The 236,704-nt window shown below is 42.3% G+C and overlaps 8 protein-coding genes across 28 annotated transcripts; 6 read left to right on the top strand and 2 right to left on the bottom strand.

The window, feature by feature from the left end:
• Positions 1-2,242: 2,242 nt before the first annotated feature.
• On the top strand, positions 2,243-77,893 carry lrrc7 (leucine rich repeat containing 7). 11 transcript variants are annotated; one of them, XM_062563707.1, is made up of 34 exons: positions 2,243-2,426; positions 15,344-15,623; positions 48,481-48,683; positions 50,094-50,211; positions 50,808-50,886; positions 51,617-51,706; positions 52,106-52,162; positions 53,046-53,109; positions 53,448-53,522; positions 53,668-53,812; positions 54,469-54,541; positions 54,793-54,810; positions 56,775-56,904; positions 57,150-57,265; positions 57,527-57,596; positions 57,974-58,073; positions 58,361-58,485; positions 58,770-59,042; positions 59,132-59,254; positions 59,849-59,960; positions 61,259-61,496; positions 62,569-63,063; positions 63,365-63,589; positions 63,675-63,909; positions 64,099-64,449; positions 64,566-64,811; positions 66,144-66,356; positions 67,114-67,281; positions 68,168-68,287; positions 68,502-68,709; positions 69,155-69,537; positions 70,295-70,387; positions 73,206-73,280; positions 74,639-77,893. In XM_062563707.1, the coding sequence occupies exons 3-34, from the start codon at positions 48,495-48,497 to the stop codon at positions 74,747-74,749; spliced, it is 5,118 nt and encodes a 1,705-aa protein (XP_062419691.1). In that variant the 5' UTR covers positions 2,243-2,426; positions 15,344-15,623; positions 48,481-48,494; the 3' UTR covers positions 74,750-77,893. The 11 variants fall into 11 exon arrangements, with proteins under 11 accessions (XP_062419691.1, XP_062419690.1, XP_037324563.2 ...); XM_062563706.1 differs by lacking the exons at positions 2,243-2,426; positions 15,344-15,623 and adding an exon at positions 29,164-29,707 and having other exon boundaries at positions 58,361-58,479; XM_037468666.2 differs by lacking the exons at positions 2,243-2,426; positions 15,344-15,623 and adding an exon at positions 29,164-29,707.
• Positions 77,894-80,253: 2,360 nt separating this feature from the next.
• Positions 80,254-152,568, top strand: LOC119216778 (discs large homolog 1-like protein). Of its 9 annotated transcripts, XM_037469898.2 has the most exons (24): positions 80,254-80,478; positions 81,402-81,572; positions 82,881-83,670; positions 84,696-84,783; positions 122,658-122,711; positions 124,761-124,811; positions 125,915-126,039; positions 126,524-126,693; positions 126,975-127,111; positions 127,198-127,342; positions 128,220-128,352; positions 129,516-129,672; positions 130,079-130,181; positions 138,283-138,397; positions 143,597-143,779; positions 145,002-145,065; positions 146,336-146,351; positions 147,182-147,223; positions 147,556-147,606; positions 147,844-147,945; positions 148,127-148,299; positions 148,448-148,557; positions 148,718-148,809; positions 149,097-152,568. In XM_037469898.2, exons 1-24 carry the CDS (start codon positions 80,460-80,462, stop codon positions 149,201-149,203), a joined length of 3,198 nt encoding a protein of 1,065 aa, XP_037325795.2. In that variant the 5' UTR covers positions 80,254-80,459; the 3' UTR covers positions 149,204-152,568. The 9 variants fall into 9 exon arrangements, with proteins under 9 accessions (XP_037325795.2, XP_037325796.2, XP_037325799.2 ...); XM_037469899.2 differs by lacking the exon at positions 147,182-147,223 and having other exon boundaries at positions 80,257-80,478; XM_037469902.2 differs by lacking the exons at positions 80,254-80,478; positions 81,402-81,572; positions 82,881-83,670; positions 84,696-84,783 and adding exons at positions 86,721-86,765; positions 99,581-100,036; positions 102,690-102,812.
• A 1,703-nt stretch (positions 152,569-154,271) lies between these two features.
• meltf (melanotransferrin) lies at positions 154,272-162,346 on the top strand. Its single transcript, XM_037469908.2, has 16 exons — positions 154,272-154,647; positions 155,056-155,210; positions 155,739-155,838; positions 156,185-156,370; positions 156,462-156,612; positions 157,179-157,246; positions 157,351-157,535; positions 157,668-157,833; positions 157,915-158,057; positions 158,826-158,922; positions 158,999-159,193; positions 159,796-159,949; positions 160,453-160,520; positions 160,603-160,790; positions 161,124-161,316; positions 161,639-162,346. Exons 1-16 carry the CDS (start codon positions 154,599-154,601, stop codon positions 161,704-161,706), a joined length of 2,166 nt encoding a protein of 721 aa, XP_037325805.2. The 5' UTR covers positions 154,272-154,598; the 3' UTR covers positions 161,707-162,346.
• Positions 162,347-164,117: 1,771 nt separating this feature from the next.
• Positions 164,118-165,107, bottom strand: ncbp2as2 (NCBP2 antisense 2 (head to head)). Its single transcript, XM_037470037.2, has 2 exons — positions 164,902-165,107; positions 164,118-164,784 (listed from the first exon to the last, which is right to left on the bottom strand). The coding sequence occupies exon 2, from the start codon at positions 164,710-164,712 to the stop codon at positions 164,407-164,409; it is 306 nt and encodes a 101-aa protein (XP_037325934.1). The 5' UTR covers positions 164,713-164,784; positions 164,902-165,107; the 3' UTR covers positions 164,118-164,406.
• Positions 165,108-165,144: 37 nt separating this feature from the next.
• Positions 165,145-166,840, top strand: fkbp2 (FKBP prolyl isomerase 2). Its single transcript, XM_037470036.2, has 2 exons — positions 165,145-165,723; positions 166,416-166,840. The coding sequence occupies exon 1, from the start codon at positions 165,253-165,255 to the stop codon at positions 165,685-165,687; it is 435 nt and encodes a 144-aa protein (XP_037325933.1). The 5' UTR covers positions 165,145-165,252; the 3' UTR covers positions 165,688-165,723; positions 166,416-166,840.
• A 625-nt stretch (positions 166,841-167,465) lies between these two features.
• Positions 167,466-170,044, top strand: ncbp2 (nuclear cap binding protein subunit 2). The gene is made up of 5 exons (XM_037470380.2): positions 167,466-167,634; positions 167,942-168,028; positions 168,505-168,599; positions 168,786-168,924; positions 169,025-170,044. The coding sequence occupies exons 1-5, from the start codon at positions 167,560-167,562 to the stop codon at positions 169,121-169,123; spliced, it is 495 nt and encodes a 164-aa protein (XP_037326277.1). The 5' UTR covers positions 167,466-167,559; the 3' UTR covers positions 169,124-170,044.
• A 9,677-nt stretch (positions 170,045-179,721) lies between these two features.
• LOC134132170 (uncharacterized) lies at positions 179,722-182,711 on the bottom strand. 3 transcript variants are annotated; one of them, XM_062563423.1, is made up of 3 exons: positions 182,431-182,711; positions 182,205-182,330; positions 179,722-181,298 (listed from the first exon to the last, which is right to left on the bottom strand). In XM_062563423.1, exons 1-3 carry the CDS (start codon positions 182,536-182,538, stop codon positions 180,930-180,932), a joined length of 603 nt encoding a protein of 200 aa, XP_062419407.1. In that variant the 5' UTR covers positions 182,539-182,711; the 3' UTR covers positions 179,722-180,929. The 3 variants fall into 3 exon arrangements, 1 of the variants encoding a protein (XP_062419407.1); XR_009956706.1 differs by lacking the exon at positions 179,722-181,298 and adding an exon at positions 181,306-181,424 and having other exon boundaries at positions 182,205-182,711; XR_009956707.1 differs by lacking the exon at positions 179,722-181,298 and adding an exon at positions 181,435-181,548 and having other exon boundaries at positions 182,205-182,711.
• Positions 182,712-187,567: 4,856 nt separating this feature from the next.
• LOC119216908 (contactin-associated protein-like 4) lies at positions 187,568-234,195 on the top strand. Its single transcript, XM_037470130.2, has 24 exons — positions 187,568-187,785; positions 194,892-195,002; positions 201,501-201,694; positions 203,561-203,708; positions 204,853-205,056; positions 208,685-208,860; positions 209,063-209,209; positions 210,085-210,394; positions 210,926-211,075; positions 211,869-212,040; positions 215,406-215,512; positions 218,430-218,549; positions 218,633-218,833; positions 219,430-219,592; positions 221,088-221,215; positions 222,158-222,328; positions 222,955-223,173; positions 225,852-226,091; positions 226,914-227,138; positions 227,953-228,086; positions 228,942-229,029; positions 231,893-232,108; positions 232,480-232,551; positions 233,475-234,195. The coding sequence occupies exons 1-24, from the start codon at positions 187,701-187,703 to the stop codon at positions 233,669-233,671; spliced, it is 3,978 nt and encodes a 1,325-aa protein (XP_037326027.2). The 5' UTR covers positions 187,568-187,700; the 3' UTR covers positions 233,672-234,195.
• The last annotated feature ends 2,509 nt before the right edge of the window (positions 234,196-236,704 follow it).

Below are 236,704 nucleotides of genomic sequence, written 5' to 3'. Positions count from 1 at the left end.
TCCCTCTGCAATGAATCTGCTCACATGATTTCCATTATCACAACTTCCAAGAGCTGATATAAAAATGATCCTGTCCACAAATGATTATCAGTGAAGTTTCCATGGTCAGAGAGAGGACTGAATCCATCCTTGGTTCGAGGAGACTTCATTCTCTATTATAAACTCACATCACGGTGACCATTGTCAAAGTACAGTATGTACAACCTAATGGCCCCAGACCAGAGGTTAATTATCTTATTGAACTGAAGATTAAAGAAATACTTGAACAAGAATCAGGTTCACGTTCACAAAATAATTTGGACAGCTCACGCTGGATGATTCTTCCACCAGATGGAGGCAAAGACCACGCTGTCATGTGAGGCAGATACTGGCCGCTTACCTTAACTTCAGCACGCTGACATGTAGAACACACTGTAATTAACCGCACTCTCTAAATACATGTATATATGATTTAACAATCACCTTCTCCCTGAAGGTGCGCTTGTATCAGAAGTATGACACAATCTGCCCCTGGTCATCGGCACATGTAAATGTGACAGAACAAACTGAGGTGGTACGTAACAATGGCCGGCAGATACAATGTGTGTTTGCTTCTATGACAGCCAAATTCAACTGTAGATGTTGTGCAGCTGTCTTTGATGACCAAATACCCCAGTTTGCTTTGGCTTGTTCACTATATACAAAGTTCACAGATGTCGGAGGCCTGTGGTGCATTTCACCAAGAAAAATATTTAACCATTAATTTTGCCCTTTGAAAACTTTCTACATCCTTCAGTGTCACCCTTCCATTTGGTCGTAGCAGGATTGTGGGTGAGATTTGGGAGGGAACTTGTGTATTTGTCTTTTTTTGCAATGAGCTTATGGCCACAGAGAAGTGGAGGGGTTTGAGCAGTTTTTATTCATATTTTGATGCTTTTCTGATGCTGAAATCCTTTGCCTTTACAAATCTGTAACTGCTTATGTTCGATACTCAAGCAACATTATATCTGATAATGTGATGTGTAATGTGATTATCTTTTAATCCTTTTGGAACAAGTGTGTCCTGTCTGGCCAGTGGAGTTTTTTCAAAAGAATTTGGAGAAATGGGACAACTTAAAAATCACGCATAAAAGTAATCGAAAATCATTAATGAAGAGATTATATTGTAAAGACGACTGCATCGGTAAGTGACTCTGGAGAGTTTGAGCGGATTTTTAACGTAGTCTACTTATCTGCTCATTTATGTATTTGTCGATCTGAGCTGTGTTTGTGGAGGTAGATCACGGCAGTGATTCAAAGGCTTTCCTCCACCTGTCAATATGTGGATGGTTCTCAATGAAAAGACATAGTGATCTCTAGTGGTCACAAACGTATTAGGACAACCTTCAATCAGCTGTAGCAGTTTGGAAACAGCTCAATTATTTGCTTTTATATAATTTAGTGAGTGTAATTAAAGCTGCGAGCAGCGTTGGACGGGTCCTCGCTGCTCCTTGCACTGGGCGGACGGTTACAAATGCGCCAGGAATGCCGCTTTGCAGACTTTATCTTTGACATTATCATGGTCTTAGGCCTTTTATGTCAACATATAACCAGGAGCTTCTGATGTACCATTAAAATGTAAAGCCTCTCAGAATACCATAGATGAGTCAATTTCCTTCAATATCACCTGACTACATTTGGTCATTTTCAGATTGGATTTAAAAGGAAACAAAATTTAACAACTTTTTGAATATGATAAAGGCCCCCAAAAGGCCCTCAGTTTGTGAGAATAATAATAATAAATAATATTAATAATAATAATTCCATGAAATATGACTAGTCGTAGCGAGGACCCTAAAAATTCAACATCCATCCACACTCCTGAAGCGAGAGGGACAGGGACAGAGAGAGTTGAACTCCTTTCTCTCCCCCACATCTCTCTCTCTCTCTCTTCACACACACTCAAACATGCGAGGCTGTCGCTAGGCAACTGTAAAATAAAGCTGTAGGCTCTGCAGACAGAGCGAGAGAGGGAGAGAGAGAGAGAGAGAGAGAGTTCACAAGTACCGCGATGCACTACTGTTTGTTTGGCTCTACGTGATCCCACCACAGCTCTGGGAGCGGGCTGCTGCCATCTGTGGATCCGCGAGGACTTCTGGTTCCCCGTCAGCCCACCAATCAAGTGTTCGCTGAGACAAAAAAAAGGGCGGGCCCAGCGGTTCCCTAGGTTACCTGTGTGATTGACGTCCAGCCTCCTGCAGCGGAGCGCGCAGCAGTGTCCCGCCCCCTCCGCCCCCCATTTGTGAGGAGAAATCTGCGAGGGAGAGGAAGAGACGGAGAAGCGACACACCGGAGCAGGAGGAATGCTTTTGGTTTAAAGTCCTTCGTCCTCGCGCTCTCTTTTACCGGAAGCATAAAGGCTGGAGCGCTGGCAGAAGAAGGGGACTCCTGAAGAAGGGGATTTGTTGGTAAGGCAAGCCGCTCACCACTTTTCGGTGCCTGTGTTTGGCTTCGCAGAGTCACCTGTCCGTGCCAGCACTGTGAATGATGGGATAGCTGGTAAACAGGTTTTTTTTTTCTTTTTCTCAGGGTTTCTGTGCTGTAGAGTTGTGTGAGACAGGGAGAGTAACATGTTCTGCATGCTGCGTGGCCGAAGAGGAGCTTTTGCTTTGGCTGTAAAACTGTAAAATTGTAAAATTGTTCTACACACAGAATGCAAAGACCTGGGCTGAGTCCAGAGAGAATTGTCTATAATTAATCTGGGAGGCAGAGGGATTCTAAGGACACTTTTCATACGAGCTGTGTCATTCATTTACAGCTGAGGCCAGGATTTCGAGGCTTGTCTACTGTATCTGCATAGGAGGAGGAGGAGGAGGAGGAGGAGTATTAATTACATAACGCTCCATCTATACTCCTGTATGGGGGCTGTGCAGCATCACGCTGTCCCACTAGTCCAGAAAAGCATCCCTGCTACGGTGGTTCAGATGAGTGTCTGCGGTCTGGAGGATTTTGCAGTTTTTGCTGGTGGAAACAGATGTGTGAGTTAACAAGTGGGCCTTGTGGAAAAACTTTCGATGCCTCACATCTGTGTTGCAATTTGAAAAAGACACAGCGGTCCCGTGTCGGTTTCAATGGGCTGTTAGTGAAATGGCATTTGGTGGAAGCCCTCCGTGCCGCCATGCAGGGCTCCCTAAACCCCCCCCATGAGTCCCTGCGGGGTTCCGGGTGACAGCAGGCGCCTCCCTGCCCTCAGGGCTCAGCTGAGAATAATCAATAAAACACTACGACCACCACTCTGTGACCCTCAAAATCTTTTCACACCTGATTTTTGCATCAGGTGTGAAAAGTTTCATCTGCAGGAAATGTTTTTGGGGTGTCTTCCTGTTGGTTGGATTACGTAGAGAAAAGCTGATGTTGGAGATCCTTTTTCCAATTCTCAATATTCGAAAATGACCTTTAGTGACAACGGCCTTTCAACAGCCGAGGTGATCTGTATGGAACCTCATGGAAAGTTACACAGTGACCGATGTGCTTTTGTGTTTCTTTGACTGCATGAATGCAGCAAAATAACATTATTTTCTGTTGTTCTACAAATTTAATGAGGCATACTTTGACAATCAAATAATAGTTGAGGGAATTTTCCAAGTCGTATTGCTAAATATTCACCTGTTCTATCTTATTAGATGGGAGGAAGTGTTGCTTTTTTGGTTATATTTGATGGTGAACAAAATATCTTTTGGGCTAAACTGCTGGTCGGTAAAATTAGGGATTAAATTTGTTTACCGAGCCCTAAAAAAAGAATAATTTCATCGATATACTGACTGGAAAATAATTATTAGCTGCATCCTTACAAACAGTCAACCTTTCTAGACACATACATCACATTTGGGTCCCTTGTATTAATGTCACATTCCACACTAAATTAGATAACCTGTCTTATTTTAATAAGACCCACAGTATTTCGGGAAGTGGTTTGTGTAAATCACCGGTCTCATTGATCCTTCTCGTCCTTAAATACAGTGATCGTTAAAGATCATCCACATCTGAGAAAACTACTAACCATCATCAATCACTATGGCGACGGTGGCGCATCAGGCAACTCCGGCAGACTTTGTTGCATTTTAGTTTTTGTTGTTGTTGCCCGTGTTCATCTCTAATGGCATTTGAACAGAATGCGTTGATGGACATTGAGAAACGGAAGCGTTGGGGATCGAATGGAGAGCAGTGGAGAGCCTCTAACAATTTTGTAATGTATCTGCGCAGCGGATCTGATACCAGTCCACACAACGGATTCAGATCCTCGCTTGCAGACATGAATCCATCAGCTAAGCTCACAGCTCAGATGGAGGCTTCAGGGCTTGCGATCAGCGAGAATGAATCAGATCTTCCTAAGCATTGCCGTACCGCTGGAGGTGTTGGGGTCTCTCGGGCCGCTTGCTGGTCTGCGGGGCCTGCGTGGGAGGAAACATCTCATCTTCGCAGCTCCGTCTGCTGCAGACACAAAGCCGTGGGATTTGTTTCTGCTTCATTAAATCGCATGCAGAGCGGTGACAGGGAAGATGACAAATTGAGGAAGGGGGAGAGACGAACCAGGAGTCACATTTGAGCCCACAACATTCACAAGTACACGGTATTCACCGTAGCCCACGGATTCGCTGGGATGCCCTCCCAGCTGAGAGCGTCTGTACGGTAATGCAGCGATTAAATCCCACAATCCCGATACGCCTCAAATCTCCGTCCACTGCAGCGGACTGGTAAAGGTTTTCGATGGAATCGATCATGCTTCAGCGGCTGTGTAAGATCACAGCATGAGAGCGTATCAGCGAGAGTTGTTTCATTTGCAATGTGTCGAGGGGCCAAGCTGCAGTTAAAGGAAATTCGAAAAATCGCATCAAAATGACTTGTTTTAAAAATCTCAATGTTGGCCATGACGGCATTGATGGTTACTCATGTTTAATATGTCTGAAACGTCGTTGTTGTGTCTTCATAAGACATTCACAAACCCCTACATATTTTTACAATTTTGCATTAATCAATAATGAATAGTTAAAATATATCATTTTAAATATGAAATACATGAATGAGTCTGCGTCTGTGAATGAGTTAGGTTTGCGATAATGTGACGTTAGACAAATGAGCTGTTGATAATGCTGACACATTCGGTCTGGTTGGATCCGGAGAGGTGCATTATGGGAGCTTGCAGGTGTAGAATAGTTAGAAGCAACGGTCCCTTTGTGAAGCTCTTTCTCTTTCTGGTTGACAAGTTCAGGGACTCCTGAAGCGGAGGGGTACCACTCTGGCACTGAGGACAACGTGATTGAAGTGTCTTCACACCCTTGGTTTTTTTCCCTTCTTGGCTGACAAACTCGCCCCAGTTTGTGCTTCTCCTTTTCCACAGAAGACATTTTGACCAGCTGCTTTGGGCTCAGGGTCACTCTCTCTCTGTCACGGCTTAATGAGCGGCTGAAATGACACCGATACGTCGCTGCTGTCATCAGTAACACCCGTGCTTTCCTGCTATGACAAATCAAAAGTGATTGCAGTGGAAAAGGCCTGTTTGGGGAAGGCAATGTCACGTATCCTTTTGGGATAATTGAACAGAGTCGCAATTTGAGAATCGGATCGGATTATTTTGATTATTGGGATACCTTCCGTTAGTGTTGATAGAAGACCTTCTCTGCTTTAGAAGGAGACTTCATCTCTTCAACGTGACCCCGCTGATGAACCCGTGTGGGCCCCGGGGCCCCATGTGTAACGCAGAGAGATCATAAAGCTGATCGGCTCTCATTTTTGGCAACACGCGTTTTGTACAAAATTGCAATTTGTAGTTCTTACTTATCGTGTTGTGCAATGAAAGGTACGTTTTCTTAAAAAAACATATCCTTTGCAATTGATCCAATTAAAAGTGATTTATAAGGTATATACAATGTATTCATTTATGTTTTTTAAATGCTGGTGAAGCTTTTTCTTCTCTTAAATCTTGTCCACTCCTCCGTGTGAAGTGCAGTTCATCTGAACTGCCAGTGTAGGAATACCCTGAAGAGGGAGGTCTAATTAGCCAGAATAACAGGAAACATCTGTAAACCAATTAAATCAAAGTAGGTCCAGTAACAAGTGGCGCTCGCTGACCTACATGTAAAAACACACATAAGAACACAAACAGACTGTTTATAAAGATGTCTTTGTGACTGAAAGTGTGGAATATTTCCCAAGTAGTCTGGCTTCAGAAGGAAGGTGTGCATGTGCCTGTCTGTCTGTGTCTGTCTGTCTGTCTGTCTGTCTGTCTGTCTGTCTGTCTGTCTGTCTGTCTGTCTGTCTGTCTGTCTAGTTACTGTAGGCTTGCATCATCCTCTGTAAGGTTTGGAGAGCGAAGAGACGAGACGAACGAGATAAACAAAGCTGACTGATTTTGAGACATGTTGATGGCAACATTGAAAGATATTTACTTCATTTGTCCCGAATCAAAAAAAAAAAAAAACAGCACGAAGACATGATGACACAACGGCAGTAAATAGACTCGGGGAGAGTGACTCACTCAAAGATCAATCTTCATTCTGATTCCATTTATCAAACAACATAACAGCATTAAGAGACGCGATTAACTAGCCGTGACTAATGCTGTGATTGTCCCGAAGGTTCAATGTAACCTGTGTCGGCCCAGAAGAAGCAATCAGTACATTCATTGGATTGCTGAATTCATGATTTAAAAAAAAAAAGGAAATAATAATGTGTTTCAACTGAGTCAAAAGATTTAATTTGACATATGACAAAATATTTTTTTTGAAAGGTTTTCATCACCGATTTCTCACAAATTGTTTTATTTTGAGCATAATCCTTCCCGGTTGCCTTCCACAGGACTACTTAAGCACCACTGTTCTCCTATTAATCAGATCGAAATCGGATCAATTACTTCAAATAACAAAAATGAACACATTCCGTTACACCTAAGTGGTAAACATTCAAAATACTCCCAAGTAAATGTGCAGCGGGATCATCTTCTGCAGTCACTAAAAGGATAATCACTCATTGCTTAGAAAGATGTCCCCTGCCACCGATGTATTTTTTATATTTGACACAATTAGCTTGTTAATTCATACGGTTTAGCGGTAGCTTAAGGAGAGTCCCACCTTGATCTCAGGCGGTTGAGAAATAATTCATTTGGTACGAAAGAAGGATACGCAAAGGTTTTGCCCAACAAATTGTTGGCTTAGGTGGTTTAATACGGTATTTATGTCGGTTACCAGAGTAAACCGCATGAAATAGGCCTCTGGAATGTGTGGAATGTAGTAAAAGTAGCCGAATGAGTAGCTCAATACTCCAAACACTTGAATGCAATACTGTAGTGGTGCACTGAGGGTCAATGTTACTTCCTGTTCCTGCCCCTTGAAGGCAAGAACATGGTGGCTCTCCGTCATCTGACAGAGTGCTCACCTCATTATTTCATGAGGTTGACTCATGTTGTGATTAATATTTCACTAATTATTTTGCTAAAGGACAAACATAATTCAGCAGAGGGATTTTATTTTACAGCAGTTTCTTTGTCCAAATCACTGTTACAACAACAATAACAACAAAAAACGTCACAAGTCCGCATGCAAACATATTCTTTTGACTTTGATATTTAAAATATACAAATAGAAAAATCAAGAAATTAATTTAAGGACTACACTAACGTTATCCTGGTTAAAGTAGAAATTCCTTCATCAGGATTGATGCAGGGTCTGAAAATAAAAGCTGCAGAGGTGGAGATCCACCTGCACCCAACATCTGCGTACAAAAAGCCACTTGACTAATAATAACTCGAGTTTAGAGACACATACGCTCTGCACCAAATGTTGTGATCTGATGGCGTTTGAGATATTTCCACCTGAAGTGAAGGGACGGAATGGCATCGGACGTCCCTGCTGCACAAAGCACCGCGGGGGCGTGATGTGATGGTCCGGTTGGAGCCTTGCTTTGTCTTCAAGTAGTTCGATTTAGACGCTAGTCACTTTCTTCTTTCCTTCCCTTCCCTTCCCTCTCATTTCTGCTCTTCCACTCTCCTTTCCTTTCATCCGCTCATTGCCGTCCTCTCCTCTCATCTTTCTCCTCCTCCCCTCTCCTCCTATGATTAGCAGCAGCTCCGTAGGTTACCATAGCACCCAAGTGAGAAAAAGTCAACCCACACGTAGTCTCCTGCCTACCACTCATTCTCTCTCTCTCTCTCGTTCTGGTCCTCCGTTGTCTTCCCTCCTCTTCTTCTTCTTCTCTCTCTCTTTCCACCTCTCCCGCTGTCCTTCCTTCCTGCCTCCTGCCGTTCTCCTCAGCACCACGGCGTAATCTTTACATCTCCAGAGGGATTTTGTACATTTGTGTTTACCTGCGTGTGTGTGTGTGTGCCTGCTTGTATGCACAGAAACTTGGTTTTGAATATGCAGATATGTTCTGGCCAACCTGACAATTCTGCCTCACCGTCCACCCACACACACACACACACACACACACTTAGCACATCTAAGGGAGAGAGTGGGCCCTTCAGACTCTCTAAACTTGTTGACAGTTGCAAGCTGAAACAAGCCACTAATGTGTTTGACATCTTTTTCTTTTTTCTGTGTTGGCTTGTTTTTTCTTTCTAGTGCTTTCCGAATAGTGAAGTGTTGCCAACTGTGTGGATTTCATTGCTGACACAGCATTAATTGCAAATCTGGAGTGCGTGTGCACGGTTAGTGTTTGTGTGCACTTCAGAGAGAGAGACACACAACCATTAGCCAATTGGATGCAACGGTTCGGGGTGGCTTTTGATTGACAGCCTGTGGTTATTGTGATACAGACAATTTTGACATTGACATTGTGCTTGTATGCGCATGAGAAAGAGTCATTGGAATCATCATCATCGGCAAAAGTTACCTGTGTGCCTCAGAGGATTTTACAACTTAAATACAACAGCCTCTAACTCTCAAGGGAAACTTCCCCCTTTATCACACAACGCTCCTTTACATTCAAGACATTTGCCAAATCTGATTGGTTGTTCTCAAGACCATCCGGGAGATTTGGGTACAGTGAAGAGAGGGAACAGAGATGACACCAAGGGAAGGAAAAAGAATAGGAGGAAAGGAGTGAGGTAAAAGAGAGTAAAGCAGCCCTTCCAGTGGTGTTCCCAGTGGTCTGCTGTCTGCTCCTTTCACGATTACTTAATAATCCATGTGTCCTAGCGGTCAGCAGGATGCTTTGCTGCTGATGGTCTCATATCAAATCCTTTTGTTTATTTTTCTTTGCCACGCATATCTTCCTCGTGGTCGCTGACATTTTTTTAGCCCGGTTATTAAATGCGACGACACATCCTGGATCGATTACCTTTAGGCTCATGCTGTTAGTTTTTTTTTTTTTTTGTGAGGCGGCGTGGGCTGTCCTTGGTCACAATGTTAATGGAGTCTTGCCTCCGTTGTTCAGCACAAACAACCAAAATGGGTGTGGGTAGGTACAGAGGAAACATTGGGTATGAAATTGCGCAGCTATGTTGAACACGCAGCTGGTTCCTTGTGTGGAAGTGTATTTGCATGTGTAGAGGTAGGAGTTAATGTTCCCAGGTGGCAGCAGGTTACCAAAACAGCTTCTGAACAAGCAGCAGAAAGGAACCGTGAGGGATTTGTGTGGGCAGCTGTGAGTCATGTGGATGACAGGAGAAGTTTATTCAAATTGAACGCTGTTGTGAATTTTGTTTGTTTTTAATCAGTCATTTGGAAAAGGGTTCATTGTGACGCTTGAAGGCACTAAATGGTGTGCGTTTGCATGCGTGCAGCCGCTATCACATTGATCGTAGTAAAACTAGGAGTTAAAGGTAGAATTTTAATTACACACAAAGGCTGTTTCCACAGACTGTATTTCGGATGGACTGCTGGGATGATGTCTTCAACAATCTGCTACCACGAACAACCTTGACACGAGTGTAGTAAACATGGTTGTTCTTTTACTCGGCTGTTCTGAGTGCAACTGTGACCCATGATAAGTTCTGCATGTCAGGTTAAGGAAGTATGCCTAAAACTCCTCACGCACGCTCATTCCTTACTTCCTCGTAACTGTCCATCAGGATATCAGCTGTTTAGATCAGCTGGTCTTTTCTGTCCAATTAGCGCAACAAAAGAATGACGCTGTCGGCCTATCGTCTCGCTGCTGTCTCTTTGAAATATAGTTGTCTGCGCCGCCCATTCTTCATCATATTCCTCAGCTTCGTCAACTCATCGTTCTAGCAGCCTCATCAGCTCCCCCCCCCCCCCCCCCCCCCCATCAGGTCGGGACTCCATGGGTGGATTTATCGTGTTGGTGCTCAAGGCGTGTGTTCATCTGTTCATCTATCTACAAATCTTCATGTAGAGTGCCAACGACTTTATTATCACATGTTATGTACTGATGATACCTAATTATCCTTCCTTTTATCTGACTGGTCGCTCCTGAATGAAATGGGATAAGCTCGGTAGCTACAACTGACTCTGCTCTCTTCATCACACTCCTCTTTTTTTTTTTTTGGTGCTCTGCTCATTAGTTTCCATGGTAACAGAGTGTTGCTGAGCTTGTCGTCAGGCTGCCCACTCAAGCCTGCACGGCTCTCATTCACCCATAGATACACTCACACACTGAGAACCTACAAATGTGGATTACAGTCGCATTGACTCAAGGACACACAACACAAGGACACAGTGAAGACAGAGCTACGTACAAACGAATCCACGCACACACACACACACACAAGCATGCTGAGAAGTTAATATCACTCTTATTGTTTGTTTGTCTGTGCGTGCGTGTGTGTGTGTGTGGACACGTTCTTGGCTGTGAGGTCCTGTGTGCTTCTCTACATATTCCTCTAAAGCAGAAACAAAAGGCCTCCTTCCCCCCCCGGCGCTTTAGGAATAGTAAGGTGGGGAAATGCTCGCAGCCACGTTGGTGTCCAGCGCAGACACACGCAGGCACAGAGGCAGGTACTTTCCTATCAGAAGTATAGAACACACACACACACTTAAATACGATGTGTATTCGGTAGCTAGCCCACCCACAGAACTGCAGAGACAAAGACAAAAACAGAACTACCAAAGTAGGTTAGAGCAAAGCATTCTGGGATAGCAGGATACCCCCTGGGCTTCCGCAAGAGGCTGTCTTTCTTTTTCCCTTTCGCCGCATCCAGACGATTTATTTTTTTCTCACATTTTTCACGTTTCCTTTTTTGCTCTATTCCACTTCTTTGCATCATTACTCCCCACTGATTTCATTACATTATGATGTCTCCCCTCTGATTGAGTCAATCGCAAATTGAATCCTATCCTACCTTTAGCTGGGATGGATTTTTAGTTTTTTCTCTGCTGTGTTTCCATTCCTAAAGCTGTTTTGTAAGATTCTTGTTCCAGTTTCTGCCACTATGTGGAGTCAAGACAGACTTTATATCGGTTGTCATGGATGAACTACTCAAACACTCCTTGATCTTCTATTACCTAGTCCCTGAAAATGATGATGTAATGATAAGGGGATTCCAACATTAAGTAAATAGTCCACTACAGAAGTAGCATGTTACTCAATGTTTTGAACATGTCAGATGGCACCAATGGTAGTACATCAAGTACTAAACATTTTAACCATTTTAAGCTACTTTACACCTCTATCCACTACATCCTGGAAACCTATTTCTTTTTACTTTTACTCCATTATATTTTTTATTGCAACGTTAAGTTTGATTACTAGTGACGTTACAGATTTGTTATTGTTGATGCATATTCATCATGCAGAATGAGTACTTCTTATACTTCTTTAATGCTAGCGCTTTGTACATTTGCTAAAGTGAATGCAGTAATGCAGAACTTTCACTTGTGTTGATACTTTTACTTAAATACATGATCTGAGTATTTTTTCCACCGCTAGGGGGCACATGTGCTTGTGTCAAATCATACATAGTTGCGCTGTACTGTTGAGCCTTCATCATGATAAAGGTTCTAGTTGGTCACCAAAGCCTCATTTAGTGCAAATCATATCTGACCCTAAGCCAGTCAAACATTTCATTTTATCTACAGTATTTCTTAAAACGATGCAAACTGCTACTTTATTTTAGGAGGCAAATGGGTCATATATTCAGAAAGTAAATGATGTCAGAATAAGTGTCCATCAGCTAATGTGAAAAGCCCTTTGTCATATTATTTATTATTCATTCATATTATTACATCATAAAAAATGTATTAATATTTTATTAAAAGCCTGCGGGATGTTGCACTTCCTCGTGCGAGTGAGTGGGTGAACTAGTTTTGGATGGTTAAAGCATTTGCATATCAGTGTCAGTTTCAAAGTACTACTGGACTACTGGATTTGGCTATGCCTTGAACATAAAACTAATGTTACAACATTGTCCAAAAGTATATAGATTCATTGATGTGGTTTCATCTAAAAGTGAAATGATTCCTTTTTTTTAACAAGATTTTAACTAATAAAAAGGCTGCGGTGTGTAATTAGTGTCTGCTTTTCCTCCTTAAATATATTTTTCCTGCCTTCCTTAGCGTTGATTCACAGTGGAGCGGATGATAAACTCATTAAAGGTTTTGTAACTCTGTCATACACTCATTCATTCATCCTTTTAGATTCAGTTATTCCCTCGATTAATGTCATGCAAGGGCTCCTTTCTTCCTCTTTTCCTGTGTTTGTTTCTAGCCAGCCCTTTTGTTAGGAAAAAGATCTCAAAACAAAGATGTGGACAGAGAGAAAACGAGGATGGATGGAGTAGAGAGAGAGAGAGAGAGAGAGAGAAATATCACTCGTCGCCAAATCTGAAAATCTGGTGAGCTGCAGGCTTAATCCCATGCCCACTACAACACGATTCACAAAGAAAGTCCCCAGGGAGGATCTCTATTCCTCACTAAAGGAGGCTCAATTAATAACAGGTGTACGCCATTAATAAACAACACTTTGCTTCTTGATCGTCAACAAATCTTTTTTTTTTCAAAAGGTTTACCACATTTTTATACTTTTTTCCCCCTTTTTTTCCTCTTTTTTTTTGAACCACTTGAGGCTGATTTTGCCGATGGCTTTGTAGACAGCACTGTAACTGTGTGTAACTGTAGCATCGATGCACAGGGCCTCCCTTTGCTCACGTAATGCAGTGAGGACCCAACATAACATGCTCCAATTTGTTGTACTCAACACGCAATATGCTGTAAAATGCGTTCGCCCCGCGGATGGGAACAAGCGGTGTAGAGCAGATGTAAGAGGAAAAGAGGGGAGACGTTAAAGTCAAGCAGAGAAAAAGGGAAGGAGAAAAGGTGAGGAGGGAGAAACAAGGGAGTGTGGCATCATTGTTCAATTAAAAAATAAAGGAAACGCGAAAGATGGGAAAGGAAAGCAGGGAGATGAAAGGAAATGGGACGAGGGAGGAGAAAGGAGATGAGGGGAGGAACCCCGTGGAGTACGGGACCGCTGTATGTTCCACAGCCTCGGGCGACTCCCTACACGCGTCCCTCCTCACGTGGCTCTCCCGTCTCCTCTTCCTCTTCCTCTTCCTTCCTCCTCATCCCCCTCCAATCTTAAGTATGGGGTCGGTGTGACGCGTGGATTGTTTTCTCTCCGCTTCCCATCCCATCAGCCCCAGTAAAGCATGAGAAGAAGGCCCGTTACGTTGGGTGTGTTTGTGCGTGTGTCAGGGGTCATTATGTAGATTGTGTTGTCACTGTGTGTGTGTGTGTGTGTGTGTGTGCCTGTGTGTTTCTCTGTGTCAGCGTCCCAGTAATGGCGGACCTGAGGGAGTTGTGCTCCACTTTCACTCCTTTTATTCCTTTACCCGTCGCTCCCACACTGTTCGGCAGACTGGACGAGATGGAAGGGGAATTTTGGAGGAGAGCTGAGAGAGTTAATTAACACACTTTTATTGTTTCACTTCTTGAATTCAGACATTTCACAATATCCGGTCAAAACCAAATTAGCAAGGGTATTAGGAGGGTATGGTTGTTAAAAACATATCTGAAGACTTTATTGTGGTTATTTTAGAAGCAACCCATTTTATCAGCAATCAGTCCTCACGTCTTTGAGAGATGGATTGTTGTCTGTTCCTCCCTTTATTATGGGTACAACTTAAGAGGAGATTTAAGGGACATTTTAGGGAATGATGCTTGCTTCACTTCAGCAAAGGTTGTCCCATAGTTACGTTTTTTTAATTTCAATTTGTAAGGATCAGTGACATAAATCTGGCCCCTGTACATATGCAACATCCTCTTAGCCAGGAATATATACTGTAATTATGTAATGATATGCTGAAGATAATCTGCTTTCAATTCAATTTCAATTTCAGTTTCTTTTCTAAACTGCACTGGAACTTTTGTTCTTCTTTCAATGTCGTTTTTTTCTTAACGATTTTTAAAATGTATTTTCTTTTGCCTGATGTTTTAGTGGTTTTAATTATTTTATGGGAATCACTTTTTATTGGATTCATCAGAAATGTGGCTCCCGAAGTGCCAGATTCCCTCGAGTCCGACACACTTGCATAACTGACAAATCCAAATAAATGTCCAAATCCAGTTGACTTCAATACCAGATTAAGATATGTTTTATCGCCAATGATACATAACATGCATGTGAGAGATTTTTACAAGGGGTGTAAAATAAAGCTCAAAGAGTTTCCAGCAAGAATTAAAAAACAAAGCCACCCGGACAAAAGTAATAATACGAAACAAATAGAGACGACAAAACCATATGGCTGAAAACTGAGAAAAGAGTACGCAGATTACAATTTTAGGCTGCAAAGGGGCTTTTGTTTTGGAAGAGGAAGAATTATTGTCAAGTGTGGAATTGCTTGTTGGAAAGGAGACGCTTAGGAGGTCTCTATTTGATACAGTTTATTTATATACCATACTTGTGTGTGTGTGTGTGAGGGTATCTTGGCTAACCCTCTCTCTCTAATCATAATCATACATTCAACACAGCCCTTTGTCACCATAACGAACATCACTATGACTCACGCTGCATTGCCATGGTGATGAACATCCCCACATTATTGGGTGTCATTTGGTCTGCTTGGAAAGACAAAAACAAACACACATACGGGAAGCCATGTTCTTCATCTCACTGCCGCCTGGGGAAAAAGATTTTACTTTACAGAGCAATAATGCTTTTTCACGTGTGGACTGTAAAGATTTAGACTGTAAACAAGGGAGAATGCAATTTGAGTTCAAAGAGATATTCACACATTTTCATGCTAAAAGAAACGTGTTTTAACATGAACAAAAGGTTGCAATAACTTTCACTAATTGAAAACCCACTGAGAAAGGGTTAAAGTTGTCAGACAAAGAAACAAGTTGTTAGATTTTATGCTGCAGCAGTATTCATTACGGGAGACTCATTCACAGAAAGGTGATTTATATATATATTTGTTTTTCTGGTTACACAGGAAACCTCCATGAAGACAGCACAAGAAGATTCATCGAGAATACTGCTACTGATTGCCTAACCGAAAGACAAACTGAAACCACATGAACATGAGCTCGGTACCCATAAGGCCTTGCAGGGTCCCAGTGAGAGGGGTTACAAGGAGGCAGAGATGAACCTGACCAACCACAGGCCGTCACCTGGGGATGTAAACTCCGCCCACTACTGATCTTCAGGGTGACTGACATCTGGACCAACGCCTTACACGTGGGCCCCTCAACTTTCATTGGCCCACAGTACAGGTAGGAAACGAGGGGGGGGGGAGGAGCAGAGGAGCTCAGAGGGTTTTTTTTGTCTCCATCAACAGCTTCTCTAAGCATCACCCTGACTATGCAGTCATTAAAGGGTCGATAAGGCCACACTCTTTACAACAGCGTCCTTGAAAGTATACATGGTTTTTGCACTCGGTTAAACATCCAAAAAAGAAAATTGAAAGTGATTGTGCATACTTTCTCACCTCTGCACCTGCACAAGTCTGTTTGAAGTGGGTGTACTTTGTGGATTTGGACGGTTCGGGTCCAATTTGGATGTTGGAGAGGTGTGGGGAAAGGAGGTTTCAAACCTCATTTGAAGCATTCTGAGGTGAGGCACTGTGTCTGCTCAGCATCATCAGTGGTCCACGTTAAAATCTGTCCATAACACAGATGTCTAACTATCCAATAACAGAAGGAGAAGTACTTGTTGGTTCGGTTAAGTTCAGGCATGAGGAGTCAGGCTGGTTATAATAAGGGGATTTCGGGGGAACGGAACCTTCGGAAAATTGGGCGTTGATCAATCATTGATCATCATTCAAATGTTGTTGTGACCGTATGAATTATGACATTGCCCAAAAATCTAAAGTATCAGAAGCTCTCGAAAATCTCACATGTATGTGGTGCCAACAACAAGATGGTTAACTGACTCTGCTGGCAAGAAAATACACACACACACACACACATTGTGTCCACACATAAACACATTGGAGATGAAGAAGAAGAAGACCTGGACTGCGATGGATAAATGATGGACACACCGTTTGTGTGTCATTTGAATGACTCACCAAGCTGCTGCCTTTCCCCCTGATTTCCGTGACGCACGTGAGGTTTTACACCGTGAGAGGACGACCGGGACAACCAGGCAGGTACTCCGCTCGCACGGAAACCGCAGCTGTGGCAGCAGACTCAGCCGATGGATCATTTTTTAGAGCCATTAGAAGTACGATTTAAGTGCGACAATTTGTTAGTGTTTTTTAGTCAAGGTGTACATACCACAACTTTTAAACACAAACCAGTATGTTGGTAACGGGGAAATCTGACAAGCCGTGAAAGCAATTGGTCAATGCTGACTCAATGTGGTCTGTTTAAATCTTTTAAATGAGGAGACGTCTTCTATGGAGGCACCCAAACAGTTCATAATTGGAATAATTCATGTGCTTGGCAATTGAAGAATCATGCGGAGTGTCCAACATTTAAAGAAGCTTTAAAAAGTATTTAATGAAGCTTTTTTTTTGTTTAAAATACCAGGGGGCTACAGTGAACTCACCAAAAAGAGACATTATTCACCCAGAAAGTTTCGTTTAAAAAAAATGAAAGTGCATCATTTTTTTTTCCTGAAAGATAAAAATGTGGTTTTTCAATAATTTTAATTTGCAGTAATTAACAACATTGATTATTATGCTGTGATCTGTATTGCTAAAATACACCGTATATTTTTTAATTAGTGGAGGTTTTTGTAGACGTACCTGACGTCATGTGTAGCAGCCTCACTGTGTTTCTCTCTCTCTCACACTCGGCCTATTGTTGCCATGGTAACTAGTCCCACTCATCCCTGTTAGCTGAGTCAGGAAAATAAGGGTCTGACTCAAGTGGTCCCATCGGAATCACTAGGTGGCATCTCAGACCCATCTACCACCAGAATCTAGCTGCCTGTAGTGCTTTGGAGAGATCAAATTCAATTCCAAATCATCTGGAAGATTTTTGGTCTCGGGAGCATTTCACTGATGTCTCATTCGGTCTTGTAGCTCCCATATGGTTATATTCTTTAATGTAGGCTTTTCCAGGATATTTCCTTTTGAAGATCTCAAGATGAAAGATAAAGTGGACGCTTGAACTTGCAGGAAAACTGGTTCTTACTGGTGGGGGAAAAAAAAGGACTTCTTCAGCAGTGTCCTCACACTGCACATGGGGTCAAAATTGAATCATCATACATTTTTAATAGCCCTCCATTTCTTTGACACATATATCATTCCCCCTTTTTTAACTGCATAATTTATATCACACTGGTTTATACTTAAGAATCCATTCCTGTTAAATATCCAGACCATGTGATATGAAGCTATGAATCACATTAAAGAAATACTTAAACATCAGGAAAACTTTTTTTGCCGCAAAAAATGTACACACTTCTACTTCCAATTATGTTTACCTCACAGAATTAATGGGGAAGGCAGCACATGTTGTGTGCAAGATTACATATATATATTATATTTGTTTTTTTATGTTGCTTTTAACAGTGCCTTTTTGTAGAGGACATTAGAGCACAGAGTTCTTCCTGTGTGATTACTTCCTAGCGACTCATCATCAGTAACATCCTAATGAGAAGGTTGTATTTTTATCCCATTTAAAGAAGCATTTTTACAAGACAGAGGCTGTGTTGCTGGAGGCCATGTCAGTCATCTGTAAATCCCCCTCAGCCTGCTGCAGAGGCGACTGATTGAACTTCATTTGATAGCATGACTCAAGATTGACTTTTCCCTGAGCGGTTTGGGCACCTGTGGTCAGAAATGTTAAAGTCATGACATGCCACACAGTTGGAAAAATCATCAGATGTGTGAATATGCCCTTATGACATCTACGCCACAATTATTTGGAGTATTTTGCAATTCCAAACAAAATTCCAGGATGTTGACTTCATTCAGACTTTGTGTGGAAACCGTAAGGATGTAGATTATGCAAATAAATACCAAATCTAACTCCACTTACACCTGCAACCCAACAACCAAAGTAGAACTTTTCTATGAGAAATGTGATGCTGTCCTATTACATGTTGTGGAGACAGTTGATGTGTGTGGGTGTGGCATTTTAGCTATAATTTGATTAAAGCAACAACGTGGGTAAGGCGTAGCTATTGTCATCATACTGTGATAATGGGCTAATGTGATTATGTGCTTAGTTAAAGTAAAAGCATAATCAAGTAACCTGTTGTTGATGTGTTTGGTGTTGAGTGGCAGGTCCACGAGAAGACACTCGCTGGGACAGAATAAAGAAACAACTAACTCGAAGCCTATTGGGTGTGTTGCAGAGTAAAGGGCTGAGACACGTAGCAACCAGTTACTACTGGATTACATGCAGTTTTTAGGGGAATTTCCTCTTTGGCGCCTATTGCCTATTGGATTGTTCTCTTATTTTCAATATGGCTTCCCACAGTTTATTGTTAGTTTATTCCCTTATAAATCAGTCCTGCTGATTTGTTGCGGTTCTTAAACGCAGTATTTGTTTACTTTAACTGTAACTCAACGCCCCCTTGTCACAAAATCATAGCTGTAACAGAAAAAACATTATCACTTGATGTTAAAAATGTAATTCAAGACAGGAAATATCTTTCTTGTACTAGTGTTTGTTTAACACTCTTTCATATTTTATATTACACACGGATGCTGTTACCTTGCACTGTAACGACATCATGGCTTATAAATTACAATTATTATTAAAAAGCACGTAAAAACCGTACAAATGGTCACCATCAGTTGCATTAATGTGCTCACACGAACACGATCTTGACTCTACACACAAGTGTGTGTGTGCATCCACGTCATCGTTATCCTTCTTCATCTTTCAGTTTGTTCCTCTGCTGTCTCCTCTTCCTCTCCCCAGGTGTCCTTTCTTCCTCAGTGGCAGGAACAGTCGCCATAGCAACAGGGAGCCAACTGTGAAGTGAAAGAAAAGAGTGAGTGAGAGGGAAAAGGAAGGAGGAAAAACGAGCAAGAAGGGACTTTTGGCTTTAAATCCACACTTTGTCCATCTTTGCCTCAGAGCATCTGTGTTTCCTTCTTTTTCTGTCTTCACATATATTGGTTTCCTAGAACTTCCCCCGGAGATATTATCAGTTGCCTCCATCTATCCCTCCACCTTTTATCTCTAATCCTGCATCTATACCTCAGTGTTCTGGAGTTAAGGGCCAATTAAACCTTCTGGGTCTGAGAAACATGGTTTTTGATACACATAACTAGACTAGCCCTTGTGTGTGTGTGTGTGTGTGTGTGTGTGTGTGTGTGTGTGTGTGTGTGTGTGTGTGTGTGTGTGTTTAAGCAACACGACTCCTCCTCCATTATAAACAGGGAAGGATGTGATTCTTGCTTGAGGTAAAAATTGCTTGTTAGTTGCATTATTTATTTACTTCTTGTTTGAGATGTTGAGGGTTGATTTGAAGCAGAGAAGAAAAGACACACACACACTGTGAGGCTGTCTCATCTTCACGTGGCTTTCTTTTTACTTCATATACTATCCTACAATTTTTATCCTACAAAGTTTCAGGAATGCAAAATGCGAAATACACAAATTATGATAGTCTTAAAAAAAGTAACATCAATTATGGTTTTAGTTGTTAATCAGTGGAGATTGTCATCGCTGAAATGGAAATGATAAAATGTGTGGTGTAGGCTTTGTGCGGGAGAAGGAACAAAAGTGCATACGTACCGTGTGTGTGTGTGTGTGTGTGTGTGTTTCTCTCTCTGTTTTAATCTCATTCATATATTCATTAGAAAGCAGAAGTGCTGACGCAAGTGAGAGGGAGAGGAGGCATGGAAGTGAGAGGCAGAAAGTGTGAGATAAAGTGTGAGGGGGAGAAAGAAATCCAGAAATGTATCCATCCAGGGTGCAAAGAGCGATGTTGGACATTAAGTAAATAGTGATCGGGGGGGGGGGGGGATGTGAACACACAGAAAGGAGGTCAGGGAAAATCAAACCATTTTCTTCTCTTCTCCGACTTTCATTTCTATAAGATTTGTTTTGGATCAACGGGCAAATGAGTCCTCAAACGCGGACCAAAATAACATCGTTAATACACACTCGCACTTTCCACAAATGCACTACAGCTGGCAGGCTCACATCACACAGTGTACCCAGCTCACTGCCACGGGCCCCCACTGCTGGCTTTTATGCTGACAACTTAAAGAGAGCGGTGAAACAAAGGAAAGTGCACAAAACCAAGCAGTGGAAAAGGGAGACATGCCATGAGAGAGAGAGAGAGAGAGGAGCCTTGGGGACAGGACCTGCAGGATGGATGGAAGGATGGATTTAATTGATCGGCAGCCCACCGGGGGACAGCTGTCCTGGATCTGCAGGTCCATCGGCTTTTTACGACTTTAAAGGGCTGTTGTGCAGCTATGAGAAGATTACATGCTGAACACTTGACGTGACGTGGAGATGCTCACCGGAAAGTGTGTGTGTGTGTGCGCGCGCAGTGTGTTGATGGGTGTGTATACAATCTTGTCCAGTTTGTACGAGAGTTTATGTGCGTTTGGAAAGTAATTCAACCAAAGTTTGGTTTGGTATGGTACAGCTTTTGAATGTGAGGATGACCTGGAAAGTCATACTTTTACTGTACAAGCAGAATCTTTGAAAAATGCTAAAATTGTCATGTGATGTCTTTTTTCTGATTGGATAAAAACTCTTCAGCGCTGCAGGCCAGAAGCAGAGCGACACAGAAAGACAGCAGCTGTGCAATGAGAAAATAAGCTAATGGGAAAGATAATCCGTGAAAATGTAGCTTATTCATAAAAATACATTTTTTTAATAATTTAGTCATCGTATTTAGGCCAGCTGAGAAGGCTTGGCGGGCCCTGACAGCCAACCCTGGAGTCGATCGTGCCAGTAAGTAGAAGTGACTGTTATCTTGCTCAAGACTAAAATGTTGGACGGACAGACATTAATTGAAGCCTTTTTCTGCCCAAAGAAAACCAGTTAACTTAAATCCCACAGCTTCTCCTTGCATGCGATTCCTCCAGTTAGTTCGAAAAGCTCCAGTGCGTAAAGCTGTTGTCTTAATCCTTAATCATCTTAAATACAAGAACCAAGTCGCTATGGTTTACTGCACTTTTTACAGTTACCTAGCAACACCCATTCACAAAGTTCCATATAAGGCATAGTGTGGAGGCTGAATGTACTCGGTAGACGGAGGCAGTCTTCGAGGACAGTAAGCGTGGCCTTCACGTCACAGTAAATCACAAACAAGTGAACGTATGTCCTGAGTGGGAAAGATCTCTAAAGATCTCATCAGGGGCTCCTGGCTCCTGGAGAGGATTGTGGCTTTTGCCTTCAATGACCACCAAAATTGTCACGATAGCTCACCGCCACAATGGATGTCTTTCTCGACCACACTCCGGTCGACCCGCATCCTTACAGAGATGCACGGTCAATTTTCAACCCGACACGAGATGGATGCACGTTTGCATCCCGCCCCTTTGTATACATGTGGTCATGCGCTGCTGCAGCTCACCACGCCGTGCAAATACCAGCTCCTAGACACCATGTGATGTCCCTTGTCCCTCCTCGGGCTTGGCTCCCTCAGTCGTTCAGCCTGCTGGTCAGCCGGCCCGAGCGAGTAGCCGGCCAATTAGTCATCTCAGTGGGACCCGACTAAAACTTGGTCTCTTCCCCGCAGCTACTGCCTAACAGATCTCTAGGCGTACGATGCAGAGAGTAATACGGCACACAGGAACGCTACATAAAAGTCAGGAGAACAAAATGAAACACAGTGATTCGTGAAACTGTGTTTCCATGGCAACCATAGATGTTTTATATGGGCAGGAAGAAGATGCGACTGTGCTGCTCTGCCTTTTTCTTCTCTCTTCTGCTTTGATGACATGTGAACATACAGTAGAACCAGGTTATACATACAAATATGCCAACGATTTAAATGTTAAAATGTGGATAGACCACTTTAAAACTCTAGTAAACTTCTTCACTATGTGCATATTGTTGCTGCTGATGCCTTTTACAAAAAAAAGCTTTTAGAGGCTACTTACTTTTTTTTGTTTTTTACATTTTTAGTTAAATTAGACTTAATGCTGCCTTAGTAAAACACATTTACAAGCCCATGTTGTTATTTTTCATTATAATTTATTACACTGTCTAATCAAAGAAAGCTTCCTACACGTGTTTTCGTGTAAATGGGCTTTAGATGCTCAGGTTTTGCAAACCTCCGTGTGTGTGTGTGTGTGTGTGTGTGTGTGTGTGTGTGTGTGTGTGTGTTTGTCACTGCCTGGTGATTGGAGTTGAGCTACTGTCCCCATGAATCACATTACCATCTCATATCACTTATTCATAAAACTATGAATTATAGAAACCTCAGTGAAGCGTTCACTTCTATGTAACATCACGCGGCTCGTGATCGGCCCGGTTCTAAACACCGGTTGCTCTGCTCTCCAGTGTTGGTGGGGTTCGGTATGTTCTGTATGGACGGGATCCATCACTACCATGGTTGTACGGAGCTGTCTGTGCCTCTAGAAGTGAGAGCTATAAAAGTGAAGAAAATGATGAAATATCAAATACTTTGTGATCCTGTGTACTCGTGATGAGTCAGTGTTTCCTGACCACGACCGCGGGGAAAGAGGTGGGAGCTTCTCTTGATGGGTGTTGACCTTTGAGAAATACAGCAGATTATTCACCTGCAAAATTCTTTTGTTTGTCTTGGTTCAAAGTCAAAATGAGAAAATCATGGCCACCTCAGTGCTCTGCCGGATAATGTAGCCCTGTGGTCCGGCACAGGAAGGGCCCATTTCATGTTTTTGCCAAGAGAACTTGACCCGACGGGCCTTTATAACAGCTGCCAAGCCTCTGAAATCCAAACCTCATAATGTGACGGTCCAAATCTACCACAGCCGTTCTTTCACACCTTCTCATCTCTCTTTTAACATCTCCCTTCAAATTTGTGCTGCCAAAGCGTTTTGGGCTAAAATTCCAACGGGTAGAATTGTATTTGTTGCTCGGCAACATTAATTTAGTGAGGTTCTTAACAGTAAGCAGCTATTGAGGCTTCAGTGATTTAACAGTTTTTTTTTTTTGGCATTGCACCAGGCTGTCAGTTCGCTGCATGACATTCTGCTACCTGCAGTGCACCACCTCACACTGCACTGTGTGTGTGTGTGTGTGTGTTTATGTTTGCAACTACACTCACCGGCCACTTTATTAGGTACCCCATGCTAGTAACGGGTTGGACCCCCTTTTGCCTTCAGAACTGCCTCAATTCTTCGTGGCATAGATTCAACAAGGTGCTGGAAGCATTCCTCAGGGAGTTTGGTCCATATTGACATGATGGCATCACACAGTTGCCGCAGATTTGTCGGCTGCACATCCATGATGCGAATCTCCCGTTCCACCACATCCCAAAGATGCTCTATTGGATTGAGATCTGGTGATTGTGGAGGCCATTTGAGTACAGCGAACTCATTGTCATGTTCAAGAAACCAGTCTGAGATGATTCCAGCTTTATGACATGGCGCATTATCCTGCTGAAAGTAGCCATCAGAAGTTGGGTACATTGTGGTCATAAAGGGATGGACATGGTCAGCAACAATACTCAGGTAGGCTGTGGCGTTGCAACGATGCTCAATTGGTACCAAGGGGCCCAAAGAGTGCCAAGAAAATATTCCCCACACCATGACACCACCACCACCAGCCTGAACCGTTGATACAAGGCAGGATGGATCCATGCTTTCATGTTGTAGACGCCAAATTCTGACCCTACCATCCGAATGTCGCAGCAGAAATCGAGACTCATCAGACCAGGCAACGTTTTTCCAATCTTCTATTGTCCAATTTCGATGAGCTTGTGCAAATTGTAGCCTCAGTTTCCTGTTCTTAGCTGAAAGGAGTGGCACCCGGTGTGGTCTTCTGCTGCTGTAGCCCATCTGCCTCAAAGTTGGACGTACTGTGCGTTCAGAGATGCTCTTATGCCCACCTTGGTTGTAACGGGTGGTTATTTGAGTCACTGTTGCCCTTCTATCAGCTCGAACCAGTCTGGCCATTCTCCTCTGACCTCTGGCATCAACAAGGCCTTTCCGCCCACAGAACTGCCGCTCACTGGATGTTTTTTCTTTTTCGGACCATTCTCTGTAAACCCTAGAGATGGTTGTGCGTGAAAATCCCAGTAGATTAGCAGTTTCTGAAATACTCAGACCAGCCCTTCTGGCACCAACAATCATGCCACGTTCAAAGTCACTCAAATCACCTTTCTTCCCCATACTGATGCTCGGTTTGAACTGCAGGAGATTGTCTTGACAATGTCTACATGCCTAAATGCACTGAGTTGCCGCCATGTGATTGGCTGCTTAGAAATTAAGTGTTAACGAGCAGTTGGACAGGTGTACCTAATAAAGTGGCCGGTGAGTGTATATACTTTTAAGAACTGTCACTGCTCCGAACCTTAACTACCACGACTACATCTATCCCCAACCTAACCCTGGCACTCTGATATCATGAGCATCATTGCGTTCAACCCTTACCGGATACATGTGAGCTGATGAGGAGAAGAAGCAGCAATTTATTACCAAAAATGACGTGAGCAGGTCAACCTCCCAGCAGAGCCATGCTTGGCTCTCTATACCGGAGCAGCCCAAAATAGGAAAATAGGAGTTGCCTGAAATAGGAAGCTGTGGGCAAATCCTGGCTTACATAAAAAATGGGTTTGGCCAACAAAAGTGTTACACAGAGTGCTGCTTTTCATGCATTGTGTGTGCAAAAAAAGTTTGGATTTCCCCCCCCTGCGTTACTGCTCCCCAGAGGAGAATGAGAAAAGGATTTTGGGAGCATTTTCATTTCTCTTCCAGTAACCACAGTGTGCAACTCTTAAATGCCAATAAAGTTATGGATTGGAGCCAAAGAATACATCCAGGATGAGACTTTGAACGAAGCATTTTTTGAAAAGGGACATCCCAAAGCGCCTCGTGTTGTTTTTATATCACTGTCGGGCGTCTTGTGGTTCATTGCTTTTACGAAACTGTCCCAACATAACTGCAATAAAACAGGGCAAGAGCACACAGCTGCGTGCAGAAAAGCACTTAAGAATTAAAAAAAAAAATGTTCTAGGACCCCTCATGTTATAATATATAATTTAACAGCTGGTATCAGTCTAAACTAAGTAGATGAATAACTGACTCACATCATTCCACTATGCACAAACGGTTTTTTTCGTTTGAAGCCTTTAAAATATTCTATTTGACATCCCTTTTCAACCATTTCAGTTCTATACTCTTTAGGTTTGTGGTGTCGTCTGTTTTCTAAAAGAAGATCACGTTATTGTATTTAAAAGTAAATGTTCTATCTGTTCAAAATGAAACTTCTGTGGACCAAGGCCACTGTAAACTGTTGCCAGGCAAGGAAATGCAGTCCAAGCCATTAACCAGGATTCAAACTTTTCAAATTTAGTTTTACAGGAAGTTTCAAGGGAAGTGAAAAACCCCCCCCCTTTACTCTGTGTCTTCATGAATTCCTAAAGGTGACACAGGAATCAGAGAGAGAGAGAGAGAGAGAGGGACTGAGGGGCTGGCTGGCCAGCTTCCTGTTTTCTCCCAGACTGTCGTTAAACTCAGTCAATCTTGGAGCGTCCCGGTGCCGCCATCTGGGTTTAACCGGAGCTCGGCTCTGCCAACTGGCACAGATGGCACCAGGATACTATGTCATTTGTTTCGGTGCAGTGGGAGGAAGTAAAGCTAAAGATCTTTAGTCGTGTTTAGTCATCAAGTGTCCGAAGTCAAGTTTAAAAGGTCTCTGTTTTAGAATCCAGGTGATTCATATAGCAGCAAACATCTATGAACGACATGGAAAGATATAGTCATCTTTGCCCCCCCCGGTGTCTGTGGCTCCTGTGTGAGCTTCCTCTTGCATTGTTTGTTGCATGCTTTTTAAGTGCATGTGAGAGTGTCCAAAGGATTGGCGCATGGCTCTGGACTCACATGGCGGTTACAGCTGCCATTATTTCGGCTTTTTTTTTGCACTGATGCGAGGCCATCAGAGACCATCGGCATTCGAGGGCCGTTGAGAGGCAATTGAAGCGTTCTCGTAACTTGCTCCATTAAAGTGGACATCTTTTAAAATTTGTATTAAAAGAAACGTTTCTTTTAGGCACTATCGATGATTAAGGAAACCCATTGGCGATAAACTGCTCCCCTTTTTATAAGCCTACTGTTGTTGTCATGACATCCCACACATGACCTCCCTCAGGCCACAAGCTTCTCTAATCTCATGAGGATGATTCTTCACCTCTGGAGCTACATTTAAGAAACAAAACGATTTCAAGCTGCAATTGAAACCGCTGTAACGAGGGAACAGTCACGTGGGGATGGATGAGCTGGTGCTTTGTTTGTGTTTTGATCTGATTTGCATGCATATAGTGTATTTTAATGGGCCATTATGGGCAGGGTGGGAATGGTTCATTCTTGCGTTATTTGTGTCCAGCAGCAAAGCTCAGTACCAACACAGTAGACAATGTGCTATTTAGCTAGCAGGGCAGAAAGTAAGAGTCCAGCTTTGGACCATAACCATCCCTCAAATGATTTGCTGTAACCACTATAATTCCCTCAACCAAACCACCGTAGTCCCCACGATAAGAAACATTGTTTTCATGAGTCATAATTCAGTAAGAATATACTTATGGAATTGCAAAGGTTCGCTGATCACCCCAAAAAGACTGCAGGCCACGCACGAAGCACTCGGGTCAAACCTCTGAGTTGAGGAGATTAAAAAGTTGCGCGATGCACATCCAAGACCGACAAAACGGCCACTCGTCTGCGACTGGGAATGTATTGCTCGGCAAACTGGTATCAAAGACAACACATGAAACGGAATTGACCTCATGCCGGGCCGAGGAAGTGCTCGTGAGGCGCGGGAAGCAGCAAAGCGGCAATCCACTGCCACGGGAGGAGTTGGCTCTTCACCCACATCTATGATGGCCATCACAGAAGCAACAGGGGTCCACAGTCGTTCAGAGACGATCACAACCAATGAGGCCAAGCGTTCCCCTGCAGAGGATTGCCGCCATTAACTCGTCACCATAAGTGATGACAAAGGGAACGTGGAAGTTGGCCACGCTCGGCTTTCACTGCGTCGTGGCCCTGTAGGTTCAAACAATGAGCTAAAGCTTCGTCACTTGCGCTCACGCGTAGATCGATGGCACCTTTTACCTGTCGGGTTCACGTTTCATTTCGGAAGCTTGACTGTCGCTCAAGACGAGAATGAAGAGGATCTCTTTGGCTGTGCACTTTATCTTTTAAAAAAAAGAAAACAAAGTGTCACGGCTCGTGAGAGGGATCCAAAAGCAAACGCCGGAACCAGGTAAAGTATAAACACAAAATGCGTATTTATTGTCTCTCTTTCCAAACGACAACTGAAATACTCCGGCCTTCCGGCAATCCTCCGCACCGAACGTAGAACTGAATGTCTCTCAAGAACAACTCAAATACTCAGGCCTTCCGGCAGTGCACCGCCGTCGTCGGCGGCGTCCCGTGTCTCCCTCGTGACGTAGGAATGGAAGCCACTGAAGTCTCCGGACCCAGGAAAACGCGTGTCTGGAAGGCTGTACTCGGCAATCCCTCGGCGCCGAACCTCTGAAAGATGTCCCTCTTTAACTGCTCCCTGAAGACTTGCAGCAGCTGCCAGCGATGAGTGCACTCCTCCCAGCTGCCCTGCATCAATCTGATTAGACCATAGAAGAGAGAACAAGAGTCCCACCAGCTACCTCCTGAATTACTGTGGCTCCCCCTTGTGACCCTGTCCCGTAACCCCACACAAAGTTAACATTAAAGAGACACTCTAGAGATTCCTTCAAGCATCGTTCTGAAAACTGTTATATAATTGCCGACTTGGAAGTGTGAGAATGAATAGTATTCTTAAACTGCATTTGCAATTTAACACTATTTCTATTAAATTATTATTTATATTATAAACTGCGTATTGTGCTCAGATAACTCTGATATGACACGGACGTGGCACAATGACAGAGGCTATGAAGATGTGAGGAGCATTCATCATCATCAGGAGATTAAGTCTGTATATTTTAGCCTCTCATGCTTTTATTTTGACCTTCTTGACCCTGGTTGTGCAATAATACACGAAACAGTGCATTTTTTTTTACTTCACTTCCGCATTTGTTGTGTTATTTGGAATTTAATTCTCCTTTGCTTCTCAAATTTGGCGATTGTTGAGACAAGAAACTGACTTCAAATTGGAGTATTAGGAAAGTTTCAGCAGATTAAGCTATAGTGAAAATAGCTCCCTAAGCTCCATATTTGGACTAATAAAGTAGTGTAAAAACAATCAATATTCGTAACTGTTTGTAAATCTCCATGCTTTATGTTTGGATGTTTCAATGGTTTTATGTGAAGCACTTTGAACATGCCTTGTTGTTGCCATAGAAATAAAATTACTTTACCTAAAAGAACTACTCATCAAGGACAACAAAACTCACAAAAAAAGATCCATTTGAATCCTCTAAGCTTTTTTCCAAGATTGGGCTATTTTTGTACATTGAAAAGAAACATTCTTTCTCAAAGGAAAAGATAGAGGCAGCATGGCAACAGTCTCAGGGACACGCTGTGTGTGTGTGTGTGTGCGTTTGTGTGTGTGAGGCACCACAGTGAGCGCACACACACACACACACACACACACACACGTGAACAATTAGGTTTACAACACGTTGGCGCGCACATTCATGCGCAGGCACAAACGTCCTCGTTCCATCTTCATCCATCCGCCTCCCTCTCTCTCTCTCTCTCTCTACCCCCTCCTCTCTCTACGGGGGGGGGGGGCGATGGGAGGTGACGCTCCCGCTGAATGTGCTTCCCCCTGCAGTGGAGCATCGAGACGGACGTCGCTCGTCTCTCGGTCCCGGATCGTTCACCCGGTGTGATTTCCTTAACCGCGAAGTGACCTTTTCTCTTCTCCGCATCTTGGCTTTCCTTCTTTGTCTTGGTTTTTTTTGTCTTCTTCTTCTTCTTCTCTCTCCTCCACATGGAGGCGGAGCGAGGCATCGCCTTGCATCAAAACCCACCGCGGAGATCTGACTGAAAACGTCGTGGGACCGAGTTGGATTTAAAGCATTCACCGGTGCGACCCCCCGACATGAGTGCCGCTGCCCGGGTCGATGCGCTCCCGTCCTCCGTCTCCCGGCCCCGGGGTTACCTGTCCTGGTTCCACACCGGCTCGGTTTCGCCCCAGTAGACTGATCCTGTCCGGTGCTGCGGTTTCCACGGGGGCAGAGCTCAAGTGATTTAAGAGACCCCCCCCTCCTCCCAAAAAAGAAAATAAAAGACCAAAACGGATCCGCCAGATGGATAACTACTCTACTCTCCAACGTAAGGCAACCAGGGCATGTACCTGCTGCAGCGTCCGTCATTCAGTGCGTGTTAATGAGCCCTTCCACTATAATCCAATTAATTGCGATGCAGTTAGGAGTCTGTGGTTCATCATCCTGACCTGATTTAATTGAATGCCATTTTTTATTGTCTAACGTGTCCAATGGATGTGCTGTCATTACACGTGATTTTCTGCCCACCATAAATGTTTAATTAGGCTTGTATCATGCAACACATAATGACATTATTTCACATTTGCAACAACTCATTTCACTTTAGGCTAGAGAGCAGTTTTGATTTTGTCTCTACCTTTTAATGTCTGTGAAATTGGTCCCTGCATCATTTCATAGACCCTCTTAAGCTCAGTGATGAGCCAATGAAACAGCCATGACTGCAGGAGGAGAGGGAGTGTGGGAATGTGTGTGTGTGTGTGTGTGTGTATGTAAGGATGATGCAGTGTCATATACCCTTCTGTCTCTACATGTAGCCCCGGGCTGTTCTGCTTTGATAGCTTCATGCTTTCATATAAGACATTATCACACACGCACACACCTGTTAAATCCAGGGCCTGAGGTATTGTATCCTATTAGCCTATCTAGCTCATTATTTAGCAGTATCAGTCACGCTTGTAATGACAAAGGCCTGTTAACCATTTGGCTAAATGCTTTGCTGCTTCTGTTATAAACCTGCACGCGGTTCCTCGCTGTCTAGATGATCATTTCTCCATAGTGCGGTCATTTTCTCCACCCAGCCTTATCACTAAGCAGCACACATACCAAGTGTCTTTCTGACTTGCAACCGAGGCACTAAAGCAACATGCAAAAAAGGGGCTTCTTCTAATCAAAGGGAATATTTAATCACAATCTTCAATGAAATCTATTTCAAAGGCTCTCGGCGTTGCCAATAAAATGAGGGGTTTGCAGCGACTGCTAATAGTCTTGTTTTTTGTTATCAATTTACAAAGTGTTTTCAGTTTTGGTCTCTTTCTTTGGCATCAAGAACACCAGGGTGGAATAAGTCCAGGCCCGTAGCATGTGAAAATACATCAGTTTTTAGGCACGTAGTCAATCCGCCTCATTTACAGTCAGTAACCGAATGCTCTCTGTGGGCTAACAGACTGGCAGACTGGCAAGTGACTCTCCGGAGTCTCTAAATGAAGACTGAGACCGACTTTTGAAAACAGCGTGGACTCGCCTGGTGGAAGTGTGATCCAGGAGCAATGCAACCGCGTACATTTGCTCAAGCTCTGTACCGTTTTGAAGGTACTTTAGTTCGTCATTTTCATTGTGTTCATATAGACACTAATGCCCTGATCACATTTTAAATACAATGGTATGAATATAAAAGGTTGACATATTCCTGCTGCACAGTCTTTATAGAAGAAGAAAAAATCCCACACTTAAAAGCATCTGCTTTCTTTCTCTTGCTCCTTTGTTATGGGGGGAATTGCTGATTATGGTTGTGCACTTTTACTTCAGTTGGAGTTCTATGTCACAGAAGAAAGTGAGCTACACTTGATAATCATTTGTGGTATTTCTGTTCTGATACAAGCTGCTATTAGCAGTAGCCAGTCTCCCAGTGGAAATGAATCGGCATCTATTTTGATGGTGATTCATTGTTATAGTAACTGTTAAAGGTATTGTTAAAAGAGGATCTCTGAGATATAAAACGGATATGTTGGGCTTTAGTGATCGTGGCTGTGATTTCTCAGTGTTCTGTGACGTTTTATAGACCCAACTAACAGTCGGTTCATCACAAAAATGAGTGAAAGTAAGATGCAGTCGCAATTATGTCTTTGATCGATATCTTTCCTGTGAGATAAGAGCGTACAGTGAGATCAAGAAAGAGTCCAAATGTGACAGATGTGGACAGTACTGTAGTCATGTTTATATACATTATTTAACACACATACAGTACCCATTTTAGTCCAGCTATGGATGTACTCACTCCTCTAACTCCTCTCTTGTCTAAATGGCAGTCAGCACCTCTAGTGTTGAGTGGAATGTAAGAGGCTTCAGATGAAAAACACGATAAACGCATTAACATTTCCTCTTCAAAGAGCAAACTTGCAGGCAGCTCTCTGTGCCGCCCCACTGTAGCTCTGACAGGACACTGCTGTTCCTGCTGCTGCTGATGCTGCCGGTTGCCTAGTGACTGTATCCGAGGAACCGGCTCCCATCGTCATGGTGATGGGCCAAGGGGAAGAGACCCAGTGAGGGAAAGGGGGCACGGATACCAGCTCCTCTGCAGTGTGTGCGTCTTCTGGTGATGAGAATGAATTGTGATGTTACCGGGGGGTGAGGGGGGGGTGATGGTTGTGATAGATTGGTGTTGAAGAAGGTGCCAAATTCTAGATGGATTAATGAAAGCATAGAGAATACAGAATGTGAAAGTGGTGTCTTTGCTCAAATGTGAACAGCAAAGTATTGTTGTTTACACTAAATGTTAATTATTTGTGCTCAATTTTGAATTTTCAGATGGATAGTGTTGAGAACAAATGCTACAGCAATTGGCTGATCATGTTTTTCATAATAGCAATGAGAAATAATGGATCAATCATCAGAATGATGTCTTTCTTTTCCAACATCTATAATTCTAAGCTTTTGTTCTGTTTTATATAATGAGGAATGTAATATATATAAACACTCATTTTGTCAAGTTCCTTCTAACTTGCTTAAGCTGCAAACATTATACAGCCACCTATTAACAATATGGGTACTGCATCTTTGGGATTGTGGGGTTGAAGCAGTACATCTCGTTTAGGCAGAAACAACACATTTTTTAATGTCATGCAACGTTCCGGCATTTTTAAAATCCCCAAATCCATGTAAGGGAGCCTTTTTAGGATTTCATAGAAGCAGAGAGGTGGAGGCAGGAGGAACAGACAGAAACATCCTATTGGTCACGGCACTGAGCACACGCCGTGTTGTAGGTTCACGCAGGCTGCTTCAAACTGCTCTTCCCCACGGGGTAAAATCGTCCAAATCATCTCATCCATTTAGTCCAGACGGTTTAATGTGATTTTTTTTCATTCTGCGACTACATCTTCCTATGAGAGCATCCGTTCTGTACCTTCTCAAGGCTCCGTGACAGTGTTGCCATGGTTGCATCAAGCACATTGTTCTCTCCAGGGTCACATCCTTCTTTGGCTCCAATGCAAGATTCCTGACAGCCGCGTCCAGTCTTAGAGGAGGGGAAATCTGGGTGTAAAGTTATTTTTTCTCTGTATGGTCACTCTATTCTACATCATGTGTTCCTTCCAAATTTGCTGGTTTGGACGAGTTACAATTCTGAATTGTGTGTCGTTGACAGAAGGGAAATAAAACGCTGTGCGCATCATCTTTCAGTATATAGACATTGTGCATTTTCAATATCGAAATAGATATAGAATATGTGAAAGGTTTGAAAAACGTATCATTCCTTTATTAAATAGACTCTTCCAGTTTCCATTTTAAAAGCCCTTTCAAAATGTTATTTTGTGGACAGAATCCCTTCATTTGTTAACGCACGAGGCATTTATTCTGAAATAATGATCAGTATTCCATTAATGGGTATTGATGATTGAGACCTTTTAGGTTTCAGTGGGTTATACCACTTTCTGATATAATAAGAGATCTAATATATAAGACAAGATATAATCCGGATCAATGGAAACATACATTTTCAGACATTTAATCAATATATTTAATGATATCAAATGATCGGTTCAATTAATAAATTAAAGATAAACAAATAGTTGAGAAATGAATAATTATAAGTCCATTTGTTTTATTCATTCCAACAGTTGGCATTATATTCAAATTAATGTATTATTACTATGTTGCATCAGAGATAAGCTTAAAGTTTAGTTTTAATTTGAACTAAAGTTCATATAAATTATTTTTGTTTGTTTTGAGCACTTCTGAACCAAAGTTGCGCCCCGTTTGAGATGCCCGTCGCGGCAGTGTCATGTGATTCCTCGGGCGTCACTTCAAGATCTGGCGTCCACAGCTGTGGCTCAGCAGGCGCCCTTCTGATGAGACATTGACGGGACGGGCCACAGAGATCCTTGTATTTCCTGTCACACAGAAAGCCTTTCCGTATCCATCTTGACAGCTACAAGAACAAAAAGGACCTGTCACTACCAAGGAGAGAATCAGGCAAGGGTATTGAAGCTATTTGGGGGGGGGGGGGGGGGGGCATTTGTGGGGCCACTTATGCGCTTCACTACTGTTTCATATAGAAAATAATCATCGGATCATTCAACTCTAGTGGTCACAGGCTATATTGCACGTGTATGTTGATAATGGAAGAAAGCAAATATTTGGCAGAAACCAAAGGTAACCGTTCAGTTTGTTAATAAACCTGGCAGGACTGCAGCAAGGTGTTTATAGGATGTGTGTGTGTGTGTGGATAGTTGAGTCTTTCACACTTGCCCAATGTGTCGTACTGTGTGACCCAGTGTTTCTGCTGAATCTGCAAGGTTTGTGTGTGTGTGTGTGTGTGTGTGTGTGTGTGTGTGTGTGTGTGTGTGTGCAGTTTAATTTACCTTCACGTTTCCTTCTTGCTTTGTTTAAATCTGGTGGGAACTGGTCTGTAGGACAAGGCTTCTCTTCCCACCCACGACACCATTTCCAATGGACTTTAGTTTGGGCATGGTATATAGTATGCATCGTATTGTTTGTGATATGACACTCTAAGCTGAGTGCACTTGATGCCTATGATCGTATAGGTTGGGAAATTTGCTACTTGTTTCCCCTTTATCACCAACATTTCATTGAGGCGGTGGCTCAAAGTTTATCGTGACAGGATGTTGTTTCAAAGAAAGTAATGCAGGTTACTTAAGACCGTATTTTGTGGGACATCAAGTCTCCTGAACCAGAAGTCTTCAACGCATAGGTTTGATAATCATTTGAACGCCCTTTATTGGTAAAATTCCCACAAAATCATCTCTGATTGATCCAGTAGTTTCGCTCTTATTCCAGTTTTATTTTGGATATAATTTAAAAGCTCTATCAAAGTAGACGGGGGACTAAAATAACTTGTATCATAGCTCTAAAATTAGCTCAAAGCTTGTAAGATGAAAATGGTCCCCTTTCTTGTTGCTACTCCCTGTCATTGAGGAAAAGTGTTTCAAGTACGTGCACCTGAATGTTATGTTCAGTTATGTAACGTCAGTCCCATCTAAAAACAGCTGTCCGCTCTTAGGTTTAACTTTTTATTTCCATGAAATGTATTACATTTGAATGGCAGGTTCTTCCTGAGTGCAAAACTTTGTCGTAGTCCATTGAAAGCCTCTTAGCTGTCAGGATCCTCGATGCTTTAAATGATGTAAAGAGCCAGTACTCCTTCAGTGTGTGGCATTTTTAGGCCTTCCACCAAACATGTGACAAGTTGGAACCTGTCCAGTAACCCCTGGAAATGGGATGCGAAGTGTGACAGTCTCACAGGAGGAGGAGGTTGAGGCAGGTCTGCCCGCATCCTTTGCTGGTTGGTCCACGTGTTGCCGCGGGCGACCCATCTCCTTTTTAATGAGACAAAGGCCTCTGGTCTGAGGTCTTTGTTCAGCGACTCGCAGTACTGGAGACAGAGAGAGTGACCCTCGGGCCCCTCTTAGTCTTTAAGATCCTCTCATCCGTCACCGCTTTTATCATGACGCTAATTTAAGCCATTGGGTCTATTAGTATTGACTATGTTATTGTAGCAAAAAAAAAAAGCCACGGCTCCGATAAATAAAAAGCGCCCCTGTGAGATGGTGGAGAAAAAAAAGGGTTTAGATCGTGATGCACATTGCGCTTAGAATTAGTGTCATCCTCAATTTTCCGTAAGGTTTGGGAACACGCGTGTGCCGTGTAGCAGTGTGAACAGAGAGACACACACGAAGCCAGTCAAGAAGGATGGGTTGAGAGCGGGAGAGTAATCTCTGAATCCACAAGCATCTGCCTGTTGTCCTGCTCCGTCTGTCTCCACTCGGCTGTCAGTGGCCGTCACACAGGAAGAGACGGGAGAGATGGCTCCTGTCAGTGTGAGCTGGGGTTAGCTGCTCTTTGTTTTATTGAGATGATAAAATGGCAGCTTTTTCCACCGTAATCTCCATATGTCCCCGTTTATGTTTAGGTTCTTCCCTTAAAGGGGAAGGCTGGGAAACCAATTTAGTCTCAACCAAATCCCTGGACAAGACCAAAAAACATCTATTGGTGTGTCTCTCAGGCCCGACGCATTCGCTCCAAATGAAAACATAAACATTTAATAAGGGCAGAGGACAGTTCTTAACTAAACATATAGCACAGTGATACTGTATAAGTACATTATTACATATAAAAGTTCCGTCTTGAAAATGTAAGTTAAGTAAGTACAAAAAGTGAGTACAAAAGTACTGGAATTCAACATACTCATTATGCAGAATGGCCCATTTGAAACTATAATTATATTATTGTGTTATACAGTAATTAAATTATGCATTATGTGTGCCTTGACTTTAAAAGTGGGACTAATTTAATGACTTTATTTCAATCAGCAGACCCATTATTCTGAGTGAACATCATTTTTTAAATGACTTGTGAAAACAATGACAATAATGTTACTAATCGTCATCCCGCCGCGATGAAAGCCCCCCCCAACCGAGGGTGGACACACTAGTGTGGATGAAGGGAGTGCTGAGCCTCTGGAGGAGTTGAGTTGACCTCTGCTGACCTCTACTCGGGGGCCTGCATGTGATGAAAGGAAGGTGAGCGGGTTGGAGGCGGGCCGCCATGACTTGGTCTAAATTGACAGCTGAAGGTCTTCCTGACTCCACTTCCACTGAGCTTTGCCTACTGCCACTTCAATTCACGTTTCAGGAATGTAATGTATGTACATTCCTGTAGTAATAACCTGAACCTGCAGGCGAGACAACGGGGGTTCTTGTAGCAAACATTACTCACTGGGAACCATTTTCAGCGGCAGATTTTGTGCATTTGCGTCGGCATGGCGGCGTATGTGGAGTGACTGAAAATCTACTTTGTGTTATTGATAATGAAGGAACAGGTCACCCAGTGCGGCTCCTTTATGTGTTTTGGATTTTTTGTTTTGTTTTAATACTAACAAACTCAACACCTATTGAGGCTGTACATAGTTTTTTTTTTTTCATTGTGATTCTTTACAATTGCATTCCTCTGGATTTTGTCTAGCTGACCCCGGTCCCCCGCTGCTTTGGACAAAGACGAAGAGCGACAGTGGGGTCGTCTGCTTTGGCCAAACTGAGCTGCTTCCACCAGCAGCATCAGTGGACCATGATGCCGCTTCCTTTTATGCTCAGAGGACGGACGTTTTTTTTTCCACCTTGTCTTTAGTAGCACTGATGAAGGATTTGACGATTTGCGAGGAAATCCTCAAACCACTCACCCCAAAGAATGAATAAGGCGCCCAGGAGCAAACCGTAATAATGAAACTTTTTTCATAGTAGATATTTTGATATATTGTAACAAGAGACCCTTTCTCTCAGCGAGCGGCATCTATACGATGCTCCATTTGATGAGTTGGTCTCCAGGAGGAGATGTGAGGCGGTAATTTGGTTTGACAGTGTTTGTTCTTTACATTTGAGGAAAAAAAGACCCGCAGCTCCCTGGAGGCACCGACGTGTGGAGATTGTTGTTAAGCCACTCTGCACGCATGTGTGTGTGTGTGTGTGTGTCTTGTGTGTGCGCCCATCAATGAGTGTGTAGAGCAGCATGTGTATATATAGTCAAAAGTTTTCAACTGGTACTGTATATACATACAGTGTGTGTGTGTGTTTGTGTGTGTGTGTGTGTGTGTGTGTGTGTGTGTGTGTGTGTGTGTGTGATATGAAAGCCTCGTTCCCTGAACCCTCAGGGACTTACTGACGTCACGTGGTAAATGGTTGAGTACGAAAGATTTTAAGGGCTTTATACAAATGGGGAAACCACTTTTCTGCAAAATATTTATTTATATACATTTCCTCCTGATCGTCTTCCGGGTTCTGACAAGATGAGAGGAAAATTTCAAATATTGTATTTATTAGTTAATGTCAAACAGCTTTCATGGCTAGATGAAATGTTTGATAAATACGTTTGTGTAATACTGTGTGTGTTTTTTTTCCCATCTCTAATCCTTGATGTCTCTGGGTAAATGTAAGTTGCTGATCATCAATGTGCCATCTTTGTTTACACTTTCTTTTTAACGTTTCCATTCCACCGGTGACTCTGTGTTAAACGTCACCAATGCAATGCATTGTGGGTAATTCCCTCGGGCAAAGTCTGTGGAAATGCTGACTCACAGAAAGGGTTCGTGAAGGGCTTAAAATGTCCTGCGAGAGAGCCCTCAAATACTCATTTGGCAGAGGGACAGCCCTAAAACCCCCCCAAGGCCTCAAAGTCGGTGAGTGTGGAGATTGGGATTTGGCCAATATATCACATCAGTGGATGTAGGGCAGCCCCCACAGGTCTTATGGGCTCCATAGGTGTGCATGTCACTGTCTGGATGAACGCTGTAGCACGAGATGCCTTGAGCATCTTCATCTTCGTCTTCAGGGCTCATTTGCAATTTAATTCTGCCTGTTGACGGAGCACCAACCGCACACCAGCTAGTTCTCAGCCAGGGATCTCATGTTTGCTTTGCTTTGTATACACAAATGTCATATCTTGGTTTTGGGAAGCGATTTAAGGACAGCTCATTACACCTCTAGTTCATTTTGTGACCTTTTTAGAAGTCACAACCCTTACAAGTGTAGCATTTTTTATTAAAAAAATATATTCCCCATTTGGTTTTTATTCGGTCGTTTAAGTTCTTTGGTATTATCCATGTTTTACAGTGGTACTGAAGCGACGGGATGAAGCTTGCCATATAAATGGATTATGTATGGCCGAACAGATGGGAGCATGAGGACATATTGGTGGAAATGATTTTTTTTTATAATTCATAATGGATTGGGAGCTTTTATATCAAATATTTTGTTCTACAAAAGATAACCTCGACCTGAGTTTTGGGAGGGAAGCTTGCTGCTGATTGAAATGCTTTCACGGTTCTGTCTCTTCAAATATCCAATTGTCCATTTGAGGTAGATGGTTTAAAAGACAAAAAGAAAATAAAAGAAACAGAGCGAGGAGAACATTTGTGGCTATGACGTATTGTTCCTTTTGATTATAAGAATATTTGCAATGTAGGTGGGAAGATTCAGAGCTTATTGTTCCTCTACTCTACTCCTCATTAGTTTGACAAATGATTCTCCACAAGGACAATGCACACTTTGTCTTCCTTCCTAAAGTGCTCTGAATTGTGATGCTGAAGTTCCATGGTGCCCAGGTATGGGGGAGGAAAAGTCTCTCACCCTTGACTGACTGCCCTCATTTTGCCTTGTGATGCCCACGTCGCCGTGGCGATGGCATCGTGTTAAAAAAAACGACCCTTTTGTGTCGTGACTAGTGGGCTCAACACTAGTGTGTGGTCATGAAGCTGCCGGTCTCCTGCTGTCTCTCTCTCTGTGTCCAGGCAGGAACCTGTCTGTGGTCTGTTGGCGCCGGTGGCTACTGCTGCTGATACAGAGGTGAAACCATTAGGATGGGGATGATGATGCATGATGCATCACCTCTTCTACTTTCCAAAATCAGAATCAGACAGGTGGTGTATCCGTGACTGCCCCTCAGATTAATCGGTGTTTTTTTATAGACCGGAGGTGTGAAGATTCATATTTAGTGGCTGTGCTAGTGGTTCATTGTCAGCTGAACCCTGCTGGGCAGGTTGGCCCGGCCCGTATACCTAGCAGCATGGGAATGGTGGTTAAATGAGGATGACTCAAACGCCTTTCCATAGCAATTAGATTTCCTGTTAGAGTGAAGACATGTTTCCGTTATACTGGATACATCAAGAACATCAAACTTTAAAATAAGAAATTCTAACCATGGAAAGAAGAAAAGAAAATATAGTCTGAGATGAGAGAAAATGTGCAGTGAGAGGAGTAATCAACAACAAAGATCCCCATCAGGACCCCATGGTCAGCTTGTTAAAACCAGGACACCCAGTGGCAAATCCCTCCTAACTGCAGGAACAGCAATCCTCTGATGCTCTTTGGATCATCACATATGTGCACTTAATATTTTGTCCATATACTGCATCCAGGTATGCTGGAGCCTGAATCATACATCTGGTAACTTGTCAATGTCACGGCCAAAAAGAAAACATTTTATTCATGAAAAACGAGTCGAGTAAAAACCCAAAACCTGGCAAAGCTGCTGAGCTGACATATTGTACTTACACCTAAAATAGTTGTTGTCCCAAAGAACGACAAAATGCCATGCAGTGACCTGTGGATCGTTTTCCTTCCCTGAGGGACTGGTTCAGCATCGCTGCATAACGCTGTCAAAATGGTGCTCCTAGCCAAGCCTTTTTAATTAGTGTTTTATGGTCATTTTGGGCAATTGAGTCCCCGGTTACCATGGCAACTCCTCACATTGCAACTCCTCACATTTCCACATACTGTTAAGGAAGGCCTTAGGGATAAAAAACGTACTAAAGGCTGTTCATGCAAATGGAGCTCTCCTGCAGTCAGAGGGGAAAACCCTGCAAACCAGCGGGAAGAGTTTGCTTCTCAGGTAAGATTCCTGCAGCAGCAGCAGATATTGCGCTTCAGTGTCAAAGTGGCCCGCCTACAAGGACAAGGGTTTGAGCTGAAAGATACCAAATGCAAAGATGGACAGCCTCTTGCATCTTATCTATTTTCATTTGGAAAAGAGGCACAGAGGGGGATGAAGAAGGAGGAAGGACGCGATCGAGAGGGGTGACAGAGGCCACAGCGGGTGATAGATGGAGCGAACGCATGGATGGAGATCCAGACAGTCATGCACAGCTATCAGCTGGCAGTGAAAAAGAGAGATTGACTCCTCGCCAGGGCAACAGAGAGAGAGAGAGAGAGAGAGAGGGACGACAAAAAGATAGAGAGGTTGTTCCAGATAGCAGCAGGTCTCACAGTGTGTACAGAGAGAGAGTTTTTCAGGTGAAGGTGAACCATCTTATTGCAATCAGGATGCTGTGGGTTCTTTATTCATCAGGCTGTAAGGGAGAAGACCTAGCTTTAAATTACATAAGGGTTCAGCCTCGGTTTAGATTTAACACCATGGCTAGGTTTTTTTTTTTCTTTCTTTTTTTTCCCAGCAGCAAACAGCAGACAGACCGTAGCTGCTGAAGATCGTGTTCATTCTCCCCCGGGACACCTAATGGGAGCTAAAAGAGACTGATAATGAACTGTTTGTTATACGTGGAAACTCAGGAGGCATCTATCTGCTCATAATATCACACCGTCACAGATGGGACCTGAAACCCTTTTCATTTGAATTCTTTTCAAGAGAGTAGTGAAACCACCCAGTTGTTCACAGTAAAAGTGGAAAACTGAGTTCCGAAGTCACATTGAGAATCCACTGGTTCAAACCTCAGAGTAAAACATGGCATGTCCAGACTATGAAGTGAGGTGGATCAGTGCTGTGACTCGAGGATGTAGGGTTCATAGTCAGTGTTCTATATGTTTAATCAAATTAGCCTAAAACTTGTAATAACTAGTGTCACCCTGTTCTTGGTATGATCTATGAATAGTTCAACGCTTCTAGGCCAAACGCTGTAAGACATGACACAGTAATAGTAGAAATGTGTGTCTTCTATTGCTGGTCTCTACTCGGGCCTCTGAGGGTTGGACAAGCAGCTGGCTCACCAGCACCACAAGGTGACCTTAACTCGCTGAATAACACACAACAGCACAACCAGACACACGTCTAGTAATCCCAGTCATGTGAGGGTAATGTATATTCATCTAGGCTCTGCAATATATTGTTGTTTTTTGATTTGGATTTTTAGTCTCGTTCATTTCTGAAGATTTATCAGTAGACCTGATTGCACTTTAAAGTAGAGCTGGTGTAACATTTGTACAGCGGGCTGCACAGGTTAGCCAAGGTTTTTCATTTTCAGAAACATATTAACAAATCAAAGATTATATCATATTAATTTATTTTCTTTTCTTTCATGTCCATAGGGCTCACAGTGCATAATAAAATGCTGGCAGGCTGGCAAGGTGCAACGTGTTGCACATGTATGCATTGTAATAGAATACTACTTATCAGCAACATAGCAATATTTTTTAAAGATATGAATATGTCTGTCGTGTGCTTGATATTTGCTGATATTTCCTCTTCTTCAAACCGAAGATGATAACTTTATATTTCCAATGACCCCCCCCTCCGAGAATAAAAAAATGGATTTTGATCGAGACGACCCCCATGGACGGGGGGTAGGAAAAGAAAGTGCTCGATATAAGATGGCCTCCCTTACTGTCTCCTCGGTAGGGTTTGTGATGGAGGAATAAAAAAAAAGTTCAACACACAAGACAGACCAGAGCGAGAGACGCCTAAAACAGAAAGAGGAGGAGGTATGCCGGGGCGTCTGAGGCAGATCTGGGCCACCGAGCGCAACCCTTTAAGAACAGAAAGGAGAAAAAAAAAGAAGACTGGCCTGAAAAGAGGAGAAAGAGAGAGAGAGAGAGAGAGAGAGAGACGCCAGAAGGAGAGTACTGGCTCATATAAAGTCTCCTCTGTGAGCTTTGCGGATGCCGAGGAACAGTCGGAGGAGGGAAGCCTTTAGGAGGAAAACCAAATACGTCCCCTGAAAACGTTCAACTGCCAGTTGATCTGTTTGTTGATTTAAGATATAACTTAACTTATTGACATACAGTAATAACTTTTTTTTTTTTTTCTTGAGCCGTATGCTTCTTTCGAAGGCAAAGGCACGGCCCTTTTTACCAAAAGTATTTTCCCGATGAACGAATGTGTGTGTAAGCAGTGTTTCATAGCTGTACTGTTTGTTGGTCAGTGGTTCCGACCCCGGGGGGGGGGTCAGGCCTTGGTTTACGTTCAGTAGTAAACTGAGTAGTAAAGTAACACTTTAGTTGCTGCATTTATTGTTTTTTTTTTAATTGATTTTATGGTTTATATGTCTTTGTTTGTGCAAGGAGAGAAAATATTTGGAATGGAACATTTAAAGATTGATCAAGCTGTAATGCTCAGATATTTATTATCATCACGGATCTCTCATTTATTGTTACACCTCTTTGAGAGACACATTTGGAAAAGATTTACTCCAATCACCTTTTTTCGTTGGGGGACGTAACCTCTTTAACTGTGCATGACCACTTATCCACCTCATTAATTCAGTCATAAACAACTGGACTTTAATAGCCTGCGTGTGGTTCTATACTTACAATAACAATGTGATTTAATGAGAACAAAGTGAGAACATTTCTGGACGTGTCCTGCCACTGTGTGTGACGCATGCTCTCTGAGGGAGAAGCAGGTGAGCGCTGATCTACGCACAAGCAGACCGACAAAACTAGTATAAAACACTGATCCTCAGGCAATAAGCTCCCATTCGTGGGGTTACACCACCTCGGATAAACTGCATCTCACAGGCATTTACCCTCAAATCGGAAGTCGGAAGCCTGCTGTAGTTTTTTTTTTAACAGTTCCAAAGAGAGGAAAAGGTGTCAATGAGCTAATTGACAAATGCGTGTATCAGGAATATGCATGTTGTCACTGCACGTAAATCCCCGCAATATGTTTGTCACGCTGCCTCTCTGCCTGACTGCTCGTGGTGTTTATTTTTATTTATTGTGTTCTCTTTGTATATCCCACTCTATTGTCTTATTTTCTGTCTGCGATATGTTTGGGATTTGTCACTTTAATGCAGCGATGTCCTCAGAAGACATCTTTTGGTCCCAGTCATTTGGGGACTGGAGCCTCAGTTTCAGGTCATCTTGGTTTGACCACATTTGCGCATCCGGGGCAGAATTGATGCCCACATTTTGGGTGCAGGTGAATTGTCGGCCGCTCTGTGGGTTGTTGTGTCGGTTGATTGTTGTTATTTTTAGAGTCGGTGATGTAAGGGTCATTGGGTTTTACAGAAGTGCCACCTGGATCCACTGTGGCAGACCCATTGGACGGGCTGCACGTTTCATTTTCAGCCATTGTGTGCCGTTTCCATGAGACTTTGTTCCCACCAAGAAAAAGAAAGCGTTGGTCCTTTGTTTAAGTAGTCCTTGAGATGTCGTTTGGTCCCATGTTGTGAAGAATTCACTGAGTAGCATAGGTGGAGGTGTCACGGCATCGCTAAGCCTTGTTTATACTCGCCTGAGGCCTCCCCTGTCTTTCACAGACGGTACCCAACAAACGCGTACGCACAAAGGCTATTGTGCTCATGGAGCCGCTCGCTGCAGTGACGCCAGAGGACGCACAAACAAAATGTACTGTGAAGCAACAAGAAGTCAATGTGCGTTACAAGCAAAGAGCCACACAACAAACCTTCACAATACAGAGGGGGAATTTTTAGCTGTATACACACTTGTATCACATCTAATAATAAAGAAACAAAGGTTAATTACCCTATGAAACAATTACATTTAGCTGGCAAATTATATACCGAACAATCTAGAAAGGAACTTCAGACATTTTAGGGTTTCATCAGTGGACTAATTGTGACAGTCGTGTCTGAAAAGCCTGCGGCGCCTCACAGCAGGCGTCTAGCCATAGAAGTGAAGAGCTGCACTACAAAGTGCTGCGACAAATTGTGGAGCCTTTGCACTTGAGACGCAATAACGTCATTTCCTGGCGTGTGCGTGTTTTGCATTACTGTCACAACTGCACGAATCAATCATGCTGCTTTCACAATATCCCTGAAAATATATATCAATGTTCCCTTAAGTCTCTGGATTGCTGTCTAACAATGGGACTCTACTACAACCACCATTTCAGAATAAGAGTCACATTATTCAATTTTAATATACGATTATTAATTAATTATAATAATATAATTAGTTTGTGCAAAATGTATGTAATTTGACAATTTGTTTGCATCTCTTTTGATCTACTTACACAGAAAGAGACATTATATGACGCTATATAGCCCAAATCTGAATGCTCTGTTATACAGAATTGTAAGAAAACAGGAAATCCAGAAAGGGTATTTCCTATATATGAAATACATGTATTGTATTTTGTTACATTTTCTGGCACTGGCATTTTGTTTTTTATGTTAATATTCAACATTTCCCATTTTTGAGGGGTAATTTGTATTGTATCAACGTACATTTTGATGTGTTTTTTACCCATCTCTTGGTTGTGTGTGTGAGGGACTGCAGAAGCCTTGGGCTAGTTCTGCAGGGTGCCGTATTCATACCTCCACAAATAAAAACAGTCAGAGAGACCCGGAGAAGCTGTTCTCCTTTAGGTGCTATAAAAGTAAAATATTTGAGTCCGTGTAAAGCGTCACCAAATGTAGAGCGATCGCCCACTCAGTGCAGCATGTTCTGTTTTATGAGCGAAAGGAAGAAAGAGAGGGAGAGAGAGTAAAAATACACCCAGCTCCTGGGAGACGGTCTCTATGGCAGCGGTTACTATAGTGACGGCACGGCTGCACGTGAAGTGATGGCTGTCACAGGACTCAGGGGAGTTCACCCTTCACAAATGAACACGTTTCAATGAAGAGATCACATTCAGACCAGTGGGGCAAAGTCAATTTCCTCTCGGATTGTAATATGAAACTTTAGACTTTAGACTCTACTAAAATTGCGCTTTAGTTTTACTCTTTTTCATCATGCATTCTTTACTGAACAGGAAGACTCCTTTTTACAGTACTAAAAAGTGAGTATGTGAATGTTGGACAAGCGTTTGTGTGAACAGACAGTAGTGCGTATCCTTTGGATGCCCTGAGCAGTAACCCGTCATCACCTCATGAGATGTGCAACCATGGTAACCCGTGCCAACCTCATTAGACCAATCTATGTTATGGGAGAATCACGAAGTCTGGATCTTATCTTATTTATCTTTATTTTTATTTTTTTTATCTATATTTCTTAACTAACCCCATAGCTTTAGCATACTAACCCATAGCATATATTTCACTATATTTATTTATATATTTTGAGATGAACTTGCATTATGTTAGTGTCTGAAACACTTTATCTTTTGAGATGCGGACACTTGTTGTAGTATTTATTCAGATATTTCTAGTTCAATTTGAATTAAAAACAGGTTGGAATATTATCAGCATTCCCATTCAAATCAACTACAGCTCATACATGTTAGATTTGGTAAGTAGGCTTATGTATTCACTAAAGTAAATAATCAAAACACCTCATGTTGCTAGTATGTGAATATGTGCATGTGTGTGGGTGGCTGCTTGTGTGTAGTGTGTGTAGTGTGTGTAGGCGGGTGTGTGTTAGCGGTTCTTGGAAAATGTATCACCACTCACATCTTTGTTTGTCTTATGTAACTACGATTAAACTGATATGAACACAGCTTAAACAATTTGTACGTGTGTGTGTGTGTGTGTGTGTGTTATGTGCGTGCTGCTATAGAGTTGTTCTGTCATACTGTTTCCATAGCAGCATCAAAGGCCAACGCTGCCAACCACACTCACTTCCTAGTTTCACCCCATGTGTGGCGGCTCCCTCTGACTGCATTCCCACCTCTTTCCCGTGGGTCGTGTGGCGACGTGAGCACTACTGGACACACTTCCACGTCCGCCACGCCGTTCATTCGCTTAGACGGCGTCTATTGAGAGGAAATCCACAGACCTGATGAAGCGGCTTCATGTCCTTGCTGCTCTTCCCCTCCCAAGTCCATATATATATTCTGGGTTCTTGCTGTGATAGAATCAACCTTTGGAGAGTTGTCTATAGGTCATGAAGCGGTGAGCTCACGCTGCTGCTGCCCAACCAAACACATCCCATGTCTTCCTATCATCAGTCAGTGTCCCCGCCGTCACGCCTAATTCTAATGGGCACCATTAGCTCTTCTTTCTTCTTCTCTGCTCTTGTGACAAAAAAAAGATGTTATTTTTAGTCTACTCTGTCTTTTCATGCTTAAGCCGTTACATCAGTGGTCTGTGAGTGCAGAATTAAGCAGCTGCGGTATCAGTAGCAAAAGAAAACAAAGGGCTTCGCAGACTGCAGGCAGATATTTCATTTATTCATTTTGCTACATCGTTAACCACAATACTTTTTAGGTTTTTTTGTTTTTTTTTACTTGGCAATTTTGGAGCTTTTGGAACTGCAACGGAGCCTGATCAGTAGGCCACGTCGAGGCAACTGGGATTTATTTATACAAATGAATGTCTTGGGCCACATAGTTTCCGGGTTGCTTTGTTCAACCATCTTTGGTGCAGAGGATCTCGTACCAAGCAGCGGGACGTATCTACATGTGAATGTGTATTCTGCTCCAGAGTGCTCCATACAAAGACATTGTGTCATGTGACCCACTAAAAACGGGACCCACCAGTTGAGAACCACTGAGCTAAGCAGACCCTTGTTTACCTTTTTAGCGGGTCGGAAGCCGCGGTCCAAGGTGTGACGGCTGGCTTTACGCAAATCCCAGCTGGCCTCATTACGCAGCACTCTGAGCATCCCTTTGGATGAAGGGTGTATTGACTTGAACGGTGCAAATCTCTTTAGATAAAAAGGGGGGATCTGTGGTCTTTTGAGAAAAATATTCTCTGGCCTTACTAGAGCAGATAACATAGTGTCCTCGCTGTGCTCAAAACACTCTGTTTAACATCTGAATTCATCCGGCCACACTGTGCTGGACAATGTGTGTGTGTGTTTGTGTGTGTGTGTGTGTGTTTATGGACGGATGAAGCTGCAGGTCTTATCTCTGAGCCTCTCGCTCTTCCACTCTGCGCTCGCTACTCCTCATACTCATATTTTCTTACTGCTTTTCTCTCCCCCCCCCTCCCAGCTTTGATTCCCCTTAGTCTCATCAGCTTCGCTCCTCGTCACCTCCTGTCGTCCTCACACTCCATTTGTCCTCATTACAGCTGGTTTTCACCTCATACAGATCAAACTAAAAAAAATTGAGGCAGCAGTCAAGATAACTGGATATTCGCTCTTTGTTCTGTTTGAATGGGCTGGTACTAAAGCGTCTTTATTTGTCAGTAGTCGTCAGATTGAGTGTAGCGTCAAGCGCTTTGATCTGAGACGATGAAGCCGTACGATAAATCCTCACTGAAGGAGTTTTAATACTCGTCGTTATCCCACTCACAACATTCAGCTGCTTGCTTTTTAAATGGAGTCCGTGTAATGGAGCCAAAAAGTGATGTTGTCTCAGATTAATAAAGACTCTGAACAATTATAAGGCTGTGTCTTGTTGTTTGAAGAGTCCCTTTTTATGAGTGTGTGTGTGTGTGTGTGTGTGTGTGTGTGATTTACAAGCAAGAGTTGAGCCTCATGTTGTTGGCTGACGAGTAATGCCCCAGGTTTCACTCCTGCATGGCGGTCATTTGAAAGCTATTTCTTATGTTTTTAAGAAGCTGCTTTTTCACTGTAAATGTGGGCATGTGGATGTTCAGTCAAACGACAGCGTGCCGACTCATAAACTCATCCAGGCTTTGATTTAACACTGATGTTAACGCTGTCTTGTATACACTCTCTATTTTTATTTATTCATAGCTTCACTCAGCAAAAGCAGTGAAATGTGTCACCGTTATTGAACGTAGCTCAGAAAGTTGTCATAAAAAAAAAATAAGTGAATTTTAATGACAGGCTCTGTAGTTATTAATCTGTGAAGAAAAATAGTTGATAGTTGAATAGTTGATTGACTCTTTTTAATCTTTTATTGATGAGCCCTGGTGCTGTCACTCAAGCAATGGTCTGCACAGGCACGCATCGCAATGAACTGAGACTGCGCGGATATGATGCACCTGTGGATGGGTTGCATCAGACCCTCTGAACTAACAGCACACCTTCTCTTCTCCCCCTCTTGCCTCTGTAGTGCAGTGTCTGGAAATGACCACCAAGCGGAAGCTGATTGGCCGGCTGGTGCCGTGCCGCTGTTTCCGTGGTGAAGAGGAAGTGATTTCCGTGTTGGATTACTCCCACTGCAGCCTGCAGCAGGTCCCAAAGGAGATCTTCAGCTTTGAGAGGACTCTGGAGGAGCTCTACCTTGACGCCAACCAGATTGAGGAACTACCCAAGGTAACGCCTCTGAACCATATGCTGATCCCCATTTCATAAAATCCGTGGAAAACTCAAGTTTATGATACTTACATCATTTGTACACAAAAAAACACCAGTTGTAATATTTTACTCATTTCGTGGCCTCATTTAATTTGAATAAAATCACCTGTTTGCTGCACCTTTGTTCTGGTTTAAGTAAAGGTGTTACACACATTTACAAAATGTGACCTATTGTGTGCAATTTCACAAAAACTGGCCTGTGTTCAACATTTGGCCTGTAACTGCACCCTCAGAAATTCACACATTTGGATTTACAGCTGTGTTTGTGAACCCATTCATTTACTTGTAGAGAGCAGCACTAGTGCTTTTCATTTTAGGGAATTGACAGCTTAGCAATGCTGTAAAGCTTTGCTTTTACTCGATCTTTACCTCCAGGGCAAAACCTGTGTGACGGGAGGCACCGAAGCCGTGCTGGTCTTGAGACATAAAGGTGTTTTCCTCAGTGCAGTTCAGTGAACAGTGCAGCTTCATTGTACTCGGTCAGCCTCAGGCGTGCTCACTTCGTCCACTGTATGCAACGTTCTATCATTATAAAGTCATTGGGATGCTTCCTTTGTGCAGGATAAACAACGTTTAAATCCAATCCATTCGTCTAAGCATTTCATGCGGGACAACTGAGAAGATATCAGTTTATAAATGTGTGATTTATGCACCATATAAATAATATGTTAATGATTTGACCTATCAAAAACATTGACATTCATATGCGTAGGTCAAATCTGAAAAGTCTTAAGACTAAACAGCATTGTTTTTCTGTCACGTTTCCATTCTACAAACATCATTCCATTCTCGACGTCACAGAGGGACAGGAAACCTGTGAGAACTTTGGCCTTTGCAGTAATGAGGCAAAATGCCCTCACAATATTTCAAGGCGAATTACGGGCGCTGTTTATAGGTCCGCTGTCTCATTTTATCGATATCCTGTCCTGCTTTAAATCACCGAGGTGGTGAATTGGATTTCTAAATATAACCTGCATGACTGGGAAAAGTCTACGGCCTAAGCGGGGAAACTTGCAATCAACACACAACAGGCGTGTATGTTTATGTGCGCCAAGATGGTGTAGATAAGTGTAAGTGAGCTCCTTAACTGAAGCGTGTGTGAGTAAGTGATGTGTGTTTTTAAGTGCAGAGGCGTGTGGCATGAATCATCTGACCCCCACCCCTTCCCCCGTCTTTAGCTCTTTGGCCCTAGGGTCACTCATGTTTTTTGGTTTTTGACAATAGTGACAGTAAGATGCGACAGAGTAAATGTATTCTTTTGTGTCTGTTTTTTTTGTCGGTGTGTTTCAACCGCCTGTTCTCTTGCAGTATTTTTCTATGTGCCAACAGACTATAATACTCCTTTGTTTCCTCTCTGTGTTTCCATAGCAACTCTTCAACTGCCAGGCCTTGAAGAAGCTGAGCATGCCTGATAACGACTTGTCCAACCTGCCCACCACCATCGCCAGCTTGGTTAACCTCAAAGAGCTAGACATCAGTAAAAACGGTAAAAATCCTGGGCTGATTCAACCTGAACAAAGTAAAACTCGATCTAAAATGTACTGGCCTTCTCAACTGTAATGGAAATAACAGCCATACCCAGGTGCACTGCAGCAGCGCTTCTCAACCTTGCTGCAGTGATGTACACCCTGTAAAAAAAAAATAGTTTTGCCGCCACGGACCCCATAACAAGCACAAAGCGTTTTGGGATTTAAAAAAAAACAAGGTGTAACACACTGTGCTGTGCCATCACTTTCTGATTCATTGAACTGTCCTGAGATGACCTGAATTCAGAAAACAAGATGTGCCGGCTTCATGCTGCTGGCGGCTAATCTCGCTGAAAAAACACCTGAAAATCCATTAAATATCAACTTATTTAGTAGGATTTTTGAATGGATGCTAATTTATAAGCACCCATTCCGAGTGCCCTCTCGGTACCCACACGTGAGAACCACTGCACTACGGTATATGCAGTTAATGCGGCTGAGTGAAAAACAAAGGGCAGCACAGATCTCAAAAAGGCCCAGGTTGAAAATAATCACCACAATAACCTCACGCCCGATGCTGCCTGAATACTCGCTAAGATGTGCTTCTCTCTCACAGGTATCCAGGAGTTCCCTGACAATATAAAATGCTGTAAAGGCCTGTCTGTGGTGGAGGCCAGTGTCAACCCCATCACCAAGTAAGACACACTCGCCTTGTAGAGTAGCATCTTGCTCTTTCCTTGGAATAATCCAGTCTTTAGTTTGACTGCAAACTGTCTTGTTTGTCATCGTTATCATCCTGAAAATAATCATCTCTTAAATAGTTGGCTCATGATGATGTTTTTGTATTCAGGCTGAAACACGGTGTTTCATGCTATGTTGATAGCATTAATTGAGACAACCTGTTAAAATGGACCTGGACTCTGTTCAAGATGTAATGCGTTTGTCTTTATGCATCTGACGTGTATTCAGCTGTTTCAGCAGATTTTTCCCAATCAAGAGATCGACGATTGTCTTGTTTTTTTTATTCACAGACCCTTAACTTCCATACAAACCACGTATGTGCTATTGGCTCAGCTGGCACTAGACACTAGAAGATACAGTTGCTACAATATAATGATGATGTTGTTTACTATTAGAGAATCAGGTTTTTCTGTCAATGGTTTTATTTTCTATTAAGCACAACTGGACTCAACTTCCACTGCAGACATACATGTTGCTTTTACGCGTGTGTGTGTGTGTGTGTGTGTGTGCGTGAGAGATGAGTCATCCGCAGGCTGACAGAAGCTAGCTGGTTCTGCAGGGTTGTTATGGAAACATGTTTTTCTCCATCTTGGCCCTTCAAGGACACACTGAACGTTTTCTTTTCGATTGCTGTTGCGCATACGTTCTTATTCACTTTCTCTGTGCCATGTGTCTCTCTTGCAGACTCCCAGATGGTTTTACGCAGCTCTTGAACCTGACCCAGCTCTTCTTAAACGATGCCTTCTTGGAGTTTCTCCCGGCTAACTTTGGCAGGTAAAGTGATGCAAGCAATTGTTCGTGTGTGCTTGCTCCTGAGCATGAGACCCCACAGACTGTAATTCAGTCAATGTTGCTAGTATGACTTGTAAGGAGTCTTCATCAAACATATGGGTACATCCAGATATAAGCCTTTAAACTGTACTGCACAGATTAAAGGATTTGTTATCATTCCTCTTTCCAGAGTCATTCTTTCCTCGTCCTTTTTTCCCATTAATATATATTTCTCAACTTTTTTGCAAGCGTCACTGTGTTGTCACTTTGGTCCATTGCTTAATATAGTTAGGGGAGCATTGGTAAGAAAATAACGATTCTCAAGTGGTAATCAAGATAAATAGGGCCTTTTTGCTACATTCTCTGTTATAGCAATTTTTTTCTGTCTTGTCTGTTTTTCAGACTCTCCAAACTACGGATCCTGGAGCTCAGAGAGAACCACCTGAAAACTATGCCAAAGTAAGAGCCACTGGTGTGTGTGTGTGTGTGTGTGTGTGTGTGTGTGTGTGTGTAAAGAAAGGCAGGCAGCCAGACAGACAGAGAGAGAGAGAGAGTTGAGACAGATTTTGAATTGTATTCTTAATGCCACAGTGAGTGCAGCTGTACACACACACGTGCAAACACACACAGATGCTTCAAGATATTACAGAGTGTATGTCTGCTTTCCCAGACTACATCTAGACAGGTGGGGTTGAATACTGATACAGCTGGTTAAAACAGTAGTGTTGGAGCTCTATCAGTTTAAAATGTTTTAACATTAGAAGTTGTGAAGGAACTACCCTGCAAGTATAACTATACCAGTGTACAATCCATACTGTAATGTGGTTCAGGGCTGATTGTTGAAGTGCGTCATAATCAACACGTAAGCTCCATTTTAGTAAAAAAAAGGTGTGCAGCTTTTGTTGACATTAACTTAAGTTACTCCCCGGGAAACTATAGCACACTTCTTTAACTATTAAAATGGACGTTGCTGCCACATCCTAAAGACCTCTGCCGAAACATTAGCTGTGATGAGACACTGACCTCACAACTCAATAAACAAACCAACAGATTGAACTGATTTAAGACTGTAAAGAATCTTCTTTTTTCTTGACTCGATATGGTTTTGTTGTAGTTTTAACACTTTATACTGATACTAATGCTTTGATTTTTGTGTATTAGTGAAATGTGAAATGAATAATTGTCTAATTGCTAAAATGCTAATTTACAATTAATTTTAACAATTGGAACAATAGTAATATATATATATATAGTATATCCATATATAGTAGTATAGTATAGTATAGTATGTAGTGACGAGGTAGTTGTAGTAATCAGTAACCAGTGTATTCTCTCCTCTCAGGTCCATCCACAGACTGACACAGCTGGAGAGGTTGGATCTGGGTAGCAATGAATTCACTGAAATGGTGAGAATGATTGTATTTTTGAAATAAAGCAAAACATTTCGTGTGTACTTCATAGGAAGAGATGGCTGGGTGGAGGTGGGCAGGATATGACCTTGGGGTGGCTAGCGAGAGAAAGCAATGAGGGAGAGCTCGCCCAGTCTCACCCACTTTCCACCAACATTAAAAAGAAAATAATGTTTGCAAAAGACTTTGTCTGAAGAGAAGCTCACAGTATAAGTGCGGCAATTGTGTCCCTTGATGTTTTTGAATAATTGAGATGTTTTCATACAAGTAGCTGCATCACTGCATACTGATGCCTGTGTGGTATGCTCATTCTGATTCCTCTGCTTGCACGTCAGCCCGAGGTGTTGGAACAGATACACAACCTCAGAGAGCTGTGGCTGGATAACAACTCCCTACAGAATATACCAGGGGTAAGAACGCAGACACGTTCCACTCAGGGATGACAACAAAAAAAAAACAGCCCTGGAGTTATTTGAATGACACTTTCTTTCACATTTTATTTTTTTCTCTGTTAATCCATGTCTATTTTCCCCCCCCTCGCCCTCCCGGCTACAGGCGATAGGAAAACTTCGCCAATTGCGGTACTTTGACTTAGCTAAGAACCGCATCGAGACGCTGGACACTGAAATCTCCGGCTGTGAGTCCTTAGAAGACCTGCTTCTGTCCTCCAACATGCTGCAGCACCTCCCTGACTCTATAGGTACACACACAAACACACACACACACACATGCACACACAAAGGTGCAAGTTAATGAAGGGGTAGCGAAGCATTAAAACTCGAACCATTTAGTTCCTGATCGGTCAGTGCAGAGGACTGTGGCTCTACTGGAGAGGGACATAGCACAGATAACAAATCCCATGAAAAGGCCTAAAGGAGAAGGTGTCAAATTAATACCAGGTGACATAAATAGAAACTTTCAGTAGTTGGACACAGTAGATTTATGAACCAATGCTTGAACTGGAAGACATTTAGCGACTGTTTTTGGCTATTTTTAGACTGATTAATACGCATTTGGATGCGCATGGGAATATTTATAGGCAGAAGATTGGTGTATGTGAGACTGACTCAAAATAAACATGGCACCCAGTGCAAGTGTGTGGCTCATTAAGCTGCCTTTAATAGTTTTTGGAGCTTTATTGTGAAGGGCTTTATTATGAAGCCGCATCACGCTGTAACACTATATTGTTACAGCGTGAGGATTATTTGAATATTGCCAACATCTTTGCTTCAATCCTGCTTTTGTCAGGAAATTGTACTTTAATGGTCCATTTTCCTGCTTATTGTATATTCTTTTAATGGGAATATTTGTGTTTGTGTGTCAATGTGAATATTTCTGTGTATGCATATTGTGCAGGAATGTTAAAGAAGCTGACAACATTGAAGGTAGATGACAACCAGCTGACCTCACTGCCTAACACCATTGGGAGGTGAGAAAAGCGTGCACACACACATACACACACAGCAGATCAATCACTAAAGGAAAAAACAAATAATAAACCCATGTACACTTTTGCTTTATTTTGAAAACACCTTTGTCGGTATTATGTCAGATTTTCTCAGCAGGTTTATCTTTGGTGTGTTGTTTTCCTTGTTTATTACTGTCAGTTACAGTTTTGTTATGCTGGCTCATGATTGAGGGGTTCTGTGTGTTATATTTGCTGCGTTGCCGTGGCAATAGTGCGAAGCCCAAGCACGGGTGAGTAAAATGAGCCTACTGGAGACAGGGGTGCGTTCAAAGACAGATAGATGTTCGCCTGCGTTACAGATACAAACGCACAATCTCATAACTATATGGGATTGTGGGGAAAATTCATGAAAATGACATTCAAACATAAGCTATATTGTTTCAATATTTGAAATCAATATTTGAATAAAACCTGCATTCTTAATTGAGAATGTTCAATACCCACCCTGCTTTAATCTGCAGGGTTGAGATGCAAATGATTGCATGTAAAATTATTTGATTAAAATAATTCTTACTATAATCCATCACAGTCCAGATTCAATAAAATAAGCGTTTGAATTGTAAACATTTCATTGAAAATTCAATTTTTTATTTGTTCTCTTTTGACATCCTAAATTCGTTTCCACTTCGCAGACGACAAATGAGAACTCCATGATTGAAAGACTTTGGAAGAATTTCACACCAAACAAGACAGTGATCCAAATTTGACCTTTATTAATATCGACTTATTTCATTTTTTTCAATTTGATATAGTTCGTTGACTTGTGACGTTAATGTTGCTTCTTTTTGCGTGAGTCATCTGTGATGGATTACATTTTCATGAAGACTATTTATCATTCAGTGACATATAAAATACTTAATTGTTGCTCTTTGCAACATATTTGTATCAGAACGCTCCGAAAACCTTTTGTCTTCCTGAACGAATCCCGTCTTTTAGCCTCAATAAGTAGCACTGCAGATCATTTTATGTTTCTGCATAATTTATTTTATACTTGTCCCTGGAAGGCTGCAGCTAAAATATCTTTTAAATTGTTTTGAAAAATATCTATTTGACATTCGATCCAGCATCTGTTAAGGGGGGAGTGGGAGACATTATGATTCTTTTAGGTAGGAATACAAACCATTCTGAGGAGCAAATAATGACATTGGTAGCTTCAAACCTGCATGTAAATCTCTCCTCTCTCTACTTTCTGACCGTCTGGTCTTCCAGATGGTCGGGGCTAAAGGGAATACTAGTAGCAGACTAATGCAATGTTAACAGTGACAGTGCATCAGTGTAAAAGTGTTGTTTCATTAGCATTAGCCTGCTGTTAGCGTGCTGCTTGGTGAAGGGGGGGGGGTTGCGCGGGTCAGGGTGTCCTGTAGAAGGCCGGCCGTGGATGTTGCTGTGAATCCTGGTTGAGGGAAGGAGCAGAGATCATGTTTGAAGAATTTCAAAAATCAAAGGTGGGATCAAAGTGGGACCAAGTTAACCAAGGCAAGACCAGATTAGTTAAGTCTTAATTAATTGACTGATTCTTCAATGTGATGATCTTTTCCTTCTCTCCGCAATTTCCTCCTTTTAAGTAGTCGCTGTGAAGACAAGACACATCTATTTATATGTTCATAGGATAAGGCTGGTGCCTTTCACATTTCTTCTGATTGTCAACAAATCCCACAAAAGGGCCGAGACCCAATCTGTGGTAGTCCGTCTCTCAGTACCATTCTGTCCCCGAAGACTCAAAATCATAACAGTCCGTTCATTCAAACAAAACAAATGAGAATGACTGAAGAAAATAATTGTTCTTTTTTTCCCCATCGCCAGCATTTTACAAGAAGGCTGGTGTATGTGGGAATGGCTTCAAATAAACAGCAGTGTGTGTTCATGGTAAAGAATGAATGCCTCACCCAGTGCAATGAGTGGGTGATGTGTTTTTGATACATTTTGGACAACTGTGGAGTTCCTTTTGCACAGAGCAATCACTTGCATCAGGCGTTATCTCACAGACAATACTCAATAGTGGGATGAATCCATTTTTGGTTCAGTCTTTTCACCTGATGGAAAAATACGCACCATCCTTATCCTTTAAAACCAAAGGTTTGCCAAAGTAATGCAAGTTTCCAGCAAAGATTTTGCAGCCTGTGGAATAATTGAATTTCTTTCTCTGTCATGTTCTTTTTATCTCCTCTTTTCTGCCTCTGTTCCTGTCACCCAGTCTGTCTCTATTGGAGGAGTTGGACTGCAGTTGTAATGAGTTGGAGTCGTTGCCTCCCACTATCGGCTACCTGCACAACCTGAGGACCTTCGCTGCTGACGAGAACTTCCTCTCAGAGCTGCCGCGGGAGGTAGGACCATCAACACCTGAGGAACAGTTGCACATCCTATTTTTATTTAGATTTAAAACAATACGTGGAGTTTTTTGATCATAGATTCATTGTTAAACATCAAATGTATTTCTTCCAGCTTCTAAGTTGCAAAAATATATTTTTTTGTATTTTTGTTTTCCAGGACAGCACATTTATTTTCCTTGTTATTCATGCACACTATTGTAATGTAGTTTGTTTTAAGGCGTTGTTTGTGTGTGTTTCAGATCGGTAACTGTAAGAATGTGACGGTTATGTCAATGCGGTCCAACAAACTGGAGTTTCTTCCTGATGAGATCGGACAGATGACCAAACTACGGGTTCTCAACCTCAGTGATAACAGGTACACACACACACACACACAGACAGATGACCAAACTATGACTCAGTAGTGACAATAGACACACACACACACACACACACACACACATGCAGGCAACACTTTCTCAATGGCCGTTTTGGTTCTGTAGCTGCTCTCTCGACCTGCAGTTGCCATGGGAATGGGAGTGTGTTGCCATGGTTACATTCTCTGCAGGCTGTACAATGCGTGGGCATAAGAAACATCTCTGTTTTCCTTGTCGCCCTCCCTCCCTCTCTCTCCAAGGTTAAAGAATCTACCGTTCACCTTTACTAAGTTGAAGGACCTGGCCGCTCTCTGGCTTTCCGACAATCAGGTATTTCCCCCTGCACCTGAATGCAAAAATGTCGCCATTAAACCCGTCCATCGTTTGCAAAAATGCCGACAATTTTGACATGCAACAGGGCTGTTTATCTTTTGTGCGTGCATCAATGTGAGCAATATTTACACTCAGATGTATATTTTTATTCCATTTCCCACCTGTCAGTCAGGTTTTGTTGACTGTCAAGCTCTGGATAGACGGAATGTTCTTGCAATCAGTCAGATATTCTAATAACCATTTTTTCAAAATGATGCTTATGTTTTAGTAAATACATGTGGTTAGTGAACCCTCAAGAATTCTAATATTATCTTTTGTGTGTGTGTGTGTGTGTGTGTGTGTGTGTGTGTGTGTGTGTGTGTGTGTGTTTGCAGTCCAAGGCTCTGATCCCACTGCAGACAGAAGCCCATCCAGAAACCAAACAGAAGGTTTTGACCAACTACATGTTTCCTCAGCAACCACGACATGATGAGGGTACAAACTGTGTGTATGCACGTGTGTGTGTGTGTGCGCGTGTGTGTGTGTATGGGGTTAGACATTTAATAATGTCAAAGAATGTTTTATTTGTGATCATTTATATGTTTTAAGTATGGCATTTGTTACATTTTAGGATGGTGTGTGCTCTGGAGTTATGTGTAAAATAAATTTGTGTGCATGTGTCGTATGTTTGTAAATGTACATGTGAATTGAATTGACTGAAATGAACTGTTTAAGAGAAGTTTGTCTTTGATGTGTTTGTATGTGTGTGTGTTTGGGTACAGATTACCAGTCGGATAGTGACAGCTTCAACCCTACTTTGTGGGAGGAGCAGAGACAGCAGAGGATGACTGTGGCCTTTGACTTTGAGGACAAGAAAGAAGAGGAAGACAACTCTGGAAAGGTCAAGGTCAGCTCCCTAGTAGCGATGTGTTGAGTATGTAGGAAAGAAAACATTTTAATGATTTTAGAGATTTGAAAAAATGTGTTTATCAACCTATTTACCTATTATTTGACATGTATTTCCAGGGAAACCTGCAATTCTTTCCAAATCGCTTATATGTTCTCTTCATATTGGTGAAAATCTTTTTACAGAATGAATGATGTCATTCATGCATCCGCACACACATTTTGATAACATTCCTAGCAAATGTTTCCTCAATGTGTATTTGTTATTTCCACGTGTGTGTGTAGGTGGAGATTAACCTAAAGCGCTACCCAACACCCTACCCCGAGGACCTTAAGAACATGGTCAAGTCGGTGCAAAGCCTTGTGGGTAAAAACGTACACGCGGGACACGGGCACCAGCACCAACACCAGCACCAGCATCAGCACCAGCACCAGCACCAGCACCAGCATCAGCACCAGCTGAGCACGGGCAGTGCCACCTCGGCAGGAACCAACATGGAACACACACACCTCAGCAAAGAACAGTACGAACCACCGTGGCCCCTCCCTCCGAAAGAGGTAGGAGACGCACGCTCACACATAAATGTGTTCAATGTCACTACGCAACACACACTGTACATAGGACAAATGATCTGTGTGTTTACCAGGTGACGGACAGAGAGATGCAGGACTTCTCTCAGTCTCAGCTAATGGATCAGGGATCTATGCATAACTCTGGCATCGACATCCCCAAGAGGAAGGACAAAGAGGACCTGACAGAGAGCTCCGAGGTCTGTCACGCACACACAAACACGCCACTCAAAGTGCACTCAAAACTGAATTGTGGCTCCATACCAAAATAGGGTTCTTTGTTGTGCAGTTACGCAATTCAAATCACCTTGTAAAGCAATATTCATTGTTATACTCAAGTGAGAATGTCTTTTTTCTTGTATTATCAAGTTATTAACTAAGGACAATGTATATACAAAGCATACCAAACCAAATATTCACTGTTATGCCAGATTGTCTGTTCATCAAAGTTTGAGACACTAGACAAAAATCCATTTGAGATAGTCAGCATAGTACCTTCAAATATACCAACAACTGCATTTTACAACTCATTTCAACTCACATTTTGAAGTATATCTCATGACCTCTATATTAGATTGTTTACAGCTTTCCACTACAACAGCTTTAACTGACATTAGTTTTGCAGACTGACAGGACAAGAAGCCTCCAACTTCAGAAATATTATATTTATAAGGTAAAGAAATGAGTGAATGATTCCAGCTGCAGCTCACTATCAACAACTTGGTCATCATTGGCTTGCATGCTCCTAGCTAATGGCTAACTGACGTGAACCTGTGGGCTTTGTCTCCCCGTAGGACTCCATGGGTGGCTCTCCCAACGACATCCGTATTTCCGACATGAGGCCCACCCTGGTGGAGCCGCCCATGTACAAACCCAAGGTGGTTCTGCTGGGGAAGGACAAGAAAGGTACTGCATGTGTGCACAGACAGGCTCATACACATACATGTGGACACAGTCATTCAATGCAATCTATCGTAAAGCGCTGCAGGGCTTGTTGTAATAGTGTCCTCTAATTAGTCATGGTTGTAAACGGATTAATTCCAGCATAAAAGAGAGCGAGAGGGAATATCATAAACCTCTAAAGTGAATGTAGATTGCCGTATTAGGTGTTCAGGCTTTAGTTCTGCCCATTTTATATGTTATGCCTGGAAGGCCTCAGTTTCATCTGATTTATCCTGAAGTTTTACAGCTGAGCCAAACGCTAATTTCTCTTCTCAAAAATCATTATTTTCTTTGTAACTAATTGACTGCATTAATCCCATCGACTGAACTAAAATATGTTCTTATCTTTGTGACGAACTAAAGCTCTGTTTAATTTCGGAGCTCAGAGCGCCATGTAATCCAGTCCTTTCTCAGCGAACTCGCTGTGAAATGTTTCAATCTAGGACGGCTTGTCTGTCCTGGTGAGTGTAAATTCTTAATGAAGGATCTTGTGGCAAAGTTAATGAGGAGCTTTCTTCGGGTGGTTATGTCGAGACCATTTTAGTTTGACTTGTGAGCCCACTGGACCCTTCTTTACGTCTTTCTCCAAATGTTTTTTTTATGGTGCTTTCTTTCTTTTGTCCCATAATGAGAGTATACAACAGAAATGAAGAGAAAGAGGACAATATTATTCAGGAAATGGAACTACAGAATACAGGCTTCAATGCAAGTCAGCTAAAACATCGTTCACGGTGTAGTTTCACTGTGATCTGGTGTCTGGGAGGATTTCTTAGTCCTAAGAAGGGTCTTGATCTTGAACAAAGGATTGCATTTGTGAAATCTGTTGGTTTCAATGCGAGGAGGATTTCTTAGCTCTGCAGTAGCTTCACTCACAAACGTTTCACTTTTGTCCCCTCAACCATCAACCTGCACATTGGATGCAAAGACAAAATACATCTGGAGCAGCATCGAAGCATTCTTTGAATTATTCATTTACCTTTGATGAGCCATGTCATGTGACGGAGATCTTTCGGCATCAGATCAGCTGGTCACAGAAGCAACTGTCACCGTGGGTTTAAATATGGCCAAAGAAGTGCGTTTCAAGTGTGGAATATATTGTTAGATCGCATCAATGACAACAATTTCACTGGGTGTCATGATAACGATCCAAACCCGTCGGGGATGAGATACAGACACGATAACACAAAGGCACTTTAACAGAAGAAGAGAATGTGACATTTCACTGAACAGAGCTGTCTGTCTCTGCCTGTCTCTCTGTCCAGAGTCCACAGATGAAGAGGTGGATAAGCTCCACTGTCTGAACCACAGCGGCTCCTCGGCCACCTACTCCGACTACTCTCCCTCACAGGGCTCCTCCGGCTCCTCCAACCCGCCCGGCAACGCTCACCCACACGCGCACTCTCATGCGCACTCACACCAACACCCACATCAACATGCACACGCTCCCGCCCTTCCGGCCTCAAGCAAGGACCAGGCCCCTCAAACACACTGGACCAACAGGTAACGGCTTTGTCTTCAATTTCATCGCATCCCTCCGACGATACATCATATCTTCTCCTCTTTCCTCTCCAGCCCCGATTCCAATCTCCTTCAACTATCATCCATCTGTGCAAAGACCCCATCCATCCTCTTCTCACTCCATCTTTGTGTGTCTCTTTCATCGCTCTGCTCGCGCAGTCAAGGTCAGAGAGACACGAAAGGATGCTGCAGACTTCTGGTCAGGATTCTCTTAGACCTTGTCTCATCCGCGCCTTTCAGGCTCCACTACTGTCACAAACACATTTGAAAGATAATAGCTAGAGCTAAAGCTCTAATAGTCAGTGTTGGTGGAAATACTCGTCAAGTTATTGACAGGTAATTGACACGTTTTAATAGCCATAGAATGGCTACAAATCAGTATATGTCTAGGTTGTGTAAAGGTTTGGCGGTCATCAGTCATCACAATGCAACCCAGATCGACGTTTACATTAGTTCCTCCAGGGATCTAAAGATTTAGATGTATGGTAGCATAGGTTGGACTTTTTTGTTTATTTGGTTTCCTCTCTGACACCATTGAATCTGGACAAAATGTTTTGCATTTTTTTAATACGACAGTAACCTTTTCCGCTGGAATAGTACGGGTGTAATAATGGTAACAATCACTTCATTGTGCTCACTCTTCTCGTGCCCCTCCTCTTTCTAAGGAGCCCCCGCAGGTTGAAAGCCCGCTTTGGTATTTTTTGACATTTAAGTTGTCATTTTACACACCCCGGGGTGATGTACAGATCACAATCTGTATTCTTGTCTCTTTGTCGGGGTACTTGTGAAACGTGTGGTATTTGCAAACTGCGAGTGGCAGTGAGGGAGGTTAAGGACATTCATTTTTTTTCTGTTCCGGGCTGCTCTCGGAAACATTATTTACCAAAACCATGGTTTTCAGCCAAATTGATCTTCCAGTCAGAGCGAGATAAAGCTATGTTGTTCCAGTGACCATTGGCTCTGATATACATATATATATGGCAAATAACATTTGCGCTTCAGTAAATTTGAGAATTTACCTCAGCATAATGTTTAATATGTTGTATTTTTGCAGGCTGGCTCAGTCTTTCCCCAAACCCATTGACTCCAAGCCCCTGCTATCTCAGAGAGAAACCCCTCCATCGGGAACCCTGCAGCAGCGCGGGGACCGACGCCCACTGAGCGAACCGTTTGATTGGTCTGAGGCTCCTCACTATGACAACACAGGTTTTGATCCCGAGGAGTCCCCGATGGATCCTCCGTCCACCGGAAGCCAAGGAAACCCGCCGCTGGGCTCGAAACCCCGCAGCCAGTCGACACACGGGCGCCGCCCCCTCCTCAGGCAGGAGCGAATCGTAGGGGTGCCCCTGGAGCTTGACACCCAGACGCTGCCCTTCCACGGCAACCAGCGCTCCACTCCGGACAATGACCCACAATCAGGGCATCCTTCCCAGAATCCCTGGCAGAACTGGACCAGAACCCCGAGCCCGCTGGAGGACCGAACCGCCTTTCCTTCCAAACTGGACCTGACGCCCACATCGAGCCCAAACCCAGACCGCAAGGACCCAAGGTGAATGAAGGGAGTCCTCTTAAATGTGTTTGCAAGTGTTCATATATGAAGCTTCATGACCCGCAGGTTTTCTTTTAGCAACCGTTACAGCCAAAATATGTAAATATCTTTTTTTTTAAATAATAGCATACACTTGTTCTATGGTTTAGATGATAAATAGTTTAACCAAGAATAATAGATTATAAACCTGCAGCCCTATTCAGTCACTGTGAGGGGAGTCTAAGTTAAAAATGACCTTAGTCCAGGTCATTTTTTAGGCTCATATAAGTACATTCACACTTGACGTGTATTTTTCTGCAAGGCTGGAACAAGGCACGGGGCCTTTGCCCGGCAGCTGGACATACCATGACAATCAGGGGGAGCAGAACAGGAAGGATCAGCTAAGTGTAAGCGGGGGCAACAAGGTGACCGTGGTGATGAGTAAAAGCTCGGACCGCCTGTCCCCCATGATGAGGGAGACGAGATCCAAGTTCAAGAAGTCCCAGAGCATCGATGAGATCGACATTGGCTCCTACAAGGTCTACAGGTAGGTTCGTTGGTATTCTTTTACAGACAAACGCATCAACATGATATCTCGTCAGCGGATCAAGTGACTGTTTTTTTTCCTACAGTATACCCGTGGACAGCTACAGTACATCCATCGAGCAGCAGACGAGTTTGGACCGCCAAGACATGCCGTGTTCTATGGAGCAGACCAACATGTCGCGGTCACAGTCCGCCCCCATGCTAGACGACGACCTGATCTTCGCTGGACACGGAGCGAGCAACCAGAACCAGTCGGGGCAGAACCAGAAGCCAGCCATCCCGCACAAGGCCTACCACTTTGACCACAACTACAACCCCCAGGTCAATAGTTTATCTCTGTCTTAAATGCATATAAAAAGTGTTTTGGTGTTCCTTTGAATAGCTCCAATGTAGCTAAAACTAGAACTTATGAAAAGATATTCATATTTCAGGGTAACTGTAGATTTTTTTTGTCTGGCAACAAAAATGTCTAAAACCTTTCACGGACTTGTAACTGTTCTAATCAATCAGGTGACCATGGACCGTCGGGTCCCCCCCCCCTTCCCCAACACACCAGATTATGTCAACCACTCATCGAAAGCCTTGGAGTACATCAATCAACCGGGCAAGACATTACCGAAGGAGTTAGTGAGCCCTCGGTACCGTGCGTATCCGCCGCTGGAGATGTTTTCTTTCCCCCAATCGCCGATCAACCAGGACGGTGCGTCCAGCCAGCACCAGCAGCCCATCCCCGCACAGCGCTCCAGGCCCGGCTTTCTGAGGAGAGCGGACTCACTGGTGAGCTCTACGGAGCTCGCCTTGTTCCGCAGAGTCCATGAAGCCCAGCAGGAGGCCCTCCAGGAAGCCCAGTACAGACAGCAGGTAAAACGGCGATGGCGTGTGTGAAGAACGTTCATTGATGAAGCTGTTTGTCCCAAAATGCCTTTTTTTTGTTCTAACGTAGACGTCTGATCGCTGTGAACTCTTTTTCCACTCAGGCGGACCCCCCTCTTTACGGCCGGGCTCTGGCCTACTCCGCCCCCATGGAGCACTCTGCTCTCAGCAACATGGCCGACAGCCAGAGCCAAATGATGCACAACAAGAGGAACGGCCGCTACGACGACGATTATCCCACCTACCAAGAACAGAAGAAGCCCATGATTGGTTACCCGACCAAGAGCCTGACTCAGCGCCGCCCTCTGTCTGCCCGGAGCTACAGCACTGAGACATACGGAGCATCTCAGGTAGACTGTTACTGTCTGACCACGGTTGGCTTGAGGCCCCGCCCACACTTTCGCAAATGAATTAGCTGTTCTCTCACACGCCTCTTTCCTGTTGATGCATGTTTTTTCAGTGTCTTTTGTCGAGATTCCACTTTTTCCCTTTCAGCCATTACGTGAAAAAGTGAGATATGGTCTCGGTAGTAACTTGGTCTGTTAGTTACAGCACAACAAAGAAGGAAGTAAGAAAAATAAAAAACAAAACACTGATAAATTATTTCACTATTTTATGTATTCAAAATTAAGTCAAAGTTAAATAAATGATTTGTGTGTGTGTTTGAATTGTTGTTTTACTTGATGGCCCGGCATTTAACCTTTGTGCCATCAAAAAAAGGACCACACATAAAATACAAGTGACCTTTAAAAATGGTGGATATGCAGGCATGGCTGCAATTAATCTGCTGATTTTTACTCTTGCATTAATAGGGTACAAAGTAAAAAAAAAAACAATTGTATAATGTTGGACCACAGGATTAAAGTACAAAACAGGACATACTAGATGTCCACCTAACAACAGAACACTTGAGTTACCACCGTCCTTCCCTCACCTCTCCTTTGTACATTACTTGGAAAGGTGTAAAGAATGGGCATTGAAGCATACGTAAATGAGTGGGAACATTTTCATCCACTCTTCTCTCCACCGGTCACATGGGTTCAGGTTGTTACACCAGCGGACTGAGCAGAGTAGCGCAGGTGTCCTTGGCCTCCGCCATATCCCGGGTCTTTTCCAAAAACAGTAACAGAGAGGTGTCCAGCAGTACGCTGATCAGACATCACCTCTTCTGAAACCTTTCAGCGTAAAACGAACCGAGCACAGGAAGGGTCACATTTAACGCGCACGACTGCAGTCTTGTTTGTGCCGTATTTCACCAGAGCTGCAGGTAAAGGTCGGGAATGTGTGTCACCTGTTCTGTAAACGGCGTCTGCATTACTTCAGTCTCTGTGCTCATCTGGCTGGCATTCTGACGTTCCATTCTACCCTCACAACCACGCCGCGTTACACTAGCTAGCCCGGCTCACTCAACTGAGCGTAGCATTGCTTGCCATTAACATTCACCGTGCATGCCCTAAAACCAAAGCAATCAGCTGGAAAATCTTAAAAAACTCTCAATAGAGTGGAATGGTGCCATTGGGTTGGTCACTGTGAGCGATCCCTGCCACACACGCAAAGTCTTTTCTTTTCAATTGTTGATAGAGAAATATTTATTAAGGAAGTTAAAAAAATCTATATTTTTATCGCTATCAAGGCCAACTCTTTCTTATCGTCCTTATAGAATTTGAATCTTTCGTACTCAGGCGCGTCCAGTGTCAGCTCGTCCCACCATGGCTGCCCTGCTGGAGAAAATGCCCCCCGACTACACTCTCGCAACCTGCCCTGAAAAAGCACCTGACGATACCATCAAAGTAAGGCCTGGTGTACCACAGAAGCCCGACGACATCACCTCCAGGATGCCTCCCGATTGGAGGCAGCAGCTACTTAGGCACATAGAAGCCAAACGATTGGACAGGGTACGTTAATGCAAACACTGAAGAGGGAGATGCACACGCAACGACACGCACAAAGCATTCGGGAAGCCCTCGCCGTCAGTATCCGTGTGAGTCCGTTGTTGTAAGGTTGACCAGATGTGCGTCCGGCTGCATGTGTGTCCCATTCACACTGTCGCTCCGTCAGCCTGACCCTAATACACACTCACTTGTAAAATTCTATTTGAAAATATCTTAGGCCAGTCATTGCCATCTTGAATCTTAGAGGTGCTCATAGTAATCATAGCAATACATTGTACTAATGTTTCTGGACTCCAGCTTCATATTTACTGTATAAAAATCTCATCTTAACTTTCAGCAAGAAATTAAAAGGAAGCTGCAATTGGCAGAACCGGGTGATGGGGCTGAAATGAAGCATCGTACACATCATTGGCGTCAATTTTCAATTAGGGATTGGGCTAATTGTTTGTTTAAATACCCACACGTGTAACAACACAGCTAATTAGACAACATACACACCAACGCTGCGGATTGATTCACCAGTTGCTGCTTGTATGACACTGTTCTCTGTCTGTATTGACCGATCACGAGCTAACATTTCTCTGTGCTTTCAGCAAATCTGCACCGTTGTTGTCATCGTTATTTCATTGTTGATGGTTGTTTATGTGCGTGTGGAGCTCACAGTGTGTTATCGCCCGCTGTGTGGGCTCCGCCCTCCTCCCTTCCCCCCCCCCCCCCCTTGCATTCACCCATGTCATTTGATGTTGTCTCCTCCAATCAGAGTGGTGTCCTAAAGCACAACACGCTCACGCTGGGCATGCTCTGTCAGGGCGGGGGTCACGGCCAGGGGCGCAGCAGCTCTTTGAACTTTAATCTTTACAATAACACAAAGCATGAGCCTCCCGCTGGCCGCTGGCTGCCACTACCTCCTCCTCCGTCTGCTAAAGCTGTGAGTATCCCTCTGGTGCTGGAAACCCCTGCTACTGCTCTTATCAATGCACACTAGCTATTCCCTCCAAGTACTAGCTGCTACCTCCTCTTCACCGGGACTCCAGCAACCAGAAACTTGTTGCTTTAAATGCGCCGCATTATCGCTGTTGTTTGAATTCATTAATGAAGGTTGTTTGAATTACCTCGACCACGCGCTGTGAGAATCAATGAACTGGGTACCTTGGCGTAGATAATCAGCAAATCCCACCGCATGAGTTTGGCTCAACTATGAGACACTTTCGGCCATTTTCAAGGTTCCCAAAACGACAACGATTGGAGCAGTCCAAGCAACATTTGCCTGAGCCGTCCTTAAATACTCGACTGTATTCTGTGTGCATGTTGCCTGACGCGTTGAGCTGTTGGGCATCGCATGTCAACACCACGTCCAGCCATTTCTACTTTCGTCACCTGATACAAAAAATACTCATTGCTTTGAACTGAAATCACCTTAAAAAGCCCGGAAAAACGGTTGCCTACTGTGGTATTAGGCAGCTATCTGAACACATGATCTTGTGTCGAACTGTTTTAGTTATTTAGTATAGTGGTATTTTCCTCAGTGTAGGAAGGTTTCAATCCACCAACCACATTCTATTCTGATACAGTATGTATCAGCTGCATCCGCCATCACATTTTAACTGCTGGGAACATCACACGATATGCGACATCTCCTTTTATTTACTTTGGTGTTTCAGCTCTACGGTATTTAAACAACAGAAATTCACACAAACATGTAAACTCAGTGAGCAGTTCTCCCTGAAACTCAGGCAGACAAAGGTTGATGCAGGATTCAGTTACTTGAGGTCAAATGTTCATTTTCAGTAATGGTCCCCGTGTCTCTCTCTTAGACCCCCTCTCAACAGGCTGCCATGCTGGATAATGACCAGGAGGGGCTGTCAGGGAGCAACCAGTGGGCTCCTTACTCCCTTGGCAGGAGGGACGTCCCACCTGACAACCTCATGAAAAAGGTAAGAGCTGATCAGAGAAGCCTTCTGTGTTTTATGCAGCGTATACATGGTGTGGTTCTCGTGGCTTGGAAGGAAGAAAGGAATTTCTGATGATATCATTCAAGTGCAAGTAAATAAGCACCTTTGCAGTGACCCTTTCTCTGGTGTGGATGTGAGCATGTCTGTGCACTTAGAAGATTTCAATGTCTCTAACTTGCACACCTGCTGTCGACAGAGTGGCCACTCGCACAACCCTTCCCACCAGTCACACAACACCATGATCGTCACCTCCTCTTCCTCCTCCTCCTCCACCACTCCTCACCGTGTAGTGCAGCAGGGCTACGACGGGATGATGAACAAAGGGGGCCAATACCAACCTGGCATGCCATTGTCAGTGGTTCCCTCTGGGGGGCCTGGGCAGTACCAAGGCAACATGCCTCAAGGTAATGTTCATAAATCCACGAGGAGTGGAATACCCCTTTATGTGGAAAAAAAGTGTAATTATTGGGGTTGCAAGCAGTCATCCAATTATTAAGCAGTCACGTCCGATCAAAGTAAAACACAATGAAAATGATGTGTGATATTTGTTCAGCACCAACTATTTTCTATAAACTCTCTTTGAGGGAGACATAGTGACAGCTTAGGCCATTACCAATAGCATCCGTTAGCCGCGTAGCTTACTCTGGGGTGTATTTTATTTGGTTCAGTTCGAGCTACCGTAGCAATAACATTTGAACTACATTTCCCTCCTCTTCGAAACTACATATCGGTCAGTATAAAATGAAGTATATCTGCCATGTGTCTCAAATCGACAGCCTGCTCATTAATCAGTTTCTACGTAGTGCTACAACACAGTATCACCGGCTTCTTTTTTCTTTTTCCATCCAGGCCATCCCGCCCCTGGACAGGGCTACCAGGGTTCTGGCCTGCCCATGGCTCTGTCCCCATCCGGGAACCAGCCCCAGTACAACCTCCATTCCTCCCACACATCCCATCAGCCTGCCACCAACCCTCAGTACCACGGCAACCAGGGCATGGTCCACGGCAACCAGGGCATGGTCCACGGCAACCAGGGCATGGTCCACGGCAACCAGGGCATGGTCCACAGCAACCAGGGCATGGTCCACAGCAACCAGGGCATGGTGCATAGCAACCAGGGGATGGTGCATAGCAATCAGGTTGTCATGACTCACACTAACCCACGACCTCAGAGCGCTCGCTGCCTGTTGCAGACTAAAGGCCAGAAGAGCACGGATGGTTTTCAAGAACAGGTATCTGTCTGTTTGTCCATCCGTCCGTCTATCCTCAGTAACCACGTCCCACTCTATCTTGGAGGTCTTTGCTCAAATGATGCCGAGCACAAAATCATTAGGACGTGAAAGATTTCCCTGTTGTGGGTGTATTTAGAATGTACTGCAAATATGAATACAACTGTAAATATACAAACAGAAACACGATTTGGTCTAATCTAATTAACCAGATCACGGCGTGGCTGGATGGTTACCAAGTGGATTTTTCAGAGTCCACGTGAGGCCAACAAGCTCTCAACTAAAGAACACAAAATACTAAAATAACTGACATGTACTTTTAGCCAGATGACTGCAACAGTCAGAGAGAGTAAGAAGGTCTAGCAAAGCGACCGAGGCGTAGCTCTAAATCTGATATTTCACAGATGGATCAATGCTCCTGTTTAGGGAACATGAAGTCATTCACACCACTAAGATCATCTGATCTCCCTGCAGGGTTTTGTTTTTCACCCTCCCAGTATGAGAAAGCTTTCATTGTGCCAAATTGAAAAACTCTGACAAGGATATTTGTGGCTCAATTGTGGCTGCCAGAGAACTGAAGACCTCCAATATAGCTGCCAAAGCGTGTCACGCGTTGCATGAAAGCGCTCCTCCATCGTGGTACATGTTGTCGACACACTCTCTGCTTGTGTAGAAACTGGTACGATCTTATTATTTCACTGTCGCTTGTCTTTCTTTCTTTTCTGTGTTTCTATCTCTCCCCCCTCCTTTCTCTTTGTAGTTGTGTGTGAGAATAGAGAAGAACCCTGGTCTTGGTTTCAGTATCTCTGGTGGCATCAGCGGCCAGGGGAACCCCTTCAAGCCCTCCGACATGGTATGACCCGACCTGGCCTGCCAGCCAATCACGGCCCCTCCCACCCACGGCTTTACCTCAAAGTTGCCATGGAAACTGCTGCTCGTTTCCGCAGTGTTTGGTTCTGTCCGTCTGTCGGCGAGGCAGCGGTCGACTTAAACTTTGAGTGGCTTTGAGCTTGTGACACGGCAGACTTTTGGGAAACAAATGGAGTTTAAACGTAGATCTAAATTGTTTATTGTATTACAACTGAAGGGTAGACAACTTAAGTAAAATGATACTTACCTGAGTTTGGCAAACTATGTCACGAGGAATGAAAGTGCACTTTGGCTACCTGATGCAAAGACTGCTTGAACAATATTACTTGTTTGTTTGGTTCATTTTCTCAGTGTGTTCATCACTATCGGATCTCACACACAATCAGACGAGTTTCAATATTTTAGTATTTAGCAATAGCTTTGTGTACACACGATGTCTTACAATAAACTCTGTCATGATTTAGACTTCTGGTTTTGAGTGATCCCGTCAGTGTCAGGAGCTTGGTGGGGTTGCAGATCCCCCAGGCTTCCTGCACACGGACGTCTGTCCTAGAAACACGCCGCTGTCGTCGCTCTAAAGGAGCGACGACAGCTATTTTGAGAAGGCTGCTTTGGTTCTGTGACACCGGGGATGATTTCAGATGTTCTAGACTTTGATCTCAAGATGGAAAGCATGTAAGATTTCACTGTCTGAATTTCAGATGTTGAGTAACTGACGCGACCGCTGGTCTATAAATAGAAAGCCAGCAACAGGAATGCTTTAAAACAGGCGCAGAGCATTGGGCGAACGGTGAATTTATTTAAGACGAAGGTGTGAGGATATAGAAACTGTCACTTCATCACTTTACTTGAGTTTTGATTAGACAAGTAGTGACTCAATTGCTGACATGAACAGTTATTTAATGCCCATATCTACTTGTATTCATAAAGCTTCCCTGGCTGCACACTATTTTTTCAACATTTGTCACCAACAAACCTTACAAATCTACTTAATCACCTTATTCTCTACTAGTTAATTCCACTGCAACATTGCTTTCATGCTCTTTTCAATGTTGTCAACTCCAGACTGATTTATCTGTAGCTTCAGCTCAAAGAAATGCAGAAACCTTTGATTTTTTTTTTATTATTTCTTCTGTGGACTGTTTTGGCTTTTCTACGTATATATTTGTGACTATAAAAGTCAGACGGTAGAAATTTCTAGCTTTGCATTTCCTTTGAATGTAAATTAAGGCCAAGTTTAATTGGGGCAAAGTCAAATAGGTTGGAAGGACTGAATCTCTGCCACGGCTGTACAACAGAGCTGTGGTTCCCCCTTGTGGTGAACTTGTTGATTGCAGCCATCAATTTATTTGGGCTTTTCGAACACACTCAGAATCCAGATTAGTCATTGGTCTGGTAAAAGCACATGTTAGAACTGTACCTTCTTTAAAATGGCTTTAAAATTGTCAGTTTGAGTTGTAAATCGGTAAGTCGTATTTGGCTTTGACGTGTTTTCGTCCAATGCTCTGTTTAAGTTCAGAAGAAGAAGTTTTAAGGCGTGGAGCATGGATCTTTTTTCAGATCTTGCTCAATATTGTTCAAAAGTTTTTGTTTCCTGATGTTGCTTATGATGTTGTCTTTGCACACTGAGCTGCTGTCGATAACATTCTTATTAACCATCATCTTTTACACAAAAATGCGTACATGTTATTACTGAGCTGCAAAAACCTCATCCCCAACTTTGTCCTGATATATATATATTTTGCAGAATATCGGAAAATATCTGACATTTGGATGCAGGGTTTTTGCAGGGCACTGCGACTTTGTGTGAAACTGCTTTATAATGTTCTTAACTGTTTAATTGTTTTGACTAACACTTTACAATTTTCTGCTGCTAACAAACATATAATTCATGTACAGTGAGCTCCATATTCCTCTTTCTCAGTATCTGGGTAGCAAAGCAGGCAAATGATCTGACCAGATCCAAATAACAATCAAGTTAGGAAACTTTGCATATATGCACCACTTTGCATACAAAATGAAACCATGTTACGGCCACATAATGAAAATGATTTGATTTTATACTCATGTGGGGTTCACTGTATAGTGATACCAAAACTGGTAACTAAACTAATGTTCCTAACATAGACGCCTCTTTTAACATATATGTGTTTGTTCTGGCATTCAGTCATAGGCTGTGGTACGAAGATGCCTCCGCCCCGTCACGACTACATTGTATTGTTAACCTTATTTGTCAAGCTCACTGTTCAACGTGTCCGCGACGCATTGAACCGCTTTGAGTCGACGCACGTGCGTTGTCCCACACTATCTGTGTCCAAAAACATCTTTCAGCTCACGGTGAAAAGATGTTGGTGTTTTTAAAATCTCTGCCTTGGGTTATTGAAGGAAAATATAGGGGATGAAATATCTTCTGCCCTTCCTGCTACCTACTTCTTCCCCCTAATCAGTCCCACCCTACACCTATTCCTCTTGCTCTGTTCGATATACCTTATCTGTATAAGTAGCAGGTAACTCATTTGGACATGTGCAATGTCTTTTTGAGGGGGAGGTTTCACTCAGCATCTTTAAGTGACAAGATAAATGCCAAAAGTTTTTTTTTTTTAAACTAAATTTTCATCATGAATTGCATGATTCTAAATTTAGAACAAAGAGAAATTCATTGGTGAACTGCCTGTATATCTTTGGCAGTAATGTGATTTTCTTTTTTTGGGGGGGTGGTGGATATTGAGAATGAGAAAGGCAAAGATTCTAAACCATCGTGTCCCTGTGTCGTCCTAACTGTGTATCATTTTGACTTATAGGGTATCTTTGTTACTAGGGTACAGCATGACGGGCCCGCCACCTCCGCCCTGCAGCCCGGAGACAAGATTCTGCAGGTAACATCCTCTCTATCGTCCTCAGCTGGGCCAGAAACCCCCTGCCCCCCCCCCCCCCCCCCCCTTCGGGCCTCCCTTTCTTTTCTTCTTTTTATAAACACACAGGCACAGCATTCAGTAGGAGGTTGTGTACTTGTTACCTACTACAGTTAGCTGGACATTTTCCCACCTGTATGTTCTGCCTTTGCGTGTACCTGGTGATCCTAAAATCAGGCATGACCCCCCCACCCCCCCCCCCCCTCCCCCATCCCCCGCGCCCACTCTTTCTCATCCCTCATCGGCCATTGTTTATACAATTAGAGTACTACTGTGAGACTGAGGACATTTTATAAACGAGGTAGGCGGTATTGGCACAGTCACGCGGCGTCCGTTGTCGCCGCCGCCGTCGACGGTGGCTGCCGCTCAGACATCACTGCGCAGGTTTAACGTGAGACCAGTTAAGAGTTTCGGCCTGTGCCTGTGTCCGCTTCGTCGTCGAACACGCTGCAACGGAGCGTCGTGGGTACGAGCGGGTCAGAGAAAACGAGGACACAAAGCATTTGTTGACGTGCAGGTGCATCCTCCAGTGAAGATGTTCTTTACAAATACAAGTATCGGTGGCCACTTAGATGTTTCCAGGTCATCTAACGCTCGTTCTAATACAGTAACTTTGGATGAGACGCTGAGCCTCAACACAGGGAATGTTTCTGGATCGCAGTGTGCGGTCAGAAGTGTGTTATTTTAATGCTTTTACTGCTGAAATATAGTGTTGTTTTAACTCGCAGGGATACTTTCCCGGGGGCAATCAGAAGCAATTGAATCAATATTCACTTGCCCTGTACATCGGTCAAATTGAATCAATAAAACCTCCACAGAAGTTATTCATGATTATTGACCTTATCTGTATTCGCTGTAGCTATTGTTTCAATGCGCAGTGCAACAGTGAGGTCCCCAAAGGAAGCGTGAGCGTCGTACAGCCGGGGTCAAAATGAGATGCCAGTTGCAACGACAGATTGACTTCCCCCTCTCCCCTTCGTGTGTGACTCCCCCGTCTCCTCCCCCTTCATCTTCTCTCCACAGATGTACAGTTTAGCAGGATGAACTCATCTAAAAGCCCTTTTTTGTCTCTACCCCTTCTCTCTCTCTCTCTCTCTCTCTCTACAGCATGACTGTGTAGCCCCTCCTCTTCTCTCTCTTTTCCCCAACAGTGATGTGTTACTGAGATAATGATGGCAGTGAGCCTCCATCCTTCCACACGCACACACACACACACACACACACAAAGGCCTATGTATGGAGATTCTGCAGCACACGTATCTACACACACACACACACACACACACGCATGCTGTTGACTGTGCTGCGTGTTTGCCTTGCAGGCTAACGGACATAGTTTTTTACACATGGAGCACGAGACGGCCGTCTCTCTGCTGAAGAGTTTCCAGCGGACGGTGGACTTGTTGGTTCTGAGAGACAGCGGCACTTGCTAAAAATAGTTTTATAACAAAAAAAAATAAAAAATAAAAACACAACGACGCTTGTCCACTCTGCCATCCCGAGCCCCCTTCACCTGCCCTCCACTGCAGGCTTGTGGAACTGAAATATGAGCCGCCTTTTTTTTTTTTTTTTTACCTTTGTAGGGGACATTTATTTGCCTATTGCTGGACCAAAAGGCAAATACTAGTGCCAAATGTACCACAGGAAACATATCGGCTCCTCTGTCTCCCGGCGGTCAGGGACCTGATCGACGTCTGGACGGACATCGAGAGGACTCTCCGGGTCCCCACAGGGCTGCTGCAGTTTGGATTGCGTCGTTGTTAACTAGGCGGTCATCTGATGAGTTTGGTTGTGTATTTGAGCTTTTCTCCACTGCCTTTTATTTTGCCTTCCATGTTGGATATTTATTCATTTGTTGGGTGCAGCGCACGGTTCACGTTCCATGTTTCCTATTCCATTGTTCTCTTTCCTGTTGTCTTTTATTCTTCTTTTGACCTGCATCTCCTGTTCTGTTCCTCTCTTTCTATTGCTGTCTTGGGTTTTATTCTTTTGGGCTGTCTTCTGTTTTGCAGGTATTTTTGCCTCCAGTGTACAGAGATGTAAAACGTAAGACTTTCTGCCTTGTGTACATATATTGAGCTGCAGCTTTATGGAGCTGCACTCTCCTTGGGGCCTGGACAGACGGCTCTGGAAGTTTATTATTAATATAAATCTTGTTGATAAATTCTGAATTTTGTCTTTCGAACATACAGGGATTATTTCTCCAAATGGACAATTTTCTAAAGTATTCAAGTTTTTTTTTCTGTAAAGAAAACACTGTTGATAGTTCATTACTGCTTCTTGTTTTATTTGTTTGTGTTGTTACTATTTATTTTGTTTTAAAAACTGTTGCTTGCACAGGTGTACTGTTAAGAGCTAAAGCAATACTACTGAGGCTCGGCCCATTGAGATTTTCAGCAGAGCCTAATTTGTCCTACAGTGCCATCTATCGAGCCAATCATGCTAATGTTTACACACACTGCCATGCACATGAGCTAACAGGCAAACACACACACACACACAGTAGACACATGTGCCCCCATACACAACACACATATGCAGTTGATAATGAAGCCGTGTTCACATTCTGGTTGCACACACTCAAACGCTGTAACATGACTCCTACGTGGGCCATAATCTGAAGTGGGGTTTTCTAGTGCTGTCACAGCGATGTTACATCCTTTTTCTAGCTTGTTTGGGTTGTACAATAATGTCACCGCATGCTTTCATATCGTTGGTCGCTCTCAGCCAGCCTTTTTTCTGTTGGCTTGTCGAGTTCTCAACTTTGCAGAAGAGTCACGCTGAATTTATACCGCTGAGTTTCAGTGAGACTGAATGCTCTGCAGTTGGTGCCATACGGACCCTCTGCCCCTCCCCGGTTGCCTTGTGGCCCAGATCTGATCTGCACACAGTGAGGAGCAGCCAGCGTGGCTCGAGTGGGTAGAGAAACAGGTTTTTAAAGTTTGGCTGGGCCTCCAAGCATCCGCTCTGCCCCCCCAAGTGTCTTGACCTCTGGCCTCCCCTGCAGAAAGCACCAAGACCGAAAATATCAACTGCATAACTTTCTTAAGGGTTGAATCTGCAATCGAACAGATGGTCCCCTTTCAGACAATCAGGGAAAGATCTGATCTGTGCCACAAAGACCTTTTGGCTGCACTTGAAATGTCAGTGTAAGTTTTCTAACCCGAGGAGATCCTAGTTAACACTAGATGTACATGGAAATACTCATACGCCAACTTTTGGTTGGTGAATTTTTTTTCGAGATTAGACGTGGGTGTGGAGAGAAATTAATGTAGATGTAGAAAACTGATTGTAGGAGAGGTTTGTAGTCTCATGTAATCTGACCTCCGTGGTCCCGGTGCAGAAAAATGAGTAGACTTAACAGAAGTGACCACACGCAAGATTGAGATCGAAGAGGTTTCATTTTCCGTCTCTGTGTAAATGCAACTAACGTGTCTCGAAGACGCTTCACGACAGAGAGTTTTGTTTTGTTCTGTTTAGCATCTGATGTTTCATCCAGAGCAAAACAACATGCCGACCTGTCCTTTGCTTTTACTCGACGTGACGGTGTCACCCTGTGCCCATTACGTGTCAACCCTCTTAATAAGCGTTATAACTTTATTCATTCTGAATAAGGGACACAAAGTGGTACAGTTTATTCTTGTGGGAGAGAGACTTGATCTTAACCACTGATACCTAACCGACTCTCTTTAAAGTTTGAAATATCAAAGATATTATGAGGACGGAGAAAAAGGTTTGATAATATAATTATTTTTTACTACATGTTTCAGGTAATTATTTCTAAATATATTGATATACCTTAGCTTTGCTCCAACAAATTGTGATATTTTATAATAATGACACTTATAACAAAGTTATGGATGGAAGTACGCACAGTATGACTTGGAGACCTACACATGTACTATCCAAAACTGTATAAAATGTATTTCTACTGTAATAGTGAATTTGTGTTATACAAATATATATTATATATATATGTATATGAATATAAAAACAGTCATTTTCTATGTGTTTAAACTACATAAGAGCTGAACAAATGCTGAGGACGGTATCACTGTACATAGATGTGAATGAAATCCAATTTAAAATGACTCCTGTTGATTGTGAATGTACCCATGCTTTCTGCAGTACCTACACATACCCAACTTGAATGCTGCTTCTTCTGTTGTGTGACAAAAGTACTTTGACCTCCGAAGAGAGAACCGCTGTCGAGTTGTAAGTCGGACAAACTTTGGTGATGATTTAACAGAACTATTTATTTATTTATTTGCACATGCAATTTGAAATCCTTCCAGTTTTGAGTTTGAGTATTATCGCAGAGAAATGTTATTGCAGAAGTATATATAATATATATCATGTGTTTAGAATGCATTTTGCAGACGCTATCTGTAAATAATATTTAAGATACAGTTTTTACAAAAAATAATATATGTATAAAATTGAAAAAATGCTGTGCAGCGATTATACTTGAGCCATTTTGGGCTTTGGGACGTACCATTTTTTCAGTATATAAGAAGTGTTTTGAATAATGTACTAAAGTCTCTATTGTACAAATAATAAAAATGTCACTATTGGTATTCTGGGTTCTCTCCTGGTGCACTCAGCTTTATCTTTAGGGATATTTTCTTGCTCTCACTCTGTGTGCATCCTTCCTGCTGTAAGTAGAGAAATGTGTGCATAGCAGATAAGGTGTAATAGAACGAGGGAAGGGGCTGGGGGAAGATCAGGGAAAGGAACAGTTATTACAAAAGGATGCAGGGAAGTATATTGGGATGGACAAACAAAATGACACAAATACAAACACATAAATAATGAGAAGTCACGGAGCCAAATGAGGAAAGGAAATATAACAACGTATTCAAGGCAGATGACAAAGGCTCAAAGGAAAGGAAACGAAAGGAGAGGAAAAAGGATGAAATGGAAGTAAGTAGATATGAATAGAGTGGATAAAGAAGTGAGGTATTAAAAAAAAATTAGGGATGAGGTAAAGGGAGGGAAGAGGAGGGGTTGGTGACGACAATCTCCTCAGCAGGTCTGTAGGACATTTTGGTTTCCTCTGCTTCTCTGGATTAAAGTCACGAGTGACTCTCGTTCTCTCAGCAGATGCTCCTTTGTCTCTCTGTCGATTAGTATAACAGCCTCACTCCTCTCCATCCGCCCCCCCCCCCCCCCCCCCCCCACCAGCCGTCCATCTCAGCTGTTTCTTGACACTTATCTAGCTTTGGCTTACGGAGGGACGGCTGACTCTGTCAAGCTGCCTCACAAACAGAGTTTTCTCATTAGGCTAAAGGAGCATTTCTAATTTCTCATTAGCAAAGAGGTAAATTCTGGTCTATTGTGATAAGGATCAGGTTTAAAAAACTCAACTGGATTTTGCTGGTGCTTGTTACTGCATTCACTAAACCAGTTCATTCTTTCCAGCCTCACTTTATTTGACCCATAGCTATTAATGGCCCACTGGAAAGTATGCTTTTTTTGTATTTCCTTCAGATTTTCTTTTTAAAACAATTATACATTCACATGAACGATAGCAGTGTATCAAATATGATGCCTTCTCATGTAAGACTCATGTATATAGTATAAGCTAGCTGTACATCAAGCAAATGCCCTTAAAATGAAACTATTAACTTTTATTATTACTAAAAATAGACCTGTAAAACTTGCATACGGATTTTTATCTGCAGTACTTTTACTTCATGTATGTTTTGCTGATGCGACTTGTGTACTTTTATGCAGGGCTTTTGCTTGTAATTGACTGATATACCGTTGTATTGGTGAAGTTAAGGATTTGATGACATAGTGTGCAATAACGGGCCTGACTTGAATATAAGGCATCATTGGCTTATAGACTTTCTGCCCTGTATCTGTCTTCTATTCCATTCGCTGCAATCCTGCTGGCTTTAGTGCCCTTTGCAGAACAACTCTGCTTTCTGTGCTGCAGGCCGACAATTAACAATAGAGGAGAATACGCTCACGCACAAAAAACCCAGAATGATACTTCTGTGTGCTGACTGACCAGCCCACTTACACAATCATGCATAAATTCATCCCCTCACGCCGGCTGATCACTTATGCTGGCATCAGTGTGTGTGTGTGTGTGTGTGTGTGTGTGTGTGTGTGTGTGATGGTAAGAAATATAGAGCTATACCTTTTTTTTTTCTGGTGCACTCACTAAAGCTGTCAATACGCTCCTGACCTGATCAATAACGATACCAGAGAGCGAGTCCGTGACCTGCATTTGGCTGCTGCGCGCGAATGTTTGTGTGGTGAGCGTGTGGTTGCCAATGAAATGTCGCCACAGTGTCTTTGAAATGGTTTATTTGCATCTATGTTTAGATCTCGACGTGTTTTGAGTGAAGCGACTCAATAAACAGCTATTGAACACTATTGAACATGTCCATGTCCATGTTTTCAATATGAAAATGCTCCCAGTCACCAACAGTTTAGGATGGATGGAGAAGCCTGCTGTCAGATGGCCAAAATATAACTTTACCATTCAATTGAGACATCAAATGTATTTCAACCATTGTTTATGGCTCCCTCCCCCTGCTGCCTGATCACTGTTTATGAATCCAGCATTGAGTGGATTACATGTAGACCTTTTGGCCCTGGAATAAACCAGGCTTACGCCGCTCATGGGAAAGACGCAAGAAGACACAAAGACACAATGATGTTGTTTGTGCGTAGTTCAGCGCGTGTATGTGTGTCCTTTTAGGGACGCTGTGTGTGTGTGTGTGTGCTTGTGTTCATCCGGTCTAAGAACCGGTCTGACCGCGTTTGGAACTAAGTCACCTGAATGAAGAAACGGAGGACTAGTTTTTAACAGAGGGGAAGAGTTAACGAGAGAGTTAAAGTGAAAGAGAAGAGAGAGAGAGAGAGCGAGAGAGAGAGAGAGAGCGCGAGAGAGAGAGAGAGAGAGAGAGAGAGAGAGCTCCGGGTACTAAGTCCACGCGGCGACTATCACCGTCTCTTCCTCAGTTCTTCTCGGGATTACCGAACTCTCTTTTTTTTTTTTTTTAAAGTTTCCCCTTCGATGACATCACAGGTCGGTGTGAACTGTAGAGCTGTCGTTCCGGTGTCCCACTTCGGAGGCCGGCTGTCCCGGGACGGACGCACACATCTGGAGCAGCGGACCGTGTCACCATGCCGGTGCGACAGAAAGGTCAATACGTGGGTTTTTATTTCCGTCTCCGTTGGGTTTCCCCGCACGTTGTAAACGGCACGAATCTAAACTACACGGGAGACACGCGTTAAAAAAAACCCACTCCGAAAGGAACGGGAAGAGACTGTGACGTCAGCTCCTCCAAACGCTTCCCTTAGCCCGAAACTTTCTTTGAAACCCCCGCAACCGAACGCTCATTCGTGTATTGGTGCACGCATAAAAAGGTACAAGTCACTCACTACTCAAGTTTTTAAACTAATTATTCTGACATCGAGTCCAACTCGGCAAGCAAGTCCTCCAGCCAGTGTTGATGTTCATTTCGCACCTGTCTTTGATTGACTGTTGGCCGGTTCGCGCGGACCTGATAGACGGAGAGAAGCCTTCGGAATTATTTGGCTCTGCCTGCAGTTCGGTGCGTGACGTTTTAAATATATACGTCAATACATATACGGGCTCATAGATACGCAGACGAATCGGCGTTGGGAGAAGGCGACGTTTCTTCGCGGTGTCACTACTTCCGGTCCGATCAGCTGTTCGCAGCGCTGGACTCTGGAATGTGGTCTTTAACAACAGACACCATATTGCATCAGACTAAGATCAGATGAAGCATTTGTGGCCCAACCAATTCTTCGACTGCAGATACAACAAGGTGTACCCTAAATAGCCTTTCGAATCGTTGCCCTTAATTAATTAATAAATTAAAAAAAATAATTTCGGACAATACAACATACTAGATGTCCGGTGTTATCAATCGGTCTCCTCCCAACGGACCCTGAGGGACTTGAACCACTGTTTTTAGCCAGAGTAATCGTTAATTAAGTTGAAGCTTTTAATGTACACCCATCTCCGGGCTCCACTCAAGAGTCCCCCGCACAATTGTCTCTCCTTTCGGGTCATTATTTACCTAAATGTTTTGTATGCAGACGCCCAGCGAGCCCTGGAGCTCCTCCAGCAGTATCGGGCCAAACTTGACCAGAGGCAGCAGAGCCAGAGCCGGGCCGGAGAGGGCCACGCGGAGGAGGATTCCCAGCTGCAGCAGTCTCTGGACAGAGTCATCAATGTCTTCCAAAGTCAGCTCTTTAGCGCCCTGCTTGGTAAGGAAAACTGTTTGTTTGTTCACTCTCCTCTCAACTTCCCATTTGAGCCTTGTGTCACACCACATTTAATTGAGATCAAAGTATTTTAATCAGCACTTTGAGATTTCAGTTTCAGTTTCTGTCAGTGCGGATATTGCTCATTTTTGGGGATTTGGTTGTGCTGACCCTTTCGCTTGGTTCTTGTGCTGGTCTCCACAACAACACTCTCATGCCCTTTGGGACCGTGTATGAAGATGCAAAGATCGGCGCGCCAGTGCAAAGGAGAGAGTGTGGGACTCATTGTGAGAGGAAAGAAGCGTTGTCGTGGCATTGGTTTTGGGGTTGTCTTCTAGATTGTGTGCCGTCACGTAGCTGATGACCAAGCGAGATCAGAACGTAGGCATGCATGTGTGATGTAGCGTTTCAGAGAAAACACGGGAGCCTTTGTAGAAGGACTGCATACGTATAGCGGATGTGTTGCAACTTTAATTTCCCCCTAAGGGTTAACAGTGTGTGTGTGTGTGTGTAACTGGTTTGTTCTGCTTTTGGTGAAAGAAACACTCTGGTTCCACCTGCTTTGTGCCACGCCCACACCTTTAGTTCTTACTGTAACACTCCTTTATGTTTTGTGTGTGTGTTCGTCCCTAAACATGAAATCCTGTTTGTGACTTTTAACTTTAATCAAGTAGTCTCTGATGTTGAAGTTGTATCCTGAATTCATAATATGATGTCATGTGTTGATGGTTGCTTTTCATTGTTGTTCTTTCTAAGTTCCGTCCTTGTTGCCTAATTTATGATAATTAGTTCATGAACTCTACTACTAAATTCCCTTTTCTCTTTACTCCGCCTCCTCAATCTGTATATTTTTCTTCCTTTTTCCACACACTGTATATCTGTTTTTCTTCCTCTTTAATGACGACCAAATTTATATGAGCCCACAATCTGTCTGAGTCTGAATTGTTTTAGTTAGTTCTGTATGCGTAGGGGGGGGGGGGGGGGGGGGGGGGAAGTGAAACCTCTATTCATAACAATCGCTGATTTTGTGCTCACTTATGAAAAGGAAAATGAGAATGAACTATTACTCTTTAAGGAAAGGAACTCCTGCATTCTTCTGGAGCTTCTGCTCTACTAACAGGGCAGTTCCCTCAAGCTGCCACTAGAGGTCAGCAGTGTATCAGCTGAGACTTTTGTGATCGCCTCCAATTAGCTCGCGTCTTCGTGCAATGTAGAATATACAGCAGTGATATTAAGAGACGTGTAAATATTACAATTCTTTACTTTTATGATAATAATCTTCTAAACCTTGATCTGATCTTCTCCTCCCAGACATTCAGGAGTACTACGAGTTGACCATCCTTACAGACAGCAAGTCATCTGTGGACCAGTCGGAGGCTCAATTGAACCTCACGGCGGCTAGCAACGTGTCGACAGAGCTCCCCGCTCATCCCCCGCTGCCCTCTGTGCCCCTGAGCCCATCCCAGCCAAAACCCCTGACCCCAAAACCCAAGTCAGTCAAGTCCCATGCTGCTCCACTCCCATCCGAGAGACCCACGTCCAAGCCCTCCTCCCCTACGACAAAGTCCGCTACACCTCCGTCAAAGCAAGGATCGGTCAAGTACCGCGCTCCTCTCCCTCCCGTCCAACCCGGAGCCCCCAAATCATTGCCATCAGAGCCTCCTGTGCCTTCTCCTCTCTCTGATGCCACATCCCCCAGAGTCACAGTGAACGGCTCCACGAAAACATCTCCTGGAGCCTCGCCGAATGGCACGAAGCCACACCTTGCTGCCACCAAATCCAACACTTCGTCCGAAAGCTCGTTCAGCGCCGCCGATCTCCCTCCGGGCCTCAACCTGGTGACCGTGTCGGCCCTCATCTCCAGCACCATCAAAGGCACCGTGTTTCCACCCACTCCAGACACTCCTACCCCCACCAGCGCCACACCTGCCACCAGCCCAGGTCTCAACAGAGTCCCAGGCGCCGCTGCGGTCCCTACAGCTCTGGAGACGAGCAAGGACGCAGGCCCAGGCCAGGCGACTCACAGCAGGAGTCCAACCAGCCCCAACAAGGGGAAGCTCCCCTTCAGCAGTCGCAGCCCCACAGCTCCTCCTCCTTTGAGGTATGTCCAACATCCATATGTTTCGTCTATATAGGCTATACAGGTCAAACTCGAAAAATTAGAATATCGTGCAAAAGTTCATTTGTATCAGTAATTCAACTTAACCGTCTACCAGGACGTTTTAGAGCACTTCATGCTTCCTTCAGCAGACGAGCTTTATGGAGATGCTGACTTCATTTTCCAGCAGGACTTGGCACCTGCCCACACTGCCAAAAAATTTCTGAGATTTTGAATTTGGGGTTTTCATAAGATGTATGCCCAAATCATGCAAAGTTATATCAAATAAAGGCTTGAAATATCTTACTTTGCTTGTAATGAGTCTATATAAAATATTAGTTTCACCTTTTATGTTGAATTACTGAAATAAATTAACTTTTGCACGATTTTCTAATTTTTAGAGTTTCACCTGTATTAGCAAGCCTATCTAACTGTTAACTGATATTTTGACACGTTCAATGGATTAATTATGCCTTCAAAATGTCAGTGTGCAATTAGTATTGATCACCAAATGATAAAAGAAAAGTCTAAGTATGATTTGGTACAATTTCATCAGTGTGCTGTTCATAGTGGCAAATTAAACCTTTGGATAGAGACCACACTGTCTGCCACAGGTTCTCATTAATGAACTTACTACTGGGGGTCCTCTTCTTAATTTTCATTCTTGCTATCTAACTAATTTATTTAAATTTCCACTAAAACTAAAAACACAAAACCCATTTATTGAAAAATGTACACAACCTGAAGTTCACTTATAGAAATTAACAAAATGTGCATTTACCAAATATAAAATGCCTCAAAATGATTTGTTTTCATGCCTCAAATTATTTTGTTCATTCAAAAGTCATTAGAACATTAAAATAATGCTGGCTGTTAAAGCAGGATGTCACAGGGGTAAAATCCCAGCTATAATGCAACACCACATGTGGTGGTTTACTCGCAGGAATTCATGTGCAAAGAGAAAAATAACTGAAATATTCAAGTTCACAGACTCTGTCTCTACTCAACTTGTGTTCCTATCCAACCAGGCTCGGGCCAGTGAAAGTCACCCCCACCAGTCCTAGCCATGGCCCAGCCAGCCCCAGACCAGCCACCGGCCCACCGCCCCCCAACAAGGTAAGACATGTCGCATCGTGGTTGTGCCACATGGAAATCTCACCACAGTTGATGGCAGTGCGTAGTATGTATTGCCCTGTATTCAATGTGGACGGGTGATCTGGTTGGTTACCTTGCGATGGCGAGGGGACCATGTGATTCTGGAAAAGGAGTGAAGTTATGTATGTCTCTATTTTTAAATGAAAAAATTCAACATCAATTTACTCTTTGTTTCTCTGAGTCGTGTTTGGTGATGTAGCGTATAATTATAATTAGTATATTACCTTCATATGTTTAAAGAGTCAAGCAGCAGAAATGTACTCATTGTTTGCATTGTTGCCTCATCGTACTCTGTCTGTATAAGCATAAGTATTTGCATTTGTTGTGATACAGACATGGAGCTGCATTGTCTGCTAAACATTACTTGTAAGATACCTTAAACAGCCTTAAAATATCCTTAAATCAGATTGGATAAATCATCACTGGTCTCTTGGACTAGTTTGTGGAATGGAGGCTGGTGGCTGCAGAATGAGATGGACTGAGCTTTCATGCGGGCTGGCTGCTTTGGACATTGGTTCACATTGCATTACATAATATGACAAGGGCAATCAATTCAGTTCAGTAACATTTAATTCTCCACTAGTCAGAAGAACGAGATCAGGCAAATGTTTTTTTTGTCTTGGTGATCTTGTTGAAATGGTTTCTTGTGGTTCGGGCTGTTTGGACAGAGGGAAATTGTGCTGATCTTGACTTACTTTGCTTCAACCTGAAGCTTTCAATCGAGTGCTGTGCAGCAAAATACTGCTTTGATTGTGTTGCTTTTATTATGTGGTTTGGTGGTAACTCCAGTCATGTGCTTCTCACTTAGAGATTGGGGTTCATTCAGTTTTTCTTGCCAGTAATCGCAAACAGGGAATTTTGTGTGTACTGAGTTTTAATGAAGGCAATCAAATTTTGTGCATTTTCTTTCCTTGTCACCACTTTATTGCACTGTTTTAATTAAATAATATGACTTGTGTTGAAAGGCTATGTAAGTAATTAAGACCCAATAATAATATTCATTAAGCAGTGCAGGCGGTCTGTTATCTCTCTGATGGCAGCAGTGAGGATTATGAGTCCAGGGCCGGAGGAGGGGGGGCTGGACAGAAGTAGAGTAGGACAGAAACATTTGGACGAGACATTTTCCACCAGAATTGCTCTCCTCACTCTGCTGGTCTTGTATAGTGCAGTAATAGTGCAGTAGTAGTGCAGTTTCAAATTGAACATCTGCCGTGGTGATGTATCTGAGTAAAACACAGTATCCTCAGTGAGTGACAGTGAGAATCCCTTTTGGGTTTAGGAAGCTCCGGGGAGCAACTTGAACTTTGCCATTACCCCAAGTTGAAAGTAGAGCATCCATTGCGATTTTAGCTTTTTCTGCCAGGGACTGACCTGATGAAACAGCAGAGAGTGGTGTGTGTGCGCAGCATAAGTATTTGTGTCTTTGCATGTCTGTCTGCGTGATTGTTTGCCTGTGCATCCATGTGTGCGCGCCCCTGTGCCTGCCCCTGCGCGTTTTTTTTTTGTTTAGCATTTGTGTCGGGTGTGTTCTGCGTGCGTGTGCGGATATATATTCTGAACCGCACGCTCTTTGAGGGCAAAATGCGTCTACCAGCTGCCATAAAACCAAGAGAGCAGCTGGAAAACAAGAGGGCGGGCCGAGGTGCACCGGGACAGCTGCCATGTTTTCCGAGACGGCCTCTGTTTAAGCGGAGAAGTCCCGTCTGGCCGCTCCGGTGAGAAGGACAGGTGGAGAGGACATGAGAAAAGGGAGGAGAGAGCGCGAGAGCGAGGGATGAAAGAGGAGGGCGCGAAGGAGGGGAGGGAGACGGACAGGCGGCGAAAGGATGTCACCAAACGCAACAAGCATCTGAGAGGTGGAAGTTGCTGCTCGAAGAGGTTCTGATGGAAGTTTGTCGGTCGGACTGGTGAGGATGGACTGCATCTGCATCCTCACTACCAAGGTGAGACACAGGAACGGAGCAGAGGGAGATGGCAGGAGGAGCCTAACCTCAAATTTTGAAATGACTTAATGATGAAGATTTTTTGTTTTTCCTCAGGATGGTGTTTGTTCATTAATTTCAGTCAATACTGCAATTTCCATGTTGACATCATGTCTAACTGGTGTGTGAATCCTATTATGTTATTATTATCAACTCTCATGAAGATAGCGTGATTTGTGGGACGGAGACCTGCAGTCCATGAAGCATTTCAGGATAAACTACAGGCTTTTCAGCAATGACATCCAGCTAAGTGCACCTGCTACCAATGAGCCATGTCAAATTGGCGACGGGTTGCTTATTGGACGGATGTTGTGGATGTGCTGTTTTCTGTGGATAAACAGGCTTTAGTCAGGAACTGGCTGTCCTCTAACAAAGTGATTCTACTGGGAGTTTTCTTGGCTGTTGCTCTGACAACATGTGACTCCCAGAGAAACAGGAAACTGGGTTGATGGGACCCGCGCTTGAAAAGACGAGCTGACGGAGCTGCTGGTTGACATATGTGCACGCTCAGGAATGAATGGCCCATTTAAAAGCAGCAGGCCCGGTGTGAGCTGGGATAAGCCTGAGCCCCCCCCCCCCCCCCCCCCCCTCCCTCCCTCCACCCCCACCTGCACAGGATGGGAGAGTAGAAGCAATGCATGGTGGAGAACTTTGTGTGGCGTGTGAGATTGTCTGTTCAAATAAGGAAAACAGAGCAGACCCCCCCCCATGAATTTGGTGGATGGGGATTCAGAAGCTGTATGATGACCTGACAGACATTTAGTTTGAAGCGACATTCAAACCAGAAAAAAAAGTAGGGTGTGAGAGAAACCATGTTTTTACAGATGTTTTCTGTAACTTTGTATTATACATGGTTACTATCACAGAATGAAAGATGTTGATTGTGTGCTTGCATCCTAGTTCAGGCTGAGTCTTGGGCCCCTCTCAATCTCATTATGGACACAGTCTTGATTGTGCTTAGTCAAGGACAAGTGTTCACAGCCCATTGTCTGCTTAAAAGTCACAAACTTTGACCTTTTGTCTAGGAGCCGGTTCTTGAGCTTGTTAATCACCTATGCTAATCACGATGACCTCTGCGCCCGATGGCCAACCCAGGGACTTTAAATCCAACTCTCAGCAAGGATGTGTATTCTATCTGACAAAAATACAACTGTAAGCTCAAAACAGAAAGAATGCATGGTCTTGTGGGGAATCTGAGGAAGAGGAGAAAGTGCTGCATGACTGAGACACCACGCACACGCGCACACGCACACGCACACACACACACGCACACGCACACGCACACGCACACACACACACACACACACACACACACACACACACACACACAAGGACTGCAGGGATTCCATCACACGTTCATCGTGTTAATCTTGTTCATCTCATTAGGATAATGGCTTGGGTATTTTCCAGAGTGCACGACTTCTAGATTACTGCTGGAGGAGGTTTCTGTACATCCTACTTCATTCATTCATTTGTCTTTGCCGCTATTTGTATTCTTAGGTGAATACATACACAAAAGTTTAACAATTGAGATGCATTTGGTTATAACAACAATAATGTTCAAATTCGGTGACTTTCCAGAAACGCATACGCTTTCATACAGCTAGATCTTAGCAAAAAGCGAAGGCCAATCTATCTTAACTTCACCACTAAACATGACGTATATATCAAGCATGGAGATGACACAACCAAACTCTTTGACGTGTTTACCTAAAAGCATCTAAATACTGACTGGATAAATATATTCAGTTGTACTTGTGGAAGTTGTTGTGAAACATCCCGTATGTGGATTTTACTTCATATCACTCACACTTTTTTGTCTTTGATACATTGTGTTAAATCCCAACCTGGTTTTAGCAGTGTGTGATTGTTGTTTAGCCTCAGACAGTGTTACTGGCCTTCTGTGCGACAATAGAGCAAGAGTATCTCCTAAGAGGCTTACCTTAGGCTGCTAATAGACTTGACAGAGGGGGAGCCATGTTGGGTTGCACAAAGGGGAGAAAAGAGAGCAGAGAAAGAAAAGCGACGCGCGCAAAGACTGAAAGAAGAGGAGCGAGCGAGTCCTCGTACATCTCACATTTCTGGGTTGTTTTGCTGGATTTTGCCCGGGAAACTCTGCTTCCTCATTCCTCCGATCCACCCATCTGTGCAACCGTCCAGCTGGCACTGTGATGTAACTTTGAGGAGGGGGGGGGGGTCACGGCCGACGAATTAATCATCCCGGGAAAGCATGAGCGGAGAGGAGGGAGAGAACTTCCCCAGCAGCTGCAGGACTATTGAGCCCAGAGCGATGCCTCTGCAGTAGCAATGCAATGCGGGACTGCTCTCACTGGCCAGCAAGGTTGAGCGATCCACACCTGTTGGGAAGAATCGGACGGTCTGTAGTGGGCCCGTAGTGGGGCTGACACCTACCGGGTCAGTGCCGGGGGGGGGGGGGGGGGGCTACATGTGAAGATGGACCATCGTAACTGTTCACCCGCAACCAATGTAACGTATCTTCCCTTACTTCAATTACGCAGTCAGTCTGTGACTCGCCGGCTGCGGGTTTCACTTCGGGAGTTAGCGCGGATCTGTGTTTTAATGTTTGCTGTTTGTAAAAACGTCACAATTTCTTTGGTCAGCTCTGTGTACGTACGAAAGGCACATGTTAAGTAAACCTTATGTAAATACACTTTGTTTAAAAATCAAAAACAACACATAGTAAAAATTTGTTCTTTATATTTATCTCATATCACAGTTTTTAATCCAGTATTTTGGAACAAGATGTGTGACTGATACAAAGTCTGATTCACGGTTTCACAGCAAAGCTGGCTGAGGTACCTGCGATGAACAATTGCCCCTTTATTTTAGAAGGGACACAATAGAGCCTGATCATTTTTCAATGGTTTAGTATATTAGATATTATGATATTCTCTCTCAAGTGAATTGGCATAAGATTGCATGAGTATCTGTGGCCTTTACCTTAGCCAGACTGCTCAGCGTGAATCAAGTTTCCTGCGCGCCCGTGTTCACGGGGTACAGGATGCCGTTAGCTGGGTGGCCTCCTCTCGTTGAGCCTCCTCAGCTCACAGGAGAACGAGCTAACATGAAATAGTTCTGCCTTTGTCATGGCTGAGTACAGTCACAGCAGATAATCCCATTAGGCAGATGACTAATCTCTGAGGAGCCACACACACACATACACACATAAAACAATTCACAGATGCCAACCTATACCCTATAAGTGTTCCTCTCATATTGCCCTGAGCTACTTGTAGTATAAATGCAACAATTGCACTGGAAATGATGATTTGTGGAGAGTGAGAGCAGAAAACTTTAATTTGGCCGTGTCTCATTTTGGTCACTTTGCTCTCTCAATTGGTGTGTTTACATCCATTAAATAAATTACCCTACTATTAATTCATATTAAACATACATTAAATGCATGGTTAAAGTAATTATATGTGTACTTCCAGAGCCATGGAGACTGTGCATGTATTACTGCTGCCTTACAGCTCATACAAACATTCTTGAACAGCATAAGATCTTATAAGCTCCTTCATTTGCCTGTGTGTCAGCAAATAGGGGTGAAATCCCCAAAAGCTTGTATTGGACATGAATAATATTTACAGCACATTGTCCAGGTACTGCTGTGCCTGTGTTTTGCCACATAGTGGCACTATATGCATGATAAACACAACTATGTTGGGTGCTGCACGTTATAATTCTGCAGAGACTTGATACTCTTGACACTTATTTGTCCTTTGGAAGTATAAATTGCCCAATAAATGACAGTCCATGACTGGGGCAAGACTGTAAATTGTCTGCTGCACAGATATTGGTGCTGCGGGGCTGCTTCAGCAGCAGTCTGCGTGTCCCCACACAGCGTTTTAGAAGAGGAAGGAGGAGAGATAGAGAGGAAAATTCTCTCATGTGGAATCTGAATACACAGCTGGTTAGAGCTAATCACATGAATGTATTTGAAATGTCGATGTATGGAGATTGGTTCATGTGTAAAATGCAGAATCCGACACTATTGGCTAGTGGTGAGTGTATGAGGTTACCACAGACACACAGTGTAGTTATTTCTGTACTGGCTGACCTACTAATGTTAACATGTAGTGCATGCCTGCTAGGCTCCTGAGGTTGTGTCCACTGCCTCTCTCTCTCTCTCTCTCCCTCTCTACCTCATTTTTTCCTTTTTATTTGTATTTTTTTTTTTGTCCACCGTTCAGTTACTTGATGTGTGATTCTCTCAATGTGACATTAGATTCTATCTTTAAACTCACATGATTATGTTATGAGCCATATGAGCTAAAGCGCCTGTGGCTATCCCAGATGTATGAACGTGTTAGTGTGTGCGTGTGTGTGTGTGTGTGTGTGTGTGTACATCTCCATCTGTTCCTTGCCAAACACAGAGGGACTCTAAGGACAGCTGACTTACCTCACAAGCCAAGACTTTTGGAAGGCTGGCACTTGACCCAAAACTGACCGTTTGAAAGCATAAAAGTTACCTCAGAAACAAAACATGACTGTTTATGCATATTTATTCAGGCATAACTTTTATAATTTCTTGACATTTCAGTAAATTTAATCTTCACGCTCCTGCGAATACGTCTCAGCAAATGTTTATTTGGCCTCAATGTTGGAAGAGTAATAATATTCAATATTGTTAGTGGAAAAACTGGAAAAACCAAGCCTGTAAAAAAGATCTTGTGGAATGCTCGTTTAAAATCAAACCAAAGTTGGAAGAGATTACAAATTCAAAAGGAAAAAAATACAAATAACACAAGAGACATCACGAAATATTGTGAAAAGATGTTATAGAGGATAAATGCAAAACAATTGAATGTAAAATATACAGAACACTTTCCATAGATATAATGTACAAAGGGATTTGAGGCTTTGCATCATGCTAAGCACATTCGTCATTCATGCTTCATCGGTGCATCACACAAAGTTGTACATGTGTCAGCTTTTTTTTGCAGAGACGAGCCACTAGTGTGCTCAGAATAACCTTTCATGTCATTGCATTATTTAAATGACTTGTCTACCTGCATCAATTTCTAGACTTAATTGACTCCTCCAGGCTTTGTCTGTTGGAACCGTTGCTAATTACCGGCCTGAAATGTAACTTGGGGCGTCGTCTTGGTTTGCGGATTGATTCAACCTTTTGACGACTCCGAGTCGGTGACCTTATACTCACCCTCAGTCCGCCTCGCTTGCCACTTCCTCGTGCTATGTTCCCCCCCCCCCCCCCCCTCTCTTCTTCTCAATCATGCTGCGTTGTTTGTTTCCCGGTCGCGGCGAGGCGTCAGAGGAAACCACAGAGAGGCTCCCGTGCGCGTTTGGGTCGGTGTTCGGGTGTGTAAGACGGCCCAGATGGCCCGGCCGTCAGCATCAAGACTCTCTGTTGAAGATTAAGCTCTGACTTGTTTGACTTCCTCTGCCCTTTATCTCCCATAAATCCCTCCATCTCCTCTCCTCCACGTTCCTGTTATGGAAGAGAAGAGAAAAGTTTGCAGTGGTAGCAGTATGGACAAATTTACACTCGTGTTTCTTCGCTCCCTGGTTTGGTTTAACACCATATGATGTAAAGCAAATGTAGAGTTTTGTGGTTGTCAATAATAGATTATTGATACACTTTAATAACTGTATACTAGAATTATAGTAAACGGCTGTAAAAAGAAGCATGTTTTATATACTGTATACTATTATAGCCTTGAATTTATATTGCTATTAATTCACACAGGCTTGGCCACATTCGGCCCATTGGCTGATCTTCAGGGGCGTTCAATTTCACAACAAAACTGAAAATAAATAACTGGAGACTAGCCAACAAACCACTGACTGACTGAAAAAGGGCACCTCATTCATTTTAATTAGGCCAGCTAGGCAACACATCAGGGATGCAAACACATGCTCCTGTAAGGTCTTAAGGTGTCTAGTAAAATACATGGAAGCACACATTCCCAGTAGATTAGTCAGAACGGTAAGGATTGTAGTGTATTGTTTCTTAATGTATCATAACATTCCCGTCATATCATATGGTCATCATCATATTACATGTCTTGGTGGTACTACCTCAACAAGCAGCTCTTTGCCTTATTTTTATTCTACTACAACTGCGTTGTGGTCAAATGTCAATTGACCAAGTTACCCCTTTAATGTGTGTGCGGGGGGGTGCGTACGTGTGTGTTTGAACGGGATTAGGGAACACGATTGTCTCTGCTTGTTCCCTCTATGTCTCTCTATTCGGCTTGCTTCATCAAAGTTGCACGTGTGTGTGTGTGTGTGTATTTGAGCGCATGTATACTGGATTGCAACTATACAAGGCAGAGCGTCACTGCAGCATGTAGGGGGAGAGAGAGAGAGAGAGAGAGCAAGAGAGAGGGAGCAAAAGAAAGCGGGAGTGTGGGTACATTGGAAAGACACATTTTTAATCCTCCCTCCACCTCTGTGTGCAGGTCTCTTCTTATATTCTTCTTTCTTTTTGTCTCTCATTGATCTTACTGTTGAGAGACTGGCCAAGAGAGGCAGCGGAGCGAGCGAGGGAGAGTGAGCCAGCCTGAGAGAGAGAGAGAGAGAGAGAGAGAGAGAGGTGGCGGGGAGGAGAAGGGGAACGATGGAATGAGAGAGGCATACTCACACACAGAGAGAGAGGAGATCGAGGACTGGAACTGCTGCTACAGAGGAGGGCAAGAAAGACCACATCCATTCTGACACGCACACACACACACACATGGACTGACCCACACATTCTGGCAACAACATATTGGAAACACAAACCCATGTGCTGACAGATTCAAACACGCACACACACACACACACACACACTGGCGTACACACAGACCATGTTGCTCACTGCCTCCTGACCAGCAATGAGGATTACACTGATGAAGATAATGAGAACAGTGAAGAGTGCGAGGGAGAGGACACCGGCCTGCCACAGCTGAGGACCGTAGCCGGGCGGTGGGGTTGTGGGGTGGAGGGGGGGTGGCCGGGGGGCTGTAGGGGTGGGGGGGGCGAAGGGGGGGGTGGGGGACTGTGGGATGGGGTGGTTGATGGAAGGCGTGCATGTGCATGTGTGCGTGCGTGTGTGGATGTATGTGAGTGTGTATGAGGACTAGGATGCCCCCCCAGCGCGGGACCAGCTAGCTTACGTTAGCCACATGTTGTGCCACTGCAAAGTAGCATGCACCAACAACACCATATCTCTGATGTTTGGATGCAAGGTAGGTAGAACCCTGTGTGTAGTGTTTATGTGTGTGTTGCTGTGAGTGTGTGAGTGTGTGAGAGACATAGAGAGAGAGAGAGAACGAGAGGCATGGAGTAGAGGTAAAGTAGAAAGTAGAACTGAGTAAGTAAAATGTGCTGATTGAGAGAAGGAAAGAGGTAATGACTAAGCTTGTGTCAGAGAGAGAGAGAGATAGAGAGAGATATTTATTTGTGCTGTACATCTTACTAAGCCTTTCAACTAGATCTATGGAATCTTACGCTTGATTCATTTGAATTCCCCTATTAAAGTTATTTAAATCTCTTGTTTGTACACCACAAATGGAATTCATGAGTAATAGACAACTCAAAAAGTTTATATATAGCATGAATTCAAGGTCCTTTTATTATTCTATTACCTGATAATCTTTTGGTATCAAAGGGTATTACGGTTTGATGTCCAACCACCCTATCTGCTTTTTATTATTTTACTCTTTAGTTAGTGTAGACGTGTTTGCAGAGTTGCCCTGACTAGTGTCGCACTATTGTATTGTGGCTTGTGGAGTCTGCATGTGGGTCCTGGGATGGTGCTCTCCGTTTCTTCACACAGTCGGCAGTTGTGGAAGTTTAGTTCTGTTGGAAGCTCTGCGCTGCACGTACAGTTATTATGTAATAGCCAGTGCTACCAAATACAATACTGACTCCCTTCCTGACTTACATCTAGTGATTTTATTATTAAAAAAAAACTGTTGCCTCTTGACTGATCTATTGCATCTCTAACCCAATATTAAATTACTATCACCACAAACGATGATAACACTCACTAATTACACAACACAAGGTCATGCTAAGTGAACGAGCGTAGGCTAAAATTGGTAAGCATCATCTTGCAAAGTTCTATGAAACTGTTAAGTGGAAAATCAACGCATGAAATATTAAAGTTCCTCTTGAGTGCCGAAGGAACTGTGCCTTTGATGTGGAGTAACTGTTGGTACGCACTGTGCTGCAGCTTTGAATTGCCATTAAACACACAGCTAAACCAAAAGATGGCTTCATAAATGGCTGTTTTAACTTATCTAAATGGTGTGGGTCAACACCACTGGTCATTTGGCGTGAGTTTGGGAATCAGACTGAGAGACACCCTGAAAATATATATATCGTGTGACTAATTTAACATACCATCTGCATACCACAGAGGCTGGTGTGAGAGGAAATGCACTTAGTGAGGCAAAATAAGAAGATACACCATTGAACTGCGTGCATCTGAGCATGCATTGTTATGCTGTTGTCCAGTTCAGCAGCTAGGCATAATAAAGTGTTAGGACCTCACTTCTGTCCTATTAGATCACCTCACTATGACAGCCTGGTAGATAGAGGCAGACCCAGAGACAACTAAGGCTGGAGTTATATATACATACAGTGTGTGTATATGTATATGTATATATATTTATATATATATGACAGAGAGAATTATTTTGTCCTCTACAAGTATAGCTGGAGAGGGTAACTGCAGAGTGTGTCCGGAGAATAATAAAAAGTAGCTCAGGGTTTTTTGGTGTGCAGATGCTATTTTTAAGAGCTGATCATGTTGGTCACCACTGCACTGTACATCTATACACGAGGAAGGGGTCAATGCAATAATGAATAAGATTAACCTACCCACGTATATCTCATTAGTTCCCTTTTTTTTCATGCATTGCTTGGTATATTTCAAACTAATTTAGTGCAGAAACATGTCCCGGTGTAAAAATGGACCCATTCTTTTTTTATACAGAGTTAGCAGCCAATTGCTGATGCTTGGACTAAGTTACCGTTTGCTTCACCTGTGTTCTCATGGTTGTCTGCTAAAACGTGTTCGTGTTTGAGGCCATTGCAGGATGGATCTTTGAACTCACTCACACATTCAAATAAAATTAAAATAATAATGTTAGTGTATTTTAGATGAGTCTGTCAAAACAAGGAAAGAAGTTCAGTGTCCATAACAGTTTGCTAAATTAACCTGACGTCCCTCTTGTTAACATTTCATCACTATTCCACCCAAATTGGCCAGTAGGGTGGGTAAAGCACTGCTGAACTTGGCTGAACTCTCTTGAGACGGCCTCTAAGCCCTTCTAGTGCTGAGTCAGCAGGGGATGCTCATATTGTGTTGTGTACAATATGTAGCGAGGTGGTTGCACGGTGACTTTGTCGGGGTTATATGCAAGAAGATTCAGAACTGTGGGTGACAGTGAAGTGTGGACATGCTATTCATCAGTGGAGAAGACACTGATTCTGATTTGGTAAAATGAACATTTACACTCATTCTTTATTCTTCCTTTGAACTAAAAGAGTCAGAAATGACATACAGTTAATGACACAATGACAGTTTGCAGCTTAACTGCTGATCATAATTATGCTTTTTTTCATTTTGGATCCTTTTCTCATTTAAGTTGTATTCATTAACATTAGCAGTCATTAACACTGAAAACATGAATCTTTATGAACGTGAGATTGAGCTACATCATTTTCACCTTGTCAGTAATGTGTCCATTGCTGAGGATGCATGAGTGACAGCGAAGATAAATCAAACACACCTTAACTAGGTCAAATGTTTCAACACATTCAAAATAGATGAATTTGTTCCCGTATTTCTGCTCAGGTTTGCTTTCTTTTTGCTTCACTGACTGAAGCCGTAGAGGAAGGTTTTCTCCTTCTCACATTTTTACAGACTTAACAAATATAAACTAGATGATATGTTGTAGATTTATTTGATTTCACATTAAACGATTGGAAATATTTAAATTTAGATCAATGTGGATTTTAGATTGTTGTGACCAGGAAAAGCTTTCAGAAGGAGTCTGAAAACTGCAAATAACAGCAGATGGTCAATGAGTTATTTTCTCGATGATATTACATCACCATTGAGTATCAGACCGGTTCAGAGAGGATGGGGGGGTGGAGGGAGGAGCAATCAATTGATTTTACTGAAAGACGTGTGTCTATAACACACATGTCAATAAATTATAACCCATTCATTTAGTGAAAAATGAATTCCTTTGACTAAATCCTCTGATGTGTCATAGGCTGACTTTGTATTACTAAACCTGTAACTGTCATGTTGTCTAAAATGAATCTGGTCATCAGCTGTTTTTCTGTTGTTCTTGCTTTGGCTATAAGTAGTTTTGTACTCCATGCCAATAAAGCAAGAGAAAGAGGGTGATGAAAAGACGTGAGCGGAGAGAGGAAGGCACGTGTGTGTGTGAGTAGTCCCTTACGGCAGAGGATCCCCTGCTCTTTCATATCTCACCAAGCGTGACTAACGCCTGGCTTCACTCTGACACACACACGCACGCACACACACACACACACACACACACAGATACAAACCCACACATGAACATGTACTAGGATGCTGAATCGGCTTTTGATCTAGTCACGTTTCTCGAGCCGTGCAAGGCTGGCTGACACACTAACACGTTACAGCAACACTGTATTGTGTTTGCATTTTTGCGTGCATGTGTGTGTTATCGTTAGTGTTTTGCAGACTATCTGCAAGCACAGTCCGAATTTAAGGAATGCTCAGCTCTTGCTTGTAGAGAATGCAAAAACACACACACATGCAGACATTGTGATGACAAATTAGAAATATTTTGTGTCTTGTTTCATTAATTCATACATTCAGAGGTGTACTTGAGCTATGGGGAAATTAAACTCCAAATACTACAATGTGGATTATGGCTAATTAGATGTGCGTGCGTGTGTGTGTGTGCGCCCCGTGCATGCGCCGGACTGCAGAGGGCAGTGGTAGCAGTGTTGTGACAACAGTGTGAGCCAGCGTCTCTTCAGGGTCCTAGTGCCTGGCCGTGCTTTCAAGAATATTTTGAGGCATTTCTGACTAATTCAACAGTGTATTAAAAGATGAGGCCGAGAGGCGGAAAGGAAAACGAGCCGCGCCGAAGGTCATGCGACGGGGTCAGATGAGTTCATTTGGTCAGGACAGTATTTACTCTCAATTCCGGTCCAAATGAGGTTAAAGTATGCAACAGGGGAGGCATGAGGGGAGCACACACAACGTCTGTTTGAATCTGCAAGAATGAGCTGATACTGTTCTGCACAGACATACTCTCCTGGGCAAAGCAGCAAACCACTGCCCCAAAACAATATTTCAAAATAGATTTTGCATCTTGTGTCTGACCCTGACAAGCCAGCTGCGCCTTAATGTTTCATTGGTCTTGTTAAAGCTTGAAACATCATGTATTCATCACACATGTTAAGTCAGGTGACACGTTTTTGAAGCGGTGATACTTGCTAATAAATGACATTTTCTGTTATCACATGTTTCGACATCGGCTGGCTCATATATAGTATGATGTATAAGCCTCTCAACTGGTGCATGTCTCCTAATAAGTAAGAGTCCAGCTGTGGTGCAATGGCGTTGATGCGTTTAGCAGCCAAATAGTCTTAGCATGTGAATCCTCTATATTGGCTTTCGTACACTAGACTTAAAGTGTACAAGGTGCACAATATAATTTAATTGGATTAAAGTGTCCCATTGACCTTGGGTAAATGTCAAGCTCTGAGTCAAGCATTGGAGCCTTTTGACTAAATACATACTACTTTGTTTTGTGAGAGCAATATATTAATTTCTTGCATTTTTGCTGGAATTAAACTTGATGATGAATTCAAAATGTTTAAAAATCCTCCTTGACCTGAGCAGCTTCTCTTCATCAGTGAGGTGCTGATTGGTTTGCATTCAAATGGTCAAATGAAAGACGGATAAATGACTTTAACCCCCAGTCCACTCATCGGTGTTCTTCCCGGAGGAGGCTTGACATTACAGAGAAGCCGTCCTCTCAACTGCTCAGTTGTAACCACAATGTAACCACAATGTCACAGAACAAAAACTGGCCTCCTCCCCCCCCACCCCCCCTCAGCTTCTCTAACTCTCCCCACTTTATTCCGTCCAGTAAAGCAGAAAGACACTTCAAATATCATTTTTTATTTTTTTCTAAAGTGAAGAGAAGTGAGGGAGAGTGGAAACGGCAAGACTGTGATGTGGGGAGAAAAAAGGCCCGATGAAGGTATAGAGAGATGAGCAGTAATCCCCTGAGGCAGATTTGTCCCCCGCTCACTGTCCTCATTCGGCATTTGGCATTTAAAAACTTCTGTTTTATTTCAACGTGTGTGTGTGTGTGTCGGGGGGGGGGGGGGGGGGACTGTTTGTGCATTCACGTATGTACAGAACAGGAAGCTCAGGAAACAATTACTACCATGCTGGGTGTACACCTGGTTGCCCCATGTGCTTACACACAAAAAGTGTAGTTAAAAAATGTGTCATTGCTCTCTCGTGCAGTCACACATACACACTCTGCTATGCTTTTAAAAACGGGTTGCAATTTCATCCTTTTTTCATTTCCAGGCTGATGACATTTCTTCTGCTTCTGAACTAATCCTCTCTCTTCCCTTGTCTTCCCCCCTTCTTGCTTTGCTACCTTTCTAAACCTTGTCCTCCTAACCGCTTCCGTCCTGCTTTTCTTGGACATTCCCTCTGTCGCGGTCGTCCTTCCTCTCCTTTGTGTCCGCCTCCTCTTTTCTCTCTATAGAAGTATCGGTATCAAGAAGAGGAAGGGGCGTTGCCGGGTGCCCCAAAACTCCACCAACACCCCTGCCATCTGCACCCCATGGGAGTAGGCAGAGAGCTGAGGGACGGTGGGACCCTGGGGAGGGACGGGGGGACCTTGGAGAGGGACGCGGGGACCATGGGGAGAGACGAAGGCTTCTTGGGGAGGGACGGAGGAACAATGGGGAGGGATGGAGGGACTCTGGGGAGGGAGGGGAGAGAGGCGGCGACCTTGAGGGAAGGGGGTACCTGGAGGCGAGAGGGAGGGGGCCCCGGCACCACGGAGAGGGTCAGGGAACGATCCCTGGGCAGGGACGGATCTCTCGGTCGCCGCGGCGACCTGCGGGGGGCGGAGCTGGTTCAGGTGGCGGAGCGGCAGCTGTCGCAGATTCAACACGTTCACGGATACGTCACTCACACGCACATCACGCCCGCTCAGGTAACTACGGCAGTGCGCCAATCACACACACACACACACACTCAAAAACACGTTAAACCGTCCCTCAGCTCCCCGTCACATCTCTGTCTACCTGCCTGTCTCTGTTTAAGAAAGACACGCATGGCTCAAGGCTCACTGTTACATCATTGTCGTCAAAGAGATTATGTCCGTGTGTCAATCCACACCTCAAAATATCTTTGTTTTATATTTGGGGCCAGATGTCACTGATGTTCTCTGAAACCTTTCAGTTATTTTTGATGATCTTCCTCAATGACACAATTAATTATGTGTGAAGACATTTTGATCATAATTCTTCTTCCAGTGTTAACAAGATATTAATGTAACCTACCTGTTAACATAACAGGAAGTATTCAAAAACTATTTTCCCCCCTGCCTGAGATGATATTTAGTGGGTTCACATCCTACGAGTGGTGATGTCTAGCATCTCATCTTGATTAGATGGATTTTATCCTTGGATCTTATTGAAAGGATTTTGTGTTTTCACCATCACTCCATTGTTTACAATTTGATTATAGAAGTGATAGTAACTCCACAATGACTCTACAGTTCTCTGGGAGCTTTGACTGGATGAATTGCCAAATTATAATGCAGCCATTTTAAATTAGGCCCTTTTTGCCATTGCAAGATGACATGTTAGAGATACAATATGTTTATCCAACAGCAGAGCAACAACTATAATTATTGTGTTGTAATGGAAACAGGTCTAAATCCAATCTAATGTCTTAAAATATAGCAGCTGATGGGTTTATGCTGTTTGCCAAGGTGGCAAAGGCAGACAAAAGTAAGGAGACCAGTTTTAGGATGGGTCCAGATTTAGAAAAGCGTCTTTTAAAAGGACTTAGAAGTTAAATATACTGGCCTATATATTCTTCCATGCACAGAGCCTTTCTTTGTGACAGGAGAATACTTTTGGGGAATTGTGCACGAACGGATTGAGTTGAATTCTTGCCCCATTTCTTAGTAATGAGAGTGTTCTGCACTCGCTGTGTCGGTCTGGCTCCCTCTCTCTGTGTCCCTCTATCTGCCTCACACGCACACGGCTCCTGTTAGCACAGCGTGGCTGGCTGGGTCTTCTTTTTGTTTTGGTTGATTGGGCTGTATCAGTCTGCATATTAGTGCTTACTTGTCTCTACTACTCTGCACCACTCTGACCAAGAACACACACACACACAAACGATCTGACATGTTCACACCTGCTTCCCTGCTGCAGCCTCCCTCCTTGACCAGCGGCTGTGATTCACTCTGTGATACGAATCCACACAGCTGTTTATTTCCACCAAAAAAAGGTTGCCCCTCTCCTATATAACTATAAGCTCCCGTATATTGGCTTTTTCTTTGCTCAATAGTTGTTATTGATCGAACTCTATTGATATTACTCTTTTATGCGGTGGTTTTAGTGTTGGGTAAATCGTCAAATTCATGCCAAAAAGCCAATAAATTACAAAGGTATATTAGGAATTCGGAATATCTAGTTACTTGCTTACACATTTAATTTCATGGTAGTATTGATCAAAGGGCCACCAACTCAGGGGTCTTTTTGCTTCAAGAAAAGCCACAGGATTTCTTTACAGGTTTATTGATATAAAACATGTGACAGACAAAGTAGTATTTAAAATGCCTCAGGATTATTCTGCACCTTGGACTTTCCTTTTCATTGTCTCGTCTCATTTCTGTAATTTCCTGAAATGTTCCTCTTGTCAGTTGCCGGTCACCGTGGTGAAGAAACGTTTGTGTGTAGCTCCATCTTGTGGTTGGACGCCACCCTGCCGTCACATAGGACCCATAAAAACATTTCTCTGAAGTCACCAGGGGGTCATAAAGCATTCTGAGCTCTGTTTCCTGAACGATGCGCAGTGGTTACTTGTATCCTTGGTAGCACTGAGGTCTCCCTCTCTTCATGGCCTTGGCTTAAAGGTTTCGAGATTCTCATCCAGACCATCGTTGTTATCATCCTCGTTATCATCACATATTTCATAATTGTAATCTGTGATGAGGAACCGCGGTGCTGATGGTGTATACAAGTATTTTGTGTGTGTGTGTGTGTGTGTGTGGGAGGGGGGTGTAATGTGAATATGTGTGTGAAAACACAGGAGCTGGATCTGGCTTGCTTTTGTGTGACAGATGGACCTGCCACCTTGTTCTCCCCATAGACATGTTCCTCTCTCTCTCTCTCTCTCTCTCTCTCTCTCTCTCTCTCTCTCTCTCATACACTTCTTCTGTAATATATCTTAAGTGCACATTTGTATTACTTCTCAATACATCACGTTAATGAAATATATGATTGATTTGATGTATGATATATATGATATATATCACCTTAATGATTCGTGTGTGTGTGTGTGTATATATATATATCTATGCACTATATGTTACCTGTACATTTGAGTTAAATACATTAAGGCACCTTTTGCTATCAGTACATACACAAGCTGTGGACTGAGTATTTTGTCTCGTGCAGCTGCATTGTTTCCCTTCTCTTCTTTCTTAGATTAAAGATAGTTCTCTCAGGCTGATGCCCATATCGTGTACCCAGTAGTCCGCCTACAGTGCACCTTACATACTACTGTGCCACAGCACATGTATGTGTATGTGTGTGTGTTGCACCACGCTGAGCTCTGTCTGTACATCGTAGGTAGAATCACCCGAGGCTCCCTTTGATGACGAGGCGTGGCCTCACCCAGAGGGAGACGGGCTAAACCAAGTCCCAGCTCCGCCTTTCTCCTCCCTCTATTCACGCAGCCGCACCTACAACCAGGTAACCTCGCCTCGGAGCCCGTCGCATGCTTTCATAGCTTTGTTCGTTTGTGACACGATGTTGTGTCCTGACTCGTCTGACGTTCAGGTTACATGAGCATGGCGGCGTTTTTGTTTTCTTTGTTTTATTCCATAACTTGTTTTGTGTGAGACAGTTTTGTCGATTTTTCTCCACGGGATTTGTTGTTCCCACAGTTGTTGTTTTTGTGTTGTTGTCACCTTGCTTCATCAACCTCCAAGTGTTCCATGTACTATTTTAACATCAGTAAAAACTTCATCAGGCCGACAACCTCAAAATTGAACTTGTCCTCTATGCAAATGACTACAGGGCCAGAGGTGTTAGTGGCAGAGGGTGCAGGGGAAGAAAACTAAGGGAAACATAAATTACAACGTGTTTATATGTAAAGCGACTGAAAAAGAGGCAGCAGTAATGGGACAACTTTAATGTCCTCTTAAAGAAGAATCGTGGTTTAGTTGAAAAGTCAAATAACAGCGAGACAATTGCACCACTTTAATGTCCTGCAGCTTTTACACCAGGAAACAACAACGCTTATGCCACATTATGGTATTAGGATGGACAACATCTAAGAGAATATTTCGTCTCATAGCACAATATCAATATACTACATGTCAGTAGTATATTGACATACAACTTGTAGCATCTTTAAATGCTTTTTGTTTCTCTAAACTATGTAAACACAGAGCGTGCTGTTGTGAGTGTTTTATTTGGCAGTTTATGTATTTTTGTGTTTGGCACATGTTCTCATGTGATTATTACAATAGGTTGATTATTGTGATTATTACACAATAGACCTGAGGACGATCAAAATCAGATTCTTTGCTGTTGGCATGTATGCAGCCTTGTACCCAGCATCTCATTGTCCGAGCCTTACTATGCAGAGTCCTCTGTCTGAGTGCATAAAGGATTTATTCCAGTGGGAAGAGAGCTGAGACAGTTTCCTCTTCCATCACCGACGGTCATATTAGATTAGATGTAGTCGCAGCTTGGGAACTGCAGAAGGCAGTAGATGCAGAATAATAACCAACATGGTGCATGCCACCTCTACACATGACAATATACAAAGTGAATTGTACTGTTAAATATTCCAGCACTATTACCAGTGCTGGAATATTTCTGGTAAAAAGGCTCAATAAATGAAAGGGTTTATTATTTACAGCATTGGCATATGCCTTACACAGTTTATGGTTGACTAAAGTAGAATCGCAGCCAAGACTGCAGCGGTATAATTGACTTTACTTAAATAACTGCAGCTATAAAATGTTTATCTACTGCAGAGACTGAATTAGGAGGAAAGGTAAAAAAAGAAACCTCTTGCTTTCTTTAAAAAAAATTAAAAAAACACACAGCAAGAGACACGGGCTGTAGTCTAGTCATTTAGCTGATGCAGATAATTAGGAAGGAAGGCAGGACAGAGATGGTCAGGGAGCGGCACGAGAATTACAGGCAGACACACACGGAGACAGAGGGTAGATTTGTTGCTGGATGTTAATCAGTCAGTCAGCCACATGACTCGTCCTCAATGAATCTCGCTCTTGCTGATGCAGTAATATAAATTAGGAATAAGTAAGACTTTCCGTCTGTTGAACGCGTGTGTATAGTGACTGCCTTAGCATGGAGGCAAGTGAGCAATCAAACCACATACATGTGTATTCAACAATCTCCTAAACTCTGCTCATCATCTTGACTTTGATCATTTAAAAAAATTATGAGGTTCTAACTTGCACCGTTAGATCTCAAGTGTTTTAAGGTTTAATAAAACAGCTTGGAAATAACTTGACCTAACCCATTGAGAAGCTTAAAGTTATTTCGATATTTAGGGCTATAATATCCAACCTTCCGTATATAATTACCGGTACGGCAAAGATGGATCAGCATCTGGCATTGCCTTCATGTGGTCCATGTCTTTGAGTGGAAATGTATTTGCAAATGTTTCAACCCACAATAACTGATATTTTAGCGACGTTTTAATACCCAACATCTCCTAAACTGCTTTATTTTGTTCCTGTCATAGTTTGTCTGCAATTCAGCTTTGGGCAAGTACTGGTCTGTGCATCCCATCTAAAAAGGTGAAAGTGGGTGGACAAAAAAAAAACTAACTAAATGAGCTGTTGACAGTTGATTGAAATTCTTTGCATGGTTATCATAGACTTCTGTCACATTGAACAAGTAATTGGATCCGGTGCCATTATAAAAGTATTGTGCAAAAAATAACCTGTGCTCCATAGCTAAGAAAAACACTCCCATCCACAAACCAGATCTGAGATGCTGAATATCAAATCTGACCTATTGGGTTTGAGCTGGTGCTTTGCTTTCTCTGCAGTGCTTTATGTCTGCTCATCTATACCTCCAGTATGTACCAAGGGAGCTCGACATAGCTCTTCAAAAGGCTCCTTACCAGAATCTGAATGGGACCTAATGGAAGGGCTGGGAGGGAGCCAAAATGGTTAGGAACCACTGGAATAGACCGCAGTATAGATCTGACGTCTTTCCTAGCTGCACCAGCACCCCTTTATTGTTGGTGAGCTCACACATTGCGATTTGGCCCCTTTACGTTGGGTTTGGTCGGCCACTGAAAAAATGCTCGTCCACCAAATGTGTTCAGAACTTCAGAATGTACTTCTTCAAAAAAAATTGCAGTGAGTACGTTTACTGCTAAAATGAGTAGGGATGACGCCTCAAATCTGTGTCAGGGCACAACGTACACACCTGCATTAATACTGGGTCAGGCGGTCTGGAATCCAGAATGGGTTTCGGGTCAGTCAGTGATGGGACCCCGGCCAGGACAGGAGAAGCAGAGAGTTATCTGTTCAACTGGTCGAACGCAGCATTTGTTCGCTCGGATATCTTCCCAAGAGACAGCCGACCTGCAGAGCAGGGGTGTCAAACTCATTTCAGGTTCGGGCCGGATACTGCCCAGTTCAGTCCAACGTGGGCCACTGATGATCGGGCCGCACTGGACCGGGCCGCCGGACGCTCCGGCGGGCCGGACCTGGCCCCGCGAGTTTCACGCATGTGAATTAATTAAGCCGCATAAAATGACGTGGTGGGCCACGTCTGGCCCGCGGGCCTTGAGTTTGACACATGTGCTGTGGAGGATGAAAGGGCAAAGTTGGCTCTCTCAGCAGTCAGACATTAAACATGCATGACGTGTGCTTTTATTTAATTGGTCCTGAAATATTAATAAAGTCGGCAGTCACAGGCTGACATTTGACTGGAAAACAGAGAGTGAAGGAAAAGAGAGACAGAGGAAGGGTTAGTTGTAATGTGGCCAGTGTCCCCAAATTGTTGCTGTGTCAGCTGACGTGTCAGTTTATTGTATTTTGTGTCATCGGGGCTTCCTGCAGACACATAGGCTGTAGATAGTGACTGGCAGATGACATGATTCCAGTTTTAATTTATGCTAGCTTCTATTCACACTGCGGTTCCTTTATAGCTGCAAACATACAGATACATCACCACACATATGTCATAGTTTAACCAGAAAGCCATTATCCCATATCTTACCATAATACATTTTTATAGAGATTTTTGTTTGGTTAATGATGAAATACATGCTAAACTGTCGATGTCCCTCAGATGGGAGCTGGTAAAGTTTGCTGAGTGCTGGTCAGCAAACTTTAGGCCACACTAAGCAAAGATGTTTCAACATCTATAAATATGTTGAGCATGGTTTAATGTTAGCATTTGACTTGTAGCACTGCCTACGTTCAGCTGCGTATTATGGTTTCAGTTGGCATTCATGGTTACATCTTTTGTTGTGGTACAGAAATTGCTGGTTCGATGTGTTGTTGAATGGCTTGAATCACAAGTATAGCCAATACATGTGGATTTTATTGAATGTCCTAAATTTCCAACTGGCTATCCAAGGTCAAGGGGAATTCTTAAGCTGTCAATGGCGATCTATGTTTTCAGCCAGCCGGTGTGTTGGCTTCCCCGACATGAGCAAACCTTTCAGGTTAATATATATATATAGAGTGATAATGTCTGTAGCATTTGTAATTGTTTAGCGGCTTGGCCTGTCTGTAGTGTTGTTGTGTTGGTCAAGCCAGATTAAGGGGGATTTACACTTCTCTGAAAATTCCTATATTACATTTTCTTTAAAAAAAGTGAAACAAAAAATGTTCAGTGTTTTGATCTAATCAGATCATTTCAACCAGGCTGCATTAGTCAGCCGGCAGCAGGTGTATTTCAGGACTTGATAAGCCGTTTCCATAGACACCGTAGCCTTAGAAACCCAGGAAGAAGCTGTGACAGGAATCCCGCTCCACCTGTGGCTAATCCTCAGAGAGGCTAAGATAGCTGTGTATGCTAGCTGCACACCTCAGACTGCTGGGAATAGCTCGGTCTACTGTGTGGTGGTGAGCTAGTAATTGCGTCTAAGGGTACCTGCTTCGAATCTCATATGCCTGGCTGCTGGCTTGCCTTTTGTTATTTACTGCATGCTGGAGCCTCTCTGCCTCAATGTGGAGCTGTGGGGACACTTGCTATCCCAGGCCGAATACCTTCTCCTCTCTGCTCCCCGGTCTTCTGTATTCTTTAGTGTCAGTCGATGCCCAGCAACAGCCTGTTGTTTTCCATTCTAGATTTGGGCTGCATACGTTCACGTGTATGTTTGCGTGTGTGCATGAGGGAGAGCGTGTACGGAAACCCGCCCCAGGGGAAGATCTCTCTAACAACATGTACAGATGCACACGTAAATAAACAGTAAACCGATCAACTGAGGCATGCATGCACTTTGACAATTACTGACGTGCGCGCGCACGCACACACACACACACACACACACACACACACACACACACAAAGCATTTTTGTTGGTACAGTGCTTCGGTGTCAATTGTTGTTACCAGATGAACGTCCCCTCTCTTATTCCACTCTTGCTGGTCTCTCTCTCTCTCTCTCTCTCTCTCTCTCTCTCTCTCTCTCTCTCTCTCTCTCTCTCTCTCTCTCTCTCCCAAACGCACACGCACATCCACACTTACCCTCAACACACCTACACAACCAGTTATCTGGATATCTGTCTAGCCACCGCTAGCATTTCATTTCTACTTCTGCAACACTCAGCTGTTTTCTGCCTCATATCTTACTCAATCTGCAACAGGCAGCATTGCATGTGTTTGTGTGTACATGCATGTGTGACGGTGTGTGTATTTGGACTAAAGGGGGGGGAGGAGGGGAGGGGGCTCTGCTACGTCATTGGCTGTCTGGAATGTAGGGGCGTGGCTTGCAGCAGTAATGATATCTGACAGTGTGAGAGGGAGAAGCGTCAGGTTGCAGCTCCAATAAAAGACTGGAAAAGACAATTTGCTGAAAGACAAGCAGAAGGGGAGAGCAAGAGAGTGGGTGTGGGGTAGGTATAAAAAGAGAGCAAGGGAAAGGGAAAGGGAGACTGAACAATGTACTGTACTGAAGAGAGAGCGAGACTTGGAGCGACATCACAGATGTAGGCGGGAGAAACAGAAGAGTTGCAGTGCGATTCCTCCAACCATCCTCCTACTTCAGATGCTCTCCTCCTCGCCTGCATCCGTCCACATCCCTCCTATCGTCCATCCATCCAGCCACCCAACCCTCCCTCCCGTCTTCCCTCCATATTTAATGGGAGCACAGTCAGTGACAGGGGGGAGATTGACTGGTCATCTCCTAGGGCAAGAGCGGAGGAGGCAGGGAGGGAGGAAGAGGTGGGGTGGAGAAAGACAGAGAGAAAGAGTGAACCCCCTTCAATAATCAATCCTCATATCCTGTCGTGGCCTGGCTCCCCCTCTATCGGTCTACACTCCAGAAGAGAGGAAAGGAAGGAGGAGAGGAGATTTTGGACTACCAGAGATGTGGATGTTGGACATTTGCCCTGGCTATGAGAACGCAGGAGGATGGAAAAACGGACGCACAACAAACAAAGTGCTGCAGATGGATTGACGATGTACAAAGACCTTGACCAAAGAGGACTCTGTCTACCTGCCCTGCACTTTCTACCTCCTCCTCCATCCCCCCCTAATCTCTTCATCTGCCAGCTGCTCACTCATTCCCGGGGGAGCCAAAGAAGAGGAAAGGGAAGATAAAGAGAAGTGAAAATGGAGATGAGGATGAATATAGCAACTTATTCTTCAGCACAAACTGGTGACAGAAAATAACGTGTGGAGTGCTGGACTTCATTTTAACAGCAGACCTTAAGAGTTTCAGAGGCAGAAGAAGCCAGCCAAGCGACAGGGGTGAATGAAATGAAGCGCGACATCAGGACGTATTTCTTGTGGGTCTAAGGGAACCGCAGACAGCAGACACCATGAACTATATTTTCGGCAACAACACCTTGTATCCCCGCAGCGCCAGGGTGGGCGGGGGTCAAGGGGCTGGTCACGGAGTCAAACATAAGCTGGGGGCCAAGCGGGGCTCCTCGGAGGAGATCCCACACCCCCACACCTCCTCCCCGTCCACCTCCTCTCCCGCCTCCTCCTCCCCCTCCACCTCCTCCTCCCGTTGGCAGCAGCTCCTCACGTTCTTCTCCAAGAGGAGCGCCTTCACCGACTGTATTGCTGCTGGCCAGGTAACGCGCACGTCACACCCTCTTAGTGTGTGTGCGTGTGTGTGTGCGCTTTACGCCTGAGGGGCGGTAGGGGATCAGGGTGGGAAGCATGTAACTTAACCTGGGTTTTTGTTGGGTCTGTTTGTGTGTGTCTGTGTTTGTGTGTGTGTGTGTGTCTGTGTGTGTACATCTAGCTTGTCATTACACCTTTCTTGTCGGGGGAAGCATGGCGTTTTTAAAATTGAAGTAAAAGCAGCCCTCTGTTGTTGGTTGAGATTTGTGATAGTGTTGTCATGGCAATGAGCATTGGCATGGTGGATGAGATCCAGAGAGCCGGTGCGTTGCCATGGGAAAGCCATCGCTTAGCTGCGTAGTCCAGTGGCAGAACGTGCTGAATACACATTGAAATCAAGAGCAGCACCGTGCAAAGGGGAAGATGTGAGGCTCGCCTGATGAGAGAGGAGTCAACATGTTTGCATGGTACTTTTGTTATACTTTTGCCACAATGATTTTTTTTAACAGAATTGTATCGCTTACGTTTAATGTCAACCATATTTTTGTAGAGAGTCTACTGTATGTACGTAGCAGACGTACACACATGAGCTGCATGTGTTACTCCACCCGCAGCCTCTATAGAGGTACCATGGTAGGACCTCTGTGTCACTGCAATCATGAGACGCAGTTTTCAGTCTATTACAAAGTAATGAGGGAATGTGCACATAATGTAACAAGTCCTGATATCTCAGACGACACTGCGTTTAAATTGGATACTAAACTATTAAACCTGCCATCAAAGCCGTTGTCTAGTACAAGTCCAGCTGGCTGTTACATCAGCATTAAAATGGCCATTCCCATGCTGCTGCACAATTATGCCACAGTTACAATACTGTGTCATACTGATCTTTCTCTAAGTAGGTGAAATAATATGTGGTGTATGGTATAATATGTATACAAATTCACAGAGGGCGCAGGCTCAATGAACACCCCAGAATGCCTGTGTCGAACACACAGGACGCATAGCGTAAATAAATGTCATTATTGATGCAGCTCGCGGAAATCTCTTACTATTGTCCAAAGACAGACAGACAACCTATGAAGGAGCCGGTCGGCTAGGAGCTGCTCACTTATAAAGATCTTTGCATGAGGCCTCTAGGATTTTGACGTAAGCAGCTGCCACTGTTTGCAGTAAACAATTTCAAGTTGTGCACAACACCCATCCTTCCCACTTCCAAAATGACAATAATGCAGAAAAGTATGCTTTATCTGTTCAGATCCTTTGATCTAAACAACCTCTTTTGTAAGGCATCATCATAATTGCTGATTTTTGTTCACAGAGACACAAGAATCCCTTTCATGTAGGTTTTATTTAATGCCATCAGGTTCTGTCTTTTCAATTGTTTTGACATGCTCGTCAGTGCAAACCATCCACACTTTGAAGATCGTTGGGGTCTTGATATTAATATCAGATGCTTATATTTAGGATGATCGGACGCTGCTTGGAGAAGCAGAAGGAGAAATCTCAGCCCATTAGGAAACTGCTGCTGTCAGCTGAAGTCCTGCATCACACACAATATTTAGTTCCTGAAATATACAAATCACTGTTAAAGAACAGATACGTACAGGGTAGAAATCCAATGTGAAGTCACACTAACATTGGCAGACTTTTAAGAATTCAACTTGGTGAACTTGGTGCGTTTAGATAAAGGAGTTGGTGGCGTACATTCTCCAGTCTGGCGCTTCAACCAGAGAGCAGAATGACATGGCACAATTTAAAGAGCACCAGTCAAAGCTCAAGGGAACAGTGGCGATGTGGAAACATCATGGAGTTACTACAGATCGATTGATCGTTTAATGCATTAATGGAGCAGCATTACAGTCTCTTTCTTGAGCCCTGCAACACGGATATTCTTCTGTCTGGCACAATGTTTGGTCTCTTGGGTGGAGAGAAAGCTTCAGGGGCCGTTTAAGCCACATGCTTCGTCATGATTTATTCACGTAGCCCGAATCCATCACACTGTATTGCTGCATTTCTCCAACTCATCCAAGTGGCCAAAAAAGACTCATTGTATTCGCTATGCCTTTTGTCGGAGTGACAGAAAGCATGACGGCGTATTGCCGTTGCACCGAGCGGTGAAATCGTTTCCCCACTGCAGACAACAAAGTGATGCATCTGGATCCAAACCTGCATTATCGATGTAGCGTTCCCGAGTGAGCGGGGCGCCACCCGATGTTCAACCCTGCAGCGCTTTTACGTTTCGTCTGCTGATTTACAGCACGGCCCGTGGAAAAAACGGACCCCCCCCCCTGTTGCAGTAATCATGTTGGCCAGTGTTTTCCCAAGGTGTTGCCATTTTCCTGTCTGCGGCACTTACTGCCTGACTGATGGGCCATTATAATACACACACACACACTGGGCTGAGCTGGTTGAGGCAAGGGAGACTGATTTTTTTTTTTTTTTAAACTGTTTGATGAAAATTGTTTGGAACTGCTTAGTCATCCTTGTAGGACCAATGAAAAATGTGCCACTAAACATTTCAGACCGCCGGTGCATTTCAGAGTTCAGGGTCGTGGTCAGATTTTATTTTGATGGTCGACCTAACACAAGCACACAAGAACACACAAAACATGCACCCAGAACGCTTTAATGACATTATTCTGCCTCTCTGACAAAAGTCATATTGTGAAAAATAGGATGCATTTAGAGGTCCCGATTATGTTAGTGCCTGGAAATAATACTTAATCTGAAAAGAAAGCTTGTTGTATTGTTAAAATCTCCTCCTTGCTGATCACGATGGTACTGATGGTTTGTGCCCACCTGTCAACGTCCCTCTTTTGGTGGCTCCAGTAGTGACTTTTGTTTGATAGGGACATTGTAAAACCTGCCTGATTATACTGTATGTTACCCAAAATGCAGAATTGGTGTTGTCTTAGAGAAGCTAATCAAAGCTCCATATCTGATTAATGTGTTCGGGATCTCACAATGTACAACCACCTGGGTGCATCACCCTCAGTCATCTCTGGGTTGACCCAACTGTTATCCATTGATTTTAGTTGTGTTCCCTCTCTCTGAATATGGATTACTGCTAAAGCAGAGGAATACAAGTCCTCCTGGCTCTTCAGCAAGCCCTCTAAAAGCTTTAAAGAAGTGTTTAGTGGTCACAGGAAATTGGGGTAGAGAATGATGGACAGAAACGGAGAGTTGAAGCCATTGATTGACAGGTAGAAAGAATCAGACATGAGGGAGACAATTGAGGGATTGATTAGGGCCGTCCGAAATATGATAGCTTGTTAGCTCAAAGTGGGCGACGTGAAAATCCTACACATTACCTTCTTGGATGAAAACGTGTCCCATCAACACAAAGAGCACACATCGAAACAGCTGACAGGCTTATATTCTTTGTGAGTCAATCGATTGCTTTAGCGGGATTGGATATGACAGGAATATTAATTATTAAATTAAGTATCTGAGGCAGTAAGTAAGTGACACTGCGTGGTATCACTACCTCCATCTCCTTGGCTTTCCTGCACTTGGTTAGATGATCCCACAAAGCTACAGAAAGGTTGGAGGAAGAAAAAATTAAATACATGGGGAGGTTTGTTTTGAGACCACACAGTTCACCTCTGGATATCCAATGGGTTTTGGTATTTTTTAAATATTTTTCACAACAATCAAGGTACCATTTATATACTCTACAGACCTTTTCAACAGAATTGCATTGCTATTGTTTTTTGTCATCTTTCCCCCCTACAGGATGAAAACACTGGGACACATTTCTTTGTGTGCATTTTCTTTTTTAATGGCCCACATGGGGTCCTATCACCATGCAAAACATGTCAGGAGCCACATCATTAACACGTCAACCCATACTGCAAAGTGCATGTGGTAAGGAGACTTCCAACTACTGCTACAGCTCCTAATAAGTGGCTTATTATCCTTCTGCTGCCCCAATAAGCTTTTCACTCTCCCTGTGGGACACCACATGCATGTGTAGCTTTTCTTTAAATCTGTTGCTCCAATCATGCAATATCCAGTAAATGTCCTGGGTGCATTTGTCCTGAGTAGTGGCGAGACTCAATCACTTATTCTGCCACATTTTTAACTGATCATCTGTCACTGAGTGGGCAGTATGTAAAAGTAGGAGCTTTTGTGAATCTTTGCACCATAGCTGTGAGTTTTCACCTCCTGCAGACTTCTTTGCACCTCCACACACTATACATCATCGCAGCATAGGCTTCGGGCCGGGCTTCAGTGCAGGTGTGAGAGGAAGGGAGGGTCGAGCCGTGCAATTATTTTACAATAACATTACATTTTTAAGACAGGGATTTGAGCTTATATGTTCTCTGCTACTTTTGCCTTTCAGTAAGGATTTCCATCAGAGGGAGGGGCTTATGCAAAAGGTTACAACCGGGACCCCCATTGTGCATGGTACCCTATTTGCTTCTTCTCTGATGCCGGCTAACACTGCCGGGAACCAAGCAAAGGGTGTCATGTGCATGTCTGTGTGTGTGTGTGTGTGTGTGTGTGTGTGTGTGTGTGTTTGGGAAAATGCGTTATTAAGAAAGGAAAAAGAGTGGATGAGTTAAATTGTTATTACACACACACACACTCACACACATATATATTGTATGGTGGCACTGAGTGGTGCTTGAGAGCGTGTGAGGTGTTGCATCACCTTCGTGTGGGATGAAGCTTGCATATCAGTTCTCTCCCACACGCACACAAACACAAACACACACACACACACACACACACATCTGTTGTCTGCTGATATAATCAAGCCAGAGTAGCTGAGGACGAGCCATCATTTAATATGAACACTGATTAAGGAGGCTGAATACAACATGATACCAGAACATCTATCCTCATGTAATTAGTGTGGAATTGTCTGACACTGCTAAAGGTCCTATTTACCGCTGCTCGGGATAACTTCATACCTGTAGTCGTAGCTCAATGGTCGGGGAAACACTGACAGCTAGTGGCTCAAGGAGGAGGGAGCCTGCCTGCCAATGGAAAGTCTGATCTACACAAAGTGCCATGTCTTGGTAAACATGGAGTTATAACTTAAATAAATAAATGTGATTTGACTTTACAACAGTTTCTAGTATTCTAGTATTCGCTTTCTACTATTCGATTCTTAACCTGTGGTGGAAAAAATGTCCATGTTTGTTGGCTGAATGTGTAGATTTGATGCTTAGTAACTCAATATATTTGCGTTTTGGAGCTATTTTAATTTAGCTATTCTGGCAGAGTTTGAATAAGTCAAATCATATTGTAGCTTTTTTGGGCAAAGATTCCACTCAATAATCCTTAAGGGACATGATCTGAGTGTCATGGCTCTCGCCCAACCTTCATGTAAAAGGTAGTTGTTTCCTTCTTCAAACCAGCTGGATGAGCAGAGCATTGTGTGGATAAGAAAGTTGAGCGTCTCTACTACTCACCAGGTATCATGATTCCAATGGGATGCTCGTGTTGCTCTGTCCCCGCTGGATGCTTAAGTAGCTTTTGTTAAACACATAAGCGATACCAGCTTGTTGCGTCGGCTGTTTTCATATTACCTCGTCTAATTTGTGTATTGCCGCGAATACACGATATAAACTAACGCTGCTTGAATGTAAATTATCCATGCTGGCATTTTCAATCATAATGCCAGTTCTGTAATGATGCTGCCTTTCACACCACACCATAACCTTCCAGCCTCATCCCAAAACAAATCCCTGCTCTAATCATAACAGATTAAAACCGGTTTTATTGTGCCGTGATGTGTGCGGCTGCTGGTGTGATATATGATAATTAACATCTCGGGCTGTAACCTCACATCCCCCGCTCATCCATGGAGGCCACAGCTCATGGGTTTACCAATCCTAACGAAAGAGTATCTGCAACCATTGTTTTGTTATTCTGTGTCCAATTCCATATGACTTTCATTTAGTTCAGTTGGAGACAGTTTAACCAGTTTGTATTTTAAACAATGAATATAGGTGTATTTTAAACAATGAATAGAGGTGAAAGGACAATAGTTGTTTGGTTATCATTCTTTTAGATTCCACCATATCACTACATTGGCCTATGGTTTACAATATTGGCAGTAATATGCAGTTTCTCTCTGCATCAGTTCAGTGATACAGAGAGCACGCTAGAAAACAAGGAAAAGTGATACCAAGATGAAACCAACCAACACAATAACAGCTTCAAAACTGATTAAATTTTAATGCTAGAGTGCCTCATTTTGTGTTATGATTGTGCTCAAACTGGATTAAAAGCCCTTCTTCCCCCGTGTGCATTTCTACCCCGATTTCTCCTCTCTTCCAAGAGTCTGCAAGACATTGACATGACAATAACTCTAGAATGATGAGGGGTTAATATGTGTCTACGTCTCCCACCAGTACTTCATCAGTGTGTTGAGTCTAAGGCCCCCTGCTGGGGACCTTCGGTATCACAGTCTTGTCTTCCTGCATCCAAAAATACAAATATTAAATCTTCTTTGCAAGTCTGTTGATGGCAAGATGTTTAATTTATTGTTGTCGGTCAGCTTTGAACACTTGATGCTCATCAATTCTGCTCGAAATAGTCACAGACAGAGGTCAAGAGTGACCATTTAATTTTAGCATAGCAAAAAGATGATTTAACACTGTCTTAAAGTTTGCAATATTGGGATTGTGTTGTCTGAAATATATTCATAGGCTTTTACATTTGACTTTTTACCTAATAAACCAAGGCAACAGCACAGCAGGGATGGGCTCATTTACAGGTCAGACGGAACTGCCACGATTCTTGTCTCTACACTAATTACAATTCAGTACACATATTAAACTGGTTAGAAATGGTTTGATGCTCAATAAATGAGGATAAATGAGAATTTTTAAGCTTCATCTGGTCAGTGTGAGACAGAACACGGAGGGTTGATTCAATTGAGCGGACTGCTTTGCAGAATTGATTCTTGCACGCTCCATCAAGTCAATTTATGTGTTAAGCATTATTTTAAGAGCCGTATTAAAACTTGAGTGGGGGGTTGAAAACTGAGTAGAGCTGTTGATGCGACGTGGGCATGCTGGTTTCATACATAGCAATATTTCAGGGTGATGTTGCCTCTTTAATGTGGTTATAGAAAACTCTAAAAAGACCTGATTATTCTTTTTTCCGCTGAACCAAAACTCAAACCAAGTGCCTTAATCTTTGTTCCACCCCGTCTTCAGTCATTTTTTACCGCAACCCTTGCAGCACTGTATTAGTGTGGGCCTCATCTAGCATTGTGATGCTAACAGCCATTTCTCCTTGCTCATCCTCTCCTGACTGAGCGTTTAGCCTGCGGCGCTAGCAGCACTTTACACAGGCAACACGCACACGCACACACACACACACACACAAGAGCCTTTCTCTCAACCACCCTCACCATCTTTTCATCTATTTGTGCTCTCCACAGGGTCGTGCTTCTTAATGTCCCCCGTCTTCCTCTCTCTTTCGCTCTTATTAGGTTGGTTCGGGGCGAGTTGTGGCATATATTTACTGACATTAGAAAGGCTTGGAGCTCACAGCTGATAGTTGTGTCGATCCAGCTCTATTCTTAAATACCAGCTGGCTGTAAGATGCCAAAAGCTATAATCAAATTGATATTAAACATGCTGAGCCTTCTGCACATTACTGCAAAACTGAGATTTTACATTTTGAGGATTTAGTCATTTCTGTGTTACTATTCAAATGAACAAATATTTTAAAGTTTGCCTGACTAATGGATTATAAACATTTTCTTGGGGATACATTTGCTAAATTTACTTTAAAAGCGTTTGGTCTTCAGTACATTGTTTAGCCACACTCTGGCATGCGGCTTGAAGCTGGGGATCAAATCACCAACCCTGCAATTAGTGGAAAACAAGACACTCTCAAAAGTGCAATAAATATTTATCTCAAGTTGAACTATATAATCTGAAATTAAACCAAGTTGGTATTTAAATCAGGATACAATAGGAATTTAGTGCAAACACTACTTAATAGTATTTGAACAACCCTAGATAAAATGTCGTTAAAGTATTGCGTTTCTATAGAAACCAAAAGAGGAGAGCAGCCTTTTACTTTACCATCATCTATTAGACATACACTGTACCAGGAGGAGTATGTGTGGTGATTGGTTAGAAAGGGCAGATTAAAATGCAGAGAAGCCCACATTCTCACAGGGAAATAGGCCAATGCATAGAAACACTTACATACGAACATGCAGCAGGCATTTCATACACAGCTGACCTGGCCTGCCTTGGGATGCTTTAAAATAACAAGACAAAAGGTTGATGGAGGGAGCGGACCTCCGCCAATCAGAGCTCTCTGTTCATGGCACACACACACACTGACTGAGCTCTAAGCGCCGTACCGCTGTCCCTGGTTGCCTATCGATTAGACATGCCTGGCTGCTGTCATGTGCAGGAGTCCAGGGGAAGCCCCTAATTGGCTAGTCCAGGAAAGAAAAAGAGAGCGAGTAGGGGGAGAGATAGTTGAAAAGAGAGAGAGGGACAGCCCCCGAGAGGGGGGGAGGCAGCATAGAAAGATGAGAGGCCGAGAAGGAGACTTGTGCATAGAGATGTGGCCTGATATCAAAACACGATGACAGAAAGATGAAGACAAGATGAAAGAACATAACTCTCTGGAAGGAAATTATTAACAATAATCTGAAAACACATGCATTCCAACAAAGGACTCCAATCTGAGTAAACTCCTGTTTTAATTTCTACTTTACGTTTTGGGATATATGAATGAAACTGCATCTTCTACAGAGCGACCAACACTTCAGATACAAACTGGGCGTCCGCTACAACGTAGGCGGATAACGTGTTACCCTGAGTGACTGACCATTGAGGTGGAGCCAAATCACAGAAGGAGGAAGACAAACCTCGGAGTGGAGTGCATGAAAGAGAGACATCCTTCAGAGACAGCTGGACTGAAAGGAGGCTGATCTGGTCCGTTTGGTGCTTCTTCTTGGGACCACACCTTTTACTCTGCCACCAACCCTGTGACCCTGATGGATGGAGCGAGTGTCGAAGTGGAGAAAGCTACTATTGTTGAAAATCACATCTAAGAAGGGATCTCTTGCTTTTTGGAACTAGCTGATGCTCTAATCTAAAATGGAAAGGACTTTTGATATTTTTCCGTTATCTTAGGGACGTAGCAGAAAGAGCGGAAGGTAGAATTGCCAACTTTGCACCGGACACAGAGGAGGATTGGTTGTTCTGGAGGGGCATGACCTACATTATTCTGACACACGTGATTCTAAGGGGCTACTCCCTTTTGTTATTTCTGTAACGAAGACGATATCTCTTTGTGGCTACTTTTTACAAATATATATATATATAAGTAGCAATGACCACTTATTTCCATAGCCATGAATTCTGCTGTAGCCCCAAAAAGCCCAGCAGTGGCTCCACTAAGGGCAAATCTGGCAAAGGGAAGGGCAAGTCAGGAAAGAGCCACTCTCACACAAAGCATCACCAGAATTTACTGCAAATCCATGCGCCAAATCACCAGCTGCAGCCTTTGCATCTGCACTCACCGAGTCCTCATCCTCATTCGCCAAAACATAAATGTCACACGCCAAAACTTCTGCTTCCTTCTCCCTCTCCGAGCTACTACCACATAGCACCGGCATCTCCAAGTCATCAGCCAGCTCCGCCGTCACCATCTTACCAACTGGCTCCCCAGTCGCCAAACCGCCTGCTGCACTCGCCAAGCCACAACCGGCTTCACCCATCACCGAGTCATCATCAGCTGCAGCACCTTTCTCGAAGCCCGCAACACTACCAGCCCCCGGCCTCGCCAAGTCACCTGCTTCCTTCACATTCAACGCATCAGATCTACTGCCAACATCAGCAGCAGCAGCAGATGCAGCTCCATTCACCCAGTCCCCACTCGCTGCTCCAGCAGTACCATCATCACTGCCCTTCTCCTCTTCCTCACGCCTCCCAGTCACTGTCCATCCACCCTTTCCACTCACCGCAGCTTCCCCTGTGTTCAGGGCTGGGCGGTTATGGGTGGAGCACGCTGCCAACCAGTCTGGCCACCAGGGAATCCAGAGGAAAGTTCCCCAATCTGCGGGACAGCATGAAGAAGAGTCCCACAAAGAGTAAAGCCAAGGGCAAGGCCGGAAGCAGGCCGTGGCCCAACGATACGTACATCTGGACAACAGAAATGCCCCCACACGTGCCGCTTGTACACCACTTTCCACAAATACAGGCTCATGTGCAGGTATGTTTGATAGCTCCATGGTAGTGTAAGGGGCCACTGCTCCTAGCACTGACCAGTACACATATTTAGCATCTGCATCTGATACTAAAAGAACTTTTATAGAACACAGGTTGTGTTATTAAAATCCGGCCATTGTACTACACTTTTGAGAATGTTTCACTTTTAGAACGAGATACGTTAATCAACTTTCATCTTTAAAAATCACACCATTGTCATAACAATAAAAGACAATTGCTGGGGGACGAGTGTATAGCCGTTAGATTGGATTAGATCAATTGTTCCATAGATGTTAGCAATCTGGTTGGGTCTAATTAGCGGGATTGCCGTTGTGATTTGATGAGTTGCGCTGCGTCTGATTAGCTCGTTAGTTAAATAGAGTTTGAAAGCACATTAGGAAGCTGGAGTGGACAGTGATATTAGGAGTGGAATATGTTTGTATGTGTTGATGTCTCATTGACCAAGAAAGGTCAGATGTGGCATAACAACTTTGGATTGAGTTTTAAAATATTGCCCCTTGACACAATCAACTCAATGGGGTTTGTGACTTTTCCTGTTTGCACTTCATATGCTGTTGCATGCATTCAACCACCTGCTCCTCCTGTGCATCATTTAAGTATTTTGAGGTTTCCAGGCTTGATTTGCTAATATAACTATGCCGATGAGGGTGTCCAGGATGAACTCTCAACACCCCCCATGCAGGGCATGAGAAACCGAATGAATGCACCGGTTATACTCGTTGTCTGATGGGACAAACCAGGAATAGTTTAGACAACTAATTGACTGACACAAACTGACACAACTTTCACTCGTTGTAAGTCTTGCTGTGTTGGACAGAACTGAACCAGGCCACAGTATCATGACAACGCAGCTGGTGGAACGGCAATCATGCAACAACTAACGGTCGCTATGCATAGTGCAGCAAAACACAGTCTGGATATGGATGGCATGTGTTTGTTTATATTCGCACCGTTACATGTAACACCACCTCATCCATGTACGCATACACACACACACAATGTTACATAAGCGTGCAGTCTGACGTGGCGTGTCAATGGAATCACCAGCAGACAGACAGACTGGATTTGTGGCCGTGTGAATGACACACACACGCTTGCATATACATAAAGACACGCAAATAGGTTGTGTGCATTTTGTGCATTACAATGATGAATTACTAATTGCTAAGTTTAAGGAGAGGCAATGGACTGTTGACGGGTTAGCTTTAGGCAGCTCGTCGCTTCTGTGAAGTAAGCATTGAGCTATCCTGTTAGCGTTAGCGGAGATGACCCCGCGGTCAGATTAAGCAATTTACCTCCGAACTTGTTTTTTAGTTTATACATTTCAAATACTCAACATTCTTCACAAGCAGAAAAACTGTGTTCATTTAATTTTTAGTTTAGAAATGTGCATTTTAAAATTGTGGATCTTGTGTTGAGATTTATTAAGTATACCTTACTTTAAATATAAAGTATACAATATACGCATGTAATATTGTAATGAAAACAGGTGGAATGGACCATCAGTCTATTGTGATGATAATTATTCACACACACACACACACACACACACACTAACCGCTGCAACTGTCAGCACAGCCCTTACTGTCACCTCAACAGCCATGAACATGTATTGGACCTGTATCCACCCCCTCCACTAGTCCCGCCTCCTTCCTTCTTTCATTGCCTAACTCCCTCCGTGGCTCGTCTCATCATTTCTTTGTCCTTTTTTCTCATGTCTATGGTTTTAAGGGGATGGGGATGCATCTGTCTGCCCCCTCTGCTCCACATTGCACATGCTGTTGTTGAGCAGGCACATTTGACTCCTCCCACCATACGTACATAATAATCCCTCTGATCCCCCCCCCCCGTCGTCGCTCTCTCTCTCTCTCTCTGTTCCCGTGTGGGATCAAGCATCCTGTCAGCTTGACTGACAGACAGTTTGACATGTGGTGGAGAGAGAGAGAGAAACACGCAGTGAGATAATATGTGTGTGTGTGTGTGTGTGTGTGAGAGGGAGGGAAAAAAGGAGGGGGAGAGGGAGGATGAGGGATGTAGAGATTAGTTTGGAGGAATAGATGCTATTGCTGCTCTGTTGCACATTGATGCAGCCAAGTGAAGTTTGGGAGCACCGTCCATTTGCCCGGCTAGCTGGTTTTAATGTCTGCTTCTCCAATTTGTTTGGGAACTTTTTTTTGAGTGGGGGCTGCAGAGCGAGAGCTGGAGCTTAAGATAATCTTCCGTGGACTAGCTCGTTCATCGCTGGTTCGTTGGAGAGCCCTCGAGCAGCACGCGCTGGACTGACGAGCGTTAAACACTGTCTGAGGAGAGAGTGAGACGAGGGCGAAGGCGGTGACGGGTGGAGAAAAGGGCGGACAGATGAGATGGGGGCCGGTGCTCGCCTTGCCAATACGTGGAGAAAAAAACACCGTGTGGCTATTTAGTAGGTAGTGGTGGAGGTGTTTCATTGGCTGGGCTCGTGTAGGGAACTAGAGAAAAGACCATGTCAATACTCTGCCGCTGCTTTATCCCCAAACTGACCCGGCCTGGACGCTAGAAGGAGGCCAGGGAGAGAGAGGAGGTTGAGCTTAGAGAAGAAGGGCAATGGAGAGAAAGAAGGAGTAGACGGCACATGGGAGATGTGCAAATGTTTGGTATTCATTTTGGGAAATGAACCAAGTTAGCTGTGGGTTTAATGTAGGACTAGTATTGGCATACAACACAACAGAGAGAACAGTGTAGTGGAGAACTGAGCGGGCCTTTAAAATACAATGTGAACGCAGCACAGGGTCCGTGTGGCTCCAGTAAGGCAAACAGGCGGTTACGTTGCACTGTGATACTTTGGTTTTGTCCAAAATAAGGGCTGTGCAGCATGTCATGTGGTGTATGCTGTCGCTCCGTGGTGGTAATCTGTAGCAGATGTACTCGACATGCTGTACCAAAACATGAGACGAGTAAGTCAATATCACAGATTTGTGTTTTTGTGCGTGTTTCTTCTTTTTTTACAGTAAACTGTATCGCTTTGGTTTTGTGATCAAATCTTTCGAATGAAAAGAATTTAATCACTTTGCTGTTCTTTCTGGCAGGCCAACCCCCCTCCAGTGGTGGTCAACACCGACAGTGTCGACACCCCCCCATACGTGAGTACTGGTTTAAATATATTGTCTATGAAACATTAAGCCCCTCCAAAATGTGGGCTTTGTATCCGGCTCATACTTAAACATCTCATTGGCCGATTCTGGATTTGATGGGATTTTAGTCGTTAAAGAACCAACGTGTAAATTTTAGGGCAGTCTAATAATAATTTTAAAAAAATTGACAGTGCAAACTTGTTTCCCCGCCATGTTTCTGTGCAGAAGCAGACGTTTAGCGTTCTTGCGTCATGCACCGTGCTTTCCTCGACACAATGTACACACAGGAAGAGTTTCAGTTAGTTGCAATCTGCAACCTCAGTGCTGAATGTCTCCAAACATTCTGCACTTTTGAAGTGTTTTCTTCGAAAAAGTTAGGTAGGGTTAAATCAAAGATATTCTTATGTAGAGCAATATTTTTGAGGTTGAGCGTCTAAATACGTGTCAGTTATATTCTCAATCAAGCTTGGATATGAAATCCAAGTGACATCTATTGTTATTATTGAACTTTGTAAAGTCCAAATATTCTTTCTGAAAAAAACATATGAGCCATACAAATGTCATATGAACAGTAATTTATTGTATAAAGCACTTTGTGGAGCTTCTACTATATTTGTTTGGCAACTCCTCATTAAAAAAAATGCGCAATTCATCTAGGATTTAGACAGAAAGCTTTGTCCAGAATTAAATGGATCCAGATGTCATTCTACTGGTTGCCAGCTGCCACAGAGAATGACTGTCTGCCGTTGTTGGATAAGTTTATTATGTCATTACCATGAATTACTCCTTGCTGAACTTTCTGGGATACAAGACACAGAGAGATATTTCTTCGTGGCAGAATTATTTGATCCCTGACATAATTGTTGAATGCTGTCTTATTCCATAGAAGTGTCATTAATGTATGTGATGTATGTAATGTATAAAAAAACAGATTCAATTAACACTTTTTTGTGGGTTGCTTTTAAAATTAGTAAACTACTTTGCGGATGAAAGTAAAGCTTTTCATGAATAATTAGGGGAACTTCGTTAAACTTCAAATATCAAAATAATGTAGAGGGATTGGAAACTTCAGCTTTTTAAATGGCAGAAAGACTTTATTTTCCAAATCTTTTCAAAATGATCCAATGTTTTGTGTTCATGGTAAACTCATGTGGCCTTTAATCAAGTGCGTATCCAGTTTGAACAAGTACACACTGAATAGTAGGTGAAAACAGACACACCGCACATTGGGGCTGATGGAAGATTGTGCCCCCGTTTGAAACGACAGAAATACAAAATCTGAACTAATCTGACTGCACAGAGACACAGATTACAGCCAAGGGGATTACATGGGCCATTGGGATGCCACTCGACCACTGTGTGTGTGTGTGTGTGTGTGTGTGTGTGTGTGTGTGTGTGTGTGTGCGCGTGTGTGCACACGCCGGCCTACAGCAGTTATCGCTGGAACAAGACACTCATCTCCCAGTTTAAACAGACTGGAACGCAAAAAACATAATAGTCGCCTCAGATGGGATTTAATTCTGCGTGCTGTTCATTTAGTCAGGAATCAAGATGTTAATATGTTTTAGAGTTCAGGCGGTCCTGGCTGAGTGGTGTGATTGGCTTGTGGGTAATCAGCAGGGACGTTCTTAAATGTGACGTCAGAGGTACATCACGAGTAATACGCATTACCAGTTTAATCTCTGGGATTCATGCGTCATTCATGAGTTATCAAATGTATAATGTATAATTCTGATGTTTGTTTCTATTTATTGATGATAATCCGTCTATATATTTTTATTTAAAATTCTTCTGATTTCTGATTGCTGTTGAAAAGTGGCACACTACATGTTGAATGCAGAAACAGTGAGATGTGTAATTAATGCTGTGGTAAACATGAATATTTTAATGTGACATATGTACCTGAAACAAAATACTGCTTAAACATGTTTTAATGTGAAAAGCTTTACTGTACAATCTAATGAGCATTTTAGTGTCCACTACAGGAAGCAACAGTTCCATGTTTAACCTTATTTGACCCACATCTCTTCTCTCCTTATTCCTCTCCCTCTCTGACAGGTCAATGGAACAGAAGCAGACTATGAATATGAAGAAATCACGCTGGAACGGGTAAAGATTTACATGCAGTAAATTTATGTTCCATATTTGTTTAAACAAACCAACAGCTTGTTGAGAGATTTCAAGTACTTCAAAATGCAGAATGTAAAAATTGTTAGTTGTGGATTGTTAGTGATTTCATTCCCTGTTTAAAAGTTTACTGTAAAATAATTATGTACTTGGCGATAAATCAAAAAAAACAATTTAAATGTAATCTAAGTTTAAATGGCAACCAGAAGCTTCTGGTAAGAAAAGGACTTAGGAATTCACTACACAATATTTTATGACCCTTATCGTTGTCCTAGTATTGTATACTAGAACCGTTTAATATATTATATAATAATAATTATCACAATTATTTGAAATAATAGACAATACTCAAATAAACTCACTATTTATTAAACTCACAAATGAAATGGTCTAAAATATATTTGTTAGTGATATCCTCTCCATTAACTTAATTACATCAACATTATTCTTCCTTTACTTCATCCGACCACTGTCCGGCTCTGCTGACCTTATTTCGTCGCCCTCTCTGTTCCTCGTCCATCCTTCTTTCTTTTCTTCATCCCCGTGCTCCCTCACTCATTATATTCCCCTTTCCCTCGCCCCGAGGCTCTCTCTCTCTCTCTCTCTCTCTATTCTCCTGTGACCTGGTTCTGTCTGTTTGACTGGATCTGTTTCAAAGATACTACGGACCTACATGCAAACACGGGCACAGACATGTCAGTTAAAAAAGCACGAGAGAGCGAGTAAAACAGACACAAAGTAAAGGCTGTCATCAGGTATTGTCTCAGACTGACGGAGGCTAGACTTTATTTGCAATGTCATAAAAAGCGGAGAAGGTAGTATTACTTAAGTTTTTTTGGGTGATACAATTATATTATATTACATTTATGTCATTGTAATTTTGGCAGGTATCAGAATAATTTCAGTGCTGTCACCTACTTCCTATTGAAACTTCTGTCATATGTCAGGGACAGGGACAATAGATTTGATGATCAAAGCTTCTGACTTCATAAATTAATTCTTTTAATCAAATTATTATTTTTTCTTATGAAAACTGATATTTTTTCTTTCATTATAACGCCCTCTCTGTTTGTGTGCATCTGTAGGGCAACTCGGGTCTGGGGTTCAGTATTGCGGGAGGGACTGATAACCCTCACATTGGAGAAGATCCCTCTATCTTCATCACCAAGATAATACCTGGGGGGGCCGCTGCCCAGAACGGACGACTCAGGTACACGACACACCTCGTTGGCTCTAACCGAAACCGAAACCTTCAAATTGAAATGTTTACCTTGTTGGGTCCAACATTTAGATGCAATATATCCTCACACTATGACTGTGAACAGATTGAGTCTCCACCAGTTCAGCTTTATCAATCACAGCTGATGGGTGTTGCGTGTGACAACCGTGGTAAACTGCAACGTCACATGTTTTGGCAAAATCCGGTGGTGCAAATTGTATGTTCATCAGGTCATTATTAAAGCTGCAAACAAGGAGATCCACATTCAGAATACAGAGCAAAATGATCAAGCAAGTAGTTTTTACAGACAAAACTCGACATTGACGGCAGCCTCCTCCCACTTTGTTTCCATTTTAACAGATAGATGTTCCCCAACTAGACCTCTGATTTTAGAGAGAAAGACCAGCATTGTCCAGGAAGTGATGCGCTTTATTTGTCGTGCAGCTTCCTTCCTGAAAGTAACTGTGCCTCGCAGGGTGAATGACTGCATAGTGCGGGTGAATGAGACGGACGTCAGGGACGTGACCCACAGCGGAGCGGTGGAGGCGCTGAAGGACGCCGGAGGTCTGGTACGACTATGCATAAGACGCAGAAAGAGCCTAACAGAGAGGATCTTGGATATCAAACTAGTCAAAGGACCCAAAGGTGAGAAAATACGATTGTGTCGATTTGATCCATTGGATTTGAAACGTGACGGTTGATGACTGTGTTGACATCCTCATTCACTTACTGCTGCATGATAAAGAGAAAATGAAATAATTAAAGTGTATCAAAACAATATATCTAAATGTTGACTGTTTAAAAGTGCCCAAGGATATCAAAATGTAGCACTGGAAACAGTGCAGACGGTGCAGAGAACACAAATGCAGACAATACAAATATATAACAATGTTATGTCAGAAAATCTGATTATATTTTTCTCCCAGGTTTAGGATTCAGTATCGCAGGTGGACTTGGAAACCAACATGTCCCGGGCGACAATGGTATATATGTGACTAAGATCATCGAGGGAGGGGCTGCACACAAAGATGGACGGCTACAGATAGGGGACAAACTTATGGCTGTAAGAAACATACAACTACGTATTTGTATATTTATATATGTAATATGTGTGTGTTAAAGCATGTCTGTACATCATGTGATCTACAGGTAAATGCCTCATGTTTGGAGGAGGTGACTCATGAAGATGCAGTGGCTGCCCTAAAGTCCACTCCTGACGTCGTTTACCTCCGCGTGGCCAAACACACCTCCGTTTTAATCAATGACAACTTCCCTCCGCCCGACGTCACTAATTGTAAGTAGACATTGCACAAACACCTCAGAGTACAAGAGTCCCACTTAAGGCAATAATTCATTTCATAACATGGGTTTAAGGGATCCTGCATTCCCCGGACAGCATGGACTTTTATTCACAACACAGACACAACTCGCAACAGTCTGAGGTTAAATTTCCAGGCCACCATCGTCAGAAGCAACCAGTACTTGTTCAGTAACTGATCCATGGGACCAGCTATTAAATACAGAAGTGCTAGAGAAAGACGACCTTGAATCGGAAAATTGACCCTAATTGTGAGGTCATTATAGCGTTTAGTATTTTTAGTGGAGAGGTTACTAGACTTTGCTATAGATTTCCACTTTAGAGCTGAATATCACAATGGGCTGCAGCGATTATTTTACTCCACACACATTTAACACAAAATGTCTGTGAGAGAGCTTGAATAAGCATGTTGTTGTTTAAGATGCATCCCTAACAAATAACTCTAATCATTATGCGCTTTACAGAGTCTATGACAATAATAGAAAATACTTCCAGTACTTCCAACTTAAGTTGGTTTGAAACATTACACATTTTGGTTTAATAGACATTCTGACATCACCCAGACAAAGTTATATAATAGTCTTATACACAGATGATCCAGTGGATTACAGCGAGTTGTTCCCACTCCAAATAACCATTTTATCAAACAGCACGTACTTTATCCCCGCTGTGGGTTGAACACATTACAAAACAGTGTATGTCTCTCAACATATTAGCAGTACATCTAATTAGGAGCCACACTGGCAGAACATAAAAGCACACATTCCGCCTTTTAAAAAGACATCAATGGGATGATGTTTCATGTATGATCATATGCTAAAATAAGAATAAACATTGGTGTGTCCTCCTCCAGCTTACTCCCCACATCAAGACAACCATATAAGCCCATACATGAGTGGCAGCCAGTCTGTAAGTCCCGCCCCATTGACCACGCCCAGATACTCTCCTCTGCCGAGGGCCTTGACCGGAGACGACGATGTCAACAGGTGAGACCTCACACACGTTTATTCAAGGAGGGTACAAACAAAACTCTGATTGGAAACGTTCTTCTGTCAAATCCTCTCTCTGAGTTGTAACTGACCCCTAACCCATCTCAGATCTTCCAAAGATTTCAACATAATGTGTAAGAAAACAAAAGGGGTCCGTTATCTTCCTCTCCATTAATGCTTGTCTCATGTCCCTCTCTGAGGACTCAGGTGGCCCCTCAAAGAGGAACGTCAGATTAACAAACTGAGTCATTTTGTCTGCCGTGTTGACTGAGACCACATATGTACACACAGTCACACACACCTACACACTCACATTGAAACATGCAGATACACTGCTGCTCTGTTGCCTTTAATCCAATATGACTTGTTTTGTCATAACCCTCAGGGATCGCTTTGGTTATAATAAATCTGATGAGCCTCAAACCAACTGAAGTCATTTTGACATCTGCCCCTCTTGCCCTGACTGAGTTTGTATATCTCTCTTTCATCTTTTACTCTTTTGCACTCTGGTTAGTTGCAAGGATGTCATCATATATTCATTTTTGGGTTTTGTGCGGTAGAGCGAACCAATTCCACTTTTCCTCTCTCAGCTCCTTAACTGTTGGTATCTGTCAAAACGTATTTCTAGTGCACTCACTCTTGTCCATATACTGCAGCACACTGCATGGAACTCATTTAGACCATTTTCATGTAAGGTACCATGAGGTCAGTGAATACACCTTTGAATAAAGAACGGAGTCATCATAATGAATGTGAGTGATTGTTATTGGAGGTATTATTTCCTACTCGCACTGTCAAAAAACATGAAAATATACATATACATTTTAATCAAGTCAAATGTATATGTCAGTCTAACCTGAGTAAGAACTGTCGCTGGTGGTGGCGGAGCAAAACAGAGACAGTGCAACACTGACACCTGCTGGTATTTATCCTGCAATGATTCTGGAAATTATCTTTCCTCAAACGGAGGCAGCCATTTATCAGGAAGCCACAAGCCTGTAACACAGATATCATGTATTACCTTACCATACCTTTCCATACACATATCCATGTCACTGGATCTTACACTATGGTCGAACAGGTTTTACGACAGACGACTGAACGACTGACAACTGAATACTATCATCACAATGTGTGTGTTATATCTGTGTTTCTTCCAGGGACCCAAGGCGGGTGGTGCTCCAGCGAGGGTCCACGGGTCTCGGTTTTAACATTGTTGGAGGCGAAGATGGAGAAGGAATCTTCATCTCCTTCATCCTCGCCGGAGGTCCAGCGGATCTCTGTGGGGAGCTACAAAAGGGAGACCGCATCCTGTCGGTATGAGCCACAACGTACAATACAGTCAGCCTATTTTACTCTAGTTTTCTTTTCACATAACACAATAACTGACATTTTTGCTGAAGCTGAGTATTTTAAATTTGACTTGAATTGTGTACATTTATCACAGTGTTTTAGTGTTGAAAGACATTTCATCTAACAAATACTATTTTCTTTGCACATTACCAGGCGCCACTAATGGCTGAATGCTGATTAGCTGTTCAAGTTGTATTTCGTGTTACATTAATGTGAAAAGGGGATTTAATTTTCTTCAATCGGGATTTAGGACTTTAGAGGCAATGATAATCTCTGCAGCATGACTGTGACTGTATTAGAATGCACATGCAGTTAACAAGATGTAATTGTGAATTGTGGGTTGTTTGTGTGTGTGTGTGTGTGTGTGTAGGTGAATGGCGTGGACCTGTCCAGTGCGACACATGAACAGGCAGCTGCAGCTCTGAAGAATGCAGGACAGACCGTTACCATTGTAGCGCAGTACAGACCAGAGGGTGAGTACAGCTGATAGACACAGCACTTTGGCCTCCATCAAAATTTGAATGGAATTTCTATAGAAAACAAGGTAAATTGTCTTCCACCTCCTCTCGGCACTGTAGCATTCACACAGCTGTTACTGCAATGCTGCCACGTATAGTAATGTGGGTGTAGAAAAATAATAATGAAGCAAACATAATTTGGATCGAAAGCACTTGGACGATACACAAGTGTGTAGTTATTCTTTTTATTAGTCATGTTATCTTCTGCTTCAGTAGCAATCAATGAGAACAAGACATTTTCTCTTGCTTTCTCTATACTGAAAGTTTGGAAGTTTACCGTGCGTGCAACATACAAACACACATACACACAAACACACTGAGAGACGGACTGAGGTTTGCTTTGTCTACTGGGAGTGACTGAGAAGGCTGTAACCTTGGAAACCGGGTTATAACTGCTGATCTGCTCAGCTAATGGGATGCCCTCATGCGTACAACACACACACACATGCACATAGGTGCATGTCTCCTGGTCTCTGACTGCTATCAGCAATGTATTATTGAGTAAGAGAGCAGCTCTATGGAGGTGTTGTTATAGTCTAGTCTAGAGTATAGCACACTTGTCAACAGGAGAAAGTCATTTTTCTTTTTAATAAAAATATAAATATGTACATTTTTAGATTTAAGCCGAATTATCATAGAGATATGGTGCACAGATATTCCAGATATTGAAGCAAATCAATGCTTGCCCAAATAGAATAGGGCAAAAAAGTTGTGTTGAATCAGATCAGCACCATGGACAGCACCAAACGCTCTTAAAGGAATGCATCACCAGAGTATGCATCAGTATCACTAACTCACCACACATCAAAGATGGCCAACTGAAAACACATTTAGTCATCCATCCCTCCAATCACCATGTTCTATAAATGTTTAGTTGATTTATTATTAAAAGGCAGAACAGCCTTTGGGGCAATGATGAAAATGCTCCTTTTAGTCTCAGCTGGCAAGAAGGCCTCATCTGTGTTTGATTGACCTCCGGGAGGGAAAAAATGGGCAAGCTGTATGATTGTCATTGTGTAGACATGAGACATTCAGTTTTATTTCTGATACTGACATTAGCAGTTAATATCACTAAATGCATTGATTTGATTGGCTCCGTGGAAACACCTCTTCCATATAGACAGACGACAAATTATCGTAAAACTACAAAATCATGGAATCAAGAATCACCCACATTTCTTGCTTGTGTTTTTACAACAAGAATTGTTTATACTGAACATGTGGATCAATAAGTGGTGAGTAATTGAAATGGGTTTATAACGTTTAGCATTGGGAGACTCCACAGAGGACCAAACCTTTTCAAAGATGTTTCTTACTTTTTGGTGTATTTCCTTTTAGTTAAACTAAAACATTCCTTCCCAATCCTGCAGGTGTTTGACAAATCAAAGAGTGACAGTGGTGTGATGGTCTGTGGTTTTGGCTTGGTCCAGCTCTGTTTTGGCATACTTTGGTGCTACATTGGTTATCATAGAGTTGACCACAGAAAGAATTATCAGTGGGGCTCCAGTTGTCTTCCCTCAGAGCAGACGGCGTCTGGTTTTAAACTTCACAGTTTCTGGAATGTTGAGCAAGATAAACCACGTTCAGTTCTGTGATTTTGTCATTTCGTCCTCAAAAAGGATACATTAAGCAAGATTGTGTGTGTGTGTGTGTGTGTGTTGTGTTTGTGTACGTGTGAGCGTTTGTTTGTCAGTGTCGTGACTGTCATTAGTGACTGTTGAATGAACTCTACCTCAAACCTTCTGTCCACGCTGGGCTTTGGTCGGCACCGTGTATCTATGTGTATGTTTGTCCATCTGAGATCCATTTTTTCCCCTTTTCCCGTGGAGATGGCATGTGGTGTCCAGCAGTGCCCCCTCTGTTTCACACACTCACTTCCTGCCAATGAGAGAGCAGCTCGAAATCACCTTCACCAGGAGAGGAAAAGTGTCTCTCTCGCTGTGAGTGTGCAGGTCTCCTCCTGTTATTTATATTAAATGCGGTACCTTGTGTACTCAAACACAACACAGCTCTCCATGTGGGGGTGTGCTAAATTGGGCAGCTGATTTAATCAATGCAGCAGAAATAGATCCGTTCATTTGCAGCGAAACAGATGGAGAGTTTGGTCTGTGAAAGTCTTCCTTCTGCATAAGAACGGTTAACAACAACCATCCTGTTTCAGGCTATTTGAAGACAAATGTGCCGACAAAATGCAATGCTCCCAAACTCATATGCATTTTGCCAAGCAACTCTGTTTGACTGGATATTCTCCAGAATATCCTTCCACAGGAATTTTTTGCAAGACATTATTTGGTGAATAATTAATAATTATAGAGCACATTCAATTAACAAAATTTAGTTCAATCATAATGAATCTTTTTCTCTATCTGAATAACTTCAAGAAAATCTGTCCTCGTGTTGTCAGCACTCTCAGTATTATTAGGATATCACGGAAATAATAATATTTAACTTTAATAAATCCATGACAACATGCTAGATAGCTCACCCAAATAAGTGTATTTTGAGGCTGCCAAGCTGAAGTTGAAGGAATTAGTAATACATTTAATTAATACCTCACCCAAGACCGAATCCTAAATAGATGCAACTCTGGGTGCCTTTTTTTAGAGAAGTGTTCAGGCTTGGACTCCAAGTTCGATGCAGCTGAACAGAAAACATTCTTGTTGTTCAAAAACTAAAATGTCGCAGTATTGACCATGATCTCCTCCTGTGTCAAAAGTGTTGTGACGTGGGACTGTTAAATGCCTGCAGGTTGACAGCAGTGTGAGTAACCAGGATTACCCACAACCATCCCAGAGACACACTGTCACACACTGACTGCACACACGCGACACACACAAAGGCGCTGCCTGTCAGCAGTAGCGCTAATACTGAGGGGAGGCAGAGAGGATTATCTGCACTTCTGTTCCCCTGCTGTGGCTGTGTGCACACCAGTTGTTACGTGGAAGATTAGCGCCTCCTTTTAGACACAAAGTTGTGGGAATAATATCTGCTGAATAAATACAGTATGCTGCTTTCTTTCTACATCGCTGTCCTCCGGTGTGGCTTGTGTCCGTGGTAATGGGAAAGGGAATGATTAGAGATGTGCGGCGTGCTGCCACGTTGGTGGATTTTGTTTGAGACAAAACTATGTTTTTTGTCCTGGCATTTAAACTCTAATCCAGGACATCTACATTAAACCTTTTGCTATCTTTGCTTATTTTCCCCTGTCTGGTCTTTTTTTGTCTGTAGACTCCTCTGCAATCGGATCCGGTAATCAATAGCAATAGAGATTACTCTACAGTATTGTATTAATTATAGATGAGTCTCCTCCAGTAATGTTATTTTTAGAGCCTCCTATCGACTCTGGTTCATTTTGACAACGGACGACCAAGTAGAAGATACGTGTACAAACGCAAGAGTAACGTCTCAGTGAAAGACTTGTTACATCTCCTTGATGCTTGAATACAGTCATCTCCCTCCCTACCTTTTAAGCACATGGCTAATCCTCTCTGTACGTCACCGCCACCAACTGTCCATCAGTGGAATAGCGTGACTTCAGCGGCAGGTGTCAGGTGCCTATGAATGGTTCCCCATTCAGGGGCGCGTTGCTCGATGGCGCCACCAGCGGTCAGTAACGCCAAAGGGTTCCTGTAAATGTGACACAGGCAAAACAAATTATATGTGATTATAGTGTTGACATGAGAAAAGACTTGCAGGCATGTTCTTGCATGTGGGTTGTTTGCATTGCATACATGTTTCTTCAAACGGATCTCTGATTCATTTTTAGAAATGGTGATCTGAAAGGAAAATGTTGGTGCAATGCCCATTAAAGGTAAGAACTGCCGTCCCCAGTGGTTTCCAGTTAGCACTGAAGCTGCACAATGCTAGAAAAGGTCTCTGCCAGCTGCTGAATGGAGGAACAATGCTCCTCAAGGGAGAGGATAGGAGAGGAGACGAGAGGTAAATGAAGAAAGGAGGGTATATGAGCCCCAAAGTCATTAGTCTCTGTCATTACTCCTCCCCCGCATCTTTCTCCTCCTCCTCCTCTTCCTCCTCCTCCTCCTCTCTTCTCCCTTTTCTGTTTCTCTCTCCATTATGTCTTGTTTCCCCCCTCTCTCTCTTGCTCCGTAATCTGATAATGCTGCAATGAGATGATGCGTGCTGGCAGAAACAGTGAGATGCTGATCACGTGAAACTTCATGTGTGGTGATTTCAATGTGATTTACTGTATCACTTGTGGGGAGCAAGATTGACAGAGAAAGAAAGTAGCTATTTGATTGACTACAGCGTGATTTACTAACTTTAAGTCACATTTTTTCTTATACTTGAAATTCTTAAAAAGGGAACCAGAGAAAAGAGTCTTTAAAAGGTAGCTTCACGGAAAGGAAGTCCATCTACTGAAGAAGGCAGATGGTAGTCTTTTTTCTGCTCTTTCCATACAAAATGAATGGAGAATCTTTTTCATGAATATGAATTGAGTGTAAATTAGGCATCCCAAAAATCAATTTTCAAAATGCTTGGTCAAGCTTTACCACGGGTGTGTGGGTAGACCGATTCCCTGGACCAAAGTAGGGCAGGAGTGCCTGGCGTCGACTCAGCCTCCTGCTTGAGTGACCTGAGGGAACAGAGTGTGCGTCTGTCGGTGAGTGTGTGCGTGCATGTGCGCGTGCATCGGTTCGCACGCACGCACTCGCAAGTGTGCGTCTCTGCCCTACAGCAAGCTGCTTACAAAGCGGGGGAGGAGCAAACGAACGCACCAGCGAACAGGAGATAGGGAAAGAGAGGAGCGCAGTAGAGAGAGAGAGAGAGAGAGAGAGAGTTAGCATCTGTTGTTTCTGTGGCAGCTGAGCAACACTGGACTGCTTTCACACACACACACACACACACACACACACACACACACAGCCTCTCTGTGCCACACACTTCTCCATGCCTACACACATTTGATTTCACTGGCTCACATGCTGGATGCAACGTGGTGCTGGCTAAAGATCATCTCTCTGTCCCTAACACACACACACACACACACACACATTTGCTCTCTCTCGTGCGCTCGTCCTGTTTTTTTTGTTTTTCTTCTCATTCACATCCCGGGACTCTTAAGCGGCAAAGCGCCTCTCTCTTACCCGAGGGCCACCGTACCGGCATCATATGGTGTGGACGTTGTTGAGCCAGTCTGCCAGCAGCATGTGAGTACAGCTGGTGCGGTAGTTGGGAGAGAAGGACCTGAACTGATTTATCTGTTTTCATCTCGGGAGTGAAGAGGGCAGGTGTTCTGGTGACACTGTTGTGCCCCTGGTGACAGTGACGCTGCATTGATGAGGAATCATTTGTGGTTGAGTACAAACAATTCGGGTTCTCCCAACTGTGGTACTTTTACAGCATCGCTGGATGTTGCCTTTTAGACTTGATGATGAAGCTCAGCTCTGACTTCTCAGCACGTGTTGTTCAGAAAGTAGAAGATGATCAGAGCTGCAGCCCTGGCTTTGTCTTTCTCGTCAGGACTCAATAACACTAACCTCTTATAGCTGCAACAGAGCCTTTGTTCTATTGATCACGTCAACTCTGTGGCTCTACATCACCTATTCCAACACTGCCTCTCCTCGATAAACCTCATGTATCCGATGGGATTGGGCTGGAATACATCTTGGCTCGATCAGTTGTTAATCTGTTTCGTCTCCCTGTCTTCATTCGGTCCTGTTGTTTCACTCCCTCTCTGACTCTCTACCTCGTAATCTCATAATGCTGCATTGAGGCCATGTGCGGTGACAAAGACCGTCAGAGGCTGCTACTGTCCATACAGTATCTGGTGATATTGATGTTCGTGATCATTCGGTGGGGTGTGCCCAGGAATAGTAGTGTTAATCCTTACATTTGTCATAGATTAGAGCCGGGATGGAAAATGATTGTGTAAAGCAATGAAAATATGTGAGGTTAAAGAAAAAAAAAGGGAATTTTAATCATACAAATCAGTTCAGCAGTTGTGCTTCTAAGTACAAGCTATTTTGGTACTTATAATGCTGTCTGCATAAAACATGTTTTTTGGAATTGATTAAAGTTCTTCCAGAACATTAATGTGTTGTTTAAAACCGTAGCTCTAGTAAAGAATGCATGAGGAAGTTGTTACTCTGAATATCCCGCTTTAAAAGTGTGAGGCTTGGAGCCGTTTTAAAACAGTTTAGTTGTTGGTGTGAATGTCAATGCATCAGATTAATTATCGCTTTGGGGCAAATCAGAGCAGAGATCTGGGTGTTGTGGGCTGGTTTTTGGAAGTGTTCAGATCCTGAGCGTGTCAGTAGAGATGTAAACAAGGACATGAGAACAGAAATAGGGAGAAAAGCAGGAACAGACAGGAGATACTGCAGGTTCTAGATCTCTGTGTGATCGTGTGTCTGTGTGTGTGTGTGTGTAGTGTACTTCGAGTATGATTGAATTACTCAGGGTTAATTAGATTGTATAGTCCACAGTAATGCTCCACACACACACACACACACACACACACACACACACACACACACACACACACACACACACACACAAAAAACACACTCATACACACACACACACACACACACACACACTCATACATGCAGACAGGGACATCCTTCAGAAGGGCTTATGCAGGCTCTTTGCCTTTGGCGTTGTCATCCTTGTGTTAGTTAAAACGTTGTGTGATGTTAAGGAGACTAGAGGAAAGTCATTAAAGATTTACTTTGCACTTATCTGCTGTTTATTCATCTACTTTATTCATCTACATTATATTTTTCAACAGCAATTGCCTCTATATACGTTTGTATCTTTTTGTTGAGGGAAACATGACGAGATTTGTTTCTATAATTCCATAAATTACGTACATTGATAATTAAAAAGGCACAATGACATTTTTATGAAGACAAGAAAAAAAATGGGTGAGCAACTATAGCGTTTTTGCAGCATGCAGCAGGACGATACTGAAACTCAGGGCGTCTTTGCTGTTTGCACTCTGCACTGATTCGCCAACTGGTTGCTCTCTGGCAATTTACTACTTATCATTCCAGTGGGATGGAGATTTTCTTGCGATCAAGGCTGGAGTTCCTGTTTGAAACTGAATCACTTTATATGTTTCATCATCAGCACCTGTAACCATGGCTGTTTTGAGGATGCTGTGCTTGTTTCATTTGAATCCAGTTTTGTGTGTTCCAGCCAATGAGCAAATATGAGCTAGCTAACCAACTCAATGCACCAATGACGTCATGTCCCGAGTCACATCGGTTTACAGTATTGTTTCAGTTTTTTCCCCACAAAAACTCACTTTTGAATCATTGTTATTTGTGCAGTCAAAAAAAGACTTGCTTTACCTCTGTGTTTTACTCGCAATTAACTAACTCCTCCCATCCAATCAGTTGCACCTGATATGCCTTCAAAAGGCTCTTGGGTCTCTAAACCAGTTATTTCCATTGACACTGATGGATGGATTTGATGAAATAAATACATTCTGATATCTGCACATATAAATAACCAAACATTCTTTCTGTGTGTGTGTGTGTGTGTGTGTGTGTGTGTGTGTGTGTATATGATGATATTGACACTGACTGGGTCTGATGCAACTGGAGTTAATATTCAGATCAAACAGACTATTAGATTATGGCTCGACAGTTTAATGCTTGTTTCTGCATATTGGAACATGTGTTTCTGTGTGTGCGTGTGTGTGAAATGTGTGTGTGTGTGTGTTTTTGGTTAAGAGGCATAGTCCAACACTTTCTACAAGGAAAACAAACCTCTTGCAATTTCAAAATGCATCTTGTTCTTGATGGACTCCATTTGTAGGTTGTGGTTAACTCGGAGCACAAAGCCTCTGCCACCCTTAAAGCTGTGTATGTTCATGCCTCATGACGCCTCTTTGATCGTTGAACCGTCATGAGATTTCTACCAAGCAAAGGTGATTGAAGCGTAAAAAAAAATCCCTGTTGCCCAGCCCCTGCGGATGTGGAGTAACGTGTTGCTCATAAATTAGATTAGTGGTTTGTATAAGTATCATTTTTAAAATCTGCTGGATCTAAAAGTGTTTCATTGTGTGTGTGTGTGTGTGTGTGTGTAGAGTACAGTCGTTTCGAGGCAAAGATCCATGACTTGAGGGAACAGATGATGACCAGCAGTGTCAGCTCCAGCTCGACGTCACTCCGCTCCACACAGAAACGCACACTATACGTCAGGTAAGACACACACACACACACACACACAAACATACACCCGCGTGGCATTCAGAGGTGACTGATTGTCTAGTGTCCTTCAGAGTGACACCACTTTTATAAGGTCTTATCTCAACTGTCCGCTCTACGTCTTGTGTATCTCAGAGGCTGGAAGAGAGGTTATCCCCTTTAAAATCACAATTAGATCTGCTGGCAACTACTGAGGGAAGAAACAAACGCATCCATTGGATGTCAACTCTCTCCATCTCCTGTGTGTTTGTGTGTTCCTCCGTCCTCTTGTCCTTGCCTGTCCTGATTGTTCATTCTTCTCTGAATCACCCGTCCGTCCTCCCTGCAGCCCAGACGCAGTGTCAGTCTTAAGCCAACGACGATCCTAAGATCCTCCCTTCACAACAATCACAGCAGTTTAAATATTACCGGCACTGAATAAATTGCAGTGAAGCTCTTGACAGATCAAAACAATGGAAAGCAGAGACAGTAACTCTAATGATCCCACAAAGTGATGAAATCCACTGCTTATTTTTGAAAGAGGCAATGACTCATTTTAGAGTTTCATCAGTTAGGCTTTAATTTCAAATAATTTAAGATGTCAATGAGCACTATAGCCAATGAAAACATTTTTGTAGTTTATTAATGATATAAATAGTTACTACCAAAGTGATTATTTTATTTTGTGCCATTTTAGATGATACTAGGGCTGTAATCTAGAAGCTTCAAGAACCATATATATTTGAATGTATTGTTTTCACTCTTAAAGACGGACCCTTGTTCTGGTGACTTCACCGGAGACTGGAAAAATTGAGCTGCAAAAAATTCATTATCATTTTCATATCTAGTCCAAAAAATACAAAGTTCAGAGGAAACTAAAGCTGAAAAGTACTGTGTGGAAGTGGCCTGGAAGGAAAGGTGAGGCACTGTCGATGCCAGTGTCACAGGGACTGACTCACAAAAGCTAATTTATTGATGCAAATTAGCAATTTAATAGAACGTGTGACTAAAATATTATTCTATTTTTTATTTCATTTGTTAGAGTGAGTTAAAGTTAATGCCAGTGGATCCACAATTACTTTTACAACCTGCAATGACCTATTAGACGCACCTACCATGAAAACGAATGCACATGTTTGTGAACTTTAGATTTAATATAAGAATATATAACAATGCTGATGGCCATCAGTTGTTACATGTTTAGATTCAATCACCCAAAGGCATGGCTAGCATTAGCGAACGTGTGCATTGTACACCCACTGTTTTCATTTGACTTTGGCTAAAAGGCAAGGAAAAAGGGCCTTTGATTAACCAGAAATGTCCTGCACTGTTATGCTTACACATGAGTGTTGTGATATGTTAAATGCACTTTGAGATGTATTCTAGTGAAATAGTGCAATAATATGGAACTTAAAGTTTAAATAGCTGTACATTTTGCTGGTTTGCAAAAACAGGTAGATTATAACTTAAAATCTTAAATCAAATTTGAAAATGTTACACAAATAAATGGGTGTACTTACTTAGAAAGCAGTTACAGACGGGTTATCAAAGTCAAGCAGGGGTCATGTGAAGGGCATAAAGGACAGTGAAGTAACACTCATCAGTCCGGGTGTTTGTGCGTGACAGGTTCGGCGTGTCTATCTGGCCCGCTGTGTGTTCATGCATGTGCATTGTGGGCCGTTTGCTCTGTATGCATAGTGGGTAAGAAGACTAACCTTTGGAAATGAGGAAATGTCACTGAAGCGAGGTGACCTCTATGACTCCCCACTGTGTAAAAGGTGTGTGTGTGTGTGTTGCCTCTCGTCCTCTTGGTTTACACCCTTAATGTTCTGTTTAAAATACAACCTATGTCTCGTATGGGGTTGTCACGATACCAAAATTAGGACTTCGATACTATACCTGCCAAAATATTATAATACTTACGATACCACAAATAAAATACCACAAGTATTGACACTGGAAAATGTATCTATGATAGTAGTAAATTAAACATCTGTAAGATTCCCTTTTTACCAGCTTGTTCCTGCCTGGCTTTTTGAACAGCATTCATATTAGTATTTTCCCACAGCAAGATATTAATGAAAATGACATGATATAATCATAGCATTGATTATACACAGCTATGTAGGCCTATTGTCTGTATCTGACTATATGACTACATAGTTATTTCCATAAGTATTAATTACATAATTTTACAGATGTTTGTTTGAGGTGAGAAAAAAAACTCAAGCTATGTGGGTTGTGTACATTAAAGATGGACACATAATAAAGGCCAATTTCTCCCCTTTATTGAAAAATTGCATCAAGTGTGTATTAGGTACAATTTTGTGTTCATTCTGACCGTATGACCATATAGACCCACTGTCAGGGAGGGTGCTGCTGGTGCAGGTCGGAGGCCGGACTCAAACGCAGGGTCTTCAAAGTTTCCAAAAGGTGCTCTTTATTCAAAAACAAAGCAGAAAGACGTGCGACAACGACGAGTTGACCGTTGGAGAGGTTGGAGATGAACCAGCGCGGGTTGTTTTTTTAGCGTGAGAAATTGGATGTGTGGCGTGAGTGTGTGTTGAAACCTTTATTCAAAGGGATATCACATACATAATATGACAAATTTAAATGTCTTATCATTTTCTTGAATTGGTTTTATTTTTTCAGCTGCAATTTTGACATTCTTTGCTACAATAGCAGCTAGATATAAAGACAGCGTTACCTGACATGTCCCTTTATATATTTATATAATTCATAAAAGAAAACATTGATGCATTGCTTAGGGTTATGCGAGCTGTTCTCAGGCTTAGAACCAGTATAATACATTGTGTATATATCAATTTCCAAGGATTTGAGCAAACAAAATACCCTTGGACATCAGAGTCTTGAAACAGAATATTGCTAAGGGGCTTATTTTGTTTGTTTTCTTACCTTGGTTGGGCTTTTTTCTGAGAAGATATTATATTTAATCAAATTATAGTATTATAAAAAACAAATGTTGAAAATGCAGTAGAATTAAAAGAACGTATACCAAAGTATTCTTCGTGCTGTTTTATAGACAGCCCTTTTATTTGTTCACTTTCAAGGTAATTACTCTGCATATTCTGAAATATAGTGCCTCATCACAGTGATCTTATAATAGTATTTAGTGAAAAGTTCAACCGCAGTGCAGTTTGGAGGCACACAAGGATCCTGACTGTAAAAAAAAAGAAGAAGCAGTATCTTGTCTAAATTGGTAAAAGGTGTTAATTGGTGTTTCCACACTGCAGTAATTACTGTGTCATCCTTCACTCGGGTAATGACATTTTGTGTCCTACGGAGGAATTAAAATGGCTGTTATACTTACAGCTGGTGATTGATCTAGAGTTACATTAACATGTGGCCTTAATAATAAATGATCCCTCCGTGTAACCTCTTAGGGATTTGTAGAACTCGTATTTCTTACTCTACCATATTTCTCTTGCACCTGACAGCTGCCCCTGAATAAAAATATCTGCAGTCCCATCTATATAAATACAACAATGCACCTCCCATTTACAGTATTTTTTTAACCTTTCCTATACATAAATTATTACAGAAATGCACAGTGAAACCAGCAAGAGGTTGTACTGAAATACTGTTTGGGGAGACATCCCGATACGTTAACACATCCGCTGGGATAACGCTAGTCCAAACACTGCTGTAATAACTGTGTGTCCCTCCACTCGAATAACTTCGTTACCATGATTCCCACAAAGGAAATGCCTGGCTGAAACTCTGAAAACCTTAACATAGCTGTGGACTTAATAATAATAATAATACACAGTATTCATCATTGTAATCTGGTTGCTGCTAAAGCATTTGGGACGTGTTGGAGCTCTTGTTTGTTTTTACCACATATGTTGGTTTGTACACCCACATACAATAGTTGCTCTTTACGCATCTATTTGTGGAACAACTAATGCACCTTATACATCCAGTATAACCTGTAATCTTACAAATGACTTTGCTGTTTTCAATCATGAATAGTATTAATAAATAATAAGAGTCACCACAATTCAAAAGACTTGCAATCAGCTTGGTATTTTCTAGGTATTTAGAACAAATTAAAAGTCAATGATGAATTGGTATTGGTATATAAATTGGTATTCTCCCATGGATTGATATAGATGCCTCAAGAAAAAACATACTTGTGTGCAGTCATCAGAAAGATTTTGGAACAGAAACACAAAGATTTTTGACATTTATGTGATAAATCTGCTAGTTGTCGTGGTGATTATAATGAGAGAAAAAAGAAGACGTAATGTTGTGATGTCTGCGTCTGAGGGAGTTTGGAGGGAAGAATTTGTTTGTTTCCTTTTTTCCAACCAACACTCAACAATTTGAGCATTTTTATTTTCATCCCATAACCATGAGGTTGTTACTGTGACGATATTGTAACACAAACCACATTCCTGAAACCTAACCTTTGGGAATAGACGTGGGTTTCATCTGTCATCAGCGCACAAAGAAGCAAATTATTTTTACTTTTCCCACTGTAATTATTACCACAATTTAAATGGTAAAAATAAATGCTTACTGAACTTGGTGCGTGATGGTCCTGTTACATCTGATACGTCACATTTTAGCAACCAACTAAATACATAATGACCCAAAGGGGAGGACTTACTTTTCTCAAACATCAATTAAACAGGAGATGATGTTTTTTTGTACTGACGTTCTGTGGCCACGTCTTCTGTCTGATTTTCACTCTCCATTCCTCCTTCCCTGTCTATCTTCTGTTTTATTGATGAAGTAGGAGGGACTTCAGGGGATGCCAGTTATTTCAGCTCTAGTTCCTTTGCGCACGCACGCACGCACGCACACACACACACACACACACACACACATATATATTACTGGCCTACTTTTCCAGCTCTTTTCCCTCTGGACTGGTTTGGAACTCTGGGGTCACTGTATACACACACACACACACACACACACAAATGCACACACACAAACATGCATCCAGACACACACACACACACACACACACACACAGGTTTGTAAACACAGACAGCGTCATAAATTATTAGTGTTGTAAAGCAGCCCTCAGCTGTTTCACAGATGTTAAGCTCTGGTTAATATTGGGAGAAACTGCATTTTAACATCAATATCACGACATGAATGAGTAATCCGCCCCTATCTAGCAGATTGTGTTTTTGTCTTGGACTAAATGTGCATGGTGCTTGTTTCTCTGTGTTTCTGCAGAGCATTGTTTGACTACGACGGAAGTGCGTCAGATCTGAGCACGCCCAATCAGGTCCTGCCATTCCATTTCGGGGATGTCCTCCACGTGAGCAGCGCTGGCGAAGAGGAGTGGTGGCCCGCCCGTCACCTCAGCCCGCCGCCTCCCAACTGTCCCGAAGTCGGAGTCATTCCCAGTCGCAGGAGGTCAGAGGTCAAGGGGCTTGGTATGGGTGTGGGCTGTTTATTTCGTTGATTGCAGCCTGTGAGCTAGCTCGGGGCGGTTAAAGTCACGTGCAAGTGCTCTCACTGCAACATGCAACGTTTCCCAGGAGGGACGTTAGTCTCATTGTTCCCCGGGTGCCTCCATACCTGAGCCTGAACGTCAGTGCTGTGCACACCGTCCGTTCACATGATCAATCTGCTCTTCATCTCCTCACCCCCGACTACTCTTCTTCCAACTCCTCTTCCTTGGCCTCTCCTCCTTCTCTCGTCTTTCGGAAATCCTGTCCTTTTCTCATTCTCTTCCCTGCCTCCTTTTTACTTGTCCTCCGCCTCCATCCCTCTCTTCACTATTATCTGCATTATTTTATCTACTTACATACTCTTCTTGCTCGTCTTTCTTCTCTTTCTGATTCATCAGACCCTTTTGTCCCACCCTCCTCGACTACCCTTATGTCCTCTGACTCTTTTTCTTAACCAGGACCGCTTTCAACGGTTTGAGTTTACGTTATAATGTGCCATTTTGCTGCTGGCTCATAACACACCATGTGAATCTGCTAAATGTAAACCTGTGGTGGAAACTATTTCTTCTCACCTCCTACTTGTTCCCCAGCAGAGGAGGTGACAGACAGATGTTGATAAGTTCCCAGGTGGAAATAGACGATGTAGACTTATGACATGTGGAAAGGTGACGAGGATTAGTGCGAGTGAGCGAACAGAGAATTGGAAGGTTGGCTGTAGTGAGTGTCACACGAGGGTGTAGGTGGTGGAGTATTGATCGACGGAGGTGTTGCAGGCTGGTGCCTGCTGATGGACAAGATGGTTCCAAAAACACTCATCTCGTATCTAGTGAACTATAGAATTACTTCCTGAACAAGGAACATTGGGGGAGGCTTTGACTCAACTTGTTTATGTTTTGGTATGTGAGAAGATTTAAAGTTCTCATATAATGGAACAGCCCTGTCAAATAGGTATTGAGGGAAACTGATCTTCTCCTGTTTTAGATTGGTTTTTGACGTACCACGGGTACATTTCTAATCATATTCCTTGGCCGTCTGTGTAGGCAGAGGTGGTAGAGGTAGGTGTGGACTGTTGGACTGTGAAAAGCAAAACCAATCTTTCCTTAGAATTGTTACTGAACACTGCAAAAGAACGTCTCTCGCCATTTCTCTGTGTGAATTCATCTTCTCGTCCTTCCCTTTCCCAGGGCAGAGAAAAAGGAGAGGTCAAGGTTAAAGACGGTCAGAGTGACAAGGTCTCAAGACAAATCGGTGAGTAGACAGCAAATGATGAACCTTAAAAGGATGTTTGGTCCTCACAAATGTCACTTAAATGTTCACTCATTGGTGTCGGCGTACAGACCCGCCCGGGGTTCATTACGCAAATGAGTAACTAGTATTAATAGGACAGAGGAAGTCAGAGGAAAAACTCATCCTTCTTTTCACCTTTAACAGTAAAACCGAAGTGTACAGATGAAACCCTTTAAATCAGAAAACCGCAACGTAAAACATGGAAACCATGTTACATTTTAATGACAGCTTTCCACTCAGCTGCACCTGAGATGCTGTTAAACCAGGTGCAAATGGAGGTTTGACATTGTGCTACTTTTTGCTTCCCGTGCCGACTTTAGAATAAGAACTGATTCACTGATGGCAATGTTAATACTTTCTGTCATGTACGTTGTAAACACAGCATATGGCACACAAGCAGTTGAGTGTTTACAGTGAATAGGCAAATGAGATTGGACTATAATTAGTCCGGCTCTAAAAGCAGCTCCATGTTCTGGTAAGAAGCTGACTGCAGTTCATATTGTGGACTCTACAATATTAATCCACCTACTGCTGTGACTCTACAGAGAGTGAGTGCTATTCATTTTTTATCAGAGATTCTTTGGTAGAGTCTGAAATCGAAACCATTAATCAATTGTGCCTTGTTTTTATTACACAGTTCTTACAGGCTAGTGCAGTTAGCTTCACAGAAGTGCGGCCCGTGAAAAAACTGAAAGATTTATATATCATAACATAAGTGAACAAATATATAACACATTTATGATTATGTATTTATTTGAATGATGCATATTAAATGTATACATCTTTCATATATATATATATATAGCGTTTTGTTACTTTGCTAATTGTGCCTAAGAAGGTTTCCAGTGTGAGCTCCAAGTCGAGGTGATACTTTGATCACACCTCACTTAGCGTGACGATCAGAGCTGACACGTCTAACACACGCTATTGATATCACTGCCTCGTCAGCTCAGCAACACTATGGTTTTCATTTTTTCTCGCACTGCGTCAATCAGCAACTCTGCTCGGTGAAAAGCTGATAATTAAAAATGATCACAGAGACACAGTTTTACGCTGTCTCCCCTGGCTCCGTAATCTGACAAAGAAAATGCAAATTAGCCTCGCTTGCTCAAACTGTGTGTGAGACGAATAGAGAACCCAAGAACTTTCAATTTGTGCTTCTGCTGATAACAGTCAGTGTGATGATCATCTTTAGTATGATGTTTAATGCTCTCTCTCTCTCCCTCCTCAGGATCAGGATGATAAAGGTAGGTATTCTCTCCATCAGGGACACCTGCTGGTCACAGTATGTAACTTCAGCTCTTCAGCAAAGCGGACCCTACTGTTCCTTTCACCTCCGCCTTCATCTTCCACCTTTCACCCCCTCAAACTCCTTTTTCATCCAACCGGTTCTGGGATGGAGGAAGAGGAGCATGGTGGAGATGGAGGAAGAAGGGGAACTGAAATGGCCAGTACAGTAGATTTAAAGAACTGGGTACAATCTTGACATATGAGGCCACTTTCCAGGACGGCTTATTCCCATCAGCCAATCATTAAAAAATCAAAGTGGATCTGTAAAACTCTATATCAGAACAGGATTGTTTAAACACACACAATTCTGTTAATTTCCCATTCAGAATTACTCATTCAATATATGCGGAAAAGTACAATATTTAATGCAAATATTTAGTCAACTTTTGTTTACCTCTGAACTTGTGCCTTTTATTAATGAAGAAGACATTTTGAAGATAGCGGCTAACTCTGTTGTCTCTTTGAGGCTGAGATGTTGTCCACATGCTTTGGGCCATGGCCTTTGGGATTGCGTGGTGCATGCTGGGAAAGGCCCGTGCCTCCTGCTCACATAAACCAGGATGAGCGCGTCTAGAAAGCGGATGGATGGAATGATTACTGAAACAGTGATTTACATTTTGGTCGGCCTCATGTTTTCTGTCGTAAGCGAAGGTGTGTCTGGTTGTGTGACATAGAAACAATGTAAGTCATGTAAGTCAAGTCGTGTAATGTGTTTTTGTTTGAATCTGTGTGTGTATGTGTGTGTTTGTGTGTGTGTTGCTGACTCTGACCTGTCTTGTCCTTCCAGAGCTGGTAACCTCTGGCACCAGCGATAGTGAGAGTAGTTGCTGTAAGTCTAGACCCTCCTCTCTCGCTTTCTTTCTTTCTTTTCCTCTCTCTCTCTTCCTTCTCTGCTCTTTTCTCATTTTTTTTATTTGTTTGTTTGCGTGTGAGTTTCTCCGTCTGTTCTTGTTGATGTGTAACATGTACATGCACATGTATTGTGTTTTGTGTCATGCGTGTCTCTCTGTGTGTTTGTGTGTAAGTTGCCTTTCTCTGCTTCTCCAGCCAGAGCTGTTGCAAAGATTTCCGTGCAAAAGTAGGAAAGGTTCGGAGGTCTTGTTGTCAATAATCCCTCTGCGCCTCTAAATGTGTTTCATGCGTTTCTCTTTGTCCGATCAGCTGGGCAGGAGGAGATCTTTCTCACCTACCAACCTGTGATGCAGCAAGAGGGTCAGTGCTACACTCCTCATTGCACTTACATTTCTTGAGTTTCTCAAAGTGCTGAATTTGTCTTCTTTTAAGTAATCCAGTCTTGGGAACTGAGGTTATTGAAGGTCTTCAACAGCACATACACAAATTATGAGTTAGATATAATATATGTGAATATAAGTTATATTACTTATTAAGTCCCACATTTACATACTAGATCTATGTTTGAGTTGACCTGCTTCTGTTTGCATATTCCAGTTAATTACACGCGGCCAGTCATCATTCTTGGACCAATGAAAGATCGGATCAACGATGACCTCATTTCTGAGTTTCCGGACAAGTTTGGCTCCTGCGTCCCACGTGAGTGTCTTAAGCCCAACGAAGTATAACTTCTGCTTCAGCAATGTGATGAATCCCACCATAAAGCGGTAGGATAATACTGCGCATTATAAAAATGTTAAGATTGTGTTTTTAATGCTGTAATGGAAGCCAATCAAAGAGGTGAAGTAAAAGAGTGTTGTGTACAATCTATGACACTCAGACACAACACGGCCGCGGCGAGATTACGAAGTGGACGGCAGGGATTACCACTTCATGTCCTCCAGGGAGCTCATGGAGCAGGAGATCCAGGAACACAAGTTCATAGAGGCCGGACAGTACAACAACCACCTGTATGGAACCAGCATACAGTCAGTGAAGGAAGTTGCTGACAAGGTGAGTTCAGAAAGAGAGAGAGAGAGAGAGAGCAGATAACCGAGTTCTATCTACTGCTCCAAACCAGTTGATTAAAGCGCGCCTGATATATCTTCTTTAGATGTATTGACAATAGAAAGGAAACATGGTGTCTACTTCTCTCTCCCAGGGTAAGCACTGTATACTGGATGTATCAGGGAATGCAATCAAGCGTCTCCAGTTGGCAGGCCTCCATCCCATCGCTGTCTTCATTAGACCGCGCAATGTCGACAACATACTGTGAGTGACATCAACATCAACATCGCCATCATTCTGTATTTTGTTCATCAGCAGAAGGGATTCTGCTGAGTTGTCATGAAACCGGAGAGCAGTTGTACTTTCAGGCCCAAAGAGGGCTAAAGACTCATCCGCTGATTAATGTCATATTGTTTGCCTCCAGAGAGATGAACAAGCGTCTCACTGAGGAGCAGGCGAGGAAGACCTTCGACAGAGCCGTCAAACTGGAGCAGGAGTTCACAGAGTTCTTCAGCGGTCAGTTACTAGCGCACACACACTTACATTAACAACAAAAGTTGTGTAGATTGTTTACGAAATAGTCACAGCAGCTATAGGATTTATTTTTGTTTTATTTTTGCCAAAGGCTTCTTTCAAATTCATCATCTTATTTTCCAAAATAGGAAGTCTACGTGTAAAGAACATGCATACACACAAATATACAGATTACTCTCCCTCTAATTGAAATTTTGATTTGTTGCCTGCACAGTGGGTTACCATGGTTATATGTTTTGGTAATTTTTCTCTCCTCTCTCTGTCTGCAGCTATTGTCCATGGCTCGACTCTAGAGGAAGTGTATTCGCAGGTGAAGCAGATTATTGAGGAGCAGTCTGGTCCTTACATCTGGGTGCCCACCAAGGAGCGACTTTAAAGAAACACAAACATACCACACAATCACATTCACCACTCCTCTACTTTTCTTATGTTGTCTTTCTCAATCTCTCTCTCTCTCTCTCTTGCCCTCTCTCTCTTTCTCTCTCTCTCTCGCCCTCTCTCTTCCTATCCCTCTTTCTTGTGAACACACATTACTGCAAACACACACACACACACAAAGACACACAAAAATGATTAACACAAGCACATGAAGTCGGATGAGGCTGGGACTATCTGGGACTGCTACTTCCTGAAAGTGGGCGGGGCAAGTGTCTGTCCAGCAGCCTATTGGTGGATCTTCCTACTGCTCAGTTCCTTAATGTTTAAGGAGGAGGTTCAAATCAAGGCGACGTGTACCATTATCGGATTTGATTTAATTATTGTTCTTCTTATTGTTGTTGTCGTTGTTGTTTTCATATTAACAAAGGGTAATGCATTCATGTATGGGTTTGTAATGATAATATTGTCACCAAGAGGCAGACTTTTGCACGCTGTAGCTTTAAGAGCATGTTTTTGGGACAAAATGTTGATCTTCTTCCCGGTCTGTCTGTCTTTCCTCATGGCATTGCTCTTGTTTAGTCTTTTTCTATCTCTTTCACGTCCCACCCTTCAGACTAAATACTTGAGGAATTACTTGAAACCTAAATAACGTGCCCAATCATTTGGGTATCAACAGACAAAATGACATTATAGTACAATAGAACTGTTTAGGGACGTAGCAAGAAAATAACTATAATAACACATTTTATAAAAATGTTAGATTTCTACCATCGAGATCCATGTTGATATTTCCAGTGACAAGCAGGAATTCTCAATCAAAAGTAGAAAAGTAAATTAAACAGCTGTAAAATAGACAGTGAATCGACCCTCCTAATGTTTTCAGAGTCCATTCAGAGCCCTGAGCCCTTATTTTTCAAAAATGATAGCTAAAAGGATATCCTAGGACACATTTATCAATGTGTTATTTACAGCAAAGGGGAGGAGTAATGTTTTAGAGTCGCTTTCATGTAATCAGATGATTAATTAGAAGAATTTACCAAACATCTACCATGTTCAGTTTTACTCAGTTATGTGATTCTACTGTTTAAAGTACATCTTGTTTGTGTAAAATCCCATACCTTCTGTACAAACTAATGTAAAAAGCAAAACATCTAACATCTAATATATTTATAATACATTAATATGCAAATATGGATGGATAAAGGGCTGGAATAGAAACAAAGGGAGGACTGAAGTGGAGCATAAGTGAAACTAGAGCAGGAAATACATTCTGCCTCTGGCAGAAGAGATACAGCAGAGAAAACAAACAATGAGATGTAGATTAGCGCCACACCGATAACAAATAATGAAGATGCATGGAAAGTGATGCGAACGGAATAAGTGTTATGTCCCTGTTTGCACCTTGATAAATACAGACGAATGGAAAAAGGCAAAAAGTACCTTACTCCGAATGAGACATATTGCTTGTCCAACATTTCATTTTTAGCAGTTTGAAAAGTAGGGGCCCAGGTCCTCTGTTTACGAAACGTATATATCGACCATGTCATCTTCAAACGAGGGCTTCTCTGCCTCCCCTCGTCCTCCCCTCTGTCCAATGCCTTCAGCCCCCCCCCCCCCCCCCCTCCACCACCACCCTCTACATTCACGGTGTGACATTAGTCGAGCACTCCAGCATCAAACAGTGTATCATCTTTTTCATCACCCGTCATCACGATCATAATCATCGGCATCATCGTTATGGCTTTCCTTCATGCTGCTGTTGCACTAATGAGGGCTGGTTCTTGAAGCATCTTGAGAGGGTTGATCCGATTCCCGCCTTTCAGGTATTTGGATGTGCGATTCGCTGAATCTACTTTAGCCATCATTAATTATTGTGCCGGGTTTGAAAGCGCTAACGAGGTTAAGGAACTCTTAATGGTCATTTTTGGGTAGTTAAAGACATCAGGTGGACTCTACTCTCATGACCCCACTGATCAGCTGTTTCTTCATGCTGGCCTTCTGTTTCCGTGTGCATGAACAACACCTGAAACCAGCTGCACCGTCGCTCAATGATACAGGCACATCTGTTTTTACATGCCATCCAGCGTCGGGTCGTGTCAACAAAGGACTTTTCATGATCACATTTAATGTCCAGAGTTTGCCCAGAACCGTTATGAAGCTCGGGTTTCCCGCTTTACAAGGACTGCTGTGACTTTGCTGTCCATGTCCTTACGTGACCCTCGCTTAGTACACCAGTGGGCAGCAGTTTTCATATCTTGTGATTGGTTTGCAGCAGTATATTTGCGGCACACTTGGGCAGGGTCAGGGTTCTGCAAAGACCTTTGTTTACACGGCACCTTTAATGTGCGCTTGAGTAATAACAAAAAGTAAGTCGCAGTCTGTGTAAATATACTATTTACATGCTGGTTTAGTCTGGACTAAACTTTTTCTTTTTCTGGGCTTTTACTGTGTGGTCATAAAAATAACTGGACTTTCAACCCTCTGCAACGGGTTGGCTGTCAATGATTTGACTTTCCCCTTAAAGTGGCTATTGATCAATATTTTTACTAAATACAATGTATCAAAAGACAATGTGAAAACCAATAGATAATTATCAGCTCAATGGAACTGCATCGTGTTCATTGTTTTGCTCGGCTGTTTTGGCTTTTACTCACTGCTCTCACAGCGTCCCTCTTTGGCAGACATTTTTAGTGGAAAAGCTTTCAAAAACAGACAAACATGTTGGAGCATTTAGCGGCTAAAGACCCAGATATTTTCCCTCCTGCAGGTGGGGGAGACCAAAGAGGGCTAAAAGAGAGCGAAGTCACAAATGGCGTTAACCTGAAACATGACGATAACTTTTGTTGTTTGCTCGTAACCTTTGAAATACCAAGATGCTTTGAGTGACAAAGCTCCTGCGGACCTTGTCAGCCACCCACTCCCACCACCCCACCCCTCCCACCACCACCACCACACCCCGCTACGGCTTCTCCAAGCTGACTGGAGGCCCGGAGATGTACAGAAAGACCGTTCTGTCAATGGAGAAGCTCTGACCCAAATAATAAATGGTTTTGACCACATGTGTTTCAAAAGCTTTAATATTTAATCACAGAATGTCAAGCTGAATCACGTCTTTCCATCTGTAGTTCTCTGTGAATCCAGTCCACCAGTGGTGTTGTCAGTTGACAGAAATGGACTCGCTGTGTGGCTCTGGCTGTGAGTTGTGGTCACGGGACCATGCCACTGTCTGTTAGAGTAAAGCACTGATGCAAATAAACTATTGAAGAGATGGATCTATATCTAATGTTATAATTTATCCCTGCTCTGACTGCCTATTTTGGTACGAAAAAATGAATAAAAGTCTTTCGAGATTTATTGAAAGTCCTCGACCAGAGATGGTTATTCTTTGTGAATTGTGAATTGTAATCGACTGCATGTGATTTGAAAGCTGCACGTGCTAATATGTATTGCTTTTCTCCCACCTCTCCTGCTTCTTGGCTGTGAAGGTGAAGCATCTTCTCGGGACTCTGGGAGGCTTGTTGTTAGTTAGTTGTTGAAGAAGATTCTCCTTAATTGTGCAAAACATGAATTCTTAAGAACATTTCTAAAATATGTGGATCGCTGACCACTTCAGTCGTTTACCATGCAGCTGCTTTTGCATCTCATTCAATTGTGTGAGGTCAACATCTGACGTTATCACTCTCCTCGAGTTCATCCGGTCCGCTTTGGATTCAAGTCATAATAACTTGATAATTTCCTGCCGTAATCTACAGAGTGAGGTTATCAAACCCAGATAGTATTGGCAAAGAATCAATGTCAGGATGTGAAGAGTACATGGCAACTGTCTTTGATGTCTTTATGGTTGCTGGCTGCACAGCATGCGCCACGTGAGAAGGAAAGGTTCATTGTGAAGTTTTAAAGAGCCAATCCTGTTTGACAGCAGATTCTCAGGTCAGCTGACATCAGATGATCATTTTGAGAAGGGAAAATAGCAGCAATGTGACATCGGTGTCATCCTTAATCCAGCATGTTGTCTTGTGAGTGTTGAATCACCAGCAATGTCAACAGATTCCCAAATAACTAGTGTTAGTCAAATGTACTGCATAACAACCACTTTTTACTGCTTTACATTGCGTCATGTTTTAAAATTGCATTGTATTGTAATTCTTTATTTGTTGAAGCACCAGAGTTATTTGCTGGTGTTGCCTTCATAATACTACAGGCCTAAATCTTTATTATTCTTATTACTTATGCTTTGTTAAAGTCCATATTTGGTCCAACATTAGAGTTTAAGTGAACACAGATAGTAATTGCATCCTTTTATGATTGTTTCCTTGCTGTGTTTCACTGCAAATATTCTCTTACTATAATTCCACATAGTGTCTAATAAAGCAGCTGCTTGCTACGACTTCTTAATGAGTCCTGCTTAGTTCTGCATCTTTGTTGGAGAGAATCATATATCTGATTTTGATCTATGACGTTTTTCCTGCATGGCAGAAAAGTACATTAGGGGGATTTCTGCAATAAAAAGACCGTTTGGATGAATGAGCATGTAGTAGGTCAATGAATTATTTTGATCCTTTATTAAAATGTTACTGTTGGAGATGCCAAAGAGCAGCTATTTGTTTAACATTTTTCTTCATATGGTTTTTATATTCATAAGTCATCAATTACTAACGACAGTGTTACTAAATATACCATAAAGCTATTGTAAAAATGTGCATTAAATTGTGAAATAGACAGGGATCACACGCCAGGCCCCGGCCCTAATTCCAACCAACAACATCAGTAGTGGAGAGCAGATAGCTTAAGACCCTTAACCCCCCCTAACAACCACTTCATGATCTACAGACTTGGTTGGCAATGCATCTTCGAAAACAAACTTCATATAAACATCATGTAAAAGACCAAGTTAAAAGTCAGAGTCGACGTCAGCAGGTTCCTCACAGCAGCGTAGTGAGAGGCGGGAATTAGTGACCAGCGGCTTCGCTGCGTTGCCATGAATCCCCTCTTTACTTTTTCCCCCCCATCAGTGGAAAAGCACCATGCGGGGGGAGCGGAGGTGGGGTTCTCTCTGAGTGTAAAAGAGCTCTCTGTCTGGACTTTGGCCCGCAGCCATGCAGCGGCAGCAGAGACGTGTCACACCAGGTACAGCAGAGAGGCACGCTTCATGAACTCCACAGAGGTTCACATATTTGAACCAGAAGTCTTATGACTCCTGAATGACATGTTGTAGATGTAGGGTTATAAACCACTAAAATATATACAGCCTCTTCTGAGCTCTGCACCTGGACTTTACGCTAAGACTTTAAGATAAAAAGCTGGACTTTGAATAAGAGGTATCATTTAAAGCATCAGGAGAGGAAAAAGTAGGTTGATTCTACTCTATAGAGAGAGGAAGAGAGAACGAAGCCATGGCCATGTGGAGGACAGCCGCAGCTCTACTGCTAATACTACAAACTGGTGAGATGTCGTTTATACAGTTAACTTCATCTGCAAATAAACAAGATGCATTCAACTACCATCATGATCACTAGTAATATTATAGCTTCATCATGGTCACAATGTTTTTCCATTTGATTATTGTTTATGTTTGATTATTTTAATGAGACAATTTGTACAGCATTCTATTCACCAAACGCTGTTTCATAAGCGCACTCATCAAAAGTCGCTTTTGACTTATAAACTCAAAAGTGCTCTTGTTGGTTTCAATTGGAACAAGACACTCCAGCATTTCACAACTAACAAAGTTACAGTTGAAATAGCCAAATTCAGTCATGGTCGGAGGATACTTGGGACGATAGGATGTGTTCATGAATCATTTGATGGAATGGTTTAATAAGTGTGTGTGTGTGTGTGTGTGTCTCTCAGTGTTTGGCCAGAGCAGCATCCGATGGTGCACCATCTCAGAGCCCGAGCAGAGAAAATGTCAGGCCATGTCGCAGTCGTTCGCCGGAGCCTCCATTCGCCCGTCGCTCAGCTGTGTGAACGGTGCAACAGTCGAGGGCTGCGTTCAGAAACTGCAGGTCAGATTTTTACAATAAAAAAAGGATTAGAATCAAATCCGTGTGTCATTAAATTAGTAATCTATTGAACAGAAAAACCTTTAAAGGACTCGTTAGTGTAAAAGCTAATAAATGACTTGAACACGTGATTAGGCAGCAGATAGGAACGTTGTACAGTATGTCGCAAAAACCCTTCTTAATTAATAAGGTGATGCAACCAGCAGCAAAACACACAGGGCTGTTTATTACGACCAATAACGGAACAATTTCTGAGCTGAAATGTGAGCAAAACTCAGAGAGAAAAGTTCACTTGAGTAGAATTTTGAAACCTCATTTGGATCCAAGTCTGACAATCTTGATCCAGTTAAGATTATTTAGCTAGACGGGGTTATTATTTTTATATATATTGTTTTTGTTTAATGTCGTCTCTTCCATTTAATTTGTCAGAAACTCTTCGTAGCTGTCTGCGTGAGCCTTTTATCACTCTGACAGTGAAGATAAAGAGGAAACTCTGATATTTACAACACCCCTTAATCTGTTCCCGTGCAGAAAGCAGAAGCAGATGCTTTGTCCATGTTCGGCACTGACATCTACAACCTGGGGAAGACAGCTACCTTCAAGATGGCTGCCAGTGAATCAAAACCTGATCGTAAGATGTGGTTTTTGTTTTGTTTTATTTCATTTCATTTTTTTAATTCTGTTTGACTCTCAAACGGGGGGAAATATATGAGACACACAGATGGTAAGTGAGAAAGAAAGTTGGGAAAATAATAAAACTTTTTCTGCTGAGTGATCAAATTAGAGGGGCAGTTTACCGCATTCAGTATAACGGCTGTAATGTTTGAGCAAAATAAATTCGCTTCACTTTACGGTGAGGGATATTTCAAAACGGGAGCAATAGTCCACCTTGATCTCAAGGCCAGCATATCATAAACTACTTTATTATAGCACTAACTTGTAATTATGTTTTAACATTACTGCTTTTGTTGCCTCAGGAACCGGCGCTTCCTACTATTCAGTTGCTGTGGTGAAGAAAGCAAATACTGGCATTAACATCCACAACCTGGCAGGGAAAAAGAGCTGCCACACTGGTAAAGGCCGAACAGCTGGCTGGAACATGCCTTTGGGGTATCTCATAGACCAGGGCTACATGTCTGTGATGGGCTGCAACATCCCCGAGGGTAGGAAAACACGCACAATACACACCCAAACAAAGAAATGCATGGACACACACACACAGAGAGCTGGAGAGGCGTGTGTTTGCGTGGACAGGTGTGGCGCATTTCTTCAATGCCAGCTGTATCCCCGGAGCAAACCAGCCGGGTGACCCTGCATCGCTGTGTCAGCTGTGCAAAGGAGAGGGAAATCACAAATGTGAGATGAGCAACAGCGAGCCATACTTCAGCTACGAAGGAGCGTTCAGGTAACGCACAGACGTTTCAGTGCTGCCGAACTGGGTTTGTTTGTCATTTGTATAACATTTGTAAAGACGTAACTTCCTATTCTCTGATATAACCAGTATTTTGTATTTCTATGTGTCAATATATATCATTGATATATATCTTTTTTTCCGTTCTCTTGTCTGTGCTGTTTTAGGATACCAGTGTTCTCAAAACAAAGATGTCATCAAAATCAAAACCTAATATTAAATCAACAAATGATTAGTGCTTGATGCTATTCGCGAGTAGGCTCAACAACAACAACAACAACAACAAAACATGCTCATGTTTAGCAGGTCCATCATCCATATTTAACATCTTAGTTCTGTTAACATTGCTATAAATAGAAATATCAGGGAACAGGAATTAAGACCTGAAAAGTTAACAAACGTTGAAAATCCCCAGAATCAACCTGCTAGCATGAATACAAACACACACAAGGCATAACTGAATTTTGACAGGAGGTAAAGCAACTCTTTTAAAAACCTGGATGTGAGACGACTCTGCAAGTATCGTGCACGCTTCAGTGTCTGTGTGCTTCATGCTGTAGGTGTCTGGTTGACGATGCAGGGGAGGTGGCCTTCATCAAACACACAACTGTCGAGGAAAACACTGACAGTAAGTTCTCAGTTGGCTCGGGAGTCACTAAACGAATTGGTTGTCACAGCAACATTGTCGTTAGTTAATCATGACTGCGAGCTAAGCTGTCATTTTCTCTCCAGCTCGCGGACCAGCATGGGCACACAAACTGGTGTCATCGGACTATGAGCTGTTGTGTCGTGACGGCACCAGGGCCCCCGTCTCCGAGTGGAGAAGGTGCCATTTGGTCCGCGTCCCATTCCGCGGGATTGTTGTCCGCAATGACGTCACTCCTTCTGTGGTGCTCAACATGCTGACGGAGGGCCTGGTACGTTCAAGCGTCCACCAACAGGGATGCTACTAGAATATCTTAAACATTAAATAAATCATTCTTCCATTCAACCACATTGTCTTAATTCAATCTATGAGATTTATAATGAGTGCAACCCGTCGTCTGCAGGAAAAGTCGAGCTTCAACATGTTCTCCTCTGCGGCATATGGCGGCGGAACGGTACTCTTCTCTGAGTCGTCCACCATGTTTCTCGGGAGCGAATCGGACGAGCCCACAAAGTGGATGGGTCCCCACTATACTAATGCACTGAGAGCCATGGACTGTAAACGGGAAGGTGAGACTTGGTGGCTTCTGTGTGAAATGTAGGGAGGAGTTCCTTTGTATTTTAACCCGTTTCAACCTGCACATGTCCCAGATGTGCTGCGGTGGTGTGTGCTGACCAGCGGTGAGCAACAGAAGTGTGCCGCCATGAGCGTGGCCTTTCAAAGTAAAGGTCTGTCTCCAGACATCAAGTGTGTCTACGGGGACTCTGTGACTGACTGCATGAAGAGAATCAAGGTAAATGTTTCTAATGATACTGTGGGTTCCTGAGGAATAACATTTCTTTATTTAGAGACAAGAGTCTGGCGGAGCCTTTATATTTTAGACTCATGCCAAACATTTCAATCTAATAGTATTTAGTTTTAACATAAACAAGCATTTTGGATGTTGACCGTCACTAACATTCAGTTTTTAAGACATGTAATCGAGATATATAGTTTGTAGTGAACATTTGAGTACACACGAAATGAAAGGGAAAAATTAAAATGCAATTCTATTTAAAACAATTTGAGTACTAAATCAAGTTATATGTAAGCCCAAAAGGCTTCTGCTTCACTTGTTTTTAGTGAAATTTTAGCTTTTGGTTAAAAATAAAATTGTTTTATACCGACGACAATCTTCATGACTTGAGTCAGACTTTTGACTGAAACAATTAAAACTTGAAACAGCTGACAATTTGTCAGATGATCACATTCAGATGTCCACCGTCATGCCAGCACCTCTGTGATGTTGTGACATGGCTGTGAGCTTTGATTCAAACCAATATCTACAGGCTCCACCATCTTGACCTTTAGTTGGAATTTGCTGATCAGTATTAAAGTGAGGATGATGAGAATGACACGTCATTTGCAGGTGTTATCGAATAAATTCATACGTTTACCCGGTGATGGCAATCAATAAAAAAAAATCAAGGAATAGTGTAAACCAAATTCAATTGCATTAAATTGCATTCATTTTTTATTTCTCTAGTGACTCTCTGTTTGGTTGCTTTTCATTTCTTTGTAGGAGAACGAGGCTGATGCTGTTACTCTTGATGGAGGTTACATCTACTCAGCGGGGAAAGACTACGGCTTGGTCCCTGCTACCGGCGAGAGCTACACAGGTAAAAACACAAACACAAACACGGACACAGATTATTGTCTCAAACATGAACAAACGTTGTTGTTTTCTTCCTCCAGCGGAACGCGATGGTTCCATGTACTATGCAGTAGCAGTTGTGAAAAAGAGCAGTCTTGACATACGCAACCTTGACAGCCTGCGCGGCCTTCGCTCCTGTCACACCGGATACGGTCGCACGGCTGGCTGGAACGTTCCCGCAGCGGCACTGATGGAGAGAGGCCTGATCACCCCTCAGCACTGCCAGATACCCCAAGGTCAGCGGGCTGTGGGCCCACGTGTGCGGCAGAGGTGTTTGCAACAGTTGTCAGTTTGCCATGATTGCGCGTGATCAGCATGTAAAACAGTACGTTATGTGGAAGATCAGGCATAAGGAATCTGGCTGTCGCTGTTGTTAGGTTAAGGTGTTACGGTGATTCAAGTTAGCCAGGTTGGGTTTGATAGTACCAGCTACCCTTTTTAGCATTCTTTACATTTCAGACATTCAAATCTAGTATGATTCCAAGATATTTCCAATTGGACACCACCTCAGCTTTTCTACTTATAAATAAAATACATCAGGTGACAAGTTTCAGTGGGTTTCCTTGAAATGACCAGACAGATATGAATTTGATTTATGTTGAGGTGTACTCACGAGTTATTCAACCAATCCGACACGTGGGCAATGTTTGTGTGCTTGTTTGTAGCTTATTTCAAGTATTACATAAAGAACCACTTCATCAGCACAACAATATTGATGATATTGACAGGTGAGCAGACTAAAGGCAGGCCGTCAATGTCAAAGCTAAACAAAAGAGGGCCCAGTATATATCCCTTCTGGTTTTAAATTTGAAATAGTTGTGTTTCCCATGACACTCAGCGGTTGGAGGGTTCTTCAAGCAGAGCTGCGTGCCAGGTGCCAACCAGCCTGGTTTCCCCGACAACCTGTGTGGTGCGTGTGTTGGCGACATTACGGGAAAGAACAAATGTGAGAAGGGAAAAGACCTATATGATGGATACGACGGTGCCTTCAGGTAACATCAAAAAACCCTGCACCTCAACAGGTCAAAATGTATTAAATGATAAAAATGTTAGACATATGACAGGTCTATACGTTTTATGTTATAAATAGTTCAATTATTTGTTGAAAATACATGTTTTGTCCTAAAGTCTATCATGGTGGAAGGCTTCAAGCACAGTTCAATACTTGTGGGCGTTCTTGGAGAAGAAGAAAGTCAGCGGCTTGAACTACAGCAGCAGAAAATCTTACGCGCTTACTCAATCTCTGTGATGGAAGTTTTCATGTACATAGACTTCAACTTTTTTTTTAAATCAAAGAACTTGTCCAAGAAGTATTTTCTATGGCGTATCGTCTTCGTTATGACAATTCAAGTCATAAAAGGGATCCAACTGTCATGCTACAATAAGAGGGCCCAAAATCCAGGAGCTTCTCTAATTTAGAAACTCTGTTGTGTCCAATAAAAGTTACCTGAACTTACGCCAAATACAAAATGAGTTGTTCTATCTTTCAATTCAGGTGTCTCGCACAGGGCGATGGAGATGTGGCTTTCGTCAAACATTCTACCGTCTTCCAAAACACTGATGGTAAGACAAGTGACTGCAAGACACGACTTGTAACATTTTAAGGGACGCAATGAACCAAGTCGCGTTTTGTGTTTGTTTTCAGGTAACTCTGGTGAGTCATGGGCAAGGGACCTCTTGTCTAAAGACTTCCAGCTGCTCTGCTCCCAAAACACTAAAGCAGAGGTCACACAGTACAGATACTGTAACCTGGCCAGAGTCCCCTCCCACGCTGTAATGGTACGGCCCGACACCAACATCCACGCCGTCTATGGACTCCTCGACCGCGCCCAGGTGACACGTCCACGCTGTTGGATCCCGTTACTCACGCACAGGGATGGATTGCATGCAGAATTTGTTTTCTTTTTCATAAAACTTCTCAATTATGTGCGGTATCCTTGAAGACGTTATAAGGAGGTTCCCAAAAAGAGCTTTGGTTCTGCGGGATGACTCGAATGTAAATTTAGAAGGATAAATGAATTTAAAATGATCAGGTCATTATACTTGCACTTTAATTAAAGTTTTACATTGAGAATAAGGAATCAATCGCATCGGTGAGTTTTGGTGTAAATTTAGTTCATCCTTTTCTTTAAATTCCGTATATATTTTCCGTCTGTTTCTTTGTAGGAATACTTCGGCAGTGACACAGGTCCTAATTTCCAGATGTTTGACTCACTGGCCTACAAGGGCACAGATCTCATTTTCAAAGATTCCACTGTGCGCCTTGTGGGCGTTGCTGACAGAAAGACCTACCAGGAGTGGCTGGGCCAGGGCTACACTGACTCACTGCTCGACATGGAGTGCAACTCCTCGAGTGCAGGTAAAAATACACTAAATCAAATCATCAAGTACAGCTATCCTCGACTCCAATAAACCAAAATATAGATGTCTAAATCTTTGTAAAATTTAGTTTTATGAGGAATGCAAATTAAATAATGGATGTTGCGTCTTCCGAGTTTACCAATGTCATTTGGAAAATGATTGATCACGTTAAATGATTCATTCCCACCCATCGAAGTTTCTGGGCCCGAAAGATTGATCTAAAAATAAAAAGACTAAAAGACAGTGTTTAATGATGCTGCTACTGATTTCTATTGGTTTGTCATGTACAACCTCTCTAATATTGATCATTGTTCATCCAGTGATGTCCTCAGTGTGGCTGCTGCTGCTGGCCGGGTTCAGCTTGGTGCTAACCAACCTCTGGGTGTAATGTGACACAGGTGCCCGACCTCATCGCTAACTTCAACCTTCTTCAAATCGTCCATCATTGCCTTGTCCATTCCAATTTAGCCCTGCTTTACTCAAAAGCCTTGAATAATTGTTTTAAAGATTGCACTATTTCTACTTGATTTTGTGTCGTTTTAATACACGAGAAAATGGCATATTGGAACTGCCTTTGGATTTAGATAGTCTTAGTGGTAAATTAAGCACACTGTTACCTGCTTTTGTGGCAGATAAGAAACTTTACTTTGCCGAAGAACATTCGGTCCGTGTGAATCCAACACAATGAGAGAAGGTGTTGCGGCCACTTTGTTTATTGAAGGTGATCTGCCATATCAGTGTGTATGCTGCCACCTGTTACATTGCTTTAGTGGTTTGCGTATGCCTGTTTCATTTTTATAGAGAACAGACGATCTGATTTTTAACTTCACATGAGTCACATGTTTTAACTTCCGGTTCACCACAGAGTTCCTGAAAGGACCCAGGTTGCTTGCTTAGTGTACGTTTGAGATAAGCGATTGGGTCCAGTTGTCTTAAAAGACGAGTTTATAGTTTTCCCTCCCTGGTACCTTAAAAACTGCATTGATTGTTACCTGCTGCGGATCATTTCGTCCCCCCCCCCCCCCCCCCGCCCCTTATTAAATGCTCCATGTGAAAATAGAAGTCAGATGTCTGTTCTCTTCTGCTGCCACTTGCTCTGTAAGCTAACCAACACAGCCTTTCCTTAGTGGAGGTCGTGTTCATATTATAAGCTAATGCCATATCAGTGAATATGCACTAGTGTGTCTTCAATGCAGAGCTGTGCTGACGGTACTGATGATGAGGGATTGTCTATAGGCTGTTTACTTCATGCATTCTCCCCAAATACCAAATAATTAACAGATAAATTATTAATTAAACAATCTTATTGAATCTCAACATTTTTTTTCAAATCAATTTTGTATTATTGACAGGAACTTATTCAGCAGCAATCTAGAAAACGTCCAACTGGCGCCATTTCTCTTTTTAACCCTTTTGAGCCCTGACACACCAGTCGGGGTTCCATCAGATTTGGGGAGAACATGAAGAAAGCATCCTGTGGTTTTTTTCTACAGAGTGAATGAGTCTTTGTTTTGCCTTTAAAGAGCGCTCAGTTAAGGAAAGCCAGCTGGCTCTGATAAGTTTATGTGATTTTAACTTTTCTTAATGAAGAGACTTTGTCTTGCATTTTTGTTCGAGCTCACAATTGACTCCATTTAAGTTTTGGAAGGGACACAGCTTAATATCTTCAGCCATGCAAGAGTGTCAAAAGAATCCAATAGTATTAATTAATGTTCTAAAACAAAATAAATGGTTATACTAAACTGCTCTCAAGTACTTTAACCAAAACAAGTCACTCCAGAAATATCTTTCCAACACAAACTGAGCCGTTCCTGTCATATCTACTGTACTTCCTGTTGATTGGTGTGTATTTACCTGTTGAAAGATTTATTTTTATATGATGTTCAGATGCCATATCAGTGTATATGTACTGACTCATGCCGTCAGAAAAAAATGCATTATCTTCCTCCTGATAGAAATATATTTCTATGTGAAATTATGTAAGATGTAACTAATATTTAGTTGCCAGGCCAGTGAGTCTGCACAAGTATTGCTCCACGCTTTCTGTGCTTGTTCAAATGAAATAAAGCCATTCTTTCATTCAATGTTTTGTAATGAATGGTATTTCTGCAGATGTTCCACGTTGACACATAAAGAGCCCAGTCAGGGCAGACATTTTGTATTAGGCCGTTAACCCAAGCTATTAGAGACTAAAGTCAGTGCATTAGGTTTTAATGAACCCAGTATATTCTTGATAAATTCACAGTAAACAGTGGATAAAGTCCCAATGGTCCATACGACATGTCGGGATCATGTCAGGCAAGTTTATCTTACATTTGAAAAGCCGAACACTATCAAATGTTTCCATGTTAAAGTACTAAAATATAGTGGGCAAATAATGATCTGATAATATTCAGATTGTAACTGCTGCGCTGCAGTATAACAAGGTAATTGGTTTATTGGCTTTTGTCAAAGCCAAAGTTTAGATGCAATATCTGAAGAGAAATGGAGCCAGGGATCAAAGTCACTGTAGTGTACTGTGACCAGATTGCTGCACAGGGCTTTGACGAGTTGGTAATAGTAAATAATTACATCCATTACCACGCCAGTGGCCAAATGTCACAGGGTGCAATGAAATGTGCTCTTATGTCTGTAATTCTTTCCAGTGTTCGATGTAACCTCTGACTCTACAAAACGTAAAAAGCCTTTTGTTAACCCACCTATATTTTCAAAGATCTAGTCCTGATGCAACAGACTTAACATATTGTTGTTGTAAACCTTTACTTCATTTTTAATATAAAGACTCACTCGTAGTCAAAGTGCTGTTATAAATTATAATATTTATTTATACAGTCAGAAACAAATGGGGACTTCATTGTCTGTACATATCATCATCACATCTTTCCCAATATGTACATTTTTTCAAAGTAATATATCCGGCCATAGGTTGCAGGTTTCACCACCATCCTCGGTCTTGTACTGTTGTTGTGTTGCATCAATGAGACACGATGTTCATATATCGCTTCTCAACTCAACTCCTTGAGTCACTGCAGAATGAAGGACCCTGGCCATGATAAAAGGTGACCGCCCCGGGGTCCCTTGGGCGTCCTCATTTCTTGATCCCTCTGGAGCCGTCCTTCCACCCTCCCTTCACTTCATTCACAAACGTCTCCCTGACCCTCTTCAGGCGGCTGCCCATCTCTCCCAGGTCACCGGGGACTTTGCCAGCCTCGTCCCGGACCTGCCGCAGCGTCTGTGACCGCAAGACCCGCTGCGAAGCGTCCCGACCAGCGATCTGAGCCTTGGTGATGGCGTACGCGGTGATCTGGGCCGCCCTGCGAATCGGTCGAGACTCGGCCAACTTCTCCACGACGCGGTGGTTGTTGAGGAGGTTAAATAGCATGCGCGCGAGCATGTTGTCGAGTTAGCTTAGCCCGCTAACTTAGCTTCGCTATATCGTATAGGTCAACTCTCGTGTAATCCCGCCCTGTAATGACAATAATGTTTACTTTTAGGTCGAGTTAAAGGCGTCTGATCGACGTATGTCTGGTAATGTATGATTGCGGTGTTATATTTCAGTAACGAAAGAGGTTGACTTTCTTACCAGCAGAAATTAGGTGAACACAGGGTTGGTTTACCGTAACGCTGGATGACATAACACGCTGAAGCGAGGCTGAAGTTGGTCTCAGGCAATATTTACTTGTGTTTCTTAGAAATACTAAGTCGGTCTGTACGAATCAGACGCTAACTTCGAGCGGTGTTCCGGATGTATTTGCCGGTAACACAAGCCTGGAAAACACGTCCGGTTGAATGTTGCGTACATCCGCTTTTGGCAACAGACGTCCCAGCTAATTTCCCGTTTTGCTCTCTCTCTCTCTCTCTTCTTCTCAAATTAGCCAACGCAGCGTTGGTCGCATCCTCCCTCCACAACAAACCCTTTGAACGCGTGGAAGCTATGAGGTTGACCGCGGCCATGAGGGTGATCCTGTTGTTCGCAGTGACCGTGCTGTCTCTGAGCCCAGCGGCGGAGAGCGGAGGCGATAAGAAAAAGCTACAGATCGGCATCAAGAAGCGAGTGGACAACTGCCCCATCAAGTCCCGCAAGGGAGACGTGCTGAACATGCACTACACGGGCAAGCTGGAGGACGGCACGGAGTTTGACAGCAGCGTTCCCCGCGACAGGCCCTTCACCTTCACCCTGGGCACCGGGCAGGTGATCAAAGGCTGGGATCAGGGCCTGCTCGGCATGTGCGAGGGCGAGAAGAGGAAGCTGGTCATCCCCGCCGAGTTGGGCTACGGAGACCGGGGAGCTCCCCCGAAGATCCCCGGAGGAGCGACGCTCATCTTCGAAGTGGAGCTGCTCAGCATCGAGAGGAAGTCCGAGCTTTGATGAAGAGGAGATGAAAAAGAAATCAACTTTCAATGCGTAAGTTATCACTGTTTTTTATCTTTATTTTTGATGCAATGTAATATTTTGCACTATCAGGACCATGAGTCTGAAACAAAGTTTGATTGGTTTAATGGTGCTTTGGATGCTGGCCCTATTCTTCCCTTTACCGTGCATTGTGCAGGGCTACTACACTATACTGCAATACAACATGGCCACAGCCCTCTTCTGGGACAATTTGATCAAATGAAAATTAAATTAGAAACAATGCACCAAAGAAGATGCAATTTGATTTGCACTTAAATCACATGCATCACGATCTAATCATACTATTCATACTCTTTTTGGTCTTGTATTCTCCGATAAAGCCATTTTCTGTATTTGCATTTACTAAATTTACTAAAAACCATTACGATGCAGCTTTTATTTCTGCTATTCCAGAATTCAAATTGCCATCTCACTCACAAGAAGAAACTAAATGTTTTATAAAGCCATTGACATGGTTCATTTGGACATTATGTTTTTACGAATTGTTTTTTTGACGTTGTAGGCTTCTTGACAGAAAGCATCTGCTTGGCTGAAGTGTCCTCAGGCAATGTACTGAGGGTATATCAACTCCATCTGCTGCTCATAGTTGACATCTGAGCTCTTTGTTAGAGCACAGAGAACAGTTTCTTTCCAAAGAAACAATTGCAGTTCCTTTTAATTAGATACATGTTTTAACATTTCAGGTTCCAAGAGCTGCCCCAACAATACTACTTCGAGATCATCTGACCTCTGATGGAGACGCCATGGAATATATGGGAGTAGTGTGACGACCCACGACAGAGTCACTGTCCTCCTTACTGCGCTCACATTTATTGGTCTGAAGATATTAGATGATATAAGAAGTGAAGTAGGGCCTTGTTAAGCATTAGTAGAACTGAAAGTGATCAATTAAACCCAGTATTTGGCTGCTGGTTGATAATCAAGTCATGCCCTGTAGTTTCATCTTTTTTTTAAATAATTGTTCCTGGATTTTTCTATAAGGATTCATTCATATTTTTATAGTCTTTTCACAAATAAATTTAGTTGTTAACTTAGAAGGTTAACTCAGGCCAGAGAAAGATTAAAATAAATGTTTGTCACCCATCATAATAAAATGATCTTACAGGAACCTTTGTGGTCTGAAATGGTTTTGTTGGACAAAAAAGCTTTTTACCCTATTCTTTGGCTTAGTTTTTGTGTATTCGATGCAATAATCTTAACAAAATGCCGCCTGATTATGGAATAAACCAGACCATTTTGATGGAACACAGTGTTTGAAACAGTAAATCATTGATAATGTTAAACTGCTTTAAAAAATGCATTACGCGTTTGTGTGTGTGTGCATTTTTACAATATCTGAAAAATATGAAAATAATTTCATAACCTTATCCCCCAATAACAACGTATAATGGTGAAAACACCACAAAACAAACAAAAGAGTCCATTCAAACGATAACCAATGACAAGATGGCAGCAGCCAATCGAGTTGCACCACATCTCACCCCGGCTGCCAGCTTCAGAAGTCATGTGACATTGGGCAATTTAATTGCTCTAAATGTTTACATTTTATTTAAAAATGATGTATATTATGTGTATTTTACAATGTCATGGGTTTGCTCCGTGAAATCCACAAAAAACATCTTATATTTTATTTTCTATTCAATGGTCATAAACCCATAGATGAGTGCATCATGAACACACCAGCAGGGGGCTCTACTTCCTTAATAGACCCGATGAAATGTTTCTTCCGGAGCTCTTCAAAGGACGGACACATGAACCGGAACTAATGAAGACACGCTGTGCACAGTTGCGAGCCTGTCGCGGATTGCTAACTGCAGGTTCTTCACAATGTCCGTTAAACTGAACGCATTGGTTAGCGACTCCTACGTTGATGTTAGTCAATACAGAGACCAACATTTTAAGGTAAGTGAGGGGATTCCCCCCCCCTTATACCTCGGTTTGTAACGTCCTCCTAACTGACGCTAAATATTTAGCTGTTAGCTAAAAGTTAGCAATTGCTCACAAACAACAGAATGGTCGGCTCGCGCTTATTACGGAGCGGGTGTTTTCTTTGTATCCTTAGATTTAGATTTAAAGACAAATTCTACACATCGATGATAACTAAATATGATAATTTATGAGACCACAAATAACCGAAAGGTGGGTCATTACTACAATGCTGCTCAGTGAGGTCACGCTCATCGCTTGTTCACGTTGCTTGTATCTCCAGGGTAACCGTTATGATCAGGAGAAGCTGCTGAAGCAGAGCCACACCCTCTATGTTGGGAATCTGTCCTTTTATTCCACCGAGGACCAGGTAGGATACTCTATGCTACGCCTTTTTGGACAATCATGTGGGCGCATTGCAATACTGTTCAGTTACGTTCCGGTTATTGCATGAATCTCTTTATTTTGTTTTGAATATGGCTGGTCAACCAAAACAAATTAGGTATGCGTATTGGCATCACTCGCATTATGCACATAAAGTTTTTTTTCTTGTGCAGCCAGAATAGTGGGAACTACATTTGTATTCATTGCATTTCCTGTAACCTCTTACATTGAGGACTAGTGGATCTGCTATTTTTTATCTTGGCTTTTTTTAATAATGCCCCAGCTGTGGCATTTTTTCAGGCTCTGAGGGTCTTAACATCTCCAGAAGTTAGAATTACTTTACCATTTTAGTATTTCTGATCGGGTATATTTAATTAGTGTTAAAACGGTTTAAAAGAAACTCCTCTGAAGTTCAACTTTCTATTATCTCTTGCACTATTCTCACCTGTTATTGTTCGGTAGGTACACGAGATATTTTCTAAAAGTGGGGACGTAAAGCGCATCGTCATCGGCCTGGATAAAGTCAAGAAGACAGCCTGTGGATTCTGCTTTGTAGAGTATCCTTTTTAAAAAGAGGCATTCAACTATATTCACAGTAAACACAACTCAATGTCAGGAACAATATCTGCTTGGTGACTAGGGGAGGATTCCATTCAGTACTACGTTTTATAAATAAAGCATTAAGTGATCATGTTGTGCAACTTTAAGAGCCCGCAACAGACCTTAACCCCATTCTGTACCAGATACTACACACGCACAGGTGCAGAAAATGCTATGCGCTTCATTAATGGCACTAGACTGGATGACCGTATCATCAGGACGGACTGGGACGCCGGCTTTAAGGAGGGGCGCCAGTACGGCCGTGGAAAATCAGGGGGACAGGTGAGTACTTGAATGAAGTCGTTAAGGAACCCACCGTGGCAACCACTGCTCATAAGGTTTATACCATTATGTACTTTCTGGTTGTGTTACGTTCCTGTAGGTGAGAGATGAGTACAGGCAGGACTACGACCCAGCCAGAGGTGGCTACGGTAAGCTGGCTCAGCAGCATCGTCCCACAGAGGCTCGCAATAGTTTTTAGACTGAACGTGGCCAAAGCAGTCGGCCTGGACTACACAGAGCCCCTCCCTCAGTCCTGGATCAGATGGATTCTCCAACAAGGCCTCTACATGCTAGCCCAGATATTCTGTCCCAGTGTGACTATTAAAACTCTCCGGCATTTCTGCAAGGACCATTGGACCCCAGAAACTAGCAGCTGTTATTTATTTATTCTGTTCTAGCGGTCTGTGTCTTTCATACCTGCTCTTGCATATAGTGTGATAGTTTTCATAATCTTCTGCATTCATTTGTAGAATCGCTAGGCAACCGGAAGAGAACGTGGCATCAGTAGCATGCTGGTTTCTATTTATAGACAGATTTTTGATTGACAGTTAATGTTTGAGGAAGCTGTGGTCTAATGGGATTCATCAGTCAATGTGGAGAGCTAAAGAAGCAGAGTGCATTGGCCACAATGTCATCTCTGAACCCGCCCAGTTAGCGCCTGACAATAATGAGCTTTTTATTGGCTGGAAATGATCTCGTACACCGGCTACTTGTGACGCTCTCCGGTCGTACCAATTGTATCTCAACCCCTAACTCCAGTCTTGCATCCCAAGTTGCTAATCTGACTCTAGGCCTTGATATCTGCTGCGGGCACCAAAGCGCTGCAACAAAAGCGCTGGACCCCAGAGGATTAACTGTATTCAGACTGATTGTTCGCCTCTCATAGACATACCATCAAATCCCTTCAGGCTGGGAAAGGTTCTGATAGCATGTAGTGTCTCGGTTGATGATTTATCAAATATCCAGACAAAGCGATCAAGTGCACGTTCCCTGTCTGTTAAAATGATAATATGCTGAAATAATGGATAGGAAGTATTCTCTTATCTTTATGATTTCTTTGAATGAAACATTTTCTTCAATTGGGTATACTTTTTTAAATAAAGATTCTTTTTATTTTGTTTGAGTGATGCTTTTTTGAGGGGGGGGTTAAATGATTAACGTACATCCATATTAGAAATGTATCCGTAGATTAAACCGGCTTTAATACATTCTGTGTCTACTGTGAGAATTGATGTTAACCCATTGCTTGCTATTATAACTTTATTTATTGACAGTTGCTTATTTACACCTCCAACGGACATGGAGGAACGTGAGCTTTTAGTTGAACTGGTGCTGGATTCATTTTTCTCCTTTTTTTTAGGTTTTATTTAGTGTTCACAAACTCCTGAGCAAAATAGTTTCTCTATGCCCACTGCCTACACAGTGTAGTCTGAAAATACTGGTTGTGGTCAGATGTCCCTACAAAGCTGCTAATACCTTCTCTTCCCGATCATTTCACCAGCAAGACATTTTCCTCTTGAAGATCGATGAAAGGTTGTATCCGTCGAAGCCATTGACTTACAGCCATGTTGCCAACCTTTATTCCAAAAAAGAATGCCGCCATATATGAGCAGCAAGGATATTTAATGTTGTCTAAGCTCAAATGTCATCTCATGAAGGCCGAAACGGCCTTTAGCAGGAACCCAGCTGTCTCTCTAATGGATCATTTTCCCTCTAAATCAGATGTAAGGTTTAATATGACCTTCAAGCGACCTTTTTGCCTCATGAAGTTGATGCCTGCCTCAGGAGATGAAAACTTCACTGGTATTAAACAGCTGTTGTAAAATGCTTAAATATTAATAATGCACAATGACAACTTTTGGGAGCTTTCAGGGTTCAGTGGGCAGACCTCGTACAGTTCTTTGCAGGCAAGTCAAATAATTATGATTATAGTGGAGATGATCTTGCTGAGCAGTTGGTAAGGGCTCCATTCAGGGACAATACTCGTTGCACCCGTATTAAAAATGAACACAAGGTGGCAGGAGAGTATGTGGCGTGACAGTGAACCAACAGTAAACATAGTACATAGTAAACACTGCATCAGACATAAAGCCCTGTGTGAATGCATGACAACTATTGAGAACAACAGCAGAGAAGTCAAAATACTTAGTCAGCCCCACTCTCACTTCCCCTGCATACTCCCCACCTGTCCCAGTCATCTGTCTCCCTCAGATTCACACTCATTCCCTCACAGATTCTCAGGGTTTGTTAAGCCTTAAATCCCCAAATCTGGAACCCATACCTGATCTATTGCTGCTCTTTTGTTTCCTGCCCCGTACTTACTGTACTGACCCTCTTAGATGTCTTTGAACTGTTGGGGCTTTTTACAACCTCTAAGTCTCTCCAGAACATCGCCTCGAGGACATCTGGCTTCCATCCTTCCTGCTTGGCTGGTAAGTGTTTGTCTGCGTTTGAGTCCTCCATTTGTTGCCTGTATGTTTAGATCATATCGTCAAGAGAAAGTTGTTCATTCTATTGAACACAAGCGATTTAAAGCATGACAAAAGGGGGTTTGGTACAGCATGGCCGACAGAGCTGTGAATTGTTAGTAAGCACTAAAGCCCACAACACGATGCAGAGGTCTAAAGGTGAAGCAAGCAGAATCACCTCCGTCACTGTTTCAGGCCCATGTCATTACCCTGCAGAGTGGTCAGAAGGAGCTGTGGCCTCAACTGCTGATGAATGATGTCATTATATTCTCAATACCAGAAACCTGTTTATGATCCATAAACTGTCTGCATCCAACTGATGTGCATTTGACATTTAGTGCAAGTCTGGGAGCATTTCCAATTCTATTTCTTCTGCAGCAGAGGAGGAGGAGATCATGAAGGCTCCTAGCTTGCCCCTAGTGATTACGTTATTGCACATTTGTAACATCGGCTGTTATCAAAAAGGTCAAGATCAAATGGGGCCAAGTGTTAATTAGACGGCGCCAAAGCGGGTCGCGGAATTAACGAGTCGTTTATGCAAAGTAGTTGTTTGGAGCTTTCGGAATGAAATTCCTCAACCCTCAGCTTTGTCTCCCTGATAGACTCATTCCTACGGCAGCCTGTCATTGGCCGCTTCAAGATGATGCAGCAAGTTAATGATCCACCATTACGATGAGGAACCACAGCTCTCTCCGTCAGCCGTAAGAGTGAGGTTACTCCCCAGGCGTGTCATTAACTCATATTAAAAGCTTCTTCATGGATGAGTGGATTTAACACACCCGCGTGAGCTCTGTGGTGTCAAATTGTTTGATCTCCCCTCAGCTTGATTCAGCTGTGTGTACAGCACTTTAGGTCTGGGTCCTTTTCATGCAGGTTATGTGGGTCATTTCAGGGAAATGAACGATTGCAGACAACAATGTTTTAGCACGGTGGCTCTGAGGCATTATCTTTTTCAGTTTTAAGGTGACAATGCCCCAGTGCAAAAACCCAGGTTCCACAAATCTATTGTTTTTTGTGAGCCGGACCTTATGGCCGACATCAGTAGCCGGACATACATGGGATCCTGCTGCTGAATGGGAGCCGATCCGTGCAACAGGTTCCAAGATATTAAAATAATCAGGCCCACACTTAGGCGTGCCCATAAACAAGCTCAGTTATCTTGAGACTGTGCCATAGGGGTCGTATTTGTGGGAAAGGATTAGTTTAGCTGGTGGGATCCTGTGAGCTTTGGTATCGGTCCAGATTGAGACCAAGAGAGGCTTTCATTTTTAATGGTACATCAGAAGCTCCTGGTTATATGTTGACATAAAAGGCCTAAGACCATGATAATGTCAAAGATAAAGTTTAACTATGCTTTTTACCGGCAAACCTGGGCTCTAGATATCAGTTAGAAAACAGTTTAAGTTTACCTGTTCAGTACAGACTGTATAAACCAAAGTGAACAAATAAGAATGTTTTGAATATAACGCTAAAACCTGGAAGGACTCAACAGTTTTTAACGCGTCCACGGTTAAATGACTATGGGTATGACCTCCGATGTTGAGGGCAGATGTCGCTTCCAATTTCTTTCTTCCCCCTTACGTCGGCTTTAGTCAGGGTCTGTGAATTCCATCTCGGGGGATTGCTTCATGCGCCCGTAACTCAGAATAAAACGCTGCTCTCTGTTTGAACCGCAGCTCCGACTGTACGCGACCCTGTCCATCGTGGACTGGTGGAGCCTGCAGGTGGTTACGCATCATGGACCTCTCTCTCTCGGCTTGTGGCTCCGGGCCCCCAATATCACACTTGAGAACACGCCCCAATGCCCCGCAGCTTTCTGGGGAACTTCACCTCATCCTCGATGCTCAAACAGCGACACAATGAAAGCGTTCCTCCTGCTTGCTCACTAAAGATCGACGTCAGCTGAGTGAAACACTTAACAGTGCAGGTCTTCTAGTCACAGACTCCGTTAAGCCCACACCTTTCCTCCCTCGTGTTTTCCCCTCTGATAGATGAGCTATAATCACAATCTGTTTGCCGAAAACGAACTTTCACGCCTCAGCTCCTTTTTAGCTTGAGCCACAAAGCACATGGTCCATTCTGCAATCATGTTAAGGCTAATTGAACACAATTATGATTGCAGTAGAATTTATTTCCAGCCTGTTCCATTTTAGAAGAGTCGATTTCCTGCCTCTGATCGACCGCCTTTGGTCTGTGATTATCTGTCAAAAGCAAAGAATAGTTTTCAGATTCTAACTTCGTGACCTCTCTCTCTCTCTTCGGAGGGAACAACAGTGAACCATCAATCACTAAAGAATAGAGCGATCATAGGAGTCTTTGACAGAAATGGGATTTTACAGTAACGCTCAATTTAAATTCTTTTGAGGAATGGAAGGAAGGTGCAGTATGTCAAGGTAGCCTCAGTTGCCCTTACCCTCTTGTCTCTCTCTCTCTCTCTCGCTTCTCTTTACAACCGATGGAGACATTTCAGGCTTTTGTGCAGTATTTATTGACTGGTTCAGATCAGTTCACCAAAATATAGATAAAGTTTTCTCACGCACTTCCACCGACATCTAGCAGGCTACGGTTTCCATCTCCAATGTCCCTTTGTTACTTCAGATAATCCATTAAAAGGTTAATGACATCATCTTCACTCTATTTACTTGTGTCCCCCCCTTCATTCATGGAGAAGATTAGATAAGAACGGAGCTGTAGGTGGGAAGTTGCCCAGCGGTAGCCGCCGAGGGGGAGGAGGAGGGGGAGGAGGGGGGGGGGGGTTCGTCCTTATCTTCCCCTCGGGTTGGACGGAGATGTCGAGGTGGGCTGCGGCTGACAAATGAGCAGAATCCTACAGAGTTGATGTCAAACCTGGTCAGCCTCTGTCTGCAAGACCTATATTTATCCTCCCATGAAATGGGCAGCCATCTGTCAGCTTGCGTGGGCTTTTTTTGTGCATCCACCTCAATCTCTGATTATCTCTTGTCGGCTTGCTTTCAATGTTAAACACACTTGCTTGAAGTGTTGAGAGCAAGGATTAGAAATATTAGACATTTTTTAAATGGGTGGATATTTACATGTTTAAGCCTATTAACGTGTATCGTTTTGTGTTTTTATATTGGCCAATGTGCTGAAGGATGTATTGGGTGACTGCCTTTATTTATTCGTGGGGAACCCATTTTCAAAAAATGTAACACTATTGGGACCCAATTAAATTATCTCTAAATTGTGAGAAGAACAAACTTGTCAAAAATAATCTTTCTGGCCATATTGATTGCTATTTCTGCATGTATATTATTTTAAATAACTAAACAAAATAATAATAGTAACCATTGTGTCAATGCAGCTCTCATTTCTACAGACGTTTTGTGATTTCAGTCCTCTGCTCAATAAGCTTAGCAAACAGCTCTCTGTGGCTAATCTGTTGTCAATACAATAATCAAATGGTGAGCTGGACGCTCTACACTAAAATAGTGTTTGCTAGGCTAAACATTCAGTTCAGATCAATAAAAATGTAGGCTGAAGATTCCAATTCAATCCATGTTCCATGAGGAGATTGGTAAATAGTTCAATCGTCTGACTTCTGCACAGACAAGAAATATCCACCCCGAGTTATACTTAACACAACAGGTTTATTTAGAACACAATTAGACGACCAATACTGCAACAATTGGACGATTCCACGCATCAAAAGTGTCCAATCAGGTAAGATGAAAAAAAGATTTAATTGGAGAAAGATGATGAAAGAAGGAGTACTGTCCAAAATTGTCCCACCATACTTCTGTTCACAACCAGTGTCCAGTGAATTGTGATTGGTAGAACTGTGATTTGTTCTCTTGTTGGTAGATGGATGAACTGGATGAAGATGTGGTGGGAGGTGGCAGACAGGACGGATGGACGGTACCTCTGGTCCCGGTGATGGAAGCTATCCCCCCCCCCCCCCCAAAAAAACAGTTCAACTTTGAAGAAAGGTGTTTCCTTTTTTGGTAAACATGTATCAAATTTCAAAAATATTGAAGACTGATATCATTTTCTAGTGTCATATCTGACCTCGCTTTATGAATCTAGACTCATGAGCCTCAGCTTGAGGCTGGGTTTGTTATCATCACAAGGATGACTGGGCACAGCCGTGAAGCACCTCTGACTAAACCTTCACCGGCCAGAACATTTCACAATCTTTCACTTGGATTATGGACATCCATAATATGATAATGATTAATAACACATTATACATGGTTGTATAAAGGGATTTCACGCGCACTTCCTTCCACCCAGTGCATGCTGGAATAATCCTCCTACCCCATGTGACTCTGAACAGGAGCTACTAGGTTTGGATCCATGTTCTTAAGCAATGAAGACGCTAAATATTTGTCCAGCCAATTGACCTGTCAAAAGCCCTTAGAATCCAGCAATACATGTCATGGATCAAAGGTTAGAGGACAGGTACAATTTTGGACGGGAGATTGCAGAGTGGCGCAGTGACAGCTGCAAAGCAAAGAAAATCATATCCTGTGACCCTTCAAATCCTTACTTTATCACATTGCCACAAATTGTTAGTATTTCAGTTATTGTGTTTCTGCTTGTTTTGCCCTCAAGTGGCCAAAAAATAGTTGAAGAAAGCCAAAATGTAGCGTTAATACTAAATTTGTCTTCAGGTAAAGATATATTTATTTATAGATATAATTACATAAAACATAATACAATGTTTAGGTTGCCTTTTACACTATTTTAATTAGCTTTGGCTTCCATGACTTTGCTGTTTGTTTTAGGTTTGTTCTTCTTCCCTGTTGAGCATTTGGAGGAAAAAGTTATTGATTATAAATAAATAGGGCCGGGACTTTAGCGCGTTAATTACGATTAATTAATTACAATGTGAATTAAGATTAATGTGTTATTTTTTGCACCGTGGAACGTTTCTCACTGGATGAGTTTCGGAGGACCGATTATACTGGAGCACCAACTAGCGTTCATGACTTCAGAAAACAACAAACCACAGTGAACATGAACGAAGAAGCTGACGAGACCGTGTCGGGTGGCCCCGTGAATGGGAAATCTTATTATAATAAACACACGGATGGAAGCGTCGATAAGAGCACGGTTGTGTGCAAGCTGTGCAACAAGGAATTCACATCGAGCCTCAAGTATCACCTCAACGCAAAACAATTAGCAGCTAGCGTGGACGTTAGCCCGACCCGAGTACAAGGACCCACACCCAACCCACACTGCACCAGATGACTGGTTTAAAGACCAGGGTAACTAAGTCCACGTCTGAAAAAATAACCAATGTACTTGAAAGTATTGGTCTACTTAAAAAAACATTGTTTACAGAAGGTCTACTTACCTATAGGCTACCTGAATTTCTGAAAGTACTATATTTCTAAATATGCTATTTCTAAAATAACAATCCATGTGAAAAAAATTACTTTTCACTGTTCTCAGGTCAAATATTTATGCAATTAAAATGCGATTCATTTTGATTAATTAATTACAAAGCCTCTAATTAGATTAATATTTTTAATCGAGTCCCGGCCCTAATAATATATATATATTATATATATATATATATATATTGACCTTACATATATATTTTTATAATAATTTTTTACCCATTATTTAAAAAAAAACTTTTCTTTTTTGACCCTACATATTTTGACTTTTTTCACAATATTTTTTTCCCATGACATGACTGGAATGATCTTAGATGGAGCAACCTACACGTCCCTGTCACTAATGCCAAATGCCCCAAATTTTTGTACTTTAACCTTATCTGGGTTCAACCCTCAAGGGACATGGTGGCTCTTCCTAAATCCTTTTTTAGTTTTAGGTAACTGACATTTATAAAAAATCATAATGGGATATTGGTGCATCTTGGAGGATCAACCATGCTATTCATCCTTCCTGCATTGGTAAAGGCACAAGTGAGTTGAATTTGAATGTAACAGAGAATTGGAGGGTAAACAAATCTACACCCTGTGCCAGACTGTCAGTTTAAGGTTTTGCACAGGATGCCCTAAAGTAGACAAACATGTGATTGTCTTGAAAAATGCCCTCAGAGGCTGTAATAAGTTTCATGTCAGTGTGACCACTGAATGAGACACATCTGCTCATCTTTACTTCTCTCCCGTCAAAAAGGTGGGACCCTATAGGCTACGTAGCATGGCTAATAAGTGCTAAAAGGCTAAAGCAAAGCAATTAACATCAAATTCAATTCATCAGCAAAAGATTCTTCATCATTCTTGACCATGCCATCATAACTCAAGTGAACGCGCCTTGTGTTTCTGCATAACCCCTAGGGTTCACTTCTCCGAAACAACCGTGGGGACAATGCCCCCACTACTACCTCCGCGGCAGTGTGCTCAAGACTTGGCACGAGCGGGATTTGAACCCACTGGCGGTGCGCACAGAGGCTTCTGGGCTCTAGCTTGCACCCCTACACTACCAGTCCTGGTCACATTTTGGCAACTTTGATTCTCCTATTTAACCTTGAGCATGTGAGTTAAACTTTAAAATTCTTTTAAATGCAATTTCCACATGTGGGCTTGAACCCACAACCTTCAAGTGCAGTGCAGGGGCTTATGTCAGCAGCTCTTCCGATGTGCTACTTCACCACACACAAATCAGACCTTTGTTTGTTGTATTTAACCTTGAGATTGCTACTCAAACCTGAAGTAAAGCCAAAGGCTCAAAACCAAGATTGGCCTTGAACCCACAACCTTCAAGTGCAGTGCAGGGGCTTATGTCAGCAGCTCTTCCGATGTGCTACTTCACCACACACAAATCAGACCTTTGTTGTATTTAACCTTGAGATTGCTACTCAAACCTGAAGTAAAGCCAAAGGCTTAAAACCATGACTGGGCTTGAACCCACAACCTTCAAATGCAGTGCAGGCTTGTGGCAGCAGCTCTTCCACTGTGCTACTTCACCACACACTAACCAACCCTTTGTTTGTTGTATTTAACCTTGAGATTGCTACTCAAACCTGAAATAAAGCCAAAGGCTCAAAACCAAGACTGGGCTCGAACCCACAACCGTCAAATGCAGTGCAGGCTTATGTCAGCAGCTCTTCCACTGTGCTACTTCACCACACACTAACCTAACCTTTGTTTGTTATATTTAACCTTGAGATTGCTACTCAAACCTGAAATGAAGCCAAAGGCTCAAAACCAAGACTGGGCTTGAACTCACAACCGTCAAATGCAGTGCAGGCTTGTGGCAGCAGCTCTTCCACTGTGCTACTTCACCACACACTAACCACTGATTTGTTTGTTGTATTTAACCTTGAGATTGCTACTCAAACCTGAAGTAAAGCCAAAGGCTCAAAACCAAGACTGGGCTTGAACTCACAACCGTCAAATGCAGTGCAGGCTTGTGGCAGCAGCTCTTCCACTGTGCTACTTCACCACACACTAACCGCTGATTTGTTTGTTGAATTTAACCTTGAGATTGCTATTCAAACCTGAAGTAAAGCCAAAGGCTCAAACCCAAGACTGGGCTTGAACCCACAAGCTACAGGGTAAGGACAGTAGCTCCTCAGCTCTTTTGCTGCACTACCTCACCCTGCACAAATTAAATTTTTGTTTCTCGTATTTAACCTTGAGATTGCTACTCAAACCTCAAAACTCTTTCAAAGCAGAAGTGATGTCTGCATGAAGTGGCATGAACCCACAACCTCAGACAGCAGGTTGGAGCCTGCAGCCCTTCAGTTGTTCCCTTGTGCTATTCAAGCACATGCCTCATTGTGTCCGTTTCTCCTATTAGACCTTGGGATTGTTTACTAAACCTCAAAACTGTTTCAAAGTTTACAGTTTGAAGCCCTGACTGCAACCAAACCCTCCTTCTGAGAGAGCAGGTTTGAACTCAGGACCCTCCACACTTCAGCCTTCCTGCTATCTCCCTGCACTGTTCCACCACACACCTGTTGATGCTTTTGAATCCAACCTCAATTCTCATAGATTCTCAGGCTGGAATCCACAACCGTTCCATACCGTTAAAATAGAATTGCAGGTCAAGTAAAGTCATATAATGGTATTTCTAATAAAGCCCTAGTTGATTTCACTACTTTTATGCTGTGATCCTTATTTCACTTTTTTCGACATGTGTGCTGATGCCCGCGTGTGAATTGAGAGGATCCATACCGACTCCCCTATGGAGCTAAACCAGTCTGAGGGTCCTCCTCAGCTGAGTGGAGAATAAATCCCGGAAGAAATAAACACGTTTGACACACGGCACCTTGAGGAGAGAGAATCAAATCCCAAATGTGGATCAGGAAGGTCAGCTTTGATTCCACTAGAGACACCAGAACTCACGATGATTCATAGTGTCACTGTTTGTTTAATTTAAAATTAGGGCCGGGACTTTAGCGCGTTAATTAATTACAATGTGAATTAAGATTAATTAATTACACAAAAAATAACACATTAAACATTTTTTACGCATTTTTACACTTATTTTTTGCACCGCGGAACGTTTCTCACTGGATGAGTTCCGGAGGACCGATTATACTGGAGCACCAACTAGCGTTCATGACTTCAGACAACAACAATCCACAGTGAACATGAACGAAGAAGTGTCGGTTGGCCCTGTGAATGGGAAATCTTATAATTAAAGCTGCAAGCAGCGATGAACGGGCCTTCGCCTCTCCTTGCACGTCGGGGGGGCAGCGGTCGGCCGCACTCGCGGGTCAAAAAGAAACTAAATAAATCACTCTCGGGGCTGGCATTCAAACCTGAGTCTGTGGCTTCATAAACGGAATCCACCAACACTAGGCTGCAAAAGACCTGCAAAAAGTAAATGAAATGTAGCAGAGACAGTTGGTGGAGATCGCAGGGTAATTGTTACGGGTCTCGGGCACGATGACCACGATAACAAAAAGATGCATTCCTGTAAAATAAAGGTAGAGTCTGAAGCGCAAGCATCACAGCAACACTTGTCTCGTTCTCCAGTTTGCCTCTGTATAATTCAACACATGTACAATTTACACCCAGTGCATTTTTCTTGTCCTGTATATCTTATAGATGCAGTCTCAATCAAGGTTAATTCCCAGAAATATCCACCTTAGCTGTTATTACTGCCTAATATAGTTCCTATTGACCAACTACATAAGGGATATTTCCATACTATATTGACTATGATGAACGTATAGAACTCTTATTCACATATGGACATTGCACTTTAGAATGTATATTCATTAACTCAGTATGTACCAAACCATATTGTCATGTAAAAAACAAAATATGACTAAACATGACTAAATAAATCACTGCCCCTGCATACTGAACAAATATTACATTCTGGATTCATTAAACACATTTTAAGTCACATGGAGTCTTCTTAAATAAGTGCTGACGCTTTTATCCAAAGCGACGTACAATAAGTGCATTTCCACATGCACAAGTAACAAGAAAGTACATTTTTCATCAACTAAGCAGTTTCAAAACATGTTAAAGATAAGTGCCATTATAAGTACAATTTAAGTGCTACCATTTGTTAGTGCTACGGTTTGCTAGTGTTTTAGTCAAGGTAGAGTCTAAAAAGGTGTGTCTTGAGTTTTCAACGGAAGATCTAGAGGCTCTCTGCAGTCCTGATGTCATCAAAGAGCTCATTCCACCATCTGGGAGCCAGGACAGCAAAGAGTCGCGATCTGGCCGAGTGCTTTTCTCTCAGTGAGGGAGGAACAAGCAGCTTGGCAGATGCAGATCGGAGTGTGCGGGTTGGGATGTAGGGTTTCACCATGTCCCGGATGTAGACTGGTCCCGATCCATTCACAGCATGGTGCGTCAGTACCAATGTTTTGAACTGGATGTGGGCAGCCACTGGGAACCAATGAAGAGAACGGAGAAGTGGTGTGGGAGTATTTCGGAAGGTTGAAGACCAGTCGAGCTGCTGCATTCTGGATAAGCTGCAGTGGTTGAATGGCAGTAGCAGGGAGACCTGCCAGGAGAGAGTTACAGTAGTCAAGGCGGGAGATGACAAGAGCTTGTCGGGGTTGATATTCAGGTGATGGGCGGACATCCACTGGGAGATGTCAGTCAGACATGCAGAGATCCGTGCCGCCACCTGAGTGTCCGAGTCGAGGAAGGAGAGAATTAGTTGGGTGTCTGTGTTTTACAATTATGCACATGTCCCATGTGGCATTCCCATTGATGTTCTCAGACTGGTGGCATGACTTTGCACGGGGCATCTGAAAGTATTTGAGCACCAACGTGTATTATCAGAATGAGATTAGGGCTGTCAACAGATTATAGACAATTAACTAGTTAATCACACATTTTGAAAAACATTTATCTTGATTCAAATATTTTTTTTCTCTTATATTAACTGTTTACAGTTTAGTAATTTGTTGTATCCCCTCTATAAAGAGCTTGACGTGTATACATGATTTCATTGGAATTTGGGGCATATTGATCATATCATTTAATCTTAGATTCATGCTCATTGTGAGGGAACTAAATATATGTAACATATTGAAAAGCATTGAAGACGCACGCTGCGTGCAGATTGTAGACAATGAACTAGTTATAGTTAGCTGCTGCGGGGACGGTAGCTTTACAGGGACAAAAGACGTATGCTAGTATGGTTTTTATTGTTCAATTTAACGTATAGCTTAAGTTGCTCTGGGCTGTGCTAAATAAAAACCCTCTTGAATGTGGAACACGACTCACGTCTGGCCTCATATCATGACAGGCACATTAATGTTGACAATTACCTCCGTAGCGAACTAGTAGCATTGTTCCTCAAACAGCTGTTAGCAACGAGGCATTGTTAGCATGTTTACAGTGTCCCTGCTAGGTAAGTGGGTAAGACTGGAGAAAGCACAAGGAAAACGTAATCACTCACCGTCCAAAGCGTTTCCCCTTGGTTGAGTACATGTGGATGTAAGCATAGGTGTGTAGTTAGCAGGCTGGCTGACCGGCTGCCCCGTCCGCCAGCGGAGTGGCTAGCTCCTCTCGCTACCCCAGTTAGCTGTTCGTGCCGTCGAACAGATATAACAAGACCTTAAACAAAACGTACCTCACTGGCTATTACTGGCTATCACAGGAACTATTACTACTGTGAAAGCTACCTTAAAATGATGATCCCGTTGCTGAGTTTTACCGTAAGTTAAGACTTCACATACGTGGTGGCTCTGTGACACTAAAACATGTCCCCCCGAAACTAACCACGTAAACATAGTTCCTACCCCAAAAAACGAAACAAATATTTCTGAGCACAAACCACACAACAAATAAACAAGTTCATGAAGATATAATACAAACGACACGAATTACATTCACCTCACCAAGGAAAGTAAACTGAATCCCTTTGTTTGTTAGTTCAGCTGAACACGCAGTTAAAAAGAAGAAAAAAAACACGATGGCTCTATCGGGAAGCGAACCCGGGTCAAAATATTGATAGTCCTGTGGCTAACCAACAGAGCTATGTGCAATGCTGCAATAATATAATTGAAAAGTAAATATAAAAAAGGGGATTCACCCACATTGCGTCAGGGCAGAGAAGTCGATCTGCGGGGACTATATTTTGCAGCATTGTTCAATAAACACAATTTAAGTCACATAAGGAGTCTAATTAATTAAGTAAGGGCGATGTACAAAGTGCAAAACATGAATAGAGGTTACTTTGAACAGAAATACATTACGTTAGAGCTGGCGAACTCTCGCGATAACAGCATAAACTCACGCGATACTACGAGCGCGACTGTGGCTCCGCTGTGTTAGAATATGCGTATTTAAATCCATAGATGTAAATACTATATTGAACTGTCCGTGTTATTTGTCTAGGTTAGATATGTCAAACTCGCGACACGCTGCCGAACGGCTGCCCCGTCCAGACCAGTCCGCCACCGGACTGCGTACCGCCAGCTCCCCCGCGTCTCCCTCCAGCTGTTGGTGCCGTTAGTATGTGGCCAGCAGCCTATCTGGCTCTAAACTGAAACGAGTGTGACACCCCTGCTCTAAAGTGTACAGTTATTTAAGTCAATAACCTCAGCAAGGAGAGTGAACTGAATCATTTTGTTCGTTAGAGCAGCCAGACACGCGTTTAAAAAGAGGAGGAACAAAAAAAATGATGAGAATTCATCCTCCAGCATCGGGGGCCGAGAGCTTAGCAGGATAGATATATTCTCTGATGGGATTGCAATGTCAAAAGGTCACCAAAATAGGATTGGTCACTCTCCTGCAAAAATACAGGGAATATTCACACTAAAACAATTATAACTGACTTCCTGTTTGTTTTAGAGCAAAGTCCTCAGAGATTTTTTAAAGTCTCCCTGTAATACATTTGTTAAAAAATCACCACACTTGTAGGTCAAACAGGGTGCCGGCGCCGCTTCGTCAAAATCTTCCAGGGGGCGCAATGGAGGCAATTTTTCACTTGTGATCCAAAACTCCACATCAGGTCTGTAAAGGTCATCACGTAGGATACTCACAGAGGTTTTCAAGAGTTTTGGAGTGTGCCGAGGCTCAGAAGATGTGCTTGAACTTTCATGCGAAGATGGCGTCGTCACGGCAACAAAGTTGGTCCAAAACTCCCAATTCCCACTGTGACCTATCATCTTAGTCTTAAGGTTTATATTCCCAGATTTGAGGTGGATCGGATTAAAGGGCGAGGAGAGGGACATGTAACTGTAGAAATTTACATTGACCTAAGCCAATAGGTGGCGCTATACTTTTTCGAAAATCACTGCATCCTTGGAGTTCTAACATTTTGCATTTTGTCCAAAATTGTCCAAACTGGACGAACGATCACGCCCAGGTAGTTTTATGAAAACTCTTGATTTTAATAACTTGTGACCCCATGGGTGTCAGGAACAACTTGCCAGATTTTGAAATGGATCGGATTTAAACTCTCGGAGGAGTTTGTTCGTTTGTAAATGCAAAAATTGAAGGAAAATGCCAAAAATACAGACAATCACTATAGCGCCTCCTAATTAAATATTCTGAAAATATTTGGGGATGTTCTAAGACTCAATGTGAACATGTCCTAAAAATTTGGTGTAAATGGGGGTTAGAAAAAAAAAATTCAATTTTCAGGACACAATCCTACAAACTTCATTGGTCCATAACTTTATTGAAAAATGAGATATGAACATTCATAATTTTTGATGGCATTGAGCAAATGATCATTTTGCCGAAGATTTCGTGAGAATCGGACAAAGCGTCTGGAAGGAGTTCGCAAAAACGTGTTTTTCACAAAATTCAAAATGACGGAAAAAAACGGTAGGCGCATTTGCATACCATAATTGCCTTTTTTGTAGAGCACATCCAAGAGCACCTGTGTGCAAAGGATCAAGTAAATCGGTAAAAGTAGGAAAAAATGTCCCCATAGGAATTGCTTATGGGGGCGCTAGAGAGCACTTTTTTTCATCCCCCAATGGCACGACCCGAAGAATATCTAAATTTTTTCCCGAAGAATATCTAAATTTTTCGCACTTCTGAAGCGCGTGCAAAAATTCAAGAGTTTTTGAACATGATGAAGTCCCCAAAAGTGCGATCGAAGTGGCGAAATAATAATAATATTTCTTGCATTATCAATAGGGCTTTCGCCCCGACTTTCAGTCGGCTCAGGCCCTAATAAACAAAAAAAACAAAAAAATTACTTCTCACTGTTCTCAGGTCAAATAGTTATGCAATTAAAATGCGATTAATTTTGATTAATTAATTACAAAGCCTCTAATTAATTAGATTAATATTTTTAACCGAGTCCCGGCCCTATAAATAAATGCTAGTTTCTGTCAGTTCCATGGATAGTCTACTTTTGTGTAGCCTCCCTGACCTCTGCAGAGAACGAAATCACTTATATAATACAAGTAAATAAATGATCAGCTTTTTGATTCAGCATCCTTGATTAACTCTTTCTAAGAAATGGGCAAAATGCATAACCCAGTTAACCAAAGGAAACCATTTAATATTCAACAATTGCTGAACTACAAAAAAGGCTACTTATTTCCTAAAATCATACCAAATCAGAGGCTAGCTCTCTTCCTCCTTGCATTTTTAATGGAAATGAATAGACTATGATGTGAACACTCAGTGAAGATGAAAAATAAACTATGATGTGGACGTATGTGTGACAGCAGGTTTTGTTTTTGATATAAATGCTTGTGTTGATGAACTATGGCCCTGGTTTGCCTCCATAAAAGTCACCTTAATTAAAAATCAAAGTTAGGTATTGAAGGGGATTACAATTTCTGAAGCACTCAATGTTTAGGAAGTTTGGATAATTGTTAATTATTGATGAAGCACTTGTGACCAGTGAAGCTCTTCGTTTTAGGCTTTCATGGATACTTTCATTGGTTTATTCAACCAACTTAATGATGTTTAGAAAATATCACATATTTCTCCTTGGTGAAGTGAGGCATTATTTTACCTTCATACTAAGTGTTTTTTCTTCCACATCGACGATCACAGCTCAGCGTGGGTCATAGCTTGGTTATGGACCAGGCCATGAGAGAGGTGCCCCCGTCACAATGCGCACGTCACTTCCTGTTTCATTTTGTAGACCTCAAATCACTTCCTGTCTTTGTTCACCTTTCCCGCCGTTTTTGAGCCAAACCTGTCTCCAGTTTCCCATTACACACACACACACACACACCTCACTATTTAAACCCCAGCTGCTCACCCACTCACTGCCAGATCGCTCAGTCGTGCAAGCAGCACGCTACGGCCAATGAACTCCTCAGTTAGTGGTTTGTGACACTGTTTAGCTCTTGTTTACCCCGAGCCCCCAGACCCACAGTCGCTCCAAGAATCTCAACATACGAGCCTGACTGACTAGCCCCAGGGTGGGTTTGGAAAGGAAGGTGTCCTGTGGTTGAAGCCACGAGGGCTCACTGCACCTTACGGACTGTGAAGTGAAACAAACCATACAGCAGGTGAAGATTATGCATGCCTCCACGATCCTTCTCAGCTGCGTAGATCTTGTTATCTATCTGTTGTTACAGTGAGCTGTGCAACTTGCAGATCTCTTCAGCAAAGATAAATTACAGCTTAGCAGCTACTAAGGCGGGTTTTCAGTACGTAGAACGTAAAAACACCCAACCCCGGTGATCGGAGACCTAATGTTTTGATTGCTTGGTACACAAATGTAAAAATCAAATAGTGATGCAACTCACCCTAAAGCTTGAAGAATGGTCAGTATTCAGTGTTAAACGGATTCTAAATGAACACATCTGGTAGCCGTCAGTGTAACAGCCTGGAAGACGATTTGAGTGTCATCATTCATAATAAAACTCCTGCTACAACCCGATCAAAGCCTGTGAGATTAAAAATAAATTTCTGCTGGCAGACTGCAACATATGACCATGATGGAAAACGGCCTGCGGATGTGGGCAAAGATCAAAGGTTGTGTGGGTGAACAATAGCAAGGCTAAGCTGCTGCCCCTCCTACTGACCATCACAAGGAAACACAGACTCCCAGTTTCACAGTTTCATCCTTAGAAGACCAGTACGGAGTGTGAATGACTCACATGTGTGTTCTTCTAACGTTTGAATTGTCCAGTGTAGTGTGGTCCTGGGTGATGTATGGAGAGTTAATTGATTGATTGATGGGTGTAATATTTTTAAATGTAGGTGTTCACTCAATGAAATATGCTATATGTCAAAAGAGAAGAAGAAAAATCGTGGTAAAATGTGTTATTAGACTTTTACATTTAACATTTACATTTAATATTATTATTATATTATATATAACAACTTTGTGTTACTGCAAAACATTATCATAATGTTATCGCATGTATTTACATGAATTTCTCTCTAAATGTTTGAAAAAGTGACATATGAAAATTGTCCTGCTTTTCTTTTCATATGATAATGACAAACGTACCAAAACTGCGCAGGATTTTAGAACCCGCGACATTTTACAAAAGACGCCCCATAGGGGACAGATGTCTGTGCCCGCTGCCCATCATCCCATAATAAGCATCCCTGGTTTAATGCAATGTAGAAATGTCACAATTGTAGTGGTTTTAGGTTCCTGAGATGACCCGAAACTAGATTCGGAGTTAAACAACAAGCAACATGCTTTCTGCGCTTCAGTGTAAGAAGCCACAATCTCACCGGACCTCCCTCCCTCCTCTCTTTGCTCCCTCTCCCTCTTTTTTTTCCTTCCAACAGTGGATATTGCCCCCCCCCCCCCCCCCACACCTCCACCCAGCCCCCACCCCACCGGCACCGGGCACCCCTCACTAGTGTGGAAGGAGCGGCGCTACTGCAGCGGCAAAGCGCAGCTGAAGGAGAGCCCACCCGGAGAGGAGAGACGTGGAGGAGGCGGACGGACCGATCGCCTCCCCGCCGCCCCGTTCGGGGTAACAGCCTGCAGCGTCCCGTCGTCTCAAACATGCCGCAGGGGACTACAGCACCCGCTGGGATTAGAGCGCTGGTTGCCTCGCTGCTGCTCTGCTCCTGTGGGACAGGTGGAGAAGGTGAGCTGCTCTGCGCGCTTCACGCTGACGAGTGCGTTGTTTTGTTGAAATAGACAACGGTGGTTGATTGTTGCGTCGAGGCACCAGTGGACCGTCAGGGCAATGAGCCGGGGGAACGCATTTGGCTTCTTGGTGAGACTTTAAACTGTCATGTCATGACAAAACAAAAACATTTAAGAAGGAAAAATCGGAGTGTCTGTCTCAATTTAACAGCTAATGAAACGAAACATGGTAAATAAAAAAAAAAGATCATAATATGGGCTACTTTTAATGAAGCTATAATTATTGTTAATATCGGAAATATTGTCTGAATATATTTGTTGTTCAAAAGAATATAAACTCTAATAACTATTTGCCTCAAATAAGGGAAATATTTTATTTTGTTGATTATCTTTTTCACGAATGACTGCATTTAGCCTAATCTATAAAAGGTCCATTCAGGTCTAGCCCTTTCCTTAAAAAAAAAGGCAAGGAATATGCCATGAATGTTTTTTTTAAAGAAATCCAGCATCAGAGAGGGAAGTTAAGGCAGTTTAGAGTCAATTCTAATCTAAAGAATAGATTGTGCAGTTTCCTGGGTCTTAGCTGACCACCTTGTGTTTTTATTTTTAAAGAATAATCGCTCACATCCTCGGGATATTTTGTGTTATAGTTAAGTTTTAAACAGGTCATCCCACAAGTTGTGTTTTTATTTTAGATTTCTTTCATAGGAAAATTTGAGAAGAGAAAAGAAAAACTATATTTTTCTGGGACAGAGCAGCACAGGATGCTGCTGCTCCTCTTTGGCTTGAGTTTCACTCAGAACAGGTTTCGGAAAAGTGGATTATTGGGTAAAGGGATGAAACATTGCTTCTGGCTACTTAAGAAATCAAATATTAAGGAATGAGAGACTTTACCCCACAACAAGTGTTAGGAAAAGAGAGATTTCTTTCCCCTGCCGTCCCTGCGAATGCCGTTATTTTCCCCCTGGAGGCTTTGAGGAATACTCGGTTGATGCGTTCCGAAAGTTGTAGCCTACAATAATCCTTTGACCTTCCTCCACACTGTAATGCCTACTCTTCGAAAGACAATTTTAATAAAGGCAGTTTTTAGGGGGACAACCTAGTTGGCACATTGGAAAGAAACCATCACTGAGGGTGTAGAAAAGGGGGGAGTATGCATTGTAACTGTATTGATTGCTTGGCTCCAGCAGCTACTCTGGTGGTATTGTTAGCGTGGAATGAAACTGACCCAGATTGGGTTGTATTGTCTGTGTCGGCTCAGACAAGACAATCTGCAAGAGACGGATAAAACCACCCCCCCTGAAATTTCTCAACTGTGCATCGTATATTTTGATACACATTGTAACTGCGTTAGTCAGAGTCTTTACCATCCACTTAACAACTGGTCCTCTGTCCAGATCAGGCCTCCTAAGCAAAGAAAGGGTACCAACTCCAGCAAAGAAATGTAATTACATGCTGCTTTGTATATAAAGGTTTCCGTGATTGTCACATTCGGCATCTTCAGTGAAACACTCTTTTCCTGTACACAGTAAATAAGCATTCCTCTCCAACCCTCACTTCTGGTGACAGTGTAGACAACTTCTCTTTTTCCAGTAAGTCAAAACGTTGTGTGTATAAATTTCACTGTGAATTGCCTCCAGAAGACTTTTTTTTCCTACACCATTATTATGCATATTTCAAATATGTTGGTGTCTCACTTTTCTAAGTGCATGAACTCATTGGAAATAGCTACAGACGATATTGCTATCTGGCGTTGTTTGGATGATGTTCCCTGCAACCAATGCAAAAGTGAAGGAAAAAGAAAAAGTGAGTGTTGAACATATTCCCGCCTCCTGTAGGGGGAGGTCAGACGCCATGAATCCCTCAGATGTGGATAATGGCACACAGCTACGTACGTTCAAATTAGTATTTTAAAAAGAGATTTGAAGAGAAATCAAGTATAGGTAAAATAAAAAAAGCAGCCAGTGATGACTGCTGGCCGGCCTCCTCCAACAGCAGACAGATAATAAGTTGGTTGAAACATTTGCACGGAGGGGAGTTGATTTGAATGTGGGCCAAGCTCCCTGTTTCATATTCAAACAACGCAGTCTCATCAGAATTTATTACATTTGAACGAGCTGGGGGTGCGCATTGAGAGCACATAAACCTCTGAATAAAATCAATGTGGTTTGAATGTGCGAAAAGTTTTCACTGCAAAACCCTGTTGTCCTTTACGCTTGGCGAGATGGGGGAGTCTAAGAGGGCTGCCTTGAGGAAAGAGCAAATTAGTGGAGGATAAATGGGCCCTTACTTTTCTTCTATGGCATCTTTTATGAAAATGTGTTTAGTCAAAGTGGAGTCATGAAGAGGTTCTGATTAAGTCAAGGTTACATAAAGGGGCGCGTTGGCGGCTGTTGCTGTGGGCCTGGAGCTTTCAGTCATGACTCTAGATTTATGAATCCAGGGACAAGTAGTTAAGCGATAAAAGTGACAGAGAACTGCGGTCCATCCATCTGCTTTTGTGACCTGGGGGATTTTGTGTTTGCCCAAGGCCGACTCCCCAGTGGATGTCTGCCTCCTTAAAAACAGACCCATTCATCAAATGGCCCTGTCATTATATCAGATGACTTGTTATTGGTCCAGGAATCAGCCACATTGTGCTGAGTTCACACTATGAGGCATCAGACACTGCAGGCATCAGCTAACAGCCGAAAACACAGTGTTAACCATGTGGATTTTTACAGTGAATTCATCAGATTTTTTGTCCAGAAGGGTCCTTACTTTAAGGAAAGGAGATGTTTATATATTTTTTAAATGGCATAAATCAGTGCTGGAATAAGTGCAGTTATTTTAGTTATTAGTATATTTTATTCTGAAATGTATTATCTCTGTTGTATTGTAACACTTTTTATAGCTCTATACGTTGTGGGTTATAATCATGATCTGCACCATGACTACAGTATTAATAGTATGGTACAAAGTACAGTATTTCCTTGTTAAAAATAGTGGTGTAGAATTATAAAGTAATATAATTGAAATACCCATAGTGTGATGGGACAGAAAAATAAGAAAAATAAACGGAAATCTACAGAGCAAAAGAATGGAGAGAATGTAAAAAAGTGAGAGAAGAAGTGGAGGAGTTTGGTTGAGTGTCCTGCATGAACATCCATTGCCGTCTGTCTTAAAGCCGTGAAGGGACACTCCAAACTCCTTCTCTCATTTCACCCATCAGTAGGTTTTCTTTTGTCGTGTGTCTGATTAATTTGCCTCTACTCATCTCACCTTCACAGAGCTGCAGGTCTCTTGTGCACAGCTGTACAGGTTTCAGCAACAAAATCATCATCAAAATCAACAATGTCTCGACATGGTCCTTCATTGCTATTTCAGTCTCAATCCATTAAACAGCATTTTCAGATCAGATTAGAAATTAGATGAGCTATTAACACAGTTGAAGAGAACCTGCTGCTTTGTTCTCCCCCTTTTGCAATTCAGCTTTTATATTTGCGGTTTGTACAATTAGAGGGCCAATGTAAGTGCCTCTTGAAATACAGTAGTTATAATCATTAGGACTATTTATGTCTTGATTCGTTTTTCATCTCATTTTTTGTAAAAATAAGTAATTCAATGATTGAAAGAATCATCTGCCTATATCTTAACCCGGACACCATTAAGTCAAAGCTCATGAATCGTATCGCAGTTTATGATGACACGGGGGGGGGGGGGGGGGGGGTCATGTAATGCAAGGCTCAAACCACGGAGGCGGCAGGAGGGAGGGGTTCACTGCTCATCAGCATTAAGACCCCAAACGGGTCGTTTTGAGTTAGTTCAGGCTGAAAAGGTTGATCCTTGTGGTATTTTGACCAAATTATGTTTTAGACATTTCTAGCAGACCACTGAGAACCATTTCAACTTGTGGTCAAAGGTTATATCATGGCTCCCGTCAATGTGTCTCTTCTTAAACTGAAGCCTTATGTTCCATCTTACCAAGTAACTTACAAGTAACCTGGAATATTGAATATTGAATTGCTTAGCGTTCGTTTTTGTTTGCATAGAATACAAATCAAATCATAATTTACTATAATTGCCTTCTTGCTGTATATTTTTATTCTGCTGTTAAAATCCGTCTTGGATTTCACCCCAATACATTTTACATAACAAAAGATAAAACAGGAAAACAATTTTCAAGATGAAATGTGTCACGGTTTGGGTCTGCTTCTTGTCTTATTTTGTAGTTTTCATGTCTCTTGTGTTCCTGGGTAACTTCACTTCCTGCCTTGTCCTGTCTTCCCCCCGTAATTGTCTGCCGTGCCTGATTGTTTCCACCTGTGTACAATCACCTGCACCTCCATTGTGTATTTAAGCACTGTGAGTCTCTTGTCTTGTGTGGCGTCATTACATGTTGATGGTTCATGGCAAGTAAGTCTATTTGTGTTTTCAGGTCCCTGTTTTTGTCTGTTTTGTTTTTACCTCCTTCCGGTCCTTTTTTTTGGTTGGAGTGATTTTGATTTCCAGTTTTTGACTATTAAAGTCCTTTTATTTTTTCCAATACTCCTTGCCCTCGACCCCGCGTCCTGACAAAATGTAATGTAGCAACTTAACTAAAGAGTAAAAGAAGTATGTATCTCAAAAAGTTGTATATTTTTAAGTGGCACACAGTATGCAGCGGGAGGAAGCTGGGTGGATGGGTCAAAACAACAAAAAACACATCTCCTGTTTCCCACCAAAAGTCATTAACAAAAGTCTGGTAGCCTTAATCAAATAATTAGTCATAACTCAAACATGCCATGTATCATTTGTTTGGAATTTACCCACAAATCTTTGCAACTCAAGCTTTAAGACAAAGATCAAGACAAGATAAAGTGCTGCAGGCAAAAGAGAGTGTTTTTATTGATTTAGTTTGTGAATACAATTACTAAATGAGACATGGCATAGGAAATAAATTCCTTTCAAGTCCTTATTCCCATTTTAAAATAAAAATATGATCCATTAACAGAGGTCTCATCATATACTCCATACATCTCCCATTAGGTCCATTGAACTTGTAGCCATTCTATCAAATCTGCATAAGGCTGACATGTTTCATTGTCAATGACATTTTAATCTTCCTTCTTGATGCTGCTTTGTTGCAGTGCAGATTTCTTTTGATCATTTATTTCTGATTAGGGGTACCTCCCATGGAGCTAATTATGAATGTGTGAGGCACCTTTATGTGGTAACACAATTGGGATTTTATATAGACAATATGTTATAATAGTTGAGAGCATTCCTAAGAATCGCAACTTCTGTTGTGTTGTACAGCATTGATTGGGGGGGGAACCAGGTAAACCGGAACCAAAGTGCGAGTGGGGTTGCATTGCGCCGCCTAGAGGGACGGACGCCTTACCTTTGTCTCATATTGAAGTTGGGATCTAAAGATGGCGGTTCGCTCGTTCTCTCGCTGACAAAGTGCTTCTGTTTTCCAGGTTCGTACTCTGTGAAAAAGAACAAGAACTGTTTCCCCCCCCCCCCCCCCCCCCCCCCCGGGGAGTATCAGGTGTGTTGTAGCTGTGGCGGGTTGGTAGCTGAGTGTTTGGTGGGTGGAGCCGAGTGGGAGAGCCGCGGTCGTGATCGCGGGATTAGGGCGTGTGTCCACTATGGCGCGCGCGCGGTTGCCCCAGCATGAGCGTATCGATACTCTGAATGTGCGGGTCGGTGCTTTGGTGTCCTCACTCCCCAGCGGAGCCTTATTTAGAGTTTGTGAATATCCTGACATGTTGTGAATGTGTTGTAAATGTTGAGAAAAGAGAGATGTTAAAACGTAGAATAGATAATATTAAGGTTACAGAAGAACAGTTTCCCTATGTGTATTATTCATGTTGTGACTGTAGTCATTTAAATATTCCTAAAGTGTTTGAATCACATAATTGCCTTAGGGAGACGATGCATTTCTGAAGTTTAACAGAAAACAAATAACTATAAATAGAGATAACTATATAGCTTTAAGAATGACTTATCCTTGTGATATTATTGCATTTATTATTGCACTTTAAGAGAGGGACATTTATTTCTGTTAAGACAGTATTTTGAGGATGTAAGTTTTGAAGATGAACACTGTTGGGTGTAAAAAACTTTATTGACATGTTAAATTGACATTAACAAACTGAAATATTAGGGAATGTTACTGTTTGATATTATGACTCGATGTATTGTAATAAAGATATTGAAATTGGGATCTAAAGATGGCGGTTCGCTCGTTCTCTCGCTGACAACGTGCTTCTGACATCGAGGTGAGAGTAGTGAACCCCATAAAGAATCTTTTTGTTACTGCTGTTACTTTCCATTTGAAACCGGTAACAAATGCAGTTAGCATGTGAGAAATGAGAGCATTATTTTTTTTTACCATTTCTTTAAGAAAAAGTAGTTAACTATGTTTCAGTGACCATCTACAAGTGTACTATTCATTTTATTTAGTTTTCTAACAAGGAAGGTCTAACATGATGGGATTTGAATGATTTAAATCACAGGCATTTCTGGTCTGTTGGCCAACCAACAGACTGATGAAGAGCTGGAAATGAGGAACAAGCATTTTTCTCATTGGTATCAGAAAGTCCTGCAGCAGAACATCTCACTTAAGCTGTCAGGCTCAGGCCTGGATTCATATTAGTGTAATTTTAAACCCCTATTGGTTTGGATTACACAATTCTGGATGACTCAACAAAATACTCACGCTTTACAACACGGATAGAAAATTACAGGCCGGGTTACTTAGTAAAGTGGATGGACTTGTGAAGGCTTTTGGAAATCTGCTATCAATCACAGCTGGCTTAACGTATGAAGTGGCCACAACTTTGAATACTTCGAATTCCCACTAAATACAGTTTTTCAGAGGACGAAGTAGATAGCTTTAAAAATCGCCACTCTAGATGGCATCCTTCTAAGTACCAATCCTCTTTTTATTTCTTGTCCTGTCCTTCGCCCTTCTTTTTGTACATGTTTGACTAGACAGAATGTACTTGTTGTGTGAGATTACAATCTCAAGCGTAACTTGTTGCACCACCGTTATATTAAAAAACAAGTTACTGTAACGTATCATTCCATAGGTTCAATCGAGCTAAACCATGATTCTGCTTTGTGATTGCTTAACAGAGGCATGTGACAGCCCGCTGGTGGGCAACCTGCCCCCGTCATCATTCAGAAGCTCCTCCCAGCTCACCAGCAGCCATGGGCCGGTCTTTGCTAAGGTCAACAGGAGAGAAGGTGAGGAACCCTTCGTTGCTATGCTCTTTAAATTAACAGCCCATAATAGTGGCACATTCATAGATGGATTTTATTGTCATAAATAAACAATGCTGGTGTTCTGGTGTTAAGATGTGAACAACGTTTACGTGATACTGTTGGTCTCAATGGTCCAATAATGATATAAATACATAAATATACATAAATGTCTTTGACTTAGCATGAAGCCGTCCAATTTGTTAATATGCAGCTTAACGCTTATTAACTTTATTAAGAGGTTTAAACTTTAATAAACCAAGTTGTTGTTGGCTTTCCTACTAGTAAAAAACGAATCATGTGAGAGACTTCAGTGAGAAGACTAGTAGGTAAACAAGAGTAACGTAAAACGTCATATGCCAACAGCTCAGATACTAAATAAGTAAAATGCATTTTAAATAAGAGACAGAAGTTCTGGAGTTTTTGGTCTCATTTTTTTATCTCTTTATATTTTCTTTACTTTCGTTCGCTGAATGAATGAAGAAAACAATACAATATGCCTACACTTAAACGTAAATAATAGCCGGCTTCGGCGCCTTTCGGAGGCAGAGTTTTGTATTTCAGCAGAGCTCAGTTACCGACCGAAGAGCCAGAGTGAAAAATCTTTTACTCCTACTCTAATAAAATATGACCATCTTGAAGATGAATCAGCATTGCCTTTTTGTAAAGGCTGCACAGTATGTTTCCTGCACGCATTCCAACACATTGTAGGACATTTATATGAAATGATTGTGCCATTTTTGGCTCGCTGGGCCGCTGCTGAAACATCAACAGAAGCCCAACTCTCCTTGGTTTCCACCACATGGCTGATAGTCACAACTGCATTCACTGTGTTATTCCACATTACCAAACATCATAAGAAACTCCCAGTTGAGGGACTCAGACTGGCTGGTTGTCATGTTGTTCATTATTTTAAAGATATACAACGTGGTGTTTCCTAAAAAAAACAATGTGAGTTGGCTCTCACTTTTGCTGCAGGTGGCATCGGCTGTCAGGTGATTATTAGTGATGCGGGGAAGAGAGGGTCCAAATGTGAATGTCCTGTTTACAGACAGTGACCATTACTGCTTAATATGCCTATAGAACAAACATTTATTCAAAATGAATTGACTTTTGTTTTCAGTGATTGAGAATAGGCTTTAAATATTCTACTTATATTATCTAACAAATACTGTTAAGCATCTGTGTACCTGTTATAAGCTTTTCAAATTTGAGGTAGCTTGGGGAGCCATGACATGGAGGGTGGTCTAAACGATTTCTTCAATCGCTGGCCTAAATCATATAATACCTTGTTTATAATACCTTGTTTCCTGGCAATTCATGAGTTGAGTCAGAACAGGTTAAGGATGCATCTCAGATTATTTTAGGAACAAGAAAATATCTGCAATAAGTACCAGATATCTACACTGAGGAGGAGAAATTGGCGTTCCCTTGTTTTGCGTCAGATTTGAAGTCCGTGCCTGAAGTCAGCATCAGTGGCCGTTGTTCACCTTGTATTGGCTGGAAGAAGCCTCTCAATGCTGTAAATACACATAACACATAACTAGTAGACAAGGAAACGTCTCATTTGTCACAAACTCTTAAAATCAGAAGCCAAATTGCCAGCTGGGAGATGGATGATACAAAACCCCCCACATGCCTCCTTGGCCCTCTGTGCTGCCAGTCAGTCCCATCTTGGCTCGTCACCCATATGGGGGCTGGGATTGATGGGAATGTTCACATATGGCAGCCATTTAATCCCATTGTGATGATGCCTACTTACAGTGCAGGCTAAGGCTGGACACTAGAAGGTCCCAACGGCACCGTAAGGGAACAACAGTTCTGCATAGATATCTAATCTTACTTCTCCTAGATGCTCAACAATGTGCAAAGCGGACATTGAGCATAACGTGAGGTCAAGGAGGGGCCATATGCGGGAGCTTCGCCACAGAGCTCAGCGGGGTTGCTCTAATAAACGGTGTGCACAATGTTAGAGGCTAGGGATGCACAATGAAAAGAGCTGATGGTCTTAGTTTCACTTTGTTATGCTCATTTGTCAAAAGGGACAAGTATTATTTATTTAAGCTACGCTACTTGGGACTAGCCCAAGTTCATCAACTCTTTAGGTGGAAGAGCTCTGCTGATGTTGACCGATGTGTGTTCAGTCTGCACTCAATCCGCTAATATCAGCAGATAAAGGTTATGGGGCGGAACATCTGGGTCTTTAGGATATTGTTTGTTATCTAATCAAGAAATAGCTGAATCTTATTAACTGACATTACGTTAAAAAAAAAAGCAAACCATGCTCTACTTGTTAGTTGGAACTGTCAACTCAAATATTGGATGGTAATGGTGCGTCATTGCTTAAAATAAATAAAATTATCAGGCCAGTCATGATTTGCAGTGGAAACCCGGTCGGCCTTAATTGGCCGACTGCAAAGGTGAGAAGCTGAACTCTGCAATGACTCCGACGTCAAGCATCTCTCCAAAAACCTTTGGTTTTCTTCCTCTTACATCCCCCCTGCTTTCGCTCTAACCTTTTCTCTCCTGTTATTATAATCATTGCTGTATTTTCTCCCTTCTCTGCAATGTCCTGCCACTCTCTCACCGCTCTCCTCGTCGAGCAGAGTCTGCTGTAATTGTAGTTTAGTAACACCTAAAGACACATTGAGATAGCTTCATTCCATCTTATGGCCAAATGTCAATGATAGCTTCTACCATTAATAGCCAAATGTTAATGGCAGTATTTAACATCTAAACTTTTTTTCAGTGTGCCATACTGATAATTGCACATTAGAACCAAAGTGATTACGCTAAAGTAGGCCGGGAACACTTCATCTGCACGTAATCATTTTCTCGAAGTCTCAATTTACATTTGAAAAGGGGACTCAAATATTACCAGGTGGCTGTAGGTTGAAATCAACTATGTGGGGGAACCATGAATGAGGTATTGATCTTTGTGTGATGTTGATGCACCACCAGTGACTGAATGTTTGAATTATTTGGATTATTTGAATTATTTGGAGACATGCACTATTGTTTGGGATTTGTTTGGACTTATGTAGGACACAACATTTTCCATGTGCATCGTTGCATAGGAAAATGAAACATTTAGGACTCGATACTATAATTTAGTTGATGATTATTTAAAAATCTGTTCTTGTTGGGCAACCATGTACTAATCAAACCTCTATTGATTTTTCCTTCTGTCTCCCATTGACCAGAACAACACTTCAATGTTTCCTTGGCGGGAATCCACTTAATAATTAAACACTATGTTGAGGCAGACAAGCGCACAGCTTAACGAAGACTATTTATTAGATTAAATAAACCAAAAAGGCCATTCAAACTAACAGGGGCGTATGGAGTCAGTAACTTCTGGAGTGTAGGTGAGTGCATGAGTGGAAAGTGTGTATCCATTGTTGTATAGTGGAGAAACAAACCACAGCCACTAACTAAACACAAAATGGGTCTTTTAGAACAGAGAGAGACACAGGGAGGCTTTTAATGGAAGGCTCTGGAACAAAGGGCAGGTGTCATGCCGGTGAATTCAACCCTCTGATGACCCTCTGCCACCTCCAACACCTGCGTAGAAGGCAGCCAGCATTGTGAATACTTTTGCTGTCTCAGTGTAAGGGATCTGACTTATGGAGTCATTGGAGTTTAAAATATCTGCCTGCTTTCATCACTTTTTCATCTACTGAGAGCAAACCGTTCATAAAATGGTTAAGGGTTGTCGGTCTTGTTAATGGAGCCTCATTAACACATACTCTCTCTCTAGATTAATGACCCTCGGGCCCATTTCTTCACCCGCAGACCCCCCCCCCCCCCCCCCTGCTTATGAGGGTCTCTGGCCGGTTTGTCTTTTGATGTGACTCTTCCCACTCCCAGGCTTTTGACTGTTTGATCGTAGCAATGTGCGTATGTGACTCTCACCAGTGCAATTTACCCGACCCGTGTTTAACCGCAATTACCTTCTTGAATGGAGAAAAGGCTGCGGTGTCTCTACAGAGAGAGAAAGCGATTCACTGGGCGGGAGGGGATGTGTGCATGACGGACACTAATCAAACCGGTGGTGTGTGACTAACATGGCGGATTTAGTGGTTTTCTCCTCATGGGATTGAGTGAACACATTCTCTGCTCTTTTTAAATGTAAGGACACTTTTCTGTTCCCTCCATCTACCCTTTTTCTCTTTCCATTTACTTTCTCTTCAATACTGTAGATGCCATTTATCTTCACTCTCACTCTCTCTGTGTCGATCTCACTGTCCTTTTTTTTCTCTCTTGTCTGTGTTCCATTATATCCTCTCCAATCCAGCTGCAAAGGGTAAAGGTCACTGCGTCCTGTTTCTCCTGGTGTACTGTCAGTGCTCATGCCTGTTACGGTGGTACTTATTAGCTCTGGCCTTTAGCTGCTGCCATAACAAGCAGGCAGCACTTGTTGAGGAAACTTGAAAACAGACAAAAGAGGAAAGATGGTCTAATACAACGTTCATATATTTATTATCAATATAAGTGAAGTAATGAAGGAAATTAAAATGTTGAAAACTTTCATAGTGAAGATACACACAATAATTATTTGGCAGACTTTGTAATTAACTAATCGATAAGTTGTTGCAGCTATTTTCTATTTGGTAGTTCTAAGGTGTTGGCCTGGTGGACATTTGCTCACTACATTACATCACATTACATGCCATTTAGCTGACGCTTTTATCCAAAGCGACGTACAATAAGTGCATTTCCACATAGAGATACAAACTCAGAAGAACAAGTAACAAAGTACATTTTTCGTCAAATAAGCAGTTTCAAAACATGTTATAAAAAAGTGCCATTATAAGTACAATTTAAGTGCTATCATTTTCACTAGAATCATTTCTACTCTGAACTCAGTAGGGACACCGCAAAAGTTTCTAGTCTCTACCTCAAATAGACGAGCACTACCGGCGCTCTCCCGTGACCAATTTCAGGAGAAACCAAACCGCTGTCCAGCGCTTACGTGGAGCGTCCTAATGGAGTGTTGTGTTATGATGATTTTCAGTGTCAGGATGAAGTTGCTTTATAATAGATGGGATTAGGGAACGTGTTCCCTTCAGGCTTTCGCGTCTGAAATGTAACCATTTACGTTGCCCTCGTGTCAGCACAACATCATTTTTGCAACAAAAGCACCGGTTGTCTCTTGGCTGGCTTGTATGCGCTCTGTGAGGGAGACATCTCTCCATCTGCTGTGAGGGGCGCCGTGGCTTTTCTTTGTCCTGACTCGGCACTTCTTCTTCAATACTCACACACATGCACTCACACACTTCCAAGTATTCCGTCTCCTTATATTGTTGCAGCCTTTTCTGTCCCTCCAGCGTTTCCTCGTAGTCAGGTCCTGCCATAGATCTCACTCCGAACTAGAAATGGAATTGCAGCAGGATGATGGAACAAAGATCTGGAATCGTCTCTCTGTTTTTCCTTATTGTCTGTTTCTCTTTCTCCTTCTGCTGTCTCTGTTACTCTTACAGTGACAACCACGCATCTTTTTTTCTTCATGACAGTTCTAATTTTCCCCCTCTGCCTACTCAACAGTTCTGAATAAAAATGCATGCAACAGATTGTGAGGGATGTTCTTTGTTGATGTTTATTTATTCTACTTTTTTTGAAGTATTGTGCCAAAAGATCAAATTCAGTGGCAGGAAAAATCAAAGGGAAACTGGATCGTATGAATGTTTAAAGGGGAGCAAAAGACCAAATATCTGGGTGGGAAACAGACAGAGCTATTTTACAAGGAAGGTCCTTCCTCATCGTTGATGGCACAAACCCTTCACTACTCCTTTTTACTCTACTATTCTTTCTTTTAACAGTAGTGTACACAAAATCAGTTTCACATACCTCCTATTTATTGCATTTTAAACAAAGTTAAAAAGGTTTAAAATGATATGTCCCACATTATTCAAATGCATATCATATAATTTGCATATTTTTGCTCTATAATGGTGTTATATTCACACATCCGTTGGGCCTGTACAGTTCTGACTACCTTTCTTCAGACTATAATATGAACACAGTGCAAATTAAACTTATAAATCCTGTGACCTCAGTGGGCTCAGTGGCTGCAACAACTACCCACAAGGACAGAAAGGAGACATTTTACCTCGGCACCACAAATCACCGTTAAGACATTCAGCTCAGTGATTTGGGTCGGATCTGTGTGGGAATGTGAATAAAGGACTTATCAGCATATTCCACTCCCATAAAACACCAAGCAGATATGTGAAATGGCAGGACACATCTTGACACTTTAGTTGTAGAGTCATCAAATGGCTTTAAATACTATCCTGATCCTGCATTCAATTCCATTTACTCTAAATGTATGCATCAAATACACTTAATGTCTCGAGTGTGAGGATTTATTAATACTAATCATCGCAAAACCAGAGGAACACACACACCAACACCCGCCCGCCCACACATGCACACCCTTACCATCATTAACATACACTCTTTGTCTCTGTCCCCATGCAGGAGCTGGAGGTTGGTCCCCACTCGTCTCAGACAGATACCAGTGGTCTGAGGTCGATCTGGGGAGGCGGACCTGTATCACTGCTGTTGCTACCCAGGGACGCTACGGCAGCTCTGATTGGCTGACGGCTTACCTGTTGATGTTCAGCGACACGGGTCACAACTGGAGACAACACCGGCAAGAAGACAGTTTAGGGGTAAACACAAAACCAAAAAGAAAAAGAAAAAAGAAGGGATCGCTAATATGTAAAATTAAATGGGTTTCAAAAGAAACCCTCATGATTGAAGCTTGTTGAGGTTAAATGTACTGTTGTCATCATCTGTGGGGACTGGTACTGCCTGCAGCGCTGAGTCTGCTCACCGGGAGACTTTCACTCTGTGTTAATAATGGAATGAGCAACAAAAGGAACCTCAGCAGAGCTCTGTCAGCTGCACAAAGCTGTTGTCAAACAATTGAACCTCAACTGACGGGAGGCTGGCATTGTTGTTTGAAAGACTGCGTGTCGTGCAAAAAGTTTTAATTTCTGCAGGGGCAAAAGATGGTAACTGATGGTGCTTTTAGCTCAGTCTTTGTGAGCCATTGTTGATAACAGTGACAGTGTCTAAAATGTGAACGGATGTGAATTAGGAAGCTGACACGAGCATGTGGTGAAAGCTATATTGAGTAGTACTTTTAGATTAACATTTGTAATATAAATCATTGGATTCATTTATTTACATTCTTCAAATTATAATGTTGTTCATGTGTTGGAACATGACTGACAACATTTAGTGTTCTACCAATCAATGTATTTTTACACCGACTTCTTCTCCGCTGCCCGTTCCCTCCTCCTCTTCCTCCTCCTGCTCTCAGCCTCCACCTTTTTTCCTCTTCTCGACTGAGGTCTTGTCAGATGATGGTCATATTTAAAATAAATACTCAGGATAGTGAATGAGAGGCCGCTCTCTTAAGCCTCCTCGGCAGCACACGGCGCTGTATGTTGGGTTTAACGCTCCGCTGCCCAGCCGGCTCAAACCCTCAAAGCACCGAGGACAAGCTCTGAGATCACAAGCACTCAGCACGAGGGGAGGAGATTTCACTCCCGTAGTCGGATCAGTCCGCACTCGGGAGGCTCACTCGCACGCCACGGAAGAGAAGACACCAGCAGCGCTCGTGCACACTAAACCGCGGCTTATTTGCTGCCCTCACTTATGCATGTGTTGGTCTGCAGCTGGGAAGGCTGAACTATGGCCGACGGGCCAAAGTAAGGGATTCATTTTTAAACTGGAATATGTCTTAAGCATATCTCTCATGAATAACACTGTTTTGCACAACCTTGTATAGTTAGTCAGCACCAACATTTGATCATTTCTGCTGTATGTTTTCATTAGATCTAAACAACAGATTTCCAACTGGATTTTAGTTTCAATTGCAGTCTTTTAATTAAGTATTATTATTATTATTATTATCTTCTGTTGCACAACAGGGCTTTGTTTCTGTAGAAGAGGATTTATTTGCAGTGCTGCTGGTTGAAAACTATGTATTTACCTTTGTGGGGCTCGTGTCCCATTACATTTTTCTATATATGGTCCAAAAATAAAACAAGTTTGGGCTTAATGGTGAATGTGTGAGGACTGTTTGCTTGTCAAGCTGAGAACTCTACTGGATTCTTGGTTCGGAGACAGAATTGGTTGCACAGTTATTGATCACTCGGCAGAGAGAGGGAGAGACATCATCAGCACTAAGGATCAATAGTCTGTGAGCTCCAAGTGAAAATGTACAAGCAAGATTGTGCACCTCTTTATTTTTAGGATTGTTTCATTGCAAAGATATTGGCCATTTAAAATAGACAAAGTTAGAAGATTTGATCTTCTATGATTTTGGAAGGCTGCAAAACTTCAAATTTAAAATACTGCTAAGCAACAACAACAAAAAAAAAATCATTTTTTCCTGTCAATTAATGTAGTCATGGAACTAATTAGGCTGCCAAAAATAGTTTACCATCATATCTTTGGAGCTTCAGCAAGCAGTAAAATATGAATGATTGGATATAGAGGGAAACTAAGGTGTTCTGTCGTTTCAGGCTTTCCCAGGAAACAGCAATGCAGATTCTGTGGTCAAGTACAAGCTAAAGCAGCCGGTAGTTGCTCGCTACCTCCGGCTTATTCCTCTGGACTGGAACCCCTCTGGGAGGATCGGACTGAGACTGGAGATATATGGATGTCCTTATAGTAAGTCCCATTCCCTTAATTTGACTTCTTAGTTTTGGAAAAAAGGTTTCTGGGATCTTTACTCAAATGCAGATATGTATCTATAAGTTATACTATTTTTAGTTGAAATATATGTAAACATGTATCATTACTTATTAATGTTTACACATTTAAGATGATGCTGTCACGGTTTGGGTCCTCTTCCTGTCTTATTTTGTAGTTATCTTGTCTCTCGTGTCTCTGGATGAGCTTCACTTCCTGTCCTGTGATTGCCTGAGTGTTTCCACCTGTGTCCAATCACCTGCACCTCCCTTGTGTATTTAAGCCCCGCGTGCCTGTTGTCCCTTGTCGCGTCATTGTCTACGTCAGTAGTTGTTGGAGCACGTCTCAGTTTGGTCAGAGAATAAAGAGCACCGTTTTTTGAGAATCCTGCGTTTTGGGTCCTGCCTCCTTCCACCAGCACCGATCTCCTGACAGATGCGTATAACAATCATTCTGAGGCATTCGTTTCTTTACACCATAAACACAAAGAATTCCAAGCCAATTTTTCCTTCATGCTGCATATTAATTAGTTCAATATTTTTTCAATCTCACAGAATCACATGAATTTTTTTTTTGACACCAGTAAATATTTCCGATGACTTATTTTTAGTAGCAAACACCAGACCAAATGGTGTTGGAAGCCTTTGTACATTAAGGTTCAGAGCTTTCCTAGATCAGTGGTTTATTCAGAGGAAATCAATACCTCATAACAATAACAATACATTCTTAGACAATAAATCACGGGCTGTGTTTTTTTTCTCCTGTAATATTCATTAATCCAGAACCACAGATTTTAGTAAGTTGGCTTGTCTCGAAGTTACAACAGAGCCACATTTTTTTTACATTAACGTCATGACACCCACAAACGTTGTTTATCTGTGGAGCTCGGGTGGGGATTTCCAAAAATGACTTTCATCATAAGTAAATCTTTAATCTTAACTCTACTTAATGGAGCATCTGGGGACCACTGAATGGTATCCGGGTTAACGCTACAACTCTTCATAAGCTAAATACACGCTTGTGTTACCCAATTAACAATGGCCGTGAAGAATAAAGAGACCCTCTTTTGTTCGTGTAACAGATCTCTTCCTTGTACACCCTTTCCTTTCTTGTCCCTCTGCAGCTTCCGATGTGGCCAACTTTGATGGCGGCAGCAGCCTGGTCTACAGGCGGACCGTGCGCCCGAGCTGGAAGGCGATGGAGGTCGTCTCTCTGAAGTTCAAGACCCACAAGAATTCGGGGACGCTGCTCCACGCAGAGGGCCGACGGGATGACAGCCTGACTCTGGTGTTGGAGAAGGGACGGCTGCTGCTCTACCACCAACAAGGTATCAACGATATCCTTTCTATGTTTTGATACAAGACATTTTCCTTTGGGAAATCAACATTAAACGGATAAAGAGCAATTTAAATTAAATTACAAAAAATTTGAAATGTAAAATTAAGGAAATTAGAGACACGGTAAAAAACAAATAACCGTATCCTCCGATAGAGAATTGAGCAAGTTAAACGTGAACGTAAAATAAATCCAGTTGTACACATTCTGAAGCCAAAATGTGTGCACTATATACATTAAGATATAAGTTAGGTATGAATAATGAACTCAGTACAGAGCATAATCAACAGTGTCGATGCTGTTCCTTTTTTGGTTGGTTTGATTCCACATAGATTGTATGTCTTCGGTGAGAGGTCGGTAGAACTTTGGATGTTGAAATTGAATCAAGTGTTTATTAAACTTTGATGGGTTTTTTCCTGCAAGGCCTGTCGGCAAAACAGCTAAACCACAGTGTGTCTGTATGTGTTCACTCTCTCCAAAGCATCCACCACCCTGTCTCTATATTACTTATATATTTCTGTCCCAACAATGAATTAGAGGGTTTGTGTCCATCTGCTGGATTGTTTGTGTTTGTCAGATGTGATTTCTTAAGATATCGCTGATCCAATTTTGAGGAAACTGGGATATTGCGCTTTTCTCAGCTTATGCTAATTTACTCAGCAGAGTGTTTACTTGTTAATCCATATGTCACAAGCAATATCTTGACAAAAAAAACAAATCTGATTTTGAATAAACTTGGCGAATCGCTGCTGTACACCATTGCAGTCGTGTTGTTGCAGGTGAATTAATGTAGAGGAGAGCAGCATCTTCTGCGGGGATAATTGTGGGCAACGTGTGTTTGTGTTGGTGTAAACAAGGTTAAACCCAAGGTGGTGTCACTGCCAGACAAAAATATTCTCACCATATGGCAGATCTCTAATCAACCACGACATCTGGATGCTGGAGTACTCGTGATTCCATCATTGTAAGATGTAACACTATTTAAATGAAAAACATGGATAATGTCATGTCTGCTTAATTCAACTGTACAAGCCTGTGTCCTTTTTAACCAAAATGATGTATTAAGAGGGACTACAAACAAGTTTACTTTTTTAAAGGGTTGGAAGGAGTTCAGTTGCAGTTGATCCCCAGATTTTCCAATTTCCTCATTTTGGCAAGCTTGCAAGACCAAGGAAAGCCATGCTCAATCTTTTTCCTTCACCTCTTTCTCCCTCCCCCAGTGCAGGTGACCCCTTCTGCAATTCCAACACACTGAAGCTAGTCAGACTGTACTTATCTGACCAATCTCATCTGCCTTCATGCCCTCACGGTGTGGCTTATCACATAACCACACACAATAGCTAATACATCGCTCCATTGTGGTCTGCATCAAACATACAGGGCTCGGCCGGAGCAGATGATCTTTTGTCAAACAATGTGTAATCAACCAAAGTTGATGATGATCAAAAGAGTGAGACAGACACATATGAAGTGACGTAGGCATGAATACAAAATTGAGATAGTTGGCTCCTCTCTATCCGCCTGTGGTTGTCCAACAGTTGGAATGAATTTTGAATTTTGCTTGATTCATTAGAATTTTAATGTTGGCAATCGAAAACCATTTCATATCCTTTTAGCTTCACATTTATCAAAATGTCTGTTTGCTCGAATGTAGCAAACCGCTCCGTAATTCAGTTCACTTCTGAACTGTCGAAGGGAAGCTTTAATCCACAATAGTAAATACACTGAGGGCTGATGTGTCCCACTGTAATGCATTCTGTACAGGTGGCGTTAAGTACTGCTGACTAAATTAGGATGGCATAGGAAATCACGGCATGTTAAGCAAAATTGTTTTTTTCTCTATATCAGGAAGGGTTGAGTTTGCTTTCTGGATGCTGGCTGTAAAAAGCAAAAACAGTATAAAAATCTGATTTCACAGTCATAAAACCTCGTTATGATCACATAGAATTTCACTAAAAGCTTTATATGAATCTCTACGTACAAACTGGGGCAGTTGAGAAGATAAAAGGAAATTAATAATGGTGATTACAGCTCATTCTACACAGCTTTTAAAGTGAGCTTCCGGGGGTTTCTGTTGTTAACAGCCGCATGCAAGTTTCAGTAAGCAGTCTGAAAGGGACTCTTAATGTAAAAAAAACTCTCCTGCTGTATAAGAGGTTGCTTACTGTTGATTTATTCTGTGTGCAGCAGCAATGTTTCTCAAAACAAGGATAAGCTACGAGTGCAGTCAGGGGAATGCAATTGATTTGCCTTTGACATTTGATTTTTGAAGAGACACATTTTCGGCCATGATTGCTTTTATTCTTGATAGTGTTTATTAAAGAGGTGACAGACAGTGGTATCGGGTGACATGCAACTAATGTCCATGGTCTGACTCAAACCAGGAACATCTGGATCACATCGTTAGCGTTTCAAACTGTCACCAGGATGTAAGTCAACTAACAGGACTTGCTGATATATTGCATTTATAAGCACAGCAGTGAAATATAAATCGGATTTCACAAAATACAAAATGAAAAGACATGAAAACCAGAGACCATTGTGGAATAATAAATTGGTTTGATCTCATCTACAGACCAATACAATGTTGTGAATGCAGCTGGAAAGCTTGAGATGCAGCAGTTGGACTCTGTTGTTTTAGTCTAGTTTTATGAATGAAAGGGTTTCTGTGATTGTTTTACCTCAGACACCTCGTCGACCACCACACACGTCGCCTCATCAAATGGCATTGAAGTGATAGTTTGGTGAATGCTGTTATAAGCTCCCACATATGTACCTTACCTACTGGGACCAAGTATATCTTAGCTTGGCATAAAGATTGGAAACAGAAATGGCTCCATCGAATGTTTCCTGCTGCCTTACAAACGTGAGTTAACTACACACACCTAGAGTAGGTAGAGTGGGCTCATTACTTGAGGAAAACTAGCTGAATCAGGCGATGTAAGACTATCCATTATCTTATTAGAAAAGAAAAGAAATCAAGCTGCCATGAGCATTAAAATTACTACCAGCTGGTGTCCATACCCTCGGTCCATGGAAGTAAATGGCATCAAACTTTTCAATATCAATCTATCTGTCGCTCCATCCCCTTTATCCCTCATAATTAATTACTTTCTGTATGCTGCTCCTTCTGTTGTTGCTCCTTCTGTCAGCAGAAACTCTTTTCTCCCTGAAATGTGAGGGGATGGAGAGATGAATCCACCAATTTGGACCGGCTGGTATCTGGTCTGTCATTAATTATCTCCTGCTGTCATTATGCAGCCTCATCAGGTACCGGCCTCCTCCTCGCTAGCATACAGGCACATGCGCTGTCTAATGAGAGAGGATGACCTCAGTGATCAACTTTGTTTCAAAAGATTCGTTTCAAAGAGGGAAATATATATATATAAATCTACTGCAATGTTTCCACAACTTTCGCTCAAATATTTGGACTCACACCTTTAGATTTTCCAAAATGAAACAAAGATTTTTTTTTTTTTAATGTAAGCGTACACATCACAAACTCTAAAGTGTTTCTAGGGTAGTACACCTCAAGAATAATATCACAATTTCTCAGCAGGAAGAAGACAACGTCAAGACAACATAATCAATTGTTTTCCACATCCTCAACCTTCTTGCAGGTGTGAGTTCATCCTCCAGCGGACAGCTTCTTCTTTCTGTGGGAAGTCTGCTGGATGACCAGCACTGGCACCACGTAAAGCTCCAGAGGCTCAGCACTCACCTCAACCTCACGGTGGATAAAAACACTCGCCAGGTTCACATACCAGCTGAGCTCATTCACTGGGACATTAACCAGGTGAGAGAAAACACTCAAAGCACTCAAAAACACATTTTTTTGAAGTGGTATGTCTTGTGTGCACAAAAGTTAAAGTTATAGTCAGCTTGATTTCATTTAGCTACTAGAGCACATTCATTCTATGATTAACTACTCACTGTAGGATTGTTTGAATCCTCCGGGGGGGGGGGTGATGGTTATTAGTTTTTATTTTCTTATGTAGCTAAGTCTTGGAGCTGTCCAGAGCCATGGACTGCAGAAACCCATCCTGTCAAACAGGAATTTTCATGGCTGCATGGAAAACCTGCTCTACAATGACCTCAACCTGATACACCTGGCTAAACGGAACCACCACCAGGCCTCTGTGGTGGTAAGATAGTGTGTTGCTGTATCTTTGGACCACTGTTGTAGAAATCTGTCATTCCGCATGCATCCATAGAAAGGTGACTGTAGACAAGTAATTAGCACGCCAGATGTGTGCATAAACATGTTGTGACTTTTAGGGCTCTTGTTAGTCTTAAAGGTTGCACCTCTTACTGGAAAATTGTTATGTGCTTATAAAACATATCGTACAATAAAATATTATTATTCTTTTGTTACTCATGCCTTTTCTGCATGAATGTCATTATTATGGATAGGGTTTCACAATTAGTATCATTATTTTCCTAAGCTATGTAATCCTTTTCTTCATTTTTAACATAATCATTGTCTTTAGTATCCTGACAATGTCCTTCATTATCAACACTAATGTCATCATTGCAGATCTTTCAAGTAGTAAAGCCCAAAGCAAACAAACTTCAGAAGAAAAGAAGAATTAGTCATATAAAATAAGAAAAGAGGTACAAAATGAGAGGCGAGGGGAGGAGGAAACAGCAATAAATTGAAACTGTCTCTTTCTCTGATAAAAAATAGACATCAAATAAATGTTAATTTGAGATGGGTTTTAAAAATGTGCAATTTGTGCCTCACATTTTACTGTATGAAGCTTTTCCTAAATACATTACACTAACCCTACCATGAACCTACAATAGTGAAAGTAGGTAAAAACGAGTGACCATGATGCCTCCGGTTTTCTAATATCATGATAATAAACAATATAGATGACCATTTTCAGTTTATTTATTTTTTTCCACAGAGGAATTGATGAGACCTCGGGACACAGGGTCAAACCTAGTCAGCCTCTTTAACTGAGGAATATTAATGTTTTAATATCTCTTCCATAATCATTTCATCTCTCTCTCGCAGGGCAATGTGACCTTTTCTTGCGCTGAACAAGTTTCAGTTGCTGTGACGTTCACTCACTCCCAGAGCTTCCTGCAGTTGCCAGGACTGACATCTTGGTCCTCAGGTGTTGTCTCTATGGCGCTGCAGTTTCGCACGTGGAACAAGGCTGGGCTTCTGTTGACCTTTGACCTCTTGCAGAAGGAGGGCACAGTCTGGCTGTACCTGAGTGAGGGCAGACTCCGCCTACAGATTAATAAAGCTGGCAGGGCCAAGCTTGAGTTGAGCGCGGGTTGGTCCAAGCAGGATTTTGCTGAGTTACACCTACAGAGAGGTATGTTACCAATGTTATTCAGTTTTCATCGATCGGATTCATGCCAGACAACACAAAATAATGTTTAATCCAAGCACAAAATACAAAGTTCTGACAATATAATACCAGGAAAAGTTGTGTCAAACCCTCTGCAATGGAAGACCGTGAGATGTTGTTTGAAACTCCGGTAAAATATTAACCTCTTAAAGTGTCACATTTCTCCAGACTTGGCCATTCATTTTAATAGTAATTTCAGTAACACACTCAAACTTACCTTAACACATATATAAAAGAGCTGTATTTCACATTTCAGACTTTAGTATAGCAGCAAATAACAATTGTCTTTGTTAATGTATTGCTGAGTAATGTCTACACTTTTTTCTCACTATTTTGGCAAAGCCAAGTTAGTGCATGTGCAGCACTACTCTGATACAGCGATCACAGCTGATAATGTCGTCCAATTTAAAGCAGTATTGTGGAAAGATAGCACCCGACCTCGTTCCTTCCAGGTGAAGTGAACTTTCACATGACCCAATTTTTTTGTGTAAAAAGGTTCAGGTCTGAATGATGGTCAGTGGCATTATGTGGAGCTGAACTCCAGACAAGATCACCTGAGCATCACAGTGGACACAGATGAAGGAGCCACAGCTCACACCAGCATCCCTCTCCTTCTCACCACAGACAGCCAACTCTTCTTTGGTGGTAAGACATGAATTATATGTATATATATATATATATATATATATATATATATATCCTAAAATTTAAAGGGAGAAAAACACTGACTTATCGTTCCTCCATCTTTTCCTTTTCTGACTATAATAAGAGCAATTAGACCCTGTAGCAGGAAGGCTGTATTTGTTCACAGCCTCAAACACCAATCATGCCCTCATTCACGTCCTTTGGCAAAGAGTGCTTAAATTCGATTGATTTAGGTTTAAAGTTCAGGTTTGCTTACGTAAGTATTCATAGGAGAGGTAAAAAATTATTAAAAATCATTCTCATCTTTATACACTGATAACAAAGCGGAGAATAAAACCTTTGTGAACTGGAAATGAGGTAAAAAGTTACAGATACTGCAGCGATGTTTGAGTGATAAGTTACACAGCAAATGGAATCTGAAGACTACTTTGGTTAAATCGAGATGGAAAGTCCTGTTTTTGTTCTGGAGAGGAACCAAATAGAAGTTTGATGCAGTCGTATATAAATACAACAGTGTAGAGAAATACATTATCACAAGGAAAGTCATTTTTTAAGTCAGACGAAGGAACTTTCAAATAAACTTAAAACTGTACAAATAAAATGATTAATTATGCAGATTTTTCTATTTCAGAATAATTGTTTTATATTTTATATTGTAACATTAGATCATAACAATTGATGCAGTAATTTTAATCAAGTAAAATTGATTTAATGTCGGGTGGGTGGTCCTGCAAAGAATGGCTTACAAACCAGGGCCACCCACTGATTGAGTGCCCTGTGTTTCCCTCACTAGGATGTCCTGCTCAGGAGAGCAGTCCGGAGTGCAAGAACCCCTTCAAAGTGTTTCAAGGCTGTATGCGTCTCTTAACTGTGGACAACCAACCTGTTGACCTAATCAAAGTGCAGCATAGGCTCCTGGGAAAATACAGCCACTTGCAGATTGATATGTGTGGCATCACTGACAGGTCAGTCCCAACATTTTAAATGTAGGTTTTTTTTTAATGCTGTCTACGTGTTTGTTGGGCTGATTGTAGTCATTGACTTTTCTTATGAAGTTCCTCTGGTATCTGGGTGTATTTTGTTGGTGGTTTCCACAGTGAATTTGGGTTTTTTGAAAATAGTGATGAGGATAATTACTCAGTTTGTGGTTATGTTAAATGTGTCGCACAGACCCGTCTCTCCTTCACTCAATGGTATTACTTGCTGTCCTCTTTAAAGTCATTTGAGATTGCAAGTATAGATTAAACAAGGAAAATAAGACGTTCTCAAAATGCTTTTATTGACAACACAAAAAATATTTAACTTGAAAAAAAATTAGACTTGTAAAATGATCTGTGAGTCTGTGACTCAACAGCAAGGGAATAATGTTTAAAATGTAAAGCACATACAGCCAACAATAACGCGCTGCTTCAGGACCTTGGAGAGCGCTGCAGTAGTTTCATTTCAGAGTTTACTTCATTTGTAGGCATATTTGTGTCTTTTTTAACCCATTCATCTAACATAGATGTATTTACATAAGCTGTATAATTGCTAATTTTCTGCCAGTTCTTAACAATTTGGATGTGTATTCAGATGGATGTGTTAAAACTATCCCTTTACTAAAAAAAAGAAGTGAGTCAATGAAAGGTGAATACAAACTATTGCTTTTGATGGCTGCCGTCTTACATTATAATTGAAAGGGATGCACATGTTTAACCATCTGACAGCCTGTAGGAGTAGGAGTATATTTCTTAGGATCCACACTCCTCTTTGCACACAGACATATGCAAATGTACGACTCTGAACCATCTCTCCCGGGTCGCTGAAAGACTTGTTTGTAACACGGGATGAAAAGGATCATGTTGAAAAATCCCTCCCTGAGGCGAAAAAAGAATCAGGGATTTGAAAGGGAGGACCAGTAGCAATATATTTTTTACTTAACAATCTTGGCCACTTTATACATCGACTACATCTAACTGCATTAATGAGAGATACAACTTTGTCTAATAGAGCCTTTTAGTCAGCGTGAGGTTGCCAGGCCAAACTTATTGATCAAGCAAGACGTGCAACTCCAGCCATGATGCGAGTCGGGTGAAGTGCTCAAAGTGTTCAACGTTCTCTCCCTGTTGCCATTCATCAAGTTGGACTTTAACTGTACAAAGCAACACCAATTGTGTTTAAAAATGGCTGGACACGGCACCAAAATGTGACGTGTGAGAAGTTTGGATGCAGGGTTATTCGGACATTGTTCAAAGCGTACCGACACCTTTAGGACACACTTGCTGTCCAAGGCTTGAACATCTCTGAAATGAGTGCTCCCTCCTGCCCACCTCTCCCCTCACTGTATGAGGATGTGTTTTGAAGCGAGATCGATGAAGCTGTCAGAAGGAAATAAAATCTGACCGCATCGCTTCACTCTGGGTGCTGACAACTTAATAACACAGCTTGTCAAAACACACACACACACAAAAGAGAAACACCGATCATTTAAAGGTCCAGTCTTCTTGTTTAGCTGTCTGTCTGTCAGCCGGTGACTTTATTACTTTATCTCTATAGCTCAGTGTGACCAGAGACCAGCGCGTGCGCGCACATCGCACCCTTCACACTCCTGTGTCATTCCCAAACCATCACCTGTGTGTGTGTGTGTGTGTAGATGTGGGTGCTTAACCGACCTACAGACCTCTCTCTCCCTCTACCTTACTGTTCAGCAGAGCTGTGTTCACAGCCAAATTGCGAACCTCTGAATACAAATGGTTCTAGCCAAGAAAAGTTGAATTTTTCCAAACTTTACCAACTGCAGTTGGACTTGGGACAAAGTGGATGTTAAAGACATCTAAAAGAATGGTGCATGCATCCACAGACCTTGTGTCTTGCCTTGAAAACGTGGCCGGATGGTGAAATGTGTTTTTTATTTCAGTGGCTTGGCCTTGATTATTCCACAAAGGAAATTAGATTTAATAGCTTAACTAAAATGTGTGACGTGTGATTGTTGAAAAAACGCAATGCTTTTTACCCTGCTTTATTCAGGGTAGAATAATAGAATTGTTTTTACATTTGGAGAAGTACGCAAGAAAGAGAAAGATCCTTTGGCATTTGGGCAAATACACCTATATGTTTCCTCTGAAAACAAATCAATAAATAATTAACCGCTGTGTTTAGCGATGGCCTTGAATCAACCATTGAAACAACCAACCTACACATAAACATGGATGGAAACCATAAAACATTCAGTTTTGGGCAGGACATGGAAGAAATAATTGATTGGACGAAATTCAGTGATTGTACCTCTCGTTTATCCAGATTACAGTAAGAAAGCAATGCGTCCTCTGCGGTTAACTGTCATGTTTCCAACCAGCACATTACTCTAACAGCCGGGCTTTCAGGGTCTTCCTCTCTACGATCACCTGTCATCACAGTCAAGATCATTAAGCCCCCCCCTAGTTCGACTGCTCACGTGGAGGATGGAGGAACCTGCAGGGGGTTGGTTTGTAGGGACAGCTCGCCTTATATGAACCCAGGTTTGTTGGACTTTTGCGCTTGTCACGGATCGGCCATAACAAGCGGTCATAATGGTATTCGGTAACAGAACCCGCTAGGCCAGAGATGAATAATAAACATTGCATCAGCGGATCAGCAGCAACTGCCTTCAACACCAGAGCCCCCACATTCCACAACTAACCACTGCGTCATTACCCCCGTTAATAATATACTCCAATAAAATGGGGTCTATTCGACAAGGACTACTTTTCTTTGGTGCACTATGTGATAAATTACTCTAAATGAGAAAAAAGAAACCCCCTAATTGGAATTAGGGTATTGGTACTTAACTAGAGTTCATTAAATTGCACTTGGAACGGGTTTGCACACAACAGCAAATTACCCCCACTCACCTTTAATGACACAAGTTCAAAGCTGTTGAGAAAAAAAATCCTGTCTACACAGCAGCGAGTCAGTAGATGGGAAATTAAAATGGTTACATGTCTTGAAAAAAGTTTTACTTTTAAAGAACAAGAGGGTTCTTTTGGAGACGGTGCTGGGTGGGAGTTTTAGGGTTTTGTGCCTGTGATCAATGCTAACAAAGGTACGTTTCAACTTCAGCTTTCTCTCAGAACCAGAACCTGTGCTCCGCTTGACATGGAGATGAAAACAAACGTGTGAAGTTTCAATTTAAAGGCTTAAAACATTTTCCAAACTCTATTAATTTCCCTCCCACGCACCTGCTCCCTGAGAACAGCCATGTGTGCTGAATGCTTTTTGTTGCCCTTTTCGTACCAAAATCCTTGAGAAAGTGTGTCTTAAAAGGTCCCGGCTCCCCCCCCTCTGAGTGTCTGAGCCGCTCTCTGTCTCTCAGGTGCTCCCCCAGTCGCTGTGAACATGGCGGCCGATGCACTCAGTCGTGGAGCACCTTTCACTGTAACTGCTCCAACGGCGGCTACAGAGGAGCCACCTGCCACAGCTGTAAGCACCCAGCACCGCGGCATGTGCACGTCTATCAAAATGCTTAAAATATAACCAGAAGGTATCAATGCGTGGAAATGTGGTGAGTCGTTTTTAATGATGTTACCGTCCGTCATCATTACGTTCTACTGCATGTTTTAAAGAGCTATTATCACCTTATAAGTTATTATGATAAACGTGGTGGCAAGCAGGAGCCCATTTATCTATTCAGCCAATATAAAGCCAATATATTAAATCAAGGTGAAAGGACGTCCACTATTCACTCTTAACTCTGTATTTAGTCTCCTTAAAGTATATCTTACTCTTTATTTGCTAAATCCAGTTTGGTTTGTCAGGGTTTTAATTCCATTTAAATTGAAGGTATCAAAACTCGAATAAAAGCTGAGAGACGTTAAAATGCTTCACAACCTGCAGAGTCTGTTAATAATTCATTATGGGTTTATCGCTTACGGCCGTGAAAGGTAAAAACTGTTTTTAGGTTTTCGTTGACGAATATAACAAGAGATAATAAAATGCTAAATAAATAAATAGTATAGTTAAAGATAGCATGAGAATATTGCATTGAAGTAATCTAATCAGGAAAATGTTCTTTGAAAAGGTAAAAAGGAGTTTGTGGTTTTAAGATGTTTGTACCTTTTTAATAGTAAGTAAGGTAAGTAATTAGAAAGCTAAATACAATTTTGGAAAATGAAGTATCAGTGTCATCACCTTTCTCTTTAATGACTATTTAATATTATTTCATAAATGTTGTAGATTAACAAAATTCGAATGAATAATAGAGAATAGGATTAATACAGAATTCCAGAAATATGGTCATCACTTCTGCTTTATTGATATTGAGGTCACATTTCCCCAAACACATCATTTACTTTTGTTCATTCCCCGCTCTATTGTTTCACAACTTGAATCATCAGTGTTCATTTGGGAATAGTCCAGACTGTTCGTACTTTATTATACTGAGTAAATGAGATTTTCATTTAATTTGAAAGTCTTTAAAGTTTGTCTTCCTGACACCTGCAGATGGCACACTGTGTACACGTGTGTCTGTATTTGTGTGATAAACGTATGTATGTGTGCGCAACTGTAGCACAGTCTGAAGGGATGAGGCAGAAGTTCAACAGCTGTTCTTCAAACTCTCTGATTAGGTCCAAGACAAAGAACCACTTTCAAAAATGGAGCAGTATCTTGCTTTTATAATCAATAAAGGAGGATAAAGCAATTTCAATATTGGGAGCATAAACAACTGATATAAGCATGGAAGCAATCACTTATGTTCTAAAAAATTCTCAAAGGAAAACTTTTTTTGCAAAACAACAGCCGATTTCATTAAAGGTGAAAACAAATGATTTTTCTTAAACTACCAGTTTTTGACAGTAATTTACTCCTAAACTTTAACCTTGGCCATTTTGTTAAATACACTTCCGCTGCAGTTTCATCCTCAGATTTATCTTAATGTTGGTTCCAGATTGACATCATTAGTAAACAACAATAATCACACACAAGCAGAGAGAAAAGAATCAACGTAAACCGGACCAGTGCTGCAGCTTTCCTCCACTTAAATGTGAACCTTCCCTTGTCTATGGAAATCTAATATTAAACTCTGAATTCTGTGGAAAGAATCCAGGCTTATATATGGAAGGTTTCTTTGAGATAGATTTTATAGAAGAAGATAGATTAGATAGAAGTGTGGGTTAAAACTATTTCCAAAAAACAAAAACAATGACACTATAATGCTTTCTTTTCTTCACACAAGTTCTAAATGTTCCTGTTGAAACATTTGAGCAAAAATGAAAGACTTGTTAGTCTCAGAAAAAAACTGCAACATCATTTAACTCCCTGGAGATGTCGAAATGGAAAGCTAAGGAGAATGTGGATAGAAGCAGGAGGGAGATACAGAGTGAGTCCTACGGCACACTTTACTGCTTCCTACATAAATGGATTTTGACATCGAAACTGCAAACAGTATTTGAGGTGAATCAAATTAGAAATAGAAGAGATTCAGACTTTGATTACATTGCCACACTTTGATTGAATCTTTTTACGCTCTGGCGGTATGATCAGCTCGAGGCTGGATCAGGTTCAAATTCAGGTTCTCACACGTACACCCACACATAGCTGGGTTTTATTTGGGTCAAAACCTTGAGCTGTTTCGGAGAACTGCTTTGAAAGTTTTCCTGACATTAAAAAAGAAATACACATGTGAACAATGTGTGGTCTTCTACTGTTCACACATTACTCTGCTGACCTTTTTTTCCTTCTGGAACCATAAGAGGCATCGAAAATCTATTTCTTGATACACAAGAAGCAGAGTTCCTCAGATTAATATTAATTAATTAATGACAGTAAAATAGAATATGTTGAAAGCTAAATAATCTTACTTTTTGGCCGATTTTTGTAAGATAACAAGTAAAGATAAAGATAACTTGTAAGATAACAAGTAAATTGCAAATTATGTTGTTTTTGGTAAAATTAGAACTGATTTTGTTAACACTTTAAAGTGGGACAAGCCGAGAAAGAAATGCTCCTATTGACTTTGACACATATGAAGCTTATAGTGTTTGATTCGGCTGAGCACTGAAGTCCCACCGCTCAGCTGTCATAATATCATTGGCTTATTGACACCTCCCTCCGGATAGTTCCCAGCTGTCTTTTCTTCTTCTTTTTGTTTAACTTATAGCTTTCACTATCCATCTGCTGACTCTCTGAGGCCGACACGTATTGATGTTGCTACTCCTCCACTTCCACAACTCTTTTTTTTCTTTTCTTAGTATTTGCTAATACTATTTATTTGAAATAAAGTGTCTCTCAGAATAACACGGCAAGCAATGCTGATGGAAAAGGGCAATGGTTTCTCACAAATCTGAATGCCAGAAGATGTGGTTATTGTTGATTATTATTGTTGTTGTTTTTTTCCCAGCAAAATATGAAAAGTCATGTGAGGTTTACAAACACAAAGGCAACACATCCGGATATTATCACATAGACGTGGACGGCAGCGGACCAATCAAACCCCAGCTCGTCTACTGTGACATGGCAGGTAACGGGGACGCACACCTGCACATAAGACCAAACGTGAACAGATATTTATGTCTCCCTGTCCGTCTGTCTCCTGTTTACCAGAGGACGTGTCGTGGATGGTGATCCGGCACAATAACACAGAACTGACAGGAGTGCCTTCGTCCCCCGACAGACACGGACATTCGGCCCACTTTGACTACGCTTCTGAGGAGGAGCAGTTAGCGGCAGTCATCAGCCAATCGGAGCGCTGCGAGCAGGAACTGTCCTTCCTCTGCAGGAGGTCCCGAATCCTAAACACGCCAGGTAAGACTTTCCCCCCAAAGACATTTTCTGAGCCCGAAAAATTGAGATTTTGAAGGACTGTGAACGTTTTATCAATATTGTTAGTCTTTGTTTTGCATTTTGTGAGATGGAGTGTATTAAAGATGGAAGAGGATGGCATCTAAGTGGTGTGGTTAAAATGGTTACGGCAGGTACAACGTTCTATCTGAATAATCTATATTTAGATCAAGAACTTGGTGGCCCAAATTGCGGATTTAGTTCATTTAGAACCTGATTAAAACATCAATTAAATGTCTCTTCTTCACTCGAGTGCAGCAGCTAAAGCTTTACCTGAGACACAACTTGATTTCTCAAGTAAGTTGTTTTGGTTTCTGATTTGCAATATCTATGACTATGCAACTCACTATATACAACCTCCCAACCTTGCAAACCTGACCACAGTGTGGGTTTGTAAAACTGTGTCCAGGTGTCCTTCTCAGTCCCGTTGCCACATTTAAAAAAACGTTTCCACGAACCACAGATATTGTTTGTCGACATTTGGGGTAGAACAGGAAAGGACAGTGTTGACTGATTTGCTGGTGTGTATCTGTGTGTGTGTGTGTGTGTGTGTGTTTCAGAGGGTGCTCCGTTGGCCTGGTGGGTGGGAGGTCCGGGGCCAGGCGAGATCCAGACGCACTGGGGCGGCGCTCTGCCAGGCAGCCGGCGGTGCGCCTGTGGTCTGCAGGACAACTGTCTGGATTCAAATCACTACTGCAACTGTGATGCTGACCTTGAGCAATGGTACTGTATGTGATTGTGTGAGTCACAGGAGGTTCTGTGACGCAAGAAAAACTATTTTGATCTCCTCCTACGTAGGCAATAATGCATGATAAATGAATACAAAAGGCATGAAACATATGTAGTTGTCTCACCATAACATGAACCAAGGAACACTTAACACAATCTTTCTCTTGTAATAGGACACCTGGAAGTGCACGAATGGTACAAAGTAAATAGTGTGTGCTTTGTGAGGGTTTTTTTTGTAGTCAACTGGTAATGTAAAATGTTGCTTCTGTTTCACCTGCACTTTGATACACATTGAACGGTAATTAATGTTTGCTCATGGATGAAATAATAGACGGATACATGTTCGGCCATTCTTGCATTATGACAGTTGAGGATACAATGTAGGTTGATTTGTCAGTGAAGCAATTTGGTCCGCACTGAACTATTGGATGGATTGCAATTAAGTATTAGTAGTAACATTAATGACTTTTTGAACTGACAAACATTTTCGCAAAGGATGAATCTTACTGACTTGTTGTCCAAAAATGCAGGGTAAAAATATCCTTCTGGTTGTTTTTGTTTATTGCCAAACTATCTGCAACACTAATGGCATTCCCATCAGCCTCTGTCTGTCATGCTTCCAAATGTTTGTATGCTAATATGCTAAATTAAGATGGTGAGCATAGTTAATGGTACAATTGCTTAACATCATTATGTCGACATGATCACTGTGAGCGTGTCAGAATGCTGATGTAACCAAATCTCCACTGTGTCCTAATACGTAAACGGATGGAATCTTTGCTGCTCCAATTATTTCTTATTTAATAATTCCATTTTTACTCATATTATATTCAAGCTTAATCATAAGATATCTAAGCATCCATCTAGGTTTTAACCAATTCTATATTTAATTCCTTTATCCATCCTGTAAGCAATTCTGCATTTAGGTCACCTTCCATGATCCTGTAACCTATTTTGCAATTAGACCCTTTTTTGCATATCATAAGCAATCCTGCTGCTCTGTGCACAGCCAAAGGTCCTTCGCTCCATTATATCACTGCCTTAATATCTGCAGCTCTTGCTTCATTTTTGCTTTATTCTACTGCCAACCGCTCATCACATTGCTTGGCATTTACATGGCATAAACCCCTCAGAGCTGAGAGAGGGAACAGCGGTGGTGAATGCGCAGATGATCCACTTTCATTATAGAAACGCTTCCAACCAATGTTAGCGGAGACGCGTGTCAGCTGAAAGGTTTGTCTTCAGTAAACTCAGCCTCGGTGAACAGCAGCACACAGCTCGAGTGTTACAGTGTGTAACAGGGTCAGAGTTCAGCCATTGCCTGTGTATGTATGTACTAATACATGTTTAAATGACGTCTTTGTAACTTCTTCCCCCCCCCCCCCCCCCTCCTCTTGTTCTTCACCTTCTTTTCCACACATCTTTTGTTTTCTTCTTGCCATCCTGCTCCTTATTTCCCCCCCCCCCCCACTTCCTCCTCATCCTACAGGGCTAATGACTCAGGTCTAATCACCCATAAGGGAAGCCTCCCAGTCAGGTCTTTGGTGCTGGGGGACATCCAGCGGGCAGGGTCCCAGGCTGCCTACAGGGTGGGGCCCCTACGTTGCCATGGAGACAGTAAGTCCATTTCAATTGCCGGTTATTGTTTTACAGGACGTCGGTGCCAAAGATGACACTTTTCCAATGTGTGTCTTAAAGTCACTAGGGGGGCGAACGGGAGAACATGAACAAATTCGATCTCCAATGCTTTTAATCCTTCCTCCGTAGCATAAAGTCACCATGTAGCAACACCCCTGCATCATTACACTCTTGGTTACAGGCACCACACAGCCCCCTCGATGGCATGACTGGGCCTTAAACTCTTTGCTCTCCATCCACACCTGTTCTCATAAGCAGGCACTTACCTATGTGCCTTTTAATGGTAATGTGCCACCCTGTGTTCAATGTAGGTGCCACATATCCCAATTCACCCGGTGTTTCCCTCAAAGATGAGCAAAGTAACAGTATATGAGGAACACAAGTTGACATATGCAAAGAGCGTCACAGTTCAAAGCTTAAAGCTACTGACTAAGCAGTCGTATTTGACCAGTTGGAGGTGTGAATTTGTTAATCTCTTCGGTGAACTGCACACCTGCCATTTCATTTCTCAATGTAAAATTCGTTAATAGGCCAATTACACAAGCTAATTAGTAGAGCAGCAACTAAAATATGACTCACTTTTTACTCTTTAATAACAACCTCTTATTAAAAAGCTATATGGTAAAACTAATCTAAGTGATTAATTTAACCGTCATCCTTCAGTTTATTGGTTGAATTAATTCATGAATAAACACCAGGCGAGATAAATCTAAATGAGATAGCGTGGCTGAAATCATGACTTTGTTCTCAGCTAATTTACTAAACAGTTGGTGCATTGGTTTAATGCACAATTCCCATTACGCAGCCATCTTAATGAGATCATGGCCGATATGTCCCCTTTTTGAAGGAATACAAATTGTACAATTGTAAAAATTGTTTTATCAATCAAAAGATTTAAAGCACCGTATTTAACACTTTCAGAGAACTTCTGGAACGCTGCGTTTTTTGACCAGGAGACATCTTACCTTCACTTTCCCACCTTTCACGGCGAGCTGAGCGCCGACATCGCTTTCTTGTTCAAGACAAAGTCTTCCTATGGGGTCTTCTTGGAAAATCTGGGGATCAAGGACTTCATCCGGATCGAACTCAGATGTAAGTGTAATTAAAATAATGCTGTGCCTCATTGTCGATTTGTTCTAAATATCTGGTAGGAGGAGACAACTGACCATTGCATAATGATGTAAAGGTGCCCCTGTCTTTACCTTCTTTTGAACGAGAATGTTTGTATTTATATATATTTTTTTTGTCTGAGTTATCTTCTTGAAAACTGTAAATGCAAAAAATAATCATAATGTTTCCCTGTCCTAAACTAAGTACTTATCTTAACTAAAATAATGATCTTTACTGTTCCACATTGTTCCGCAATGATACAGCAGTACGGCTGTAATTGTAATAATTGACTGGACAAAATACATTTTTATCATCTACTGATAGATGAAATGGAAACACACTACAGCTTTAAGAGTGTCACAACCATTGCACACACTACCACGATGGAATGGTTTAAGTGTGTTATTCTGTGTAAAGACAACAAGTTTGCATGGTCTCACTTATTTGAGGAAACAATTATCAGTGAAGGATCACTAATCAGCCTGGTAGAATTTGCCAGTGAAAAAGTTCAAACTCCCTCTGCTGCGGTGACAGTCAGACAGACAGGCACCTTAAACAATTCATATTATTTGCGCTGCAACTGTTGTGACCATTATCCTCCCGTGCAGCTGCCTCGGAGGTCGTCTTCTCTTTCGACGTGGGGAACGGGCCGCTGGAGGTCCGCGTGGAGACGAGCGTCCAGCTGAACGACAACCGGTGGCACGCCGTGCGAGCCGAGCGAAATGTGAAGGAAGCGTCCCTGCAGGTGGACCAATTCCCTGCCGCCGTGCACGAGGCTCCTGCTGACGGACACAGTCAGCTGCAGCTCAACAGCCAGATGTTCATAGGTGAGAGGCAAAGAATACACCGTTTGTTTCCCCCCCCCCCCCCCCCAATGCCTTTGAAATGTGAGGGAAATTGTCACGGGCAAGAACTTGAAAGGTGTAGCGGCGATTCGGTTGTTGTGTTAGGAGGAGTTAGCGTTAGGTTAAACAAATGCTGCCAATATGAGAGAAAAAAACATTGGTTTCTGTGTAAAAGATGCCGGGTTCCATTTTTTTCTAAATACTATTTAACAACTCATTACCAAGGGACTGTGTCCGGCAAAGCTACACTGACATCTGTAATTTCTCAGCTGACTCCCTGATTGGAAAATTGCAAGAAAACAGATGCATTACATTCAACTTGAAAAGGGAATTGAAAATATTCAAATCCTTTTCCACCCTATATCAAATCAGCAGACAATTATTAGCTCTCACCCCCCCCCCCCCCCCCCTTTTCACACAACCCGTTTAAGTCGGGTCGAGGCGTTGTTCTGTGTGGAAGGTAAAGAGTCGGAACAGGGAGACAGAGTTGTTCATTCTCTGAGATGACAGTGGAGATAATGTCAGAGCTGAGCCAACAGCGCAGTGAAACGGACGGCCGGCCCTTTGGAGCAGGGGAGGCGTTTGGGTGATTTGCTATCTGAGATATTCAGGATATAAAAAAAAAAAAAAAAAAAACAATGCCACAAAGCGATAAGCCGTATCCAGGCCTCACAGGCGATTCTGTTTTGTAGGACTTTTTAGCCTGGTCTTTTAAAAAGGCCAGATGAATCCAAAATGAATCCAGATGAATCCAAAATATTTTCATTTAACTTAGTTATTTAAAATTGTTCGTTTGGATTACATTTATTTCATGATTGAGAACAGTTTGGGAACATCATTTTTAGACAGCATTTTTCTGGGTTTCTTCTTTCTGGTTTTTCATTAGTCTCTAAAAACATTCTTAATTCTTAGCTCTCGTGGTTATTGGTTTAACGGTGTTTGAATGGATGAAAATCCATCTTGTATTCCGATCTTTAAGCAAAATTTTGTGTATTGAATATTTGATTCAGAGCAAAGCAAAGTGTAATTTAGTGTCTCTCCTCTCTTGCGTTGGAAAGTGTAAAAGCTCCGGAAATTCATTCATCATTAATAGCTACAACGCAGACGTTACAGTATCGCTATCAATAGCCAGTCAGTCATCTTCACCTTAGCCTAGGAGGGTCCTAAGATCGGGCGAGGGACGGGGTTCGGCCTGGACAGAACCAGGGCTGACACACACCCAAACAACGACTCACACACAGACAAACAATCCGGTCATTTAGAGTCACTAATTGATCTAACCCTCGCAGCATGTCTTTGGAGGAAGCCGCAAAACACAGGGAGAATATACAAAGCACAAACTAATATATACATAATAAATAAAGGTATTCTGGTTCACATTATTTATTCCCATCGGAAACTATTTCTGTTGTGTACACACTGTAACAAACATCCTTGTATGGTTAAGGTAAATTAGTTGTGTTAGTGTCTGTTGACAAATGTCTGAGAGGATAGACAGGAGAAGAACAACTGTGTCTACAAAACCCCCAAGAACATTAAATCTGACCTCATCTGATGTTGTAGAGAACAAACATCGATGTGCATACCGCATACTCTCACATGCACACACCTCCGGGTACCTGCTGCTTAAAGACACACACACACGCAAAAAGGTAGGAGGCCATCGCACCGCTTTTGTGGCTACACCGAAGAGGGCAGATCTCGCCGGTCGAAATATTTAATAGAAGTTCAACGTGCCTTTATTAGGAAACCAAATGTTTCTTAATTGAGGAAAGGAACATTTTCAATTAAATGTCACGCTATTTGGGCTTTTAGTGTGCCGTCTTAGGTTAGAGATATAGTGTGATAAAAAGCTGCTCCGGATAAACATTTTAAGCTTGGCCGGACTCAAACTGTGAGAATAATACCCTTCCAATTCCAGTCACCAATGAAAAAAAACAACTGCAATGCGTGGGTGTAAAATGAAGACGTCAACAGCTTTTGAACTTAGTCCATAATCTCGGTGAACAGTGTGAGGTTTCTAATAGTAGGATGCTAATTGTTAGGTGAAAAGATAGAGAGTTTATTCCTCTACGCCTGTTAGGGAAAAGGATGAATTTGAGACACCAGGTGGCTTATCATTCACACAACTAATCTGAATCCAGCTGAGTGAAACACGAGGTGAACTGTGTCTCAGTCCCCTCAGAGCATCTATGCCATTTTTACCGCAGTGGCCACATGTGAACACTGTTGCCAGATAAGGTGCTTTCTGAGTCATTAGGCCGGTAGACGTTTTTTTACCTCATGCACCACCTGCATTTACATATCATCTCAGTTCATTTCCTTTAATGTTTTCAACTAAACTGTGGCGATATCTTACGCCTTGCATTTTTTAAGCTCATTGCATTGCATTTTTTTTTTATAAATCAATACTGAGCCAGCTTTGTGAAGCTTCATTTAAGCTGTCATCTCTCCATAGAGTGAATGCTTCTGGGTTGATTCCAAAAGGTCTTGGCGGAAATTATTAATTGTTACCTTTTTATTTGGGTTGGCTCCATTAAAAGAGTCACATAGCTGAGATACTTTCAAATATTGATGACTAATGGGCAGGTTTTCAAGCTACGTGGTATCTGTGCAACGGACACAGTGTGCAAAGAGTTGATATTTGTTTTTACTTGAAGGAGGCACCGCCTCCAGACAGAAGGGCTTTCTGGGCTGCATCCGCTCTCTGCAACTGAACGGCGTGACTTTGGACCTGGAGGAGAGGGCAAAGGTCACCCCAGGAGTCAGACCGGGATGCCCGGGCCACTGCAGCAGCTACGGCTCGCTCTGCCAGAACCAGGGTCGCTGTGTGGAAAGAGTTATTGGTTTCTCCTGCGACTGTGACCAGTCAGCTTACACTGGAGCCTTCTGTCAAAAGGGTACATAATGGATTTCACTTTCAACGTAATAGCAATACGTCAGGTACAGATCACATTATTTCAGTACTATGAAATTACGTTTTGCTACAAGATTCAACGCGCTGGGATTTGATTGTTTGATGGACAGTTTGACAGACTGAACGTAAAAGCCTTTGATGATATGATGTCATTATGAAGACAAAAGTTACTCATATTTTAGTGAATACACAATACATCTTTTCTAAAAAATTATCCTCCGCACATACATTCTCCAAGTGTTTTCTTGTGTTTTTTATTCTTACACTTTTTTAAAAATCGATTTTGATCAAAATTGGTACTTATTATGAGTCAGAAAAGTCCAAAATAAACTCCTCTTTTAAACTAATTGTAAAAGCTGCAAACGTTAGCTCTATGAGTTTGTTGAAAAGTACTCTCCTGCTGACTTTTCAATGTTCCCAGCTTTCTATTATTAACAAGTCTCTAAACGTGTTTAAATATACGGTTTATATCGTTCTAATCTACTTACAGATTAAAAGCAGGCCAGCCACTTCTACAGCTTAGTCAGGTCTAAGCCATTTTATGGACGTCTGCTGTTCAGCAGCAGCAAGGCTTTAGCAAACAGTCGAATGTCACATGTCCAGATGTTTCTGCTACACATTATTTATTGCAGCTTTTTCAGAAAAAAACACTAGAACAAATATCTACAACATGTTGACTTGAAAGGCAGCAAGACTATATATAATTTACTGTAGCTTGTTTATGAGTTAATATTTAATACAAAGGGGAATGTTAGAGTGAAAGCCACACATAAGAACTCCTCTTATTCCATTTTCCAACTCACAGAGGTTTCAGCCGGCTTTAAGTCATCAACGTCTGTCGCCTACAAATTCAAGGAGCCCCATGAAGCAAACAGGAACCTCAGCACCTTGCCTTTCTCCATCTACTCTGGTCTGACGCTGAGAGGAGAAAACATTTCGCTGAGCTTCAGGACCAGTCAGTGTCCTGCTCTGCTGCTCTACGTCAACTCTTTCTACGGGGAGTACCTGGCACTGCTCATCAACAAACACGGTGAGGACCGTTCGAGTCAACCATCTTCTCAACTCTCCCCTCACTCTGGTTTTGTCCTCCCTGTGCCTTCAGTCCTCGGCTCTCTGCAGTGAGGCAGATTGCTATGCAGGTTCAGGTTCAAAATAATCATTGCTGTTAAATGATAATCCTGGTTGCAGCAGGGGGTCGTCTCTCCGTTGTTCCTGCCTTTGTGATTGTTTGTTATCAGATTTCCATTACTGGCTTTAGCAGGGAGCTTCAAGCAGGTTCGCTCAGCAACTTTTAAATATGGCTGTAATTTGTGTTATTTTTTTGTGGGAGGTAGGAAGTTTCAGTTCAGGTCTATACGATTTGGGTTATGTGCCACGTCCAATCCTGGATGAAATGTCTCTTTGAAAGGAGTGAATATTTAAATTCTAAGAGGTTTGGACATTTTCTAAGGAGAAAGTGCTTATATCTCAAGGACTGCTCAATAATCAATAAGACCAGATGGTTTTGCATTTGTATCGTCATGGGATACTATGTATACCTTTGTGATCTATAATTTCAGTGTATAGTATAAATGTAATAGTTTGGATTACCAGCTTGCATTAAATCTGCTGTACGTCTAAAATTCATAATTCAGCGCCTGCCAGGAACTAATAAAGCTGTATTCCTCCTTCTGAATGCTGTTATTTGACCATATCATGTAATTGATTTAATCCAAGAGACGACGGCTCGTTGAATGTACTCAAAACATGCGCCATTACTAACAAAGAAAACGTGATTCCGGCTTCATTTTCTATATGCCTGCTTCAAATAGTACGATTGTAATGTTGTTCTCTATTTTGCAAAGATGAGCTGGAATTGAGGTACAAGTTGCACGGCACCAGAGATGTGGAAGTGATGGGGAGCAGAGTCACAAACTTGGCTGATGGACTCCTGCACAGAGTGATGATCAGGAGACTGGCAGACACCGTGTCTGTGCAGGTACACACGCGCACAACACACCCACCCACTGTGTGACACAGATCACCACATACGGAAACCAAAGCGCGTTCCTCTGTTTCAACAACGCTGGTTGTCATCTTATTCGTTGCAACTGCTGATGGTTTATTTTGTGACCCCCTCGGTTAATTATGTTATTTCAAGTCATAACATACTCCAAACAACGGTTAAAATAAACATTTTGTGCAAAGGAGCATCAATCAGCAGCAATTATAATATTATCATAGAATAACAAATATTAATTGAGAGGTCTTTCCCACCAGGCAAGCCTGTAAATATGTCTATAAAAGCAACTAAATGTATACATATTACTCTGACCAAAAGCTTTTAGAAAACCTAATACAATAAACAACACATTTCTTCTCTATTTTCAAGCTACCTTATAACCTCTCCTTTGCAGTGGCTCACATTTCCTCTCAGGGTGATTAACATTACAAGATGTCTTATTGATAAATTTGCTGCTAAAACCCAAATCTCTATGTTTGCAAGCAATGCATCAAGCAAGCTCTTTTATTATGAAAGTGTCTCACTCTGAGGCATTTTCCATCATTGAATCGGCCCAGCCAATGTGGATCACTGTGTCTCGAGAGCCTATTGTTTTTCAGTTCTGTTGTTAAATCCCATTTAAATATTCAGGTCAAACCAGAGGTTCAGCATCTGTTTAGCTTTTCACGGTTAATTGCTTGCTTCTTTGCAGCCATTTGTTCTTTCATCACAGAGCAGCCTTTGTTTGAACACAGTAGAGAGTGGTCCTTGAATGCGTGTTCCTGTTTCTAGTGTTTGCCATCTACATGCTTAGCTTAGCTCTTATAGATGTTCCCTCTTGTTGCCTTTCAGATTGACCAGAATGCCAAGGAGGACTTCAGGCTGACATCTGATATGGAATTCAATGGCATCAAATCACTCATTCTGGGCAGAGTGCAGGGTAAGCGAGGCTCTCTCAGCTCAGACTCTAGCACTTAAACAGACTCATTTGAATAACAGCACTGAGACGTTTTGGCCCCTATGCGACAGAACACTGCTCGGGAGCTTTATGCTGTTTTCTATTCATCACGTTGGGTGGACCGGAGGGAAAGCTGCAGTCTGAGCAACAGCTGTGGAGCTTTTATGAACAAGTGTACATACATATTTAAATGGTCACAGAGAGAGCACTTTACTGTGGAGATGCAAAATAAAAAACCTTAAAAATGACAAAAGGTGCAGCGACCCACTCCAACCGCTGTTATGTGGCATTCGATGCATTTTGAGGCTGCATGTGAAGGTAAAGTATCCAAATGGTATTGTTTTTTCACAATGCATAAGTTCACGTAATACAGTATACGTTTGTGAACCTCTATCTTTTTATTCAAGCGGTGTGTAGTACAGTCTGTATTGCTGTCTCGCTTAGCAGGGCTTCACACAGCTGTAATGGTAATAACTTTAGAAAAAAGGCCTTCACTTTGTATGGTAATGAGGAGAGATTGAAAAGAACAAATTACTCGGAAGATTGGAGTCAGCGCCCGACAATATAGCATAACAACCAATAAGGATTACACCAGGAAGTCAGAGTTCAGCCTCTCTCTGCCTGACAGAACATTTTACGTCCACATCAATCCTGTTGTATCCTCGGGACTGATCCGTCTGTTCCAAGCATCTCTTATAGGGGAAAAGGCTTTGTAGCAGGGAAATGGAATTCAACAGACCACGTTAAGTTCATCTTGTGCAAAGAAATCAATGTTTTAGTTACTGAGCAGTGTGACAGCAATATCGTTATTAATTAGCCAACATTTCAGGGTTTTCAAATGTAATCGGCTCTGTGAAATAAACACAGATTTGTATTAAAGTGTGAATAAAGGATTTTATGGAAACAGGGAATCTTTTCACAGCATCTGTGTCAGGTGCCATTGAGTCTATGGAATATTTGAATCGACTTATCCAAGGTTGCCTGAACTCAATCTCCAGAAGTGAAGTAATCTGTTCAGGATCCAACAATCAAGTAACTGTAGCATTTTACCAATGTAATGTTCACCCGACAAGCATCCAAGCAACAATGTCAACACAGCTACGTCGTTAAGTGGCACTTGGAACTGGATGGAGGCTGCTCTTTAAATGGAAAGGAACCGGTGGAACAAAACCATTCACTAACTATAATGATCAAGAAACATTGACAAATAAGTGTAATTTAATTGTTAGGCGGGACAACCAGCAGTGTTTGTTCAAACAAAAGTTAAACTTACAAATATCAATGCATTCCATTGATGGAGACCATTTACTTACAACCTGATTATCCATCCATCCATCCATCCATGCATTAATCCTCTTTCAAACTCTCTTGTCATGTTGATGGTATCTGTAGCTGGAAACCTTGTTTGCTAAGGAAAAGTTCAACTAGTTGCTACTGTAATGGATGTATGATTTTACCTAAAATAAGAATGTTTTTGGCTTTCAACACATCATATTTTATTAATTTTCTTTCTCAAATCGTTTTACACACATTGAACAACCAGAACTAGAAACAGAACGGGAATCAATGGACTATATTAAGTTTCCAATGCTATATGCTTCTTTTTTATATTCGTATATATGGTATATCTCTATATCGGTGTATATATAAATATAGGGAGAGAGAGAGATACCATATATGGTGGTGTATATCCCAGGCTTCCATCTGCCGAGCCAGAGGACCTTGGCAGTCAGATGAGAATCAGAGGCAGTGAGATAGTTGATATACTGTCTCTTTTCCTGCCAGCGGTGTCATCTATCAGCCTAACTGATGGACCAGGAAAGAATGGAGAGACCGAGCTGCTCTCACACACACAGAGAGAGAAGTGAGGCAGGGGGAGATAATGACACGGGGAGAGGGTTAGGGGTGAAGGGCTCTAGCGTGGTGTAGGTGGACAGTAATCGTTCGTTTTGGGATACAAGGACAGTGCTGTCAGTTTAATGTTTGACTGATCACACAAACCTAAAATCCTTGTTTGTGAACTCATAGATATTATGTATTATGCTAACACATGTCACCCCAGCAGCAGTCAATAAAGACATTGGCTGGGTAAACTTTTGCTCTAAAGATGTGCTTTTCAGGTAAGAAATCAAGTTTAAGTATCTATACTTGATTTTGAGAATTGGGTGAAGTTCTCAGATCCCTTACAATAGAAAATGGAGCAATAACCATGTCAAATAAAACAATTACAACTGCTCATGAGATATACACATGCGTCATGAGATACATCGTCAAGTCAAATCAGTTCCTGCTGAGTGGATCACATTAATTTTAAAACTTAATCAAAGCTTAATCAAATATTCAGCTGATAAACAGCCCTCTGCGGGCAGGCCACTCTGCAGTTGGCCATCCATATTAAATCTACATGCCAAGGTTTCTTATCACAGATAATAACTTAGATGAGTGGCATTAATGTGCTGTGTAATTCTGCAAGAATAATGGTAATTCACATTTAAGTGTTGTGGTTTATTCCATAGTTTTGTGTTATGACGGGCAATCCTGACCTTCGTAGCTGTTAGTAGTGACTTACACATAATCAGGTAAAAACTTCCTCCTGACTCTACTCATTGACCATGAAGGTATTACATAGTTTAGTTTAGTGGGCCATATTTTCAGTCTAATGCTACGTGATGCACTGCGCTCGTACGGCTGTTACAGGTAATGCAGTTGCACAATAAGGTGTCCCCCCCCCATATTGCTTCATCGTGGTAATTGCTTATTACTACTTTATTTCAAATGTGTGATTTTGGAATTGCTGCTAACGGATCTGCACGTCTCTTGTCTCCGTGTTTCCCTCTGTACTCAGAGTTTGAGGAGGTGGATGCGGAGCTCTCCAGCTTGGCCTCTCTCGGGTTCACCGGCTGTCTGTCAGGTGTTTGTTTTAACTCCATCAGTCCTCTGAAAGCTGCCCTGCTGCACCCGGACAGCCCCGTCACTGTTAGCGGCCCATTGGCCCAGTCGAGCTGCGGGTCCTCCTCTTCGGCCAATCCGTACACCGCAGAAACCACACACTCCTTATCAGGTAAAAACTCCTTATCAGTCCTCACATCCCTCATCCTGGATGTCATTAGCTAATCAGGGCCACCAGTCTCCCTCTCTGGTAGCATCCCTCAGGCGGTTTATGAGACTGGTTTTGGGCTCCGTCCTACAGACAGAGTGATGGCTCTGTGACGGATGAGATTAGTCAGACAGCTGTAGTGGAGTTGTGTGATGCCGTTACGAGGTTTCCAAGCAAGCACTGTCTGCACTGACTGATCTATCGACCTCTTTCTACCTCGTCTTCTTCTTTCGCTCCCTTCGTCTTTGCTCAATATTCCTTACTGTTCTCTGCCTCTCTTTTCTGGACTTATTTTCCGCTCCGTTGTTTTTTGTTCTCTGTCTTTCTCTACACAGACCGACCTGGTTCTGTGGATCCAGGTCAGCCTTTAGTGAACGCCATCAGGAGTGACTCAGTGCTGGTCGGAGGTAATGCAATCGATCTGAGGAGGAGCAAGAACAATTGATTAAAATATAATACGTGAAAGCTATATATTTAAGAAGTATGACGTTGTGAAATGGGTTGTTAAAAAATAAATGAATGGTTTTTGAATAGGAGCAGTGAATCATTTTTGCTCTTGGAGTCTGAGAAGAAAAAAAGGCATTGAGTAATGTGTTGGCTACCTAACGAAAAACCATATGCTTTGGTGATATTAACTTGACTTTGTTTGAACCGTTGAAGTTTTCACTGAATTAATACAGAATCCTTGTCTGGGTGGTGGAAATAACATTTTGACACACGTAAACACCTGGGATAGTACTAAAAACTGTCTATAGTAGGAATTTCCAAGACCACATTTTGCTATGATGACACACACACACACACACACACACACACACACACACAAACCCAAAGTGCAAACAATGCCAATATACTTGCTACCATAATTCAACAAAGTTATTTATTTCAGAGATGTATTCAGATGTTCCATTAAATATTTATTTTAAAATATTTGTGTAAGGTTCAGCATATGGGATATAATGTGTACATTGGTGAGCTTTAGCAGACAGGCCTGCTGTCTCTCCTACCTTCAATCTTTGAGTTCAAGCTGAACAAACTACCGTCTGCCTATAAATCTGTACTCCAAGGTGCCTTTTGAAGTTTTGTTTTAAATAAAGAACATTTATATTTATTGATTGTTACTTTGTAAAACAGTTGGCTGTATTCATGAGGTCCGTACCGGTTTAATCGTTAAAGCACCTTCAGACCTCCTGCGTTTTAACTCCTCTCCCCCACACCACTCCACTCTCAACTTATCCTCCTGCACTTTGAATGCCATCTTGCAGAAAGTTACTCTACATTTTTACAGTTTTCCTGTGATTTAGTGGTGTATTTTTTGTTTTGTTTTTAGGGGTGATTGCAGTGGCGACTTTTCTCGCCGTGTCTGCCCTGGCGATAATGGCCAGATTCATCTGCAGTAGGAAAGAGACTCATCGGAAACAGGAGGTCAAAGCAGCACAGCCCGAAGATTGCCACGAGCTCCCATTCAGCAGCCAGGTCGAATCTCTGGGCGCTCCCAGTGAAAACCAAAAGGAGTATTTCATTTAACAGGATCCCAGCCACCACACAACGAGCTCAGAGCTTTCCTAGAGACACGGAGCCCCCGAGCCAAAAGAAAAAGAAAAAAAACAATTTTGGAGTTTTTTTTAGTTCCTTTCTGCTGCTGTAAATATGGCTTGGATGTACGTGGTTATTTGTGTGCTTGTAACAACAATAATCATCAACATTGAAAATAATGCAAAGGAAACACACACAGAATTTATCTGTTGAACTCTTTTCCAGTTGAACAAACCTTTGGACTGGGTGTTCATTTCTAAAGCACTTTTTTCTACAAGGACGATACACCTTCTGCAATGTGAGATGTCGGAGCCATACAGTATCTGTCATGTAATGAGATGAATAAAAACACTATTTCAGAATCAGCTAAAATCTATCAGTTACATGTAAACAGTATTTTAACACATGCTGTATTTCTGAATCCATTAAAAGTCACTTGTTTGGTCTTTCACAGTCTTGGTCTTTGAGTTTATGTTACTTGCTTGACTTTTTCATCATGACCAAAAATAAAACACTTTATAAAGAGACGTGCATATTCATTTGGGATACTTCTACTTCTTGCCCTCACCAGCTGCATTTAGCAGCCGACCCCTGAAATCTCAAAGTAACTTTCAACAGTGAAGCTGCAGCACAGACCATAAAACCCTGACTGTCACCTTCTGCCCTGCCAACAACTCATTTCATCATCACAAGCACCAATCTGTGTGTGGCTGACAAGTATACTAAGATATAATAAGAATGGAAATTGAGAGGTTATTAAAGGACAGACAAATCCTACATTGGCTATTTAAGATGAGGTCTTTTGTTTTCTTTTTAATCATAGCTGAAACACGGCAACACTTTCACTCTCAAGACAAAATTTAATTAAAAAAGTTACATCACGGATTGTTGATGTTCCTAAACCTTCTAGGCGAGTTCACTTTATACTACATGACATTATTAATGTGTATTGGTATGCTTCTTTCTGTGGATGGAGATGAGAACAGATGACTAAACTAATAAGCAAATGAAAATGACAAACTCAGAAATATCCCGTACACGAAAGTAACACAATTTAATTGTGTCTAGCGATGTCAAACATTGTGTGTTCCATCTAATTCTTGACAATTAATGAAGACGTGAGAAAATTACTAATAAATGTAACTTTAACTATTTAACGTGTTTCATCTATAAATTACACCATCTTTCAACTCTGCACCTCCATGGGTGTCCCGTAATACAGCTGCCCGTGTGCAGCAGATTGGATGAATGGTTCTCCAGGTACACGCAGACACACACACTTTATTACAGACGGACTTCCTTGCAGTTAAATTATATTAATTTTGATTTGAGCATCCAGAAATGTGTCACTTATCATTTACCCTATCAATATATCTTCATTTTTTTCAGTTTTCATGCAATATTTGACCCCCGGCCTTATTATATTCTTTGTTGCTTGTGAAGTATTTAAATAGACACCGGGCAACCTTGGCTGCAGGTGGCACTCTGACGAATACATCACTGTCAGTAACCGAATATTATAAATAGCATTAGATTAACAGAACACAGAATGTGCACTGGTAGAAAAAAACAAATGTTACGGATAAAAGTTACAATTTGACTAAATACTGAAGCTTTCTCTGGACAGATTGCTGTTTCATTTATCTTATTTTTATCCAGGTCATTTCATTCGACTTATCATTTTATGAAGTCAAACTTGACACACACAGGCCAGCCGCTCCATCACACAAGGTCTCACTGGTTTGCCGCTATTTTGGGATCAGATAGTTTGCTGCTGTGTGTCGGCTTCAATTCATTTAGAAACATTTAATCTACTCTAGTTGATTATGGGGAAGTGGGTGTCAGCTTTGGGGAAGGTAGATGCTTGTGCTTTCAATGGTTTGATGGGTATTTGTTTGGGACATTGAGTATGATTATTTGGGCGGTAGAATTTCCTTCCCCCCCCCCCCCCCCCCCGATGTGCCAGAAATATAGCTATCATGGCTTCTATAAGTTCTTTTCCACCAGAGCGTTTTAACAAGACATCATTTCATCATTTTGTATCAGTGTCACTACAGGATTCCTAAATGCCTTTAGGATTTGTTCTTGTCTCTAATACAACGTGGGAAATAGCATTCTATGGCCCACTGGACTGTTAACAGAACTTAACACACTGCTCACTCAAGGTTAGTGTCAAGTGTTGTGTATAAATGAACTCTCACTTGAGTGAAGAGAGTCGATTAATGTCCGTGCTCCGTGCACGTGGAACAGCAGCCGTTAGTGTTGGGGAGAGAGGAGGCAGGGGATTAGCTGCTGGTTTTCGTGCTGCATTCCGGAGGTGGGCTGTGTAATTCCCAGCAGTCTACTCCCAGATTGGTGATCTGATGAGACTGCAGCGCTGCAGGCAGAAAACACGTCGCCACCCACCTGATTACAAATGACATCGCAGACCTCTGCTGACGCTGTGGGTTTATCAGAATTGTTTGTCGAAAGATGGAAAACACTGTGTAGAGTGTAAGGAAATGGGATTAAGCAGCCATGTCCAACAACCCAGACATGATTACTTTGTCCGGTACAGAATTAAATTCTATTCAATTTTAATAGGAATTAATAAGCTTCTCGATAAATATCCATCATCACCACCAAGCCACATTGTTAGATAATAACCTTTATCTGTGACATTGTCCCTTTTTCAAACGCAACTGATATGCATAAGAAAGCCGGTGTGTAGGGCGAAGCAGATGCTGGTTTTTGAGAGTGCAACGTGGTCTAGCAAGTAGACTATAAATTGTGATGGTCCGTGCCTCGCCAGGGTTCAGCCTCCCAGAGATCAGATAGGAGTAGAGACATAGATCATGGCCTTTCCTGCTCCACCGATTACATCTCAGCACTATGCACAAGGAGCCCCTGCAAATAAAAGCGATCGGGCGGACACAAAGTCTCCAGCACCTAATGTTTTATTGATATTATGCACACAAACAGTGTCGGAGTTCACCCCTCGTGATCGTCGGCTGCTTCAGTTCATCACGCAGGGTGTCAGCAGGA

Source organism: Pungitius pungitius, chromosome 7, assembly GCF_949316345.1.
Source record: "Pungitius pungitius chromosome 7, fPunPun2.1, whole genome shotgun sequence".
NCBI lineage: Eukaryota > Metazoa > Chordata > Actinopteri > Perciformes > Gasterosteidae > Pungitius > Pungitius pungitius.
The sequence above is the reverse complement of the archived record's forward strand: the minus strand, read 5'-3'. Positions and strand labels throughout refer to the sequence as shown.

Coding starts and splice junctions, on each gene's coding strand:
- lrrc7 (XM_037468666.2), top strand. CDS start 29,683: ATGGATAACTACTCTACTCTCCAAC. Junction 51,707..52,105: donor CTCCCGGCTAACTTTGGCAG/GTAAAGTGATGC, acceptor TCTGTTTTTCAG/ACTCTCCAAACTACGGATCC. Junction 58,074..58,360: donor GCAACCACGACATGATGAGG/GTACAAACTGTG, acceptor GTTTGGGTACAG/ATTACCAGTCGGATAGTGAC.
- ncbp2 (XM_037470380.2), top strand. CDS start 167,560: ATGTCCGTTAAACTGAACGCATTGGTTAGCGACTCCTACGTTGATGTT. Junction 168,029..168,504: donor TTTATTCCACCGAGGACCAG/GTAGGATACTCT, acceptor ATTGTTCGGTAG/GTACACGAGATATTTTCTAA. Junction 168,600..168,785: donor TGTGGATTCTGCTTTGTAGA/GTATCCTTTTTA, acceptor ATTCTGTACCAG/ATACTACACACGCACAGGTG.
- fkbp2 (XM_037470036.2), top strand. CDS start 165,253: ATGAGGTTGACCGCGGCCATGAGGGTGATCCTGTTGTTCGCAGTGACC.
- meltf (XM_037469908.2), top strand. CDS start 154,599: ATGGCCATGTGGAGGACAGCCGCAGCTCTACTGCTAATACTACAAACT. Junction 160,521..160,602: donor CGTCTTCCAAAACACTGATG/GTAAGACAAGTG, acceptor GTTTGTTTTCAG/GTAACTCTGGTGAGTCATGG. Junction 161,317..161,638: donor GTGCAACTCCTCGAGTGCAG/GTAAAAATACAC, acceptor TTGTTCATCCAG/TGATGTCCTCAGTGTGGCTG.
- ncbp2as2 (XM_037470037.2), bottom strand. CDS start 164,712: ATGCTCGCGCGCATGCTATTTAACCTCCTCAACAACCACCGCGTCGTG.
- LOC119216778 (XM_037469898.2), top strand. Junction 147,607..147,843: donor ACCTGTGATGCAGCAAGAGG/GTCAGTGCTACA, acceptor TGCATATTCCAG/TTAATTACACGCGGCCAGTC. Junction 148,300..148,447: donor TGAAGGAAGTTGCTGACAAG/GTGAGTTCAGAA, acceptor TCTCTCTCCCAG/GGTAAGCACTGTATACTGGA.
- LOC134132170 (XM_062563423.1), bottom strand. CDS start 182,538: ATGTTTACGTGGTTAGTTTCGGGGGGACATGTTTTAGTGTCACAGAGC. Junction 182,331..182,430: donor AACGGGATCATCATTTTAAG/GTAGCTTTCACA, acceptor CGGCACGAACAG/CTAACTGGGGTAGCGAGAGG. Junction 181,299..182,204: donor AAGGGGAAACGCTTTGGACG/GTGAGTGATTAC, acceptor CTCTCCTGGCAG/GTCTCCCTGCTACTGCCATT.
- LOC119216908 (XM_037470130.2), top strand. CDS start 187,701: ATGCCGCAGGGGACTACAGCACCCGCTGGGATTAGAGCGCTGGTTGCC. Junction 205,057..208,684: donor GCTGCTCTACCACCAACAAG/GTATCAACGATA, acceptor ACCTTCTTGCAG/GTGTGAGTTCATCCTCCAGC. Junction 232,109..232,479: donor AACCACACACTCCTTATCAG/GTAAAAACTCCT, acceptor TTCTCTACACAG/ACCGACCTGGTTCTGTGGAT.